Source organism: Elephas maximus, chromosome 10 (assembly GCF_024166365.1).
Source record: "Elephas maximus indicus isolate mEleMax1 chromosome 10, mEleMax1 primary haplotype, whole genome shotgun sequence".
NCBI classification, from domain to species: domain Eukaryota; kingdom Metazoa; phylum Chordata; class Mammalia; order Proboscidea; family Elephantidae; genus Elephas; species Elephas maximus.
The window spans coordinates 34,360,555-34,629,714 of record NC_064828.1 but is presented as its reverse complement, the minus strand read 5'-3'; the positions used below and the strand labels follow the sequence as shown (position 1 = coordinate 34,629,714).

Sequence of the window (269,160 nt, the reverse complement as noted above, 5' to 3'; positions counted from 1 at the left end):
GTGGGTAAGTGCAAACTCCAGTTTGGGGCAGAAAACCGAGGATAATCCTGTTCCCTGAGCCCTTTCTCTGTTAAGAAGTACTAAGGTTCAGCCACTCTCCCATTCTCAGCTCTGTAGAGACGACACATGATGCCTCTGGTTTTTCCCATATTGAGCTGCCCCAGGGCCTGACAGCTAAGCTGATAGTTTCCTTGTCGTCCCAAGGCTGGACCTGGTCCGAGCCTCCTCGCACACACAAACAATGGGTGCCTCCATCTTTGAACAGGGACTTACACAACTATCAGTGCCACCTAGCCTTGTAAAATATTTTTTGGCACCTTCCGTGTGCCTAGTCCTTACAGTATTCTTCGGAGGGACTCCCCGCTCTGATGCCTTTGGTCTGCACTCCTCCCCTAGGCCATGAGCACTGAAGATCACCCCAACTTCAGTGTGTCCTCACTTTGGGCTAAGCTGGGACAGCAGTATCACAAACTCCACCATCTGCAAATAACCAAGATGAGGCAATATGCCCTTTCCTTGAACCGCTCTTTCTTCCATCCATATTTCATACAGCCCCCCAGTAAGCAAAGCAGAGTACACCTAGTTGTTAGCTGCTGCTGAGTGGATTCCGACTCGTGGAAACCCCAAGTGTGCAGAGTAGAACTGCTCCATGGGTTCTCCGTCCCCCCCCCGCCAAGTTTTCTCTTTTTTTCTAAATTTTATTTGTTGTTGAGAATATACACAGCAAAACATACACCAACAGTTTCTGCATATACAATTTAGTGATGCTGGTCTTCAAGCTGTGTGACCATTCTCATCATCTTTATCTGAGTTGTTCCTCATTAACATGAAGTCTCTGCCCCCTAAGGTTCCTGTCTAATCTTTTGAGTTGGCTCCATATGGTTTTCAAGGCTGTGACCTTTTGGAAGCACATCACCAGACTTTCTGAGGTGCCTCTGGGTGGGTTTGAACCACTAAGCTTTTAGAGCTGCAGTCACTGGTTTCTTCCAGCTGGTTCAGTCTAACCTGACGTAAGAAACCCTAGAAATTTGGCAGGATCTTCAGGAATCCTGTTATGTGTTAGACACTGCGTTGGGGACTTTCCTTTATTGGCTGACGACTGTATAAACAGGAGCAGTTTGGGGTATAACATGTCAACCATGAACTGGGAAGTATCATAAGAGAAGCCATTACTGTAATAGGGAGCTTGGGTCCTTGAAGCAACACTGTTGCCCTTTGCTCTCATCCAGACCTCTAATGCCTTCCTGCCCACCTACATGTCCCATAGCCTTCCTCCTGTTCCTCTGTCTCTCTTAATGAATGTAGCCCATCATTTCTCCTTACTAATAAGCCCTAACTCCAACTTCCCAATCCAGCTCCCACATTTCCTTTTGGCCCATATATTTCTCTGGGGTTCTTCTGGATCCTTGCAGCCCCTATGTCGTAGGATCTGAGACCTGAAAAGGCTTGTCTTTACAGATCACTGGGTCCAGGCTCCTCCACAGATGAGGACAAAGGTCCAGAGATGGGAAGGGACTCCAGCAGGGCCAGAGAATTTGTGCAGCTCGAAATAAGGTTTAAATCCAGGCATCCTGACCACACCCCCTCCCCAAGCTAAGAAATAGGTCTCTACACAGATCTGCAATTTTTCAGGGCAAGGGATAACATCAGAAATGTTTCATTTTCTGCTAGTAGTTTCCATTCCCTACTCCCATCCAGGCTTGAGAAACAAAATGGACTGATAGGAGTTTGCTGTTATGTCCTCAGCCTTGGCAATTTTTTCATGATGTTGCTAAAGAAAAGAGCAGTGAAGTTGCTAAAAAAGACTGAATAATCCATCCACTGGCTAGCAAACCTGGGGAGGAACTAAAAGTTTTGCTATGTGAACCCCCAAAAACCACTCTTTTCATAAGGCCCTCCCAGAGCCCTGTGCACTGAGCCCCAAACCCACTGGTATCGTGTGCCACACTTTAGCTTCCTCATGTAACTGTTCCCCTTCTGGACACAAAAAGCCTTACTTTTGAAATAAAGTTGAAATGTGGAAAGAAAGTATATCATAAGATATTAAGAAGGATTCTTTGTTCTGCACTGATGGTGGCAAGAGACCTCAGGCGAGATTCCCACCTCCCCCAATTTCTTCATCTTATTTCTTAAAAGACCTACTACTCCCTGTTTTGCATAGGCCTCCAGCTAGGTAAAAGTTCGGTGGGAAGGAGATATGAAGGGGGAGTTGGGCAGTCCTGGTATAAGACACCCCAACAGAATCCCCACCACCATTCTGGGTAGTGGGAAAGGTATCAGGACCCAGCCCTTTGGTTCCCTGGCACCCAGCACCAGTTGCTGGTCCAGTTAAAGGTATCAGCATGGGTAAAAGACCCTGTTTCGCCTTGGATGGGGGCTCGTCTTCCTTAAAAGAACCATCTAAGTTACATACTGCTTCTTAAACACTAAAGGAAGAGCAAAGCCTTTTCATTATAACCAAGGGCCACCTTAAAGCAAATGACCAGAAATACGATGGAGAGGAAAAGTCAAGGACCTCTGTCCAATCCAGAATGGAGTGATGAGATATAGATTAGGTAATAAAGGGAGAAATCCTTGAAAAGATGAAGTTCAAAACTTAAGTTCTAACATAGTGTTGACTCCCACATCACCTGAATGATGAAGAGTCCAGTTACCCACAAAGTAATATGATAATGTTACTAATAGGGAAACCCTAGCCAGAGGATGGAGCCCTGGTGGTGCAGTCGTTAAGAGCTTGGCTGTAAATCATAAGGTTGGCAGTTTGACTCCACCAGCTGCTCCTTGGAAACCCTATGGGGGCAACTATGAGTTGGAATCAACTCGACAGCAACAGGTTTGGGGTTTTTTTAGCCAGAGAATAATCAGATGATTCCTCATTACATCATAATGGCCAAGTCGTGATGTCACTGCGGAGCACTCAATCTTCAGTATGTGTTGTTAAGTGAAGCCAGATATGCTGAAGGATAGAGTCACCATAAGGAGCAGACACTCAAGGAGAGGTAAGTGGGGGTGTCTTAGTTTCCTAGGGCTGCCATAACAAAATGCCACAAAGATGGCGGCTTTAAAGAACAAAAATTAATTTTCTCTCAGTTCTGGAGGCCAGAAGTCTAAATCAGGGTATTGACTGTGTTGATCCCCTCCAAGGGCTCTGGAAGAGAAACCATTTTGTGTGTTTCTTCTAGCTGCTAATGGCTGTCAACAATCTTTGGCATTCCTTTGGTGCTTTTACATGGTGTGTGTGACCCTATTTCTGTGTCTGCCCCCTTTATAAGACACCACACAGAAGGAATTACGATCAGGACCCAGGCTACTCCAATATGTCCTAACTGATATCTTCAAAGGAAGACCCTATTTCCTCAAAGTCACATTCACAGGCACAGGAGTTAGTACTTCAACATATCTTTTGGGGGGACACAACTCAGTCCATGACAGGAGGCTTCCCAGAGGTTCTCTTCATGACTTATTGTCTAGGGTCCCCTGTGGCCCTAGTGTCTTTCCAGACTTTTCCCAACTTAGTCGGGTAGTAGATTTGTCTGAAATCTTTCTTCCACAGACTCCTTCAATACAATTTTTGGTATCCCAGATCCTCAATACTTGCAGTTCTGATTGGTCACCCCTCCAGCTCCCTCCAGCTCTGGATTTTCTTAGAGACAGCACAAGACACTGAAGCAGGGTTCCCTAAAACAGGGCAGAAACTCACCATATCCATTTGGTGAGTTTCAGGTTACTGGGTACCTGAAGCATAGAACTTGTGGAACCTTTTTAAAGAAAAATAAGTACATAATTACAAATACAAAATCAAGCACAAAAGTGGATTTTTTCTTTTTTAGAATGAGAAAAGATAACACCAAATTATAATTTTTAAGAAGTTGACAATATCGCAATATCAAGAAAAATAACACATTTTTAAAATAACCTGCCTGGCAAAACCATAATACTTTTTTTTTTTTAACTGCATGCTTTTCAATAGGCTTTTCTCATGATGATAATATATAATGTTTTCTATAGAAAGTATAGGAAGGTAATTCAGTCTTTCCTCTTGCATGGCTGATCATTACTTTTTTTTTTTTTAATTGCTAAGTTAGAAAAATTTCACCTTCACATCTTGTTAGTGGTGAAGTTATATATTTTTAGAACTTTTGTCACATTTTGGAAAACCTCTGACAAGTTTCTTCCATATATGTGGTCATAGCATTTCAAATTTTCTTTGCAATGACTAATGTTATACAGGGACCCTAGTGGTGTAGTGGTTAACTGCTACAGCTGCTAACCAAAAAGATCAGCAGTTCAAATCCACCAAGCCACTCCTAGGAAACCCTATGGGGCAGTTCTACTCTGTCCTATAGGGTCACAATGAGTTGGAATTGACTCCACAGCAACAGGTTTTTTTTTTCTAATGTTATACAATAAAACCTGTGATAGCTGGAACCTGTGTAAGGTGGAAACCTGTCAGAGAAGGAAAACTCAAATATTTTCCACGAAATAGAGAGTAATAGAAAAATAGTAAGAATGCACTGTCAAAGGCAGAAAACTTGCAAGACCTGGAGATACAAAGCAGTCCTTCAGGTTCCGGCTCTCACAGGTTTCACTGTATGGTATTATACTCTTTGAATTGACGACATTAAGAGTATTCCTGGGAGCTATACCTACACAAAGACAATTTACTCACAGAAGTAATTGCAAACCACATAAATATACCTACTAAACCCAAACTAAATATATCCTCAATTCAAATTCCTTAGCCAATCCTAAAATGCCTGTGGCCCCTCTCCACTGCCACCTGACAAAAGAGGAAGTGTGATGGAAGGAAAGCCAGAAAGGAAAGAGACACCTATCTTAACCAATTGCAGCTAAAAAAAATTTTTTTTTCCAAATTTTACAAAAACCTATTACCATGTGAGCATATTGCTGGGTCCCCTCCAGTGCCTTGGAAAGAGGTCTGTGCAAGGGAGGGCCCTGAAACTCCAGCTTCTTAAGCTACAGGGAAATGTGCCTCTGGTCAGTCTTGCTAATATCTGAGCCAAGAAAGGGAGGTGAGTGGATAAATAATCAACTATATAATACCAAATAGCCACTTTTTCCTGACAGCAACTTTGAGGATATAACACATCCCCACTTTTCACTTCTCTGTTCAATTCTGACACCCTCCCCATGCAGCACTTCTTCCTCTGACCTTAAGCACCCTGAGTTAGGTCAGATCTCAAAAGTTAAAGCCCACAGACCTCCAGACTGCCAGGTGGGCCTAAGACCAGATGCCAGCAGCAAGTTTGGGATTCCACAAGACACCCGTAGTTCTATATGGAATGTAAGCATGCCCTTTGGGACATGGAAACTCTGTCTTGGGAACCCTCCCAGACTTTGCCCTTTGTAGGCTACAAATTCAGAGTTTTTCCACTACCATTTGAGGATGCCAGCTGCAAGCTTGGGGGTCTCACCCAGGCTCTCACTTCTAGTCTCCTGGCTACAAGTTCGGGGTTTTGCTACTATCCCTCCAGGACACCAGCCATAAGCTTAATTGTTCCCATAACCCTCCCCGCTTCACTTCTGACTTGCTGACCCCCACTACTCCCTTAGGTTTGATAATTCGCTGGAATGATTCACAGAACTCATGGAAACTGTTATGATTATAGCTTTATTATAGAAAAAATGGACACAAATGAAAAGACACAAAAGGCAAAGTCTAGGAGGGCTCCCAAAACAGAGCTTCCATGTCCCAAAGGGTGTGCTACAGTCCCCCATGCACTGATGTCTTTCACTAACCAGGAAGCCCATGGAACTTCCATGTCCATATTCTTTATTGGAGCCTCATTGTATACGCATTATTGATTGAATCATGACCCCTTCCCTGTCTGAGAGGTCACCTGCTACAAGGCCACCTGGTGGCCTTCGTGGCCTGGCCAGTCCCCCACTCATTTGCACAATAAACCAAAAACCAAACCCATTGCCATGGTGTCAGTTCTGACTCATAGACTGTCCCACAGGGTTTCCAAGGAGCGGCTGGTGGGTTTGAACTGCCGACCTTTAGGTTAGCTACCAAGCTTTTAAACACTGTGCCACCAAGGCCCCAGATAATAAAACTAAAAAACCCAAACCCATCAAGTGGATTCTGACTCATAGCAACCCTATAGAACAGAGTAGAACTGCCCCATAGGGTTTCCAGGGAGCAGCTGGTGGATTCAGACTGCGGATCTTTTGGTTACCAGCCGATCTCTTAACCACTATGCCACCAAAGCTCCCCAGATAATAAAGGCACCTCAGTTAGTCAGGAAACTCCAAGAGTTTAGCGATATCTCTCAAGAAACAAGGGCAAAGACCAAATTACTTTGAGTAAAGTTACACTCTTTACCCCACAGGGGGAGAGAGTTTTCACCAAAGATGGAGGATTAACATCTCTAATATTGAGGATAACAAGATGAGTCCCTATTCTTAGCACTACAGCAGTCCCTGGAAGAGCTGGGAGGGTAATTGTCTTGCTAATGATGGGACCTTCCCTTCTCTGATAATGTCAGCTTGGACCTCTTCCTCTTCTCTATTCTCCTACCCTAAATCACTCCATCTTCTAAAACTTCAGGGTGAAACACATGTAGAAGAGGGAGGCTTCAATTTGCACTCCAGAATTGGGGCAAGGGAGTTTGTTCTCCCTTCCTTGCATTCTCTCTACTAAATCTGTCTTCCATTCTGTTCCTGCCCCCACTCCTAACTCTCAGACAAAAAAGGGAGCTGAGTTATTCACCTTTCATAATTCCAAGCCCATAGTCAGTGATGCCCAGAGTGACTCACTTAACCCTCCAGGGTCAGGCGCTTCATTCCCACAGCCAGTTCCTGTCAGCTTTCCAGCCAAACAAGCATGACTTCTTCCCAGTCAATCCAGTTTTACTAATTGTTTGGATGAGAACAGAATGACCTCTCCACTGGAAACTGAGGGCTGCTGCTGCCTCAAATGTTTCATTTTTCCCTTCCTTCATTAAATAAAAACCATTGGAGGACTGTAATAGCCATGATTTAGAAGGTCTGTATACACCTGGCTCTTACCTTGAGGGATCAAAAGTTTCTAACCCTAAAGCTGAGTATACATGCTTCTGTTGTTTACCCCTAAGATGTTTTGCCAGATAATACTTGGAAGGACATCCAACTTGTATGTAAGACTGGATATTGTTATTAAGCGTAAGGAGGGAGAGGGAGAGGTGAGGCAAATACAAGGCCAGTAACAGAAAATAGGGTCAGCACTGAAAGAGAGACATGTTTATGATGTCAGGCAACCCTCAAAGAGCTCCAGCCTTAAAAGTGGACCAATGAAGAATGAGAAGTAGGAGTTACGTGGTTGTTTTTTTTCTTGGGTGGGGGTGGGGGTGGCTGGTGAGGCCTGCAGAATACAGCGTAAAGCGTGGAATTGTTTTCTAAACTATTGTAGCTACATAAGCTATTAAGTGACCTAAATAAGCAAGAAGAGACTATTTCAAAGACCAGCATAAGAACAGAGGCACATCGGAAATACATTGTTCCCAAATTTTAGTCAGAAGATAAACAATTCTAAATATACAAACTTTTGGTCCAGAACTTCCTAGCGTGTGGCATACTGCCTGGGGGAAAATCCATTTCGTTGTCAGCCCTTTCTTGACAATGAAAACCAAGGTCTCCAAATATGAGGCAGAGGTCCCGGTTTTTACAGAGGCAGGGAAGTGGGTCGGAGGGTCTGATAGGTCCCAACTGGTAACCCCTCAGGCACTTTGTCTCGGGGAACCTGTCTGGTACCAACTTGTCTGGGGGAAGCAGCAGGAGACACCGGGATCATAGGATCCTCAACTTTCTGAGCGGCGAAACATCAGATTCATCTCCAGAACAAGTTCCTTTTTGCTTTAGGTTGCTTTGCTGGAGCTGACTGCTGGTGACGACTGGGCCTCGGCTGGGGAAGTCACTGCACATACATAGGGCTAGGGACCAGACTATCAGCCCTGGAGTCTGCTCTGACTCAAGGCAACCCCATGTGTGTCAGAGAACTGTGCTCCTCAGGGTTTTCAAGAGCTTTTTATCAAGAAGTAGATTCCCAGGTCTTTATTCCCAGGCGACTCTGGGTAAATGTAAATCTTCGACCTTCCGGTTAGCTGCTCAGTGCGCTAACCGGTTGCACAACCCAGGGACTCTAGGGTTAGGGAATGGATGATAAAAGGGGCTTCCTAGAGTGCTTTTCTCAGGAGGAAACAGCCGGGGGTAGCTGTTGGCGACCTGGACACTTCGGCAAAGTGCTCGAGCCCCTCCCCAGGGAATTCCGGGAGGGACATTGGCCGGTGTACTTCCACGGTTCGGCACCGATAGGATGAGGGTGGCCCCGCGGGGCAGCTTCCCTGCCCACGTACCCAATAGCCCACGCCGCCGGTGGCTCACGGAGCCAATAGCTGACTTCAGTCAAGGCCCGTACAGCCAATAGCCGACCCAGTACGTTCCGCCGGTGACCGCCGGCCTGCGTCCACCAATCAGAACTCGGGCCACCCTGGCACCGCCCCTAGGCGCGCGCCCCACCCATCCGCCCCGCCTCCAACTCGCTCGAGCAGGGCTGGGCTAGACGGGCGCGCTCTCGGGGGCGGGGGGGGGTCAGTCCCGGTCCGGGCCCTCCGCACGGGTGGGCTCGGAGGAGGCCGCGCGGGGCAGCAACCTTACTCTCATTCCGGAGGCCCCCTGCCCCCTCTTCCCCTTTCCCCCCGGCCCATGGTGCGAGGCTGGGAGCCGCCGCCGGGGCCGGACTGCGGTGAGTGATCCCCAGCTCCTTCGACTTCCCCTCCCAGACCCTCTACGATCCCCGACCTCCGGAGCCCCATCCCCGCGCTGGAAGGAGGAGAATTCTAGGTTCGAAGCCGCCGGCGCTCCCTCCTTTCTCTTGTGGACTTTGCGGCTCCCTGTTGTATCTGGGGTAGGGTGAGTGGGTGTGTAAGGAGGGGGAGGCTGGGTTGGTACGCCCTTGAAGAGGGGAAGATTGAGATTCGCCTGCTCTTCGGGGCTCATCGCCCCAAGTGTAGCAACTTTTTGTTCTCTGACCCAGTTCAGAGCCTCCTAGACTGCTTGTGAAATGGAGGACAGGAGAAACGTTTCCTTCCCAGGCCTACCCCCCCCCCCATGGCTACTTCCTGGCGACCTCAACACACGTACCTGGCCTTCTGGGGAGCAGTGACCTTTGGGAATGAAGGGTTAACAAGAAACTGCCCCTTCTCACCCTAACCAGCCATACTCAGAAAACCAGCCAGGAAAGTGAGAACTCGAGTCCTCAGAGGTTCCTGGTGTTGCGTCCTCATCTGAGACTTCTAAACTGAAAGAAGACTCAAGATGAGACCTACTTGGTAATGTGGGCCCAAATCAGATCTTTTATCCTGTGAACCTACTTCTCGCCATACACTGGAAGCCCTTTTATGTTATATGATGAGGATTGGTAGATGGCAGTAATCAAAACAGAGTTGGGAATTTAAAAAAACGACGCCTATATATCTTAAACATAATTAAAAGTACATTCATTTCACCAATATTTTGGTATAGTGCCAAGATGGTTTCTTTGTGTAAGTCTAAGTCGGCTGATTGGTGTTCCCAGTTGTCTTTCTAGTATAAACTACAAGAGTGATTCTGAAACCCTGAGAACTTTTAAAATCTACCAATGCCAGGACCCCAGTCCAAACTAACACAAAAAGGGAAAACGGGGCCTGGCTTTTTTTTTTTTTCCTTCAGTTTCCCAGGTAATTCTAATTTGCAGTCTTACAGATGAAAGCCTCTATGTACTATACCCATAATATATCATCTGTGATTCCAGTTTTGGTTTTAAGATTCCCCCTTCCCAATCTTTTACAATTGTCTTGCTCACTCCCAATTCAACAATTATAAAAATGTATTCCCCGTTGTGTCATGTCTAAGTCAGCATTTGACTTAGTTTTCACAGGAACGGTTTTTAATGCAGTAATTTTTTTCACAGGTTTATGTGGTATTTAATTACATTATAGAAATACAGGAAAAGCTTCTGGCATAAGCAGGTGTGGAATCACAACTAGCCTAAGCACACAGGGCAGCTTGAGGAAGCAGGCTGAAGCAGATTTTGTTGCAGTATAGTCTACTAGCCTCTAGTATTCAGTGCACCATGGGTATCACTCATGTAATCCAGTGGGTCACCAGGCTTCTGACCCTGTTGAATACCCCTGCCTTCCACTCTCTCCAACTAATACCACTAATCCCTTCTAGGCTTATTCAAATTCTCGAGTCCTCCATCCACTTTTTCCATTCATTCACATCAACATGTTTGTTCATCTTTAAGTGATTACCATTATTGCCTTAAAATTGGAAGCCATAAAGCAGAGGTTTTTAACTTGGGCTCCTGGCAGACAATGACCAACCCCCTGAGATTATTTATAATGTATAAGTGTGAATGTTTATTGTGAAAGGGTAGTCATAACTTTCTAAGAGTCCATAACTTTTCTCTCTCAGAGGGATTCATGATCCAAAAGTTAAGAACCATATAAATTGAATACCACTAGTTCTTTCAGATACTTAAAACTGTATCACCCAAACACATTTCAGGCAGCATGTCAATTCTTCTGGAATAAATGTTTGGGGAGCTTAGAAGGATCATGTCTATTGCCCCACTTTGACCGTCTCCTACTTTAACCATAAGCCTAGGCTTGAGCCTAAAGTTCTAAAGTCCTTTTTTTCCTCAGACTGTGTGAAGAATGCCTAGACTGCAAGCTTAAGGTAGCCCCTTTTCTGCCATACACCCAGGGGTGTGGAAGGCCTGAGGGGAATTCCTTCTGGGTGTTATACTGATTCCATATTTCTTATTAGTGACTTTAAGTAATAGTAGAACATATTTGGCATAGTATCCTTTGTTAAAGATTATATCCTTATTAAGGATACAGATTTAGTAATTACTCAGAATGGACCGCCCCCCCGCCCCAATCACCTCTGCCCTAGAAGTCCTTCTTCAGCTTTGAGTCTTTTCTTTTTCTACCTAATCCAGAATGGAGGCATGAGAACATAAGACACTGTGGTATGTTCGTTGTGGTTTTGATTACTGTAGGGTACCTGCCCCACTTGTGACAGTTCTCATGAGCCACTCTGATTGTAGTTTCCTCCTATTTCAAAGCCAGATTCTTCTAGGGAGGTACCAGCTATATAGCTGCCCCTTGATTTAAGCCATCCTTCTGTTTCAGGAAATCTTCCACAACTTGTGCTTTCTGTAAGTGAAAACTGCGGCTGTATACCATACACTAAATATATTATTTGCATTACTGCATGCTACACTGAAATATCAAGCTGACGCCATGAGAATCTAAAGGGTATCAAATAAATAACATGAATGAAAGCAAAATGCCTCCTTGTAGGCTTGTAGCTGTGCCTGCCTTGTGTTCCTGTCTGGCAGTTTTCATCGTCACACTGGACAGCTTCATTCCTTACACTACCTTTCCTCATATCTAACGTGTTATTGTGTCCTTATGGAACAGTTTATATGAGGGTAAGTAGATGTCAAGTGTTGCAATTATGAAGTACTCTTCAGCCTGGATTTGGCGGTGGTCCTGCTGGGCCACAACTTCTTGATGATGGTGTAGCACCAGGCCATGCAAGTAATCCATCAGAGGCCACTCAGCTGGGCCAAGGATGAACCTGGGAGGAGAAAGGTGGAACTACCACATTGGTAATGCAGCTGGTAATCAAAAAGGATTTATCCCCACATTGTGGCATCAACTTTCCATAGCAGTGGTTTTCATACTTTTGTTACAGCTGCAAAATCCATTCTGAAATTGTATCCAAATCCCAAAGTACAGAAAATATAAAAATACAGATACCCTGGTTTCCTCCACTTCTAGTTAGAACTCTGCAAAAGCAGACTGAAAGCAGTAATTTTTAAGGACTCAGTTTTTGTCTACTTGTCTAGGAGGAGCATTTACCTTGTATCAAAATCACCCTATGAAGCTGAAGTAAGGATAAAAGCTGTTTACTGAGCGTTTACTTTGTTTCTAGGCATAATGTCAAGTGCATCTTTTCACTTAGTCACAACAAACTGGCAAGGTAGATACTGTGATTACCTCCTTTTTTCTGATAGGAAACTAAGGCTTAGAGAGATTAAACAACTTGCCCAGAATACAACAGCATTCTAGAAAGTGGCAGATCACTGTCTCTAAGCAGCTCCTTATGTCCTACCTACAGCAATTCGAATGCATCTAGCAGCACTTTGGAAGAAAGGCCTGGCAGTCTGCCTCCTTGAAGATTACAGCCAAGAAAACCCTATGGAGCAATTCTACTGTGTTAACACACGGGGTACCATGAGTCAGAATCAACTTGACAGCAATGAATTTGGTTTTTGTTTTTATGCATGGTGCCTGGCACATAGTAGTTACCTGGTAAAAATACCCAACAGTTTACGCACACTCATCAGTGCCCCACTTTTTACACACGAGAACAATGAGGCTCATATAAATTCAGTAACTTGCCCAAGATCATACACCTTGTAAGTGGCAGAGCTGGGATTCAAACTCACAGGTCTGCCTTACTCAGGAATTGATATTTCTACCCATTATGCCATGCTACTTCTGTTTACCCCCTTATGGTTCTCTTTATCGCTTTTAGCATCTGCATGACCTTCAGTCTGTTAGATTTGTTTGTTAAAAGGGAATGGTGACATACATTTTTAAATGTTTCTGAATTTTTCTAATCATCCTATAAAATTCTTGGTATTACACCGCCCTATCTCTTAACTTTCTGGGCTTGAGATTTTCTCAGTTCATCTTGTGCATTTTAATAGGGATCCTGTCTCATCCATAACATATCAGAAGCAATATTCATAAACATAGATGGGATTCCTCTAAGAGTAAAGGGTGACACATGTGCTAAAGGGTCTCTAATGCCCACACGGGAAGCTGAGTTAAAATTCTATCAACAGAATTATTTTGGGGAATGACTTAAGCAGGCATTTCAGGAATGAACCAGAGTCAGGGGCTATTCCTACAGTCCCCACACCTGGAGCCCTGGAGTAGTGGTGCTGGTGGGTGGCTTGCAGGAGCTGGCCACAATTTATAATAGGCCTGTCCACCTGGACTTGAGAAGAAAGCTGGACCGAAGAGATAAGAGCAGCAGGCCTTTGGCCCTATGTGGGGAAAAAAAAAAAAATGTGGAAGGGGCTGTTAAAGTCTGAGGGCGCTTTCTGGGTTCCCTAGAGAAAGGCTGAGTAGCCAGAAAAGACAAAGGCTGGGGGAGGGGATAACCTTTGTTTGGAGGCTGACTTGGGGGAGGAAACATTTCCCTCTCTATCCTCACGTGACCAAAACCCAGGGGGAGTGAGCCCTACTTATCCAGAGCTCTGACCTATCTTTCATCCAGAGAGATGGGTTTAGGGTTTAAAGGTACTATCATTCCCCTCCCCCAACGCTCCACCACCAGGTTAAAAAGAGAAAGAAAATGGGTCAGGGGGCTGGGCAGAGGAACTGCTTGGGTCAGAGGGTGAGAGTTGGGGGATAACCTCCAGAAGTGAGGTAGAATTGGAAAGTAAAGGCTATACTAAGGTGTTTTTCTTAATCTCTAGAGACATTTTTTTCTTTTTGTGGTGACACTAGTCCTATGAGTTGGGGTAACTTCTGTAGACTTGTTTCCTCATATGTAAAAAAAAAAGTGGGACTTATATCAGGCGCTGATAATTTCCTAAGGTTATGAAAATTAAATGAGAAACAGTTAAAGCACTTTAAAAGCAATACAACTTGGCGCAAATAGGAAGTTGATTGTTTTGGTATCCCCCAGTTTATACAGTAGAAATTGGACAGTGTTCCAAAGAGAAGCCCTGGTGACTGAGCTGTTTCTCTTCTTGTTACAGCTATCTCTGACGAGCACACATCAGAAAACACCATGCCTCCTAATAAAGAGGCCGGCAGTCTTAATAGCTCCCCAGCGGGCCTCATCTGTCTCCCTCCAATCTCTGAGGAGCTACAGCTTGTGTGGACCCAAGCAGCCCAGACCAGTGAGCTGGATGACAATGAACACTTGCTACAAACTTTCAGCTACTTTCCCTATCCCAGCCTAGCAGACATTGCCCTCCTTTGCCTACGTTATGGGCTACAGATGGAGAAAGTCAAGACTTGGTTCATGGCCCAGCGCCTCCGGTGTGGCATCAGCTGGTCATCTGAGGAAATAGAAGAGACTCGAGCCCGAGTAGTGTACCATCGGGACCAACTCCATTTCAAATCTCTTCTCTCCTTTACTCATCACGCAGGGCGGCCCCCGGAGGAGGTGCCTCCTTCTCTTGGTGAGCCCACCCAGATGAAAGGATTGAAGGTAGAGCCTGAGGAATCCTCTCAGATACCACCAATGCCACTGAGTCACCAGAAAGTAAAGGAGCCCTTGAGGGCACATGGCAGTGGGGCGTTCCCTCATCAATCAGATTTTTGGCAGGATCTTCAAAGTAGTAGCCTCTCTAAGGAGCAGGCAGGAAGGGGTCCTGACCAGTCACATGGCCTAGGCACTGCTTCCTGGAACCACTCCACAACTGCCCACCAGCCACGTGCTCGGGAGAAGCCCTCACCATTCTCATTACTTGCCAGTAGTTGTAAGAAGGAGTCAGCATCTAGTGTGACTCCTTCCTCTTCCTCTACCTCCTCTTTCCAGGTACTAGCTAATGGAGCTACTGCTGCTTCTAAACCCCTCCAGCCGCTGGGCTGTGTCCCACAGCCACTGTCACCCAATGAGCAGGCACTACCCCCACATCTGGAGCCAGCCTGGCCCCAAGGGCTACAGCATAACTCCGTACCAGGTAGGGTTGGCCCTATGGAGTACCTTTCTCCTGATATGCAACGCCACCAGCGAAAGACCAAGCGCAAAACCAAAGAGCAGCTGGCTATCCTCAAATCCTTTTTTTTACAGTGCCAATGGGCACGGCGTGAGGATTACCATAAATTAGAACAGATCACTGGTTTACCTCGGTCTGAGATTATTCAGTGGTTTGGTGACACACGCTATGCCTTGAAGCATGGGCAACTGAAGTGGTTTCGGGACAACGTAGTACCTGGTGCCCCTGGTTTCCAGGACCCAACAATTCCCACACCATTGCCATCAGCCCGCTCCTTGAATGAATGGTCTGAGACTCCACCTCTGCCCATCCCCCCACCTCCACCAGATATACAGCCCTTAGAGAGGTACTGGGCAGCCCACCAACAGCTACGGGAAAGTGATATCCTTCAACTGAGTCAGGCGTCAAGACTTAGCACCCAGCAGGTACTGGATTGGTTTGCCTCTCGATTACCTGAGCCAGCTGAGGTGGTAGTTTGTCTAGATGAAGAAGAGGAAGAGGAGGAAGAAGAACTGCCTGAAGACGATGGGGATGAAGAGGAAGAGGAGGAGGAGGAAGATGACAATGATGATGATGTGATCATACAGGACTGAGAAGGGGGTCTGGGGGGAGGGGAGTCTGTTACTAAAAGATGAACTAATTTAGTAACTGTTTAAACAAAGAACCCACATTTTTTTAATTACCTTGTGGCAAAGAACTGAGAAGCTTTGTGTTCTTGGTGGTGGGGGATGGGGATGTAGGAAGGCTGGAGCAGAGAGGATGACCACAGGGCACAAAGTGAGGTGGGGATTAGACGGGCGGAAATCCAGGTCTCTAACCTCAACAAAGAGTGCTGAGGACCTGGTTCAAACTATGGGCTGGGAAACAACTCTTGCTATCTTTGTATCTGCTGCTTTCTTCCCTTAGTTTACCACAGAGACCAGACCTTGGCCCTACATCTATAGGAGGACTGGAACGGAGGAGTAAAAAAATTGACGATTCCAGTGCATCCGCCAGTCCCACCATTGTCCGTGGAATATGAGGCTGCCGTGCACCATTCCTTTCTCTCTGAGCACAAGTCCACGGATAATGCAGCTAAGAATCTCAATATATCCCAGTCTCTTCACATATCTTTCTTCTTCCTCATAACAACCTGACTCTGTGTTTTACCTGTTTCATTACTGAGTCACACAGCTAGCACAATGTTTTCGTTTTGGATGCTGGGACCACTTTGCCTTGTACCTTTATATCTTTTTCCAAAATCCCCTCTCTGTTCACTGTTTGTCTCAGGGTGAATCTTCTCCACGGAGCTTGTGAAAAAGTTTAATAATTGGGTGGGGAATAATTTAGACTGGATATTTATTGGAGGTGGGAATTAGAGGAGATGTCCTTAAAAGAAGTAGAATTAGGTTAGAGAGGGATAGAGGCGAGGGGATGATTTCTACTGGTAAGAAGGACAGTGGAGGTAGGCTCCAGGTTTGGTTTTACAATCCTGATACTACTTCCTGCCCTGCTTGCCAGAGACTGGTTTTTCATCTTTTTGGTGTTGGCTCAATTTTGTCCAGAGAAAAGACTTTTCCCTCTTTTATAGTGTCTGTCTTGAGAACAGAGGGACCATCATCTTTAACTGAATTATTAATGTTTTAGAATGGTTTTCATCAGTTGGGGCCAGATGTAAAGCAAATATCAATGGATAATTAACCATCTAAAAAGAGTGGAAGCCCCAAATTGGTAGAATAATAATAATAAAAAGGCCAAAAATAAAACTTTCTTTCTCCTCCACTTTGCTACTTAATATGGTTTAGGGATTGAGGGACCCAAATCCATTAACATTCTGACTTTTTTTTCAAACAGTCATTTAACAAAGTCGACTGACGAATTAAAGGAGTATCTATCAAAGAGTACAAAGGACCTGGGCTTGTTGGCAACCTGAAATACTACATAGCTCAGACCCAAGCCCTTTACAGAGGAATTTCAAAATTGGGGTATTTAGGAGATTCACATCTGACTTGTGGAACTAGCTGAGTTAAGATTCAGTCTTCACTCTGGATGTACAGTTAAGTTAAATCTGAAAGCCTTCCCAGCTTAGCATATATATATATATATATATTTTTTTTTTCCTGTTTTGAAGGGGCAGGACATGTTGAGGTCCATCAAAATAACAAAAACAGTGTTTACAAAGCAGTAGGTCAGCATCTATCACCAGACATATAATTTCCCAGTCACCAGATGGTAATGATCAAAATTTCTGAGGCTTCATCAGTGACAAAGATACAACAGTCTTGGAGGTGACTCCACCTTGTACAAAAGAGAAAGTGTCTAGGAATGACATTAAAAATAATAAATTCAGAGTACCGGAAAGGGTAGTGGGATCCTACTTCAGCTGCTGGGTCATTCCCAAGACCTGCTAATGGCAGATGCCTGCTATCATGTTTTTCCACTATTTTTGCTTAAGGCCTGCCTGCCAGTGGCCCACCCATTTAATCCTTCATTTCTACCCCTTATTACTGAAAGTGAAATAAAGGTTTGACTTATCTCAATGGCAGTGCTTGCTCATTCCACCATTCTAGAGCTTGTAATAGCAATAGAACTGTAGTAACAATTTTATTATCCACATACTTTAGTAAGTTGTTATCATTTTGACAGAAAAGCAAATCAACATACAGGTAGTTCCCCGTTTCACAGTGAGGCTCTGTTCCGACAAGTAGTAAGTAGTAAGTCGGTTCTGGCATAAATGGAAATACTTTTTTTTTTCCTTTTAGTTTTCATTATTGCCTTTTATTATCAGTATCCTCTTAAATCTTTGAACATCTACAAGTAAACATCTGAGAATGATACCTCAGCAAATTATGTGCTGCAACCTATGTAGTACGTATTCCAATAAGATGTATAAAAAACAAAGATGGTCACAAGTGCCGTTCATTATAACTCAAACACGTCATAAGTCAGGGACTACCTGTATTTAATAATAACTAGATAAACAGGAAACAATAGGCAAATGGAAAAAGTACAAATTAGGACGAGGAACAGAGTCACTTGCTTGTTAATACTGGCAGTGGCAAAGTATATCCAAAGCTAAAAAATGAAACCCAGAAATGAAATATCATTGATGAGTATATTATCCCCTCCCCAAATGATGCTAAGAATTGTTTTTATAACCTTTGTTTCAAGTTGCTGGAAATGAACTATCTGTGTCTTGTGGGAGAAATACAAGCATCTTCCTGAAGCACTAGCCTTATACAAGGCCTGACCACTTCCCTGGGAGGGAATACAGGGTGTGTAAGGTAAAGATCAATTGGTACAGAGTGAATCCAGGAAACAAGGTAAGGGTACATTTTCCAAAGTCATCACCCCTAATGGGTTTTGGATGCCATGGTCCTTCAGCAGTATGTATAGATCAGACCTTGAAGATGGTCTGTCTGGAGGTGGTCCATGCTTCTCTCCCCACTGGCTAATCCCATCTGCCACTGTTGTTGGTAGACCATCTGCAGCAGAGGACAGGAAGGTAGATATGGGTGTTTATAACAAAAAGGGCAAGTAAGGTCCTCTGGAGCCATAGGACGAAGTTTACTGGGGCAATAAACTTCCCCATAGTTTTCTCCATTGCTTGATAACTTTTCCAAACTGAGAGTTGACGCATCTAGTCTGACGAAAGCTTTGTTGCTATGAAACTCTCTGGAACGTTTCAGTGGCTTAAAGCAGAATATTTCAAAATCAAACTATTTTGGAAAATTCAGAACATATGACTACCATACCAGAAATTAGTACTAGAGAGGTAAAATTCTTATACCTCTGGGGAGGTGGCACTTTCTCCAATAACTTTTTAAATAGTTTATTATGGAAATTATTAAAATAAAAAAGTAGTAGAGTATAATGAACTCCCATGTGCCCACCACCCAACTTCAACAAATAATAACTCATGGCCAGTCTTTAATTTCTACTCTCCCACTGCCCCCTCCACTGGATTATACTAAAGTAAAACCCAGACACCATTTAACTTCCCATCCATATACGTACATTTCATTATGAATCACCAAAAGATAAGGACTATTTTTAAAAACTTAACTACAATATCACACCTAAGAAGAGTGAATCCCTTAATATCAAACGTCCTGTCATTCAATTTTCCTCTCTCTCTCAAAGTCCCCCTCCCCCCCAGTTTATTTCAATCAGGATCCAGTTGGGGGCCTGTATTTGCAAATGGTTTAAACCCGATGGAACACAGTTCTACTCTGACATAAATGGAGTCTTCATGAGTCAGGGTTGACTCCATGGCAACTGGTTTATATGTCTCTTAAATTTTTTTAAATCTGTTTAATCCCTCCATTTGTGAGAATCTTAGGGAGGGATGTTATTGCCCCACTTTGTCTCCTAGAGCTCAGACCCTAATTTCTTGCTGACAAAAATAAAGCCTATTTGGAATATGACAGCAAAATATATACATACTTAGTATGAAGGAGCTGTCCCTGAGGTTACTAGGAGCTTGGAATGGAACCCAAACCCACCAAATCCACTGCCATAAAGTTGATTCCAACTCACAGCCACCCCATAGGGTTTCCAAAGCTGTAAATCTCTACAGAAGCACACTGCCACATATTTCTCCTGCAGAGCCACTGGTGGTTTCGAACTGCCGACCTTTCGATTAGCAGTTGAATGTTTTAACCACTGCGCCACCAGGGCTCCTTTTAGAATGGAAAAGGGACCTAAATATCCTCAAAGCCCAAGCTGCGAAAGTTAAAAGATGAGACTGGACTTTTTATTCAATAGAGCTCCTTACAGACCTCTCTTCTCGTTCCCATGCCCTCTTCCTCTTGTTGCATGGATCAGAATCACAGACCCATAAATTTACAAAATATCCTTGCTATCTCTGAAGAAGTAAAAGTGGTTTTTCCTAGTTCTAGCAGAATCTCCACCCAGAAGATACATTCCACTGAAAATGCTTTGTGGTGGAACTATTGGGAGTGTCAGTTGTTTCCACACACTTTTATTTCACCCTGCTGAAGACCTCTTAGTTTAAACACTCTTGCCACTATGTGATCTAATTTTTAAACCCCAAATCAGGAAGCTAATCTGACAGAAGGATAGAATCTTTGAAGTTGAGACCATTCTGGAAAATTGTGAACATATGGCTACTACATTTGAGACCCATGTCATTCTCCACTGGTTACATTTTACCAGCCTAACATGAGGCCAGAACAAGGCATTTTGTATGCAGGCCTAACTGTACATTTTTTATGCACAGACAAGTTAGACTGGTCAGGGCTTACCTACAGGAATGGTAGCTGGGAACCAGGAAGACCCTCTAGTGCGGTTCTGCTCTCCCTCTGACCTGAAGGATAGAATGGAATGGTGAAAGGTAATTTAACCTGGAGAGTTCCTCAGCAGTGTTACTTAGGGTCAGAGTAACTAGGTAGTTCTTAATTCGATGAATACCACTCAGAAGAGAAAAAGACTATGAGCTAAGCAATTTAAGAAGTGGGTTATAAAGTCCATTGTTTTCCTGTGAGGGCAGAGAGGTCTGAGATTTTGGTTTAACTATGAGTAGGAAGATGCAGAGACAATATAAAAACTTTGGTGAGATAGAGAGATGGACACCCCCTTATCAAGGGGACTGGTAGAAAAGGTACCTTAACTGAAAAACATGGGGAGAAAAAGGGATATTAGTTTTATAATTCTCATTCATAACTGAGCTCTAGCAATGTTCAACATAGGGATCGCAAAAAAAAAATTTTTTTTTAAGCCTAATCTTAGAGGCTAACTCAACTGGTGACAGGATAAGTGCTATTCAAGAAAAATCCAGAACCTCCACGGCCACTTCAAGGCTTATTGTTTGGCCAGTATGAAGGAAAAGGATGACTCTTGAATATTAAAGCACCAAACTGGAGACAGTGCTCTTTAGGACAAATCCCAATTCATTTTCACCTTGAAAATTTTGATCTTAGTACGTGTATAATGGTTGAAACTTCATTCCTTTGGGAATGCTATTTAACTTACCTGAATTGCTGGGGGTGAGGACTCTTGTGTGGTCTGAATCCCTATCATTTAGGGATGGTCTAAAAGGAAAAATCCCCTGTCCAGAGGAGGCAGATGAAGGTCTAAGAAGAGAAAATAAGAGCATCAGCAGAGAAAAGGAAAGATAAAAAGAAGTATTTAAGAGAAGGGCCTATTATATATACCAGAGAAGAAAAACATCCCCTGCTTTCAACTGAGAATAAAATCAAATAACTCAGGTGTAGATTAGACACAGTACTATTCAACCTTCTCTTCTGTTTAGGAGGCAGATTATAAACTTCAGTGGTAAAGGCCGATGGAGAAGTAACCCCAAGGTTGTCAGCAGATTGTCAGTGTGAACAGATCCCAAATGAAAGGAGGCAAAGCGTTAGCATTACTTACCTATAAGATAGGCTGTAAGTGGAAGCTGGTGAAGGGGTTTCTGCAAAGTATAAAAAAGCCTGTGAGATAACCCAGACTGGAACAATAGATTCAGATATACTGGGTAGTAAGGCAAAGGAACTGAAGTACAAGATTTTAGTGCCTGTGTTAGGCTTGGGGGCTAACAGCAAGTGAAAAAACTCAAGAATTACCTAGCAGTGTCTCATAAAGGTGCTTTCCTCTCCCTTTTATGAGCCTGTGGACCAGGATCTGTGACTGCCTTGACGTGCTACAATATATCTGTGCCTTGGTGTCCCCTCTGAGATGGAGACTATCAGGAAGAATGGCTAAATATAAAGGCTCACTAAATTGGTTAGGAGTGACATCAGCAAAAACACTGGCATAAGGACCTCTGAAAATTCTCTCCTGCATAAAAGCAATGAGAACACTGGCAAAAATTGTTAGACTAAACATTTTCCAGAACTCTGGAAATTAACTAAGGGCTTGTAGGATTCTAACCCAAACCAAACCAAACCTGTTGCTGTTGGGTCAATTCTGACTCATAGCAACCCTCTATAGGACAGAGGAGAACTGCCCTATAGGGTTTCCAAGGCTGTAATCTTTACTGAAAAACCCTGGTGGCATAGTGGTTAAGAGTTACGGCTGCTAACCAAAAGGTCGGCAGTTCAAATTCCTCAGGTGCTCCTTGGAAACCCTGTGGGGCAGTTCTACTCTGTCCTATAGGGTCGCTGTGAGTTGGAATCAATTTGACAGCAGTGGGGTTTTTTTTTGTTAATCTTTACGGAAGCGGACTAAGCCTTCAGTTAGCAGCCTAGCACTTACCACTGAATCACCAGGACTCCTTTGCAGGATGCTAAGGAATGTTTGTTTATTCAAGAAAGAATAGCTGAATGTCAGTAAGAACTGCAAGCTTTGTGGTCTTTTAACTTGTTCTGTTCTCATCTATTCTGCAATAGCCTTGAAAACCAACAGCCTGCAATCACAGAGAAAATCAACAGTCTGGCAGTCACCAAATGGGGCAGAACAGGGTTGGAGATCCTTCAAGGCCTCACTCCCAAAGAACTGTCATTATTTGATCAGTTTTGTGGTTACCTGGAAGACCTCACTTGCAAGGCTGTCTTTATTTGATCTGACTTGTTGTTCAGAGCTCACCAAATGCAAAAAGCCTTTTCCCCAGGGACGTTTGTTGAAAACTATCAGAGGCAATTGTTTAGGCTGCCAGAGAATGTGGATATCACTTGGGGGAAACACTGGCTAACCAAAAGCATAAAAGGAAAAACTGGGAAGGAGCTGCCCATAGCAGCTCTGAAAAGCTCTGACATCCTTGGGACTCTAGAAGGCCATGTGCATGCCCAGGGCTGTGCACATGCTCAGGAAAGCCCTGAGGATGCTCTAAGTGCTCACCATACACTGTCTTTCAGGCTCTGTACAAGCAGGAAGTGAAGGTTAAAGGTGGAGCTGTCAACTGCCTGGATGAGTACTGAGGGCACAACCCAAAAAACACAGAGTTCCTTGGCAAAGACTAAGAGACATATTGATTCTTAAGTGTTTAAAGAAATCTCTGTCTAACCATTAGGTAATCAATAAGCTAACTGAGTAGGGACTTCAGTGATCACACATGTCAAAGAATACGAAGTTCACAAAATTAGTTTAAAAACAAACAATAACAACAAAAACAAACCTAAGGAAGGGGTAGAATCTGATTTCTACAGTTGCCATATTATTTAAAATGTCCAATTTTCAACAAAAAAAAATTATGAGACATTAAAAAAAAAAAAGAAACTATGGCCTATACATAGGGATAAAAAAATCAATAGAAACTGTCCCTGAGGAAGTGCAGCATTGAATTTATTAGACAAAGACTTTAAGTTGGCTATTTTAAGTATGTTCACGTAACTAAAGGGAAACCACATATAAAGCAGTCAAAGTATGAGAATGGTGTCTCACCAAATAGAATATTAATAAAGAGAAGTATACAGAAAATAACCAAATAGAACTTTCAAAGTTGAAAAGTATAATAACAGAAATGAAAAATTCACTAGCGGACCTATCAGCAGATTTGAGCAGGCAGAAGAAAGAATCAGCAAACTTCAAAATAGGTCAGTTGAGATGATCCAGTCTGAGAAACAAAAAGGAAAAAATAATGAAAAAAAAAATGAACAGAGCATTGGAGACCTTGATGGGATACCAGCAAGCATACTAACATACACCAATGAGAGTTCTAGAAAAAAAGGAGAAAGGGGAAAAAAGAATACTTAAATAATGGCTGCAAACTTTCCAAATTGGATGAAAAACAATAATCTACACATAAAGAAAGTTCAACCAACTCTAAGTAGATAAACTAAGAGATAAACTAAGAGATAAACTAAGAGATCAACATTCAGACACATCATAATCAAACAGATGAAAGACAGAATCTTGAAAGCAGCAAAAGAGAAGCCACCCATCACATACAAAGGATCCTCAGTAACACTGATTTCTCAGCAGAAACCAAGGAGGCCAGAACACAGTAGATAACACAAAGTGCTGAAAGACTGTCAACCAAGAATTCTATACCCAGCAAAACTATCCTTCAAAATGGAGAAATCAAGGCGTTCCCAGATTAACAGAAACTGAGGGAATTTGTCACTAGCAAACATGCCCTCAAAGAAATACTAAGGAAGTCCTTCAAGCTTAAATGAAAGGACGCTAGAAAGTAACACAAATCTACAGAAAAAAAATGAAGAGCATCGGTAAAGGTAAGTAAACCAAAAACCCAAACCCACTGCTGTTGAGTTGATTCCGACTCATAGCAACCCTACAGGACAGAGTAGAACTGCTCCATAGGGTTTCCGAGGCTATGGAGACTGCCACATTTTTCTCCCATGGAGTGGCTGGTGGGTTCAAACCACCAACCTTTTGGTTAGCAACCTAGGGCTTAACCACTGTGCCACCAGAGCTCCTTATAAAGGTAACTACATAGATAAGTTTAAAGGACAGTATAAATATATTTTTTGTTTGTAACTTTTTTCTCCTATCTGATTTAAAAGACAACTGCATAAAGCAATCACTAAATCTGTGTTGACAGGCACACAATTTTAAAATATAATCTGTATGACAGTAACAGCACAAAGGAGGGGAGACAGAAAGGAAATATATAGTTTTTGCATGCTACTGAAATGAAATTAGTATTGATCTGAAATAGGTTGTTATAAAATTAAGATGTTAATTGTAATCCCCAGGAAACCACTAAGAAAATATCTAAAAATACAGTAAATGACAAGGGAACTAAAATGGTACATTAGAAAACATCTATTTAACACAAAAGAAGGCAATAATGGAGAAACCGAGCAACAAAAAGATCAAGGCACATAGAAAACAAATAAAATGGCAGAAGTCTTTGCTTTTCAGTAATAATATTAAATGTAAATGGACTAAACTCACCAAATAAAATCCAGAAAGAACAAAAAACATGATCCAATAAAAAGACTCACTTTAGATTCAAAGACAAATAGGCTAAAAGTGAATGCATGGAAAAAGATATTCCATGCAAACAGTAAACAAGAGAGCTGTGGTAGCTATTTAATATCATATGAAATAGACTTTAAGACAAAAATTGTTACCAGAGACAAAGAAGAACATTATCTAATGATCAAAGCATCAAGAAGATATAAACATATATGCACCTAACAACAAAGCCCCAAAATAACACGAAGCAAAAACTGACAAATATGAAGGGGAAAACAAACAATAAAACAATAATAATACGAGACTTTGATACCTCACTTTCAATAACAGGTAGAACAACGAGACAGAAGATCAGCAAATTTGAACAACATACACCAACTAGACCTAGCAGACACCTGTAGACTACGCTACCCAATAATAGAATGCACATTCTTCTGACATGCACATGAAACATTCTCTAGGATAGATCATGTTAGGCCATACATTTAAAAAGATTGAAATCTTAAAAAGTATGTTCTCCAGCCACAATGGAATGAAATTCGAAATCGGTAACAAGAAAATTTGGAAAACTTACATATATGCAGAAAGTATAAACAACACACTATAAACAGCTAATGGGTCAAAGAAGAAATCACAAGGGACATTAGAAAATACAGAGATGAATGAAGATAAGAACACAACATACCAAAACTTATGGGATATGGTAAAAATAGTGCTAAGATCGAAATTTATAGCTGTAAAATATACATTAAAAAAAAAGATAATCTTGAATCAATAACCTAATTTTCCACCTTGAGAAGCCAGAAAAAGAAGAGTAAACTAAACCCAAAAAAGGAGAAGGAAAGAAATGATACAGATTAGAGCACAAATAAATGGAACAGAAAATAAAATCATCCAAACCAAAAGTTGGTTCTTTGGAATAATCAAAAATCTTCAGCTAGACCTATCAAGAAATAAAGAGAGAAGACTCAAATTACTAAAATCAGGAATGAAAAAGGGGACATTACTACCAACCTTACAGAGATAAACTGTCTAGAACATCTACATTTTTCAAAAGGATGAATGTGGAGGAATTGGCAAGAGTCTATTTGGTGAATTTCAAAAATGGTAACTCAGGTCTCTTGATCTGGGAATTTCAAGTTTACTGCTTGTAAACAAAAAAAAAAGAGGGTAAATCTTTCTGATAAAGTATTCTCTAGGGACTGGCTAATGCCCTTGAACACGTAATAACAGCAATAGTTACAAGGAGAAAGAGACAAGAAATTAAATGGATCCATATTTCTTCATTGGAACACTTTTATGTTTAATACAAAATGAAGAAGCCAGACTATCCTTCAGGTTAACATAATGGGCATCTAGCTAAACTTCTTTTCAGACCCTAACTTCTACTGCCATCTTGTGGCAATGTTTAAAATCCAAGTCAATTATTTTACTCAAAATTTATGTTCCTCTCCAGACCAGAGGATTTCAATGACTTCCTAAGTGCTTACACTTTTATTTTCCCCTTATCAGTTTTGAGAACAGAAATACTATTATTTAAAAACATGTAATCCCCCATGTGTCTGTCAGTTTGTCGTTCTGTGGGGGCTTGCGTGTTGCTGTGATGCTGGAAGCTATGCCACCGGTATTCAGATAGCAGCAAGGTCACCCATGGAGGACAGGTTTCAGCTGAGCTTCCACACTAAGACAGACGAGGAAGAAGGACCCGGCAGTCTACTTCTGAAAAGCATTAGCCAGAAAACCTTATGAATAGCAGCGGAACATTGTCTGATATAGTGCTGGAAGATGAGACCCCCAGGTTGGAAGGCACTCAAAAGATGACTGGGGAACAGCTGCCTCCTCAAAGTAGAGTTGACCTTAATGATATGGATGGAGTAAAGCTTTCGGGACCTTCATTTGCGGATGTGGCACGACTCAAAATGAGAACAAACAGATGCAAACATCCTTTAATAATCACAACCTGGAATGTACGAAGTATGAATCTAGGAAAATTGGAAATTGTCAAAAATGAAATGGAACGCATAAACATTGATATACTAGGCATTAGTGAGCTGAAATGGACTGGTATTGGCCATTTTGAATCAGACAATCATATAATCTACTATGTTGGGAACGACAACTTGAAGAGGAATGGTGTTGCATTCATCGTCAAAAAGAACATTTCAAGATCTATCCTGAAGTACAACGCTGTCCGTAATAGGATAATATCTATACGCCTACAAGGAAGACCAGTTAATACAACTATTATTCAAATTTATGCACCAACCACTAGGGCCAAAGATGAAGAAATAGAAGATTTTTATCAGCTGCTGCAGTCTGAAATTGATTGAACATGCAATCAAGACGCATTGATAATTACTGGTGATTGGAATGTGAAAGCTGGAAACGAAGAAGGATCGGTAGTTGGAAAACATGGCCTTGGTGATAAAAACAATGGCGGAGAAGGAATGATAGAATTTTGCAAAACCAACGACTTCATTGTAAATACCTTCTTTCACCAACATAAACAGAGACTATACACATGGACCTCGCCAGATGGAATACACAGAAATCAAATTGACTACATCTGTGGACAGAGACAATGGAAAAGCTCAATATCATCAGTCAGAAAAAGGCCAGGGGCCGACTGTGGAACAGACCATCAATTGCTCATATGCAAGTTCAAGCTGAAACTGAAGAAAATCAGAGCAAGTCCACGAGAGCCAAAGTATGACCTTGAGTATATCTCACATGAATTTAGAGACCATCTGAAGAATAGATTTGACGCACTGAACACTAGTGACCGAAGACCAGGTGAGTTGTGGAATGACATCAAGGACATCTTCCACGAAGAAAGCAAGAGGTCACTGAAAAGACAGGAAAGAAAGAAAAGATCAAGATGGGTGTCAGACGAGACTCTGAAACTTGCTTTCAAACGTCGAGCAGCTAAAGCAAAAGGAAGAATTGATGAAGTAAAAGAACCGAACAGAAGATTTCAAAGGGTGGCTCAAGAAGACAAAGTAAAGTATTACAATGACATGTGCAAAGAGCTGGAGATGGAAAACCAAAAGGGAAGAACATGCTCGCATTTCTCAAGCTGAAAGAAGTGAAGAAAAAATTCAAGCCTCGAGTTGCAATAGTGAAGGATTCTATGGGGAAAATATTAAACGACACAGGAAACACCAAAAGAAGATGGAAGGAATACACGTAGTCATTATACCAAAAAGAATTAGTCGATGTTCAACCATTTCAAGAGGTGACAGATGATCAGGAACCGATGGTACTGAAGGAAGAAGTCCAAGGTGCTCTGAAGGCATTGGCAAAAAAACAAGGCTCCAGGAACTGATGAAATATCAATTGAGATGTTTCAACAAACAGATGCAGCGCTGGAGGTGCTCACTTGTCTATGCCAAGAAATATGGAAGACAGCTTCCTGACCAACTGCCTGGAAGAGATCCATATTTATGCCTATTCACAAGAAAAGTGATCCAACTAAATATGGAAATTATAGAATATCATTAATATCACATGCAAGCAAAATTTTGCTGAAGATCATTCAAAAACGGCTGCAGCAGTACATTGACAGGGAGCTGCCAGAAATTCAGCCCGGTTTCAGAAGAGGACGTGGAACCAGGGATATCATTGCTTGATGTCAGATGGATCCTAGCTGAAAGCAGAGAATACCAGAAGGATATTTACCTCTGTTTTATTGACTATGCAAAGGCATTTGACTGTGTGGATCATAGCAAATTATGGGTAACACTGCAAAGAATGGGAATTCCAGAACACTTAATTGTGGTCACGAGGAACCTTTACATAGATCAAGAGGCAGTTCTTCAGACAGAATAAGGGGATACTGATTGGTTTAAAGTCAGGAAAGGTGTGCGTCAGGGTTGTATTCTTTCACCGTACCTATTCAACCTGTATACTGAGCAAATAATCCAAGAAGCTGGACTATACGAAGAAGAACAGGGCATCAGGATTGGAGGAAGACTCATTAACAACCTGCATTATGCAGATGACACGACCCTGCTTGCTGAAAGTGAAGAGGACTTGAAGCATTTACTAATAAAGATCAAAGACCACAGCCTTCAGTATGGATTGCACCTCAACATAAAGAAAACAAAAATCCTTACAACTGGACCAATGAGCAACATCATGATAAACGGAGAAAAAATTGAAGTTGTCAAGGATTTCATTTCACTTGGATCCACAATCAACAGCCATGGAAGCAGCAGTCAAAAAATCAAAAGACGCATTGCACTGGGTAAATCTGCTGCGAAAGACCTCTTAAAAGTGTTGAAGAGCAAAGATGTCACCTTGAAGACCAAGGTGAGCCTGACCCAAGCCATGGTATTTTCAATCACATCATATGCATGTGAAAGCTGGACAATGAATAAGGAAGACCGAAGAAGAATTGACACCTTTGAATTGTGGTGTTGGTGAAGAATATTGAATATACCATGGACTGTCAAAAGAACGAACAAATCTGTCTTAGAAGAAGTACAACCAGAATGTGCCTTAGAGGCAAGGATGGCGAGACTGCGTCTTACATACTTTGGACATGTTGTCAGGGGGGATCAGTCCCTGGAGAAGGATATCATGCTTGGCAGAGTACAGGGTCAGTGGAAAAGAGGAAGACCCTCTACGAGATGGACTGACACTGTAGCTGCAACAATGAGCTCAAGCATAACGATGATTCTAAGGATGGTTCAGGACCGGGCAGTGTTTCATTCTATTGTGCATAGGGTCTCTAGGAGTCGGAAGCGACTCGACGGCACCTAACAAGAACAGAAACATGTAATATATGCCTGGATACCTGGTATCACTGACTAGAAAGAACAAAGTGAAACAGCATTATGTTATGCACAGAAAAACAGAAATGTGTTTAAAATTTGCTGGTATCTGTACAGACTATGTCGGTTTCTGACATGTTTTTTTTCTTCTCACCAATGTAAGAGTCTCTGGGAGTGCTCCTTCCCTGCAGGCATCTAACTCCCTGCTGGGCAGATAATAAACATCAGTTAATAAATATATCCCATTTCCCTGGCTTTCCATATGCCCTCCTATTTCTCTGTATCTGCACGTTTAAGCAAATATTGTTCTCTCAGGGTGGGCAAGTCAAAGAAGGACTCCCACTTTATTATTTGCAAAACAAACTCGATAAAACCAAAAACCAAAACCAAACCCACTGCCATCGAGTCGATTCTGACTCATAGCGGATGATGGACACCATTAATTCAGTCCTTGAACATTCCCACTGCTTTTACTCCTATACTTAGTCTCTGTGTCAGCTTCTAACATCATATCTCCATTGCTAAAAGAAAATAGGGTCCAAGCAATGGTATCAGATAACTTATGCCAAAACCAATTTACCTTTAAGATTCTTGACTTAAACCTTCACTTTCCTTCAGCATTAGAAACCTCAATCTGGAAATATAAGGTGAGTATTACTTACTTGTCCCAAGCTACCAAAGCCAGCCACTCTATAAGGGGTAGACTCCACTGAAGAGGACCGACTGTATAAGGAGAAAAACAAAAACAAACAAACAAACAAAAAACTGGTGTTAAACTTCTACAGAGACACAAAGTTTCCTCAGTACCAATCTCAGCCACATGTAGTCTGTGATGCCAGAAGCCATGCCACCGGTATTCCTTTCATTTACCAACTGTGCCAATGGTTTTAATGTTGCTGTGCAGGCTTAATACTCACCTGACCACTTGGCTACTATGCTGAGAACTGGGTCGTGGAGTAACTGAAAGAGAATAAATGGCAGAATGAAAAGTTGCCATCAATGGCACACCCTCCCTTGCCTGGCCAATCTGTTGGCCTGCCTTTGCAAGTAGCTATCTGGTTGTATGATGTTTTTGTATCACACATAAGATTAGGAAAATCACATTATGGTCTCTAAGAAGAAACAATCTTTCAAATGGGGAAAGGATATTATTCATCTCACACAGATATCTGGGCAAAAAAAAAGTTCCCTACCTGACTGTGATGGGGAGGTGATGCCCACTGGTCGAGGTGTGGTTGACCTGCAAGAAAAAAAAAAAAAAGGCAGTTCTTATCTTGCTAAGCAGAAGTTAATTGCCACCTCAGAGGATCAATCAGATCATTGTTTATAAAAATAAAAGTTCTTCTCTGAGCACAAAGTGCTTACTTTCAGATATTACAGGTGTTACCTCAAAAATATGGAAGCAAAGTTTCCTTATGAGACACCTGTACTCTTCCAACTGTTGGAGTGAAGCCTTCTACACTTCTCTACTGACCATATAGAAGTAGATCTGAAATACTCCTTTCTTCCCTCTCTTGGTGCCTTATCAATTACTTTCAACCTCACATAACTATCCATTTGTCCATCCATTCATAAACCCACCATTCCCTCACTCCCTCTATCCTCTTTATCAGTTATTTAGTGCCCACCGTGTTCTGGATCCTGACATTAGGAAGGTAAATAGAATAAGGTTCCTATCTTTGAGAGGCACAAGGCTATACTATGGAAGACCAAAAAAAAAAAAAATCAGTGTAATGTTTAAGGGCTATAATAGGTGTATCATGGGTAAAAAAGTATAAAAGAACACTACTGTAACTTTTGTGAGGGCAAGGGCCATGTCTCTCTTTATTCACCAATGCAGGGCTGATATTAAAAATATTTAACAACTGGTAGGGCACAGGCCCGCCACTTGTCTGTCGGTTCGTCATACTGTGGTGGTTTGTGTGTTGCTGTGATACTGAAAGCTGTCACTGGTATTTCAAATAAAAGCATGGTAGACAGGTTTCAGCAGAGCTTCTAGACTAAGACAGACTGGGAAGAAGGACCTGGTGATCTACTTTGAAAAAATTGGCCAGTGAAAACCTTAATGAATAGCAATGGAACATTGTCTGATATGCTGTCGGAAGATGAGCCCCTCAGGTTGGACAATACTCAAAATACTACTGGGGAAGAGCTGCCTTCTCAAAGTAGAGTTGAACTTAATGACATGGATGGAGTAATGCCTTCCAGACTTTCACTACCTGGTGTGCCATGACTCAAAAAGAAGAAACAGCTGCAAACATCCATTAATAATTGGCACATGGAAGGTACAAAGTACGAACTAAGGGAAATTCAAAGTAGTCAATAATGAAATGGAACGCTTGAAGACTGATATAAGTGAGCTGAAATGGACTGGTTTTGGCCATTGTGAATCAGACAATCATATGGTCTACTATGCTGGGAATGACAAATTGAAGAGAAACAGCATTGCATTCATTGTCAAAAAGAACTCTTCAAGATCTATCCTGAAATACAACATTGTCAGTAACAGGATAATATCCACACACCTACAAGAAAGACCAGTTAATATGACTATTATTCAAATTTATGCACCAACCACTAATGCCAAAGATGACGAAACTGAAGATTTTTTACCAACTTCTGCAGTCTAAAATTGATCAAACATGCAATCAAGATGTATTGATAATTACTGGTGGCTGGAATGCAAAAGTCTGAAACAAAGAAGAAGGAACAGAAGTTGGAAAATATGGCCTTGGTGGTGGAAATGACACGGGAAATAGCATGATAGAATTTTGCAAACCAATGACTTATTCGTTGGAAATACCTTTTTTCAACAACATAAATGGTGACTATACATGTGGACCTTACTGCATGGAATACACAGGAGTCAGATTGACTATATCTGTGGGAAGAGATGATGGAAAAGCTCAGTATCATCTGTCAGAACAAGGGCTGACTGTGGAACAGACCATCAATTGCTCATATGCAAGTACAAGCTGAAGCTGAAGAAAATTAGAAGAAGTCCACAAAAGCCAAAGTCAAACTGTGAGCATATCCCACCTGAATTTTGAGACCATCTTAAGAATAGATTTGATGCACTAAACACTACTGGCCAAAGATGTGTTGTGGTAGGACATCAAGGACATCATGCAAGAGGTCATTAAGAAGACAGGCAAGAAAGACCAAAACGGATGTCAGAAGACTCTGAAACTTGCTCTTGAACATACAGTAGCTAAAGCAAACAGAAGAAATGATGAAGTAAAAGAGCTGAACAAGAGATTTCAAAGGACGGCTCCAGAAAACAAAGTATTATAATGAAATGTGCAAACGCCTGGGGCTAGAAAACCAAAAGAGAAGGACAAGCTTGGTATTTCTCAAACAGAAAGAGCTGAAGAAAAAATTCAAGCCTCGAGCTGCAATACTGAAGGATTCTACAGGGAAAATATCAAATGACGCAGAAGGCATCAAAAGAAGATGGAAGAAATACACAGAATCACTATACCGAAAAGAACTGTTCGACATTCAGCCATTTCAGGAAGTAGCATATGATCAAGCATATGATATTGAAAGAAGTCGTCCAACCTGCACTGAAGGCATTGGTGAAAAACAAGGGCTCCAGGAATTGACCAAATACCAACCAAGATGTTTCAACAAACAGGCGCAGCACTGGAAGCACCCACTCGTCTATGCCAACAAGCTTGGAAGACAGCTACTTGATCAACTGACTGGAAGAGATCCATATACGTGCCTATTCCAAACAAAAGCAGAAATTATCGAACAATATCATTTATATCACAGGCAAGTAAAATTATGCTGAAAATAATTCAAAAGCAGTTGCAGCAGTACATTGACAGGGAATTGCCAGAAATTCAAGCCAGATTGAGAAGAGGATGTGGAACAAGGGGTATCATTCCTGATGTCAGATGGATCTTGGCTGAAAGCAGAGAATACCAGTAAGATGTTTACCTGTGTTTTATTGACTATACAAAGGCATTCGACTGTGTGGATCATAACAAATTATGGATAACATCGCAAAGAATGGGAATTTAACTGTGCTCACGAGGAACCTGTACATAGTCCAAGAGGCTGTCATTCAAACAGAACAAGAGATATTGCATCGTTTAAAATCGGAAAGGTGTGCATCAGGGTTGTATCCTTTCACTATACTTATTCAATCTGTATGCTGAGAAAATAATCCAAGAAGTTGGACTATATGAAGAAGAATGTGGCATCAGTATTGCAGGAAGACTTAACCTGTGATATACAGATGACACAACCCTGCTTGCTGAAAGTGAAGAGGACTTGAAGCCCTTACTGATGAAGATCAAAGACTACAGCCTTCTGTACGGATTACACCTTAATAGAAAGAAAATAAAAATCCTCCCAACTGGACAAATAAGCAAAGTCTTAATACATGGAGAAAAGACTGAAGTTGTCAAGGACTTCATTTTACTTGGATCCACAATTAGTGCCCATGGAAGCAGCAGTCAAGAGATCAAACAACACACTGCACTGGGCAAAATCTAACGCAAAAGACCACTTTAAAATGTTAAAAACCAAAGATGTCACCTGAGGACTAAGGTGCACCTGACCCAAGCCATGGTATTTTCAATCACCTCACTGCATGGGAAAGCTGGACAATGAATAAGAAAGATTGGAGAAGAACTGATGTATTTGAATTGCAGTGCTGGCGAAGAATACTGAATGTACCATGGACTGACAGAAGAACAAACAAATGTCTTGGAAAAGTACAGCTTGAACGCTCCTTGGAAGCAAGGATGGTGACACTTTGTCTCACATACTTTTGACATGTTATCAGGAGGGACCAGTCCCTGAGAAGGACATCATGCTTGGTAAAGTAGAGGATCAGGGAAAAAGAGGAAGACCCTCAACAAGACGGAGTGCCACAATGGCTGCAACAATCGACTCAAACACAGCAACAACTGTTAGGATGGGACAGAACCCAGCAGTGTTTCATTCTGTTGTACACAGAGTCACTATGAGTTGGAATGGATTCAATGGCACCTGGCAAAAACAACAACAGGGTACAGGCATCAATCAATTAGAAAGGACAGGCGATGTACACCCAGCACTTAATATGGAGACTGATAAACAGCAGGGACTTGATATTTATTGAATGCATGAGTGGAATACTTAAACCAAAACCAGCTGTTGCCAAGTTCATTGTGACTTGTAGTGACGCCATGTGTGCAAGGTAGAACTCCACAGGGTTTTCAAGACTGTGACCTTTTGGAAGCAGATGGCCAGGACTTTCTTCTAAGAAATTTCTGGGTGGGTCTGAACTGCCAATCTTTGATTAGTAGCTGAGCACTTAACCATCTGCGCCACCCAGGGACTCTCACAGAACATCTAACTCTGCCTAGTGAAGTCTTCACAGAGGGAATGACATGTGAGTTGAATTCTGAAGGATGAATAGGATTTCGTAAGGATGAACATTACAGTCAAGATTTCACTTCAGCAGTTTTTAGTGGCTAACTCTTTCTCAGCGAAATGACAGATAAATTCATCAGCCACTTTTCCCATCTCAGAGCCCACACAGGAGTTACAAGCAGCAGTCAAAAAAGAACAGAAATTTTGTTAGTATGGGACCCGATAAAACTGACCTGCTTCCTTGGTAACGACTTGGAGATTCCTGTAGGTGAGAGAATGGCAATGAAGGAAGCTGCGGATCAAGGGTCCTTATCACTGGATCTCAGTGCCTTACTTGGTAGATAATTGCAATGCTCCCTTGTTGTGGTTATTATGATTTCCAATTACAGAAAAAACAGCAGCAGTGTTTCCTCAGGAAATTATCAGCTGCGGGGGAATAAAATTTTACTTCCTCTTCATAAAAACTAACAGTGGGAATCCCTGTGGGCTGTCATATGTGGAGAAATATGGAGAGTCTCTGGTGAGAACTGAGGAGGATGGAAGAGGACAGGATTACAACATAGAATAGTTACAGGAATGGGACTAATAGGGAAATAATACAAATACACAAAACATTCTTAGGAAGACAGGAAATCCCTAGGAAAGAGAGAGTGAGGGAGAGGTAAGGTCCTGAGCTATTCTGCGGTTCTTGAAGAGAAATTTTAAATTGCAGCAGATGTCTCTAAGAGAGCTTCTCAACTGGTGTGCCGTGACTCACAATGTTCAAGAAAGGGTTACAAGTATGCTAAGGTATTGACCCTTTCGGCACTCCAAGGTCTTCTGTGACTTCTCCGTTTGCCACAGTGTGTTTGCTGTACAAACAGTATCAGTCTCTATATGTGCCACAATGTGAAAATGGTTGGGAAACGTTTAATACAATTAGTAGGGCACAGGCATCAACCAATTAGAAAGGACAGGTGATGTACATCTAGTTCTCCAGATAGGAAAAGTAGGAGAGAAAATAATAGTAAAGGAAAATCTATTTCATTCACCTTTAGGATGGCTAGAAACTTCTTCAGTTCTCTATTCTCCTTCCTTAAGACTGACAGTTCTCTAGGCAAAAGATGGAAACAATCAGCTCCAGGAGGTCAGTGGGATTAAAAAACTAATTTGTACCATTATCATCAACATTTAGTGATGCTTACTGAGAGATTTGTGCCCCTACACAAGGTTATTTCTACCAGAGATCTGGTGATTCAAGGATACAGTGGTAGGATTTTGATGGTGAAAACAATCAGGAAAACAAAATAAGCAGTCACATAGTATGATTTCAAGGGAGCTTGCATGGCATTCCACTTCCTCTCCACACATACCCCAGCCTGCCGATGCCTGAAAGTTTCCATCAAGGATTCCCATCTTTCAGCTTAAAACTTCCAAAATACCTCCTTTTTTAGAGCTACCATTTTAAATGTTATCTCTCATTTTTATAAGTGTGAATAAGCTCTATCTGATTTCTTTGAAGAAACAGTTTTGACAGGTGAAGTAGATAATGAAAGCTATAAAGTGAGGAGGGCCCCTGAGGGAAGAAAGTGAAAAATAACTGGAGGTTGAAGGGACCAAAAAGTCTTTTCCTGATTGTCCCAACACAAACACACATGAAGCCATTTTCATGAAATAAGGCTTATAGCTTCTCTGAAAGAAAAATGCTATCTGGGGATTTGTCACTTACTTGTCCTGGCTGGCCACTGTTTGCTGGGCCTCCTGTATGTCTGCTTCTAACTTTGAAACTCTATGCTTATAAAAGGCGATGAGGAGATCTGTTTGTTTCTTCTGGAAACGCCACACCTACTAGGGAAAAACAGGCCTTTGACGTACAACCACGTAACTTCTTTCCCCTCAGCTCTGGCAACAAAGGAAAATCCATTAATTCATACTTTACTGCCTCATTTTTTTCTAATTCAGGACTCCCCACAACTGGAGGGTTCAGCACTAGGGGAAACCGAGGCTGGTCATTTGCAAGACACTGGCTTTCTAATATGTTAATAAGAATTGTTCTGACACAAAATGGCCCTTTAAAAATATAATCTTTCATTCTGAGCCAGAAGAGTGAGACCCAAAAAAACTTGTCTTCATGCTCAGAACTAGTTCTGATCTAACTTGTCTACTATTAGTTTGGACTCAGCCACTGTATTTCTAGCTGTGACACAGCACATGTAACTAATTTCCTCAGAAAACTCACACCCAGAGTCACTTGTTTATGCTGCCACAGTAAAAGGTGAAGAGGCGCGGAAGGGGGTTACCTATTCCCGAGTTTTATTTCTGGATATGGACAAATAATTTTATCTTTTGCCTCATTTTACCATCTGATATAATGATGTGCCTGTCACACCACAACTGAAATGGTCAAAAGTTAATATTTAGAGAGTGTTTTAGCTTTGTCAGGCGCCGCTTTTGAGTACACAGCAGTATTTATGTCTCATTTGCTTCCTCCCTACTCAGACTATAAACTTTGCATCTAGGGTGCTTCCCTAGATCTTGGTACTCAGCTCATAAACTTTTTGTTTTCATCTAATTTTCAATTTGCTTCTGCCATCTTACCACAGAATTATACTTAAGAGTTTACACAGTTTCTAGCCTCTTTCCTTTATACTCAAAGCCAAACTAAACTAGTTTTACAAAGATAAGACTTTATCTTTTGTGAAACTGATTCCCTCATTTCACAGTATCTAAAGGGCTTATTATTTTTTAGCTATATCACAGGATAACCATATAGATGATGAAAAGAAATTTCTCTTCATAGAAGTACTCCAGCTAAAAGATGAGGAAGGAATGAGAGAATTAGAATATCACCATTTTGCAACTCCTAATGGATTAATAATAACGGATCTATGAAATTGTCTACCATCATACAAAATGAGAAACAGAAGACCATTACCTATTGACGAAACAAAACACTGATATAATCTTGCCACAACACCACAAATGATTCTGATGAAGCCTAAATCTACCTATTAAAGGAAATACAGAGGGCAGAGGAGCATATTAAATGACTTCAAGGGCATACAATGAACAAAATTGGCACTGAACAATTCTACAGGACAAAAGACCATTTCATTCAACAATAATAAAAATTAAAAAAAAAGAAATGAGAAAAATGTAGTTTAAAAGAGACTTAAGAGACATAACAACCAACTGAAATATATACTCCTTATTTGAATCCTAATTCAAATTAAAAAAAAAAACATGGGAAAATGTGAACACTGACTGATTGATAATACTTAGAAATTATTCTTATGTTAACATGCCATTGTAGTTATATTTAATAAAAGAGTCCCTACCTTTTAGACATACACACCAAAATGTTTATAGATCAAAATGATATATCTGGCATTGCCTTCAAAATAATCTGGGTGGAGTGGCAGGAGATACACATGAAGGAAAATTGGCCATGAATTGATAACTGTTCAAGCTGGGTGATGGATACAGGGAGAGTCATTATACTAGCCTCACTACTTTTAAATATTTGTTTGAAATTATGTATGACAAAAAGTTTTAAAAACTATTGGTCATTGATCTTTTTTTTCTTTGTTTTTGTTTTTGGAAAAGGGTAGGAAAAATTATCTTTTTATTCAACAACCCTTCACTGGAAACTTAATGCCAGGCACAAGAACTGAAAATGCTGAGATGAGTAGAATAGGTTCTTGCCCTCTAGTAGTACATAGTATAGTAAAAGATACAGACGTGAAACAATAAACAAGCACAACGTGATATGTACAACATAAAAAGTATGTACAAAGAATAGAAATGACAATTTAGCAACCCTATAGGACAGAGTATAACTGCCCCATACGGTTTCCAAGGACCGCCCGGTGGATGTGAACTGCCGACCTTTTTGTGGTTAGCAGCCAGCCGAGCTCTTAACCACTGTGCCACCAGGGCTCCAAAGATAATTACTAATTCAATCTTTGAAGGGTGGTAAATCAGGAATTCCAGGGAGTGAGATATGAAACTATACGGTATGTACAAGAACTGGCGACAACTACATCTACCTTACAGATGTAAAAAAAAAAAAAAAACCCAGTCGATTCCAACTCACAGTGACCCTACAGGGCAGAGTAGAGCTGCCCCATAGAGTTTCCAAGGAGCACCAGGTGAATCTGAACTGCTGACCTTTTGGTCAGCAGATGTAGCTCTTAACCACCACACCACCAGGTTTTCTACCTTACAGATTATATAATAAATAATCTCAATATACATTGGTATATGAGATGTGGAGTGAGAGTTGTAGCTGAGATTCGAGAGGTTATGAGGAACCATTCATTAAGGGAACTAGGTGTCATTCTGAGGAGTCTGGAACTTAGGTGATAGAAGGCCACCAAAGCGTTTTGATGAGGCAGTTATATACTCGGATTTTTAACTGAAATAGATTATTTTGGTGGATCAGGAAGAATAGATTTGAGCAAGAAAGAACCCTGAAAATGCTTCCTTATCAAAAGGAATTAAGAGTACTAAACCAGGCGCCACTGAGTCAATTCCAACCCATGGCAATCCCATGTGTGTACCAGAGTAGAACAGTGCTCCACAGGATTTTCAATGGGTGATTTTTGGGTTGTCTTTGCTATGTTAATGAGGCAGGGTTATCTTGAGTCGATCTCTTTTGAGATATAAAAGAGATTAAACAAGTGAGCAGAGGAGAGACGAGGGAAGGCACATGCCAAACCACATGGAGATTGCCCAGGAGCAGAAACTCACAATCCTGAGACAAGGACGTTCCTCCAGAGTCGACAGAAAAAGAGAAAGCCTTTTCCTAGAACCAGTGCTCTGAATTCAGACTTCTTGCCTCACGAACTGTGAGAAACTATATTTGTGTTTGGTAAAGTTCACCCACTTGCGGTATTTCTGTTATAGCAACTCTGGATAACTAAGACAGCAGCCAAGCATGTCAACCATTTTCACTATCCAGGGACTCCATCTAAAACCTCTTATGTCCAAAATGATTTTCCTCCCAAATAGTCTTCACAGACCTGATAAAGGGTACGATCATCCCACTCAGCATTTCAGGAAAAAAACCCAGGCACCCTGATTTCTCTTTTTCTCATCTTCCACATCAAAGTCAACAAGTTCTACCTGATCTCCCTTGAAAATATCTCTCAGATTTAACCGTCCTCCTCCATTTCAATTGCTACTAGTTTTGCCCAAGCAGTCTTCATAGCTTGCTTAGACTTCTGTTGTAGCCTCCTATTTGGTCCCTTTGCTTCTAGTTCTTAACCTCTGTATGGTCCATTCTCCACTCAGCAGCCAGGGTGCTCTGTCAAAACTGTTTATCAGATAATGTCGTTTCCTTGCTTAAAACTCTTCAATGCTTTTTCATTGCACTTAAAAGAAAATCCAAAATTTTTACCTTCCCTTTTAACCAGCCTTAATCGATTCATTCATTTAACAAATATTTCTAATGCACCTATTTTGTGCCAAGTACCTATTTAGGCATTGGACAACACAAAGATGATACCTGCCTCTGAAAAACTCACAGTTTAGTGAGAGAGACATATGAACAAATAAATTCAAATATAACATTTTTGCAGATATAAATATTTTTGCAGAGTTAAGAGTAAGGTGGGCTAAGTGTACAAAAGAGCACAAATCTGCCTACAGGAACCAAGGATGGCTTTACCAAAGAAGGAGCAATTACTGACATGTATTTGAAAGATGACTAGTTGTGGATAAGGGTGCAGTTTACGATCTAGGAATAGAAGAAAGTTAACAGATTCATATGGGGCTTTCCAATCCCCCAAAATACTTAGAAAAATCATCTAGAGGTGGGCAAAAGATTTAAAGTGAACAGTGTGATCACTATTGGCCACAGAGTGCAGCAGAAAAATACCCTTGTGAGGTCATTACAGAAATGAAGGATGGTTAAAACACAAATGGGCATTTAGAACAGCATTCCATTCTTTTATTTAACCACAATTTTTTGAGTGTCAACTACATATTAAAAACTACTGGAATAGCTGGGGATACAGCAATAAACAAAACTGACCAAATCTCTGCCTTCATGGTGCTTACATTCAAGTGTAGGATCCAGACAATAAACCAAGATGTAATATAACATTAGAGATAAGAGCAATGATGAAAAATACAGCAAAGTAAGCAGTAGAGTGTTGGGGCCATTATCTGAGATATGAGAATCAGGAAAGGTCTCAGGAAGGAAAATTTGAGCAGAAGCCTGAATGAAGCAATCTAGATATTACTTGGATCAATAACTCAACTTCGCAGATTAGGAAAACACATTTTTGACTTTGCTGACTTTACAAACTGCACCTTCACTAAAGTGATGATTAACTGACCCTTTCCATTTAGTTTATCTTGACTATTTGACCATGTGTAATTGGTCCCATGATTAGGCAGGTTAAGATTCAGACTACATATAATTTCTCTACTGATCATTAACTAACCCTAGGTTTAGTTATTAACCAAGGGTCTGCTCTCTTTCTCTTGTTCATGTGACCTTGTTTACACTTCTCCTTGAGTCTCAGCTGGATTTTATCTTTCCATAATGTTATATATGGTCTCTCAAACATGATTGCTCACCCACGCAGCTAAAAGCAGGATGCAGTCACAGCCTTAATTCCCCTTCCTCTGTTCCAAAGTTAGGATTGAGGAATAAGACACTGGACAAAAATTAAACCTACTATCTTCAACCAAAAAATGACTGAGGACCATCTTCAGTTTCAAGAAAGGAATACTCTGATGAGAATGAGAAATGAGAGTAAAGGAGAAGGGAACACTGATAAAATCTTAAGAAACATGCCAAGATAGGGATCCCATGAGACTATAAAATAATCTCAGTGGAGAACTAGACAGTGGAAGGGAAAAATCAAAGTTTTTACAACTTGGGAACTCTCTGAAAAGGCTGCCCTGCCTTCTCTCCACCTTTTACCTTCCTGTTATTCCTGACCAAGCCAAAGGTCGAGTCAATGGTATGCCAATAAATGATGCATCAGGAAAAAACAAATGTTTTTGAAAATTCAGGCAACCACCTATGAACACTAAATGAGGAATTAAATACATGTGCATTACTAAGAAAGGCAACTGAAAAATGAGAATGAGGACAAAGAAATCCCTTCATGAACTTGTCTATAAACAAAAGGTTGATAATTAAACTACCAAGTTCATTATTTTCAGGGTCAGGACTATAAATTCAAAGCAATTTTTAGAAGACACATCTAGCTGCACAGAAAGATGATAATCTCCCTAGAACCTCCATTATTCTTAAAAAAATCACTTAACAGAACTAAGGAGTACAAGGCAAAATGGCAGCCACATGGTAGTTTTATAGCCTATCATAGATCCTGGGTTAGTAAAAAGTTAACTGGTTGAGGTTTGTATCATCAGGGGAGAAAGCAAACAAAGTCGCCTATTTCTCTCCACTGTGTACAAATGCAATCTAAAGAGAACCTTTCATAAAGGAATAAGATGTGGTTAGAATTTGCCTAGAGAATCAGGCTTTTTTCACTTTTCTTTGTTATACCTGAGATATGTGACTAAAATACTGCAAAGCTGTCTCCACAGGGCTTTTGAAGAACATCTTCTCCTGAGGTTTTAGCTATGAAGAGAGTAAGAGAAACAATGAGCATATCCACTATACAAGGAAATAAAATACTAACAAATATGGTGCCTGGTATGAGTTTCACTGTGTGCTTAAGTAAGAGGGAGCTCTCCATTGCTCCAGGAGATGGAGACTACTTGCCCTAACTCTCCCTACCTCATGCTTCTGTAACGGTGCCCACAAATAATAATTCTATCTGTTGCTTGCCCCCTTTTCACAGTTACTACCTGTGAGTTTTGTTTCTTTCCTTTCTTATAAAAAAATCTCAGTGCTTACTTATTCATCATTTGTACTTTGAGTATACTTCTTACAGGCCGGGAATGGGCTGAGATGGTTTGTGACAGGGGGATAAAAACTTACATTATCAGAAAGAGCCAGATGCTTGCAAGCAGCTCCACAAACAGCACATTTTTCTGGGGGAAAAAGAGAGGGAAATGTTTGGTTCTCATGAGCATGAGGTCAGATTTTGCTAAAGTATACTGTAACAGTCAAGTAAGCCAGCAAGAGAAAGAGGAGAGAGCCCTTACTGAATTTAGGATATCACTGGATATAAAAGGACATCAACTTAAGCTCTGTTCTCTAAATCAATTATTTCCAAACTAGTATGTTGAAGGCAAATAAAGCTTTCATGTTCTACTTCTACTCATCTCTCCCTCTTTTTTTACATTCCCAATTTTCTTCTGTTGGTGAGGGACAATTCTAACCAACCCCCTCCCTCCCCCCACCCCTGCAGAGTACTGGAGTACATTTACAAGAGTACTGGGAAGAGTAAAAGAGTACTAATGATCTCAACTTTAAATTACTCTTTGCTATCTTATCTACCTGACAGCAGGTACACAATGGGTACTCAAACTTCCCAATTATTCCTATCTTGTCCCCACTTTGTTAATATTCCTAGATCTTGCTTTGAAGCTCTCCTACTTTCATTCTCCAATTAACCCAATTTGAAAGAAGTACCAATGAAAATTCTTAATCTCTTCTCATAATCTGAAATTTCAGTAGTAGTGCTGATTATTGCTTGAGATAAATGCCATGCCAGAAGAAAACATCACAGGACATGTGCTCCACGGGGACAAACCACTCCAAAGTGAGCTGCTGTTACCTTAGTAAATGCTTTTTTACATTAGCAGATAACTTAAGAGGATCATGAGATTCAGGTAGAGGAAAAAGCTTCCCCAGAGGCTACCTAACCTGATTATTCTTTCCTTGGGAACTAAAGGTTTTCCCAGTCAGTCCTCCACATTATTGCTAGAGTGAGCTATCAAGCACAAGTCATTTTTCTACTTAAGAAAACAAAATCCCAAAGCCCTCCATCACCTAAGGGACAAATGTTAGGTTTTTTAGCCTGGTATATACAGCCTTCCATCATCTCGCCACTTCCGGCCTCTCTAACCTCATCTCTCACCATTTCTTATATTACTCTTTATGTTTTACGAGTCCTGACTATGCATCCTCCTTGCACTATGGTTTCATGATGTGGTATGCCTTTATACATACTGTTCTCTTCAGCTAGAATGCTCTTCCCTGCCTTGGCCACTTGGCAAACTCTGGTTTACTCTCCAAAATCCTACTGAAGCAGCACCTCAAAGTCTTCCCTGATCAAAGCAACCTACCCTAAGTTCCTTTTTTAAGTTATTTCCTTGCCTTCTAAGTATTTTAGCATAAAAACAAACCCTGAAATACAAGTTCCATTTCTAAGATTTAATAGCTATGAGAACTTGGTCAAATTACGTATGTTTTCTGAACCAGCTTCCTCCTTTGTAAAATGGTTCCACTAAGAATTAATTCCTCGGGTTGTGGTGAGGATTACACAAAATTGGTACATGCGAAAATGCTTTCTAAACTGCAAAAGTATCATCATCATCATCATTTCTAATCAAACTGATTTCAGAGGCTAGACTACTTCCCATTAGAAATGGCTCTTGATATCAGCCAAACTTTCCCCTCATGCCTATTCATTATTCTTACTCTTTCTCTTTTCCCTGATCGGTCTGATCCCTTGTGGTTTTCCCTGTCACAGATTTCAAAATACTGATTAGTACCTTTTGGTACTCAAGTAATATTTATTCCATTTGCTAAATGATTCTTTATCAATGGAATCCTCCAATTTCCATAATCAACAGTTTCCTACATTATCCACAGTACTATCGATTGGCCTACGACATGATTTTTTTTTATCCTAAGTCATACAGAGAAATGGCAAATCATTATTTCTAGGTTAAAAATATTCTTGCCCAAATCTTGAAACAGTTAAGTTACTTACCCAGAGTCACACACTTTTTACAGAAAATATGGCCACAGCTGGTGACAAAGAAATGAGCTCCATCTTTTCGGAAACATTGGTTGCAGTGAAACCAATCCATTCTGGAACAGAGTAAGAATAACCTGGAGTATAACATAATTACAGCTGTTCCCAAATCTATGTAACAGTGTTTGCTTAGCTTCTGGTATCTTATTGGGATGTGGGCATATCCTTGTGGATATTTCAATTGGCTGTAAGGAAGTACACGTATCTCTGAAGTGAAAAAAGAAGGCTGAAGACTATGCTATATCTTTTTTTTTTCTTTAAATGCATGTTTGGAAAAGTAATTGGGGGACAGTGGTGATCCTTTTTGAGTGGTGGGATTATGGGAATTTGTGTGTGTTGCTTTACAGTTCTGTCTTCCAAGTTTTCTGTATTAATTCACGTACCAATTTGTAATGAGGAAAAAAATTTTTTAAATGAGCCATCCATTTCTTTCCTAATGGTTTCCTGTGATATGGTGATAATGCAGTGAAGAGAAGTGGTGGACCAGATAAAGTGTATCACATACTAGCCAGTTGGGACATATTTTATATAAGGGAAGCTACAAAGATGGTGAATGATAGTGGGGTCTCAGTTTGTTTATTTTCCCTTCTGCTCTGCAGAAACTCAGAATCATAGATCTGGAGGGACCTTAAAAATCATTTAATCTTTTGTCCAATTCCACAATTTTTCAAAAGATGTACCTGTTGCTCACTGAAATTAAATGACTTGTCCAGAGTTCACCTTTGGGTGGCGGCAGCTCTGGAATTAGAACTGAAGTCTGATTCTCATGTAAAATTCCTGCTGCCACACGAAGCAAGCCTTTGTGTTGGGCAATATCAATTTCATATAACTGCTAAACACAGAAGTAAGAAAATGTGGTTTCGTGAGATGTTTAAGCGAATAAAATGGCATATCAAAAATACAGAACTGAGCTGTAATTAGTTCATATGTTTAATGAATTTCTATGTCTAATGAATATGCTAATTAAGAACATCATATTCATTAATTTGATTTCCAACTCATGATAAAATTTACTGAATAAGCAGTTCAACATAAAAGCATTGCAGTCAGTGCCAGGGGATATCTATTTGTCACTCACGGTACACTAACTTCTACTAACTAGGAAGTGTTAAAGGAATTAGTGAAAGGCCCAACTATATATATATTATTTTTTATTTTTTTTTTTCTTACCAACTATATATGCCCTGGCTAGTTTAAGTGCAGCAAAAATTTTAATCAAATAGGCTGCCAGATGGACAATTTATACGATAGGCAGTTAACAGGGTTGGAGAGTAAGACGATTCCCTGAGGGCAAAACCCGACTGTTTTCAAGACGTGATGGGGAATCGGCAGAACCTCGAATATTCCAGAAGCTGTTTTTTTTTCTAGATCCCTTCCCTAACCCCTTCGCTGCTGGGATCCCATAGAACCTCGATCTCACCAAAATGCTTTACTTCTCACGAAGAGGTGGAAAAGGCGGGAAAATAAACAGGCCTGGCACTCACGCGAAGCAGAGACCGGGCGTAAACCACAGCAGCGTGTGAAGGACGTAAGTTGGGCCCGCGCGGCGTGCTGGGTGTGCGGGCGGAGCCCGCGGGGCGTGCTGGGTACTTGGGGCGTGGCCCACGCGGTGTGCGGGGTGTGTGGGCGGGGCCCGATGTTCTAGAGGCGTGGGAGCTGCTTAATGAAAACTAAACCCGTTGCCATGGAGTCGATTCCCACTCCTAGAGACTCTGTAGGACAGAGTAGAACTGTCCCGGCGGGTTTTCAAGCAGCAGCTGGTGGGTTTGAACTGCCAACCTTTTGGTTAGCAGTGGAGCCCTTAACCACTTGGCCACCAGAAAACTCACCTCATTAAAAATTTAGAGTGAACAAAGAATATAATCTAATCTCATCCGTGTCACTGTGGAAACAAAAAAGATTAAAATTAACTTAATATTTCAATAGACAATGAGGACACACTAGAAAAATGTGGCCAGTATTTTAAAATATACTAAAGAAATAAAATAATCCATGCTTTGAAAGAACAGCATAAATTAGGAAAGCTAAAAAAGTACATGGATAGACCACAACTGGATAGTAAATGAGAGCTAACAGATCTCTTAAGACAATTTGAAACTTTTTTTTTTCCGGAAATAAGAAATGAGAAGAAAGTACAAGGAAATAGAGGTTGGAAAGGAGAAAGGTTTTTAAAAAAATAGATACAAAGAAAAGGTTTCAAGAAAGAGATATAGAAAACAAGCAAAAATATTTTACATGTGTTTTTTAATATATATATGTATATTCATTCTCTCAAAAGAAAAAAGCCAAAGTAATGTATGAGAAAAAAATATTTGAAACAAACTTTTGAGAAACTTTTCCTGAAATTAAAAAAAAAGGACTTGGGTCTATACCCTGAAAGGGCATACCATGTGTACAAGAAAATTGACCCAGAACAGTCAAAACCAAGACATTTTCTCGTAAAACTACTGGACTTTAAAAATAAGGGAAAAACCTTGGCATGCATCCAGATAAAGACTACTAGTTCCTTATAGGAAAAGAAAATCATACTGGCATCAAATTTCTCCACAGCTAGAAACAATGAAATATCATTGTCAAGATTCTGAAGGACAGAAAACGGTGTCTGAGGATTTGATGTCTATTCATATGGTGTTCAGATGTGCAGGCCACTGACAAACAATCCTGAACGTGAACTTTTCCTGAGGAATCCACTAGAGTAGTGGTTCTCAAACTTTCTGGTCTCATACACCTCTATATTTTTAAAAAGTGTTAAAGTCTACCAAAGAGCTTTTGTTTGTGTGGGACTTACCTGGGTTTACTATATTAGCAATTACAACTGAGAAATTAAAAAAAATATTTTTTATTAATTCATTTGAAAACAACAATAATAAACCATTAAACACTAACATAAATAACCTATTTTTGTATTTTAAAAAAGCACAACTATATTTTCCAAAACAAAAACGATTTAGTGAGGAGAGTGACATTGTGTTACATTTTTGTAATCTTTTTACTATCTGGTTTAATAGAAAACAGGTGAATTCACATAGCCACTTATACATTCACTCTGTTGCAGCATGTTATTTTGATTGAAGTATACAAAGAAGATCTGAACTGTCAGAGATTGAATTGTGTCCCCCAAAAAGATATATGGAAGTCCTAACCCCTATACCTGTGAATGTGACCTTGTTTAGGGAAATAGGGTTTTTCTTTATAGATGTTTGGAATCAGTTAAATCAACAAAGTCATACCGGAGTATAGTAGGTCCTAATCCTAATCCCTTCTGAGTGGCATCTTGTAAAAGAGAAGGGCAAACATAGAGAGTCACACAGCTGAAAAGACAGCATGTAAGAATTCATCTATAAGCCAGGAAGGATCTTCCCCTAGAGCCAACAGAAGAAAGAGAGAAAGCATAGCTCTTCAACGGCCTAAATTCAGACTTCTAGCCTTGGAACTGTAAGAAAATAAATTTCTGTTCTTTAAAGGCATCCATTCTTTGGTATTTTGTTACGGCAGTCTTAGGAAATATATATATATATATATATATATATATATATATATATATATATATATATATATATATATATAGCTGGAAAAGGGAATAGTATTTTAATAGCTTCTTCCAAAAATTGTGAATATTCTTCTTTGATAAAAATAAGACAAAATTCAAGATGCAGAAGTTTTGTTAAAAGTAAGTCGTGACATGGAATCTGAAATCGTGTCAGTGAGCTTTTTACACTCTAATATATTAAAATCCATCCAACTGTTTTGCACTTTGAAAGGATCTTTTACCTACACATGATTTTGTGACATCATACATTTGGTCATTTGGAAAATATTGGTTCATTGAGTTACACACACTGACACATTTCATTATCCAATATCAAATATCAACTGTATGGTATAAAATTTCATTATACAATTTAAGACAAAACACTGCCTACCTCTTCAGAAAAGTCTTTGAGCATTGGGAAGCTGTTAAGCTCACAGTGACAGATACAAGTTTTCCAAAATACTGATTTTAATCTGAAAGTTTCGATTTTATCATTGGCAACAAACACTGTTACTTGTTTTCCTGGAAGCAACAAGTTCATTTTGTTTATTTTTGAGAAAATGTCTACCAAATATCCAAGTCTAAATAACCATAATTTGTACATCAGTTGTTCTTTCAAGTAAAAATGCTGTTCCATGAAAAAAATAACTAGTTCAGCTCATAACTCAAGCCATTGCATACATTTTTTTTTTCTCTCAATGTTCCTACTTAAACTATTCTGGGTCATAGAAAAAGAAGGCAATTTTCAAATATATGCTGGATTTCATTTGCTAAAATTTTGCTTATGATTTCTGCGTCTATGTTCATAAGACGAACTGATCTTTAGTTTTCTTGTAATGTTTTTTTCTGGTTTGTTGTCAGGGTAATGTTGGCATCCAAGAATCAGTTGGGAACTACTCTTTTTTCTTCAATTTTCAGAAGTGTTTGTAGAACTCACCAGAGAAGCCAACTGGCCTGAATTTTTTTTTTTTTTTTATGGGAAGCTTTTTAAGTACAAATTTAATTACTTTAATAGATATAGGATGTTCAGGTAACCTATCTCTTCTTGCCTGAGTTTAGGTAGTTTATGTCTTTAAAGGAATTTGTCCATATTCATCTAAGTTATCAAATTTATTGATGTAAATTGTTCCTAATATTTACTTATCATTTTTTAAAAATAAACTTTTTGGGGAAATAATTTAAATTTATAGAAAACTTGCAAAGGGAATACAAAGAGGCCCCGCACACCTCTCACCCAGTTTCCATTTTCCCTAATGTGATCATCTTACATTTCTATGGTTGTTGTTGTGTGCCATCGAATCAGTTCTGACTCTTGAGGAACTAAGATTGGTACATCACTATTAGCCAGACTCCAGACTTCCTTCAGATTCCACCTATTTTTCCATTAATGTCCTTTTTCTGTTTCAGAATCCAATTCAAGATACTGCATTGCGTTTGGGTGTCATGTCTTATTAGTGTCCTCTGGTCTCTGACAGGTGCCCTGGAGGTGCAGTGGTTAAGAGCTACGGTGAGCTACTGCTGCTAATCAGAAGCTCAGCAGTTTGAATCCACCAGCTGTTCCCTGGAAACCCTATGGGGCAGTTCTATTCTGTCCTGTAGGGTTGCTGTGATTGGGTTGGAATTGACTCGAGGCAACAGGTTTGGTTTGGTCTCTGACAGTGTCTCAATCTTTGTTTTTCATCACCTTGAAAAAAAAAAAGTTTTTTTTTGACAGTTTGGAGGAGTGCTGGTCAGGTATTTTATAGAATGTCACATTTGGCTGCCAACCAAAAGGCCAGCAGTTCAAAGTCTGCCAGCTGCTCCTTGGAAACCCTATGAGGCAGTTCTACTCTGTCCTTTAGGGTTGCTATGAGTTGCAATGGACTCAATGGCAATGGGTTTATTTTTTTGTTTTGTTTTGTTTTTTATCCCTTAATTTGAGCTTGTCTGATGCTTTGTCATGATTCAACTGAAGGTATAAGTTTTTGGAAAATATACCACAGGGTAAGTGTCCTTCATATGACATCATATCGGAGGTATATGAAATCCACATGACAAACTGGTGAAGTTAACCTTGATCACTTGGCTAGGTTAGTGTTTGCCAGGTTTCTCCACTGTGAAACTACAATTTTTACCCTTCTACATTCTTTGAGGAAACCCTGGTGACATAATGATTAAGAGCTATGGCTGCTAACCAACAGGTCAGCAGTTCGAATCCACCAGGTGTGCTTTGGAAACCCTAGGGGGCAGTTCTACTCTGTCTACAGGGTTGCTATGAGTGGCAATCGACTCGAAGGCAATGGGTTTGGTATATTCTTTGGAAGTGAGATTCTAAGTCCAGCCCATCTGCAAGGTGCTAGGGAGGGGGAGGATTAAACTCAACTTCCTACAAAGGGAAAATATCTACATGTATTATTTGAAATTCTTCTGTAAAAAGTTGTTTCTTCTCCACTATTTAATCATTTGTTCATTCATTTATATATATATCAGTATGGATGCATGTATATTTTATACTTTGGATTATAATCTAATAATAAGCTATTTATTTTCTTACTTAAATTGTTCCAATTTTGGCCAATGGGGAGCTCTTTTGGATTAACTATGTCCCTTTGAAATTTTAAGCACTTCCTTACAGTGACAGCTAATTTAATGTGTCAACTTGGTTAGGCTGTAATTCCAAGCTGTTTGGCCAAACACTAGCCTAGTTGCTGTCATGGAGTTGTTAAGTGTGATTTAATCAGTTGGCCTTGGGTAGGGCAGACTACCGTCTATAATGTAATGTAATGTGATGCTATGTAATGTAATCACTTTCTATAATGTAATCATTTTCCATAACACAATATAATACAATCACCTGCCGTGATGCAATACTCATTCAATCATTTGAGACTATGCAAGTGTAGGGTGGACCCTAAACCTAATCACTTCTGAGTTATAAAAAGACCAGAATAGACACAGAGACACACAACACAGAGGAAGACAGAGGACATGTAAGGATTGTCTAAAAGCAAAGGGATACCAGAAATCACTGGCAGACACCAGAAACTAGGAGAAGGAAGGAGTCAGTCAAGACCCTGATTTGAGCTTTAGCCTCCAGAACTGTGAGAAGATAAATTTCTGTTCTTTAAAGCTATCTACTTGTGGTATTTGTGTTACAGCAGCCCTAGGAAACTAAGGCACTTGCTTTCTGGTACTACAAGATGCGCCAGATGCGTCTTGTATTTTCCTTGCCCTGACTCTAAAATCAGACATTTCTCTAAGGAATCCTGGTTCTTTTTATTGGAAAATGGTATTTTAAGCCAAAATCTGGGCATTAGATATGCTCATTGCTACTGCGGTGTCATGTATGTGTATATACAAACTCATGTATTATGCATATCTATGATTATTTCTACATTACTTCATCCACGTATACACGTATTAAGCTAAACATGAGTTCATAGTGATGTCTCTGACTCTGAGTACCACAGGGTTCATTCAAGCCTTCCCTGTTTGCTTATATGTAACTTCTCTTTCTGACAGTGAGAAACCTGGCTCCCAACATCCACCATACGTTTACTTACTTGTTCAACCCTTTTATATGTGTAAAGCAGTTTCAGATCTGCTAATCCATACTCCCGTGAGAAACAAATTTACCAGCCAGAGCACAGTGTTTATTTATAGTATGTAGAGCTTCTTTTGACATTTGAAGAAATTTGACTATAGACTGGATACTAGTTGATAAATAAGGGATTATTGTTAATTTTGTTAGATGTGATAATGGCATTGTGGTTACGTAAGAAAATGTCCATATTTTTTAGAGATGTTTACAGAGATATGTAGGGATGAATTGGCATGATGCCTGGAATTTTCTTTAAAATATTTCAGCAAAGAAAATGAAAGAAATGGAGGGGGGAAAGGATAGAAAAAGCCATGTAGCAAAACCTTGATATTTGTAGAATCTGGGTGATGGATATATGAGAGTTCATTGTAATTTTTTTCTCTACTTCTGAGTATATTTGATATTCTTTGTTATATAAAATATTGGTTATTTTTAAATTAATTTTTTTTTTATAATAACTTTTATTAAGCTTCAAGTGAACGTTTACAAATCCAATCAGTCTGTCACATATAAGTTTACATACATCTCACTCCCTACTCCCACTTACTCTCCCCGTCTTGAGTCAGCCCTTTCAGTCTCTCCTTTCTTGACAATTTTGCCGGCTTCCCTCTCTCTCTATCCTCCCATCCCCCCTCCAGACAAGAGTTGCCAACACAATCTCAAGTGTACACCTGATATAATTAGCTCACTCTTCATCAGCGTCTCTCTCCCACCCGCTGACCAGTCCCTTTCATGTCTGATGAGTTGTCTTCAGGGATGGTTCCTGTCCTGTGTCAACAGAAGGTCTGGAGAGCATGACCGCCGGGATTCCTCCAGTCTCAGTCAGACCATTAAGTTTGGTCTTCTTATGAGAATTTGGGGTCTGCATCCCACTGCTCTCCTGCTCCCTCAGGGGTCCTCTGCTGAGCTCCCTGTCAGGGCAGTCATCGATTGTGGCCGGGCACCAACTAGTTCTTCTGGTCTCAGGATGATGTAGGTCTCTGGTTCATGTGGCCCTTTCTGTCTCTTGGGCTCTTAGTTGTCATGTGGGCTTGGTGTTCTTCATTTTCCTTTGCTCCAGGTGGGTTGAGACCAATTGCTGCATCTTAGATGGCTGCTTGTTAGCATTTAAGACCCCAGACGCCACATTTCAAAGTGGGATGCAGAATGATTTCATAATAGAATTATTTTGCCAATTGACTTAGAAGTCCCCGCAAACCATGTTCCCCAGACCCCCGCGCTTGCTCCGCTGAGCTTTGAAGCATTCATTTTATCCCGGAAACTTCTTTGCTTTTGGTCCAGTCCAATTGAGCTGACCTTCCATGTATTGAGTGTTGTCTTTCCCTTCACCTAAAGCAGTTCTTATCTACTGATTAATCAATAAAAAAACCCTCTCCCACCCTCCCTCCCTCCCCCCCTCGTAACCACAAAAGTATGTGTTCTTCTCAGGTTTACTATTTCTCAAGATCTTATAATAGTGGTCTTATACAGTATTTGTCCTTTTGCCTCTGACTCATTTCGCTCAGCATAATGCCTTCCAGGTTCCTCCATGTTATGAAATGTTTCAGAGATTCGTCACTGTTCTTTATCGATGCGTAGTATTCCATTGTGTGAATATACCACAATTTATTTACCCATTCATCCGTTGATGGACACCTTGGTTGCTTCCAACTTTTTGCTATTGTAAACAGAGCTGCAATAAACATGGGTGTGCATATATCTGTTTGTATGAAGGCTCTTGTATCTCTAGGGTATATTCCGAGGAGTGGGATTTCTGGGTTGTATGGTAGTTCTATTTCTAACTGTTTAAGATAACGCCAGATAGATTTCCAAAGTGGTTGTACCATTTTACATTCCCACCAGCAGTGTATGAGAGTTCCAATCTCTCCGCAGCCTCTCCAACATTTATTATTTTGTGTTTTTTGGATTAATGCCAGCCTTGCTGGTGTGAGATGGAATCTCATCGTAGTTTTAATTTGCATTTCTCTAATGGCTAATGATCGAGAGCATTTTCTCATGTATCTGTTGGCTGCCTGAATATCTTCTTTAGAGAAATGTGTGTTCATATCCTTTGCCCACTTCTTGATTGGGTTGTTTGTCTTTTTGTGGTTGAGTTTTGACAGAATCATGTAGATTTTAGAGATCAGGCGCTGGTCGGAGATGTCATAGCTGAAAATTCTTTCCCAATCTGTAGGTGGTCTTTTTACTCTTTTGGTGAAGTCTTTAGATGAGCATAGGTGTTTGATTTTTAGGAGCTCCCAGTTATCGGGTTTCTCTTCATCATTTTTGGTAATGTTTTGTATTCTGTTTATACCTTGTATTAGGGCTCCTAGGGTTGTCCCAATTTTTTCTTCCATGATCTTTATCGTTTTAGTCTTTATGTTTAGGTCTTTGATCCACTTGGAGTTAGTTTTAAATTAATTTTTGATAGGTGAATTATACAGTGAAAAATTAGTCGTCTTTCTTTCCATTTCCAGACACCAAGTTCTCATTCTCAAATTCCTTAAACGGTCTACTTTTTTACCTATCTTTCCACAGGTAATTTATATATTTGTAAATATATATATTGTGTGTACAGGTAGTCCCCGACTTACTATGGGGTTCCCTTCTGAGGACTTCATCATAAATTGATTCTGAAATAAGCCAGATACCTCATTTTTTTTTTTTTTTAGTTTTCATTATTATTGTGTTTAATTATCAGTGCCTTTACAAATCTGATCTTTATTTGTCTTTGGACATTAGAAACATTACATATAAACTTACAGATATATTTTAATACATACATACATTAAAAAAACACAAATCATAAAAATTTACTCCAACGATGAAAAAGAGTGGGATGGCACCGGCATTTTGTCAGTTGTAATAACTCCACTTGTCTACTCGAGTACGTAGGGATGAAATGGCATGATGCATGGAATTTTCTTTTAAAATACTTCAACAGGGGAGGCGGGGCCGAGATGGCGGACTAGGTTGACGCTACCTCGGATCCCTCTTGCAACAAAGACTCAGAAAAACAAGTGAATCGATCACATACATAACAATCTATGAACCCTGAACAACAAACACAGATTTAGAGACGGAAAACAAACAAATACGGGGAAGCAGCGATTGCTTTCGGAGCCTGGAGCCAGCGTCCCAGTCAGCGGATTTTCTGGAAAAACTAGTTTCCCAGTGATGGCTCGGAGACAGCAGTCCATATCAAACCGCATAAAGAAGCAGACCATGACAGCTTCTACAACCCCCCAAACAAAAGAATCAAAATCTTTCCCAAATGAAGATACAATTCTGGAATTATCAGATACAGAATATAAAAAACTAATTTACAGAATGCTTCAAGACATCAGAAACGAAATAAGGCAAACTGCAGAAAAAGCCAAGGAACACACTGATAAAACAGTAGAAGAACTCAAAAAGATTATTCAAGAACATAGTGGAAAAATTAATAAGTTGCAAGAATCCATAGAGAGACAGCATGTAGAAATCCAAAAGATTAACAATAAAATTACAGAATTAGACAACACAATAGGAAGTCAGAGGAGCAGACTCGAGCAATTAGAATGCAGACTGGGACATCTGGAGGACCAGGGAATTAACACCAACATAGCTGAAAAAAAATCAGATAAAAGAATTAAAAAAAAATGAAGAAACCCTAAGAATCATGTGGGACTCTATCAAGAAGGATAACTTGCGTGTGATTGGAGTCCCAGAACAGAGAGGGAGGACAGAAAACACAGAGAAAATAGCTGAAGATCTCCTGACAGAAAACTTCCCTGACATCATGAAAGACGAAAGGATATCTATCCAAGATGCTCATCGAACCCCATTTAAGATTGATCCAAAAAGAAAAACACCAAGACATATTATCATCAAACTCGCCAAAACCAAAGATAAAGAGAAAATTTTAAAAGCAGCCAGGGAGAAAAGAAAGGTTTCCTTCAAGGGAGAATCAATAAGTTCAGTCTACTCAGCAGAAACCATGCAGGCAAGAAGGGAATGGGACAACATATACAGAGCACTGAAGGAGAAAAACTGCCAGCCAAGGATCATATATCCAGCAAAACTCTCTCTGAAATATGAAGGTGAAATTAAGATATTTACAGATAAACAGAAGTTTAGAGAATTTGCAAAAACCAAACCAAAGCTACAAGAAATACTAAAGGATATTGTTTGGTCAGAAAACCAATAACATTAGACACCAGCACAACACAAGGTCACAAAACAGAACATCCTGATATCAACTCAAATAGGGAAATCACAGAAACAAATTAAGATTAATTAAAAAAAAAATGCTCATAACAGGGAGTCACTGAAGTCAATATGTAAAAGATCACAATAATCAAAAAGAGGGACTAAATACAGGAGGCATAGAACTGCCATATGGAGAGTGATACAAGGTGACATAGAACAATACAAGTTAGGTTTTTACTTAGAAAAATAGGGGTAAATAATAAGGTAACCACAAAGAGGTATAACAACTCCATAACTCAAGATAAAAGCCAAGAAAAACGTAACGACTCAACAAACATAAAGTCAAACACTACGAAAATGAGGATCTCACAATTTACTAAGAAAAACATCTCAGCACAAAAAAGTATGTGGAAAAATGAAATTGGCTACAACACACATAAAAAGGCATCAAAATGACAACACTAAACACTTATTTATCTATAATTACGCTGAATGTAAATAGACTAAATGCACCAATAAAGAGACGGAGAGTCACGGACTGGATAAAGAAACACGATCCGTCTATATGCTGCCTACAAGAGACACACCTTAGACTTAGAGACACAAACAAACTAAAACTCAAAGGATGGAAAAAATATATCAAGCAAACAATAAGCAAAAAAGAAGAGGAGTAGCAATATTAATTTCTGACAAAATAGACTTTAGACTTAAATCCACCACAAAGGATAAAGAAGGACACTACATAATGATAAAAGGGACAACTGATCAGGAAGACATAACCATATTAAATATTTATGCACCCAATGACAGGGCTGCAAGATACACAAATCAAATTTTAACAGAACTGAAAAGTGAGATAGACACCTCCACAATTATAGTAGGAGACTTCAACACACCACTTTCGGAGAAGGACAGGACATCCAGTAAGAAGCTCAATAGAGACACGGAAGACCTAATTACAACAATCAACCAACTTGACCTCATTGACTTATAGAACTCTCCACCCAACTGCTGCAAAGTACACTTTTTTTTCTAGCGCACATGGAACATTCTCTAGAATAGACCACATATTAGGTCATAAAACAAACCTTTGCAGAATCCAAAACATCGAAATATTACAAAGCATCTTCTCAGACCACAAGGCAATAAAACTAGAAATCAATAACAGAAAAACTAGGGAAAAGAAATCAAATACTTGGAAACTGAACAATACCCTCCTGAAAAAAGACTGGGTTATAGAAGACATCAAGGAGAGAATAAGGAAATTCATAGAATGCAACGAGAATGAAAATACTTCCTATCAAAACCTCTGGGACACAGCAAAAGCAGTGCTCAGAGGCCAATTTATATTGATAAATACACACATACAAAAAGAAGAAAGAGCCAAAATCAGAGAACTGTCCCGACAACTTGAACAAATAGAAAGTGAGCAACAAAAGAATCCATCAGGCACCAGAAGAAAACAAATAATAAAAATTAGAGCTGAACTAAATGAATTAGAGAACAGAAAAACAATTGAAAGAATTAAGATAAGCCAAAAGCTGGTTCTTTGAAAAAATTAACAAAATTGATAAACCATTGGCTAGACTGACTAAAGAAATACAGGAAAGGAAACAAATAACCCGAATAAGAAACGAGAAGGACCACATCACAACAGAACCAACTGAAATTAAAAGAATCATATCAGATTATTACGAAAAATTGTACTCCAACAAATTTGCAAAACTAGAAGAAATGGATGAATTCTTGGAAAAACACTACCTACCTAAACTAACACATTCAGAAGTAAAACAACTAAACAGACCCATAACAAAAAAAGAGATTGAAACAGTAATCAAAAAACTCCCAACAAAAAAAAGCCCTGGCCCGGACGGCTTTGCTGCAGAGTTCTACCAAACTTTCAGAGAAGAGTTAACACCACTACTACTAAAGGTATTTCAAAGCATAGAAAAAGACGGAATACTACCCAACTCATTCTATGAAGCCACCATCTCCCTGATACCAAAACCAGGTAAAGACATTACAAAAAAAGAAAATTACAGACCTATATCCCTCACGAACATAGATGCAAAAATCCTCAACAAAATTCTAGCCAATAGAATTCAACAACATATCAAAAAAATAATTCACCACGATCAAGTGGGATTTATTATGCAAGGCTGGTTTAATATCAGAAAAACCACTAATGTAATCCACCACATAAATAAAAGACAAAAACCACATGATCTTATCAATTGATGCAGAAAAGGCATTTGACAAAGTCCAACACCCATTTATGATAAAAACTCTCATCAAAATAGGAATTGAAGGAAAATTCCTCAACATAATAAAGGGCATCTATGCAACGCCAACAGCCAACATCAGTCTAAATGGAGAGAGCCTGAAAGCATTTCCCTTGAGAACGGGAACCAGACAAGGATGCCCTGATACCGCTCTCATTCAACACCGTGCTAGAAGTCCTAGCCAGGGCAATTAGGCTAGACAAAGAAATAAAAGCCATCCGGATTGGCAAGGAGGAAGTAAAATTATCTCTATTTGCAGATGACATGATCTTATACACAGAAAACCCTAAGCAATCCTCCAGAAAACTACTGAAACTAATAGAAGAGTTTGGCAGAGTCTCAGGTTATAAAATAAACATACAAAAATCACTTGGATTCCTCTACATTAACAAAAAGAACACCGAAGAGGAAATAACCAAATCAATACCATTCACAGTAGCCCCCAAGAAGATAAAATACTTAGGAATAAATCTTACCAAGGAGGTAAAAGACCTATACACAGAAAACTACAAAGCTCTACTACAAGAAATTCAAAAGGACTTACTTAAGTGGAAAAACATACCTTGCTCATGGATAGGAAGACTTAACATAGTAAAAATGTCTATTCTACCAAAAGCCATCTGTACATACAATGCACTTCCAATCCAAATTCCAATGTCATTTTTTAAGGTGATAGAGAAACAAATCACCAATTTCATATGGAAGGGAAAGAAGCCTCAGACAAGCAAAGCATTACTGAAAAAGAAGAAGAAAGTGGGAGGCCTCACTCTACCTGATTTCAGAAGCTATTGTACAGCCACAGTAGTCAAAACAGCCTGGTACTGGTACAACAACAGGCACATAGACCAATGGAACAGAATTGAGAACCCAGATATAAATCCATCCACATATGAGCAGCTGATATTTGACAAAGGCCCAGTGTCAGTTAATTGGGGAAAAGATAGTCTTTTTAACAAATGGTGCTGGCATAACTGGATATCCATTCGCAAAAAAAATGAAACAGGACCCATACCTCACACCATGCACAAAAACTAACTCCAAGTGGATCAAAGACCTAAACATAAAGACTAAAACGATAAAGATCATGGACGAAAAAATAGGGACAACCCTAGGAGCCCTAATACAAGGCATAAACAGAATACAAAACATTACTAAAAATGACGAAGAGAAATCCGATAACTGGGAGCTCCTAAAAATCAAACACCTATGCTCATCTAAAGACTTCACCAAAAGAGTAAAAAGACCACCTACAGACTGGGAAAGAATTTTCAGCTATGACATCTCCGACCAGCGCCTGATCTCTAAAATCTACATGATTCTGTCAAAACTCAACCACAAAAAGACGAACAACCCAATCAAGAAGTGGGCAAAGGATATGAACACACATTTCACTAAAGAAGATATTCAGGCAGCCAACAGATACATGAGAAAATGCTCTCAATCATTAGCCATTAGAGAAATGCAAAGTAAAACTACGATGAGATTCCATCTCACACCAACAAGGCTGGCATTAATCCAAAAAACACAAAATAATAAATGTTGGAGAGGCTGCGGAGAGATTGGAACTCTTATACACTGCTGGTGGGAATGTAAAATGGTACAACCACTTTGGAAATCTAACTGGTGTTATCTTAAACAGTTAGAAATAGAACTACCATACAACCCAGAAATCCCACTCCTCGGAATATACCCTAGAGAAACAAGAGCCTTCACACAAACAGATATATGCACACCCATGTTTATTGCAGCTCTGTTTACAATAGCAAAAAGCTGGAAGCTACCAAGGTGTCCATCAACGGATGAATGGGTAAATAAATTGTGGTATATTCACACAATGGAATACTACGCATCGATAAAGAACAGTGACGAATCTGTGAAACATTACATAACATGGAGGAACCTCGAAGGCATTATGCTGAGCGAAATTAGTCAGAGGCAAAAGGACAAATATTGTATAAGACCACTATTATAAGATCTTGAGAAATAGTAAAAACTGAGAAGAACACATACTTTTGTGGTTACGATGGGGGGGAGGGAGGGAGGGAGGGAGAGGGTTTTTTACTGATTAATCAGTAGATAAGAACTGCTTTGGGTGAAGGGAAAGACAACACTCAATACATGGAAGGTCAGCTCAATTGGACTGGACCAAAAGCAAAGAAGTTTCCGGGATAAAATGAACGCTTCAAAGGTCAGCGGAGCAGGGGCGGGGGTCTGGGGAACATGGTTTGAGGGGACTTCTAAGTCAAGTGGCAAAATAATTCTATTATGAAAACATTCTGCATCCCACTTTGAAATGTGGCATCTGGGGTCTTAAATGCTAATAAGCGGCCATCTAAGATGCATCAATTGGTCTCAACCCACCTGGAGCAAAGGAAAATGAAGAACACCAAGGTCACACGACGACTAAGAGCTCAAGAGACAGAAAGGGCCACATGAACCAGAGACCTACATTATCCTGAGAACAGAAGAACTAGTTGGTGCCCGGCCACAATCGATGACTGCTCTGACAGGGAGCACAATAGAGAACCCCTGAGGGAGCAGGAAATAAGTGGGATGCAGACCCCAAATTCTCAAAAAAGACCATACTTAATGGTCTGGATGTGACTAGAGGAATCCCTGCGGTCATGGTCCCAAAACCTTCTGTTGGCACAGGACGGGAACCATCCCCGAAGACAATTCATCAGACATGAAAGGGACTGGACAGTGGGTAGGAGAGAGATGCTGATGAAGAGTGAGCTAATAATATTAGGTGGACACTTGAGACTGTGTTGACATCTCCTGTCTGGAGGGGGGATGGGAGGATAGAGAGAGTTGGAGGCTGCCAAAGTTTTCACGAAAGGAGAGACTGGAAGGGCCGACTCATTAGGGGGAGAGTAAGTGGGAGTAAGGAGTAAGATGTATATTATCTTATATGTGACAGACTGACTTGATTTGTAAACGTTCACTTGAAGCTCAATAAAAGTTAATTAAAAAAAAAAATACTTCAACAAAGAAAATAAAATCATCTGGATTATCCCTGGGAATGGGGGTGGGATTTCTAGCCAGAAAATTAGTGAGACTTGTTTGTATGTTCCTTTTCTTTTTTTCTTCATACGTTTCGCCGTAACATCTTACTGCTTCTCAAATCTGCCTATCAACTTTAGCAAAGCGATCAGCATTTGGGTCTGTTTTTTTTTTTCAAACAACTGAAGCCCCTGATTTAGTTTAGAAAAAACTGCAGCTAATCCTTTCCTGTGAAATTTTTTGAAAACTTCTCTCCTTCCTTTTCCTCATTATTTCTCTTTCTTCTTCAGCATTTCTTTCCTCTTCTAAACCGATTAAGTCCTAATCTGTCAATTCCCCTTCTTCATGATCTATGAGCTGCTCCACATCACTGATATCAAGTTATAAATTCAAACTTTTAATTTTGTAATTTCAGGTCACCGAAAAATGTGCAAAATAGAACAAACCCTAACCAGATTCCACAAACGTTAATATTTTACCACACTTGCTTTGTTTTCTGTATTATTTTTTTCTGTACCATTTGAGAATAAGTTGCAGACATAATGCCTCATTACCCTTTAATACTTCAGTGTGTATTTCCTAAAAACAAGGACAGTCTTTTATATAAACACAGTACAATCATAAAAATCAAGAAATTAATGCTGATATAGTATTATCTGGAGCCCTGGTGGCACAGTGGTTAAGAGCTTGTCTGATAAACAAAATGTCGATGGTTTGAATCCACCAGCTGCTCCTTGGAAACCGTATGGGGCAGTTTTACTCTGTCCTATATAGGGTCACGATGAGTCAGTATCGACTTGACAGCAACAGGTTTTTTTATGGTATTATATAATCTACAAACTTCATTCAAATTTTGCCAATTGTCCTACAAAAGTCCTTTATAGAAAAAGAGAGAAAAAATGTTTTTCCTATCTAGGAGTACACATTGCATTTAGTTGTTCTTCTTTTTTTTTTTTTTTTTAATTTAAACACAAGTTTATAAATTAGAAAGTGAAAGCCAAGCATTCCTGATCTATTCCCTAAAGACAAACACAGTTGACAGTTTTTATATAAATCCTTCTCGAATTTCTTTCAGAGCATATACCAACATAAAACATACATGCACGATATACATACTTTAAACAAAAATGTGAGAATATTACAGGCAATATCTGCAATTTGTTTTAAGTTAATATTTCATTTTTATCTTTCTACGTCGTTTGTTTTAAAGGTTGCATGATGTGATTGAATTGTGTTGTAAATCCAAACCTCTATGCCTGTGGTTATAATCTCATCTGGGGAAAGAGCTAGACTTAAAAATGAACTGTGCAGAAGGGAAACAGTACTTAAAGATTTGGAAAATTCAGTTGTACGAGCTAAGGACACATGTCCCAGAATGTTCACCAAGGATGTGGCTACACAATCTTTTGTTAAACAGATTAAGCCTATGACTGATGGATTTAACCAACTACCAATGCAGAAAATCCATCAGCTTAGACTGAAGGGGACAGAAAAAGAACAAAAGAATGCTGTCTGCCTCTTGGAATTCCTACAGGCAGGAAACAGGCCAAAGGAGCTACATTTGTTGTCCTCCAAGAAAAGAAATACATCATCCCTGGAGCAGCTCAGAAATCATCAGAACTCTTGGAAGGAGCATGGGAAGCAGGGCCTTCTCGGTTTCAAAGGGTGGAGCCAGGGTCTCCTGGACATCAAAGGGTGGGGCCACGGACTCCTAGGATTCAAAGAGTTGAATCTTCACCAACTTGATTCTGGAGTGTGGGGCTGCCATTAAGCTGTGCCAGGTTCATGGGACCTCCACCCAAAGCAGAGGGGGCAGGCTGTCATGCCCAATGTGCAGAAGAATGGGGCCTCCTGGGGCCAAGGGGGTGGTGTGGTCACTCAGATGCACTAGGAGAATGGGGCCACCTAAAGCTGAGTGAGCAGAATTGCCATCCCAGTGGGCCTGGAAAGTGGAGCTGAAGCCCAGGGCTAAGGGACCTCCACCCAGAATCCGGAGGCATGGCCAACGCTCAGAGTCTGGAGGGCGGGGCCATTGTCCAGATGGTCTCAGAGAAGAGAGGATTTTTTTCATGTTGCGAGAGCTAATGTAATTTTTTTCTGCTAGGTTTTGGTCTTGCTTAGTGCCTGTTATCCCTTCTTTCTGTCCAATTTCTCCAAATTGTAATAGAAATGTCTACCTTGTCCTGTTCCACCATTGTACTTTGGAAACAGATAACTTGTATTCTAGATTTCACAGGTTCACAGATGAAGAGGAATTTTGCCTCAGCATAGAATATGCCTAAAGTCTCATCCATATTTGATTTAGATGGTTCAGAAGGTGAGATTTTGGACTTGGAGTTGATTTAAGACTTTTGGGATGATGTGATGGGATGAATGTGTTTCGCATGTGGCAAGGTCATGCATTTTGGGGGGCCAAAGGGTGGAATATTATGGATTGAGTTGTGTCCCCCAAAAATATGTGTTGTAAATCCTAACTGGCTCAGTGGTTAAGAGCTTGGCTGTTGACTAAAAAGTCAGCAGTTTAAATCCACCAGCTGGTCCTCGGAAATGCTGTGGGGCAGTTCTTTTCTGTCCTATATGGTCACTATGAGTCGGAATTGGCTTGATGGCAAAGTTTTTTTTTTTAATGTCTGTGGTTATAATCTCATTTGGGAATGAGTTGTCTTAATTAGGCTGGATTAGTATATATATATATATATATATATATATATATATATATATATATATATATATATATATACTGATGGCATTGGGTGGTGTGTTGAGTATAGGTATGTCTTGAGTCAATCTCTTTTGAGTTATAAAAGAGATTAAACAAATGAACAGAGCAGAGCTGGGTTAAGACAGATGCCAAGACACATGGAGATGTCCAAGGAACCAGGAAGCAAAAGCTGAAGAGACAAGGACCTTTCTCCAGAGCCAACAGGGAGAGAAAGCCTTCCCCTAGAGCTGGCACTCTGAATTCTAACTTCTAGCCTCCAAAACTGTGAGAGAAAAAAATTTTCTTCTATTTGTGAAAGCCATCCATTTGTGGTATTTCTGTTATAGCAGCACTAGATACCAAGCACAATGTCCTTCTCCAGGGACAGATCCTTCCTCTAGATTTATCCAACTCCATTTCTTCCTACTACTGCTGCCAGATCCAATGACAGTTATATTTAAAATTCCCCAACACTTGAAACACGGTTTAGTGACCATGGCATTCAAGCTCTTCATGATCTACCTATCTTTTTGCATTTCTCAATATTTGGTCAAACGCATCATGCACTTCAGTCACATTGAATTTAAATCTCACTCTCTCACCTATGTAGGAGGCCCTGTGTCATGTTAACTGTTAACTTGCTTGGCAGCTACGTGAAATGTTGGAGGTTTGGGTGTACCCAGAAGTACTCAGGAGAAAGGCCTGGTGATCTACTTCTGAAAAATCAGTCATTAAAAGCCCTATGAAGCACAGTTCTACTCTGACACACATGGGGTTACCATGAGTTGGAATCGATGGCAACTGGTTTTCTCACCTGTGTGCCTTTGTGCAAACTGTTTCCTTTGATTGGCATATTCACCTTATTAACTTCTATTTGTCCTTCTAGACTCAGCTCAGACATCACTTTCCCCCAGGTGCCTACTCTAACTTGCTCAACTGAGATCAGTGTCCTTCTCTTGCTTCCCATAGTACTCTTAGCTTAGCTCTATCACAGCTCTTGTCTCACCATATTATAATTGTTCACTTATCTCTTTCTAACCAGACTGAAACTGTGTCTTTTATCTGGGATTACCAGGACTACCCCAGTGTTTGATTTGTAGTCGGTGCTCAGTAAATATTTCATGAACGATGGAACAGGAAAAGAAATTATCAGGGAGACGCTTACCCTAATTCCAGATCCACTTTAGCAAACCCAAACAGGAAATACATCCCAAGGGAAGAAGAGGAATTTAGGGTAAAATGAAGAAGGTTGGTGATTGTAGAGTTGTTACTAGTAGATCCCATAAGAGAAGGATCCATCTGGCAACTAAATTACTCATTCAACAAATATTTTCTGAGCAAATGCCATATACCAAGCATTCTTCTAGCTACTGAAAATATAGCAAGGATAAAGACAAATTGCTGGCTTTTGTGGAGTTTACATTTTCCTGGGGCTCTAATGGGGCAATTTTACCTACACTCCCACTGCATCCAAGCCATAGAGCTAGAGGTGGGGAGGGAATAGAGATGTAAGAAATATCATCCAACCACTCAAAAAGCCTATGGTCTAATGGGAATTCAAATATATACATAATTATATATACTACAAAGCAGAATATGTGATTGTCATGGATTGAATTGTGTCCCCCATAAATGTGTGTCAACTTGGCTAGGCCGTGATTCCCACTATTGTGTAATTGTCCACCATTTTGTCATCTGATGTGATTTGCCTATGTGTTGTAAATCCTACTACCTCTATGATGTTAATGTGACAGGATTAGAGGCAGTTATGTTAGTGAAGCAAGACTCGATCTACAATAGGTTGTGTCTTAAGTCAATCCTTTTGAGATAGAGAGAAGCAAGCAGAGAGACGGGGGACCTCCTACTACCAAGAAAGCAGAGCTGGGAGCAGAGTGTGTCCTTTGGAACCAGGGTCCCTGCACTGAGAAGCTCCAAGACCAGGGGAAGATTGAAGACAAGGACCTTCCCCCAGAACCGAAGGAGAAAGAAAGCCTTCCCCTGGAGCTGGTGCCCTGAATTTGGACTCTGGCCTCCTAGACTGTGAGAGAATAAACTTTTGTTTAATAAAGCCATTCACTCGTGGTATTTCTGTTACAGCAGTACTAGATAACTAAGACAGTGATCATGTCAGAAATATTAATTCTCCCAGTCAACAAATATTATTGACCATGTTATTATGTATCAACTGTACATAGTAACAGATATGGCTCTTGCCCTCAAGGCCCTTCCAGTATGGCGAGAGAGACAGACATTAAAAAAGAAAAAAAACCTCACATATAAGTACACCGTTGCTAGGCCAAGTTAAGTATTATGAAGATACTAGGAACTATGAGAGCGTATCATCTGAGAAGACTTCCCTGAGGAAGTGGAGAATGCTATGGAAGCACAGAGAAAAGAGATTGAGTTCCTCTGGGGCAGGCTTCCTGGAGGAACAGGTATTTGAATGAGCTTTAAACAATGAATGTTTTCACCCTGCAGAGGTGGAGGGAATAGGCATTCCAGGCAAAGGAAAAAAACACCAGTAAAGTTAGAGAGATGAGAAAGTCTAAGATGGTCCAAAGTCCCTGGGTGACATAGTTTGTGCTCAGCTACTAACTGAAAGGTTGGTGGTTCAAATCCATGCAACAGCACCAAGGAAGACAGACCTGGTGATCCACTTCCATAAGGATTATAACCAAGAAAACCCTATGGAGCAGTTCTATTCTGTGTCACATGGAGTTGCCATCTGTTGTAATTGACTTGACAGCAGCGTGTTTAGTGTGACTGAAGGGAAGAGTGAGTGGGACATCAAGAGAGATGGTGAGGGGAAAAAAAAAGATCTTGTGGGGGGAAAAAGCTGAAGAGATATATTGAAGCCTTTTATACAAGAAAACAACTTTATTTTCTAAGATACTGAGTCCTCCAAGCAATAGGCAGATCCACTGAGTTGGAATCTCAGAGGGAAATTTGTGGGTAAAATGAAGATTGGCCATTGCATAATGTTGCCACCAGAGGGTACCATAGGAGAAGGGTCTATCTGAGAGATTATTGAGCACTTCTCCAGTGCCACATAGTGTATAATTTTTACAAGTTCCTCGAGTGACCGTGATGCTCATCTAGCCTTAGGGACTGCTGCTTTCTACAGTGGGGAACCATCAGAGACTTTGACCAGGATAAAAACATGATCAACTCCATGTTTTATAAAACATTAGTCTGGGGACTCAATGAAGGTTGGAAGGTCACAGACAGGGAAATTAGTTGTTAGAGTTTTGCAATGGGATAGGAGAGAGATGAATAGTTCTGGAACTGCACAGAAGATGACTATAAGACAATTTTCAGAGGTAAAATCAACAGGACTTGGTGACCAATTGGATATGGGGCTAGAAAGGGAGAGGGAAGAGAAAGAAAAGGTCTTAGACCTGAGTGATTGGGAGGATGATGCTATGGCCATTGCTGAAAATGGGGAATACATGAGGAAGAATAGCTTTGGCTGGGGAGCTGAAAGGAGATTAACTATGAACTTTGTCATGGATTGAATTGTGTCCCCAAAAAATATGTTTCAACTTGGTTAGGTCATGATTCCCAATATTGTATGATTGTCCTCTGTTTTGTGATTGATATAATTTTCCTATGCATTGTAAATCCTAATCTCTGTCTGTGGTTAATGAGGCAAGATTAGATTATGTTAAAAAGGATTAGGGTGGGATGTAACACCCTTGCTCAGGTCACACCCCTGATCCAATGTAAATGGAGTTTCCCTGGGGTATGGCTTGCACCAACTTAAAAGATAAATCTCAAGATAAAAGGAAAGGGAAACAAGCAGAGAGGAGAGGGGACCTTACACCACCACAAAGCAGCACTGGGAGCACAGTGCATCCTTTGGACCTAGGGTTCCTGGGAGGAGAAACTCCTAGTCCAGGGGAAGGTAGATGACAAGGACCTTCCTCCAGAGCCAACAGAGAAAGGAAGTCTTCTCCTGGAGCTGATGCCCTGAATTTGGACTTGTAGCCTACTAGACTGTGAGAGAATAAATTTCTCTTGGTTAAAGCCATCCACTTGTGCTATTTCTGTTATAGCAACACTAGATGATTGAGACAGAATCCAATGTCTGGTATGCCCAGCACTCTGAGCTGGGTTGTGTATCCTTCTCACTCTAAGTACCTTTTCAGGGTGATAAAATCAGTGGCCACTTGTATGCTATTAAATCTGAATTTTTAGTCCAAATCTTTCTTCTGGGTTTCTGATCTGTATATCTAAACTGTCTACGAATTGTCACCAGTTATACCCCATATTCATTCATTCAGCAATTTTTAATTGAGTGCCTACTTTGACTCAGGCACTGTACTGGTCTCTGAAGGCACTGGTGAGCAAAACAAGTTCTGTACTCATAGAGTTTGCAGCCTAGTTGGAGAGATAGACATTCATGATAAAATCACTCTAGTTAATACATACACTATGTAATAATTACAAGTGAGTGCTTTGAAGCCAAGAACATGACTTAGGGATGGGGTTGGGTGAGGCTTTACTGAGGAAGTGACGCCCAAGCTAGATCAGAAGGATGAATAGCAATAAATTAGGCTAAGAGGGAGGGGGTGTCTCTAGTCAGAGGAAGAACACACACCAAAACCCTTGGATACGTACATCAAAGGACCAGAACAGAGGTTGCTGTGGCTGTGGCTGTGGCAGCAGAAGGAGCTTGGAAGCCAGCCAGGGACTGGGCTGTGTATTTGAAATGATCATTCAGGCCTTAGAGTGAAGAATGAAAGGAGGAGGGCCAAAGAGGAAGCAGCAGAAAAAACAATGACAAAGAGTGAGTTTGTTACAAATAAGACAGTGGGAGAGTGGAGTGACTGGTGGTTACAGTCAAAAAGAAAATTTTCCGCACCTGGGAAGAGGCAGTTTTACATAGTGGTTGTTTTAAAAAAAAGAAAATTTTTTTTTTAGTTTTTTTTTGTCTTAGTCATCTAGTACAGCTATAACAGAAATACTACAAGTGGATGGCTTTAACAAAGATAAATTTATTTTCTCACATTCTAGGAGGTTTTAGGAGGTTAGAAGTCTGAATTCAGGGTGTCAGCTCCAGGGGAAGTCTTTTTCTCTCTGTTGGCTCTGAAAGAAGGTCGTTATCATCAATCTTCCCCAGTTAAGGAGCTTCTCAGTGCAGGGACCTCGTGTCCGAAGGACACGCTATACTCCTGGCTCTTGTTTCTTGGTTGTATGATGTCTCCTGTCTCTCTGCTCACTTCTCTCATTCATATATAAATAGAGATTGATTTAAGACATAATGTAATCTTGTAGATTGAGTCCTACCTCATTAACAAAACTGCCTCTAGTCCTGCTTCATTAACATCAGCGAGGTAGGATTTACAACACTTAGGAAAGTCACATCAGATGACAAAATGGTGGACAATCACATGATACTAAGAATCATGGCCTAACCAATTTGACACATTTTGGGGGGACACAATTCAATCCATAACATTCCACTCTTTGGCCCCCCAAAATTCTTGTCCTTGCCACATGTAAAACACATTCACCCTACTATATTATAGCAAAAGTCTTAAGTCAACTCCAAGTCCAAAGTCCAAAAATTCCTCTTTATCTGTGAAATCTAGAATGCATGTTATCTGCTTCCAAAGTACAATGGTGAAACAAGCACAAGCTAGACATTTCTATAACAAATGGAAGAAATTAGAGGGAAAGAAGGGATAACAGGCACCAGGCAAGTCAGCAGAACACATTACATTAGCCTTCAAGGCTTGAAAATAATCCTCTGTTCTCTGAAACCATTTACACAATATCCCTGCCCTCTAGACTCTGGGTATTGGCCTTACTTTCTAGATTCTGAGTGGAGGTCCCTTGGCCCTGGGGTTCAGTTCCACCTTCTGGTCCACTGGAACGGCAACTGTGGTTAAGGGTCTAGGGTCTGTTCTGGGGAGTAAATGCTAAGCCAGTTACTCAAGTCTGTAAGGAAGTTTTCAGAAGTCAGTGAAAAAAAAAAAAAAAAACATGAGTCAATTCTGACTCATAGTGACCTCACGTGTGTCAGAGTGGAACTGTACTCCATAAGGTTTTCAATGGCTGATTCTTTGGATGTAGACCACCAGGCCTTTCTTCCAAGGTGCCTCCAGGTGGACTCGAACCTCCAACTTTTTGGTTAGCATTAACCATTTGTGCCACCCAGAGAGTCCTCAGGAGTCAATAGATGACAGCAATGAGGAAGTGACTTAGTACAAAGTATTCACAGAAAAGCTGAGATGTGATAATGGGACAATTGTCCAGAAGTGACAAGGATGGAAAAGATTGCTGTTTCTTCCTTCTCCCATGGCACAGTGAAAAGAACAAATGGCGAAGAGTCAGTTAAGACTTAGAGTTAAATCATGGCTCTGCCATTGTGTGACTTTAGCAAGTCACTTAATCTTCCTGGATCTCAGTTTCCTTATTTTTTAAATAGGAATGATAATACCGACCTGAAAGGGTTGTTTGAAGGATAAAAAAAAAACAAACATCATTGCTGTCAATTCGTTTCCAACTCATAGTGACCCTATAGGACAGGGTAGAACTGCCCCATAGCGTTTCCAAAGAGTAGCTGGAGAATTTGAACTGCTGACCTTTTGGATAGCAGCTGAGCTCTTAACCACTGAGCCATCAGGACTCTGCTTGGGAGGTAAATAAGATTAAAATACATTAAGTGCCTTGCTCAGCACATGGAGGTTGTTCAATAAATGTTAGTCCCTTTCCACCCTCCAGTCCACATTAGAGCAGGGCAGGGAACAACCACTGCTGAAGAGCATTGTGAAGGCAGCTATGTTGTCAGGGAGAAAGTACAGGTTTCATTGCAGGTGTGGAGGTTCAGGAAGTGTTGGAAAAAGATAGTGAGTGAATGAGATTAGTGTATGAAGTAGAGGAAAATTCATATTGAATTAGATTACTGAACAGAAATGAGACTATAATGAAAGAAGAGAATTATTAAATGATTGAGTTGAAAACAGTGATGGTAAATGATAGGGCTAAAGGAGATTGTAAAGTTAGAGGTAGACAAGGGAAGTATGGTAAGGAAGGGCTTCAAGTAAAGCACTGATATGGTTAGGCTGCCAGTTGGTTCCTTTGATGCCTTGGATGGTTTATACTAAACCTTTCATGTTTCCTAATGTGATTAAACCAAAAAAAAACAAACCCATTGCAGCAAGTTGATTCTGACTCGTAGCAACCCTACAGGACAGAGTAAAAGAACCGCCCCATAGGGCTTCCAAGGAGTGGCTGGTGGATTAGAACTGCCGACCTTTTGGTTAGCAGTCATAGCTTGGCGAAGCTCTCAACCACTGAGCCACCAGGGGTCCATAATGTAATTAAGACATTAAATTTACCTTAAAATACTACTTTAGCTATGTCTCACAATTTTGATATGCAGTACGTTTGCTGTCAGTTAACTTCTAATTATTTGTAATTTCTTTTTAACCCAAGTTATTGAGTTCATTTTTTATTTCTAAAACCTTTTTTTCCTTTTTTGTAACTCTCCTTTTAATTGTTGACTTCTAATTCATCTGTGATATCAAGTCTTAGAAATTTTGAGAGTTTTCCATAAATATGTTGCCATATAGCTTTAAAATACACCTTTTTTTTTTTAATCATAACCACAACATCATTACATCACCAAAACACACACACACACACACACAAACAATAATCTGGAGTTTACATTCTAATAGGGGAGACAAAAAGAAACAAACAATGTTAGGTAATGATAATCCGGTTGCCATTGTGTCTATTCCAACAGAGTTGAACTGCCCCATACGGTTTCCAAGGAACAACTGGTAGATTCTAACTACCGACCTTTTTTGTTTAGCAGCCATAGCTCTTAACCACTGCACCACCAGGACTACTAGGTAATGATGGGTATTATTTAAAAAATGAGGCCCAGGTGACAGGATAGAGGTTGATTTTCAACTAGATAGTCAGAGAAGTCCTCTGTAAGTAGGCAACATTTGCTAAGGGATGTGAAAGACATAAGGGACTATTATGGATTGAATTGTGTCCCCACCCAAAATATGTGTTAAATTCCTGCCTCTCATACTTGTGGATGTAATCATGTTGGAAAGAGGATTTTTATTCTGTTATGTTGATGAGGTTAAACCCATGTAGGACATATTATAAACCTAATCACTTCTGAATTATAAAAAGGTCAGAATAGACACACACACACACAGGGGAAGACAGATGCCATGTGAGGATCATCAACAAGCCAAGAACCACTAAGGAGTCAAAGAACACCCAGGCCTACTGTCATGGATTGAATTGTGGCCCCCAAAAATATGTGTATCAATTTGATTAGGCCATGATTCCCAGTATTGTGTGGTTGTCCTCCATTTTATGATTGTAATTTTCCTATATGTTGCAAATCCTAATCTCTGCCTGTGGTTAATGAGGTAAAATTGGATTATGTTAAAGAGGATTAGGGTGGGATCATAACACCCTTATTAAGGTCACATCCCTGATGCAATGTACAAGGAGTTTCCCTGGAGTGTGGCCTGCACCACCTTTTATCTCACAAGAGATAAAAGGAAAGGGAAGTGAGCAGAGAGCTGGGGACTTCATACCACCAAGAAAGCAGAGCTGAGAGCAGAGCGCATCCTTTGGACCCGGGGTTCCTGTGAGAAGAAGCTCCTAGTCCAGGGGAAGATTGATGAGAAGGACCTTCCTCCAGAGCTGACAGAGAATGAAAGCCTTCCTCTGGATCTGACACCCTGAATTTGGACTTCTAGCCTACTAGACTGTGAGAAAATAAATTCCTCTTTGTTAAAGCCATCTACTTGTGGTATTTCTGTTATAGCAGCACTGGATAACTAACACAGAATTTGGTACCAGGAGAGTGGGGTGCTGCTCTAGCAGATGTCTAAAATGTGGAAACAGTTTTGAAACTGAATGGATAGGACTCAGAAAGAAATGAGGAGAGCTGTTACATTGGCGATGAAACAGATGGCAAGAAGCAGCAGCAGAGGACTGGCAGCATCAGAACCGGCAACAGCAGAAAACCAGCAGCAGCAGAGAACTGGAAGCAGCAGAGAACTGGCAGCAGCCAAACCAGGAGACCAGCGTGATACAATGGCAGACCCAAACCACGGAGTGAGAGAGCTGAGTGCTTAAGAACGGGAGGCTTCCTGGCAGGTTGGTGTGCCTCCAGGCACTTATTGGTGGGGCTAGGCTTGCCAAAGCGCAGAGCAAGATAGCTGTGTGCCTTGTGGTCAAAGTCTACTGGTAGAGTGAGGTATCTCCAGGGACTTTTCAGTAGAGCTACAGAGCTTTGGAACACTTATCCCAGCAGGGCAGGTACGGGCAGACGGAGAGGCCCAAGAGGTCCAGAGGCCAAGGAACCAGGAAGCAAAAGCTGAAGAAACAAGGAACACAGGAAGCCACGCTACCACTGTTCCAAAAGATATGGCCTCAACCTCTTGGGGCTTCAAAGGATGGAGCCATGGCCTCTGGTGTTTCTGGGGGTGGAGTTGCCACTCAGATGGGCTAGGAGAATGGTGCGCCTAAAGCTGAGGGAATGGAGTTGCCACTCCAATGGGCCTGGAAGGTGGAGCTGAAGCCCAGAGCAGAGGGGTCTTTGCTCAGAATCCAGAGCGTATGGCCAATACCTAGAGTCTAGAGGGAAGGCAATTGTATAAATGGTCTCAGAGAACAGAGGATTATTTTCAAGCCTTGAGAGCTAATGTAACGTGTTCTGCTGACTTGCTTGGTATCTGTTATGCCTTCATTCCCTGCAATTTCTTCCATTTGCAATGGAAATGTTTAGCTTGTGCCTGTTCTGGCATTGTACCTTTGGAAGCAAATAACTTGTATTCTAAATTTCACAGATGAGGAACAATTTTTTAATTTTGGACTTGGAGTTGATTTAAGACTTTTACTATGATATGATGGGGTGAATGTGTTTTGTATGTGGCAAGGACATGAATTTTGGGGAACCAAGGGGTGGAATGTCATGGATTGAATTGTGTCCCCAAAAATATGTGTATCAATTTGGTTAGACCATGATTGCCAGTATTGTGTGGTTGTCCTCCATTTTGTGATAGTAATTTTCCTATACTTTGTAAATCCTAATTTCTGTCTGTGGTTAATGAAGTAAGATTGGATTATGTTAAAGAGGATTAGGGTGGGATTGTAACACCCTTACTAAGGTCACATCCCTGATCCAACGTAAAGAGAGTTTCCCTGGGGTATGGCCTGCACCGCCTTTTATCTCTCAAGAGATTAAAGGAAAAGGAAGCAGGAGAGCGTGGGGAACTCATACCACCAAGAAAGCAGTGCTAGAAGTAGAACATGTCCCTTGAACCCAGGGTTCCTGCAAGAAGAAGCCCCTAGTCCAGGGGAAGATTGATAAGAAGGACCTTCCTCCAGAGCTGACAGAGAGAGAAAGCCTTCCCCTGGAGCTGATGCCCTGAATTTGGGCTTATAGCCTACTAGACTGTGAGAAAATAAATTCGTTTGTTAAAGCCATCTACTCGTGGTATTTCTGTTACAGCAGCACTAGATGACTAAGACCGACAGGAAAGGAATCAACATAGCTGAGACTCTGATTTGGATTTTAAGCCTCTAGAACTATGGGGAAAAAAATACATTTCTGTTCTTTAAAGCCACTCACTTGTGGTGTTTGTATTATAGCAGCATTAGGTAACTAAGACAAGGAGCAAAGCTTGCAACTATTTGGAGAAGGAGAGTGTTCCAGGCTGAAGCTCCAGCTAGTGCAAAGCCCTGAGTTAGAGCTTTGTGTTCAAGGAATAGAAAGGAGGGCTATGAATGAGGTTGGGAAGAACAAGTGAAAGAATGAGTAAAAGAACATGATTTTGGAGTGATTACCAGCATGACAAAGAAGAATTCAGATTTTTTTCTGATTAGGTGTGATGGGCAGCCACCAGATGGTTTTGAGCAGGTGAATGACATGTCCTGATTTATAAAGGATTATAAAGGATCGCTCTGGCTGCTGTGTTGAGTGCAGTCTGTAGGAGAACAAGTGTGGAAACAGAGAGACCAATTAGAAAGGTCTTGAAATAGTCTAGGTGAGAGTTGATAGTGGTAACGAATGAGGGTGGTAACAGTGGAGATGGTAAGAAATGATTAATTTCTAAATAAGATTTGAAGCTAGAGCCAAAAGGATTTGCTAGCAAACCAGATGTAGGGTATGTGAGAAAAAGGAAGTCAAGGTTGACTCCGAGATATCTGGCCTGACCAACGAGTACCGTTTACTGAAGCGGGTAATACTGGGAGAAGCACAGGTTTAGAGGTGGAAGCATACACTCGGTTTTGGACGTATTATGTTTAAGATGCTTATTAAACATCCAAGCAGTTGGATAACTGACTCTATAGTTTATGGAAGAGATGAGGGCTAAATCTGTAATTTAAGAAATACGAATGTATAAATGCTACTGAAAACCACAGGCCTGGGTAAGATTATCAGGCAGCAAGTGAAGAGAGAAGAGAAGAAAAGAGAAGAGGAGGGAAGGAGAGGGAAATGGAGGAGAGGGAAGGGGGAGACTGGGAAGGGATAGAAAATGAGGAAGGAAAAAGGAAGGGAAGGGAAGATATCACCTAAGTAGTGAGTGAAGATAGAGAAGAGGTCCAGAGGAGGAAAGGATCCAACCTAAGAGCACAAATGCAGGTGAGAAAGTGGAGAGAGGGGAGCAGAAAAGTTGGATGGTAGCTGAGAAGGAAGGAGTGAAGGGAATTTGTTTTTGTTTTTTTAATGGGAGCTATCACAGTGTGTGGTATGCTGATAGGAATAAGCCAGTAAAGAGTTAAAAACTGATCATGAAGTAGAAAGAAGGATAATTGCAGGAGCAAAGTCCCTGAGTAGGCGATAGGACGGAAGCTAGTGCCCAAGTGGGGGAGATACATAGGAGCACAGACAGTGCATCCATTTCAGCAGGGGGAGGGCAGAGCATGTGGGTAAACCCATTGCCGTGGTGTCGATTCTGACTCATAGCAACCCTATAAGACAGAGTAGAACTGCCCCATAGGGTTTTGGAAGAAGGCTGCCACATCTCTCTCCCGCATAGTGACTGGTGCTTTTTTTTTTTTTAATAATTTTTATTGTGCTTTAAGTGAAAGTTTACAAATCAAGTCAGTCTCTCACATATAAACTTACATACACCTTACTACATATTCCCATTTACTCTCTCCCTAATGAGTCAGCCTGCTCCCTCCTTCCAGTCTCTGCTTTCATGACCATTTTGCCAGTTTCTAACCCCCTCTACCCCCCCATCTCCCCTTTAGACAGGAGATGGCAACATAGTCTCAAGTGTCCACCTGATACAAGTAGCTCACTCCTCATCAGCATCTCTCTCCAACCCCTTGTCCAGTCCAATCCATGTCTGATGAGTTGAGTGACTGGTGCTTTTGAACAGCTGACCTTTCAGTTAGCAGCGAGTGCTTAACCATCAGGCCACCAGGGCTCCTTATGTAGGTTTAAAAAAAAAAAAAAAAACCCTTGCTGTCAGTCAATTTGACCCTGTAGGACAGAGTAGAACTGTCCCACAGAGTTTCCAAGGAGCACCTGGTAGATTTGAACTGCTGAATTTTTTGTTAGCAGACATAACTCTTAACCACTATGCTACCAGGGTTTCCTATGTAGGTAAAGCTACTGGTAAATCAACAGATTTAGTGGTTGGAGGATGTGGATGTTCTCCTCTGACTATTTCTATTTTCTCCATGAAACAACACGCAAGAAGTCAACTGGAAGTGAGGATTGGGGAGAGTGGTGTTGGAGGTTTAAAGAGAGAAGAAGGTAAGTAGAAGAGCAAATTGACTACAAGACTGTGGTAGGAGAGCTGGGCAGTGTTGAGGGACTGCTTGACATTAGTGTTCCTTATGAAATGATGCTCAGAGTCAAAACTTTGATTGTGTTTTTCTCCTCTTTCTACAATCCAGCCCCTCTCCAGGCACTGGAGGCTACATCTTACTGCGATTAGTTGACATAAATCAATCAGCCCATGAGTAATTATGGTATTTACTTATTAATCATTAAAGTACATCACCATTTATTAAGTCATTCATCCAATCATATTTATTGAGTTTAAGCACTGGGACTACAGCAGTGAACAAAACAGGTCTCTCCCCTTAGGGAACTTATCTTCCATATCATAAAAAACATGAGCCCTCATCTTGGGTAGACATAAACCCTCAGTGAAAACAAATTAAGGAGTGAAATTTTCCATAGTTAAGTACTCAGAACTAACCAAACCAAAACCCAAACCTGTTGCCGTCAAGTGGATTCCAACTCATAGGACCCTATAGAACAAAGTAGAACTGCCCCATAGAATTTTCAAGGCTGTAATCTTCACGAAAGCAGATTGCCATATCTTTCTCTCAGCAGAGCAGCTGGTGGGTTTGAACTGCCCACCTTTAGGTTAGCAGCCAAGCACTTTGCCACTGTACCACCAGTGGATTCCGACTCATAATGACACTATAGGACAGAGTAGAACTGCCCCATAGAGTCTCCAAGGAGCACCTGATGGATTCAAACTGCCAACCTTTTGGTTAGCAGCCAGAACACTTAACCACTATGCCATGAAGGTTTCCATAGGTTAACTAGAGTCCCCTAACTCCTTTGAAAAAATCTTAAGGCCCCAGGGTGGATTGGACCTAGCAGAGAAGTCAAGGGGGTGTGGCCTGCCTCAGGGAGTGCATCTTTATTCCTTTTGCACTAGTGCTGTGCTAAGGAGCCCTGGTGGTGCAATGGTTAGGCAGTAGGCAGCTAACTGAAACATTGGCAGTTTGAACCCACCAACTAGTGATCTACTCCCCTAGAGATTACAGCCTAGGAAACCCTAAGGGGCAGTTCTACTCTGTCATGTGAGTTGGAATTAAAAGCACCAAACAACAACAGTGCTGGGTTGGCTTCATGGGAACAGGCCAAGTGCAGCAGACAGAAGAGTAATATGCTGGAATTTTTGTCTCAAGTGTCAGAGTAAGGATTCATCATTATCTCCAGAAGAGCATGAATTAATTGACCATCATAACAAACTGGAACCTGCTTATAGTAGTTTCACCCAAATTCTCAGGAGTGCATAAATCCCAGAAAATACAACTTCCCTCGAACTTATGAATATGTCCAAAAGGCAAACAGCATACTAACTGATTGATTTGTCTTTTTTATTTCCTTCCTTTTCTTTCACTAATTTTCATCTGCTTTCAGTTTTTAAATGAAATAAAGGCTCCTAGAGCCAATGGCTTTGGAAGCTACTGCCTATTTGACCATAGGCGAGGGCCACTGGTAAGCTGGATTTAATCTAAATCAGATTTCCCTCTGGCTCCAGGAATGTAAGTATAAGAAGAATGGAGTGGGAGCGTGGACTGTGAGTTTCCTCCAGGCAGAGATTTGAGTCCTCTCTAAGTGACCTCAAACTGCACAGCTCTGTTCCAAAGAACAAAAATAAAGTGCTTGTCTATTGAACTCAGAAAAAAAATTAAGAATGGAGTGAATGAACTTTGTGCTCTATTCCTTTGTGTTCAGATGCTTCTTACCTGTTACCTTAGTCGTTTAGTGCTGCTATAACAGAAATATCGCAAGTAGATGGCTATAACAAAGAGAAATTTATTCTCTCACAGTTTAGGAGGCTGGAAGTCCAAATTCAGGATGCCAGCTCCAGGGGAGGTCTTTCTCTGTGGGCTCCGAGGTAAGGTGCTTGTCATTGATCATCCCCTGCTCTAGGAGCTTCTCAGTGCAGGGACCCCGGCTCCAAAGGACACGCGCTCCTGGCTCTACTGTCTTGGTCATAGGGTCCCCATGTCTCTCTGCTTGCTTCTCCTTTATATCTCAAAGGAGACTGATTTAAGAAACAACCTAATCTTGTAGATTGAGTCCTGCCTCACTAACATCATAGAGGTAGGATTTACAGCACATAGGAAAATCACGTCAGATGACAAAATGGTGGACAATCACACAATACTGGGAATCATGGTCTAGCCGAGTTGACAAATATTTTTTGGGGGACACAATTCAACCCATGACACCTGTTGTTTCAAAAATATTGGAACATGGTGGTATTTTTATTATTTAACTCATACAAGTAGCATGTGTCCATGCCATGTCCCTCTTTGTGCAGTAGGTGTCAGCCATACACAGCCTTTCTCTTCCCAAATCCGTATTTAGAAGAAACCAACCCTTTCACCCACCCGCTCCTAGGTTAAAGGAATCAATTTCTTCTATCTTAAGCATGCAAAACAACTGTAAATAGTCACCTAGGTATTGGAAACAGAGTTGTACTAAAGTACTATTCTACTTGGAAAATGGACAAACTGAAGACTGTGTGAAAGGGATAACACATGGTGGTGGTGGGAGACCCAGATTAAGTCACTGAACAGATATTAAATGCTGCCATCAAGATGGGTCTCTAAAAGTCACAGTTATATGCCAGTTCAAGAAGATGAGGCCATGTTCCTGATTAAAAGTCTTCTGTTTCCCCCAGGTGAAAGAAGCTGAAGCATTAACAAGTAGCTCTAAAAATGAAGCATCATTTTGCCTGGGAAAAGTGCCATTGATATCCCTCTTGGTAGTGAGTAGATTAAATGTATTGTCTTTGACCTAAGGTAAACACTTCTCTAAGCCTCAGCTTCCTAATTTTTAAAATGGGAAAAATAACTGCCTTGTGTACTCAAAGTTTTTTTTTATTGTAATTTAAATGAAGGTTTACAGAACAAACTAGCTTCTCATTTAACAGTCAGTACACGTATTGTTTTGTGACATTGGTTACCAACCCCACGACATGTCAGCACTCTTCCTTCTCGACCTTGGGTTCCCTATTACCAGCTTTTCTGTTCCCTCCTGTCTTCTAGCCCTTGGCCCTGGGTTGGTATGCTCCTTTAGTCTCATTTCCTTTTATGGGCCTGTCTAAACTTTGGTTGGAAACCCTGGTGGCATAGTGATTAACGTCACTATGTCAGCAGTTCAAATCCACCAGGTGCTCCTTGGAAACTGTATGGAGCAGTTCTACTTTGTTCTATAGGGTCGCTTTGAGTCGGAATTGACTTAACAACAACGGGTTTGGTTTTTTTTTTTTTAATCTTTGGCTGAAGAGTGAACCTAAGGAGTGACTTTATTACTGAGCTAAAAAGGATGTCTGGGGGCCATACTCTTAGGGCTTTTCCAGTCTCTGTCAGGCCAGTAAGTCTAGTTTTTCAAAGTTTTTAATGAGGAGGAAAAAAAGACATATTGTGCATAAAACAGTTTGTAGACTGTAAAGTACTATTTAAATGTAGAGAATGGATTAAAAATATAAATGCAAAGGTAGAGTTAAGAATAAAGAAGAATTCAGTGCTCAAATTTTAACAAACTTTCATTAATCATTTCTACAAATTTTTTTGCAGCACATTACACCAAGACCCTTCTTTCTCTCCTGTGTTCAATGCTAATCACATGGGATTTTGACACACCTAGAGTTTATTTTCAAAAAAAATCTCAACCTCAAGAAAGCCACAGAATATGAATACATGGTCCATTTGAAGGAGGAAAGATTACTTTCCTAGCTTTATATTGCACCATTAATAGTCATAAACTACTTGTAAATGCTAAGTGTTAAAATAATAGAAACATTAATCTTCAACAACCATTCCTTTCCAGTTTGGTACACTTTTACCATTGTGGAGCCCTGGTTGTGCAGTGATTGAGAACTTGGCTGCTAACCAAGATGTCGCCAGTTCAAGGATCCAGGAAACCTTATGAGGCAGTTGCTATGAGCCAGAATCAACTAGGTGGCAACGGGAGTACCATTGTATCCCAAGAATGTATTTGATCCTATAACTCCTCCTTAGCTTCTTAATTCATAAACTGAGATTGCTAAACTTACCATATCGTGATGGGTTTACACGGATTTTGGCAAGGGACCTTGACTTCATCATATTCACGTTTTATAGCCTGTATTAAATCTAAATCATTTAAATATGAAATACAAAACATTACTGAAAAAATGCACATTTGAAAAGCAGGAAGATTATTTGCCTTATACCTTGATGGTGAAATCTGAGCAGAAGTCTTCAAATTGGATTGTTTAAAAATGAATCCACCAAATTTTCCCTCAAAATCTTTTCATTTCCTATGACTCATCCTCTCCTGTAGAGTTTTGTGCTATATTCCCTGGCTGCCTTTCTTTTTGTTGAAAATCCTCTTTATACCACCCCACCCCCTGCTTCTTTTTTTTTTTTTTTGCTGAGGCTTTCAATTTGTTATATCTTGAACTGACAGAAGAAGGGGTGGGACTCCCAACCTTTGAAACCTCTAATACTTGCTGAGTGATCAAGAAGCAGAGTGAAATACTGACTAGACTTTACCCCATTTGGAAAAGTCTTGACTTCAATAGTTCAACCAGCCCCATTTTAAGAAATTAAGTTTCTTATTTTTCTTAAAATCCAAAATGTTTTGGAACATTTTCCAAAAGGCAAAGCCAAATTTCTATAGTTAGTGGTCAGCTTGAGAAACAGTATTTTTAGACCTACTTTAAAATCAAATCGCTTTGCATAATATATTTAATTGTTGTTGTTAGTTGCCATCAAGGGGATTCTAACTCATGGTGACGCCATGTGTGCAGAGTAGAACTACTCCATAGGGTTTTCAAGGCAGTAACCTTTCAGAAGCAGGCCTGTCTTCCAAGGCACCTCTCAATGGGTTGGAATCGCCAATCTTTCAGTTAACAGTCAAGCTCTTAACCATTTAAGCCACCTTTTTATATTAGATGTTTAGTCCTGTCTGTTATACTGCTTCATGCTGTAGTATCAAAGTACTTTACTACTATAGATAGACATCATTGCTCTCACTGTAAGGCAGCAGTTTCTGGATGAAATTCTTCAGGGAAGCCAAAGCACAATAGCAATGTGGTTGGTTGTTGTTGTGTGCTACCCATTGATTCCGACTCATAGCAACCCTGTATGGTAATGTTAGTCATTTCTGACACCAACAAGTCAATTCTTACACTAACTCGGCAAGCTGTTGATAATCCCTGCCCCCCCATCTGCTTTTTAAGTCATACTCATACTCCTGACTTAAAAAGCAGATGGGGATTATCAACATCTCACTAAATTGATTTAAGAATTGACCTGGTGACACGTTGGTGTCAGAAATGACTAACATTACCATACGGGGTTGCTGCAAGTTGGAATCAACTTGACGGTAATGCGTTTTATATTTTTGGCTTTTTAAGTAATTTATAGATGCAAAAATATATTAGGAATCGTGAAAGGCCCCCATCCAACCAGATTTTGTGTCATTCTTTCCCGAAACAGGGTGGGTAGGAGTCCTGTCTCAGCCACCTTTAAATAAGAGCTGTGAACAGTGAGACTATCTCCTCTTTCTGGTGATTTTGTTTCCTCTACAATCGTCATAGCTCAGAAGCACACTAAATGACCCTCTTTGCCATTATTATAACCAGTATTATTTCTATACCCCTCCCTCACAAGTGGATTCCCCTCCCCCATGTTCAGAAACTTGAAGCCTATAACCTTCTCTTCTGTAGCCTCAAATGACCCAGAGTTAAAAATTTTAAAATACATCAGCTAGTTTATTTCTGTTGGTGTTCACAGTGTCTGCACAACTGTTCCTTGTTTATATAGCTCACAAATGCTGTATGACCTGTCACGCTATACTAGTTAATGAACTCTCCCAGAACCGTTGACATGGAAGGATTTTACTTCCACTTCGTTTCAAGGAGACGGATGTAGAAAGAGAGCCGATTACAGAAAGAAAGAATTGAAAATCTTTTCTCAGAGATCCGTGGGGCCGTGTGGTAATATTTAAATTGAAGGGGAGGGAGGAGACAGGACTGAGGATGGAGAGGAACCGGGGCGGTGGGGGCGGAGTCTAGTTTAGCAAATAAAAGCCCTCGATCAAAGGGAGGCACTTTCGTGTGTGGAGGAGGCACTCTCCTGTAATCCAGAGAGAGATGGGGCAGCCTGTGCCCTAAGGACGGCGATCCGAAGAAGGAAAACAAGGACGAGAAGACGGGCGAGAAATAAAAGGACACCAGGAAAGAGCGGAAGGCAGAAAGGGAAGGGAAAAGAAACCCACATCAGGTGGAAACAAGATCTAGAACAAACCGGTCGGGTCCACAGTTTGATTTTCTGAGAGAGAAGAAAGTACCTGAGGATTGCCTTTTTTTTTTTTTCCCCCTTCAGCTAATAGAAAACTACTTTTATCCTCATTATAAAAGAAAAAGCTAAGGGGAGGTAAAGACAATCTCTGTCTTATTAGGAGGAGAGCTGAAGGGGAGTCAGGCTGCCTTCTCGATAGTCTGAAATAAGCCACTGCTGGGTACACAGAGCAGAACCATCCTGATTTCTGAAGATTTGCATCCCTTTCGGCAGAATTCCAGAGAGAGTAGCTGGTACAGTTCTATTTTTATATTTAAATATATACGTCTCTTATTTTCCTTTTTAATCACACTTTCCTTGTTTGTAAGCACCGGTGACAAGAAAGTGCCCATACAGAGTAGTATTTTCAATTTCCCTTTTTTTTTTTTTTAAATTTAAATCTGCTTGTATCTTCTTTAGAGGGTAGAAGTGGTCCTTATTGCAGAAAAGGGCATTTTAATTTGAAGGCTTCCTCTAAATATATTTACACTCACACACACGCACACACATGCTCTTTTAGAAAGATACCTTTTGGAGGTTGAAATCCTACTGAGAAAGATGGAAAAAGGAGCCAGGCAACGAAACAACACTGAAAAGAACCACCCAGGTGGGACTGACTCAGATGCCAGCTCCAAGACTGGTTCCGGAGGGGATGGAGTAGCCCTGAAGAAAGAGATCGGATTGGTCAGTGCTTGTGGTATCATTGTAGGTGAGTCCAATTCCTTTTCCCACTGACCATTCCTCCCCTTCTCTGGTGCTCCTCTTGGGGGAACCTTAACACCTCTAAAGCACTATTTTTGCTTCCTACCCATTTAGAAAAGGATTGTCAGTCACGTTTGCTCTAACCTACCTGCGCTGGTCAAGGTCGAGAGGCATAGGAGTGGGCAAGTGATATATGTTATATATCAATTCCTCCAAGCCAACCTGAACAGTTCTGTCCAGTGTTCATAGGATGGAGCTGATAGGGTTCACAAGTTTGGCTGATGGTCAGCCTTGCCTGGGAGCTTGTTAAAAAATAGGGCTCTGGGTTCCACATTTAGAGGCTCTGATTCAGCAGGCGTGAGATGGGGGTGGTGGACTGAAATTTTTCACAAGCTCTCCTGCAGCCATCTCCTCAGCAGCCTGTGGGCTGGTTTTTGAGACGTATTTAATAGATGTTTTGTTGTTTCATGTTATGTGAAACCATATTCCTAGAGGGTGTGTAATAATAAAAACAGCGACAACAGCAGTAATGATATTTTGCACTCCTATAGCTTTTTCCATCTTATACAGCACTTTAACCTTGTGAAGTAGATGTGACAGAGCTGTTTTTCTCATTTCATGTGTGAGGAAATCATGGAAGAACAGAGGAGACAGATTGTGCCTTTTTGTAGATGGATAGTTTATAGTCTCTCTGGTTGCCTGATAGAGTGAACCTGTCTCTTACTGCTCACAGAAACCCCGATGAGGTTCTCCAGAGGCACTGAGGGTAACTAGAAGGTGGAGTCAGAGGGGAACTAATAGGTAAAATGTGTGTTCTGACTGGGAGGTTCTGAAGCTGCAGCTCCTGAGTGTCCCTGAGACTGCCAGTACAGGCAGCCCTGAGCCCCCATACACTCTGCAGGACCTGTAAACCCATTGTCCTTGAGTCGATTCCGACTCATGGCAACCCCATGTGTTACAGAGTAGAACAGCTCCATAGAGTTTTCTTGGCTGTAATCTTTATGGAAGCAGTTCCCCAGGCCTTTCTTCCACAGAGCTGCTGGATGGGTTCAAGCTGCCAACCTTTAGGTGAGCAGCTGGTCGCAAAGCACTTGCACCACCCAGGCTCCTCTCTATAGGACAGAGGGGTTCCTAATACGGCCGCACCTCTAGACAGCACATCCTCCTCTTTCCAGAGAGGCCCTCGAGATGGGTAGTTGGTAGTAGCTCACTACAGCCCTCACTTCGGCAGAAGTGGCTAGCAGGGCAAGTTTTTTCTATATTGTGGTAGAGAGCTTTTTTTCCTTCTTCCCAGAGAAAGGGGCATGGGACTGTCAGGCTTGGATATGTTTCTGTGTTATCTCTCCAGAATTCCTATGTGAAGGCTGATTGTGTCCTGGTTCCCATGGGTCCATTTCTCTGGGTGACACCATGTTTCAGGCAGTAGCACAGAGACTATTGGGCACCAGTGCAATAGTGACACTGGAGAACACCCTTGAAATCAAATAAAACCAGTCAAGGTATTTAGATAATCCTCTTCACCTCTGCACCCAGACTAACAATGATCATGTTATCTCCACTCTGTTTTCAAGATGGAATCTCATTTTATCTAATTCTCTGGCTCTGGGAGGCTTTTTAGGCATCTACAGTTATAAAAAAGGTAATATTATTTAAAAAATTTAGAGTCATGGTCTGAATCTCTCATTACTTCCCTTGTTTTCCCATCTCCTTTATCACTTTTGCTCTAAAAAATGAGATCAGCAAAGTACTCAATATGTACAGCACATGCCAATTGGAAGTCTATAAATAACCCGGAAGCTGTTACCCCTTTCACCAGTTTGACTGATAGGATTAAATGTTTACCTCCCTTTGGGAAGGCTGTGATTCATACACAGATATACACGCCCACAGGCACACAAACACACTCAAACCTCCTTCCTCCTATCTCAGCCTTGCTCACCCATCCCAGCATATGTGCAGGTATTCAAGGTTAGAGGGCATTTTCCTATGTACTGAGGTTGTTTTTATCTCTTCCATTAACAATTTTCAAAGACTGTGAAGAAATGGGGGTGTTTGGTATGATAAATATGATTTCAGTTAGGTGAATGTTACTTCTGATTTGTCCGTGTCATGGACTGAATTATGTCCCCCCAAAATATGTGTCAACTTGGTTAGGCCATGGTTCCCAGTATTGTGTGGTTGTCCTCCATTTTGTGATTGATATAATTTTCCTATATGTTGTAAATCCCAATCTCTACCTGTGGTTAATGAGACAAGATTGGATTATGCTGAAAAGGATTGGGGAGGGATGTAACACCCTTACTCAGGTCACATCCCTGATCCAATGTAAAGGGAGTTTCCCTGGGGTGTGATCTGCACCGCCTTTTATCTTACAAGGGATAAAAGGAAAGGGAAGTGACCAGAGAGGGGGGACCTTATACCACCAAGAAAGCAGCACCAGGAGCAGAGTTCATTCTTTGGACCTGAGGTTCCTGCATGGAGAAGCTTCTAATCCAGCAGATTGATGACAAGGGCCTTCTTCCAGAGCTAACAGAGAGAGAAAGCCTTCCCCTGGAGCTGACACCCTGAATTCAGATTTCTAGCTTACTAGACTGTAAGAGAATAAATTTCTCTTTGTTAAAGCCATCTACTTGTGGTATTTCTGTTATAGCAGCACTAGATAACCAAGATAGACCATAACCTCATGATAGGCACTTCACTGTAAGAGTAGTCCTAAAACTCCCCATGGTGGCATTACACTAACAAGAATAACATCCCTGGTGTTCTATGGTGAAAAGAAATCCCAGAGATCCCAAATATGTGATTTCAGAGAAATCAGGATATTTTTCCTAACTGTGAGAATCCTTGTAGAGATGAGATACAATATTCTGCCTCCATTTAAGCTAGAGTGAAATACAAATTTTCTCCTCTAGGATAAGGGGGCAAAATCCTCTTTGCTTCCTCTCCTGTATGGCTGTTCAGTTGCAGATGTGCTCATCCTCCACTGCCTTGTCCTCTTGTAGAGAGGTTTTCAAGTGGATGATAGTGTTTCAAATTTTTTCAGGACCAAACACAAAAATATAAATGGCATTTTCTATGCAGAAGTAAATAATCTGGTATTCAGACCAGTCTGAAGAAGGAGGACAACGCTATGGAAGAAGAATTAAAAGACAAAAACAGAAAAGAAATTTCCTAAGTCAATCAGGTGATGAAGTACGGGAAAGTAGCATTTGACCCAAGTCTATCTATCTCATACTCAGTTGACTTAGACTTAAACTGTATGTTTCATAAAAGCTCACAAAATCTAAGATCTATTCATTCACAGTCATCATTGATTATCTAAAGTAGGAATAACAGAATGGCAGGTATTATGAGAATATAAAACTAACAGAGGACTCATGCCCTAGAGTTACTTATAGTATGTGGGGAGATGAGGTTCAGATACATTAAACAGAGAACACAGAAAATTAATGATGTGGTTTAGTTGTGTAAGAGCGGAAGGAGGACAACGTTAGGTAAAACGGTAGAAAGCACAAGGAAAGAGCGATTCTCATCAAGAACTAGATTGAGAATCATCTTGAAGGAGGTGGGGGGAAATGGAGTGGAGAAAATGACTCTGGGAGATTTTGAAGGTAAAAAGGTGATGACTAAACGACTATTTCCTCGAGCAAAAGCTGTGTCTTATATGTCTTTGAATCCTTAGTGTGTCTTGGAATGCCTAACATGGAACAATTACTCAAATGATTATTGAATTTAATTTACTTCTTGGAAAAAAGTGTGAAGACAGTAGTCTTAAGAAGCATTTATCTACAGGGCTGCTGGGAACTTGCCTTGAAAATCTTTAAACTAGGAATAAGTTCATCAACCTGGGCAATTAGGTCGGCCCATTTAAATTTTTTTTTTTAATAATTTTTATTGTGCTTTAAGTGAAAGTTTACAAATTAAGTCAGTCTCTCACACAAAAACGCATATACACCTTGCTGCACACTCCCAATTACTCTCCCCCAATGAGACCGCCCGCTCTCTCCCTCCACTCTCGCTTTTCGTGTCCGTTTCACCAGCTTCTAACCCCCTCCACCCTCTCATCTCCCCTCCAGGCAGGAGATGCCAACATAGTCTCAAGTGTCCACCTGATCCAAGAAGCTCACTCCTCACCAGCATCCCTCTCCAACCCATTGTCCAGCCCAATCCATGTCTGAAGAGTTGGCTTCGGGACTGGTTCCTCTCCTGGGCCAACAAAAGGTCTGGGGGCCATGACCACTGGGGTCCTTCCAGTCTCAGTCAGACCATTAAGTCTGGTCTTATGAGAATTTGGGGTCTGCGTCCCACTGCTCTCCTGCTCCCTCAGGGGTTCTGTGTTGTGTTCCCTGTCAGGGCAGTCATCGGTTGTAGCTGGGCACCATCTAGTTCTTCTGGTCTCAGGATGACGTAGTCCTGGTTCATGTGGCCCTTTCTGTCTCTTGGGCTCGTAATCATCTTGCGTCCTTGGTGTTCTTCATTCTCCTTTGATCCAGGTGGGTTGAGACCAACTGATGCATCTTAGATGGCTGCTTGCTAGCGTTTAAGACCCCAGACGCCACTCTTCAACGTGGGATGCAGAATGTTTTCATAATAGATTTTATTATGCCAGTTAACTTAGATGTCCCCTGAAACCATGGTCCCCAGACCCCTGCCCCTGCTACACTGGCCTTCGAGGCATTCAGTTTATTCAGGAAACTTCTTTGCTTTTGGTTTAGTCCAATTGTGCTGACCTCCCCTGTATTGTGTGCTGTCTTTCCCTTAGCCTAAAGTAGTTCTTATCTACTATCTAATTAGTGAATACCCCTCTCCTACCCTCCCTCCCTCCCCCCTCTCATCATCACAAAAGTATGTTTTCTTCTCAGTTTAAACTATTTCTCAAGTTCTTATAATAGTGGTCTTATATAATATTTGTCCTTTTGCAACTGACTAATTTCACTCAGCGTAATGCCTTCCAGGTTCCTCCATGTTATGAAATGTTTCACAGACTCCTCACTGTTCTTTATTGATGCATAGTATTCCACTGTGTGACTATACCATAATTTATCTATCCACTCATCCGTTGATGGGCACCCTGGTTGCTTCCAAGTTTTTGCTATTGTAAACAGTGCTGCAATAAACATGGGTGTGCATATATCTGTTCGTGTAAAGGCTCTTATTTCTCTAGGATGTATTCCAAGGAATGGGATTGCTGGATCATATGGTAGTTCTATTTCTAACCCATTTTAATTTTTAATATCACCCTTGCCCTAACCTAACCAGGCTATTGCTCTCCACATATTTGACTAAGGAAACTTGTTGCCAGCAAATGAACTTAGATTTCACCATGAATGTGGAGTCTCCCCAAAGTCTAAGGAGAGTGTCAAGGAACAACAAAATTCATTTATTCATGATACCAAACCTACTGTTACTAGCTATCATTATTAAGCACGTACTATATGGTTTTTTTTATATGGCAGGCGGAATCCCTGGGGGTACAAAAGGTTAACGTGTTCGTCTGCTAACCAAAAGGTTGGAGTTTACCCAGAAGTGCCTCAGAAGGAAGGCCTGGAAATCTACTTCTGAAAAGTCAGCCATTGAAAACCCTATGGAGCACAGTTCTACTCTGACACTCATAGGATCACCATAAGTGGAAATCAATGCAATTGCAGCTGCTGGTGGTGGTAGTACTGGTGGTGAATATGCCAGTCGAAACATCTATCTTATTTATTCCTCACAATAACCATATATGGTAGACACTTATTATCCTTCCTTCCAGATAAAGAAATAGAAGCTCCGAAGGATGAATAACTTGCCTAAAGTCAGATTGCTAGGAAGTATTGGAGCCAGGATTCAAACTCAGTTTGTATCAATGCTGAATCAAGCTCTCAAGGCTTATTCACTACTATTTCTATTTTTATGTCCTAAAAGCCCCCTCTTTTTCTTTAGAATGTAGGCAGCTATCCTTATTTGTTACTATAGATGAAGCAATTAGTGTTGTGTTCTCAGTGAAGAAGTGCCCTGGTATAAGGGAATGCTGAGCAGTCTCCTAGAGTAGAAGAAGGTAATGTTCCCCATGCAGTTGCAGGGAGACTTGTGGTGAGCCTGAGGCACATTGGCTTGGCTGTCACAGGATCTGGCCAGCTCAGGCCATGCTCCCACTTGCTGTTCTACTAGCTATCGTTATTAAATGCACACCTTTCCTTTATGGCCCATGTTCTCCCAGCCATGTTAGAGGCACCCACAGAGTTCCTGGCTATTTAGGTCACTTTATACCAGTTACACAGTTAACTACTGTGGGGTAAAGAATTTAACTTAACCCAAAGAATTTGATCTTTGTCTTTGGTTCCTGAGCGGTAACCTCTTCCCAGTGATTGAAGTGTCTTTGATGAGGCTTCCAGACCACAGCTGAGGGTTTATGCTAATGAGGTGTCTCCAGGACCCTCTGGGTGATATCAGCTGACCTGGGAGGAGGCATGATTCTATTAATCATGCCTACATAGTGAGGCCCCCACGTGTCTGTCAGTTTGTTGTACTGTGGGGGCTTGTGTGTTGCTGTGATGCTAGAAGCTATGCCACCGGTATTCAGATACCAGCAGGGTCACCCATGGAGGACAGGTTTCAGCTGAGCTTCCAGACTAAGACAGACTAGGAAGAAGGACCCGGCAGTCTACTTCTGAAAAGCATTAGCCAGTGAAAACCTTATGAATAGCAGTGGAACATTGTCTGATGTAGTGCTGGAAGATGAGCCCCCCAGGTTGGAAGGCACTCAAAAGATGACTGGGGAAGAGCTGCCTCCTCAAAGTAGAGTCGACCTTAATGACGTGGATGGAGTAAAGCTTTTGGAACCTTCATTTGCGGATGCGGCACAACTCAAAATGAGACGAAACAGCTTTAAACATCCATTAATAATCGGAACCTGGAATGTACGATGTATGAATCTAGGAAAATTGGAAATCATCAAAAATGAAATGGAATGCATAAACATCAATATCCTAGGCATTAGTGAGCTGAAATGGACTGGTATTGGCCATTTTGAATCGGACAATCATATAGTCCACTATGCTGGGAATGACAACTTGAAAAGGAATGGTGTTGCATTCATTGTCAAAAAGAAAGTTTCAAGATCTATCCTGAAGTACAACACTGTCAGTGATAGGATAATATCCATACGCCTACAAGGAAGACCAGTTAATATGACTATTATTCAAATTTACGCACCAACCACTAGGGCCAAAGACGAAGAAATAGAAGATTTTTATCAGCTGCTGCAGTCTGAAATTGATCGAACATGCAATCAAGATGCATTGATAATTACTGGTGATTGGAATGCAAAAGTTGGAAACAAAGAAGAAGGACCAGTAGTTGGAAGATATGGCCTTGGTGATAGAAACAATGCCGGAGATCGAATGATAGAATTTTGCAAGACCAACGACTTCTTCATTGCAAATACCTTCTTTCACCAACATAAACAGCGACTATACACATGGACCTCGCCAGATGGAACACACAGAAATCAAATTGACTACATCTGTGGAAAGAGATGATGGAAAAGCTCAATATCATCAGTCAGAACAAGGCCAGGGGCCGACTGTGGAACAGACCATCCATTGCTCATATGCAAGTTCAAGCTGAAACTGAAGAAAATCAGAGCAAGTCCACGAGCGCCAAAATATGACCTTGAGTTTATCCCACCTGAATTTAGAGGCCATCTGAAGAATAGATTTGACGCATTGAACACTAGTGACCGAAGACTGGACGAGTTGTGGAATGACATCAAGGACATCATCCATGAAGAAAACAAGAGGTCACTGAAAATGCAGGAAAGAAAGAAAAGACCAAGATGGATGTCAGAGGAGACTCTGAAACTTGCTCTTGAGCGTCAAGCAGCTAAAGCAAAAGGAAGAATTGATGAAGTGAAAGAACCGAACAGAAGATTTCAAAGGGCCTCTCGAGAAGACAAAGTAAAGTATTATAATGACATGTGCAAAGAGCTGGAGATGGAAAACCAAAAGGGAAGAACACGCTCGGTGTTTCTCAAGCTGAAAGAACCAAAGAAAAAATTCAAGCCTCGAATTGCAATAGTGAAGGATTCCATGGGGAAAATATTAAACGACACAGGAAGCATCAAAAGAAGATGGAAGGAATACACAGAGTCATTATACCAAAAAGAATTAGTCGATGTTCAACCATTTCAAGAGGTGGCATATGATCAGGAACCGGTGGTACTGAAGGAAGAAGTCCAAGCTGCTCTGAAGGCACTGGTGAAAAACAAGGCTCCAGGAACTGATGGAATATCAATTGAGATGTTTCAGCAAGCAGATGCAGCACTGGAGGTGCTCACTCGCCTATGCCAAGAAATATGCAAGACAGCTTCCTGGCCAACTGACTGGAAGAGATCCATATTTATGCCTATTCCCAAGAAAGGTGATCCAACCTAATGTGGAAATTATAGAACAACATCATTAATATCACATGCAAGCAAAATTTTGCTGAAGATCATTCAAAAACGGCTGCACCAGTATATCAACAGGGAAATGCCAGAAATTCAGGCTGGATTCAGAAGAGGACATGGAACCAGGGATATCATTGCTGTTGTCAGATGTATCCTGGCTGAAAGCAGAGAATACCAGAAGGATGTTTACCTCTGTTTTATTGACTATGCAAAGGCATTTGACTGTGTGGATCATAACAAACTATGGATAACACTGCGAAGAATGGGAATTCCAGAACACTTAATTGTGCTCATGAGGAACCTTTACATAGATCAAGAGGCAGTTGTTCGGACAGAACAAGGGGATACTGATTGGTTTAAAGTCAGGAACGGTGTGCGTCAGGGTTGTATTCTTTCACCATGCCTATTTAATCTGTATGCTGAACAAATAATACGAGAAGCTGGACTGTATGAAGAAGAACAGGTCATCAGGATTGCAGGAAGACTCATTAACAACCTGCGCTATGCAGATGACACAACCTGGCTTGCTGAAAGTGAGGAGGACTTGAAGCACTTACTAATGAAGATCAAAGATCACAGCCTTCAGTATGGATTACACCTTAACCTAAAGAAAACAAAAATCCTCACCACTGGACCAGTGAGCAACATCATGATAAATGGAGAAAAGATTGAAGTTGTCAAGGATTTCATTTCACTTGGATCCACAATCAACAGCCATGGAAGCAGCAGTCAAGAAATCAAAATACGCATTGCATTAGGTAAATCTGCTGCAAAGAACCTCTTCGAAGTGTTGCAGAGCAAAGATGTCACCCTGAAGACTAAGGTGCGCCTGACCCAAGCCATGGTATTTTCAATCACATCATATGCATGTGAAAGCTGGACAATGAATAAAGAAGACCAAAGAAGAATTGACGCCTTTGAATTGTGGTGTTGGTGAAGAATATTGAATATACCATGGACTGCCAAAAGAACGAACAAATCTGTTTTGGAAGAACTGCGGCCAGAATGCTCCTTAGAGTAAAGAATGGCGAGACTGCGTCTTACATACTTTGGACATGTTGTCAGGAGGGATCAGTCCCTGGAGAAGGACATCTTGCCTAGCAGAGTACAGGGTCAGCAGAAAAGAGGAAGACCCTCAATGAGGTAGATTGACACGGTGGCTGCAACAATGAGGTCAAACATAACAATGATTGTAAGGATGGCACAGGACTGGGCAGTGTTTTATTCTGTTGTGCATAGGGTCGCTATGAGTCGGAACCGACTCGACAGCACCTAACAACAACAACATAGCGAGGCCCTAATAAAGGCTCTGGACACAGAAGCTCCTTGGGCTTCCTGGTTGGTGAAAGATACAGATGCATGTGGGAGGGTAGTAGTAAGTCCCTTTTCCAGACATGGAAGCTCTATATTGGGAATCCTGCCAGACCTCACCCTACACATCTCTTCATTTGTATCCTTTTTGCTATAATAAAACTGTAATTGTAAAGATAGCACTTTTGTTGAGTTCTATGAATTATTTAGTGAATTATTGAACCTGAGGAAGTAGTGGGAGCCGGCAGTTCAGAAGTAGGGGACTCTGTGGGCCCCTGAGCTTATATGACTGATGTTCTGAGTGGGCAGAGGGTACCCCCAAATTTGTGGCCAGAAGGGCAGAAGTGAGGGTGCCTTGGGGGCTTCCAAGCTTGTAGCTGATGTTTGAAGTCTTGGGTAGACCTGGCAGTCTGAAGGACTGTACTCTTTAATTTGGTGACCCAGTTATCTTCCACTTTGAATTTTCTGTTGCTATCATGTGTTTTCATTAATGGAAGCATGCTTAATCATTGAGTATGTCTGAATTAAAAAAAAAAAAAAAATTCTTTTTTTTTTTTTAGTATGGATTTCTTTCCCCCTCCCACAAGCCTACCCTAAGTGTTTAGTGGTACATATGAAGCACCATTAATTATACCCAAGAGTCCCTACCAGGGTCTATTGGTACATATGTGTAACAAATAAATATTTTCAAAATTTCTATTTTTCTTACCAAAATTTCAGACACTTCATACAATACCCTGTAAAAACAGTAATTTGTGGTACACACCTGTTTCTCCAGTTTCAAACAGTCATAAAGGCCCCTGCCTTGTGGCAGCATGTGCTGTCACTGGTACAGCAGCTTCCTGATAAGCCCCAGAGGCTGAAAAAAAACTCATGGTCGCTATATGTACTGCTGGGCACGAAAGGATTAACCTGCAAGGTCTGATCTAACTCCGGGTGGTTAGGATCAGAGGAAGAAGTGCTGTGTGTGCAGGTAGTGTCAAAACAGAAGTGGAACAGAGGGGAACTGAATTAAATTGAATAAATTTGTAATGACTCAATTCCCCCCCACCCCACAAGTATATACCCAGAATCTAGGTCTAAAGACAAACAGGCATGCTGCAGACCCTAAAGAAAAATGTTCATAATTTGTCAGACCTTTTTGTTTGCAGCACAATGTGTGCTTCATGGGTGAACTTGGTATATTTGCTACAGGGCAATACTGGATGCAGGTCTAGCTACTAAACCACTGTCTCCCAACAAATCAGATTTTTAAAAAAATAGTACTTACTGAGCTCTTCCTAAATGCCAGTTCCTGTGCCGTAAGCTCTTTTTTTTTTTTTTTTGTCTGGAGATGATGTTTAATCAGTGTTAGGTGCTGTTATATAACTACTGCTGGTATTAGTAAACTAATCAGGACACAAATATATACCAAAGTGAGACAGCATGGTATAAAGAATGTGGGCTTTGGTAAATCAGTGTTTGAATCCTAACAATAATTTACAATCTATATATCCTTGGGTGAGTTACTTAATTTCTCTCACTCTCCATGTCCTGGGGTATAAATGGAAATATTTGCACTTTCAGGGTCAAATGAGATGGTGGATGAGAGAGACTCCAGCATAGTGCTTGCTGTAGAGATCCCACATTTAGGGTAGCCCTGGATTTAGCCCCACTTCCCCTCCTCCTCTCCTTCTGAGTGGTGGGTCTGAGGTTCCTAACATGGATCTGGCCAAAGAGCTGAGCAGAGGGGTAGGATTCTGACCCAAGGAACAAGACCATTGATGCTTTAAGGCTAAAAGGGTATCAGAGTTATACAGCCACAGTAGTCAAAACAGCCTGGTACTGGTACAACAACAGGCACATAGACCAATGGAACAGAATTGAGAACCCAGATATAAATCCATCCACATATGAGCAGCTGATATTTGACAAAGGCCCACTGTCAGTTAATTGGGGAAAAGATAGTCTTTTTAACAAATGGTGTTCGCATAACTGGAGATCCATTTGCAAAAAAAAGAAACAGGATCCATACCTCACACCATGCACAAAAACTCACTCCAAGTGGATCAAAGACCTAAACATAAAGACTAAAACGATAAAGATCATGGAAGAAAAAATTGGGACAACCCTAGGAGCCCTAATACAAGGCATAAACAGAATACAAAACATTACTAAAAATGACGAAGAGAAACCCGGTAACTGGGAGCTCCTAAAAATCAAACACCTGTGCTCATCTAAAGACTTCACCAAAAGAGTAAAAAGACCACCTACAGACTGGGAAAGAATTTTCAGCTATGACATCTCTGACCAGTGCCTGATCTCTAAAATCTACATGATTCTGTCAAAACTCAACCACAAAAAGACGAACAACCCAATCAAGAAGTGGGCAAAGGATATGAACACACACTTCACTAAAGAAGATATTCAGGCAGCTAACAGATACATGAGAAAATGCTCTCAATCATTAGCCATTAGAGAAATGCAAATTAAAACTACGATGAGATTCCATCTCACTCCAACAAGGCTGGCATTATTTCAAAAAACACAAAATAATAAATGTTGGAGAGGCTGCGGAGAGATTGGAACTCTTATACACTGCTGGTGGGAATGTAAAATGATACAACCACTTTGGAAATCTATCTGGCGTTATCTTAAAAAGTTAGAAATAGAACTACCATACAACCCAGAAATCCCACTCCTCGGAATATATCCTAGAGAAATAAGAGCCTTCACACAGATATATGCACACCCATGTTTATTGCAGCTCTGTTTACAATAGCAAAAAGCTGGAAGCAACCAAGGTGTCCATCAACGGATGAATGGTTAAATAAATTGTGGTATATTTACACAATGGAATACTACGCATCGATAAAGAACAGTGACGAATCTGTGAAACATTTCATAACATGGAGGAACCTGGAAGGCATTATGCTGAGCGAAATTAGTCAGAAGCAAAAGGACAAATATTGTATAAGACCACTATTATAAGATCTTGAGAAATAGTATAAACTGAGAAGAACACATACTTTTGTGGTTACGAGGCGGGGAGGAGGGGAGGGAGGGAGGGTGGGAGAGGGTTATTTACTGATTAGTTAGTAGATAAGAACTACTTTAGGTGAAGGGAAGGACAATACTCAATACATGGAAGGTCAGCTCAACTTGACTGGACCAAAAGCAAAGAAGTTTCCAGGATAAACTGAATGCTTCGAAGGTCAGCGGAGCAAGGGAGGGGGTTTGGGGACTATGGCTTAAGGGGACTTCTAAGTCAATTGGCAAAATAATACTACTATGAAAACATTCTGCATCCCACTTTGAAATGTGACGTCTGGGGTCTTAAATGCTAACAAGCGGCCATCTAAGATGCATCAATTTGTCTTAACCCACCTGGATCAAAGGAGAATGAAGAACACCAAGGTCACACGACAACTATGAGCCCAAGAGACAGAAAGGGCCACATGAACCAGAGACCTACATCATCCTGAGACCAGAAGAACTAGATGGTGCCCGGCAACAACCGATGACTGCCCTGACAGGGAGCACGACAGAGAACTCCTGAGGGAGCAGGAGATCAGTGGGATGCAGACCCCAAATTCTCATAAAAAGACCAGACTTAATGGTCTGACTGAGACTAGAGGAATCCTGGTGGTCATGGTCCCCAAACCTTCTGTTGGCCCAGGACTGGAACCATTCCCGAAGACAACTCATCAGACATGGAAGGGACTGGACAGTGGGTAGGAGAGAGGTGCTGATGAAGAGTGAGCTATTTGTATCAGGTGGACACTCAAGACTGTGTTGGCATCTCCTGTCTGGAGGGGGGATGGGAAGATAGAGAGAGTTGGAAGCTGGCAAAATTGTCACGAAAGGAGAGACTGGAAGGGCTGACTCATTAGGGGGAGAGCAAGTGGGAGTACAGAGTAAGATGTATATAAACTTATATGTGACAGTCTGACTTGATTTGTAAACGTTTACTTGAAGCTCGATAAAAGTTAAAAAAAAAAAAAAAAGGTATCAGAGGTATTAGTGAGTTTTATGGATCGAATGTTATCCCCCACAAAATATGTGTTGAAATACTGACCTATGGATATAATGTCATTTGGGAATAGAGGTTTTCTTTGTTGTGTTAATTAAGCTGTATCAGTATAGGGTATATCTTTTTTTAATTTATTTTTTGTTGTTGTTGAAAATGTGCTCAGCAGAACATGCACCAGTTCAACAATTTCTACATGTACAATTCAGTGACACTGATTATATTCTTCAAGTTGTGCCACCATCTCAAATTTGCAAATTGTTCCTTCCCCGTTAACATAAACTCACTGCCCCGTAAGTTTCCTATCTAATCTTTCAAGTTGCTGTTGTCAATTTGATCCCCTATAGATACTTCTTAAAAGAGTACAACACAGCCTGTGCTATAAGCTGTTTATATATATTGTCTTATTTGGTCCTGACAACAATCCTACGGAAGCAGGTATTATAATTATCTCTCATGTGAGATAATTGAGTCACAGAGCCATTAGGTAATTTGCCCAGGGTTCATGGCTAACAACTGAGATGATATGAGTTCACACTAAAGCCCTTGACCATTCCCCATCCACAGCTCTGTATCCATGGGTTTCACATCTACAGATTCAACCAATTGCAGATAGAAAATATTTGGGGGAAAAAATAAAGTTCCAAAGGGCAAAACTTGAATTTGCTCTGTGCCGAGCACTACGCTGAATGTGTGTAAATGAAGTGATGTGGAGGCATCCCCTGCTGTAGCCTCCCGCCATTTCACAGACCCTCAGCCTCTCTCCAGCAGAGGCAGTCGTTCAAACAGAAGGAAGGGATACTGCGTGGTTTCAAATCAGGAAAGATGTGTGTCGAGGCTGTATCCTTTCACCATACTTATTCATTCTGCATGCTGAACAAATAACAATAACAACAACAACAACAACAAGGGATGGCTGGCTAGCTCTGTAAAGCACTACAGCTTCAAGAACTTCAAGATGACAGGCAAATCCACATTGGCTGATGCCTAGGCCACGTCAGTGTTCCCAGGAGAGCTCAAGAAACTCAGAGAAGAGAAGGCTACCTTCCAGAGCAAATCTACAATTGTGATGAAAAAACTATTTATGTAACATTTATTAGGTATTAAATGTATTAGGTATTATAAGTAATCTAGAGATTTAAAGTATACGGGAGGATATGTATACGTTACATGCAAATACTATGCCATTTTACATACAGGACTTGAGCATCTGAGGGTTTTGGTATCTGTGTGGAGTCCTGGAGCCAAACCCCCAGGGGATACCAAGGGATGACTGTAATTGTTAACCATGAGAGGAGAGGGAGGAAGGCTGGTGTGTATTGTGTGGTGGAGGGGCAGCACATGGAGGAAGATAACACTGAGATTGGTGTCTGGAAAGGCCATGGATGTCTTGATACTGAAAAAGTTGGGGAAAACTTATTATTTTTTTTTTTTAGGATATCCATCAACAGAGAAGTGTGACTGTAAGCGCGTGTGTGTGTGTATGTGCGCACATGTGTTGTGTGCCGTAGAGTCAATTCTAACTCATAGCGACTGTATGACAGAGTAGAACTGCCCCGTAGGGTTTCCCAGGCTGTAATCTTTACAGGAGCAGATCACCAGGCCTTTTCTCCTGTGGAGCCGCTGGTGGGCTCAAACCACTGACCTTCTGTTTAGCAGATGAGCACTTAACCATTGTGCCACTAGGGTATAACTGTACTGAAATGGTATTGGGTGAATATAGGACACTCAGATCAAAACATTTTCAGGCCCATGTGGTCTACACCAATTTAGCGTCTCAACATGATGTATTAGCTTCTAATCCCCAAAATGTCTATATGACATTGACCAGAGGGGAGTGTGAAAATTGCTTCTTGAGTTTGTACTGCAACTTTTTTTAAAAACATGGAGAGATTACGATTTGGTTCGTTCAGGATGAAAATACATTTAAATAAAACCCTCAGTGTTCTCAAAGAAAACTCTGAAACGGAAGCCACCCATGAGGCTTGTCAAAACAAACATATCTTGGTGGGTAGAAAAAGGCTATACCCAACAGTGTAATAATAAGTAGCTATCATTTATTGAGCATTGACTATATACCAGATACTTAATACTTGATCAGTACTTGTTTTTAACATTCTCATATAATCCCATGAAATAAGTACCATTAAAGAAATGGAGGGTTCAGTGGGTAGGTAACTGGGCGATGACAGAATCAGGATTCCCACCCAGGTTATTGAACTCTGAAGCCACTGTGCTTAACCAAATGTTCCACAGCATGGAGTGTAGGATGGTTGGGGACCAGAGATCCCATTGATGCTTCATGCCTCCAGGAACCAGGGAGCTCAAGAAGCTGTTTGGTTGAGCCTGCTTCTGGCAGGCTATAGTATACACCCTCAAAGAGCAGAGTTAGAGTAGAATGAGTGACTAGCAGGAGACACTTAGGGCCAGGGGGAAGACAATAGATACCGAGAAGATAAAAAATTATGTCCAAGAGATAAAACCAAACAGCTCATTTTGGAAAACTAAAGCAACAAAACACCCTGCACCCAAATCGAATGACTATGTACAACTTCTCTGAATTTAATTGGCTTACTAAAGTGGGGTGGAGGTATGGGGCATACTGGTTGGGTTTCTCTAGTTACCAGGCTACCAAAGTTTTCCGCTGTTGCTCTGAGGGATGATCCCACAACACAGCTGCCTACAAAGAAATGTTTCAGGAATTTCTGTTGTTGTTTAGGGTAGGATTGGGGGTCTAGAAAAGCAGGCACCAGCAAATGATCCCGAGAGTATATTCTGAACTACAGAAAACTATAACTGTTCAGGAACCCTGGGAGTCCAAAAACTGTTAACTCCCTGCTGAGCATACACAGCAAGAAGGACCATGCCTTGTTCCCCTTCCAGAACATGCCCTCAGAGGAGGCTCCCTGAGTCCCTTCTCCCTGGAGATCTGAAATGGCAAACCGCAGGGCTGCTCCCTGGGATGGGGGTGGGGGCTGCTGGTCGGAGGATTCAAGATTGTTCCATGTTTTAACACTCAACAAACATGCATTGAGCACATTATATGCTAGTTTCTGGGCTGCGTACCCTCTGGTGAGTTTTATTTCCAAGAAGCAAAATAATTACTCAAGTCTATTTTAAGCTGTTTTATTTATAGAATGAGTGAAGATTGAGCTGAAAGGCTTTATCCACCACATCTCATCCCTTATTCTTTGTCACAGTCACAAAGCTTCCCATTGGCTTGCTCCCTGCTTTAGCAGTGACGTCATTCTGGGGGAGGGGGCTTCACAATATGGCCAAGGATGTTTCAGGCAACCTCACACACACTAAGCTGCACGTCGTGCAGGCAGATTATGCAGAGAAAAGTACCCTTGCTGCAGAATTATTAGTGTGTTCTTCTCATCTTTATATTTTTTTCAAAGATGCCCGTTTGTACATCTATAAAATGCATACATGCTTTAGCTGCTTTGTTAGAGCACAGTTCTGCGTAGTGTGTTGACTAAGCCAGGTGATATAGGCAGGTCAGGTTGCCTTAGGGATAAGGAGGCACTTGTTATGTTGGGCCTACTGCTGGAAGAGGAAAGCTTATAATGAATTTTTCTATGATCTTGCATCAGTGTGTTGTAGAAAGGGAGGAACCAGAAAACGATGGGCTTTGGGATAGATAGTCTTGGGTTTGCAAACTGTTCCCCTGTTTACAAGCTTCGTAACTTTGAACAAGTTACTTGTCTGTTCAAACCCATTGCCACTGAGTCGATTCTGACTCCTAGTGACCCTGTAGGACAGAACAGAACTGCCCCTTAGGATTTCCAAGGAGCAGTTGGTGGATTTGAACTGCCGACCTATTGATTAGCAGCCTGAGCTCTTAACCACTGTGCCCCCAGGGCTCCGACTAATCAGTTTACTTACCTGTAAAACAGAAGTTTCTTGTAGAGTATTAAAATCAGGCCCCTAGCCTGTGGTATGTGTTCAATGTGTATTCACACAATTCCTTGAGGACAGGGACTGAGTTTTACTCATTTGCACATTCCCACGTATTTATCCGTGCGTGGTTAAGTGCTTGGAAAGTATTTGTGGAGTAATAGCAGCCAGTCAAAATCAAAGCACTCAACTTCAAATCTGAAAGGGACTTCAGAGATTAACCAGATGGTGACATTGAGGTCTGAAGGTAGACCAAGGTTTCTCAGTTTAGGCACTATTAACTTTTTGAGCTAGATAATTCTTTGTTGTGGGGGGCTGTCCTGTTCATTGTAGGATGTTTAGCAGCATCCCTGGCCTCTACCCACTAGATGCTAGTAGCACCCTCTCCGAGTTATGACAACCAAAAATTATTCTAGACATTGCCATGTCCCCTGGGGGGCAAAAGTGTCCTCAGCTGAGAACCACTCAAGTAGACAAACCCTTTCACAGCTGATACCTGGTTCCCTGGCCAGGCAAGGAGGTGCTGGAGGCCAGATGTGAATCCTTAATGAGCATATTTGAGGGCCCAGCACTCTTAGCCCCTCAGGCCATGATGCCTGTCTTTCAGTAGCTGGTGGGTGTCACTTGGCTCCAACTATTTTGTTAAAAGTCCATGTATGAACAAGTGCTTTCCAATTACCTTCTAAAGCAAGCATGTACAGAGTGGGTGCTCAATAAATACTTTTAGAGATGCAATTATCTGCTGCCCGCCCACCTGTGGCATCTAAAAATTATACCTAGACAAACAGACAAGTGACTCAGAGAATGCTTCATGGTCCTGGCCTTACAGTGCTCTTTTAGAGCCAAGGCTCCCAAAGTGAGCCCATCGTATTCTTCGAGGACTGGGCTGTATCCCTGCTTCTACAGATCCTAGTGATGTCTTATGTTTGTTAGCAGTTTGTAGTTTATAAAGCGTCCCCAACTATATGTGATCTTCCTTGATCCCCACAACAACTCTGTGAGGTAGGTAGAGCAGGAACAATTTGCCCCACACTGTGGATGAAGGAAGTGACTGTTGTGGATTGAGTTGTGTCTCCCAAAAATGCATATGAACTTGGCTAGGCCTGATTCCCAGTATTGTGATTGTCTACCATTCCGTCATCTGATGTGATTTTCCTATGTGTTGTAAATCCTACCTCTATGATGTTAATGAGGCAGGGCTCAACCTATAAGATTAGGTTGTATCTTGAGTCAATCTCTTTTGAGATGTAAATGAGAGAAGTGAGCAGAGAGACAAGGGGACTTCCTACCACCGAGAAAGCAAAGTCAGGAGTGGAGCATGCCCTTTGGACCTGGAGTCCCTGCGCTGAGACACTCCTAGACCAGGGAAGATTGATGATGACAAGGACCTTCCCCCAGAGCTGACAGAGAAAGCCTTCCCCTGGAGCTGGCACCCTGAATTCAGACTTCTAGCCTCCTAAACTGTGAGAAAATAAATTTCTCTTTGTTAAAGCCATCCACTTGTGGTATTTCTGTTATAACAACACTAGATAACCAAGACAGTGACTCTCAGATTCAGGTAGCGTGGCTTGTGAGTGGCAAAGCAAGGACTCAATGGCTCCTCCTACTCTACATCTAGTGTCCTTTTCACTTTTTCCATAAGGAATCCAGAACAGCAAAGTCCTGCAGTACCTTCCACATCTCTGTTCTGCAGGAGATGGCCACGCCACAGGGTATGTGCCCGAGTCTTGACCTGCTCCCACTGCTAAGGCAGCTGTTTGTACAGCCCTGAGGGGAAAATGTGTACAGGGTAAGAGAATCAAAGCCCATGCCTCTGCTTCCATGTTGCTCCCACAGTCCTGAGAAGCCCTGAGATCTTCCCAGACACTTTAAGGAAGAAATACAAAAGTTCACTTCAGTTTTCTCTGGATATTATGGAAATGGCCGGAACCTCCAAGCACCAGGAGGAAGCTGTAACTAGATTTCAAAACTAGCATGAGTTGGTAAGGAACGCCAAAGCCTTTTGGCCCTGAGGGTCTGTTGGGTATTAGAAGTCTGTAATTTCATGTTCTAGAAAATTGTTTGATGGCTGCAACATTCTAGTGTGGACAGGCCTGGATGTGAGTAATGTCTTAATAGAACTCAAATGGGTATTGGCCTACAGGTGGGGAAGTTAGTGATTATTCATGGCAAACGCAGATTTTCTCAATTCTGGCAAGTTTTCTAGTGAAGACTTGCCCACTAATACAACTTGGCCCCTTTTTAATGGAGTGGCTTGCTTGGCTTTTCTTTAAGAGAACAAGCCAAGCTAGGCGTCATTGTCCAGGCATCCTAGAACCCATTTCTCACAAAGATCTATGTGATAAAATGATTACTCTATTAATTGGGGTGGGGAGGTGAGAACTAAAACCCTGACCTTGAGTACCTTGGTGATCCTGGATGGGTATGCAGCTCATTCTTAAATGGGTTTATAGACAATGACTCTAAGAGTAAAAAATTCCCACCATAATCAACTTTCATTCTAAATCTCATCAAGAAAGGTCCATAATCAAGGTAGCAAAGCCCTTTCCAGTTCTCTTTTTTTCAAAGCCACTCAGAACAGTCCCATATGAACAGTATCCAGGTTTAAAGCCCTGCAGTTAAAGTGTATATTGTGGGATTTCTAGAGGAGAGGCTGCATAAAATAGTGGAGTCCAAGGACTTGGCCTCTAGTCCAGGCCCTACTGCACACAGTGTGAGACTTTGATCAAGTTTCTTCACCTCTGCAAGCCTCAGTTTTTGTAAAGGTAAAATAAGAATGACTGTACTTCCCTCGGACAGCTAAGAAAGTTATTATGAGAATCGAGTAAGGTAATGTGAGAGTTTTGTATACCACTATTGAAGGTGGTATTGCAATAGAAGGAAGGGATCAGATCTGTGTTCCAACGTTTTAGTAAGTGTTGTCTGTGAACCATTCTCATTGCCTACAGAAGGGATCAGGTAAAACTGACTTCCGTGTATGTAGGAAGGGCTTTTATTTTCAGGGAAAGGCTTGAAGCTATGACAGAAGATTTAGGTTCTAATCCAGCTACTAGTAACTTACCCTGTGATGTAGGCAAATAACTATGTCTCTGGGTCTCAGTTTCTTCATCTGTAAAACAGAGATAATAATACCTCCCTCATTTCCAAATTTGGAAAATGAGAATAATGGTAGCCCTGCTTTCTTCCCCTGTAAACTGAGGATGATAATAATAGCCAGTCTACCTTCCTCAGTAGTGAAGTAAGTGGGTTGCTTTATTCATTCATCTACAATGCACACTTGACATACTTCACAGGGCTTGGAGTTTCCAAAGAAACAAGTATATGAAATTGCTCTGTGGAGATAAGTTCTGGATTGATGTCAGGCATCATTCACTTGATAAACATTTATGAAGTGCCCACATGGGAGCCCTGGTGGCGCAATGGTTAAGAGTTCGCCTGCTGATCTTACAAGTCGGCAGTTCAAATTCACCAGCTGTTCCTTGGAAACCCTATGGGGCAGTTCTACTCTGGCCTGTAGGATCACTATGAGTTGGAATCAACTTGACAGCTATGGGTTTTTTGTTTGTTTGTTTGTTTTTTGGCCTACTATGTGGCATTTCACAGGTGAGGAAAAGCAACACTGATACTGCTCTCAATGGAGCTTTCAGTCTAGTAGGGAAATAAATATCAATCAAATAACCACACTAAAGATTGTATGTAGTACATATTGCTTTTAAGAAAACTCTTCTTTATGCTCCCAAACATAGCTCTGCTGTGAGTGCTGTTACTTCCCTACAGACGTTCCACAGGTTTCTAAGATGCGGGAAATGTTATCTGCTTCTGGTTTTCTAGGTAGTGGCTTTCTAGAATCAGAAAGAGGCACTCTTCTCCTTCCTGTTCCTTAGCCCTCAGTTTTGGCTGGTATAGCTCCATTTTTATTTTTAGCTTTGTAATTTTAATTTGGTCAAGGTTAAGATGTTTTTGGAGGGAGAACTCAATTTTTATAAAATGAGGACTTTTGTCCCAATGCCAAGCTGCGGCAACCCTTGCAGTCACTTTGGTAGCTCCATGGAAGGTTATGTTATCCGAGAATGAGGGGATACAGGAATAGGAGTCGACCCCTCCACTAGTGTGGTACATCCCACATTCCCATGGCTTCCGCAACCCAGAAAGAGGGAGAGAGCACACACACTCTGGAAATGTCAGAGCTAAAGCAGGAGAAGAAAAGGGCTTACTGATCCCGATTACAGCATTTGTTTTTCAAGAGCCCTTAGTGGAACATTGACTTGCTTCATTCCTGAGAAGATCAGATCTTTTAAATAACATCCGCTCCCTTTCTTCTCCCTTGTAACAGCCATGCCTGGCTGTAGGAAATGCCTAGCTGTTCCTCCCTCCCTTCTCAGCACCTTAAAGACCAAAGTCAAACCTTGTTTTTTTCCCCTCCTGTATTGATTGTTTTTCCAATCCCTTGAGCTAGTTTTATAACCCTAGTACTATTGCTCTTCTTGGCTGCCTTTGAAATGCCCTGTAGATCACACTTTTGATAAATTTCTCCTGGGCGAGGAGTTTACTGTCATCTTTCAGCAATATTAGCAACCCCACTTGTCTCATTCTTTCACCATCCAGCACTTGGTGCCTTACAAGGAACAGCAGCAGTTTTTGCAGGTGAAGAGCTCCCTTGACAAGCTGTACATGTCCTGAGTCCTGGGTTACTACGATCAGGTCTTTTAGTATCCACAAACCCTACACTTCATGCAAAGCACATATGGAGGCTGGCTGACGAGAGAGGAGGACTGAAAGATGTCCCTGATTCTTATCATAAGAAAAAAAAAATTTTTTTTTTCTTATCATAGGACTTTAAAAAAACATTTAAGAAAAGGAAGAATCTTTAAGAGCTGATGGCACTCAGAATCTCTCTCTCTCTCTTTTTTTTTTTTTAATCTTCTCTTTGCCTGATATTGACATCACAAATTTGAAGAGGAGGGATTGTGTCTTGTTTTAGCTGGGTTTCTACAAGCAGCCCTGTTCTGTTGGGGTAAAGTGTTAGCACCAAGAAAAGGAAGGAAGGCGTATTTAGGACAGAAATGTGCTCCCTTTCCATCTGCATGTAGTTGGTGCTGTGGCCTCTGATTCTATATTCCAGTCTCATTAGTCGTTGTTTTTATGCCCTTCTAGACTCCTTCCTTCTCCCATTTCTCATCTCACACTACAATGTTTTTGTTTTAAAAGGGTGGCATATTCTGCATCCCAGAGGAATGGAAAGCTACTGCTTCTGGAATGAGAATAACCTCTTCTCTCCCCCTTTGACTGCAACACATGGGTGCATGGCCGAGGATTAAAAATTGAATTTTGGTTTAGAAATGAAAGTTTCAAGGCCGGATTGAAGTTGAGTTAGAGTTGTGATCCAAAAGTCAGTTTCCGAAAGCTGAGCATAGACTCCTATACTTTCTATCTCATTCAGCCTAGTACTGGTTCCAAATCACTGAAGAGAGATGGTGGCAATTTGAGATGTCCTCAGAACCTCATCAAATCCATCTGGCCTCATAATATTCCAGCTCTGCATCTCTACCTGGATCCATTTAGCCTCTGCTTCTTCCCTGAGGAGGATCCCTTAGGCATTTAGTGGTGTAGCTGGCAAGGGCACAAAGAGAGAGTTTTCAAAGCACCCATCCAGTAGACCCTGACCACTGCCTTTAATCATAAGAAGTAGATGAAGAAAAACTGGGGAAGAAGCATATCAAGAGCTGTCCCCACACTCATCCCCTGCCCAGCACATATCCCAAAAGCAAACCCTTCAGTACTTGCTGCTGGCTGAACCTCTCAGGAGAAAAGCAGCCCCCTGCTTATAGAAGCAGAAGTGGATTAGTGGGAAGAGCATTGGATTAAGCATCAGGAGACTCGGATTTTAGGTCCAATTTTACCCATCAGTAGCTGTGGAATTTGGAGAAAGCCACTTAACCCCTCTGGGCCTCAGTCTCTTGGTTTGTAAAATAAAGACGGAAATACCTGCCTTTCTTCCTCTTCCTGAATCCCATAGGTTGCTGTGAGGGTCACATGAAATAAAGGAAGGAATGACCTTTAGAATACAGTGCTGAGGCTTTGCACATATTGTACTCCTACAAACCATTTCCAGACTATTAGAAATGTCTTTATAGGGTCATTTCATGCTCCTCACTAAGGGTGGGGCTGTCGAGTCTGGGGTAGAGGCCAGCCTCCAGGGGTGCTGTTTAGCTTGTAAAAAAAAAAAATCCCCAGTCACATGTGCCCACATTCTGTCCAAAGGGTGTTGCCCTTTGGCTCATTTTTGAAGCCATCTGGACGGCAACTGGTCTCTGAGAACAACCTGCTTTGCCAACCTTGCTATTATATATATTTTTAGTCCATCTTGGACCCTTGGCATCTTCGGTGGACCACATGTAGCCCAGCCAAAAGGTCCTGAAATTCAGTACTTGCTCCACGACTTACTACTGTGTGGACTTGGGCAACTCACCTAATATGTCTGAGACTCAGTTTTTTCTTCTGTAAAATGGGAGACATGATACCTGACTCCACAGGGTGTCCCGAAGGTTAAATGAAACATGTGAAGTACCTGACCAATTTCCTGGCTAAATATATGCCAGTTCTCTTCTCCTCTTTACCCTACTTCTAGGGAGAATTATTTCTAGACACCCTGCCTAAAGATGGTTTATACATCCCAAAGGCATTTTAGAATCGGGTCAGAGATGAAACTACCCCTGCAAATGCCAGTCCCGCCAACTGTGCCTCCTTACCCTTGGTGCCTTGTGCAGGGAACATCATCGGCTCTGGAATCTTTGTCTCGCCAAAGGGCGTGCTGGAGAATGCTGGCTCTGTGGGCCTCGCGCTTATCATCTGGATCGTGACGGGTCTCATCACAGCTGTGGGAGCCCTGTGCTATGCCGAGCTTGGGGTCACCATCCCCAGATCTGGTGGTGACTACTCCTATGTCAAGGATATCTTCGGAGGACTGGCTGGGTAAGAAGCTCTGTGGGGGCCTGAGTGGGGAAAGAAGAAGGAGTGCACAGAAAGTGGTCAGATTGGAGGAAGTCAAGGCCAGGGATTTCCAACCACCAGTGTGACGAGCAGAAGTGGAGAACGGGATTTCTCTTTTGTCTCCATGTCATGGTGCTGGTGTAGCCTTGTGTCCCCTTGATGCTCCCAAGAGTGTAGAGGAACCAGGCTTGCAGTTTTAATCTCTATGTTGATTTTTCTGGGCAAATTCAACGAGTGAGGGCAAATAGAACCATATGACAATGCTGACCATAGACTCCCAAGGAAAGCAAGTCACAAATACAAAGCTGTTTTATCTTAACTAGTAAGACTGAACTGCCTGAGATACAGGGTACCCTCTTCTCTCATTATCAAGGGTAATGGTCCCCCTCTAGACCCAGGTCCTGATTTTGAGTTTCATCAACTTCTGCAGCCCTGCTGTGGAAGAGCTCAACCCTAACCAATGGGCAGAAAGGTATGGAGGCTGTTTCTCCTGTAAACCCCATCCTGTGTCTCCACTGGCAGTTAGTTAAGTAGCCACACCCTCAGCGTGTCCTGGCTGTCAAAATTCTGGAGTTGTAAAATTTCTCTTTCCATTCATTCCATTGGGTGCTGGGAGCCAGAGTGGGAGAGAAGAGATGATGAAAGGAGAGGGGAGAGAGAAGGAATGCCAGAACTTGTGTTAGTACTAGTTGAAACTTAGCTCTTTTTTTATTAAATCACTTTATTGTCATTTCAGAGGGCTAGGTGTCTCATCTGAGGGTGGCTGGGCTCCTCAGCATCCCTGAAAACACTCCCTCCCAAGGCTGCCCTTTGACTTGCCCAAGCTTTTCCCAGATGAGTTGGAATCCCTGCTATGCCTGTTGGCAAAGGGTGGGGAGGATCTCCATTGCTGTCCTGGGTCAAGTCCTGTCCTGTTCCTCCCTCAGGTTCCTGAGGCTGTGGATTGCTGTGCTGGTGATCTACCCCACCAACCAGGCTGTCATCTCCCTCACCTTCTCCAACTACGTGTTACAGCCACTCTTCCCCACCTGCATCCCCCCAGAGTATGGCCTTCGAATCCTGGCTGCCATCTGCTTATGTAAGTGTCACCTGGGCCTTGCCCTCAGGGCAGCCTTCCTGGTGGTTTGATGTCTGTGATTCCCTTTCCACTCCCTCTTTCTTTCCTTCCCTCCTTTTTTTTTTCCCCCTCTCTTTTTTTTTTCCTTCAACAGCTTACAAGTGTGGTTTGAATGAATGGATTCTGTATACAATTATCTGGTGCTTAAAAAAAGAAAAAATCTTAAGGAGCTGCTCAGAGGCACAGTAATTTTCACTGGCAGAGTTCTTTACACAACACAAAGTACTTTCACCTGTATTATCTGGTTTCAGCCTCATGACAAATCCATGAGGTAGGCTGGGCTGGTCTTATCATTTTTTCCAGCAGATAAGGAAGCAGAGAGTCAGGCAAGTGACTTACCCGGGGTTGCAGGCCCTCAGGAGAGCCCAGGTCTCCTGGTTCCTTCTCCTTTCATCTCACCACACGCCCTGGCTGCTTCTGGCCGCTCCTAGTAAGATTTTTCTGGCCTCATAACAGCAGATCCTTCTACCTCAACTGGCCAGCTCACACTTTTTAAACTCTTGGGAAGGAGAGTTTAAATGGTGTGAATCGGGGATACAAAGATGCGTTGCCTATGGCCTCTACCTTCAATGAGTTTGCTGTGTAAGTGGGGAGAAAAGCCAGATATACAGAGCCTATGGTTAGGATTGCAACTGCAGTAAAAATTCAGAGGGGAAAGGTCTTTATGATGTGGAATAAGGTAGAGAGGCTTTATAGAGAAGTTCTGCAAAACCGTGTTCCTAAGAAGTCTCAACCCTTAGTCTCTGATATCAGGGGTCTCAATGGATTGGGGGGTATTCACATCTTCCAATCAAAAAACTAATTTCTAAAGTAAATACTTGGATATGCTCCCCTTCTGGAGCTAGCTCAGTCCCCAGCTTCTAACACACATACACTTAGCTGAGGGCAGTGACCACCTGGCCATGCCTTTCCCAGGTTTTTTCCCAGGTTGGAAGATAGGAGAGGCCTGTGCCTGTCCCAGGCCCTCTGGCAGGAGGAGGGATCACCCACCCATCCTAGTAGCCTCCCACAGGGCAGGCAGCTGGGACCCAAGAGGTGGTCTTGGCAAGTGGGCCCTCTTTGGCCTTGGTGTTCAACCCAGGGGTAGAACCCCCATCAGCCAGGCCACCACGGGTACTGTGGGGTCAAGACACTTGTCTGGGGTATATTCCTTGTGCTTGGTCAGGCCTGCTTGCAGATCTGGAGGCCAAGAGATGTGGGCTCCAGGATGAGGCTGCCTGAGTCTGCATGTCGGCTCCACCATTTTCTAACTGGGGAGAGTGCTTGGCCATGTTGCCCAGCCCCACTGTCAGACAGGGGTGGTCATCCCGCCTGCCTTTGGATGAGATAACAAATGGGATCCCTCAGCACAGTGCTGGGTACCTAGTGCCCCAGTCATCAGTCACTGAGGGTGGGCTGGGGAGTCATCAAGCTGCTCGGGCTAGTTTGTCCTTGCTTGCTAGCTGGATCCAGAACTGGGCAGGGAGGGGAGTGAGGGGGGAGCGTGGGAATGCAGGAAGAGCTATGTTTCTGCCATCAGATAGGCTGGGGTGGGGGGAGGTGGGAAGAGGGACCACATGAGTGCTGGCCGCTGCGATTTTCAGCAACTCGTGCACACAGACACAGCTTCCTTTATCCTGCTGATGCTGCTAAAGTATCTCAGACGAGAAGCCACCCTTACCCTTTAACTAGAAAGACGGAGCCCTGAGGCTGTTCAGTCTGTCCCTCGGGAAGAGGAACGAAGGCAGCCCGACCCTTTCGCTTCCTTTGCATTCCCCAGGCCTACCAGGGGCAGGGTAGCCCTTGTGCAAAACCCCATTGCGGGGTAGTGTAGTTCCGTGGGCTCCCTCTCAGGCCAGAGGCTCCAACCCTCCCAGCAGACAAGAATCTCTCCTGACTGCAGCCCAGCTCCAGATAGACAGGTTGTACACCTCAGCCCACCACTGACCAGGACACTTGGGAGCAGCTGAACCGAGGAGAAATTTAGAAACTCTGACTCATGACAACAATGACAAGATCCTCTCTTTGCCCGATTTCTGCTGTGGTGTCAAAGGTTCAATAAAGCTTACCTGGCCTGTCCTCTGCAAGGAAATCTCCAGCTGGACAGTAGGCAATCTTAGGCAGAAACTTTCAGTCTCCTTGAGATGTGTGTTCAAGTACTGTTTCACCTTTACCAGCAAAGAAATCGTCTTAAGCCCTTTTCATTCCCAGGTTTCTTCCTCCTTATTTCTTTCAGGGGTAACAGAAGACAGCTACTGCCCTCACCTTCTGCCCTACCCCTTTCCTCCCAGATGTAAAAGTGAGTGGTGTGGAGCCCCACCTCCTCTCCCCAGACCCTCCCAGCTGCTTTGAATCTGTGCACAGAGATTCTATTTTCTGGTTTGTTGAATACCATTTGGGTTTTTTTGAGCCTACTTCTACAGGTCCCTCAAATCATCTCTTAAGGGATCTAGAAAAACAGGAACCAGGCTGTTCAGAAGGCTTGATGGATGCTGTCTTTCATTACATGCTGCTGGTATCTCTTATTCCAGCACCCCTCCCACCCACCCACATCCACCCCCACCACGTCTTCTTAGCAGGTGCCAGGAAAGCCAGCTGAGTAAAGTAGGTCCAGCCTTCTTTGGATGTACAGCCAGGATCTCTTTGAATGTTAAACTGGGAATAGTGAATCTAGCCCTTTTCTGGAGAGAAGCAGTGTAGAGACTTGGAAATGGTATGGAGGGATTGCATAGGAAGACGCATAGGATTTACAGAGGAAACTGCTTTCTGCCATCTCCTTTTGCAAAGCTGATGGCAGGGCTCCATCCACTCTGGAATTAGAGGTTTAGAGGAAAAGGCCGCTACTCTTTGGAGAGCTGACTCGTATAACGGAGAGTCAGGCTCCGGGAGCCAAGAACGGGGCACAGATCCCAGTGGGGAGAGACGTTATGGCAAAGCCTTCAGTTGGGGTTTGCTGTGGGGGGGAGGAGTTGAGGTCAAGTCTGGTTCCGTGGTGGGGCCGTTTTGGAAAGATCTGATGAGAAATGCTGGTGGGATGAGCCAGACGGTGGGGGCGGAGAGGCGGAAAAAATCTGCTGTAACCGGCTTGCCCGCACAGAGCCAGAAGTGGGGGGACAGGGGGAGGGGTAGGAGAGAGAAGGAACTGCAGCTTTGGATCTTGCTTATGCAACTGCAGCTGCACACTTTGACTTATTTTACTACTTAGGTCAAAGCTGATTATTCACTGCTGAGTCAGCAAAATATTCCTAGCCACCAAGCAGAAAAAAAAGAAAGTATTTTACATTTTAATTAAATGAGAAGCCTTTCTCCCTTCTCCTGAGCGAGCATATTAGCAGGAGGAGGGAATTAGGAAAGAGGGGACTGGGCAGTGATAGAACTTCATTTTGGTGTCTTATGTGGTTTGCTTGGGTGCTCTTTCTTTTTTCTTTTCTATCTTCCTTCCTTTTTTCTGAAAATTATTTTGCAAGAAGTAAATGACTGTAGTCTGTATATAAAAATTCAAGTGATATATAAAGACAGTTAACTGTGAAAGCCTCCCCTTATCCTGTATGTAGGGTCACTATGAGTTGGAACCAACTCAACGGCACCTAACAACAACAACTACGTCACCAACCATGATGTCTTTCTCCAGGGACTGGTCCCTCCTGATAACATGTCCAAAGTATGTGAGATGAAGTCTTGCCATCCTCGCTTCTAAGGAGCATTCTGTATGTACTTCTTCCAAAACAGATTTGTTCATTCTTCTGGCTGTCCATAGTATATTCAATATTCTTTGCCAACACCATAATCCAAAGGCGTCAATTCTCCTTCAGTATTCCATATTCCAGCTTTTGCATGCATATGAGGCAACTGAAAATATCATGGCTTGGGTCAGGCACACCTTACTCCTCAAAGTGACATCTTTGCTTTTCACGGTAATGCTGGATAGATATCTTTACAGTTCTAAATAAAGTGTAATTATCTATATACATATCTGGGTATGTAGCCATATATATTGATGGGTTATTTTCTGCAGCTTGGTCTTTTATCATCTAGCCACATATTTTGGCTATTACTAGAGGTTCTAGTTATACACAGAATAACTCAGGGTTTTCCTTTGGGATCGTTTGTCCTCTCTTCTCTGGGGAACTGAGCCACCTTTCATTCAGGCAGCTCCTGGCCTCCTTCATCTCTTTCCGGGCTGGGGTCGCATCCAGCATCTGGAGTAGAATTTATTTCCCATTCAAGTCTCCCTCCTCTCCCTTGAATGTCTTGCACTAAAGAAGCTCCTTCTCCCAACTTCTTTCTTGTCCTGAAAAAAAAATTTTTTTTTTTTTTAGGGCAATAAATACCCTGCATGTATTTCACAAGTAAAAAAGTGCTTTTCTCTTCTAATCTGTTAGATTCCCAGATTCCCAAAAGGCTGGTTTTCCAGGGTTTCAGATTTCTCCCTCTTCCTTGAGCTGTTTGGAGAGGAAAGGGATTTACTTTCTGTGTTACTTCTAACCCTAAATTATTCTGCAATTCCTCTGCAGAAAGCTTCTGGGTCCTTGATGCAGGATGCTCTGATAAATAAACTTATGTACGTTATTTTGAAAGTCTCTTGCAAATTAGTCCCATGACATCAGAGGATTCAATAATCTTTCCTAACATCTAAATCCCTCAATCTCAGTTCATTTTCCCTTGAGGCTCTGTATTCTTTAGCACCGTATTTATCCCTAAGCCTAAACCCATCGCATCAGATACCTGGGCAGTGCTGCCTTATTGCCCTTCCCTTTTCCCCAAAAAGCCCCTTGGGTATCTGATCAGCCTTGTGTATATGAATCCAAACAAATACATATTGACCTAGATTTAATTCCCATACCTTTAAGTCCCTTTTTTTCTCTGTGCATCTTCTAACTACCCAGCATTTAAAATATAAACATGTAGATAATCTCTTGATTTTTACTCAATGGTGAATGCAAATAAAATCTCATTTTTCATTTTTATGATATATTAAAACTAAAATTATTCTGTAAATAGATTTTCTAGGGAAAAAAAGAAACCGGAAATCCATCAGTTAATCACCATATGACCTCCTACACTGAGTGGAGATGAGGTGTTATTACAGAGAGTCTTGGAAGGCACAGGCAAGAGCTGGCGTCAAGAAAGAAGTGGCCTGTTGGAGAAAAGCAAGTACTTTTGTGTGGGTAAAGCCTAGGGAAGTGACAGGAAATGAGGCTGAACAAGTGAGCAAGAGCCGGATCTTGAAGGATTCCATATGTCATACAGAGAAAAACAGATTTTACCCAAGGAATGGGGAGCCACTGAAGGATTTTGAGCAGAGGAGTGAGATGATTAGGGTCATATCTGAGTAAAGAAAAGACCATAAAATTTGAAGCAGGGAGACCAGATAGTAGGCTAAGCACTTATCCAGGCTGGTAAGGATGGAGAAATGACAAAAACAAGAAACAAAGATTTAGGAGTAACATATTGGTCGACTGACTTTTTTTTTTCTTAAATTTTATTTATTTTGTTGTTGTTGGTAATATACTCGGCGAAAAATACTCCAGTTCAACAGTTTGTACATGTACAATTTAGTGATATTTCTTACATTCTTCGAGTTGTGCGGTCATTTTCACCCTCCTTTTCTGAGTTTTTCTTCCTCGATTAACATAAATTCACTGCTCCCTAAGGTTCCTGTCTAATCTTTTGAATTGCAGTTGTCAATTTGATCCCACATAGATAGTTCTTAAAACAGCGTAATGCTCAAGGCAGGCCTTTTTTACTAATTAAGCTAAACTAGTGTTCAGTTTCTAGGTGACTTCAGGGAATATTTTTGGTTTAAGGTTTAAAGATTATCTCAGGGCAGTAGTTTCAGGGGTTCATTCACCCTCCGTGGCTCCAGAAATTCTATAGTATGTGAGAACTTGAAATTCTATTCTGCATTTTCCCCTTTTTGGTCAGGATTCTTCTGTGGAATCTTTGATTAAAATATTCAGTAATGATAGTTGGGCACCATCCACTTCTGGTTTCACGGCAAAGGGAGCAGTTGTTCATGGAGGCAATTAGACACACATTCCGTATTCTTCTTCTCCTGACTCTCCTTCTTCCTCTGTTGCTCCAGGTGAGTAAACCAATTGTTGTGCCTTGGATGGCCACTCATTAGCTTTTAAGACCTCAGGCACTACACAATGAACTATCGATTGACTTTTAAGGGGGAGGAATTCTAGCTGTCTACAAATCAAAATTAAATGTGTTTTAATTTAACTGTGTCCAGTGTTTGCGATGAGTGGTTAGAATGTGTTTTCTCTATTTCTTCCTTCCACATTCTCCCACGGCTCTGAGGAGCAGTGAGTAGTCTCTGGTTAGAAGTATTCCTCAGGGTGGTTACTCTAGGATCCTGCTTGAAAGCCCCCTGTAGAGGAGTATAACTCAGAAAGAGATTGGGGCTCTGCCTTAGTTTCCTAGTGCTGCTATAACAAACAAACAAACAAAAAACCACAAGCGAGTGGCTTTAAAAAACAGAAATTTACTTTCTCATACGTCTAGAGACTAATAGTCCAAATCAGGTCTTGGCCATGTAGATCCCTTCTGTGGACCTCTCTCCTAGTTTCTGGTTTCTGCTCACAGTCCTTAGCATTCTTTTGCTTGTATACTCATCCTCACATGGCGTCTATCTTGTGTGTGTGTTTATGCTGTTCTTTTTTTAAAACATCACTCAGAAGTCATTAGGTTTAGGACCCACTCTACTCTGGTATGACCTTGGTAGCAAAACAAAACTCTTATTTCCAAATAGGGTCATATTTACAGGTATAGGAATTATGACTTCCACATTTCTTTTTAGGGAACACCATTCAGTCCCTAACAGACTCTTAGGAAGTATCATATAAATGAGAATGACAAAATTTTATTCATTCAACATTTATCAAGTACCCATGATGTGCGAGGTACTGTTCTTGGCACAGGGGATATAGCAGTGAAATCCAACCCCTTCCCAAAATGAAACAAAGTAAAACAAAAAAAAACTTGTTCTCATTTGAAGCAGCAGCAGGAGAAAATTAAGCCGTCTCTCTTAATAAGTACTTTTTGGCTCCACTTGTGTGTCCTCTAGAGGTACTGTGGAGAATACAAAATCATGCAGTCATTATCAAATATTTGCTTGTCTGCTCTGCTCCAAGCACTGTGCTAGGCATGGGAGTATTTAGTTCCTGAACTAAGCAACTCACAGTCCTATGGATGATTCCAAGTATACAGGGAATTTCAGTTCAAAGTGGTAAGTGCCACAGAATGACAGGGAGCTTGTAAAAGAAATGGAGTCAGGGGGCTGCAATTAAAGAAAGTTTTGGAGAAAGTGACATATATGTTGAGGCTGAAAGAACAGTTAGAGATAGCCAGGCAGTGTCCAGTTTGGAAAGGAGGGAGGAGTGGGATGAAATGGGGAAAACGTTCTAGGTCAGAACAATTAACATGTGTCATGGATTGAATCGTGCCCCCCAAAATTGTGTGTCAGCTTGGCTAGGCCATGATTCTCAATATTGTGTGGTTGTCCACCATTTTGTGATATGATGTGATTTTCCTATGTGTTATAAACCCTATCTCTACGATGTTAATGAAGCAGGATTAGAGGCAATTACGTTAATGAGGCAGGACTCAACCTGCAAGATTAGGTTGTATCTTGAGTTAATCTCTTTTGAGATATAAAAGACAGAATAAGCGGAGAAACAGGGGGACCTCCTACCATCAAGAAAGCAGAGCCGGGAGCAGTGTGCATCCTTTGGACCCCAGAGTCCCTGCACTGAGAAGCTCCTAGACCAGGGGAATGTTGATGACAAGGACCTTCCCCCAGAGCCGACAGAGAGAGAAAGCCTTCCCCTGGAGCTGGTGCCCTGAATTTGGACTTCTAGTGTACTAGACTGTGAGAGAATAAATTTCTCTTTGTTAAAGCCATCCACTTGTGGCATTTCTGTTATAGCAGCAGTAGATATCCAAAATAACATGTGCCAAGCTCTAGGGACAGCCCTTTGTGGGGGCAGGAGGGTTGCAGGTAGTTCAGAATAGCCACAGCATTGACTGGGAGGTAAGGGATGTAGAGAAAAACAGGGACTTGGTCATGAAGTATCTTATGGACCATGCTGGAGACCGAACTTTACCCAAAGAGCAATAGGAAGGCATTAAAGGGTTTCCAACAAGGGAGTGACATTATCATACTTGTATTTTAGAAGAATCATGTTGGCTGCAAGGGTGAAGGATGGATTTGGTGCGTTACAGAAATCCAGGGTAGAGGGTAGCGATGACAATCATGTGAACCAGGGATGGGGCAATGGAGGTAGAGATAAGAAGTATCAGGCATTTAGAAGGTAGAATTGGCAGGAAGGGTGAGGGAGTCAAGGATAACGTACAGGCTTCTTGTTAGGGATTCAGTTGAAATAAATCAAGGATGACACTGGATCATATTTTAATGTGTTCTTACTGGTGCAGTTCAGACTGGGTTGAGCTGGTCCGTCTATCTTTTCTATCCTTCTCTTTCACCCACCAATATTTAAGATCTGTTGTTGGGACTGGAGGAAGGCATCCCCTGTGTTTGGACTGCATGTCTATAATGGTAGAGTAAATGCCCATTCTTTGATGCCATTTTTTCCCCTCTGAGCCTCATAAGGTCTCTGGAGTATACCTTGTGGCTATAGCCCTGGAAATGAAAATATCTTTTTATCATCATTTATGTTTCTGTAACAGCATCTGAGTCCTGAACTCTGAAAAGAGCAATATTGGTACAGTACTTTGCAGATTATAAATCGTAGCAAGAAGTCACGTATATTACAGCAAATTCAGGAGTTTTATGGAGATGGTTGAAATGGCAAATGTTTTGTTGTATATATTTTACCAAAAAAAATTTTTTAAAGGACTTTTATGGAGGTCTTCTTCCCTAGAGATCCACTAATGTATATCCATTGGTCAAAACCTAGTCTGTTCTCAGACCAGATTATTCCCTCACTGGCTATCTAAGAAGTCAGGGTCTTCTTTTTAGTTTCTGTATAATTCCTGGTCCAGATCCCATTCTCTTTCTTGGCTTCCCACAGTGTTTCTTCTGGTTTCCAGCTTTTACTCAGACTGGACCGAACTAGGAAACCCTGGTGGTGTAGTGGTTAAGTGTTATGGCTGTTAACCAAAGGGTCAGCAGTTCGAATCTGCTGGGCACTCCTTGGAAACTCTATGGGGCAGTTCTACTCTGTCCTGTAGGGTCGCTATGAGTCTGAGTTGACTCGTCGGCACTGGGTTTGGTTTTGGTTTGGACTGAACTAGGTGCGGAGTTCTGCCATTCAAAGGGTGTGCCTACATATATATATAGCCCAAGCCCTGAAAATTGGGAATAAGAGGTCTTGTTTCTTGGAATTTGCCCACTCCAGGTTGGAAGAATAAAGATCGAGTTTCCCTGAAACAGAATTTTTGCTGGAGTCCAGCTTCCACCTTGGTTACTTTCTTTAACCAGCCTAGAAGCCTGAATTCTCCCCTGGCCTTTTGTTGCTGACTCTGAAAGACCACTTCGTCCTTTCCAGAGAACCTAGTACCTGTGGTTTATGAAATCGCCCATTAAGTGTGTCTGGTGAATTTTTAAGGGTTAATGTGGGTTATATCGCATACCCAAGAGCATCAATCAGAAGACTTATCACAGTGAGGTCTAGTGGTACTGGGGGTCTTGGGGGAAAGAAGGGAGGCCAAAACTTGTGTTGAGAGTTTAGCAAGTTTGAGCACTAGCTGCCCTCGGAATTGGGTTATAACTGAACCAATCTTGGGAATTTTATAGCCCACGTCCAGGTTTATAGACCTCCATGTGCGCTAACAGCCCACAAGCATCCCAGTCTGAGTTCCAACCAGGCCTCCTGGGACCCACACCCTCTTCTCCAACACTGAGTATGAGGGAGAATCTGGCTCCGCTCCTGAGCCCAGTGCAGCTCCAACACCCTCCTTGCTCTGTGTCTGGGTGGCACCAGCCCTGAGAATTGCGGAGTGAGATAACAGGAATTTTTCAGGCACAGGCTGGAAAAATAATGAGGAGGATTAAAATGGGGCTCTCCAAGGTACTTGTATGGCCTGACATGTTGCGTCTGTGTTTTCCAGGTATCCAGTTTTTCTCTTTTCCCCTCCTCAGCTCAGGAGCCATGTTAGCTAATGCCGAAAGAGAACTACTCAGCTCTTGGAAAATGCTGAACTGGGTGTTGGGGCTTCTTGGCTAGACTAAATGCTAGATGGTGATTCAGCAGAAACTCCAGGTCCAGCAACTGGCACAGAGGGGACAGGATAAAAAGGAAGGGGAAGAGAGAGAGCCAGGAAAGGTAGGGGGGAGGGTAATGTGGGCTGGAGCTTAGCTGAAAGTGTCCAGGAAAAGCTGTGTGATACAGGACCTCCAGCAGCGCCCAATAGCTTCTCTGCACCCTACCCCCTCTGCTTGTTTGTCCTTGGAGGGGAGGCGCCCTGCCGGAAGGCTGGGATCTTTAGAGAGGGATCTGAGATTTCGAAAACATTGTCAGTGTTTTGAGATAAAAAGGGCTTTAGAAGGGCGGATGTTACTGCAGTGTGGTAGGCAAGATTTATTTAAAAACCAAACTCCCTGTTGTGTACCCTATAGACACTGGGACCAAAGCTTAGTTTACGAGGAAGGGCTGCTTTGATATTTTTTGTTGTTGCAGTTTTGTTCTGATGCTTTTGTCTTTCACCAGTCAAGTTATTTACACATACAATAATACAAACCTGTTTTAGGTAGGCAGGGTGCCTGGAAACTCTATAACGTGGCTCCTCAGCCATATGAAAAATGTCCCAAGCCCAGGCCGGCAGGAATATGTGCCCAGGTTGAGGGTTGTAGGGGGCTGGCTCTGTGTCTCCCCGCTGCAGCCCCCTGCCCCAGGCTTCTCTGACTTCCGAGGAGGAGAGATGACTCAGCGTGGCCTGTGCCCACGGGCAGAACTAGAACCTTATCAGAGCCTCGGGTTGTGTGCCTTAGAACTCAGACAGGGCTTGGTGTTTTCTTTGCCTATCAGCACCTTTTGGCAGCCGGCTCTGGTTACCTCCGAGATCTGGAAACAGCTCAGGTTAGACAGGCCAAGCCTTAGCAGCTTTTCCACAACTGGAAACACGCGCCCAGTTCCCGCCCGGAGCCGCTGTCGGCCAAGGAGGCCGGCCAAGCCTGTCCCACAGCCGGTTGTTGCCACACCCCGTCCCCAGGCTGGGCGCGCCGCTGCTCCTGCGTGGACCTCCGCAGGACTGACTGATCAGAAGGGTATCTCCTCACCCGATTGCTCCGGCTCCATGAGGCAGGGAGTCAGGGGGAGCTGGCCTGAGCGTGACAGAAGGCAGAGAAGTACCCGTCCCAGCAAAAGGTGAGACAGAAACCAACCCTTCTGGCAGGCCCGTGACCCGGTGAAATTTACCGCTGTTTCAGAGGGCAGGGGTGCACCATTCCTGAAAGGTGCTTATTTTGAAGTCCTGGAGAGGAACAGGGTGTTCTAATTTCTACAAAATGTCGTCACTAGCTTCCCTTTTCAGCATCTGTCTGCTTACTACATGCCATCTTTCTTTTTTTTCTCCGCCCTGGCCACTCTCTAGCCTCCTTTTCTCAAGCCCTTTTTCTCTCTCACTCTTGTTTTGTATTGCTCCGCCCCATCCTTCCTCCGCGCAGTTGGTTCTTAAAGGGCACTCTTTCCCTGTCTTCTTCACCATCTGTCTTTATGGACTTTGGCAAGCCTACGCATCTTTTTTTTTTTCTGTCTACTGCCTGTTTTCACTTATCTGAAAAGATGAGGAGGGGAGGTCTTTTCCTAAAGGAAAACAAGTGTTTTCACCCGCCTGTAGCCCACTCCTAAGAAAGGTGCAAGCCAATGAGACCAAGAAATCCAAATGGAGTTCCCAGGGTTCAAAAGGGACATGGGATGATGACACTGACAAGGCGGCCAGTGGGAGGGGAGGTCAAGGCAGGGAAACCAGTATGCATGTGGAATTGTCTAAAGCCCTCGACTACTGAATGCAAAGGTGCTGGTTTGAACTCACCCAGTGGTGCCACTGAAGATAGGCCTGGCAATCTGCTTCCATAAAAATTACAGCCAAGAAAGCCCCACGGAGCAGTTCTCTGTAGCACATGGGTTCACCATGAGTTGAATTGACAGCAACAGATTTGATATCCTCATTTAGTGATTGATCCCTCCTGATGACATGTCCAAAACCAGCCAGTAGGACAGTGTTCTGTTGTGATCTGTAAGGTTTTCATTGGCTAATTTTCGGAAATAGATCTGCACGGCTTTCCACCTGTCTTAGTGTAGAAGCTCCGCTGAAACCTGTCCACCATGTATGACCACGCCGGTATTTGAAATACTGGTGGCTTAGTTTCCAGCATTATAGCAACACACAAGCCACCATAGGATGACAAACTGACAGACATATGGTGGATTTACTCCCTAAGGACAGTGCAAGAGCTCCTATGTACCCTCACTGATAATTTCTGCATAGATTTATCTATCTATCCATCCTCCATCCAGTAAGCATTAGCATCTACTGTGTGACAGACATGTTACAGGATCTCAATGCCACATTGGCCAACAGGGCATTGTTTATGATGGTGTATACCCTGCCCGCTGTGGGAAGGACAGGGAAGTTTCAGTCTCCACTAAGCAGCAGCAGTGTTCCCTGGCTGTCTGCAGAGCATTCTTTTCTAGCAACTGGGAGACACCTGATTCATAAGGGTTGGTGTAATTGCAACTTTGTAAAGGAAAAACCAAGGCATGGGGACTTGCTTGAGCAAGGACCCTGGGCTCCTGGTTCAGTGTCTTTGCCTTCTGTTTACTAGCCCTACAGCCCCCTACTCCATCCTTGTGCCGTGACCCCGTAAAAACTCCATCCTTGTGCCGTGACCCCGTACTACCAGATAAATTGAGTTGAAGGACACCAGAGCAGATGATTTGTGAAGGGACATCTTCCTGAGAAAAATGTGAAACCGATTAGAAATTGAGAAGAGTCACGGGTAGAAGAGAAAGCAACAAGGGAGAAACAACACAATGGTGTGTGATATGGCTTGATGTGTGATATGGCCTCTGCAAAGCCTTCCAAACCATCCCCCACCCCAGCCTCTCTGCTTTGCCTCCGATTGTCAGCATGATCCTGAGCAAATCATGTCCTCTTTTTAAGTTCTAGTTTCTCAGTCTATGAGTAATAAAAATAGCCACTTAACATTTTATACAGCAACACACAGGTTACAAAGGGATTTAAGTGGACCACAACTCCATTTTACAGATAGAGAAAGAGAGCCTCAGAGATGTTCACTGACTTGTTCAGATTCCTTGAGAGCAAGTGACTAAGCTGGAAAGGACATTAGGGCCACTGGGACCCCTTCAAGTTCTAAGCTTCCATGATTCTTGGAGTAAGAGCAGGCTGCCAAGTCCCTTGGAGGGAGCTTCCCTCCAAATCACTAGCCCCCCCACCACCACCATTCTTCCCACTTCACTCCTTCCACAAGCTACTCCAAACTCAGCTTCCTTGTTCTCCACTGGAGAAAGACACAAAAAACCTGCAAGACCCTTCACTCACCAGGTGTTAATAGGAAGAGCTGAAGATAAGGTCACAGTCCTAGCTCTGTAATGGTTGCAGGGACTGAAAACTATCCCCAGAGCCCCCTCCCTAGTCTAGCCTTAAAACTTTCTGAATAAACCTGTATTTGCTTGTTTATACTAATGATTCACTGATACTCTGTTTCAACAGGGTCCAAAATGATTAATTTTAAATTTCCTCTTTTAACTTATATTCTATCATTAAGGTAAAAGTTCCCAAAAAATCATGTTTCTATTCTTCCCTTCCAGAATTCACAATCCCTGAATCTCATGTGCCTCACCTGCTACTGAGTCACATTGGGCTGACTCAGCCTACAAAAACCACAGACCAGGCTCTGCCAAGGTGTTGTCCACTATGAGATACTGCATAGTGTAACTGTTTCTTTACTCTCCTTCTTGAAGGATGAACTCAGACTGAGGACTCTTGAGTTCCTCTCTTGGCTTTTCACCTTGACATCATTTGCACCCTTTGACTTTAGCCTTTTCATCAGTAAAATTAGGAGACCAACAAAATTATGTGACAAAGAACAAAGGAATCGTCTGTGAACCTCTTGGTTGTAACTCTTGAGCCTGTGTTTATATGTGCATGTGAGCCTGAAGTTGTATGGAATATGGAGGAAACTGGAGGAGAACCTAGGATTAGATGAAGGATAGGTATTGTATCTTTTGCCCTGAATTTCTCTAAAAGAAGTAGGAGAGAGGAAGAGCAGAGCTAGAGTTATTATAAGACAAGACTGTTAGCTATGGTATTGAATTCACCAAGGGAAGGAAGAGGAAGTGGTGACACTCTAGCTGTAGGATGCTGGGTGTGTCTAAGAGTCGGGATGCTGTCATGGGGTGCAGAAATTTGCCATAAAGGTCAGCACATTGGTGACCTCCACCTTCACTGCCCATTTCTAGAGAGCCCCACCACATCTTTAAGCTCTTCCTCCACCTGGTTTCCTACCAGGCCTGTGAACAAACACTCTTTCACAGTCCCTGGTGTGTGCAGCCTGGTTGCCCTTGAAAAGCTTTCCTCTTTAAGTGTGTGTGCCCTGCTTCCTGGGCTTTTCGTGTGGTGTTTGGCCCTGTGTTACTTTCCTCTGGCTGCCTTAACAAATGACCACAAATTTAGTGGTTTAAAACAACACAAATTTATTATCTTACAGCTCTGGAGGTGAGAAGTCCTAAAATCAAGGGGTCAGCAAATCTGCATTCCTTCTGGAGGCTCTAGGGGAGAATTTTCTTGCCTTTTTTTTTCTATCAGGGAGCCCTGGTGGTGCAAGCGGCTAAGCGTTTGGCCGCTAACTTAAAAATCTGCAGTTTAAATCCACCAGCCACTCCTTGGAAACCCTGTGGGGCAGTTATGCTCTGTCTATAGGGTTGCTTTGAGTTGGAATTGATTTGATGCCAACAAGCTTTTTTTTTTTTCCTGTTAGACAGCACCTGTATTCCTTGGTTTGTGACCCCTTCCTCCATCTTTAAAGCCAGCAACATAGCGTCTTCAAATCAGTCTCTCTTTCTCTCTCCCTCATATCTACTTCCATCATTCTCATCTCCTTTTCTAACTGACCTCTTAACTTCCCTCTTCCAAGGACCTTTATGATTCCATTGAGCCCACAAGAGTAATCCAAGATAATCTCCCTATTTTAAGAGTCTTAATTTAATCACATCTGCAAAATTCCTTTTGCCATGTGAAGTGAAGTAGAATGTTTACATTTTTGGAGGACCATTATTCTGCTTATCATAGGCCCCCTGAGATCTGATATCATTGTCAGGGGAGGAAGTGAAGGAGAGGTTTCTGTGACTCCCAGGGATCAAAGTCTGAGGGCTGGCCAGGACTGGGGAAGCCTTCTCTGCAGGGAGCAGGAGTTGGCCCACCTCCTCCACAGTGGGCAAGTTTCAGGTCCGTCCTGGTATAGATTCTGATCCTCTGCCTGTCCTACAGCTGTCCCACAGGCAGGAAACGTTGAGCCCACCTCTCTCATTTGGGAGGCCTTGGGCTCTGTCTGAGTAGGGACTTAAATTACCAAGTTCTGAGAGTGTCCTTCCTCCTGCCTACTTTGTCCTTTATATCTCCCGTTACCTTGACATTAAGTTTTTTCAGATTGAGAAGATTAAGTAACAAACCCCTGACTTCAGCGTCTTCTTGAAGTCTCATCTTCTTGGTAGGTAGCCTTCTCACTTTTTTTATCCAGGAAAGAGAAAGAGAAGGGAAAATGCCCAAGAAATGCAGATAAGCCTGGGATTCTGTGAGATCTAAAGAAGCAGCAACCACCTACCACAGCCAGGTTAAATGGACATGAACAAGAGTCTTATGCTTTTTTATTCCTTTTTGTCCAACTGGGCCAAAATTATTAAATTCTCCATGTCGTCAAGGTCACCTCCTCTTATAGGAAGCATTTCTGATTCCCCTGGGCTTGCTCACATGTATATCTGCCATTACCACATTGTTTAGGTGTCATCTCTTGGCTCACCCGTCTCCCCAGTTATGCTGGCAACTTCCTTAGGACTGAGACTTGTATCTTATTTACAACTCATGACCTACCAGAGTGCTGATGGGTGAATGGGTGGATGGGTGAGTAGATGGATGGATGAATGGGTCGATAAGTGGATGGGTGTGTGGATGGATGGGCAGTGGGTGGGTAAACTGTTGGTAGGAAAAAAACCCTCACATTGCAAGCTGCAGTGGCCACTACATCTCTGCAACTTCCTTGAGGTCACTGTATCTCAAGCATACAAAATTCACGGTCTAGCTGAGAAGGAAGAGGGGACATAGTTGTCAGCAACAGAAAAGGGTGCTGGGTAGCAGATGGGCAGAGGCAGGATCCTTCAGGAGGGCAGGGACTTGGCAAACTGGGCCACTGTTGCCCTCCCTTCCTGACCTTTCCTCTCTGGATGAGGCTCAGGTTCCAGCCTGCGGTGAGGGGAGCTGTCCTGTGGTACCAGGGGACTGGAAGTACCCTCCTTCCCCTAGTCACATGCTGTGATCGCCCAACTGCAGGGCAAGACCTGCAGGCATTGTTCCAAGGGGATTAGGTGTCACAATCAGTCTGCTTCCCCACCTCATTCTCAGAATTTCTCTTTTTATGTCTGAAAGATCCTTATAAAGGGGAAAGGTTAAATATTAGTCAACAGCTGTGTTCTTGTGAAGTTGTGGAGATAAGGTCAGGCAGGATAGAAGACATCCACTGCAAGTTATTTGTCCCTGTCCTTCAAACGTCTGTGATCACCCCCAGGAATACTGTGAAGCTCACAGTTTAAAGGATTTTTTTTGTCTACCTTGACAAGGCCTGTTTTCTAAAGGAGATGGTTTTCTGCTTTGGGGCCACGGAGAGGTGGCCATATTCCCTTGCCTGTATGGGAAAGGAGAGTCCCCCCGCCCCCCCCCCGCCCCCCAGTTTCCTACTGTGCCCTTATTTTCCTACAAGCACTTTCTTATCACCTCCCCTCCCCGCTTCCCCTCCTCTTGGTGGTGGATAATTTTCTGCTCTGAGACCAGGATCCAGTTCTTCATTCTGCAGTCCTTACCTACCTCCAAGCCACATGGCTTTTGTTTTCTAATCTCCCTGCCCTTCATAAATCAATCTCCTTTATCCTTTAGTCTTATTGCCTGTGTCTGTTTGAATTCCTGGGTATGAGGAGCCCATTCTTGAACCCAGCATGCCTCAGGGCCCTGAGGAGAAGCCGAGATCACAGACCCAGTTGTTTAGAGTGATTTTGGCTTGTCACCAGGCACATGATCCTGAAATCCTTAATGAATTGAGTAAAATAAACCAAATGCATATTTAACAGGATGTTTCGGTTCATCTGGAACATTCCAGCATTTACAAAATGATCTCCCTGTTCAGGCACTTAAATCTGTCCTCCGACAACATGTTTTGATTCTCCTTAGATGACACCATCTTGGGTAACAGCTCTTTCACGAGGAGTCAAGAGCTTCTGCCTTGAAGTCAAGCTTTACATTGCTCTCTTGGCTCTGTGAAGCCACCTGGGGGTTGGGGAGATTGGTGTGCATTGTGGAATGCGTAGACTGAGATGAAATTGGAGGCTTAATAAATTGTGACTTGTTCTTTACTGAAGTATTAAATATTTGTTGGGCACCTACTATACGCAGGCACCAATGACACTCCCTGAGATTACAAATGTGAGACAGACTTTGCCCTTCTAGTCTACCAGGGAGGGGTGTGGGAGGAGAGAAAGAAACATAATCATACAAAAAAGAAAAAAAATATCAAAACTAAATATAAACAAAGTGGTCTAGGAGTAGAGAGGAGGGAGACCCTTTGTTCCTTTTCTATGAAACAGGGCTGGTACCTCTTACCTTGCAGGCACATGGTCAGGAATAAATATAATGATAAAAACTCACAGAACAGATGACATTTGATTTGGATCTTGAAATCGAGAAGCAGTTTGCCAGGTGGAGATGGCATAGGGAGGAAGGTTACAGATGGATAATAATGTCAGGGCCTACCCTGCCAAAAACGTTCTCAGAATCAAGTAAGGTTGAAAAAGGTATTGATATAACTTTATCTGCCCTTCAAGCGAAGTGAGAGCCCAGGTTTGGCTTGAGGAGACAGAAATAATGTCATCTTTTACGTGTGTGACTTGTACCCTGTGAAGACTAGACGGCGTTCTGGTTACTGTTTCAGGAAAAGAGGAAGCAGGAGGATTTATATTTTTTCCCTTTATTCTCAAGTCCTTTATACCTTCAGGAAATTGAGAGCCCTGTTTCGGCAGCACAAGGCTCCCAGAGGCTGCTTAGGAAATGTGGCAGTAAAGCTGAGAGACCCCTCCTCCTAACAGTCAGCCTCTGACTCTTGTCCAGCCCCTTGAGGTTCCACTTTGTTGGGATCTCTGTGGGGATCCTCTGACTATTAGGTAAATGAATAATTTCTTTTATGTGGATCAGCACAAAGCTGGTTCCTATGAGGAGGTTAAAGATGTCCCAAGTGTCCAGTTTTTCCAAGCTGCTATACCCCTCTATCATCTCTAACATCAACTATTCAGTAGTCTCCCTCACATCTTTGGGTTCCATTAATTCGCTGCAGCGTCTCACAGAACTCATGAACCATTCTTACAGTTAAGTGGTTTATTAGGGAAGTAACAGGGCATAACTCGGAATCAGGAATGACCCAGAAGTAACAGGAACAACTCAGGATACAGTACTTTGATCAGGACAGCTTCTTCTCAGCCATGCCCACAGACAGGCCTCTCTCCGGCCCTTGGCCGTTTGGCCTTTCAGCCTCTTTGTCTTGCCTCTGCCCTGCTCAGGCAAGTGTTAAAAAGTTTTTTTTAGCTCTGCTAATAAGTGCCCAGAGGCATCCCACGCTACCAGTAAACCTCAGCCTGAAGGTGCTCAGCTCTCTTGTTCTGTGGGTCAGCACACCCGCTGTAACTGATTTGCTCAGTTGGCCAAGAAGCCCACTGCACTGTCTCCTGCCAGTCTCCTGGCTCTGGTGCTGCCATTTCTCTGCTACTGTCTCCAGTGTTACAGCTCTCTCTCTCTGTCTCCTGGGTGAAGGAGCTTCTCAGCACGGGGACCGTGGGTCCAAAGGACATCCTCTGCTCCCATATCTTTTTCTGGTGGTAGTCAGGTCCCCCTATCTGCCTGTGGAATGGCTTAAGCCTAGTGGGATAGCAAAACTGACCAATCCTCTTGTTAGGGTTCCATACATCTTATTTGCATGGTCCCACCCTGGAAAGGGAACAGTGCACCTTATTTGCATTATTAACAAGCTATCTAATCCCCTTGGTGGGCCACAAGCACCTCATTTGCATAGTCTCACCCAGTCATTTGGTAGGAGCTAGAAGACCACGGTGAGAAAGGCCATATAAAAGCAATCTATCACGCTATATAGGTAAAGAGGCAAAGTTAAAAGCTCCCCTGTACCATCAAAGAAGATGTATGGATAGATGGCAAATAAGCACATAAAAAGATGCTCAACATCATTAGTCATTCCCATTGCCATCAAGTCAATTCCTACTCATAGCAATCCTATAGGACAGAGTAGAACTGCCCCATAGGGTTTCCAAGGAGCAGCTGGTGAATTCGAATTGCCAATCTTTTGATTAGCAGCTGAGCTCTTAACTACTGTGCTCCCATTAGTCATTAGGGAAATGCAAATTAAAACCATTGTGAAATACCACTACATAGCTATTAGGATATCAAAAAATTTAAGAATTGACAATATCAAATGCTGGTAAAGAAGAAGGAGCAGCCATCATGCATCCCTGGTGGGAATGCAAAATGCTACAGCCACTTTGAAAAAGAGTCTGGCAGTTTCTTATAAAGTTAAACATATATATTATTATATGACCCAGAATCCCACTTCTAGTTATTTACTCAAGAGAAATGAAAACCCCATCCAAAGAGCCCTGTGATCCACTCAGAGATACCATGTGTTTATAGCAGTGTTGCTCATAATAGCCAAAAATTGGAAGCAAACCCAAATGTCCATCAACTGGTGAATGAAAAAACAAACTGATAGTTCATATAATAGAATACTAAAAAAAAAAATTCTAAAAAAAGGACCAAACTACTGACATATGCAACAACATGGGTGAATCTCAAAAGAATTGTTAAGTGAAAGAAGCCAGACACAAAAGGCACAAAGGAGTACAAAGCACAAAGGAACTTTTTGGAATGTTGGAAATGTTCTATATATTGAGTGTGGTAGTAATTAAAAGACTAAATACACTTGTCAAATCTCATCCAAGTGTGCAGTTAAAAAGGTGAATTTTTCGGTATGTAAATTATACCTTAGTAGATCTAACTTTAAAAAAAAAAAAAAAAAAGATTCACCCAGACTTCCATTGCCTCAAAATCAGGCTCAGGAAAGCGACATCCAGAATCCCACCAGCTTCTCAGGGCCTGTACATGTAATGGCTTGAAGACAAAGTCCACACTCCTGCCCTGATCAGACGCTGATTTTTTTCACCCAAAGCCAGTGCCCACACTCCCATGCCTACATCTGGCTTCCAGCCCTGGGCAGGCCAAGCTCTAATTTGGAGCATGTAATCCCCATTTGTAACCCATTAACCTAGCCAAAGTTTCTGGTCACTGGGGCTAAGCTTGTGGGATATTTGGCTCACCTGTTATAATCCCATCATCAGGAGCGAGGAGCATTTCTGCTTCTGTGCCGTGAGCGTCATGCAGCCTCATTATGACCCCTGAAGGGGATGTGTGGGGATCTGTCATTTCAGTGCTCCTCACATGGGTCAACTGTTCCAGTGTACGATGGGCCACCCGAGTTCAAGACATCTTCACCGCTGGGAAGCTCCTGGCCCTGGCCCTGATCATCATCATGGGGATGGTGCAGGTATGCAAAGGTGAGTGCCATCAGAATGACAGGGCCCCACCCCACTTTCCACACCTGGTGTGTACATACCTCCTCACATTGTCCCTGGATGTGTGCACACCCTGAGATGTCCTCTGACCTTGAATGACTTCTTTTCTTTGCCTGCTTGACAAAGGGGGAGAGAGAATTTTCCCCAGAGTGGTTAGGAATAGGGAATATCCCCCTAGTTTGCTGAGGTCAGCCCTCCCACACTCACCCCATGGCTCCAGAACAGCAAGGAATCCAGATTCCTACTGCCCTCTTTCCCCGAGCCCAGGAAGATCCCTGCATTTTATATTATATCTGGTCCCCATCTTGAAACGGGACAGAAGAGCAGATTTTTATACGCTGGAAAATTACTCAGTCTCTGCAAGACAGACCTTGACATTCCTGGGGCCCCTGCCAACATTCCCCACTGGATTTGGTCCTTTCCAAGCCTGAGTCTGTTTGGTTTCCATGGGAGCCATGGCACCACTAGGTTCTGCCCAGCGTCACTACCTCAAGGAGAAAGTCAGATGACAAACGGGGACACCTCCCACCCGCCCGCATACCCTGAAGGCCATGCAGGTGCTGGGCTTTTTACCCCAGGAAACCTCATTAAGTTTCTGCTGTATAAGGTACATGACTATTATAAGTCAGTTGGGTTAAATTCTTTATCAGGTTATATTGTTTTCAGGAATTTAGACTTAAGAAAATCACTGTACTGTCCTTTCAAAGACAGCAAGCCCCTCCTTATCTGGTCTCAAATCTTTCTCCTGACCAATCCTGTGCCATTATTTCCTTGTCCAAATGCTGGATTACAGACAAATAAATAAATAATTCATAGTCAGTCACACTGTGTCTCATTACAACCTCAACCAGCAACCTTTCTTGAGGGCCCACTATGTACCAGATACTATACTGAAGGGTAGGAGGGCAATAGAATTGACGACAATAACTTGAAAGATTAGATGGGAAATTCAGGCAGTGAGTTTATGTTAATGGGGGAGGAACAGCTCAGAAAAGGAGATAAGAAAGGTAGCACAGCTAGAAGAATGTAATCAGTGTCACTGAATCGTACATGTAGAAACTGTTGAATCGGTGTGTGTCTGCTGTAGATATTCTCGATAAAAACAACAAGCATAAAATAAATTCATAAAAAAAGAAAGAGTTCTTTGCCAAAGGTCCTGTATGCTCAGGGAATCTATACCCTGATAAGGGAAACAGAACACATACCTTAGATGGAAAGATACCATCAAAGAAATACAAGCTTTAACTAATACAGTATTATGGAGGCTTGTGTTTGAGTGTTTGCTGTTCTTGACACTTTCTTCATGAAAATGTGCAAACTTTGATATCAGGGACAGTGGTCAGGAGGCTGCCAGTGACTCCAGTCCTGCATCTCCAAAGCCAAGCAAATTCCCCTAGGCAGTCGGCCTCCCAATTTACCCTCACCTGCCTGGTGGCTTCCCTTGGCCTTTCCTTCCAAGTAAATTTGCCTTTTAAAAAAGGAACATTCATAAAGAAAATGTTCTACATTCTATTTTGGTGAGCAGCGTCTGGGGTCTTAAAAGCTTGTCAGTGGCCATCTAAGATACTCCACTGGTCTCACCCTGTCGGGAGTAAGGGAGAATGAAGAAAACCAAAGACACAAGGGAAGGATTAGTCCAAAGGACTAATGAACTACAACTACCGTAGCCACCACCAGACTGAGTCCAGCATCACTAGATGGTGCCCAGCTACCACCACCGACTGTGCAGACAGGGATGACACTAGAGGGTCCCAGACAGAGCTGGAGAAAAATGTAGAACAAAATTATAACTCAAAAAGAAAGACCAGACTTGCTGACCTGACAGAGACTGGAGAAACCCTGAGAGTATGGCCCTCGTACACACTTTCAGCTCAGTAATGAAGTCACTCCTGAGGTTCACTCTTCAGCCAAAGACTAGACAAGCCCATAAAACAAAATGAGACTAAAGGGGCACACCAGCCCAGGGGCAAGGACTAGAAGGCAGGAAGGGACAGGAAAGCTGGTAATAGTGAACCCAAGGTCGAGAAGGGAGAGTGTTGACATGTCGTGGAGTTGGTAACCAATGTCACAAAACAATATTTGTACTGTTTAACGAGAAGCTAGTTTATTCTGTAAACCTTCATATAAAGTACAATAAAAAACAGGAATACTCAGAATTGTGCTTTGACCCTAAATCCACATTTGGACTCATGGTTACCATGTTCTGGTAGGCTCTGGATCTGTATTTCCCTGATCTGTTTAACCCCACTTCTCCAATACACTGAGTTCACTGGAGAGAAGACAAAGAGCTGGTGTCATTGCTGCAGGAAGGGGCAAGAGATGCGACCAGGCAGACCAGGGGCTGCCAGGGCCTCTGACTTGTCTCTGAACAGCCCCCTGCCCTTTGTGTCCACAGGAGAATACTTCTGGCTGGAGCCAAAGAATGCGTTTGAGAATTTCCAAGAGCCTGACATTGGCCTCGTAGCACTGGCTTTTCTTCAGGGCTCCTTTGCCTATGGAGGCTGGAATTTTCTTAATTACGTGACTGAGGAACTTGTTGATCCCTACAAGTGAGTTGAAATAATAGCCCAGCTCTTCCCCTTTCCCTTGAAGGACACAGCAGCTCCTACTGGAAAGAGGGAGCCAGATAGATGCCCACTGCCCACTTTTCCCCCCAGCCCACTCCTTTGTTCTGACCATGGTCTGATCTGCTCTAAAGGAATAGCTCATTTCCAAGGAACTACCATTTGCCATCTACTCTGCCAGGAGAAAAATGATCTGCTAACTGTCCCAGAGCAGGTTAAATGCTGAAAACTGTACTGAGATAACTCCACTGCCTTAGGGAATAAAACATACCCCAAGAGGCTTCCAGGCATCTTGGTCACTTGTCTCCAGACAGGCAGATCTTTGTGCCTTGAGGCAGGGGGCAGGGGTAGATTGTGGAGATTCAGGTCAAAGAAGAGATCAGCAGGTGTGAGGCATATTTCCAGCCTAAATGGTTTCATTCCTTCAGATTATCCTGCCTGTTTTGAGACAAAATACACTTCACAGGGAGAGGGAGTACCACCAAAGCCTCAGGAAAGGCAGGAGGCACTCCCAAGACCCCCACAGTGAGGCAGGTGGTCTCTGGGTGCCAAGCCTTCCCCCCCTCATCTCCTCTTCCTCTACAGGAACCTTCCCAGAGCCATCTACATCTCCATCCCACTGGTCACATTTGTGTATGTCTTTGCCAATATTGCTTATGTTACTGCAATGTCACCCCAGGAGCTGCTGGCATCAAATGCAGTCGCCGTGGTAAGAAATCAAAATCCCAGTCTCTCAGACCATGAATGTTGATCCAGACTTGCTTGCTCACTCACTCTTCCTTGCTACATGGCCTTGTGACATTGGAAGTCATTCTAATTTCCAGGGTAGAAACCACATACTGTTCTCACTGGGGCATCTTTAAGTGCCCAAGAGCAATGTGACAGCTAGGTTGTACCTAGAACATCTACAACAGCAGAACTGAGTAGTTGGGACAGAAACTGTATGGCCCACGAAGCCGAAAATGTTTACTATTGGACCCTTTACAGAAAAAGTTTAAACCAGTTGCCATCAAGTTGATTCTGACTCATGGCAACCCCATGTATGTCAGAGTAGGATCACGCTCCATAGGGTTTTCAATGGCTGGTTTTTCAGAAGTAGATCACTAGGTCTTTCTTCTGGGGAACCTCTGGGGGAACTCAAACCTCTGACCTTTTGGTTAGTATTCATGTGTGTTAACCTTTACACCACCCAGGGCCTCCAGAAAAAGTTTGCCAGTCCCTTAAAATCTAATGATGGTATAAAGGAGACAGGCTCCTCCTCAAAAACTATCTTTCAGAAGACATGCCTTTCCTCTTTGCCTTTGTTTCCTCCTCCAGGAAGTGTGCAGTTTGACTCCTTCCCTCATCATGGGAAAGTAGGTGAAGGGAAAAATTTTAAATTATGTTCATTGTGCATTTGGGGGAAAAAGATCATGCAAGTCCAAGGGGTTGAGATCCTTAATATCTGGGAAAGACTGGGAACCATGTTGTAACCTCACCTGGCTTTAGGCTGGGCTTGACCCCATCCTGCCAAACTGTGTTGTCATTGGTCTTGTTTCTGAAAACTCTAGAGCAAGAGGTTCTCCAGTTTCCCATGCAGCCTGTTCCCATGACCAGCAGCCTACCCCAGCAGGACAGTTCTTGTAAACAACCCCTTCCCCCATCCACATTACTGTTTCCTTTCCCCATAATGTGCTATATATAAACCAAGTGTATACCTGGCTCTGAATAGATAAAAAAGGCTAGTCACCCTACATTTTATATTCCTTCAATATGAGAACACTAGTCTATAACTTTACAACCTTTTCTTTCTCAGCCTAAATAGTGGCTTGTTCTTATACCTTTCCCCCAAAATCATCTCTTAGAACCCTCACAACCACCCTATGAATTAGAATTCACCCCTATTTTACAAATGGGAAAATTGAGACTCAAAAAGCATGACCCTTGCTCAAGGTCTCACACTCGTAAATGGAGGGCTAGGAATTGAACCCAGATCTGCCTGCCTCACAACAAGCCTGTGCCCTCACTGTGCTGGAGGAATCGTATGACGTACATGAGGCCTGGACTCACATCACCTGGGTTCCAGTCCTGGCCCCTCCACTTGCCGGATGTGTGATTTTACCCATGCCACTTAATCACTTAGTGCCTCAGTTTCCTCATCCACAGACAGGTAATAAGTGTTTATCATTACCGCCATAAACTGTCTCTTGCAATTAATTCTCCCAAAACTTTATTGAACCCCCACAGTGTAGTTATCACAGTTGAAAGCAGTGGTACCCAAGGGAGCAAGGTACGGTAGATGTCCCTCTTCTTGAGGAACTTAGCCAGAGAGAATCAGCAAGGGTGGAGATGGGAGAGAAGTATTCCCAGCAGTGAAGTCCATGCTGAGGGGTGAGGGGAGAACAGCTGGTATGCCAGTCATTGTTTCTGGGGTGTGCACCCTGCCTGAGTTGTAACCTCTCCTCTCCCTTTCTCCCCTTGCTTTCTATCCCAGACTTTTGGAGAGAAGCTCCTGGGTGTCATGGCCTGGATCATGCCCATTTCTGTTGCCCTGTCCACATTTGGAGGCGTCAATGGGTCTCTCTTCACCTCCTCCCGGTGAGTCCTGCCTGGGCCCCTCCCCAACCAGGGGGCCACTCTGCTGTGCACTTTGCTCTGTCTATATGTGGGGGGGCTGTCTCTGTCAGCAGGGGTCTGTGCAGGCACTTGGATGGTGACCTTGCAGAGGGGTGTGTGCTCACGCAGGGGTGTGCAACGTCAGTGTGGATGCAGAGGGCTGTGTGCTGCTCGTGTGGTTACTTAGGATGTGCGTGATATGCAGGCCCTCAGCGCCTCACATTGCAAACAGAGCAGAGGACTCGAAAGCCCCAGCCTAGTGCAGTCCTGGGTCAGGGGGCTGTGGCTGGGGGCAGGACAGCGCCTTGGCTGCAGTCCTAGAGACCCCTTTTCCACTCTGCTGGAAGCAGGCTGCTGCTGGCTAGAAAGGAACCCCATTCTGAGAGGGACCAGGAGGGAGATCTGTGCCTGGGGCCTCTGGGTCTGGTCTCCCAGGGTTGGGAAAGTTATGGAACTGGACTGAAAGTGGATTGGATCATCTCTGTGTGCCCTGGAGGATGCAGGGCTCCTCCCTGCTCACCAGACAGGTGGCTATGGGCAGCCTTTGCATGGCCTATATGAGACTCAGGTAGAGCACATGAAGCAAGGGACATGGGGAAGAGCAAAAAGAGAGCATTTGTCCAAAGAAAGAACCCACCTTTCAGCTACAGCTACCCCCCAAAACACTGTGGGAAGCCAGAAGCACAGGTGGGCCCAGAAGTCCCCAGTTCCTGCCTCCACTCATCCAGGAATCTGGCCCCTTCTTGGTGTCCCCTCTTGCTGTCTCTTGTATCTTGAGCTGAATAAATGTGAGACAAGGCCAGAATGAGCTATTAAGGCCAGCAGGTGCCAGATGATTTCCACTGTGTAGTCCCAAAGGGTCTTCCCAAGGCTCTGGGAGATTCCCCTGTCCCCAGAGGACAGTCCCACCCAAAAGAGATGGGGAAAGCAGTGAGTCCCCAAGCTCAGCTGCTTCCAGAGGCACCTGTCACATCAGGGAAGAGTCCCAGTGAAGTGACAGGGGAGTGCCATATTTTTAGGGCCCAGGACAGGAAAGAGGTAGTGCAGGTGTCACCTGCACCCCAGGACCCTACGATGCTCACCCACAGCAACCTCGTGTGCATGTTACACAGGAGCAGTGGCCGCCTGGAGGCCCCAGCCGTGGGCGAACGGTGGAAGACAGTGACCCAGGAGGTTCTCTGGGATCTGTTGGAGGAGAGTGACTGGCTGCAGTCACTCTAGAGTGGGGTTTGTCCCTCAGGCAGACCGAGCAGCGGTCTTTGTGCATGATGTGTATAGTCGTGTGTGCATGCAGGAGGCGGCGGCGCATGGTGTGCCCTGCCTCTGCTTCAGAGGCACGACCTCACCCACCCAGGCCCCCTCTGATCATTTTTCCAGTTTCTTCCTCCCTCCTTCTCTCTTTCTCATTCTCACTCTTTTGTGTTTTGGGGTATGGGGAGGATGATCCTTCCTGAGAAGCAGGAGTGTGTGTGGGTGTGTGTTATGCTTAATGTCCTTGTCTCCTCTGTTGTCTGCTAGCTGGGCAAAGACTCTCTTGTGAACTTGACACTTGGACCAAACAGTTACGCTTGGTCCAGGCTGCACGTGGGGAGGAATAGGAATGTGGACCGTGGCTATGTGCATGAGACTGGTCCTCAGTCTGGCACATGAGGCTGCACTGTAGAGGGCCAGTAGCATGGGGCAGGGCCGGGGATGCTGCATGCCTGCAGGAGGCTAGTGGCACTGGCCAAGGGTAGTTGATGGCAAATGCATGTGGGTGCTTGGGGCTAGTCAGCTTCTACACTTCTGACGAGCTGCAGCTGCTAGCTCTGCTCTCCCACATACACAGATTACAAAGTAAGTGATGATTGTCTTCAGAACCCCAGCGTGCTGATTCTGTGTCTTTCGGCCCCATCACATCAACCCCTGCCTCTCGCTCCTTAGGTGCTTCTTCCCCCACAAAATCCTAGGAAAAAAAGTGGTCTAATTTGTAACTAATATGTAAATGACCGTCACAGCTTATAGTATCCTCTTTTCTCTTGGGAGAGGCAAGGGGAAGAAGGGCTGCTTTTTATGTCAGAATTTCGCTTTTGAGAAGTCACTTTTAGACAGCAGTATCTTGGTGTTGTGATCTTGTATTATAGTTTTACAAGATGATACCATTGGGGGAAACCTATAAAGGGGAGACAGAATCTCTCCGTATTATTTCTTACAACTGCATATCAATCTACAATGAACTCAAAATAAAAAAAATTAATTTTAAAAAAGGTTTGGAAAACCATTTTTATTTTGATTATAAATTTCCTGTGTATTTTAGCATTTTGAAGTTTTACTATAAAGTATCCCATTGCGGTAGAGTCAATTCTGACTCATAGCGACCCTGTAGGACAGAGTAGAACTGCCCCGTAGAGTTTCCAAGGAGCGCCTGGTGGATTCAAACTGCCAGCCTTTTGGTAGCAGCCATAGCTCTTAACCACTGTGCCACCAGGGTTTCCCTATAAAGTATAAGGAAGAAAATTGAGATTATTCCTAATCCCACCACCCAGAGATAATCGGTTGGTAGGTTACTGTATTTTTCTACATGCCCACAAATAATTTAAAAACTAATTGGATCATATTGTATGGAATCATTACTGTTTTCTATCCTGCTCTTCTCATCTGATGCTATATTGTGGGCATGTTTTCAGGTAATCACATGTTTTTCAAAAACATTATTATGGCTATAAAATACAGATCTACCCTAATTTATTTAATGAAGCCCCTACTTTTAGGCATTTAGGTTGTTTACAATTTTTCTTTTTTATTATTATCGTCAGAGTATCTTTGTATGCACATCTTTGACCAGCTCTATTCATTTCTTGAGGATGGCTTCTTGGGGGTAGAATAAGTAGCTCAAAGGATATCAATTCTTAGGTATAATTTACAAACAATAAAATACACAAATCTTAAGTGTTTAGTTTGATGAGTTTTGATACTTGTGGACAGCCACGTAACCATAATCCAAAACAAGACACAGAAATTCCCTCATATCCCCTAAGTCCCCTCAAGTCCCTCTCTATTCAACTCCACATCCCCATAGAGGTAACCACTTCTGGTTAGGATGTGAGTGTTTTTAAGGCTTTCAATATATGGTACACACAATCCCGGTGTATCAGAGAACCTGTCTCCCTTGAGGGGTGAGGAAGGCACATTTTTAAAGGGATTAAGGCCTTAGGCAAAGGAGGAAAGCTGCCCCAGCAGCACCTTCTAGGCCTCCTGAGCCACCTACGGAGCAACAGTAGAATCCTCAGCAAGCAAGACCCGATGAGACCATGCTCAGGGTCTCCACACACCTGGGATCCCTCCACCAGTCCACTGGCTGCCTTGGGTTTGCCTGCACCTGCATTTGTGAACGTGGGCCCTGTGACTAGTGGGCTGGGAGGTGTGCATGCCAAGAGGGGTACCTGGTTGGGGCTGGATATAGCTCCTATTTGGGGCAGAAGGTGGGCATGAATGAGGGAGCCCAGGCTCAGGAGGGAGTCCCTGTGTGTGGTCCGTGGGCTCTCCCAGGCTGACCTGCCTTTCTCTCTGCCAGGCTGTTCTTTGCTGGAGCCAGGGAGGGCCACCTGCCCATCGTGCTGGCCATGATCCACGTGAAGCGCTGCACCCCAATCCCAGCCCTGCTCTTCACAGTAAGGGCCCCTCCTGCTGCCAGCCCTACCTACACTCTCCCTCCCTCCCTCTCTTTGTACCTGCTCTGAGCTGAGAGCTCACACTTTCCAGACATGCCCATCACTCTCCTCATCTGCCACTAGATTTCACTGGGTCTTAAATAATCCAGCAAATGATGTACGTGGGCTTCACTAATGTCAGGAATCCCTGGGTGCTGCAAATGGTTAACATGCTTGGCAGCTAACCAAAAGGTTGGAGATTCGAGTCTACCCAGAGGCACCTCAGAAGAAAGGCCTGCTGATCTACTTCTGAAAATTTGCCCATTGAAACGCCTGTGGTGCATATTTCTACTCTGACACACATGGGGCTGCCATGAGTCAGAATTGACAACTGGTTTTTTATCAAGAAAAGACTCTGAGTCCTGAAAACACGGCTCTCAGGCCAGCTCATTTCCATTCCTCCTGTCCTGCTGGGTCAGACTGAAATGACTGCCTCAAGTCTCTGCAAACGCACAAAGAAACTTCTCTTCCCCTTGCTCTCCTCCACACCTAGCTGGTCTCTGAGCACCCCCCACCCTTCGCCCTCAGTCTTCTTGCCCCAGGAGGCCCTGCCAGCTTCTCAGACAACATCCTGGAAACAAATTCAGAGTATTAAGTGTCCACCAAATAGAAAAAATTGTTTAAAAAAGGAAGACTGGTAAAGTGAGAATGGAAAAAAGGAAACATGGGATGGGGGAAAAATGGAATTGAAATGAGCCCAGGGTAGAATCACTCAGAGAGAGCTAAAAAAAAAAAAAAAAGGAAGGAGTAAAGACACGTTCCCGTTGGGGCTTTTGGAGTTTGTTTCTGGATCCTGACTAAAACATTGAAAATTACTTTGGAGCACTGGAGAAGCAGTTAGAAACCAAAATACTGAAGCTCTCGGGAGTCAAAGGCACTGTACAACATTGGGGGGAATTTCAGAATGTTTGAATATGGGATGGGATGAAGGTCATCTTGACTGGTTAGCTGTGAAAGGTGACTGGGGAAGGCCAGTGGGCCATAAAGGGAGTTTGAGCGATAGGTGCAATACCAGGACTCAAGGCTGGTACAGCAAGAATTATTAAAATCTTCTTGATTATTCATCAAATCTCACAGGAGAACTGAACCTTTTATTGGCCTCACAAATTAGCAGAGGGAAAGAACATGGCTGCAAGAAAGCCATCGAGATGATTTTGAAGTTGGAACATGGATTCTATGAAGAAGACCACAGAGAGAACTTAGGGTTAAATAGAACCGGGTGCATATTAAGTGCTATATAACTGTTAAATTTAAAAAGGAAAATAAATTAGATGACTCAGCCAGAAAAAAGGATGAGGGCAAGATTAAAGCCTTAATCTGCAGTTAACAACCTTCCCTAAGGGATTAAAAAAAAAAAAAAAAAAAAAACTTGAGCCACAAGGAAGAAACATAAAAGAAACCAGGGCTAACACATGGCGCTGTGATCAATCCAATTGTTTAAGGCCAGCACCCATTCTGATTGATTAGTGCCTGTGTCATACCAGTGGTTAAAAATTTTATCACCCCTGCAATAATAAAGAACTTTCTGGCAATGAAGGTGTTAGTGATGCCTGGATTGGATTACTAGAGGAGGTGGTAAAGTCTCCATTTTGAGACATCCATCATAAAATGGACTCATCTAGCTGGAGGCAGGAGAATGGCCACCTGACGTGTAAACACCTCCTCCAGTCTCTGAATACCTTTCTGATCACTGACAAGCTTCTTCCATTCCCCCAGTGCATATCCACCTTGCTGATGCTGGTCACCAGCGACATGTACACACTCATCAACTACGTGGGCTTCATCAACTACCTCTTCTATGGAGTCACAATTGCTGGACAGATAGTCCTTCGCTGGAAGAAGCCTGACATCCCCCGTCCCATCAAGGTGAGAACCTCCCTTTGGGGTCCCCTCCTCCTCCTCTCCTGGCTCAGATTTTAAGTCACCTCTGTTCTTGGCTGCTGACCTCAGATCATCACCTCTCTGATGATAACAGACCCTTTGGGAAGCAAGGGACCTGTGTAACTGAGGACAGGATTAGAGAATCCTGCAGCTGAGAGAATAAAAAAAAAAAAAAATTTTTTTTTTTTAAGTTATATTAATTTTTATCATGTCATTCTTTTGTTTCCTGCCACTCTAAGCCTTAAACTCTAGCTGATTTTTCAAGGCTCTCTTATCTCTCCAACATTTTTCCTGGACCCCCTAGTCTGGTCAGTCTCCTCCCTGCCCCTCTGGATAGCTGGGTTCACTTGTGCTATGTCTCTATCTCAGAATGAGTTTCATCCTCCCATCTGCCTATCCAAATTCTAGCCATTTTCCAAACGGGCCTCAAGTATCTCCTCTTGCTTGATGCTTCCAGTACAGTTCAGCCCGGCATGATCTCCCTTTATAAATGACTGTGGCTCTACATGGGAACCCTGGTGGCATAGTGGTTAAGAGCTACGGTTGCTAACCAAAAGGTTGGCAGTTTGAATCCACCAGGCACTCCCTGGAAACTCTAGGGGGCAATTCTACTCTGTCCTGTAGGGTTGCTATGAGTTGGAATCAACTGGATGGGTTTGGTTTGGTTTTTTTGGTGGCCCTACACAGAGCAGAGTGCTCAATGAATCTATTGGTTGCTAAAAGGAGTAACTTTGGGATAGGAATAAATGGGGAAGTTTAAAACAAAACATGCATGCTACAGTGCTGTGGGTTCTCCTGTAGGTTAAAAGAGTAGAGAGTAACCCTGAGCCAATTCGAACAATGCTATTCTGGAAACAGAGGGAGACTAGATGCTTCTAGAAGGTTCTTCCACCTGGGGACTCAAGGGCTCCCCAGATCTCTCAATCCCCCACTGGCATTTCCACTACCACTTTTCCACCACACTGAGAAAACTTGCTAGAAGGGAAGAGGAGGTCAAATAACTCCCCTCCCCACCACACACATACAAGGAGGAGAAAGAGGAATCTTGGGAATTCTCCACGTGTTTGACAAAAAGGAGTGAATTCCTTGATGCTTCTTTTTGAAGTAAAGTCAAGGCCCTAGGCTGCTTTATACTATGTTGGGTTTCCTGATTTCTTGAGTCTTGGCAGGTTTGTCTTTTTAAAATCCTTGAGAGAAACATACTGGGGCTGATCCTGGGAAGGGGCATGGACATTCAGCACACTGTGCCTAGAAGTGGAAGAGAAGCAGGGAGTCTGACTGACCCAGGTCATTTCCTTCCTGCCCTTCATGCTCTTCTCCACCCAAGGACCTCAGCAAGTATACACCCAAGTTTCCTAGTCCCCATGGGCTCCCCTGGCTGCCACGAGCCTTTGACATGGATAATGAAGCCTTGTCTATTCCATCCAGGAGGGAGGAAATGGACAATGAGGATCATTCCCTCCCTAGCTCCCCTGTCCTCTTCCTGTCCCACTGCCCAAGTTCACCAACATTTATTGACATGGTACCTGCCATATCAGAGTTTGGAGTGTGGGAGCCATAGAACTGAGTGAAGCCTGGCTTCTGTCCCCAAAGAAGCTTCACTGTGGGTGAAGAGGCGGGAAGATGCCCTGATCCTTAGCTGCAGCTCCAACCAGCTAACAGTGCCTCTGCTCCAACTACAGATCAGCCTGCTCTTCCCCATCATCTACTTGCTGTTCTGGGCCTTCCTGCTGGTCTTCAGCCTGTGGTCAGAGCCTGTGGTGTGTGGCATCGGCTTGGCCATCATGCTGACAGGCGTACCCGTCTATTTCCTGGGTGTTTACTGGCAACACAAGCCCAAGTGTTTCAATGACTTCATTGGTGAGTTGTTGAAGGTTCTGGATGGCTAAAGGGGCTCCTGGTCTAGAATAGAGTGATCAGTGGTCTGCAGGGCAGGCCTACCAGGATTAGAAGGTCTAGGTTCATCTTAACCTGGGTCCAAAGAGCTCTGGAGAAGAAGCCAGTAGCAGGAAAACCCAGATGTCTTCCCAGAGATCTCTGAGAAGAGTTGACGTTTCTACACAAGCCTTAGACCTGCAAGAATATGCAACCAATTAGCCATCCTGCAGGAGCTTCCCTGGGCTGGGTGGAGGCCAGCGTAGACCCTGGAACCGGTGGTTAATGTAAGGAAGGAGGAAGACTGGGGCCTTGATGAACAAGAGGCAGCTGGCAGAAACAGGCTACCCAGAAGACACAGGAGGCAGGTGAGGTGGCCATCCCCTGGAAAGGGAGTCTCCTAAAGACACTGGCTGTGTGCTGAGGCAGAACCTGAGGCAAGAGAGATGAGAAAGGCCATGGCCTGGTTGGTGGGGTTAGAGGGACACTCAGCACTGACTTGGTTCTTGTCTGTTCTCCTGCAGAGTTGCTAACCCTGGTGAGCCAAAAGATGTGTATGGTCGTGTACCCCAAGACAGAGGTGAGCTCAAGAGCAGAGGAGATGACTGAGGAGATGGAAGAGCAGCATCAGCCCATGTACTCTCCCACTCCCTCCAAGGAGAAGGAATCCGAGGACCAGCCCTAAGCCTGAGGACTGCCACACCCCTCTCAGCTGGCTCCTCCCTCCTTCAGCCCCCTTTCTGCCCTACTTCCCTGTCTGCGGTCCCCCCAACACACACACACATACCCTTCTGTCAGACAGGGGCAGGACCTGGAAATGGGTGGTAAGAAGTTGTAAACAAAGATACTAATATTTGGACCCAAAGAATGAGCCTCTAACCCCCAGGTCCCACACAAGGGCTGTCCATGCTCTGAGCTGCTCAGAGCCCTCCCTCCCAGCACACTCCCTCAGTTGCCTTCTCAGGAACCTGAGTTCAGTACTGCTTTCCCTCCCTGTTCCTGAGCCCACGGGAAGGCTTCAGCTCAGAGAGGAGGGACAGACTCAAGCAAATATGTCAGCATTGAAGGTCAGCTAGAGAGACCTGGGACCCAAGAAATCAGAGGGGATGCTTCCCTCCACCCTCTTCCCCACCCACTCCCTACTGTTCCTCCACCCACCCACCCCAGCCTGGGCTCCCTGTCCAGAGTGAGGCTTCCTTCAGGATACCACCTCCCCACTGAGCTAAGGACCAAGGAGAAGGAGAACTGCCCCCTCCCCCTGACTCCCGGCAGGCCTGTGGAAGATATCAAGAAAGGCTCAGCTTACAAAAGCCCAGCTCTGCCCCTGCATCCTGCCTCCAACTTGGTGTCAAAGCTTCCTGAACCCAGAAAGCATTTTATTTTCCATGTAGCGACAGAGCTTCTCCCCTAATGACAAAACAGCCCAGCTCCTCCTCCTGCCCCGTGCATGGAAAGGAGCAGTTACCCTATTTTCCCAGCAGCTACTCCCCCCAGCACACCCACAGAGCCAGTGCCACCAGCCACCTGTGGTCATGCCCTTTTCCTCCTCTCTGGACCTTGGCTCTGGGAAGGATCCCCAAGCCCTTCAGGCCAGACTTTGGAGCCAAATCAGCCTTAAGTCACCTCGCATCCAAAAACTGGGCTTAAAAATACTCCCTTACTTCTAACCCTCAGGACAGACCTGGTATTAAATGCTTCCCTAGAAGAGGGGAGAGGGCACTTTCCCATCTCCCCAGAGGAGCCCATTCCATAACCTCAGAGACTGTTTGGGGAGAGTGTTTTCTGAAAGCTGGTTCAGATAACCCCTTCCTCCTTTCTGGTCTTACCTTCCTGTCTTTGGACAGCATCTAGGGCAAGATGATAGGGCAGTGGCAAAATGGCACCCACTTTAGAGACCCTGAGAAGGTCCCTCCTTAGACAGCCCCCCCTCACTGTCCTGAGGTAGCTGTGGTACGTGGGCTTCTGACCGTCCTGCAGGCAGACACTGCATTTCCCTGTGCTTCTGGCCTGGTACCCTGCCCAGTCACTCCTGTTATGCTAAGGACATAGGATTTCCACTGACTTCCCATTCCATCTGCTTAAACTAGAATACCCAGCAAGCCCCTCCTGCCTGGGTTGGATCTCCCAGCTTCCCTTCCGACTTGCCTGACCCATTGTCAGTGAGGTGCTTGGTTTGGTCTGAGTTATGACCCCTTCCGAGTAGACACTAGGTGGCCTGGGGTTGGTCCTGGAGGGTCAGGGTACCATTCTCTTTTCCCCTGTCTTATTCTTCCAGCCTCCTCCCCTCCTTCAGTTATTGTTTTTTGTAAAGTGGATGCCTTACTTTTTGGATAAATATTTTTGAAGCTGGTATTTCTATTTCTTTTGGATTTTTTTTTTTTTTTTTTTAATGTAAGCTTGTTTTGGAGAGGTGGGTTAGTTAGAACCTGGATACCCGGATAATGATCTTCTGTCTTTGAGTTGGTTTGAGTTTTAGAGTTCTGTTTGTTTTATGGAGGGTTTTTTTTTTTTTTTCTTTCGATATAATAAAATTTTAAATGGAAATAAAGTATTTGGTGGTGCTGACAATTAAATGCCTTTCTGAGCCACAGACGCTAGACATTTCCTGCCTTAGTTAGGAGGTCTTTGGTTGCCAAGTTCTTTCTAGGATGGCATTCCTAAAGCCTCTCACTCTCCATAACTTTGAGCTGTCCCAGGAACTTGCACCAGGGCGTTCAAACAGCTACCTCACGTTTTTCAATCAAAAACACTCTGTTTTATATTTCGGCGAGTGACAAAGCATTACGTTCCTGCTCTGTGCACTGTACTGAGAGCCTGCAAACTAGCTAGCTGGGAAGAAGAAATTCATTGCTACTCAAGGTTGGAATGTGAACAAAGTAGAGACAGTGCCAAGCTGAGCCGGGGGAGGCCAAGTCAGGGGTGGTCACCCAGAGGCTTGGTCAGCCTGAGCTGAGTGGTAAAGGAAGTGATGGGCTGACACTGTGGAGAGGGGAAATTAGAAGAGCATCCAGCTGGGTTCAAGGGCCTTGATGGAAGGAACTGAGGGGTAAGGTTGAGGAGCACCGACAGGGCTGGCCCGTAAAGTGTTACAGGTGTGAGGCTTGGTTCACGCAGCTGTACAGAGCCATGTGAGATGAATATTTCTAAGTGGAAGATTAGGAAGACTGTTGGATGAGGACAAGGAAAAAGGAGGGAAGTAGTTAAGGTGGGGGTAAGGATGACATACCTCCTCGTGTTTTGAGGTAATTTTTAGAGGAAGTTGATGAGATTAGAACCAGTCTTGGCTTCTGTGTTCCTCCCCTTGTGGGCAGTTCTCCCAGTGACCTGTCCTGGAATGGCATCATTCTAGAGCCAACACTGCTGACAGACTAGGCAGGAGTTGGGGGGGGAGGTGTTAAGACATCACCCTTCACCATCTGGGACAATGTGAGGACAGAGGCAGGCAAGATGCCTCCACTCCCAGGCTTGGCCTGACCCCAACACTCCTGCTTTGTGGCTGCCATTCTTCCAGACTGAAGCTGGAGGCCCTCCGAATAGCTGGGAGTCCAGATACTTGGCACCTAGTTCAGCTCAGTCACTAAACAGTTGTGTGTCCTTGGACAAGTCCCTTCCCCTTTGTAGCAATTTTGAAGAAAAAGAAAGTTGAACATTATTTCAAAGAGCTGCTCAATCTCCAAACGTTCGGAAGTCCTAGGATCCCTTCAGGTTATCAGCCCCTCCTGAAAGTGCAAGAGTAAGACTGGGCAGAGGTTAGCTTTGTGCAAGCGTCTGTTTTCCAAGCCTCATATCCTCATATCCTCTCCCCCATACATTTTCCTTTCCCTGTGCCAACAGAGGTCCTTCCCATGTTGCCCCATTCTGGCAAGTCCAAAAACCCAGTTGCCATGGAGTCAGTTTTGACTCATGGCGACCCCATGTGTTGCAGAGTAGAACTGCACTCTGCAGTATTCCTACCTGCAACCTTTCAGAAGCAGATTGCCAGGCCTTTCAGTTAGTAGTTGAGAGCTTAACCATTTTCACCACCCAGGCACTCCCTGGCAAGTCCAGCCCTCCCCAAGCCCCTCTCACTCCATGGAAACAATTGTCCTTGAGGAGAAGGGAGGCCTTTCTCTATTTAAGGGGATACCTGCTAATCTTTTCAACCTGGTCAAATGGGCAAATGTGGATCTCTTACTAGGTAAACTTTTTTTTTTTTTTAACCTGGGCCAGCTTTTTATTCTATCTTAACCCTACCTGTGCCTTTAATGCTAGGAATTTCAGATACCCAACTTTAGGGAATTTGGGAGCCTTTTAGAGGTCACTGAACTCATAGCAAGGAGCTCTGGTGGCACAGTGGTTAAAGCACTCAGCTGCTAACTGAAGGGTCAGTGGTAAATCTTTACTTCTGTAAAGATTTACAGCTTGGAAGCCCTATGGGGCAGTTCTACTCTGTTCTGTAGGGTCGCTATGAGTTGGAATCGACTTGACAGCAGTGGGTTTGGTTTTGGTTTTAAAATCATAGCTGTTTATGCATTCATTTCTTAATACAGTCAAGACAACAAATCTTTTTGTGACCATGGTATCCAAGGAATTTGCTATAGGCTGTGGGAATAGCAAACCTATTCTTGAAATTTTCAAGTCAGCACAGTCTTCAAACATTGTGTTGTATTGTCCCCATGTTGTTGTTGTGTCATCAAGTCAATTCTGACTCATGTGGTTGTTGTTAAGTGCCTTGTGAGTTGGTTCTGACTCCTAGTGACCCTATGTACAATAGAAAGAAACACTGCCAGGTCTTAATCTTTCCTCACAATCTTTACTATGTTTGAGCCCATTGCTGCAGCCACTGTGTCAATTCATCTCGTTGAGGGTCTTCCTCTTTTTCACTGACTCTCTACTTTACCAAGCATAGTGTCCTTCTCCAGGGACCAGTTCCTCCTGATAACATGTCCAAAGTAGGTAAGACGAAGTCTCGCCATCTTCGCTTCTAAGGTACATTCTGGCTATACTTTTTCCAAGACAGATTTGCTCATTCTTCTGGAGGTTCATGGTATATTCATTATTCTTTGCCAACACCTTAATTCAAAGGCATCAATTCTTCTTCGGTCTTCCTTACTCATTGTCCAGCTTTTGCATGCATATAAGGCAAAAACACTATGGCTGAAGAAAATGGGAGGCCTCACACTACCTGATTTTAGAACCTACTATACCACCATGGTAGTCAAAACAGCCTGGTACTGGTACAGTAACAGACACATAGACCAATGGAACAGAACTGAGAACCCAGATGTAAACCCATCTACCTACGAGCAGCTGATATTTGACAAAGGACCAAAATCCATTAAATGGGGGAAAGATAATCTCTTTAACAAATGGTGCTGGTACAACTGGATATCCATCTGTAAAAAACGAATGAAACAGGACCCATACCTCACACCATACACAAAAATTAACTCAAAATGGATCAAAGACCTAAATATAAAATCTAATACAATAAAGATCATGGAAGAAAAAATAGGTACAATGCTAGGGGCCCTAATACAATGCACAAATAGTATATGAGACCTAACTAACAATGCACAAATAGCAGAAAAGAAACTAGATAACTGGGAGTTCCTAAATATCAAACATTTATGTTCATCTAAAGACTTCACCAAAGAGTAAAAAGAGAATCTACAGACTTGGAAAAAAAAATTTGGCTATGACATATCCAATAAGGGTCTAATATCTAAAATCTACAAGATACTGCAACACCTCCACAACAAAAAGACAAATAAACCAATTAAAAAATGGACAAAGAAGAACATGGTGCCGTAGACAGAAGCACCACGTCATCCCTCCACAGCGAAGACCCAAAAAACTAAGTAAAACAGAGACAAATGTCAATCCTAGAACCCTAAGTGTCAAATGAAGGAATAAAGGACTCAACCAAGCACCAAATGGAATAAGAAACTGAGAGGACAGACAGCAAGGAGAGATATGGAGTGGAGGTCCTCTATCAGTTAACATGGCATGGATTTGCCATCTTGGACTCAGCCACCGAGATCAGCAGACAGTAGAACGGAAGGCAGCTTCACAGAGCTCCCAGCAAGAGACAGAGCACCCGATAACTAGTGATACATAGTTTCTCACTCCCCACTCTTCTTCCCCCTGCCAAGGTTCCTTGGCCAGGGATACACTGGTTCCATGCCCCTTGGATTCACCCCACCCACACAGTTGCTGTTGCTTTTTTCTACTTCTTTTGGTTTCTTCTCTCTCTCACACATTTGTCCTTTCCTTTCTCTTGAACACCTGGCTCCATGTGCCATCTCTGCTCCTTCCTGATAGGCTGTGAAGTACCGCTTGGCTGGGGAACCACTCCCTGGTCCACGTTGCCATGCCGGTGGGCTCCCTGGGGGCATTTTTTTCTTTTTTCCTTTTTGTTTTTCTTCGTTTCTCACCTCTAATCTTCCTTCTTTTCCTGTCTCCTGAATACCTAGCACTGTGTGCCATCTCTGCTCCTTCTAGAAAGTCTGTGCAGTACTGCTCAACTTGGGAGCCACTTCCCTGGTCCACACTGCCAAGCCGTTGGCTCCCATGGGGATTTTTTTTCCCTTTCTTTTCTCAACCATCCTTCCTTTCTTTTCTCCTGAACACCTGGTGCCATGTACCATCTCTGCTCCTTCTAGATAGGCTGTGCAGTGCCACTCAGCTAGGGAACCACTTCCCTGGTCTGCACCACCACACCAGTGGGCTTCCTCAGGGCATTTTTTTTTTTTCTTTTTCTCTTCTTTTCTTGGTTTCTTGTCTCTCTCTACCATCCTTCCTTACCCTTCTGAACACCTGGCACCATGTGCCATCTCTGCTTCTTGACAGGTCGTGTAGGGCCGCTCAGCTGGGGACCTGCTTCTGGTGGGCTCCCTGGGCGGATTTTTTTTTTCTTTCTTTCATTTTTTTCCTCAGTCTTGTGTCTCTCTACCTTCCTTCCTTACCCTTCCTCCTGAACACCTGGCACCATGTGCCATCTCCACTCATTCTTGATCGGCTGTGTAGCACCACTCAGCTAGGGACCCACTTCTGGTGGGTTCCCCTGGAGCATTGTTTTCTTTACTTTTTCTTCTTTTTTTCCTCGGTTTCTTGTCTCTGTGTTCCTTTGTTTCCTTCCTCCCAACCACCTGGCATCCTTCTTTCTTTTCTGTTTCTCGTCTCTCTCTACTTTCCTTCCATTCCTTTCTCATGACCACCTGGCTGCGTGTGCCTTTCTCTCTCTCTTTTTTGTTTTTAATCTAGTTTCTTATCTCTCTCTCCCTTCTTTCCTTTCCTTTCTCCCACCTACCTAGCTGCATGTGCTGTATCTGCCCCTTCTTGACAGGCTGTGCCTCACCATCCAGCTAGAAAACCACCAACACATGGCTTCCCCTGGTTTTCACTACTCCAATGGTAGGCTCCCTCATCACTATTTTTTTTTTTTTTTTGGCTCCTCTTTCTCTTCTTTCCCACACCCACTTAGCTCCAGATGTCACAACCTTACCCCTCCTTCCTGCCTATCTGCACCATGCACTGAGCATCATACCCCTGAGCAGCACAAGCACGGTCTACCAGAACCTGCCCTGCACTGATCCCTGGCCTTGCCCTGTCGGCTGCAGTACACACCACAAATGACCCATCCCAGCCCCTCCCCCTCTGTTGGACCTGCCCCACTGCACCATAGCTGAGCAACTGGCCTTGCCCATTGGACAAGGTGGTGAGAAGTATCATGCCCACAGACAAGCAAACAACAAAGAATGCCCAGCCAGCCTGCTCAGACATAAGCAAATAAAACAAAAAAGCAGGATGAAACAATCAATAAATGAAGAAAATAGTTACTTAATGTCCTGAAGACAGCAGACAATAATATCAAAACATACTAAAAAAAAAGACTGGATGGTTCCAGTAAGTATCCAAAATGAAACACCAGATGATACCTTCCAGCAGAAGAAAAAGTGCTGGAATTACCTGATAGGGAATTCAAATCTCTAATATTCAAGGCTATCGAAGAGTTGAAGGAAAAAGAAGACAAAAATGAGGAGAAAATAGACAAGATCATGGAAAAGACAGACAAAACCATGGAAGAATTCAGGAAAATAATACAGGAACAAAATGCCACAGTAAATTCACAACTAGAAATCATACAAAAATAGCAATTAGAAATCCAAAAGATAAACAACAAGATTTCAGAAATGGACAGTGTCATAGAAGGTTTGAGGAGCAAGTCTGAAACAATGGGAGGCAGGATCAGCAAAATTGAAAACAAATCCTTGGATACCACTTTGAGGAAAAATCAGAGAAAAGAATGAAGAAACAATGTGGGATACAATCAAAATGAAAAATTTGCTAGTGATCAGAGTTTGAGAACAGGGGGAGAAAATGGAAAACACAGAGAGGATCATTAAAGAATTGCTGACAGAAAACTTCCCTAATATCATGAAAGATGAAAACCTGACCATCCAAGAAGCTCAACAAACCCCAGACAGGATAGACCCAAAAGAAAATCATATCATAATCACACTTTCTAAAACCAAAGACAAAGAAAGAATCCTGAGAGCATTTCAAGAAAAATGAAAAATCATATACAGATGGGAACAATAAGACTAAGCTCTGATTACTAGGCAGAAAACATGCAGGCAAGAAGGCAACAGTATGACATACATAAAATCTTGAAAGAAAAAAATTGCCAACAAAGAGTAATATATCCTGCAAAACCCTCAATCAAATATGATGGTGAAATTAGAACATTTCCAGGTAAACAGAAATTAGGGGAATATGTAAAACCCAAACCAAACTTACAAGAATTATTACAAGGAGTCCTTCGGTTAGAGAACCAATAGCATCAGACGACAGCCTGAATCTAGGATGCAAGACCACATTAGGTACCAACCTAGGTAATAAACTCTCAAGGATAAATCAAAACTAAAATATTTACAACAGGGAACCAGAGAGGTTAATCTGTAAATTACAACAATGTCAAGACAATAAAAGAGGGAATAAACAGTGTACGTATAGAATTTTCAAATGGAGAGCCAGTCAAGGCGATACCAAGTAATAAAAGACCAGTTCAAACTTAGGAAGATAAGGGTAATTTCAAGGTAACCACAAAGAAAGTTAACAAATCTACTCATCAAAATAAAGAAGAAAAACATAAAGTCTCAGTAAACACAAAATCTAGAAAAATGAAAGAGACAGGCAATCACAAAAGGACAAATATTGTACGAAACCACTACCATAAAAACTCATGAAAAGATTTACACAAAAGAAAAAAATCTTTGATGGTTACGAAGGAGGGGGAGGGTTGGGGAGGAAAAAACACTAAGTGGACAATAGATAAGTGGTAACTTTGGTGAAGGGTAAGACAGTACACAATACTGGGGAAGTCAGCACAACTTGACAAAGGCAAGGTCATGGAAGCTCCATAGATACATCCAAACTCCCTGAGGGACCAAATTACTGGTCTGAGGGCTGTGGGGACCATGGTCTCTAGGAACATCTAGCTCAACTGGCATAAAAGACCAGACTTACCGTTCTGACAGAGATTGGAGAAACCCCAAGAGTATGGCGCAACACCCTGTTAGCTCAGTAATGAAGTCACTCCTGAGGTTCACCCTTCAGCTGAAGATTAGACAGGCCCATAAAACAAAATGAGACTAAATGGGCACACCAAACCAGGGGCAAGGGCAAGAAGCCAAGAGGGGACAGAGGAGCCTAAGTTCGAGAAGAGGAGAGCGTTGACATGTTGTGGGTTTGGCAACCAATGTCACAAAACAATATGTGTATTAACTGTTAGTGAAAAGCTAGTTTCCTCTGTAAACCTTCATTTAAAGTATAATAAAAAAAAAAAGTAAAAAAATGGGCAAAGGATGTGAACAGACACTTCCCCAAAGAAGACATTCAGGCAGCTAACAGACACATGAGGGAATGCTCAGGACCATTAGCCGTTAAAGAAATGCAAATTAAAACTACAAGGCTGGCACTAATCCAAAAAACATGAAATAACAAATGTTGGCAAGGTTATGGAGAAATTGGAACTTTTATGCACAGCTGGTAGGAATGTAAAATGGTACAACCACTTTGGAAAATGATATGGCGCTTCTTAAAAAGCTAGAAATAGACATACCATGTGATCCAGCAATTCTACTCCTAGGACTATACCCAAGAGAAATAAGAGCCATCACATGAATAGACATATGCACACCCATGTTCGTTGCAGCACTATTCACAACAGCAAAAAGACAGAAACAACCTAAATACCCACCAACAGACAAATGAATAAACAAATTATGGTACATACAGACAATGGAATACTATGCAACGATAAAGAACGATGATGAATCCTTGAAAGAGCTTACAACATGGATGAATCTGGACGGCATTATGCTGAGTAAAATAAGTCGGTCACAAAAGGACAAATATGGTATGAGACCACTATTATGAGAACTCAAGAAAAGGTTATGAGGGTGGGGAGGGACAAGGAGGGGAAATCACTAACTAGATAAGTAAACAAGGATCAACTTTGGTGATGGGAAGGACAATACACGATACAGGGGAAGTCAGCACAACTGGACCAAAGCAAAAGCCAAGAAGTTTCCTGGACACATCCAAACACTCTGAGGGACAGAGTAGCTGGGGCTGGGGCCTGGGAACCATAGTTTTGGGCACATCTAGGTCAATTGGCATAACATAGTTTATAAAGAAAATGTTCTACATCCCATTTTGGTAAGTAGCCTCTGGGGTCTTAAAAGCGTGCAAGCAGCCATCTAAGATACATCAATTTGTCCCATCCCACTTGGAACAAAGGAGAATGAAGAAAACCAAAGACATAAAGAAAATACTAGCTCAAAGGACTAAAGGACCAAATGAACCAGAGGCTCCACCAGCCTGAGACCAGAAGAACTAGATAGTGCCCAGCTACCAACACGAACCTCCTGACAGGGAACACAACAGAAAGTCCCAGAAAAAGGGGGAGAAAAACAAAGAACAGAACTCAAATTTACATAAAAAGACCAGACTTAATGGTCTGACAGAGACTGGAGGAACCCCAGAAACTATGGGCCCTGGACGCACTGTTAACCCAGAACAGAAACCATTCCTGAAGCCTACTCTTTAGGCAAAGATTTAGACAGGGCTATTTTTTATAAAACAAAAAATAACACACCTGAGGAATGTGCTTCTTAGTTCAATCATATATACAAGACCAAACGGGCAGCTCCTGTCCAAAGGCAGGATGAGAAGGCAGAAAGAGACAACCCACCACTGCCGTCGAGTCGATTCTGCTATGAGTCGGAGAACTGGTCAAATGGACACAGGGAACCCGGAGTGGAAAGGGGGAGTGTCATGGATTGAAATGTGTCCCCCCAAAATATGTGTCAACGTGGTTAAGCCATGACTCCCAGTATTGTGTCGTTGTCCTCCATTTTGTGATTGATATAATTTTCCTGTTGTTGTTAGGTGCCATCGAGTTGGTTCCGACTCATAGCGACCCCACGCACAACAGAATGAAACACTGCCAGGTCCTGCACCATCCTTACAATCCCTGCTATGCTTGAGCTCACTGCCGCAGCCACCATGTCAATCCACCTCACTGAGGGTCTTCCTCTTTTCCGCTGACCCTGTACTCTGCCAAGCATGATGTCCTTCTTCAGAGACTGATCCCTCCTGACAATATGTCCAAAGTATGTAAGACACAGTTTCGCCATCCTTGCCTCTAAGGAGCATTCTGGCTGTACTTCTTCCAAGACAGATTTGTTCGTTCTTTTGGCAGTCCGTGGTATATTCAATATTCTTCACCAACACCACAATTCAAAGGCGTCAATTCTTCTTCGGTCTTCCTTATTCATTGTCCAGCTTTCACATGCATATGATGTGATTGACCCATAGCTTGGGTCAGGCGCACCTTAGTTTTCAAGGTGACATCTTTACTCTTCAACACTTTGAAGAGGTTCTTTGCAGCAGATTTACCCAGTGCAATGCGTCTTTTGATTTCTTGACTGCTGCTTCCACGGCTGTTGATTGTGAATTCAAGTAAAATGAAATCCTTGACAACTTCAATCTTTTCTCCGTTTACCATGATGTTGCTCATTGGTCCAGTTGTGAGGATGTTTGTTTTCTTTATGTTGAGGTGCAATCCGTACTGAAGGCTGTGGTCTTTGATCTTCATTAGTAAGTGCTTTAAGTCTTCAATTTCAGCAAGCAAGGTTGTGTCATCCGCGTAACGCAGGTTGTTAATGAGTCTTCCTCCAATCCTGATGCCCCATTCTTCTTCATATAGTCCAGCTTCTCGGATTATTTGCTCAGCATACAGGTTGAATAGGTATGGCAAAAGGATACAACCTTGACGTACACCTTTCCTGACTTTAAACCAATCAGTATCCCCTTGCTCTGTCCGAACAACTGCCTCTTGACCTATGTAAAGCTTCCTCATGAGCACAATTAAGTGTTCTGAAATTTATGTTAACCATAGTTTGTTATGATCCACACAGTCAAATGCCTTTGCATAGTCATAAAACAGAGGCAAACATCCTTCTGGTATTCTCTGCTTTCAGCCAGGATCCATCTGACATCACCAATGATATTCCCAGTTCCACGTCCTCTTCTGAAACCGGCCTGAATTTCTGGCAGTTCTCTGTCAATATACTGCTGCAGCCGTTTTTGAATGATTTTCAGCAAAATCTTGCTTGCATGTGATATTAATGATATTGTTCTATAATTTCCACATTAGGTTGGATCACCTTTCTTGGGAATAGGCATAAATATGGATCTCTTCCAGTCAGTTGGCCAGGAAGCTGTCTTCCATATTTCTTGGCATAGGCAAGTGAGCACCTCCAGTGCTGCATCTGCTTGCTGAAACATCTCAACTGATATTCCATCAATTCCTGGAGCCTTGTTTTCGCCAGTGCCTTCAGAGCAGCTTGGACTTCTTCCTTCAGTACCATCGGTTCCTGATCATATGCCACCTCTTGAAATGGTTGAATATCGACTAATTCTTTTTGGTATAATGACTCTGTGTATTCCTTCCATCTTCTTTTGATGCTTCCTGCGCCATTTAATATTTTCCCCATAGAATCCTTCACTATTGCAACTCGAGGCTTGAATTTTTTCTTCAGTTCTTTCAGCTTGAGAAACACCGAGCGTGTTCTTCCCTTTTGGTTTTCCATCTCCAGCTCTTTGCACGTGTCATTATAATACTTTACTTTGTCTTCTCGAGAGGCCCTTTGAAATCTTCTGTTCGGTTCTTTTACTTCATCAGTTCTTCCTTTTGCTTTAGCTGCTTGACGTTCGACAGCCAGTTTCAGAGTCTCCTCTGACATCCGTCTTGGTCTTGTCTTTCTTTCCTGCCTTTTCAATGACCTCTTGGTTTCTTTATGTATGATGTCCTTGATGTCATTCCACAACTCGTCCGGTCTTTGGTCACTAGTGTTCAATGCGTCAAATCTATTCTTCAGATGGTCTCTAAATTCAAGTGGGATATACTCAAGGTCATATTTTGCCTCTCATAGACTTGCTCTGGTTTTCTTCAGTTTCAGCTTGAACTTGCATATGAGCAATGGATGGTCCGTTCCACAGTCGGCCCCTGACGATATTGTCCTGACTGATGATATTGAGCTTTTCCATCATCTCTTTCCATAGATGTAGTCAATTTGATTTCTGTGTATTCCATCTGGCAAGGTCCATGTGTATAGTCGCCGTTTATATTGATGAAAGAAGGTATTTGCAATGAAGTCGTTGGTCTTGCAAAATTCTATCATTCGATCTCCGGCATTGTTTCTATCACCAAGGCCCTATTTTCCGACTACTGATCCTTCTTCTTTGTTTCCAACTTTTGCATTCCAATCACCAGTAATTATCAATGCATCTTGATTATATGTTTGATCAATTTCAGACTGCAGCAGCTGATAAAAATTTTCTATTTCTTCATCTTTGGCCCTAGTGGTTGGTGCGTAAATTTGAATAATAGTCGTATTAACTGGTCTTCCTTGTAGGCGTATGGATATTATCCTATCACTGACAGCGTTGTACTTCAGGATACATTCTGAAGCGTTCTTTTTGACGATGAATGCAACACCATTCCTCTTCAAGTTGTCATTCCCAGCACAGGAGACTATATGATTGTCCGATTCAAAATGGCCAATACCAGTCCTTTTCAGCTTACTAATGCCTAGGATATTGATGTTTATGTGTTCCATTTCATTTTTGACGATTTCCAATTTTCCTAGATTCATACTTCGTACATTCCGGGTTCCGATTATTAATGGATGTTTAAAGCTGTTTTGTCTCATTTTGAGTTGTGCCACATCAGCAAATGAAGGTCCCAAAAGCTTTACTCCATCCACGTCATTAAGGTCGACTCTACTTTGAGGAGGCAGCTCTTCCCCAGTCATCTTTTGAATGCCTTCCAACCTGGGGGGCTCATCTTCCAGCACTACATCAGACAACGTTCCACTGCTATTCATAAGGTTTTCACTGGTTAATGCTTTCCAGAAGTAGACTGCCGGGTCCTTCTTCCTAGTCTGTCTTAGTCTGGAAGCTCAGCTGAAACCTGTCCTCCATGGGTGACCCTGCTGGTATCTGAATACCGGTGGCATAGCTTCTAGCATCACAGCAACACATAAGCTTGCATGTTGCATGTTGCTGTTGATAATTTTCCTATATGTTGTAAATTCTAATCTCTGCCTATGGTTAATGAGGTAAGATTGGATTATGTTGAAGAGGATTAGGGTGGGATGTAACACCCTTGCTCAAGTCACATCCCTGATTCAATGTAAACTGAGTTTTCCTAGGGTGTGGCCTGCACCACCTTTTATCTTACAAGAGATAATAGGAAAGGGAAGTGAGCAGAGAGTGGGGAGACCTCATACCACCAAGAAAGGTGCACCAGGAGCAGAGCCAGTACTTTGCACCTGGGGTTCCTGCATAGAGAAGCTCCTAGTCCAGGAGAAGATTGATGACAAGGACCTTCCTCTAGAGCCAACAGAGAGAGAAAGCCTTCCCCTGGAGATGACACCCTAAATTTAGACTTCTAGCCTACTAGACTGTGGAAGAATAAACTTCTGTTTGTTAAAGCCATCCACTTGTGGTATTTCTATTACAGCAGCATTAGACGACTCAGACAGGGAGTGTGCTGTCACATTGTGGAGATTGCAACTGTCACAAAAACAATATGTGCATAAATTTTTGAATGAGAAATTAACCTGAGCAGTAAACTTCCACCTAAAGCACAATAAAAAGAAAACACCATGGCCTGGGTCAGGTTCACTTTAGTCATTAAACTGACGTCTTTGCTTTTTAACCCTTTAAACAGGTCTTTTACAATAGATTTGCCCAATGCAAAGCGTTGTTTGATTTCTTGATTGCTGCTTCTATGGGTGTTGATTATGGATCCAAGTAAAATGAAATCTTTGATAATTTCAATCTTTTTTCCATTTATTATGATGTTGGTTATTGGTCCAGTTGTGGACCAATTTTTGTTTTCTTTTTATGTTGAGGTGTAATCCATACTGAAGGATATGGTCTTGATCGTCATCAGTAAGTGCTTCAAGTCCTCTTCCCTTTCAGCAAGTAAGACTGTGTCATCTGCATATCACAGGTTGTTAGTGAGTCTTCCTCCAATCCTGATGCCACATTCTTCTTCATATAGTCCAGCTTCTCAGATTATTTGCTCAGCATACAGATTAAATAAGCGTGGTAAAAGGATACAACTCCGATGCACACGTATCCTGATTTTAAACCATGCAGTATCTCCTTGTCCTATTTGAATAACTGCTTCTTGGCCTATGTACAGGTTCCTAATGAGCACAGTTAAGTGTTCTAGAATTCCCATTCTCCACAATATTACCCATAATTTTTTATGATCTGCACAGTTGAACACCTTTGCACAGTCAATAAAACACAGGTAAACATCTTTCTGGTATTCTCTGCTTTCAATCAAGATCCATCTGACATCAGTAATGAATGATATACCTCGTTCCACATCCTCTTCTGAATCTGGCTTGAATTTCTGGCAGTTTCTTGTCAATGTACTGCTACAACAATTTTTGGTTTGTCTTCAGCAAAATTTTACTTTTGCGTGATATTAATGATATTGTTCAATAATTTCTACATTCTGTTGGATCACCTTTCTTTGGAATGGGCACAAATATGAATCTCTTTCAGTCCTTTGGCCAGGTAGCTGTCTTCCAAGTTTCTTGGCATAGACAAGTGAGTGCCTCCAGCGTTGCATCTATTTGTTGAAACATCTCAATTGGTATTCCATCAATTCCTGGAGACTGATTTTTCACCAATGCCTTCAGTGCAGCTTGGACTTCTTCCTTCAATACCATCAGTTCTTGATCATGTTCTGACTCACAGTAACCCTATATGACAGAGCAGAACTGCCCAATAGGGTTTCCTAGGCTGCACTCTTTATCGGAGCAGATTGCCAGTTCTTTTCTCTGACATAGGCAAAGCCTCTGGGTGGGTTCAAACTGCAGACCTGACCTTTCGGTTAGCAGCCGAATGCTTAACCACTGCACCACCAGGTCTCCTTCCATTGTCTCCATAAGTATATTCATATTTGTTCATCTACCTGTCCTTAATTTTAATTCAGGAAATATGGTCACCACAGCTGAAATGGTCCAGAAGATGTATCCAACCCTCTCCCCACAGTGCAAATAGTCTACCAGGGGAAAGAAGGCAAGAATACACATAAGCACACATGTGTGCACTTTATGGCTTCGCTGATGCCCTTTCTGCATTGGAGCCACCTGATTGTAGGCTCCCCCAGATGAGCTGTGAGCTTCCTGCAGGCAGGATTGAGCCTATAAGATCCTCAGAGCCTGTGCAGGGGATACGTGCTCAAAAATGCTTGCCGCATCGAGGCATTATGCTGAATGAAATTAGTCAGTTGCAAAAGGATGAATGTTGTATAAGACCACTATGATAAGAACTCGAGAAATAGTTTAAACAGAGAAGAAAATATTTTTTGATGGTTACGAGAGGGGGGAGGGAGGGAAAGAGGGAGGGAGACAGAGATTCACTAATTAGATAATAGATAAGAACTACTTTAGGTGAAGGAAAGACAACACACAATACAGGAGAGGCCAGCACAACTGGACTAAACCAAAAGCAAAGAAGTTTCCTGAATAAACTGAATGCTTAGAAGCCCAGCATAGCAGGGGCGGGTGTTTGGGGACAATGGTTTCAGGTGACACACTAAGTCAATTGGCATAAGAAAATCTATTAAGAAAACATCCTGCATCCCACTTTGGAGAGCGGCATCTGGGGTCTTAAATGCTAGCAAGCAGCCATCTAAGATCCATCAATTGGTCTCAACCCACCTGGAGCAAAGGAGAATGAAGAACACCAAGGACACAAGGTAATTACAAGCCTAAGAGACAGAAAAGGCCACAAAAACCAGAGACTACATCAGCCTGAGACCAGAAGAACTAGATGGTGCCTGGCTACAACCGTTGACTGCCCTGACAGGGAACACAGCAGAGAAGCCCTGAGGGAGCAGGAGAGCAATGGGATGCAGACAACAAATTCTCGTAAAAACACCAGACTTAATGGTCTGACTAAGACTGGAAGGACCCCAGTGGTCAGGGCCTCCAGGCCTTCTGTTAGCCTAGGACAGGAACCATTACCAAAGCCAACTCTTCAGACATGGATTAGACTGGACAATGGGATAGAAAAAGATGCTGGGAAGAATGAGCTTCTTGGATCAAGAAGACACTTGAGACTATGTAGGCATCTTCTATCTCGAGGGGAGATGAGAGGGCGGGGGGGGCGGTCAGAGGCTGGCAGAATGGACATGAAAAAGAGAGTGGAGGGAAGGAGCGGGCTGTCTCATTAGGGGGAGAGCAACTAGGAGTATATAGCAAGGTGTGTATAAATTTTTGTATGAGAGACTGACTTGATTTGCAAACTTTCACTTAAAGCACAATTAAAAAAAAAAAAAAATGCTTGCCGCATTGAGACAAAATACAAGGCAGCTGGTAGTGTACCTGCTTAGGGGACACAGAGAAACCCCAGTGGAGGTCAGAGGAAGGTACCAGTTGTTTTACGTACATTACCTTATTCAAAGTAAAATTAAACAACTCTCTGAAGTAGGAGGAAACCCTGGTGGCATAGTGGTTAAGAGCTACGGCTGTTAACCAAAAGGTTGGCAGTTCGAATCCGCCAGGTGCTTCTTGGAAACTCTGTGGAGCAGTTCTACTTCGTCCTATAGGGTCACTATGAGTCAGAATTGACTCGACTGATACGGGTTTGGTTTTGGTTTTTTTATGAAGTAGGCATTACTTGCCCAAGGTCGCTGAGCTGGTAAGTGACAGAGGCTGGATTTGAGCTCAGTTCTCCCTGACACTTCACTGCCACGTTCTGCTTCCTCCTTGTTGGAAAAGATTTGGTGGAGGGGGTGTATGAGTGGGGCTGGTTACAAAGTCACTAAGATAATACATATGCATTCTTTTATCTAATTGTTGATCTGAACAGGTTGCTATTGTTGTCACATGCCCTGAAGTCAATTTTGACCTGTGGCAACCCTGTGTGACAGAGCAGAATTGCCCCATAGGGTTTTGGAGGCTGTAATCTTTATGGGAGCAGGTTGCCAGGTGTTTTTCCCAAGGACCCACTGGGTGGGTTTGAATAGACAACCTTTCAGCCTTAACCAAGTGCTTAACCTTTGCACCACCAGGGCTCCTTTAGCAAATGATCCTGCTGAAGAGGGAGGGCTCCTTTCCCCTTCTGCGCAACTCCACAGAACCCAAGAATCCCCCAGCCCTTGACTGGCACGTCCCTCCACCACCCCTTCCTCTCCAGCACTCCCCTGCCTTGCCCTGAGGTCCAGAGTCCTGCCTGCCCCCACCAAATCCCTGGGTTACTGGGAAATACTGATGTCAGTGCACTGACAACATCAGCCACCAGCCTGGAAAGCAAGGGGCTGAGACCACTTATCTCACCATGACAGTATCTATCCCCTTTCTCATTTCCTGCCAGCTCTATTTGCACATCTCCCTGCTCTCTTCACCGCCTAGTTCACTCACTATTGACGCAGACTTCCCCCTCCCTCACAGGGGCCCACGAAGGGCCAAGGAGGCTCTCTCTGAGTCACACACTCCCCCTCTGACTACCCCTTCAGCCATAGGCCCACTGCCCTTTCCCCCAAGATCAGTGAGGCATCCCTATATGACCTCTCAGCCTTGTTTTCCTCATTTACACGGTAGGAATAAAAACACTGTCTGCCTTGCCTACCTTTCTACTTAACTCACAGGGAAAATGGTCAGCATGCAAAAGTGTACATTTCAATGATCAAAAAAGCATTAACTTACCAGAAAATGCAAGGCCTAACCATTATCACTGGAGCCCTCGTGGCACAGTGGTTAAGAGCTCAGCCGCTAAGCAAAAGGTCAGCAGTTCGAATCCACCAGGAGCTCCTTGGAAATCCTATGGGGCAGTTCTACTCTGCCTATAGGGTTGTACAGTCAGAATCAACTCCATGACAATGGGTTTTTGGTGCCATTACCACTACTTCAAAGTGAGGGGCAGGGGACAGACCCTTTCCTCATTTAGACAAGACCTTGGCTCCCGTCCTCCCAGCCTGCCCACTTCCCCAGCAACTGCTCTGCAAGCCCCCACCCTGACCATATTTCCTCTTCCTCCTTCCTGATGCCCAGCAGGTCGGCCGTATGCCAGGGCTATGGGAGGCTGCCCTCTGCCGACCACGTGATTCCCCAGCACAGCATCCACTGGAAGTCCAGAATTTTGGACCAATGTTGCCGCCCAGTGGTCAACGGAAGCACTGCTGGGAAACGAATGTAGCTCAGCTTAGGTCTGTGTTTGGCACGTGATCTTGTGAAAAGGGGAAAGAGCAGAAATCTCCTCACGTGATTCCCGGGTTCTGTGTCCGGAGGCAGGCACATCTACCAATGCCAGGTCAAGGCTTTTGGAGAAAACGTATCTGGCCATTTCTCAAGCCATGCAAAAAAGCTGCTGGGGTAGGTGTGAGGAGTCGGGAGGAAGGAAGAGGGGATGCTAACTAGGGGGTAGCTTGTCTGATTGGTAGACAGCCCTGTCTATATTTGTATATTTTATTTCAGTGTTCAAAGCCATACGTCCACTCAGCGTTTGCCCCACTGTGGCCCATTCACTGTGACCTTGCCCTTGGTGTGCTTTTGAATACCCCCGGCCCACCCACAGGGCACCCACAGCATTTTCTGGTGGCAAAAGAGGCAGCGGCGATTTCTATTTGTCTTTTTCTTTTCACTGGATCCAAAGCGCCATTTGGAGATGAAGTTCAACAGATGAAAGCAGGGCTTCTGAGAGGAAGGAGTTGGGAGTTTCAGAGAAAAAAGAAAAGGGAAAGGAAGGGAGGCCCATCATAAGACCAAGAAGTACAGAGAACTGAGCCAGGGCCTTCTCCTGGAGACTCTGAGACAGAGCCCCAGGAAGAGGTGATGACAAAAGAGAAGGCTTCTCAAGCTTCATAAGAGGAAGTGGGCCCAAGAGAGACACATGGGAGGTCAGACAACGGCCAGGCAGAAGGAAAGACAGCAAACTGAGCTGCTGGGAGCTCCTCAGCCTTGCAGCCCTGGAGCCCTGCAGCCCTGGGCACAGGAAATGGGAGGCAGAGCCTCAGGCCCAAATGCAGGCCCGAGCCTCTGGCAGCACATGGGAGCTGGAAGAGAGAGGTGCTGGAGCCGCCAGAGGAGTTCGGCTGTCAGTTCCAGGCAACAGCCTACCTGGGCCTGGGGTGCAGGGCCCAAGTCCTGAGCAGACACCTCAGCCAAGCGCAGGCAGTAGGGCACTATGCCAGGCTAAGAACATGTTGGTGTTTGGGCTATTGCGCAGACCCTGTGCAAATACGTAGCAAATAAGCATGCCCTAGGCCACAGCACAGGCCCCTGGGTAAGGCTTGTTCCTCGAACCTATCCCTACTTCCGGAGCCCCTCAAACAACACCCCATGGCCTTCACCCAGGAAGATGCCCTGGGAGGTGGGGCTACAAAAGGAACTGACTGCCCTGGGGGGTAGGTGGAGCCCAGCACTGAGGGGGCCAGAGGGAGGCGTTTCAAGGGAGGAGCTCAGGCCAGGCTGGGGGTCGGGACTGGAAGAGGGTTTTCTTGGTTCACTCTGACTTGGTACCTCATTCTGCACAGAACTTTTTGGATGTCAGAGGGACGAGAACACTCAGAGCGAGGTGTCGCCCTCCGTGAGGACCCCGGAATCCCCTGGGCTCAGGAGGGAGAGAAGGAGACATCTCCTGGGCATCTCCAGAACCCTGGCTTGGACTCTGACCAAAGAGTGCCCACCAGCTGCTCAATAGGCCAGGCACCCCATTTCTCTGAGGCCTGCATCCCTCCCTCTGGGGTACGCCCTGCCCCTCCCCGAGTCACCCCAGGGAGAGAGGGAAAAAAAGGAAGAGAGGAGCGGCATTGACCACAGAGGAAGGAAAAGGAAGCAGAGCAGAGGAGGGAGAGGAGAAGCCACGCAGGAGTGGGTGACAGAGGAGAGCGGAGAGGCAGATCTAGGGCAGATCTGGGGCAGGGAGAGTTCGAGAAAGGGCAGGCCAAGCATCTCAAGGAGTGCCCCAAGTGCCGGGCGGCAGGGGCGGGGAGCCAAGGGGGCGGGCCGGCCATGTCCCACGGGTCCTACTATGAGTGTGCGCCCCGGGGCGGCCAGCAGCCACTCGAGTTTTCAGGGGCCCGAGGAGGGCCCGGGGACCTGGGGGACATGTGTGAGCATGAGGCCTCCATTGACCTCTCTGCCTACATTGAGTCGGGGGAGGAGCAGCTCCTCTCTGACCTCTTTGCTGTGAAGCCAGCACCTGAGGCCCGAGGCCTTAAGGGCCCCGGAACGCCTGCCTTCCCCCACTACCTGCCTCCTGACCCTCGGTCCTTTGCCTACCCCCCACACACCTTCAGCCAAGACAGGAAGGCATTGGGGCCTGGGATCTACAGCAGCCCAGGGAGCTACGACCCCAGGGCTGTGGCTGTGAAAGAGGAGCCCCGGGGACCAGAGGGCAGCCGAGGTGCCAGCCGCAGCAGCTACAATCCCCTGCAGTACCAAGTGGCACACTGTGGGCAGACGGCCATGCACCTGCCCCCGGCCCTGGCTGCACCCAGCCAGCCCCTGCGCGTCCTCAAGGTAAGAGTGGGCTAATTCTTCTCCCTGTCACCCAGGGGCTGGAGAGAGGCTGGTGTGGATGGAGGAACTTTGAGTTCGCACTAATGAGTCTGTGTTTGGTGTTTCTCTGTGAAATTGACCCACCCCAAAGCCCTCTGTTCTCACTATCCGACTGTGACCTCCCACTTTGCTTCTCTGTAAATTCACTCCCACCCTGAACCCCACCATGTGGCTGGAACCCAGTGTGTCCTGCAGCCCCGGTGGCGAGCTGCCCTGCCCTAATCCCAACCCCCATCCCAGCTTCCCTGCTTCCCACCAGGCCTCCTTCTCTTGTTTCTCTGCAGCTTGCAGAAATGCCTGCTGGTTGTAGATCAGGAGGCTCAAGAGAGAGTGAGGGAAAGTGTCCTCAGTGAGTGAGTGTGTGAAAGAGAGTTTTGGTCTCAAGCAAAAGACCCTGTGCATCTGTCTGGGCTACCATATTCCCCAGAGGCAGGACAATGACTGTTGTAACCTGGGAGAAGGCAGCTGGCTCTGAATTCTATATTCTCCTGACACCACAGCTGCACTCTGGCTGCTGGGATTCCTACCGTGCCTCCACTCTCCTTCCCCCCAGACTTCATCTCTCTGTCCTTCTTTGCCTTCCCCTTTAGGCTCCCCTGGCTGCTGGCGCACAGCCCTGCAGCCCCCTCCTCAAAGCGCCCTCTCCAGCTGGCCCCTCACACAAGGGCAAGAAGGCAGTGAACAAAGACAGCCTGGAGTACCGGCTGCGGCGCGAGCGCAACAACATCGCCGTGCGCAAGAGCCGGGACAAGGCCAAGAGGCGCATCCTGGAGACGCAACAGAAGGTGCTGGAGTACATGGCAGAGAACGAGAGCCTCCGCAGCCGCGTGGAGCAGCTCACCCAGGAGCTGGACACCCTTCGCAACCTCTTCCGCCAGATCCCTGAGGCTGCCAACCTCATCAAAGGTGTGGGGGGCTGCAGCTAAGCCCAGCTGGCTGGACTGTGGACACCAGCTCTCCTGGCCCAGCCTGATCCTGGGGACTCCCTCCCTCCTGGGGCCTTAGAGCCCCTCACAGACCAAGCAAGAGACATTGACCCTGGACAAATGGCAGTGCGGCGACAAGGAAGGGTGGGTCCCAGCATAATGATTCTGTGATAGAATAAAATTGTACTGTGACTCTGTGCTGGGGCTGTACCCTGGACCTGTGTGTGTGTGTGCGTGTGTGTGTTTGAGTGTGTGGTATGGGGGACACGGAGGGCCAGAAATGTATGTGGCTGGGTCTGCATACCTCTTGTTTACATGCCCAAATGAATGTGCTGTAATACAGACACACTGCCTACAGCTCGCCCTCACGGCTGTCACTCTACTCTTCTCATTTCCTGGTCCACTTCTGTCCTTCTGGAAGCTGAAGGCAGCCCCTCCACCCTCAGGCCCTGGCACAGCCTCTGGATACTCTTCTAAGAGAGACAAGTGAGAGCATCTCAAAAGCCTACAGGGAGATCCCAGCATGGCACCTTACAGTCCCTTATGCCTAGGCCTGCTGACTCAGGCCCTGGTCTCTCTCACCTTGAAGTATATAGGTCTTGGCGCTCCTGCTCCAGGTGACCAAAGGAAAATTCCAGATGGCTGTGATAGTTATGGTCCTCATGCTCCAGCACTAGGACTTTTCTCTCCAGTTCCACACCCTCTGTTTCCACCAGACCAACCTCATCTGGCTCCCACCTACCCACACCCATCTTTGTCCTTCATCCCCTGGGGTTCTGGTCCTTCTAAGGCTTGAGAATCTGAGTGCCTGGGAGAGAAATCAGTAGAGAATGTCCTTGATATCTGATCTGTGTGTGAGAAAATCAATAATGAGGAGGACGATAGCAATCTGCCTGTGCCAGGAAAACTCCAAATTCAGAGCATTTTCTTTTTTGCAGAACTACAGCTTAGGAGGCAGAACAGTATAGTCATTCAGGACCTCGGTTTGAATCTCCCTCTGCTACTCAAAAGCTGTGTGACCTCGAGCCAATCACTTCTGCTCTCTGTGCCTCAGTTTCCCCATCTGCAACGTAGAAATAATAATCGTGCCTACCTCACAGTGTTGTTCTGAGATGAGCTTGTAGATAAACAGAGTCCACACATAGTACGTATTACATGAAAATTGGTTACTGTTCCATTTTGCTAGAGCTGAAAGGACCTCAGAGATCACATCTAAACGTCTCATTTACAAGTGAGGAAACAGAGGCTTAGAGAGGGGAAGGGACTTACCCAGAGTTACACAGCTGGCTAGAGGCAGAAACAAAAGTAGCTCCATAAAATCACAGATCTCATGAGGTGCTGGAGGAGACCTCAAGAGATCAGCTGGTGGGCTTTGCCCTCCGACCAGCAAGATAGTGCGAGCCACATTTCATAGATAAAGCAGTCCAGAGGGGATAAGAGCGTCTCTGTAGGCTCAGTCCCTTAGCTGCCTCAACACAGAGTACCTACCCCTCTACTCTGCTCCTACCCTCAAGGATATATAGCCCAGGGTGGGGCACATGAATCACATTCAGTAAGTAAGCATGAATTCATTGCCTGACAATGTCAGAGACCCCAGGGTAGAGCTAAAGTCTTTCCTAGGCCACCAATGACTTCTAGGCCACTGCTGGGAAAGCCTGAGTTACACACCAAGGAATAATTTTCTGCATCTCCCAATTCTCTTTCTCTGATCTCCACCCTCTCCCAATCCCCCAAATGTAAGAGCCTTCCCACACTTGGCATTCTGTATAGTACGCCTGCCTCACCCAGGACCCAGTCCCTTTCTGCCTCTGCCTCTCAGGCACCATCTCTCCTATGTCTGTGTCCTGGGCCCTGTTCCTCAGGTCTGGTTTCGGAGGACAGATCCGAACCTTGAGAGATCGTGTATTCCCTCACCTGCTTAAGGCATGCTGAGGGACTGATGGGAGTGACCTGAGTTTGGAAGGGGGTGGGGACATCTCTGTGGATTCCTGGGAGAATCCTCACACCCTCCTGTCAGCCCAGGGGGCTGGGTTGTGTAAGGGGGGTTAGTACAGAACATGGTAACCAGTGACTCAACCTCCGGATTTCTTCCTCTCAGCTCAAGACCACTGCCCCTGACTCATTTCCAAGGTTCTGGGTGGTGGGTCCTGGGTTACTTCAGCATCAGCCCCAAGCTTCTTTCCCACAGCTCTGAATTGTGTCTGTCCCCAGTACCCCCTCTCCTGTCAGCTCCTCCAGGTGGCAGCCTGGCAGAGGCTTTCTGACTAGCACTGAGTCTGGGGGTGAAGAACCATACCCCCACCTACCTCTGCATAGCCCCACTGTTAGGGACAAGCCACCCGATCCCAGAATAAGGCAGAGTAGCTGAACACACCCCAATCCTTACGTCAGATCATCTCACAGGGAGACGATGGGGAGGGCTTTTAACCTGATCTGAATTGATTTTGGCCAAAGTAATTGATTCAAGTATTTGTTGACCGTTTTTTATGTGCCAGTTCCCTACTAGGTGCTGAGAATACTGTAGTGAACAAAACAAACCCAGATCTTAGCTGAAGGAATGGAAAAAAAAGTCAATAAACAAATATGCTGGATGTCTTCCTTTGCCCCTCCAGTTCCCCCCTCTACCCTTTACCACCCTACCCTGTCACCCTACCCTAAACTTCCAACAGGGTGAGGGGAGACCAGCAGGAGACTGGAGGGCAGGAGGGGAGTGAAGTTAGTGTTTATCCCCTGGCTCCCTCCCTGACACGGCTCCTCCACACAATTCCCTCTCACAGGAGTCCCCTGCCCTTAAGGCCTGCAGGGTAAGGACTCGCCTGCTGACTGGAGCCCAGGGTACTTCAACCCTTGTTGCTTTCCCTTAGCCCAGTGCACACCTTTATGGAGTACCTTCATTATAAGTTCTTCATTATCTGTTACCCCCATTTGAATATGCCCATTGGGAAAACAAACAGAGAAGAAGGCTATTTTAGTTGAGATGGTCAAGGACTCTCTGAGGAGGTGACATTTAAGTTGAAGCCTAAAAAGTGAGGAGGAGGATGCACCAAATCAGAGGGAAGGGTAAACAGCAGGGAGAACAACTGCAAAGTCCCTGAGGTGTCTGGGTGATCAAGAAAGAGAAAGGAAGGTGAGCATGCCTGGCTGAGTGGAAAGGAGGTAGGGGATAAATAAGAAAAATGCCCTCCTTGACTCTAGAATGGAGTTGCAGATGATTCTCTTTTCATTCCCTCTGCGGAGAAGGACAGTCCTTACTAAGCTGGAGTAGGACAGAGAACAAGTTTCCCTGCTCTTGGGGTCTGCTTTTCCCCACCCCAAGTCCCTCCTCTCACCTTTACCACAGTAGAGGTGCTGAGGGAAAGGAGAAGGCAGAGAGAGGGAACCCAGGCAAGAGCTCAACCCTGCCTGGGGAAGGAGCAAGGACCTGGAAGGCGGTTACTCTTAAATACCAGCAAATCAAGGTCCGAACAACACACACGTGCATTCCTATTGCTTTAGAATCCACAGCTCAGGTCCCAGCAGAACTGGGGCCCAGGACCAGAGTCCTGGGCTGAGAGACAAGTTCTCCAGGCCACAGGGAAGCTGCAGAGAAGAAGGAAGGCTGTGGGGAGATTCCGTGTAGAGGGAGGAAGCTGCCCAAGGTGAGCCTGCCAAGGTCAGTCAGCGGTGGCGGTAGCTTGTGAAAGCTGCTCCCCCTGCTCAGTGCACACCTCCCCCCCCCCCCACGGATTGCCACATGCCTGGCCCCCAAGGGCCCCCATTCCAGTGTTGCAAGATCCCGGTTGGGGTTATGGGGGTGGAAAGGGGCCTCTTTACCTCTACCCCCTACCCTTCCCCGAGCCAGCAAGGGGGCTACGGGATGGAGGGGGCCATCTAGGAGATGCTGAGGCAACAGTAGGCAGAGCAGCTGAGGTCCTGTGCACCTCTGTTTCCACAGGCTAGCCACTTCCCATCACCAGCCCTCAGAGACAGATCTCTCCTCCCAGAACTCAGCATGTACTGCTCAAAAGTGGGAGCAGTCCAACCTGGACCAACTCTTGGCTGGCCTCTGTCAGTTGCTCCTAAGAGCAGGCCTGGTCTGTTCTCAGAAAAGCCTCAAAAGCACATGAGAAATACCCTGAGGCTACTCCCATCGAAAGAGGGTGGGCATTTTCAGAAGAAAATTGCTGTACACACACAAAAAAAATCAGTTGCCATTGCATCGATTCCGACTCACGGCAACCCCATGGGTTATAAAATAGAGCTGCTCCATAGGGTCTTCTTGGCTGTAATCTTACCAAAGCAGATCACCAGGCCTTTCTTCCGTGGTGCTGGGTGGGTTCAAATCGCCAGCTTTTAGATTAGTAGACATGAGCACTGTTTGCACCACCAAAGGTCTTAAAAGGGCTGTAACTGACCATCAATTCCAACTTTGTGGAGCAGCAGAATGGTCCTAGGAGCTGGGAAAGGGAAGGATTCCTAATAAGCAGAAATCCACCTGCAGGCCTCTTGCCTCTACTCTTCTGCACAGAAATGGGACTCAGGTAGGCAGAGGCAAGCTGCACACTGAATGAACCCATTCCCCTCACCCTGCAAGCTAAACTTCACTCCAAAGCTCCAAACTGTCCAAACCCCTGTTGCCCCCCACACCTAGGGTTGTCGCCTCTGGCCAGGCCATCCAACCCTGCTGCAATCGGGACGGTTTGCAAAACGCCTGCTAGCTCCCGCCTTGTCACCATCTGAGGTTAGGACTGTGCTCGGGAGATAAGCCCAGGCCCCACCCGCCTGTCCCAGAGTGAGACTGCTGGCCTGCTGCAATCAGGACGGTTTGCAAAACCCCTGCTGGCTCCAGCTCTGTCACCATCTGAGGTTAGGGCTGTGCCCTGGAGATAAAGTCTAGCCCCGCCTACCAGCCCTGCCTTCAAACCTCACAGGCAGCATGGCCTCAAAAAACAAAGCTCCTGGGGAGCCTACTCAGGGTCTGGAAGCCTTGCTCAGGCCCAGAGCCAAGACTCCTTTACCCTGGTCCTCTCCTCACCTCTTCTCCTTTCCATGTCTAACCTCACCTTTGCACACTGCCCTCATTACCATCCTCTTCCCTCCCTCTCCTCACCTTCCATCTTCTAGCCTCACCCTTCCTCTTTCCTCACCTCCCTCCTACCTTCTCCCCCCATTCATTCGTTCATTTGCTCAAACAAACAACAACCCAAACCAGTTGCCATCCAGTTGATTCCAGCTCACGGTGACCAAACCCAAAACCAAACCCACTGCCATCGAGTTGATTCCAATTCATAACAACCCCATACGGTTTCCAAGGCTGTCAATGTCTATGGAAGGAAACTGCCACATCTTTCTCCCTCAGAGCCACGGTTGGTTTTGAACCACCGACCTATTGGTTAGCAGCTGAGTGCTTTAACCATTGTGCCACCAGGGCTCCTTCATGGTGACCAAGTACTTATTAAACACCTACTCTGGGCCAGGTGCTTTGCTTGTTTTAGGGGCTACCGGATAAACGAGGAAGACACTCCCTGCCCTGGTGGGGCTTGTGGAATAGTGAAGGGGGCAAACATAATACCACAAATAAACATATAATTCTAAATCGTGAGCAGGGCTATGTGGTAAAAGTAAAGGGATGACTAATGACAGGTATTAACAAGGGCACCTGATTTCAATATGGAGGTCAGGAAAGGCTAATTTGCAGAAGTAACATAAAAGCAGATATCTAAAAGGTGAGAAGGAATTTGACAAAAAGTGGGGTTCCCATCAAAGAGTAAACCAAAAAAAAAAAAACCAAACGCTTTGCCTTCGAATGGATTCCTAGCGACCCTATGGGACAGAGTAGAACTGCCCCACAGGGTTTCCAAGGAGCAGCTGGTGGATTCAAGCTGCTGAGCTTCTGGTTAGCAGCTGAGCTCTTAACCACTGTGCCACCAGGGCTCCCATCAGAGAATAGCGTATGTAAAAGCTCCAAAGCAGGTCCTTTCGTTCACTGACAGAAGGTGCAGGTGGCCAGGCCAGTGACTGACAGAGAGAAGGAAGAATGAGCTCAGAGAGGAGGACGAGGGCAGGTCTCTCTCGGACGGGATTCAGAGTATCAGAGGGAGGACCAGGCTTCCAAAGGAAGAGGACATGTTCTCTCTTTAAGTGAGAAATAGAAGAGATGGCAGCACATAGGTTTGTAGCAGACTGAAGATGATCCTTTCTAATGGTTTCTATTTGCACTGTGAAAGAAGAGGCAACTACAAAGGGACTGAGCAAAGGGGAGGCTTGAAGGTGTACAAGCCTAGTTGCTGAGAGTGGAAAAGGAGCTAATTGTTGAGATTCCTGTCTTGGGAGGGCTCAATTGAAGTTGATGATGATCGTTGTAGAGCACCAATAGTCTGTCCTTTGGGATGATTTCCTTCAGGGGACCTTAGCTGCTTGGGGACCGTTGTAGAGAAGATAAATGTTGGTTTCATCTAGAGTTGGGGTTTAACCAGAAGGTGAGATGGAAAGGATAGACAAGTAAGGGCATCGAAGGCATTTACATAAGAGGGATTGTAGTGGTGAACCTGGAACCCAAGGTGCATGCGGAGAGATGTAAAGACAGGAACGGGCTGATGGAAAAAAGTAGAAGGGCCAGTGCATCCTCAGTGAGTGAAAAGAACAGCTGCACTGAGCCAACTTGAGCAAACAAAACTTAAAGAAAGGAGATCTTATCCACGGGCAGGTGTTTGATTCAGTTATTTCATAGGTGCTGCAGTTCCAGGTGATGATAAGGCTCAGACACGGACCAAAAACCCAAAAACCAAACCAAGTGCTGTCGAGTCGATTCCGACTCATAGCGACCCTACAGGACAGAGTAGAACTGCCCAGTGGTTTCCAAGGAGCGCCTGGTGGATTCGAACTGCCGACCCTTTGGTTAGCAGCCATAGCACTTAACCACTACGCTACCAGGGTTTCCCAGCCAGGGACAGATTACCCATAAGCAAGGTATGCACAGGCTTACTTGTGCTTACTTATAATCTGTAGCGCAAAATTTCACCTGTTTTTCACCATGTCACAGGTGTGGTGAAACCCATGTGAAATTGTTCACTACAGATTAGCAGGTAAACACAATTAAGCCCATGGGTACCTTGTTTACCGGTTAATCCGCCCCTGGGCTCCGGGTGTGACTCTGAGAGTGGTTTGCTAAGGTGGCATGAAGAAGAAGATTGTGAGAAATGAGAGGGTGAAGAAGCTGAGAGTTCAGCACACTGGATGGAGCACCCACGTGGATGATGACCACACCTAGGATGACTGCTCTCCTCACTCCATTCTCATTCCTACATCCTCTCTTTCACCTCCACTTCATCATCGCCATCCTCTCTCCTTATCTCTAATTTCCTTACCTCTACACCTTCTTCATCACCTCCATCCTTGTGTCCCCCAAAAGATATGCTGAAGTGCTAAGCCTGGTACCTGTGAAAGTGACCTTGTTTGGAAACAGGATCTTTGAAGATGTTATCGGTTAAATTGACAAGAGGTCATAATGGAGTAGGGTGGCCTTAATCCAATCTGAGTGGTGTCTTTATAGAAGAGGAAAAGAGACACAGACAGAGGAAGGACAGTCCCGTGAAGATGCCTCTACAAGCCAAAGAACACCTAGGGGCTACCAGAAGCTGCAAGAAACAAGAAGGGGCCTTCCCCTAGAGACTTCAGAGGGCGCGTGGCCAGCCCACACATTGATTTGGACTTCTAGCCTCCAGAACCATGAGCCAATAAATTTCTGTTCTTATAAACCCTTCAGTTTGTGCTATTTTGTTATGATTGTATTAGATTGAAAGTAATACAATCTCCATCCTCTCTAACGCCACCCTCTCTTATCACCTCATCCTCTCTCCTTATCCCCACTGTCTCTCCTCGTCCAGCTTGTCTCCTAACCCTCATCTTTTCAGCCTGTTCCTTTCATCGCAATTTTATTTCCTCTCCACGCTGTGCACTTGAGAAGCAAAGCCTGTGCTCAGAAGCCTGACTTTTTATTGTTGTTAGCTGCCATTGTGTCAGCCCCCAACATACAGTGAACGCAGGCACAGCGGAACAAAACGCTGCCCAGTTCTACGCCACTTGAGTTCAAATCCCACAGCGCCACTTGCCAAAAGTTGCCTCCTTTTGCAGTGTCTCAGTTGTAAAAACTCATAAGGTTGCTGGAAGGATTACATGAATATCAAGTGCTTGGAACAAAGGACTCGCTCAGTAAAATAATTATTCTTCTCATCCTCTCTCCTCACTTCCTTGCTCTTTTCCTCACTTTCATCTTCTCATTTCCATTATCGCTCTGCAGAGAGGCAGAGATGAATAAGATTCAGTCCATGTTCAAAGTCTAGCTGGGGAAACAAACACAAAAATAAATGTCCGGATAATATAGTAAGTGCTACTTCAAAGATGTGAAAGAAATGCTAAAGAAAAACTAAGTCTGCCTAAGGGGGTAAAGAAAACACTCAACACGCAGATTACCTTCAGCTGGTCCTTTAAAGAGAAGGAAGAATTTGGCAGGCAAAGGCAGGAAGGAGGTACTCCAGCAGAAGCAGCACAAGGTGTTTATACATACTCATGTGTGAAATTAGCCGTAGATCAACTCCTACCCAGGCAGGGGCGCACCTACTTCAGTATGGCCACAAGGGAGCAGCAAAACCTTAGGAGTGGCTGCAGGCCAGAAAACCTGAGGAGAGTCAAACAGATCATGAAGTCATCGCAAGAATCCTAAGAGGAGATTCTTCCCAGATTGAGCTGACTGAATCATTCAGAAAAAAAAAAAGGCTCGGGTACTTGGAGAAAAAGCCCAGGTTTGTCTTAGATAAAAAACAAGAGTTCCCTAAATATGGGTGCACATGTAATAAAAGACAGTTCTCTGAGTGAAAAGCGTATGTTTCATATGTACTCTTCACTCGACTTAGTATTTACCATGAACCAGACACTGTTCTCAGCGCTTTACAAATATTCACTTACTCCTCGTAACAACCCTATCTAAAACCCATTGCCAGCAAGTCGATTCCCACTCATAATGACCCTATAGGACAGAGTAGAACTACCCCATAGAGATTCCAAGGAGTGCCTGGTGGATTTGAACTGCCAACCTTTTCGTTAGCAGCTGTAGCTCTTAACTGCTATGCCACCAGTGTTTCCATAACCCTATCAGGTAAGTACAATTATCATCCCCATTTTGCAGATTGGGAAAATGAGGCACTTGGCCAAAGTTACATGAATAGAAAAGTGGTAGTTGGTTTCGTTCCAGAATTTGGGCACCCCTCTTTTAATCAGTAGTTCCAGCAGAGCTCCGGTACTTAGGGAGTATAAGATGCAGTCTTCCTAGGAAGTCAGCAGCCCTTCTCTAAATACTAGTCCTTGTTCAGTCACTAATTAGCCATGTTGCCTTAAGACATATCACTTCACCTCTTGTTTTTATTCAAAAGTTAAATAATGGGGTTAGGTTCAGTTCCTTCATCCCAAAACTGTAGACTAGGCCCTGTGGGCTGTGCGGAGTGCTGTGGATACAAAGACGGACAGGAAGCAGGCCCACCTTCAAGGAGTTCAGGATGTGGAGGGAGGGCCACTAAGCCAACAATTATAACAGACGATGACAAGTGTTCTCTGAGGAGCTGGGAGACGGAGCCTGTCCTGTGAAGTAGACCCCCTCCCCCTCTAGCAGGTGTGGAATTTGGGCAGGAGGTGTTAAGAAAGGCTTCCCACAGTAATTACAGGAAAGGTAGGCATTAGCCAGAGAGCTGGGGAGGAGGGGTATCCAGGCAAGGGAAACAGGATGTGAAAACATAGCGTGAGCAAAGAGAACAAAGAGAGCTCCAAGAGTCCTGTAAGAACATCTTCGAACATCTTCTATTGATCTCCATTTTTGGGCCTATAAGCCCCGTACACCTAATCCAACAGCCTCTCGTAGGGGTATCAATCAATGAACGTGTATTTGTTGACACCTACTAAGCACATTACACAGACACAGATGCTTCAAAGTCTTGCAGCTTATTTAGAGTCACCCAGATGTCATATTGGGGCTTGTGAAACGCTGAAGCCTGGTTTATCTATCTCGGAGGAGGTAGGCAAGCATCTATGAAGCAAAGAATTCCTTCCACATATGCATTATATTGACACTAATTTTTTAGTTCCAGGAAACTTCCAAAGTTTCCCACTTAGGAAAGCAGAGCAATTGGGATGAGGGATGGAAGATTAGGAGAACATTCATCATGGATGAGGCAGGTCACTGGAGACCTCAGGAATAACATCTCCCCCCCACCAGCGCTCCACCTCTGGCACCCTGGGAAGAGGGCAACTTTGGCCCTCGAGTTCACATCCGATCTCCTGGCAGGGAACCGTAGACTTAGTCAACAAGGCTCAAATCTTGAAAAAATGCGCAAGAGTGGTGGAGGGGATATTGAGAGAGATAGTAGAGTAGAAATCCAGAAACAAGTGAGCCAGGGAAGAAGGGAGCAGAAAACAGGGTCCAGGGCAGGCTGTGCAGAGATTCTGAAGGAAGATGTTACTGCTGCTGCTATTCCTGAGGGCTGCCACAAGCAGATGTCTACATGATGAAACGCAGAAGTCTGTGAGCCTTCTCAGATCTCCTTTCTCTCAACTTCTCCCAAATGTCCGCTCTTCCTTCCTCACCCACCCTGGCTCCCGTGATCCTCAACCCCTCCGAATCCAAACCTGTTATATTGGAGGTCCTGTATCAGATGGAGCCTTGGGTCCTGAGGGAGATGGGATGAAAGAGGATTCTCGAGCTATGGCCGCAGTGAGTGAGGCTGCTCAGAGAATCCAGAGTGTCCTAGCGGGTAAGTGAGGGAACAGAGAGGGTCAGGGAAGGCTGAGGAGCACAGAGGTCTAAGGGAGGGAGACCAACACAGAAAAGGAACTCTAAGATGTTGAGGTGAAGCTGGCCGCTTGTCCCATTAAGTCCCTCCAGTGCAAGGACCTCTGCTTCTGAATCGAGACCCTGCCCAGTACTGCCATGCTGTCTGGGGAGACCCAGATACCCCAAACTACCACAGGTAAGTTGATGTCATTTAGGGGTATACCTTTCCAGTGATACCCCTAAAATCTCCAGCTCACCTACAGATTTCCATTCTTGATAGGTGCAGCCTTTTGAATTCAGGGTACAAAGGAGAGAGTTGCCTAGGGGCAAAGGTGAGAGCAACTTCTCAGATGGGGATCAGAAGTTCTTCAGCCTGCCTAGACTTCTCTAAGACCAATGTCATCAGAATTACTTACTGTGCTTTTTACCAATACAGACTCCTCCCACGACTTATTAAATCAGAGACTGGGGCAGGGGCAGGGGAGTTAGATTCAAGACACTGTATTCTAACTAGCTGCCTAATGACACTAAGAAAAAGGATAGACTCATTGCCCCTATTCCTAGTACCCATATTCCTACTGTACTATTTCCCAGCCCATCTGCTAAGCTAGATGCTACATTTCACTCCCTACCAGATTCCTGACGCCCATCTCCGTGGTTATGCCTTGTGGCCAGAACAGGGTCCCCCACAACTGGTCCAGCCAGATGGACCTGGGGTCCACAACACTGATTTTCTTCTGTATGTGCGGGTTGCCCATACTTCCAAGTGCCATCGAGAGGTGAGGTTCAAATCAAATCATTTTTCCATACTCTGCCTCTCTTAACCCTAAATCTCATGGTGAAGGGTAGAGAGTACAGAAAGCACCGTTTTTATTAAATTGTACTCATTTGGGGTAACTTGGAGCATGCTGATAAAGGCTGGGTGGGAACAAAGAAAAAAAAAAGACCCAAGCCATTCCTTTGTGCCACTCCTGAAGCCCCCTGGTTCTCCATTTTCAGTGAGATTTCTTCTGTTACCCCACTTCCCTCCTTTCCACCCCTATCTTGTCCTGGCCTGTCCACAGCCCTCTGTAATAGCCTATGCTGCCTGCTGCCAGCTGGACTCAGAAGACAGGCCCCTTGCTGGTACCATTGTCTACTGTGCCCAACATCTCACCAGCCCGAGCCTCAGCCATAGTGACATTGTCTTGGTGACTACTGCATAATGAGTAACATTATGTATTACACACAAACAGGTTTGGGGTGGCGGGTGGAGGACAAGTCACTTAGCTTCCTATGAAGTGGAAGAACCCATTGAGGATGGAAGAGAAGGTGTCTCAAGCTCTAAGAACTGACTGGGCAGAGGTTGGTCAATCTGCTGCCCATCCAGTTCCCTCAATCTACATTGTTTGGCCTTAGGCCACACTACATGAACTGCTCCATGCCCTGGGTTTCTCTGGACAGCTCTTCAAGAAGTGGAAGGAGTGCCCCTCAGGACTCAGTGGTGAGAGGAGTGAGGATCTTTCCACATCAACCAGAGGGAATAACTATCTCATGACCTCCTTCCCTCCAATTCTACTTCACCCTTCCAAAGTTTCCCTCTTCTCATATCACCTTCTCCCATTTCTGTACTCAGTGAGAGAGAACTGTTCCACAAGGCAACAAGTGACAAGGCAAGATGAGTGGGGACAGCTGTTTCTGACCACCCCAACTGTTAGCCACAGCCTGGCCAAACACTTGGGAGTGCTAGGAGTTTCACTGGGTGTTCCCTTGGAAGAAGAGGTGAGAAAAATTGGGGTGTTGGAAGAAAGGAGTAGCCAGGTAGCAATTGGCTATCTACCAATTCCTCCAGTAGGGTCCTTTCTCTTCACACTGGGAGGCCCGACTACTCCAGGGGTCCATAATGACTGCTACCTTTGATGGTGCCCAGCGCTCTCGACTTGACCCAATCACTCTTGCTGCTTTCGAAGACTCAGGCTGGTACCAAGTCAACCACAGTGCTGCACAGCAGCTGTTGTGGGGCCAGGGTGAGAAATAAGGGAAGAGAATTGCAGAGGGGCACTCATGACCCAAGTCAGATCAGGGGAAAGTAGGGGAGGTTGGAGGAATTATCCGCTATGGACTGCTAAGGTGCAATTGAAGCTCTAAGTATAGCTGGTGCTGAGTGATGTTTGGAACTTGATTTGCCTCTCTTCCTATCTCTCAAGCAGGATCTGGCCTGGAATTTGGCCTGTTGACTACATGTGAAACTGACTCTTCAGGCTTCTTCTGTACTGGCAGGTGTGTGTGTTGAACGGTTGGGGGGCTGTCCAGCTGTCAGTGATACTAGTGTCACTCTATCATCCCTTCCACACAGTGGGCTGGGCTGCCACTACCTGCACCTGGACAAGGGACGCTGCTCCTCAGATCCCATGCTGGGAGACTGTCGCATGTACAAGCCCTTGGTCAATGGGGTGAGTAGATTAGAGAGTGGAGAATGAAACTGAGTTGCCTGCAGAGAACTCTATCTACACAAACACTATCCTCCAACTTTCTGCCCTGCCCTTCAGAGTGAATGCTGGAAGAAGGAGAACGGATTCCCACCTGGGGCAGAGAATCCCCACGGGGAGATCTACCATTCCCAGAGTCGTTGCTTCCTTGCCAACCTCACTTCACAACTGCTCCCTGAGGACAAGACCAGGCATCCCTCTCAGATCCCACACCTCAAGGAAGGAGAGCTCACAGGCCGTTGCTACTTACATCAGTGCACGGAGAGGGGAGAATACAAGGTGCAGGTGGAGGGATCACCCTGGGTCCCATGCCTTCCAGGAAAGGCTATACAGGTGGGTACCATAAGTGGGATAGCTGTGGCACATAGGCAGAAAGAATTTTGAAACACTTATACAGTAATATATTCAAGCTATGTTGATGTTCATTCATTTTTTTACTGTCAACTGAGTCCATGACTCTGACCTATATCGTACCTTTTCCTTGGGACAGCTTGAACAAGTAATTGAGGGAGGCTATGAATCAGAATCGACTGGACAGCAACAGGTTTTTTTTTTTTTTTTTTTCAGTTTTGTAACTATACCATGCTACATACTTCTTTGCAGATACCTGGGTACCACGGTCTTCTCTTCTGTCCCCGGGGTCGGTTGTGTCAGACTAATGAAGGTGCCAGTGCGGTTACTTCCCTGCCCATGAGTGTTTCAACACAAGGCTTGCTATTGCAGCTATCTTTAGGATTAGCTGAGCCCCCAGGCCACTCCTTGGGGAAGGAACAGCGAGAAGAGCTGACAGAAGAAGTACTGCAGGCTCTGCTGAGCAGAGGAGGGACTGGCAGGTAAAGGGATGGTTCAGGCTGAGTATATAATGAACCAGCGCCAATGCTTTAAGTCCTTACTTCATAACCCTCCTCTGAAGTCTCTCTGTTCATCCCCCTTCTAAACCTGTACCTGTTTCATGAGACACTCTTCCAGGGACCATACCTTCATTAAGAAATCCCAATGTCCATTTAGGTGCTATTTCCACAGCCCATCAATTACTGCTAGTCTGGTGTTCACTGTGCATATGTGGCAGTCCCCTGGCTGCCAAGGGCCTTCAGTTGGTATGCTGCACAGGACCTTGACCCTGACTCTCCAGGAGAAGCCCCTAGAAGTATATTATGGAGGAGCTGTCTTTACCACAGAATACAAGTAAGTTAATAGTTTTCTTTCAAAACTCAATAGAGTTTGGGTATTTGGTATGGCATTCATTAAGCACTATTGTGTGTACATTGTCCTAGAGATGACAGATTATGTATTTCAAAGAACTGTTAGCAGATCCCTAACATGATCACCTCAGAGCATCACTGTGCCCCACCCCCACTGCCAATTCTAGTTTCCCCATCTCTAGATGTAGGGAAGCTACAGTGCTTTTCCTTTGTTAACCAATACCCAAGCATCTTGTCTAGCTACCTAGGCACCATAGTCTGACTCCTCCCTTAAGCTACCTCCTTCACTGCCCAGTTGTCTCTTCCTCGAAATTTAAGTTGCTGAAAGACTTGAATTTTGGTCATATTCCTACTTTCAGGTTTTCTATCCCCCCTCATTGATTTCCTGTTTTAACACTTGTATAAAGCAGGGTTTCATGAATTCTGTATAATATAGAGCCCTTCACTTCCTAAACCTAGGTACTATTTCAGGCCAATTACTTTCTATGCTCCTAGGTTGCTGGCTACCTCGAACCCTAATGGCTCCATGACCCATGTAGGTCTGTCTATGGGCCTTTGCCTAATGCTGCTAATCCTAATGGGTACGCTGGGAACCATGGCCTATCAGAAACGAGCTACCCTTCTGGTGGGACCATCTCCCCCTTATCATTCATCAGAGCTCCAAGGCACAAGGGGCCTAGCTGGAGGAGTAAGGGAGGTGTAATGACACTCAGAATATGACAGGAGTCGGGCAGAGGATTATTTCTCGGGAGAAATCTGGGTGAAAAGTCTATCTAGCATCTAGACTTAAGTTTTACTTTCTCAGAATGCCTCTTTCCCCAGCTATCAACTTTGTACTAGTCTTGCAAGGAAAAAAGAGACTTATGGTTCTGAAAATCTGTTCTTTATTTTGGTATAAAAAATAAACTCTTCAACCTGTAAAGAGTGTCACCTGTTTTCATAGTGAGCAAAGTTACAGAATAGAAACACCTGCTACTGTCTCTAAAGATACCACATATACTTTGGAAAGAAAGTCACTGCTATTTGGATTCAATGGAGGAGGGACTATCTCCCTCTTCTGATTTTCCATTATTTCACTAAATCATCACTGGGAAAACTAGTGGTTGGGATGTCACATGGTTATACCAGGAGGGCTCTACTTTATACTTATGAGCCAGCAGTAGGTCAAACTTGAGTTACAATGCTTTGGTTCCTTTTGGTTATAGCTGCAAAAGAAGCCATCAAATTCTTGGGAGCTTGATGTCTCTTGGAAAGAAGCAAGCTAGGAGGCAAACTGATGATCTGGATTTGCTTAGATGGAAAATATTTACGCTAAGAGTCCATTGATATGCTACTGTTAAAATGGCCATGCCTGTGCTGTCAGCGAGTTCAGTCAGCTCATCAGGTTACCATCTCCAGACCTCTGAGTGGCACATCCAAAATCAAGTCTCTCTGTAAACCTGTGGCCTCAACTCCAGCTGTAGTTGTCTTCTTTGATTTTAATGCCTATCAGTCCTTACCAGCTGTAGCGGCCACAGCTTGGTAAAACTTTGCCACAAAGTCTGGCTCAGTGACCTCCAGCTGCCTGACAAATTCATTGCGCTCCTGCTCGGCCCAACCTCGAAACCACTGATCCCAAAGACGGAGCTGGCACTCAAAGATACAAGGCGGTCGATTTGCCCCTGACAGATTAAGCTGCTCCAGACCATCCAGCAGTGGCTGTAATTTTCCTGGCACTGCCTTAGCTACCAGGTCCTGTAGGAAACGTTCACGCTGGGGACCTGACCAACTTGCAAACCAGTGCAGAACGCACTTCATCTCCCGGGATGTGATGTAAGACATGGAAGGAAGGGAGGAGTTAATAATATCGTCTGGCACTGAGGGTAAAGGAGAAGAGAAGGATAGTGGTATCGAAGGTGATGATTCCAGTGGCATCCTGAAACATAAAACACTGTTATATACTCTCTGGATAGCACAACAAAAACACAACTTTCTAGGAACAGGAGCTAAATCTAGCTCTCATCACACACAATCAGCGTCTACAGAGGAGATTACTTTTTATCAATTCAACTTACAGGAAAACAAGTTCTTTTTTTAGATTATTATCCAACTGCCTTAGAGAAGGCACCCAAGAATAACATTTTATGGAAATATTTGCCAACCTTCTCTCTTTCTCAAACCCATTACCCTCCTCAACCACTGCCTCCCTCCATTTTTCTTACAAAGAATTTAAAAATAATTATTTCTTATTCCTTTCCCTCCTACTTCTATGCTCCAGGTTGGGTAAAGGAAAAAAAAAAGATTGATGTTGGTCCATCACATCTTTCCTAAAATAAAGGTACACATTTTCTTAATCTAGTTTATGCAGCTGGTCCAGGCCTGTATTAGTCACTGTGGAGCTATCAATGGTGAAAAAAGAGAAAGAAAAAAAAAATCACATAGGATGAAAGAAGCTTCTTTGCTATGTGCGTTGTTGTTATTAGCTGCCATCAAGTCAGCCCCTGGCTCATGGCGAACCCATGCACATGGGGGTCAGACTTGCGATCCAAAACGTTTTCACTGGCAGATTTTTTTGGAAGTAGATTGCCAGGCCTTTCTTCTTAGTCTGGAAGGTCTGCTGAAACCTGTTTAGCATCACAGTAACACACAACCCTCCATTGTCAAATGGGTGGTGGCCTGTGCTTTAAGTGGTCTGGCCTATAATCAAATCTGGGTCTCTAGCACGGAAGAATTCTTCCATTGAACCACCACTGCCTTCTACTATATGCGCGTAACATAAAAACAAAACAAAAAAACCCAAACCCACTGCCTTCGAGGGCTATGTGCATTAAAAAAAAAAAAATTTTAGTGCCTCTAAAATAGCCCAAGAAATTCATAACATTCATTACCTCCTTATGTTTCCTGTAAAAGCACAAGGGAAAATTAAACAGCAGAATGAGGGCCTCATCCAAAATAAACACAGTAAGAAAACCACGAAAAAAACGCCAGGTGTTTATTCAGGACTCTGAAAGTCTGGTTGGTTTGATAGCTTAGGGATCTAACTAAGTGTTATACCCTTGCATATGTATAACAATGTCCTTGAAGCATTTTCCCTAATGTTTTTTTTTTAAATATAATACCTACTGAAGGCCTGTGATTGATTTTGCATCACTAATGCAACTGGAAGGTCAGCCAACACGAAGTGTTCCGGTCCCAGAGTTTGAATCTCTAACAACGAAAACCTGAAACTACTTGTCTATGACCCATTTTACTGTTTCTTCTGTTGCAAACTGAATGATTTGTAGCGTAAAATAAAGAAAACCCTAAACAATTAACACCAGTACTAAACCAGGGTGCGTGGCGGCGGCGGAGGGAGTGTGTTTTTCACAGTGCCTCTACAAGCAGCACTTCCTCCTAAAGGAACTTTATTCTCTTATTTGAAGAAAGGGAGAACTTTTCCAGAATCTTGCCCCACGGCTTCCACGGCAAAATTCAAGTTCGGTGATCATTTCCTTCCTAGTCTGAATCCCCAAAGTAGTTACCTCATCTCTTCTGCTACAGCCCACCTGCAGACTTCTGTACAACCCCGTTTAGTTTGCTCTGGTGCAAAACTATTTAGCCCGTAAAGGAGGACGTGGACAATGACGCTTATACTCTTCTTCGGTTAGCTTACAGAGGGAAGAAAAACCTCAACTTTGGCTTACAATCAAACACATGGGTCTAGAGACACGGTGCTACCACCTGCCCTCTTGAGAGGAAACGGGACTCAACATTCTCAGGCCCCAGAAACAACAACGTATCCTTAGATGGGAGTGGCGGAGGCTCAGATGATGAAGCGGGTGGGGGTGGCGGCGGCGGCGGGAAACTTGCCCTACTGAGGGTAATTTGAAAACTCCGAGTCAGACCCGGCCCAGGGAGGGGCTTCTACCCAGCTTACCTCCCCTCTCCTTTCAAAGGGCACCCGGAGACGGTCACAAGAGTCCTTGGACTCCAACTATCGCCGCCGCTTCCATATTTCCTGAAAACCCTAAGCACGGCCAGCCGAACAGCCCACGCACTTCCGGTCCCAGACCAGCCCCAGACACCCAAGCGCCTCAGCGCCTCAGCCCTAGGACCGGAGATAGCCGAATAACTCCGACTCTGGTTATGCCAGAGTCGAGGGCTTCCGAATAGAGTCGGTTCAAAGCCTCCGTAAGACGAAGTTAACCGAACTCTGAAAGCAGGGTCAGGGAGGGGAAGCTGCTGTGAAGATACGAAGAACTGATTGGTGCCGATGTGGAGACGGAAATACCCGAGCAGTTCCGGAGGAACCCGGGGAGTTCTGAGTGGTAATCGAGGGGTTGACTATGGTAGTGGGCGGGGTCAGCTGGGTACGTTCGAAGGGCGTTGGCGGAAATTACCGAAGATGCCCGAAGCCGTCGGGACGGGACCCGAGTACCTCACGCAAGATGGCGGAGCTGGAGGAGGTGACTCTGGACGGGAAGCCTCTTCAGGCGCTGCGGGTGACCGACCTGAAGGCCGCACTAGAGCAGCGAGGCCTAGCCAAGAGCGGGCAAAAGAGTGCCCTGGTCAAGCGGCTCAAAGGGGTGAGAAGACGGCGTTGCCGGGGTGTCGGAGGGGAGCGGACCCGGTAGAGACGAGTCTCTGCCGCGGCGCAGGCGCAGTGTCCGGGCTCGGCGCGAGCTCGCTCAGGCCGCCAGCGCGAGCCTAGAGATCCGCGCGCACGGTGGTTGGTGAGGTTCGCGCTGGAATAGAAATCGCGCCGGTTCCCGCCTTAACGGCAGCAGCGCGAGCCCAAAATGGGAGGGTGCGCGCTGCTCTCCTGGAGTGTCTATAAGCTCCTTCCCCCACCCCCTCCTTGTTTGTGTCTGTCGTTTCGGCGCATGCGCTGCAGAAGGAGTTAAATCCCACTACAACCACCGGCGTTGTTGGCCTGAAGGGGGGCGAGTTGGGCTGGGTTGGAGTTAGGGGTAGAATTGGGCGGAGGGTTGATAGGGTTGGTATCGGTATCGCAAAAATAGGATTAGGGTAGTGTAAAAAGTCTGCTTGATTAGATTAGGAGGTGAGATGAAGCGAAATCTTCGTTTGAAGGGACTTTTTAAAGAGTGGTGTATGATTTATAGGGTATCCAGAAGCAATTTGAGTGGATAAGAGTTTGATGAGTATTGGTGAGAGAGGTGAGGCAGTTTGATATATGTTGGGGGTTTTGAATCGGCTCTAGTAGATGAGGGTGATGGTGTCATAAGGTAGATGGATTGGTATATATAGGTTTGGTGTAAACTGAGGGGAGATGAGAATATCTTAGTTTTGATTAGGATTAAATAGGATACGTGGCAGGTAGTACAGATTAGGGCTAGGTTGGCTCAAGAATTGAGCTGACCAACCGTTGCTTATACAGAGGCTGGCGGGTTTTGTTTGTTTTTCCTTTTTGGGGGGGTGAATTGAGTCAGACCACAGTTTACAAGGTCTGTGGCTAGTTGGTCTGCAGCCTTCTCTGGAATTTTTATAAATTTGATAAATATAGGTGTCACTCAGCTGGAAACTACAAGTTCACTGAAGTAGATCTAGATAGAGGTTACTGTTTGACCAAGTAATTCAGTCAGACCAAAGCTAGCATCTCCATGATGATTACGTGTGTTTTAAGCTGGCTTAAGTATTTGAAGTGGTTTTAACCACCAGGACAGATTTAGAAGGGGCCTAGTCAAAAGTGCAGAGGATATAGAGATTCTAGTACTGGTCCTGTCACTGTCACTGATTTTATGGCATAACCAGATTATTGAGTCCCTGTGTGCCTGCATTTTACATCTGTATGTTTTTTTTATGTTGGGGAGCAGTAACCATGGCTACCTTTAAGGGTCTTCTGAAGATCAATGAGAACCATGTTAATAAAGGGCTTTGAGGTCCCTGGAAAAGGAGTACGGTTTAAGTGTATATGGTTAGTCATTGCATTCAATGAAAAGGTTGGGGGAGAAGCGCTTTTGTTTTTTTGTTTTTGTTTTTTTCCTTTATCCCTAGTTTCTGACATTTGCCCTTTTCTATACCAGGCTCTAATGCTAGAAAATTTACAGAAACACTCGACACCCCATGCTGCATTCCAGCCAAATTCCCAGGTAAGAAAGAACATTTGTGAGATGGAGCAGGCTGTTTGGATGTACAGACACTAGAAAGACATGGTGTTCTCTAGTTGATGCTTAATTCCTTAAAATATTTTCCTTAGTTCCCTTGATCTGAAATGTTTCTCCTACCAGAACAGTTGAATTTCAGTCAGGCTCACTTGTACGCAAGGAAATGAAGAATGGAATCGGAGGAGCTATTAGTCAAATTCTGAGACTTGAAATAGTGTGTGTAGAAAGATGTGTCTCCAATTGATGACGTACAGTACAGGATCTGAAGTCATTTATTTGCCATTGATTTGGGAAAAGTAGTTTATGTCTTTGAATGTAGGTACAAAGTAGACAATCAGTAGGGCAGTGTGGGAAAATATTTGCTGACCAAGAAGAAATTTTTTGTTGACATAGGTTTTTTAAGAATTCAACCTTTTCTATATCACCTACCTTAATTAGTGTTAACTGCTAACTATGCATTTACTCCTACAGGGTCACTATGAGTCGGAATCGACTCGATGGCACTGGGTTTGGTTTTTGTTTTTTTTTATGCAGTTATTCTTAAATGTCACTGGTAGCTCCGTTACTTAGGACAAGAAACTTAATCTTTGGAGGCCTTGGTTTCCTCAGTTTCCTTCTCTGTAATATGAGAAAGAGTTGGATCCATAATTTTATAACAGCTCTGCTGGGGTTTTATGGGGGCTTCCTAAGGAATATACCTTTTTCCCAAGTAAACAGAGTTCATACTCTCCTCTCAAACTAGATTAGATCTACTTTTATCTGCTTTATAAGTTGGGTCTCTGAATAAGATTTCTTTTGAAGAAATCATTAGTTTTAAAAAAACAAGAAAGCCTGGATGACCTCTTGAGATTTCTTTCAGCTTTTAAAATCCCCTCATTCATAGCGTGTCACACACTTAAAGGAAAAATCTAGGTCATTGTTAGTGCAATGGTGTACAGCTCCAATACTAGATGAAGTCCTAGGATACTGTGGAAAAACAAGAGAGGCCTTCCTATTTCCTCAATAGAGCCTTATTAAACTGTAAGTATTATAATCTATTTAGTTAACAGAGGTTTAGCTAATAAGCATAAGATACTGCATTAGTTATTTGGTTTGCTATTATATTTTTTTTTGCCTGTTATAATTTAGATTTTGAATTTTCCTTTTATTGGTGGCACAGTGATTAAGAGCTTGGCTGCTAACCAAAAGGTTGGCAGTTCGAATCTACCAGCTGCTCATTGGAAACCTATGGGGCAGTTTTGTTCTGTCTTATAGGGTTGCCGGAAACCCTGGTGGCATAGTGGTTAAGAGCTACGTCTACTAACCAAAAGGTCGGTGGTTCATCACCAGGTGCTCCTTGGAAACTCTATGGGGCAGTTCTACTCTGTCCTGTAGGGTCACTATGAGTCGGAATTGACTCGACAGCAACACGTTTGGTTTATAGGGTTGCTGTGAGTCGGGATCCACTGGACAGCAACGGGTTTATTAACATAGGATCTTTGAAATAAGCGCATAGATTCACTGACACCCATAGTTATGAATGTGCACTGAGTACCAGATACTCATGTCAATGAGAAAATGAACATTTACTGTGTTTAGAAAAGATGGCCAATAACATAGAAAGTATTTAATCAGATTTTTTCTTTTCTATGGAGTTCTAATAGGAGTTACTAAGCAAGAAAGTTCTCATTAGAAAGAAGGTGAAGAGAAAGCTAAGAGCAGAAGAGTGGTGTGGGTGTCTGTGTTGCAGAAAAGTGAGAGAAGGGATAAGCCCCTGGATTTTAAATACTCTTACCTAGAATTTCTTCTCATCCAAAGAAAATAAAATTATGAATCTTACTAAATGCTGAATGGATTTCCTTTTCTTAGTCTCTTGATTTCATACTTTTAAATTCTGTATTTGAATTTTAGAAATGTTAACTCTGCCCATTATTGACAAAATATCCCCTGGATAGAAGATTGACCTTTTGGGAGAATACTGTTGTTTTTCCCCCTTTCAGTTTTGATACTATGAAAAGAAAAATTTAGATTATCTTTTTAGTAAAAGGAATTGCAGGAAATTTTATTTCTTTGGAAGATTTTTATGTACCAACTTCACTCCTTGGTTGAAAGCCGAATATTTAAAATAAAAAATTAGGTGCAGTTACTGTTTTTGCCATCTTTTGTGAATCATAGGACTGTTTATTTTGGTACCTGTAGAGGAGTAGCTTGGAAAAGGGCTTTCTAACATTTTAGTCACCTTTCTTGAGTCCAAATATAAGGGTTAGATCTTTATTCGATGGAATTTTCTCTTCTGCATTTTCCTGGTTTGCTTTCTTAGACTTTGTTTTTCTATTTCCTCCACATAGATTGGTGAGGAAATGAGCCAGAACAGTTTCATAAAGCAGTATCTGGAAAAGCAGCAGGAGTTGCTTAGGCAGCGTCTGGAACGTGAAGCTCGAGAAGCTGCAGAACTTGAAGGTAAGCTCGGACTGTCAGTTCTTTCAAGGAGTTCTTCATTCTTACCTTGTCTCCAGGTAGACGGGCTTATCTAACTAGGTAGTCTCAGTTATAAGTTAGGCTGAGACTGCTACTTCCTTGCTTTAGTAGTTTATGGACCCAATTGAGTTACTGTTTACCTTTTGTCAGGAAAGAAGACATTTAATTTAACTATCTTGCTAGAAGAGGATTCTTGCCAGCAGGAAGAGTTATAAGTAAATTAAGCTACTGTCTAGATGAGATAGAGCTTAATCTTAGGGATTTTTTTCCTGTGTGTATAGTCCTCTTTTTGGTATATATCTCTCTATCCATGACTTTGCCTGACTTCCTTCACTCCCCTACGTAGCCCCACATGCTGAGCCCTTCGCTCCCTCCCTGCCCCGACCCAATCTGTACTTTGCAGAAGCCTCAGCTGAGTCGGAGGACGAGATGATCCATCCTGAGGGAGTGGCTTCCCTGCTGCCTCCTGACTTTCAGAGCAGCCTGGAGAGACCAGAGCTGGAGCTCAGCAGACATTCGCCCCGTACGTATCTCTCTCCCCACTGCGCTTTTTGTCAAAATCTGCGTAGTTGGTGGGGGGAGGTAGTTATGCCTCCTTTCATGCTAAGCTTCCATGAAAGTCACAGGGAAGTTCTTTGATATTGATGCTTGACATCGGTTTTTGTCATGGAATTTATGTCCTTTTTGAAGTCTGCCTTCAACTGTGTGTTGTGTAACTTCTCAGTGTGTTTTATGAGGCAGTGTGATTTTTTTTTTCTTCTCATCTGTACCTCTTTAGGTTTCTCTGACTCTGAATTTGGAGATGGTTACAACAACTTTTTTTCATCTCTTCACCTTTTGTATGATGTGTTGCACATCCAGTCAACCCTCCCCACCCATGGGCACTGCCTCATTTTATTAGTTCATTCAACAAATTTTATTTAGTACCTGTTGTATACCAGACACGTGCAAGGCACCAGGAATACAGTAGGGAAAGATGAACAAGTTCTTCTCTAATAAAGCTTAGTCTAGTGAGGAGATGAACATTAAACAAACAGTTGGATAATTAATTATAGTTGTGCTGAGTGCTGTGAGAAACAGTTCTGAGTATTATGAGAGCGTATTACAGGAAGCTGTAATCTGGTGTGTGGTTGGTTCAGGCAAGATTAATTTTTCCAAATATAAATCTTCATTAACACCTAATTTTGTGTAGTAACTCAAGCAAAGGTCTGAAAGTACAGCCTTTGACTTCTAGGAACTCCCTGTCTAAGACAGTGTACTTTGAGGAGAACATGTACCTAAGACATGTGGATGGTAAACAGATATTTTAAACCAGTGTGTGAATTGGTAAGCACAGCGAAACCTGTGAGAGCCGAACTCAATGGGACTGCCGTGTTTTTCCGGGTCTTGCAGGTTTTCCACTTTGACAGGGTGCAGTCTTCGCCACTTTTCTAGCGCGCGTTTTAGTGGCAAATGCGTTTTCCTTCTCTGACAGGTTTCTTCCTTACACAGGTTCTGGCTATCACAGGTTTTACTGTATTTTGAATCATCATATGTATTAGTGGTGGTGAAGAGGACATTCTACACTTAACACTTTTATGTATGAAAGTTGCTAGCTGTCCTGATTAGTATAGAATTCTTTCACGGAAATAGATTTTTAGGAGATATTTGATAATGGGAGAGAAATCTCATGAAAAGCTAGGGGAAAATGGAGGATTTTTGAAGCTAATTTTAAGATCCTAGGTTCTTCACTGCTTATTTTTCTTGATCCTAGTCTTAGAGCCAGAGGAAAATTTTTAGAAGCCTTTTAACAAATTAATACCGGCAAATACTTTGAAATTATTAAATTCTTTTAGACACTTCTTTTCTCCTCAAGCACTTTATGCCTGACTACTGAATGGAAATTTTCCAATTCAGACCCACCGCTGGTGCAGTGTAAAAAAGACCTGACGATCTGCGTCTGTAAAGATTACAGCCAAGAAAACCATAGGGAACTCAGTTCTACTCTGTAACACATGGGGTCAGCATGTGTTTGAATTGACTTGACAACAAAGGGATTGGTTTTTAGTTTCTCCCCAGGTAGAAGAGTAGTAGACTCTCAATTGATCGACTTTACTGGCAGCACTCTCTTTTCCCTGTTTGTAAAGCCAAGGGGAAGAGAAATGCTCTTCTGTAAATTGTTGGTTTATTTCTTTTTAAAGAAATAAAAGTCAGTTGAAAATATTTATTGAATTCTTGCTGTGTATGTATCTCTCTGGAGCCCTGGTGGTGCAGTGGTTAAGAGCTTGGCCGCTAACCAAAAGGTTGGCAGTTTGAATCCATCAGCCACTCTTTGGAAACCCTCCTCTCTCCTATAGGGGCTATGAGTCAGATTGAGTGAAGGGCAATGGGTTAATCACATACTGCATTCTATCGTTAGTTTTATGAGCAAGCGTCTTCTCTCCCCCTAACAGCCCTTACAAGGTTACAGTGCTAACTTCCCAAATACTGTAGCACAGAGATACATTAAAAAAAAAAAAACCTGTTTCCATCCAGTCAATTCTGACTTGTAGCAACCCTATAGGACAGAGTAGAACTGCCTCACAGGGTTTCTGAGGCTGTAATCGTTAACCGAAGCAGGCTGTCACATCTTTCTCCTGTGGAGTAACTGGTGGGTTCGAGCCACTAACCTGAACACTTAATTACTGCACCACCAGGGCTCTTTTTACTATGCAATTACATGACATAAGTGGTACAGACATATGTACCATAGTAATTCGAAAGAGTGGAAGATCCCTGAGGACCAGTAGAGAGAGCCTCATGAAAGATTTGACTGAGCCTTAGAAATAGAAGATTTTTTTTTAAGGAAGGAACAAAGGAATAGATAAAGGAGTGAATGCGATATTTTAGAGGTATAGACTAATTTAGCCAGAGTAAAATATTCTTGCATAGGGCTTTGAATCCCAAGCCTATTAGCGTGAGTTTTTTTTATTCTATAGGTAACGGGAACAATTGAAAATCTTATTTTTTTACAAATCAAGTCAGTCTCTCGTACAAAATTTGTATACACCTTGCTTTGTATTCCTTGTTGCTCTCCCCTTAATAAGACAGCACACTCCTTCTCTCCAACCTTTATTCCGCGTGTCCATTCAGCCAGCTTCTATTCCACTCTGCTTTCTCATCTCCCTTCCAGACAGGAGCTGTGCACATAGTCTCATGTGTCCTCTTGGCCCAAGAAGCTCACCCCTCACCAGTATCATCATCCCATAGTCCAGTCCGATGCCTGTCTGAAGAGTTGGCTTTGGGAATGGTTCCAGTCTTGGGCCAACAGAAGGTCTGGGGACCATAACCTCTGGAGTCCTTCTAGTCTCAGTCAGACCATTAAGTCTGGTCTTTTTATGAGAATTTGAGGCCTGCATCCCACTGCTCTCCTGCTCCCTCAAGGCTTCTCTGTTGTGTTCCCCATCAGGGCAGTTATCAGCTGTAGCCTGGCACCATCTCATTCTTTTGGCCTCAGGCTGATGTAGTCTCTGATGTATGTGGCCCTTTCTCTTGGGCTCGTAATTACCTGGTGTCTTTGGTGTTCTTCATGCTCCTTTGCTCCAGGTGGGTTGAGACTAATTGATGCATCTTAGATGGCAGCTTGCTGGTGTTTAAGACCCCAGATGCCACTCTCCAAAGTGGGATGCAGAATGTTTTCTTAATAGATTTTATTATGCCAACAATTGAAAATTCTTGTTAAGGACTTCTCTTTAAAAACCATGAGACTCTCAGTTCTAAATGTAATTTGAAATGAAAATGAGGAATGGATCCCGAAATAGAAATAAGGTTTCAGAACCTAATAAGGATTTACAGTGAGGGAAGATGATCTCTTCAGTGCTTTGTTTTTGCTGAGACTCTCTGCCCATGGCTGTAATTGACAGGAAAAAAAAAAGTGAAAAATATATTAGAAGAATTGAATGTAGTAAATTGTACAGTACATCTAACAGTTGCCTAAAGTGCTTTTCAGTGTACTCTATACCATAAACTTCTCTACCTCTGATCTTGCCTGGAATATCAGTCTCAGTATAGATCACGTACATTTGGTCCAGGTCATAAATGGAGCAGTAATTTGGAGTTCTGGCAGAGCTCATTTGGGTCAGTGTTAATGCCTGGTGTCCAACCGGAAATTAGATTTGCTCAGGTATAGAATGTCTTTCTGCCGTAGGCAAGTAAGCTATTACATACCTGTTGCCATCCAGTCAATTCCAACTCATAGCGACCCTATAAGAATAGAACAGCCCCATAGGGTTTCCAAGGAACAGCTGATAGATTTTGAACTGCTGACCTTTTTGATTAGCAGCTGAGCTCTTAACCACTGCACCACCATGGCTCCAAGCTATTAATAGAAAACCCATTGCCTTTGTGTTAATTCCTACTCATAGTGACCCTATAAGACAGAGTAGAACTGCCCCATAGGGTTTCCGAGGAGCACTTGATGGATTGAAACTGCCAACCTTCTAATTAGCAGCCAAATGCTTAACCACTGCACTACTGGCAACCCAAACTTTTTTTTTTTTTAAGTGTTATAATTTTTATTGTGCTTTAAGTGAAAGTTTACAAATCAAGTCAGTCTTTCACATGAAAACTTACATACATCTTCCTACATACTCCCAATTACGCTCCCCCAGTGAGACAGCCCGCTCTCTCCCTCCGCTCTCTCTTTTCGTGTCCATTTCGCCAGCTTCTAACCCCCTCTACCCTCCAGGCAGGAGATGCCAGCATAGTCTCAAGCGTCCACCTGATCCAAGAAGCTCACTCCTCACCAGCATCCCTCTCCAACCCATTGTCCAGTCCAATCCATGTCTGAAGAGTTGGCTTCGGGAATGGTTCCTGCCCTGGGCCAACAAAAGGTCTGGGGGCCATGACCACTGGGGTCCTTCCAGTCTCAGTCAGACCATTAAGTCTGGTCTTTTTATGAGAATTTGGGGTCTGCATCCCACTATTCTCCTGCTCTCTCAGGGATTCTCTGTTGTGTTCCCTCAGGGCAGTCATCTGTTGTAGCCAGGCACCATCTAGTTCTTCCTGTCTCAGGATGATGAAGTCTCTGGTTCATGTGGCCCTTTCTGTCTCTTGGGCTCATAATTACCTTGTGTCCTTGGTGTTCTTCATTCTCCTTTGATCCAGGTGGGTTGAGACCAATTGATGCATCTTAAATGGCTGCTTGCTAGCATTTAAAACCCCAGACGCCACTCTTCAAAGCGGGGTGCAGAATGTTTTCTTAAGAGATTTTATTATGCCAGTTGACTTAGATGTCCCCTGAAATCATGGTCCCCAAACCCGTGCCCCTGCTACACTGGCCTTCGAAGCATTCTTTATTCAGGAAACTTCTTTGAACCCAGACTATTTTAATGGGAGTTTATTTGTTGGCTTTGGAGGTCCGTGATGACTCCTTATGAGTTCTTCATTTAATAACAAGATTTAAATTAAAGGTAAGGTTCCTAGTAACATTTTTCGCTGATTATCAGTGGCAACTGAGTTTTTTTGTTGTTGTTAGTAGTAGTATTTTTAACAATGTGGATTTCTGGCCCCTACTCAAAAAATCTCTGGGAATGTAGGTCCTGGAACTCTGCATTTTTTTAAAGTTCCCTAGTGGTTCTGTTGCTGAACTCAATTTTTGAATGACTCACTGAAAGAATAGTTTCAGGACCATGTTTAATCAGGATCTTTTGCCTCTTTTCCAGTAGCCTCCTGTTAGGTGCTTTTGGCAAAACTCTAGCTAAGAAGGAAGAATTGGTTTATATAATTCTCCCTGATTCTTCCTCTTGACTTCTTGTCTCCACCACCTTTTTCAGTTTTTTCTGAAGTGTTTGGAGCCAGTGTCCACCCCCATAGTTCAAAGCTGTCTGGATTCTCTTTTGTCATGACTGGCTGTACAAAAACTTTTACTACCTTTTAGTTACTTTTTCCAAAAGAGCTCAATTTAGGAAAATTAGGGGGAAATGCAAAAACATTAAAAAGGGTTAAATATTCAGAATACAGGTTACTTAACATAGGTATAGCCACAGGTGATTTTAGCCGTCCCTTGACTTAGAGTGTCCCTTGACTTACAGAGCCTGTAGCCCTCGTTCCTTTTTTTTTTTTTTTTAATCAAACCTGGATGCTGAGATTCTAGAACAATGCTAGTTAAATTAAGTGTACAGTTAACTGTAGAAACTAGATTTAGGCTTGACATCATTGCCAGGTCTCAGTTCTCTTTAATTCCTGCTGCTTCTTCTTACCTAAGGATACCCTCTGGCCATGGGCTTTACCGTGATCTCTGTTGTTGTGTCCCCTTGAGTTGATTCTGACTCATAGTGACCCTGTTATCTCTAGCTACCCCTCCCTTAAAACCAAAACCCAAACCCACTGCTGTCGACTCGATTCCAACTCATAGCAACCCTGTAGGACAGAGTAGAACTGTCCCATACGGCTTCCAGGGAGCGCCTGGTGGATTTGAACTGCCCGCCTTTTGGTTAGCAGCTGTAGCTCTTAACCGCTACATCACCAGGGTTTCCACCCCTTCCTTGAGTCCTGCAAATCCTGCCCAGGCTCCTGTTTTTTAGGATGAAGAAACTACTTTCCTACATGGCCCTTAAACATTCCTCACTTTTTTGCATTCTGTGCTGTCTAGCAGGTACCTGGAAGACTTCTGGCTCTGGAACGTTGGAAATCTTACATTCACCCTGACTGGTTTTTCAACTCCGGAAATGCATTTATTAACCCATTGTCAGTATTGGTTCCACCCTTTGCTGAAGCTCAGTTTCTTCACATATTATTAACATCTGGCTAAAGGCACTCCTGTGGCCACGTGTTCGTGACAGATGTCCCAGGAGCCTGTTTGCATCGCATCACCTACTTCCAGGGAGCTAGAAAGAGATTCATCATCTGTTCCTTTTATTTTGTATTACATACTAAGTTCTTGTTGCATGTCTGAAGGTCCCCCTGCCAGCTCTCACCTTTTTTTGCAAAACAGTGATGACCAAAGCTTTCTGAACAGCCCTGCCCATTTTCCCAGATCTCTTTGATCTGTACTCATGTGCTTCTAAGGGAGTAATCATCTAGGATCCTATCTACTCAGTTTTAGAGTATGGAAATAACTTTATAATCCAGTAAAATGGCGCACAGTTTGTAATAAGTAGAGAAAGGCACTGTTTGCCTGTAGGTACCTGATTTTAAAATTGCAGCTCTAAAGCTCTCACTTGCCCTTATTTGTCCTGGCCAAGCTTGTAATACCTTTTTTATTTCTTTTTTTCTTTTTAAATAAGATAAATCAGCTTCTTTCCCTTCTGTTTGCAAAGGAGCTGTAACTGAAATTCATGGAAAATGTCTTTGCTTTCAGTTTGACTAATTTTATAATTTAACCTGTTCTGGGTTATTATTGATTATTGTAGCCACCACACCATGGGTCTCTCATAGATTATTTTTCAAATGTTTGTTGAAGCATCTGGCCTGTCACCATACTTCCTAACCAAAGCTCCTGTACACAAACACCCATAATGAGGTTGTCTTTATTCACTTACTCATGTGTAGAAATGGTATGTATTCAGAGATCTTATTAATCAAGTGATCATGGAGCAAGGTTTTACAAAATATGTGTATCTTCTAGTTCGTTTTATTATTATAGGAAGGGAGAAGATCTTGGGTTAGTTCACCATCTGCTTTATTTGAACAGTTTAAATACTATTACTGTAGAACATGGTTTTGTAGATCATTTAAACCTTTTGTCCTGAATTAAAATTTGACCCAATCTAACAGAGTATCTAGAATACGATTAGGCTGTTTTCTAAACTTGTTCTCATCAGTATTTGTGTTGTTAGTCTAAGTAATATATTAATACTGGCAGGAAATTTAGAACATCTTCTAATCTAAACCTCTCTTTTTCTGTTAGAACATTGAGATCCAAATTAGTTAAGTGATTTACTCACAGTCATCTTCCTTCATGGAATGTGAATGAAAACTTTTTTCCAGTTTTACACACGTTTGTTAATCAGGATGACCTAGATTGGTTGTTTTCAAGCTTTCTTTTAATAGTAGAACTCTTTTTTTCCCCCCCCTTTAAAAAAAAAAATCTCACCTTAAACTTCAATATATAAAATAAAATTGAGAGGCCCAGCTCTGGAATCTTATTTCACTGGCTTGATGTAATTTCTAGGAACTTTAGGACCCCACCGTTGACCTAAGTATTTATTTCACAAATTGCCATTTTACTAATTGATATTATTAATCATAATATTTTGGTCAAAACTACCAAGTCATAGCAATAAGCAGTAAAAAAAAAAAAAGTCAGAAGTTAGTGAAGCCTTGAGATTTGATTCAGAGTAACAAAACACTTTATAGAAATAAGTGCACTTTTTACATCTTTGCTAAATAATTTGAAACCCCTGGTAGGTATCTTCCATTTATTTGACGTATTTTTTATACATACGTTTATAATATGTGAGTTGGCTTTAAGGTATTGAAACATTCCAGATGCACACAGTAGGAATCAGTCGTAAGACTCTAACCTTAGGGCTTTATATAGTCCTTTTTTCAGCATGGGAGTCAAAGAAGTTGACATAAGTATTTATTGACTAGCTCATATGCTGTGATTGGTTGATCTTTAGAAAGCAGCCATGAATGAGAGTTCGTGTCATTACTCTGACCTGAGTTTTCTTTCGTTTAATAGGAAAGAGCTCCTCTATGTCTGAAGAGAAAGGTGAATCTGATGATGAGAGACCAAGGAAAGGAGAAAGACGATCACCTAGAGTCAGACAGGTAACTCGATACCTATTAAAGCATCCACCATTCTTTAGGTGATGTTTTGGTTGTTTCTTTTTCTCAAACAGAGTTGGTATCTGCCCAGATTTCTCTGTTTTCTCTCTCCTCTTTGTATTTTTCCCTTCTTTTTACAAACTTACATCTGCTCTAGCCTTCAGATTTCCAAGTGGCTATACAAAGAAAATTATGAAAGCTAGCTGGATGGTCTGTATTTCTAAAGCACATTGGAAAAGATACGACATAATGAATTATTCCATCAAATCCTTAACATCATGTGGTATGTTAAGTAAGCAGAACTCAATAGTATATGTGTAGCGTAATTATGACTCTGCAAAAGAAGTGATAGGAAAAAGAATGAAAAGAAATATATCAAAATGTTGATGGTAGGTCAGTTTTCTGCTTCTACTTTTTAGATGTTCTGTTCATTTTAGAAGCTTGAAACTAAAAAAAAATGAACTAGTAGCAACTTTATTATTATATTCCTTTTGGTCATTCTCTCTATTTTGATTCCCCTAAGGGTCCATATTAATCATGATTACCTGTTTCTGTGTTGCTTAGAGTATGTATCGTCGAGTTTCTCCTTCCTAGTTGTGTCTTGTGAGATTTTTTCCTCTTGATTGTGAGCAAATATGTTTAGAGCCATTGTGTATTTTTTATTTCAGGCAAGAGCAGCTAAACTCTCTGAGTGCAGCCAGGTTGCTGAGGAGGAAGAGGACCAAGAAGCACCTTCCAGAAATCTGAGGGTCAGAGCAGATCAAAATTTGCGAACAGAGGAGGAAGAAGAGGAGGAGGAGGAGGAAGAAGAAGAGGAGGAGGAGGAAGAGGAAAATGAGGGACAAAAGTCTAGAGAGGCACCACTCCTGAAACAGTTTGAGGAGGAAGAAGAGGAGGAGGAAATGTCCAGAGCAAAACCAGAGGGCGTGATGGATGAGAGACCCAAAACCATAAGATCCCAGGAGCAGGAAGGGTTCGAGAAAGGAGGGAGAGTGACAAGATCCCAGGAAGAAACTAGAAGAAGTCATCTGGCCAGGCATCAGCAAGAGAAGGGGATGAAAACACCTTCTCCCCTTGAAGAGGAAGAAGGAGAAACAAGATCTTTTAAAGGCTTGGAGGGAAAATCAAAGTCCCCTTCCCCTCCTCAGTTGACTGAAGATCTGGAGAAGGTCCCTCTTGCGCTACAACCAGAGCAAACTGCCAGTGAGGAGGAGACTCTCCCACCTTTACTTACCAAGGAAGCCTCTTCACCATCACCTAATGCCCAGCTCCGGAGTGAAGAAGAAGTAGAGCCCATGGAAGGCCCGGCCCCCCCTGTTCTCGTTCAGCTAGCTCCTCCTAATACAGATGCTGAGGCCAGGGAGCTATTAATAGCTCAGCACCCTGTCCAGTTGGTGGGAGGCCTGTCTCCTTTGTCAAGTCCTACAGACACCAAAGTAGAATCACCTGCAGAGAAAGTGCCAGAGGAGAGTGTCCTGCCTCTAGTTCAGAAAAGCACACTGGCTGAATCCTCAATACAGAAGTGTCTTGAAACTGAACCAGAAAAATCTGCTGAGCCAGTCCCTCTAAAAATTGAAGAATTAGCACCAGCCAAAGGGATCATTGAGGAATCTCTGAAACAGCCATCTTTGGAACAAAAGGAAGGTAAAAGGGCTTCTCATACTCTTCTCCCAAGCCACAGTTCTAAACGGTCAGCTGACTCCTCATCCTCTAGCCGATCTTCCTCATCTTCATCCTCCAGTTCTAGATCAAGATCTCGTTCTCCTGACAGCTCAGGCTCTCGATCTCATTCACCTCCAAGATCCAAGCAGAGAGATGGATCCCAGGCACGTTCTTACCCCAACCCTCGTAGTAGACCCAAGATGGACTCCAGATCAACTTCAGAGTCCAGGTCACGTTCTCGTTCCCGTTCCCGTTCCCGTTCAGCGTCAAGCAACAGCAGAAAAGTGAGTGTGGGTGACTCTTGGGTGCATTGATACTCTGTCTTAACCCCAGGAGAACCCATTACAATTTCTGACAGGAATAGGAAAAGCCTCCTTTAGTTCCTAGATCTATGATTATTTTCCCCATATTTCAGAGTCTTAATTTTTAATTCACTGACTTCTAAATGGAGTCCTTTTTCATCCTGAGTCTCTTTGATTCCCAAGAAAGAACCCATCTACCTATATCCACTAGACTGTAAAATTCTTGAGGGCATGGACATAGCTTTTTACAGTGCTGGGCACACCTAGTTGGAACTTAACTAAATACTTATTGGATATTCTAGGAAGCCAGGGAGATCACTGACTCAAACAGGCATAAACACGGATGAAAGACCCAAAGTATTAAATTGGGTCAGTGAAAATTGGAGAATTCCATGATCTACTGAATCTGTACCACGTAAAATAATTTATCTGATCATAATGTATGATTTCATTTCTTCAGTCTCTGAGCCCTGGAATCTCCAGGGACAGCAGCACCAGCTACACTGAAACCAAAGACCCCTCTTCTGGTCAGGAGGTTGCAACTCCTCCAGTACTGAAAAAGCAGGTCCTTGAGCCAAAGGAGAGGACTACCACCTCCTCGTCCTCTATCCGAGTGAGGCGTATGAGCCAGCCTGAGCCATCCGAAAAGCGTATGACCCAGAGGTTACAACCTGAGCAGGTAAGCTGTTATTCCTATACTCCACCCCACCCCAACCCCCCCAACCATCTCTCTGCTCCTGCCATGGACATGGAGGATTAGGCATGATTTTCCCTTTTGTCTTAGCTACAAAACTGAAAAGTTGGTCTGGACAAGGTTCAGTAGAAATGTAGAAGGTTGGAGATACATGTTAGATTTCACTTAACTGATTTCCAACTCTCTGGTTTATGAAAGCTATACATGACGCTGAGCAGCAGGGTTCTCATCTCCAGGGCTCTCTGGGTCAGTTCTTCCTCAGAGCTCCTTTTTTCTGCTTAAGGAAGCCTTTTCTCAGTTTTCTCAAAAAGAATTGAGTTCTAATAAAATGATCGCTGGTGTAGAAATTCTTGAAGAACCTATCTTTAAACCATATTTCTTGCATTTCACTTTCTAAAATGGAATATGTAGAGCTATGTGTAGAGGTGGTATTCTGTATGTGTGTCGTACCCTGCCTTTTTTCCAGCTCCAGGGTAAAGAAAAGGAACCGATCAGATTTAAGTACTTGCTGTGTTTGTTTTTGCTGTCTCCTGACAGGGGAGCCCAAAGAAGTGTGAAGCTGAAGAGGCAGAGCCACCAGCTGCCACACAGCCCCAAACCTCAGAGACTCAGACCTCTCAGCAACCAGAATCAGAAAGGATTCAGCACACTGTGTGAGTGATATATCTTACTGGGGTATAACAAGGAGCTAAGAGTATGGGATAGTTCTTTGCTACCTAGGATTCCTTGACTAAGCAGTCCTAATTTCCTTTTAAAACACAAAGACAGAGCTTTATCTGAACAAAAGCTAAGTTTACTGTGTTGGGAGCAGCCGCCAGAAACTCCTAAGGTAGTCTGAAAAGTGGCGGCGAGGGCATAAGGAAACCCACATCTGGGATCATCGGACCAAAACAGTCAACTCCTTTAAGGCACAGCCTTCTGCTTTTGAGACTCTGACAGTGTAAGGAAATTGACTTAGAGCATCATAGCTTAATCTTTCAGTCACATTTACCAGCTATATCTGAGCCTGGGAAAAGCAGTTTAACAAAGGATATTGACAAGTTTGTAAGGAAATGCACAGCAATATGCTTTTTCCCCGCATTATTATCTAGATTTTATTAAGCACAGTGTAGCCTCATTAGCTTGTACAGCATGTAGTGCAGCAAAGTACAAGGTCCATATTAAGTCAGAAGCTTATCCCTGGGCTCCTAAGATCCTTTGATTGATCTTACCATCTTTGTCATTAATGTGCGTTTTTAATCTTTATGTTCAGTCCTAAAGAAATACTTCTATATCAGGTTAAATTTATAATCAAACAGGTATGTCATTCCTTATTCCGAGCTAGGTAATATAAACTAAGACGCCACTGAGCCAAGATTCCTGGCTTCAGAGTCTCCTAATGAGGCTTCCCATGGGAAATGAGAAAGCGAAGCATTGTGGTAATGAGATTGCTTAGCTTTTAGGCATTAGGAATCCTGAACTGTTTTGGAGAATATCCTGTGTAGACAGTTCACCTAAAGTTGTTCCTTACTTGCTTTCGTGTCATTTTAACACTAATACTACCAGTATAATTATTCTGTGTATGTAATAGTCTAATATTTACACTCTTCTGGCACTTTATAGACTGTCTTGACCCTGATTTTTAGAGGGCGGTGGGCAGGTGGCGTGATTCATTATCTCATTTCTCTGTGTTTTTAATGATAGTTTTACACTCTTATAGATTTTGCCCTGGGCTATACTCTCGCTACTGTCCATTCTAATATTCCTGCCTCTGCTGCTATCTTGTGGCCACTGCACATCCTTTGAAAAGTTTTTGTTTTTCCCATTGGGGATGGGTCCATTATTCTTTGGAGAGGGGTTTTTCTTCTAGGAGCATAAAGTGAAAACTCAGCGGATTCTGGAAGGTGTTCAGGATTCCCCAGCTACACCATCGATGAGGAAATGGGGTGACATCTTCCCTTCCATATGCATCAACCAGAAATAATACCTGCCCTCCCTGCCCCATCCCACCCCATCCCGTGGGAATACAGCATGCCCTTTGTATAATTGCAGTTTTGAAGTGGGTGATGACAACCTGCTACTAATTGGGCCCGAGGAACTGCCTCCTATGCACCTTGAGAAGCAAGTAATTTTCTGAAAAGCTCTTTTCTAGCCCTAAAATTCCATGGGTCTGTGAGATCCTATCAGCAGAAAGGCTCTTAATGCTGTTTTGAAGCACCATTATTTCTAGACTTACTCATACAAGTCCAAAGCAAAGGAAGCTTGGAATCACGTACAGAGTTTTTTTCCCCAGGTAAAGGTGGTTTTGATCATCGTATGACTGAGGTAATCTAGTTACATTGATTCTCACAAAGTGATAGGCAGGTGGCACCTTGGGCAAATACTAAAACTGTCCCTTGTTATTAGGCAAGCTTCAGTGAAGCAGCGGAAAGACTGGAAATGCAATCTGAGCTCAGAAGTAGCTCACACGTATCCCTCTTACCCTGCTTTCCTTCTGTCTGCCTGCCAGATGGTCTCTTCGGCAGCCTAACCAAAAGACACACCCAGAGGCCTAACCCTATAAACTATTCTGGCATTGGATTTGGTAAATGAATATTTGACAAGTTTGCCTGTATTTCTGTTAAGAGTGGGATCAACAGTACTAAATGAAAAAGACCATTTGTGGTTTTCCTGTCTTATCTCAACGAGAAGTCACACGACTTTAAAAACCAGCTGGGGCCTATTGATTTAGTAAAATATTAGGGAAAAAAAATTAGGCTTTACTACAAGGACCTCTCACCACTTGGAAGAGATTGCCTAACTTGGTTAAATCCATTCTGATTGTGCCTGAGGAATGCTAGGTTTACGAGGTAAGGGTGTCTTTTTGATTGTTTAGAACAGGAGTTTGTGAGCTTTCAGTCCTATTTCAGTTGAGTCCTGTTCCGAAATCCAGTCTTCTGCCTGCCATAGGTATAACAAAAATGTTGCCATACAGCAGAAAATAATGGTACTCTTTTTGCATTTTAAAAAATAGGGGAAAAAGGAAGGCGGGGAGAGTTTCATGTGGGGCAACTGTATTATCACTCAGCAGTAGTTGACTCAAACTGGAATTTTTCTAGATAAAACCTTGCTAGCAGGCAATAACAGCGTTAGGCTCTTGGCACTATGTGTATTTGTCCTTTTGCCTGTGTGCCTGTGTAGGAGGAAGGAAATGGTTCTATAAGCCAACACAACAATATAATTGCTATTCCTCGGGGGACCTACAATGTCAGTATCCCAAATGATACATACTGAAAAAGTAGAGTTTCTTGTCATCAGTAGGATTTGCTCACTGAGAAAGAGGTCCTAAGGACATACCCCCAAAGCATACTCTCCTTGGTTGTCTTGGAAGTGGCATGCCCCTAAGGGTATTCTATTTTTAAATCTCACTGCCTGAGGGTAGTCAAATCCCACTATTTTTTAATTAAATTTTTACATCAGTTCCTTAGCTCTTCATGAATTTTTAGAATAACTAAAGTTCAAAGATATGCCTTCAGAAATTTTGTTTTTCCATTAGCTCTTCTGAATCTCATTCATACTCAGATATGAACTGTAATGTGATACTATTAACCTCCAAGTAGTTCTGTATTTTTGGGCTTCAAATGCTTTGTGTGCAGTTTAATTTTGGTCAGAAGTCTTTCCCATGGTGTACTTTCACACATTTTTCAAATGTATTAGGAACATTTGTGCAAAAACTTAAATAAGAGGAACCCAAAACCCAAACCCACTGTTGTCGAGTTAATTTCCGACTCATAGTAACCCTGTATGACAGAGTAGAACTGCCCCATAGTTTCCAAGGCTGTAATCTTTATAGAAGCAGACTGCCACGTCTTTCTCCCACAGAGCAGCTGGTGTGTTAGAACTGTAGACCTTTTTGTTTGCATCTGAGCACTTTAACTACTGTGCCACCAGAGCTCTTAAACAAGGGGAAGGGAGATGCCTTTTATCTGAAAAAGGACTACAAAGAAAAGCTGTAGAGGACTCTGATACCTATTTCACAAGACTTTGGAACTGACCCTGCGAATAGTTGAAGTCTCCCCTTTTGAGGTGATTTCAAGGATTCCTCCTTAACTTCTGCAAATAAACTCTTGGAAGTTCTTGGATCTCACAAAATTAATTGTGAGGAAATAGAAGGCACAAACCTGCTGTCTTATGAAGGCCAGGGAGAACATGGGAAAACTTTATTCTTGAAGAATTTCTAGTAACAAAATTCTCCCTCCAAGGAACCTACTTCCAGGGAGCTGGAAGTATTTCAGGACTTTAAGGCAGGGGACATTCATTGGAGGATGTTCAAGGGTAACATTCTCTGTGGGGAGTCTGTCAGATTTTTTTAAGAAGAAAACTTTTAGCTTAGCAAGTATTTAGTAAGTGTCTACTTTGAACCCGTAATGATACCCTACTTCAGAAATATTTATTGAGCATTTCTTATGTCAGGCCCTGGGCTAGGAGCCAGGGGAGGCAATCCCTGCCTTTGAGGAGCTCTGCAGGATAGAGGGTGGGGAGCAAGTAAACCAGAGGTTATTATACAGGGTGATAGAGGCACTGCGGGAAAATTGGCTCACCGGTCACTGAATGCCTTTGCATTAGAGAAGGAGCAGTCTTCTCTGAGGAAACTCAAAAACCCCAAAGGTAGCATCAAATGAGATAGTAGCTTATTAAGTATGCACGCATTTATGTGTAGCCTTATGTTGACTTTGGGTGTTGTCCAAGCCAGAGCGTAAGAGGTAACACTAAAGCATACTATGTGCCAGGCACTGTTCCATGAGATAGGTGTTGTTATTATCCTCGCTTTACAGATTAAGAAACAAATAAACAGAGAGGATCAGGAACTTGCCCAGTATTAAACAACTTGTAATGGGGTAGGGCTAGGGCTGGAACCTAGCCAGTCTGACTGGAGAGACTTCACTTTTTTTTGTGGTAAAATATGCATAACATAAAATTTACGGTTTTAACCATTTCCAAAGCCCTCACTCTTGACTGCTACATTACTTCAGAGGAGACAGGAACCACTATGTGAAAAGGAACTTTTAAAATATAAACATGACCGCTTTAGCATGCAGATGGCGATGGCATGTAGGTTTAAATTTTTAAGCAGCAGAGAGGAAATTTTATTTCTGGCTGAAAGCTCTGATATTACAAATGAGATACTGAACTTTTTGTTAAATTCTCAGAAGCTTGTCTTAGTGTTAAACCTCAATTGCCACTAGGATGCAAAAGGAGCGACTTTACCGTCAACAAATAAGCATTTTGAGCATCTACTGTGTTTCAGAGTGGTTTCTTGAATGGATAGAGTCTGCTTCCCACTTCACATTTGGTCTCGTGACAGTGCCTTAGTTCCCAGTCACTTTCTGCCCAGCAGATGCTTCCCCCACTTCCCATAATACAGCCCTCTCCCTTCAGTGACTTCTTGAGTCCTCTGCCTTATCTACTTCAGAGCCCTCACCTTGGAGCCCTTGCTCCAAAAGCGGCCTTCATGCTTCAACTACCCAAGGTCCCCATGCCCTGTTTATCCTTTTCCTTTCTGATTCCAGTGGACCCTGGGGCAGGGTGACCTTATTAAAGACTGTATGAAACAAAGTTGTCTGTCATCTCTTCAGAGATTCCCCCCCCACCCACCCTTTTCCTGGTACTTCGAAAAGGAATTTCCCTTGCTTATACACTTCCCTCCACCTTCCCTGGAGAGAGGACAGGTTGGAGTTGTAACATGTGGTCATTGACGGGTGAGCAGCCAGTGACTGTAGCGATTGATAGTGCCAGTTCCCATCCCACCCCCACCTTGAGCATCTGACTGGCTGATCTGGTTTCACTGTTCCATGCCTGGCTTCCTGGGTAGAGGGTGGTGGGCCATAAAAATTGCTCATGCCACTCCCATCTGTGTCTCTTTCAACTTTGGCTTCGTTATTTTCTTTTAAAGCGCTTTTCAGTCCTAGCTCCGCTGCGTCTCATCCTCTTATTCTCTGGAATCTTCCAGGCAAGTAGTTGTAACTTTGTATGTCCTCTCCACCCAGCCCCTTCCCCACCCCTGGGAAGACAAGTAGGGAGCACTCTCTCCCTGTGGAGTTAGGCCTTGGTAGCAGTCGTAACCTGAGAAAAGAAGGAAAAAGGCCAGGCCTATTGAGCCAGCAGTCAGCGCCCCGTGGCCTGCCAGAGGATAGGAGCCTTGCTCGCTCAGCTCCCTCCCTCTTTTCTTTCCCCTCCCCTGCTGCAGCAGGGCCCTCCCCCATCCGCACACACGGGCTGCTGGGTAAGTGGCAAGATGGCTCCCCTGCATGTCTCCGGCTGATCGCTGCCGCTCCGCCAATACAATAGAGCCAGCCACTACCAGCAGCCTGGCCCTCTTCCTCCTTCTCCAGAGAGACCAGTCCAGCCGAACTCGGGGTTTGCCGTGAGGACTTAACGCTTATCTCTTAAAAGCCAGATCTATTTTAGCCTCCCCTCACCACCACCACCTCCCCTTCCATTTACCATTTTTTGGATCCCCAGTTGCTGCATCTTGATTTTCTCTCTCTGGATCGGGTGGCTGGGGAGGAGGTGGTGGGATCTTGGAACAAGGAAGGTGTTTTTTGTTTTTTTGTTTTTGTTTTTAGGATTTTTTTGTTTGGTTTTTGTTATCTCTTCCATTCCAGAAAGGGATAAACAGCACTTCCAGGGGGAGAAAAAAAAATCATGTTATCAGAAAGCAAAGAAGGGTGAGAGCTTCACATTTCCACGTATCCCTTTTCCCCATCGCTCTAGCCCACCTCATCTTCCTTCTCTTCCCCATGACTTCCATTCCGCATTTCGTTTTGGTTTGTTTTCAGTCATTCTGCTTCCCCCCTTTGTCCTTCCTGCCCGATTTCTAATTGGCCCCACTTGCCCTCTCTGTGTGGGAAATAGGTACTTTGTGGATAAGCCATTTCTGTAGATTTAGGCAGTTGAGTCGCGTGTTTCTGTGGGGGCCTGTTAGCTGGGGGCACAGTTCCGATTTTCCCCTCCCCCCTTCTCGTGCATCTCTCTCTGACTGCTCCAGGGAGGCTGTTCTGACCTCTTGAGTGTCAGCCTGTCGGGAATGTTGGATTTTCTGGTGGTTTTTAACTGCCTGGGGAGGCTTGGTTTCCCTCTCCTGAGTCTTAGGCCCCTGGTCATCTTGATTTAATTTTTTTCCCAGTATTTGGATGGGGGTGGGGGTGAGAGAGATGGAAGTTAAGGATGAAGACAAAAAGAAGATGGGAAGATAGTTTATTTGAAGTGGATCTCTGGGACTCTACCTGAAACGGAAGCTAACTCGTGTGATTAAAAGTGGGGAGTGGGTGGGTTTTGTGTTTGTGGGGGGAAGATGTGTGGTGTGGGGGAGGGTGTGTTGTGCCTGGGAGGCCCGCTCTCTTTATTTCTTGGAAGTTGGAATGAGGGAGTCGGAGAAACTGGGTGAAAGCGAAATATAAGAACAATCCTGAAACCTTTGAGCGGGTAAAAGTAGCCTGATTAGTCTCTGAGCTTTCAACTCTTTTCAGCAGTTTTAGTTTTTCCTTTTACATGAGAGAGGGTCGTTGTTGAAATGTGAATCTTCACCAGCCTTACTTTTCTCCCTGCCACCCCCACCGATTTCTCCATTCCTCGTATGTCCAGATCCTACAAGTTAGCAGGCCTTTACTTGTTAAGCAGTTGATTAAGTACAAGGTCAGGATCATTTGCCACAGCCTTGACCACACTTTCTCATCTTTTTTAGGGAATCAGTCCTCCCTTAGTTTCTAATGCAGTTTTGCTAGATAAAGTTACCTGTAGCCAGGGGATAGATTGTGGTCAAATCAGAGTCACTTTTGTGGGACTGTTTTGAGAGTGGGATGTTTCTCTTCATATAGGAGTACTCTGGTGAGTTGCCTCAGAATAGTTGGAGCCCCGTCCCAACACATAACAGCTTTATCCCATCTGGGCAGTGGGTGGATGTGGTTTCTGTGATCCGTGCTTTTTCCCCAAGTGAGATGGTTTCCCACTTTCCCGTGGGGGGTTAGATTTTTTAGTCTGATCTGAAAAGCAGCCCCCTATTCCACCTAAGTGATGAGGCATGTGGGTTTCCTGACACAAAAGCTAATGTCTTGCTCTCTCTTCCCCTTGGTTCTTTCTTGCCCTTCCCTCTCAACCTCTTCTCATACTGTCAGTGAGGAGAAGGAGGAAGTGAACATGGACACAACTGAAAACAGACCTGAAAATGAGATTCCAGAGCCCCCCATGCCTATTGCAGACCAAGTCAGCAATGATGACCGCCCTGAGGGCAGTGCCGAAGATGAGGAGAAGAAAGAGGTAAATATCCAAGCCACCTGTTAGGGTGGGTGGGCGGGGTGGACCTAGAGGAGAGAGTAGACCACTCTTACACAGTGGGATAAGTTAAAGAAGGGAGTAGGCAGGGACCTGGATCAGGATTAGGCCAAGGGAGAATTCGCTGGTTTAGCAAGGGAGACCCCCTTGTGATGGGGACAGGGCTTATTCATTCTCCTTTCTTTTGGGGGGAGCGTAGTGCAGTCCAGACTTGTGGAATTTCGTAACTAATTGGGAAGTCAGTTAATGGCCCTTTATCTAAAACCCAGGCTCAGCTTTTCCTGTTAACCTCAAGCTTCTCAGGGTGGTAACTCTAGCTTTCCCTCCTTTTTAAAAGCCTGCTGGAGCTCAGCGCCATCTAGTGGGTTTTGGTGGTTCTCACCAGATTAGCCGTGTTGAGGAATTTTTGTTCCTCATTTGCCCCCTAGTGGACTCTTTGCAGAGATGTATCTACTTAGAAGCCAGGATCTGGGGTAATCCGAAGACCCCTTCTCCATATCTGTGATTCCTCTACCTCCTTTTTTGGTGTATATATATTATATTGTGTCCTGCACCCAATTCAGGGGGTTCCGCCCATCAGAGCCAGCGAAGTCTTTTTGGCTCTTAGAGTAAGAGAGAAAATTAGTTGGGCTTGGGAGTGGGGTGATGGGTGGGAGGGACTGTTGTGTGTGTAGCCTTTCTCTGGTGTGTGTTGCGGGGGCGGGGGCCGGGGAAAGTGATTTGATGTGCAGAATATTATTTATTACAAGGTCCTTCTTCCCCGTAAAACTTTGTCCAAGTACCTCATGTACGGTAATCCGCCCGTAAAATATAACCCTGCCCAACTGGCCAATCGCTGATGCCGCCTCTTCCTCTGGACCCACCCGCTGCTACTGAGCTGCCCAATCAGAGCCGAGTCTGCTATCCAGGTGTCTTGGCCAGAGGGGGGCATGTATGTGGGCTCCTGTGATGGGCCCCCATTTGCCTCCCTGTCTTGCTTACATCAGGGGGCCAAGAAGAGCACTGTTCGGAGAGACTTGTATTGAGAAAGCAAAAAGCATTTGGAATGGGGTGGACTTGCATCATCTCCCTTCTTGGGACACCCCAAGAAGAGCTTATATCAGTGCTGGGGCGCCTGCCCACATGCCCTTAGCCTTTTGAAGACTGTGGGTCACGTTGTTTGCTACAGACTGTTGGGATCCGTATCTAGGGCACCAAGACGTCCTAAAGAGTCAATGTTCGTGATCACAGTGCCGTGCTGTAAAATACCGAGTGGGGCCCTTGACTTAAGCCGTGATGACTAGAAACCCTGCAGAAGAGTCTAGGGTCTGAGCCTCAGGGATTTAATGCTGATGACAGCCCAGCCTGTGTATCACCACTTGCTCATCCGATGGACTTATCCTTTGGTCCCTCTTGTCCATGGTGAAGGGCCGCATGTTGGTTGCTTCAGCTTCTCCTCCATCTCTGGAGGCAGGGGCTCATCCTTCCACCTGACTGGAACCACTGTCTCAGCTGGAGTCCCTGAGGAGATGCGACATACAACTTTCAGAAGAAAAGTATCCTGACTTTGCTGCTGATCACGTGCCAGACCCTGGGGATACCCACCTACTACCCCCAGGCTGCCTTCATCAGAGGCTCCATGATCCCACTCGGTGAGAGGACCCCCTCCCCAATTACAGGCAGAGGAAAAAGGGACTCTGGAGTCATCATCTGGATTCCAAGTATTGGGTGGTGGTATCGCTGCAGTTTGCCACTGGTGGACATATGGTCCTGCCTGCCTCTCACGATAAAAGGCAAGGATCATTCCTGCTACTCACAGGCCATCTCATCAGGGACAACAAGATGAAGCCCCTCCAGGGCTGGGACTGATGTCTTTCCCCCTTCCCCCCTCTACCCCTGGCTGAGCCTGGCCACCACCAGTGAACTCTCTTGACATCATGGAAACTGGGCAGCGTCCTCCCACACGTTTCCCTCCCGCCCCCCCTGCGCCCCTGGGAGGACTCTGGCGATGCCGTGCTGACCACCACGCCGTGCGCCCACCTTTTTTGCCAACCCAACCCCCCACCAATTGCACAGCGCCTAGCAGGGAGGGCTCATTCTGATTGGACCGTCGGTTGACTAGATACAGTACACAGTGAGGTGCGATTGGCTGAACTGAAGATCCCAGGTGTGAGATGGTACCTGGAACATTTGTCATATTCCTAGTTTATTTTCTTCTTTATTCTTCTTCTTCTTCTTTTTCTTTTGTATCTTTTAATTTTTTTTCCTTATCTTTATTTTCCTGATTTCTTTCTTGGATTTATTTATTTATTTTGGTTCGTGTTTTTCCTGTTTTAATTAAGACCTTTTATCTCTCACTAACTTACCCATCGAGAGCGGCCCGGCTAGGGTCAGGCTGGCCCTTAACGGAGACCAAGGAGACTTGGTTAGACGACACAAACGGGGCTGGGGGTGGATGGGAAAAAATGGATTTCATCAAGAGGATCCTACCCTAGCCTTTAGAAGGGTAGTAGGGTGGTCTTAGTTTTTCCAGAAATAAGCACTTAAATCTAAAAGTTTTCTGTCCCCCTTTTCTCTCTCCCACTTTTTGCTCTGTCCATAGTCTTTCTCCCCCTGAATGTTTGGAGCAGGAAATTGCCCCAGAACTGCCTTCTGGTCCCTGGCAGAGACCCTAAGGCATGACCCCTGATGGGAGAGGAAACAGGCTCTGCTGGAGCCCTGTAATCTCCCTGGGAACAACAGTGTGCCCTTAATAAAAATCTCCCTTTATTAAAGACACTTTGAAATCCTTTCTGCTGGCATCTGGTTCATGAGCCTCATCTCCAGTGAATCTGGTGCTGCTCTGTTCCACAGTGGCGGGCATCTGGGCAGTCTTGATATGATAGTCAGCTGTCTGAGTGACTCAGTGCCATGTCAGTGAAAGTCAGGCTGGCCATAGAGAAAGGAGGAGGGTTGCCTCATTGAAGCTGCCATCCCAAAAGCTGGTCTTCCTTGTTTCCTCGTGTTTTCCTCGAGTTAGCAAGGAAGGACCCAGGAGGACTAGATTACCCAACTCTGGGCACAGTTGATTGGACTTGGTGTCCTCCCGACCCGTAGAGACAGTGGAGGAGGGCATGAACATCTTTGAAGGGCTGGGAGGCTGCCTAATTCCTATGCCAGCTTATTTCTGGTTAAGCTAATACACAAGTGTGGTATGGACTAGAAGACTTTTCCCTGCTGTGATGTTTAGTTTTGTTTTTTTCTCTAACTTGCATTGATTCTGCTTCGTTTTTGCCGTTTGCCGCTTCTGTTTTGGTCTCTGTCTGTCTTTGTGTCTCTCTCTCTGTGTCTTTGGAGTCTATGCTGTGACTGCCCCATCTAACCTCCTCCCCCCTCTCTGTGGGGTGTGTCTCTTTCTCTTTTTTCCCCTTTTTTTCTTCATACAGAGCTCGCTGCCCAAATCATTCAAGAGGAAGATCTCCGTTGTCTGTAAGTCTACCCCAAATCCCTGATGAAGGTCAGGGAATAGCATTAAAATCAGAATTCATAAGGAAATAGATTCCCGTTTTCTTTTGATGTCTTCCTGGAGTAGACCTCTCCCATCCTGCCCCTCCCCCAGCAAATCTGCATGTTCTGGGTATATGCAGGATTCCACTTTGAAATTCAAAAGTTTAGACAATCCTTGTCCTATATCCTTAGTCATGTACCTTTCTTATCACTAATGAGATGCATGGTGAATTGTTTCACACAATTCCCTATCCATCGTAGATACATTTATCCTTTTAAGATATCCGAAGGCTCCGAACCAGTGGGTTTGAGGGACTCCTTTATAACGGTGAGGATGCTTACCAGTTTAGACTCTCTTCTGAAAGAGCATCCGAGGAAAGAAGAGTGCCCCACACCTTAAACAGTAACATTTTTTGAACATTTTCCCAAATGGGGAGCTGATTTTAGATTGACAAGAGTGTAATAGAACAATATAACTTAAATATGAAGTGAGTGAAAATTAACCTAAAGGATGACTAGATCACAATCATCTTCAGTTAATTTTAATGAGATTTTCGTAATCCCGTAGTCGTCTTGTTTATTGATTCCCATGTCCTTCTCAGACTTTCTTTCCCACTGCTTTACATATGTCTGGCTACCACTAAAAGTTTAAACTGCTTACCACACTAGTCACCCCTCCCTTGTCTTCAGAGATGAGTAGTTTCCATCTGTCACGAAGTGCTTCCAGTCCTTTCATTAGTCACTCTGAAGCCGTGGTTTCCCCAGTCCCCAAAAATAATTTCCTTGAGTTAACCTTTTACTGACTTCATCTGAAGGCTGCCTGGTGGGTGTTGTGGTGTGAACCAGCAGAGGGCCTGAGGCCATCTAACTGTTGGGTCCTATTTCTTGGGGACAGCAGCCACCAAGGGGGTGCCAGCTGGAAACAGTGACACAGAGGGGGGCCAGCCTGGTCGGAAACGACGATGGGGAGCCAGCACGGCCACCACACAGAAGAAACCCTCCATCAGTATCACCACTGAATCACTCAAGGTGAGGTGGGAGGAGCCGGGGAAGGGAGGATGAGACACATTGAGGTGGGAGTAGACATGGGCCCAGTGTAACGGGGTGGGGGGGTATCTGTGTCCCAGAGCCTCATCCCCGACATCAAACCCCTGGCGGGGCAGGAGGCTGTTGTGGATCTTCATGCTGATGACTCCCGCATCTCTGAGGATGAAACCGAGCGTAATGGTGACGATGGGACCCATGACAAGGGGCTGAAGATATGCAGAACAGTCACTCAGGTAAGGCTTCTGTACCCTATATGAGTGGGAGGGATCAGTGGACACGGATCAGGCAATTGAGGAGCTCAGATGAGTCATATAAGGGACATCTAGTATCTACAGAGGGTTTGGTTAATTGCCACTTTGACTCTGAAGCCTCTCATGCCTTAGTTTAGGAATCAGCAAACCACCAAATCTGGCCTGCAGTCTGTTGTTCTAAATAAAATTTTTTTGGAACACAGCCACATCTGTTTATTTACCCTTATCTGTGGCTGCTTTTACACTACTATAACATCAGAGTTGAGTAGTTGCGGCAGAGATTGCATGGCTCGTAAAGCCTAAAATATTTACTATTTTGCTCTTTACAGAAAAAGTTTTTTGACTCTTGTCTTAGTTTTCTTCATGGCAAAGTTGGAGCACCTGCAATCCCAGTGTCTGGTGGAGGTGAACTTAATAAATCTCTCCCCAGTGGAAAGAACATGCTGGATTGATTCTTTGCCCTCTCTTACCAGGGATCCGAAGCTGAGAAGAATATGCCAATTTGGTGTTTAATAGACCCCCTCTATTGCACTGGGTTGGGTAGTTACTGTCTGATGCCTTTATAGGTAGTACCTGCAGAAGGCCAGGAGAATGGGCAGAGAGAAGAAGAGGAAGAAGAGAAGGAGCCTGAAGCAGAACCCCCTGTGGCTCCCCAGGTTTCAGTAGAGGTGGCCTTGCCCCCACCTGTGGAGCATGAAGTGAAAAAAGGTGGGTGGCACATTATGAGTGTGACATAATGCAGCGCCCTGAATTTCCAGAGCACTTTATTTGGGATTTCTTTAAGTTACTTTTAAGATTTTCTGCTGTATTATAGTACTTTATGTATCTGTTTTATCTCCCCCTCCTATTAAGCTACTTGGGGGCTAGGTTTGAATCTGTTTAATCTTCGAATCTCCACAGCGAGATTAGCTTAGCACAGTACCTTGCACATGATAGAGGCTCAGCACATTTAGATGGAAGAATGACTAGTAGGGAGTAAAAGAAAGGTAGCAGTAAGAATCGTATTGGAGGTGAGGTAAAAGCCAGCATTGCTCCCTACTAAAAGCCATTTGTGTTTTATTTTGATAGTGACTTTAGGAGATACCTTAACTCGACGTTCCATTAGCCAGCAGAAGTCTGGAGTTTCCATTACAATTGATGATCCTGTCAGAACTGCTCAGGTGCCCTCCCCACCTCGGGGCAAGATCAGTAATATAGTCCACATCTCCAATCTGGTAAGCCATGGTTTCCCACATTCTGGCCTTGTTTAGTGGTTACCAGTTTGAGCTTTGAACTCCTGCTTCCTAGGTTCAACTCCTAGACCTGCCAGTTACTCACCCAGTTTCCTCTCAACCTGTTTCCTCATGTGAAAAATGGGAATAAAAAGTATCACGGTGCAGGGTTGTTTCGAGGACTTAATATGATGAGATATGGGAAGCGTTTAGCAGAGAGTCTAGCGCACAGTGTCACAGTAAATGTTACTCCTCGTGTTTCTGCAAGAGGGTTCCTAACCTCTGTTCTCACCATATCCCATAACCCCTTGAAGCTATACTGCTGTGATAACAGCTTGGGAAATTTCAAGACTAGTTACAGGAGGACTGTTCTTGCCTTCTTCAAGTCCCTGAAACTCCACTTTCATCGGTAGGTTCGTCCCTTCACATTAGGCCAACTGAAGGAATTGTTGGGACGTACAGGAACCCTGGTGGAAGAAGCCTTCTGGATTGACAAGATTAAATCTCATTGCTTTGTAACGGTGAGGAGAAGATTCTATAGGTTGTGGCTTACATTTACTTTTGTAGCCAACATTTTGGCAGTCAGGAGGGGTTGGAGCCGTGTTGTGACCCTCTGCTGTCTCCCTTCCTCCACCAGTACTCAACAGTAGAGGAAGCTGTTGCCACCCGCACAGCTCTGCATGGGGTCAAATGGCCCCAGTCCAATCCCAAATTCCTTTGTGCTGACTATGCTGAGCAAGATGAGGTAAGAAACCTAGGGAAAGGAAAGAAGAGGGGCAGGGAGGCCATTATCTGCTAGATTCCCGCTGAGATCCTGGTCAACCCTGCAATCACTGAAAAAGATTCTGTTCTTCCCTCTTTCCCTCCACTTTGGTTCCTTTAGTTGATCCATGGGGCTTCAAAAGTCTCTGTACCCCTGCTGCTTGGGCTTCTTCAGTGGGAGTGGTGTAATCTCCATCCTGACTGTCCTTGTCCCTCCCTTGTCCACAGCTGGACTATCACCGGGGCCTCTTGGTGGACCGTCCCTCTGAAACTAAGGCAGAGGAGCAGGGAGTCCCACGGCCCTTGCACCCTCCACCCCCACCCCCAGCCCAGCCACCACAGCACCCACGGGCAGAGCAGCGGGAACAGGAGCGTGCGGTGCGGGAACAGTGGGCAGAACGGGAACGGGAGATGGAGCGGCGGGAGCGAACTCGATCGGAGCGAGAATGGGATCGGGACAAAGTTCGAGAAGGGCCCCGTTCTCGATCACGGTCCCGTGACCGCCGCCGCAAGGAACGTGCGAAGTCTAAAGAAAAGAAGAGTGAAAAGAAAGGTACTTAGCTGGGGGGCCACACAGACTGCACTGGGAAAGGGACTCAAATGGGATGGGACATGGAGCCGTATGCTTCGAATCTGATTCAGTTTCTTCTACCCTAGAGAAGGCCCAGGAGGAACCACCGGCCAAGCTGCTGGATGACCTTTTCCGCAAGACCAAGGCAGCCCCCTGCATCTACTGGCTCCCACTGACTGACAGCCAGGTTAGTACTGCTCTTCCTGACCTGCTCCAGGTCGCATGGAGGCCTCGGGTCAGTTAAAGGGGGTGAAACTGAACATAACAGAAAGAGGCAGTTTGAAGAACCAGTTGAATGGTGTGCCATAGCGGAACAAAATGCAGGAAGAGCACACAAAGACAGGAACTGAGGTTTGCACCAGCCAAGCTACTTGGAGCTTAATTTCAGTTAACTGAGTAATCTGTGTTTTATAAACTCATCCATTTTTCTGCTTTTTTGTTATGAGGGTTTTTACTTTTCATTTAGTTTCTTAGTGATGGGCCTTTTGGGAATTTTTAGGCTTATGTACTGAACTAAAGAGGAGAGATTTGTTCACATCTAGGGTTGAAGGTAGCTAAGGAGATACCAGGAGCCAGCCCTTGTGTGAGTGTAAGAGTTGAAAACTTGGAGGGAGAAGGATGCTCCAAGATGGCAACAGACGCGACTGTTGGAAATTCCCCCTTCCCCTGTTCTTGCATAAGTTGTTTTCACGTGGAGACAACAGCAAAGCTGATGGTGACCCAGAGCTAGGAGTGCAGAGATCCAGACCACAAATGGACAAGGCGGAACTGGTGAGGGTGGGACTAAGATGCCTGTTCTCTGCCTCTCCTGCTGGCTTACAGATAATTCAGAAGGAGGCGGAGCGGGCTGAACGGGCCAAGGAGCGGGAGAAGCGGCGAAAGGAGCAAGAAGAGGAAGAGCAAAAGGAACGGGAAAAGGAAGCTGAGAGGGAACGGAACCGACAGCTGGAGCGAGAGAAACGGCGAGAGCACAGCCGCGAGAGGGACAGGGAAAGAGACAGGGAAAGGGAACGAGACCGGGGGGATCGAGATCGAGATAGGGAGAGGGACAGGGAACGAGGCAGGGAGAGAGATCGCAGAGACACCAAGCGCCACAGCAGGAGCCGGAGTCGGAGCACACCTGTGCGGGACCGGGGTGGGCGCCGCTAGCCAGGAAAAGACTAGACAGAGCTGCAGGCATCAGCCACCCTGCCCCGGGGGGTGAAAGTCACAGAGGGATAGGTACAGTCTCCACCACCCTGGAACCAAGGGTCTTTAACACCGTTTCACACCCAGTGCTGAAGTACAGCTGCCACCTGTCCCCACATACCAAATGGAGCAGCAGCCACCCGTCCCCTCCTCCCCATAACCTGTCTTGGGACATAGCCCTCTCCTCTCTCTCATTTCCCATTGTTAAGTCTTTGAGAGGGAAGAGCTAGGCTAGGGAGGGAGGTGATTGGCCCAGAGGTGTGGAATAGCTGGGTGCCCCAAGCCTCTTGCAGTTTTCCTCCATCTTGCTCACCACTGCCCTCCAGTACTCAATAGCCTCCTCTTGGGAACAGCCGGGGCCAGGACTGGGTCACCTATGAGCTGAATCAGCATCTCCTCCTGAGTCCCCGGGCCCCTGCAGTTCCCAGTCTCTTCTGTCCTGCAGCTCCTGCCTTTTACCCACCAAGCCCACCGGTTCCACTTTATATCCACCTTTTCCTTTTGTTCAATTTTTATTTTTATTTTTTTTTATTATTAAATGATGTGGTCTATGGAAAATAATAAAAAAAAAATCTGACTTAGTTTTAACTAGTGTGTGAGTGGGTTTTGTTGGGCAGGACCTGGGTGAGAGCCACATCGGAGAATGGCCTTCTTCGCATTGCTTGCATTCCATACACCCTACTGCTTCCTGGAGCAGAGACTTGCCGCCATCCTCCATTCCTGCCTTGGCTCTTACCAGGCCAAAGCTGTGAGTCTTGCTCACTGGAGGATGGAGAGGAAGACCCCCAGAGAAGTGGAGCGCCTTGGCTTTTCGTGGCTGTACCCAGCAGTGCTAGAAAGGCGAAACTCCGTTTCCGGGTTCCGGGTCCTATGCGCGATTAGCTGTTTAGTCACCTGCTCATATCCGAGGTGCTTCCCATACGTGCCACCAGGGGGCGGCAGCCCCCCGCTCAGTAGGCGGTTGTAAGAGCTTCCCCAAAACGCTCCAGTCCCCACCTCTGTCCCCTTCCGCTGATGTCGCGCCTCCGTTCCTGGGAAGACCCCAGCCCGCAGATTCCCTGGACCCTTCTGCACACCGTCCTTAAGCGCACCCAGCAGACCCGCTACTGTGCCCTCCACGGACTCCCAAAATGCGGCTGCCGCCTTGTGGTTGTGACCCACACCAGCCCCAGACGCCGGTCCGGGAGCGGGGCGCCGGGCTTCTCCGCAGTGGGCTGCTCATTCCCCCACTCGCGGCGCTGTCGCCCTTTGCCCCGCAATGGGGGCGTGCACCCTCCCCGCCAGTTCTTCAGAAATGGCCTGGCGCTGTGTCCAGGGCTTCCTCCCGCCCGGGTGCCCTGCCGGGCGCTGCGGGTCCAGCCCGGGAGGGGCGCCGCATCTGTATGCGCCCGGCAGCCCCGGAGAGCCGAGGGGCGGGCGCAAGGCACCGCCCCCGCCCCCGCCGCGCCGGCCGGGCTGGCCGGGGAGGGTCGGAGGCTGGGCTCTCCTCTCCCGCGCGGCGCGGAGCCGCCTCGCTCCTCCGCAGGCGGAGCCTCCTTTCCCCGCCCCCTCCGTCTCTCTCTCTTGTTCTCGGCGGGGCCGCTCAGACCTGCAGCGGAGCCGCGGCGGCCGCTCCGATCGCCTCGAGGCTGCGCCCCCGGGACCCGGCGGCGGGCACGGGCGGGGGCGCGCCCCGCTAGGCTGGGACCTCGGCACTGCCAGGTAAGGGCGCCCTCCCGGGAGCTCGGGGTCGGGAACCCGCAGAGGGGCAGCAGGGGGCCGGCAGCCTGCGGGTGTCTTTAGAGCGCTGCGCTCCGTGGCGGGGAGCCCACTGCCGGCTCCCTTCTCCCGCGCTCTCGCTTTTCCTTCTTCCTTCGCACCTCTCTCCCTTTTTCCCCCATTTTCTTCTCCCTCGATTTCTCTTTACCCTTCCTTCTCTCTCCGTTTGCCTTCACTGCCCCTTCCCTCTGTCTCCAGATCCCTTCTCTCCCTCTTGCCCTGTCTTTTTCCATCTTCTCTTCCTCTTTGCTTTTTTCTTTCTCTTCCTTTTTCTCCTCTCCTTTCTTTCTCCTTTCCCTCTCCCGCTCTCTTTTCCTTCCCCCCCCCCGTTCCCTCCCTCTCCTCTCCTTTTCCCGCTATCCTGTTTCCCACTCCTCTGCCCCCCTTCCTTCTCTCCCCCTCGTCATGCCTCCCTCTCTGGCCCGGCTTCCCTCTTCCCCCGAGAGAGAACGGACTGTCAGGTGTGTGTCTGCCCCGGGGGAGGAGGAGGGGCGGCAGCGGTGGCTACCTGAAGGGGGGAGAGAGCAGTGGGAAGGGTCCTCTCTCACTGCCTTCCCGCAGCCTCCCCCTACTTCCACCCCTCCTGACTGCTCCCTCTCCCAGAATGAAGTTCCTGGAGGCCTGGTCTGACCCCCGCAGCTGAGGACTACCCCTGCCTGCTCATCACGCACACGCTGAAAGCCCCTCTGCCCCCGGTGGATCTGTTCCCAAGCCTGGTACCTATGATTCCTTTCTGCCTTTCAGGTGCCCAGGCTGCCTCCTTTGATCTCTTTCCTTCTGTCTCCTTGCCCTCTGTCTCTCTCATCTAGTTTTCTCTGTCTCTGCCGGACAGTCCCTGAGTCTTGGTCTCACCCTCAATCTTGCTGTTTCTCTGGCTTCTGGGTTTCCCTTCACTGCCCTCAGTCTCCTCACTCCGCCCCCGAGCCTGCCCCCTCCTCTCCCAGCTTTGGCACTCATTCTGCCTCATGAGCCCAGGCCCCCTTCAAGGACTGCAGGGCTATGTGGGCTGGAGAAAGGTCGGGAGAAGTGGGCTTCTACCCAGGGAGGAAGGTTCTTTCACAGGTTTGCAACCCCGTCTTGGGCTGCACCCCTTGACATCTCTCATCCTTACCCTAGACTCCTTAAGACCACACCTCCATTAATCCCAACCTCTCCAACTCCCTGGCTGCATGCCCAACCTGGGAGGGCAGGGACCAGATTTGGGCCTCCAAGCCATCCCAGCATCCCCTCTCCTGTTTTCTTCCCCAGCTTCCCTGCTCAGAGTTGACTGACTGGAGATTTATCAGCTTGGAAGGCTGGAGGTGAATACAGGCATAGCTTGGCTGGAGGAAAGGATTGGACTGTCCTGTTTTAGTCTGGGTTCTGGGCAGTGCAGTGTCAGGTTCCTTCGAGGTCTGATCTTTCAGATCTAAATTTGGCGGTGGTGGTGGTGGTGGTGGTAAGGGTTTCCTTGACCCTGAGCAGCTACTTGTTCTGCAGGTGTGGATCCATGGGGTAGCCCCAACACATCTGCCCCTGTGCCCCAGCCAGCTCATGGGCCATCCAGCCTGGCCCAGCCTCAGCACCTGGGGCTAGTGAACAGAGCCCTGGCTGGAGCCCAAACATGTGGGGCCTGGTGAGGCTCCTGCTGGCCTGGCTGGGTGGCTGGGGCTGCATGGGGCGCCTGGCAGCTCCAGCCCGGGCCTGGGCAGGGTCCCGGGGGGGACCGAGGCCTGGACTACTGAGGACCCGAAGGAGCTGGGTGTGGAACCAGTTCTTTGTCATTGAGGAATATGCCGGTCCAGAGCCCGTCCTCATTGGCAAGGTAAGAATCATCCCCTCCCGTGTCTACTCTGACTCTTGAGGCCCTTAGGCCCAGTCCTACAACTTCATCACTTTTGCAGTGACCTTGGTCCCCCAGGACTCCCAATGCTTCATCCAAACCTAGACTTTTTCACCTGTTTCTGCCCTTGGAGCTCTCTACCATTTTTTTCTGACCCCCTACAGCTTCACTCAGATGTGGACAGGGGTGAGGGTCGCACCAAGTACCTGCTGACCGGGGAGGGGGCAGGTACTGTCTTCGTGATTGATGAGGCCACAGGAAACATCCATGTCACCAAGAGTCTGGACCGGGAGGAGAAGGCACAGTATGTGCTACTGGCCCAGGCTGTGGACCGAGCCTCCAACCGACCCCTGGAGCCCCCATCAGAGTTCATCATCAAGGTGCAAGACATCAACGACAATCCACCCATCTTTCCCCTTGGGCCCTACCATGCCACTGTGCCCGAGATGTCCAATGTTGGTGAGTACCCCAGTTCCTCACTTGCCTTCCCCCACAGCCATCTGCCCCAGAACCCACCTCCTTTAATTCAGCCTCCCTCATAGGTGGGCACCCAGCATCTGCTATTCTTCCCCACCTGGGCCTGCCCCTCTGAGTGGGTGCCGGCCTCCCCCACAGGGACATCGGTGATCCAGGTGACTGCTCATGATGCCGATGACCCCAGCTATGGGAACAGCGCCAAGCTGGTGTACACTGTGCTGGATGGACTCCCCTTCTTCTCTGTGGACCCCCAGACTGGTGAGGGTGGAGCTGGGGAGGCTGGTGGGATGGCCATGGAGACAGACCCCCCTGACCCAGTGTCTCTCCCCAGGAGTGGTGCGCACTGCCATCCCTAACATGGACCGGGAGACACAAGAGGAGTTTTTAGTGGTGATCCAGGCCAAGGACATGGGCGGCCACATGGGGGGGCTGTCGGGCAGCACTACAGTGACGGTCACCCTCAGCGATGTCAACGACAACCCCCCCAAGTTCCCTCAGAGTAAGAGGCCAGTGCTGCCGCCTGAGCTATCCTTTGACCACCCCACCATTACAGCCTCTGGAGAAGCCTCCCTTATCCACCCTACCCGGGCCAGGCCTAGGGAGAAGCAAATGCTGGGAGTAGGGAGGAGGGCTGGGAACCCCTCTAAGAATTTATCTGCCCTCCACCTACCCTCAAGGCCTGTACCAGTTCTCTGTGGTGGAGACAGCCGGGCCGGGCACCCTGGTGGGCCGGCTGCGGGCCCAGGACCCAGACCTGGGAGACAACGCCCTCATGGCATACACCATCCTGGACGGGGAGGGTTCCGAGGCTTTCAGCATCAGCACAGACTCCCAGGGTCGAGATGGGCTCCTCACTGTCCGCAAGGTTAGCCTCCTGTCCTCAAACACTTGTGCCTGTCTCCTGCTCCACTCACTGGGCACCTTAATAACTGGTCTAGAACAAACTCAGAAGTCCCCTAGGCTGGAGCTTAGAGATCAGGGTCATCTCATCTTTCAGATGAGCACCTGAGGTCCACAAAGGGGAAATGACTGGCTCAAGGTCATACAGCAAATCTAGGGTGGAGCTGGGGCAGACTTAGAGTTGTCCACTAAGTAATCTGCCCCCTGGGTGACCACCAAGGCCACTGCCCCTCTGGTGCCTGCCTCTCTTCACCTTGCATGATCCTGGTCCTGCCTGGTTTCCGCGTGCTCTCTTCCACTGCCCATCCCCTCTCGCCATAGGCCCTAGACTTTGAGACCCGTCGCTCCTACTCCTTCCGTGTGGAGGCCACCAACACACTCATCGACCCAGCCTACCTGCGGCGAGGGCCCTTCAAGGATGTGGCGTCAGTGCGAGTGGCTGTGGAGGATGCCCCAGAGCCACCTGCCTTCACCCAGGCTGCCTACCACCTGGCAGTGCCCGAGAACAAGGCTCCTGGGACCCTGGTGGGCCAGGTCTCTGCCTCGGATCTGGACTCCCCGGCGAGTCCAATCAGGTAAGCTGGGTTGTGGGCTGGGGAAGGATGGGGCCTCGGGCAAGAGTTCAGCCTCAAGCTTATTCCCACAGGGAATCACACTCACCTTCCAGCAGAGGTCTTCCTCCCTTTGGCCAGGTGGACGGGAGTTTGGTCCACAGGCCTGGTGCGAGGGGAGGGTGGGAAGACCTGGCTAACCACTCCCTTTGACTCTCCACCCATCCCTCTGGATGGATAGCAGTGGCACCTCCCAGTGGTAGTGCAATTAGATGTAATCTCATTTGATAAGTGTGATAGCTACCATTATTGATCACTCTCTAAGTGCTACACAACTTACCCACCTGATAACATTCAGTTCTCATGCCAGCCCTATGAAAACCCACTGCCGTTGAGTCGATTCCGACTCATAGTGACCCTATAGGACAGAGTAGAACTGCCCCATAGAGTTTCCAAGGAGCGCCTTGTGGATTTGGACTAAAGCCCTATGAAGTAGGTGTTATTATCACCAGTTGTTTCAAAGATGACGCTGTGAGAGGGTAAGTAACCTGCCCAAAGTCACACAGGAAGTGGCAGAACCGGGATTCAAACCCCAACTTGTCTGTTTCGAGCAGCCACTCTTTCCACCTCACAGTCAGCATCCCTATCACTGCTCTGTGAGGAAGGCGCTGTGTCTTTCCCGTTTTGCAGTTGAGTAAACAGAGAATAATTTGCCAAGGTCACAGCTGGTCAGAGTCGCAGCAGGGGCTAGAACACAGGTACCTGGGGCCCCAGAACGGTGCCCAGAAGTCTAAAAGACAGGCAGTGTTTATCTCCTTCCACCTCTCTTTTCTGCATTCTGTCTCCCTTCACTCCCATGGAAACCCAGACCCCCTGAGTCTTGGGACAGGTGTTTAATGCTGGTGACCTCCCAAGGATATTTGCCTTTTAAGGGGACTACAGCCCAAAGCATGGCCCTGGATGCATGGGCCAGCTTCTGCTTGGCCCTCTGCCCACATGAGCCGTGAGACCACAGGGAGGAGGGAAGGGTAGCAGCAAACTCCAACCCTGCCCCCAGATCAGCCCCCAGCATGGCTCCATCTTCCTCAGATACTCCATCCTCCCTCACTCGGATCTAGAACGCTGCTTCTCCATTGAGCCTGAAGACGGCACCATCCGCACGGCAGTGCCCCTGGACCGTGAGGCTCGTGCCTGGCACAACCTCACTGTGCTGGCCACAGAGCTTGGTGAGGAGTCCTGGGCCCTCCAGGAGGCCCTCCTGGGAGAAGGGCAGTCCCTGGGTGTTGGGTTGGGGGCTCTTGGGTCCCAAGCCTGGATCATCACCACCAGGCAGACCTCCTGGTCGGCTGGGCTAGGCTGGGCTGGACTGAGCACAATGGCTCTGCCTGAGCATTCCTCTGACCCCAAATTCACCCCTTACCTGACTTGCCCCAGCAGGAAAATAAACCCAACCTCAAATACCATTCAACCCCTAAAAAATCCCAACTTGTACCCTGGCAGACCCTGCCCTGCCCACTGGGCAGCTTCAGGCTGGGAGTTGGGAGCTGAGGAAGGGCTGAACACCTTCTCCAGAGGCTGAGTAGGAGGGCACCCCTCAGCTGTTAGAGGGCAACAACAGCACCCCCTGAGAAGCCCTGTTGGAAGCCCTGGTGGGGAGCCCCGTGGTAGGAGGGAGGGGTCGGCTGCATGGGCTGGCTCCTCTTTTGCTCTGTCAGTCACCAGCTTCCGCAGCCTTTGGGTGGGAAGGGGAGGGGGCTAAATGGCTCCCTTGTCTGCTCAGCAGGGAGACCTCCCTCCCCTCTATGAACAGCCCCTCCTCATCCCGGCTCACGTCCCCTGGGGAAGCCCCAGGGTCTCCCTCACCCTGCTGTCTGCATACTGTATATGGTCATTGCCCTGTGTGTATCTGTGTGTGCAGATGTTTGTATGTGTGGATGAAGAGCTATGTGTACCTGAGTATGTATGTAATTCCATATGCATGAAAATAGACACACACCCATGTACATTTGTGAGTGTATGTCTATAACTAGATATATATGTGTATATACGCATGAGTGCTTATGTAGAGGAATATTATTTGCCCATATGTGCAACTGGATGTCCACAATAGTATGTATAAAGAGCCGTTTGTATATATTTTGTGTATGTGGTGTTGTAGACAGGTAACAATTTATTGATTACTTATTGTGTATCAGGCACTATTCTAAGCACCAAATATGGATTAATTCATTTAATTATCACCACAACTTTATGAGGTAAAAAAAAGAAAAAAAAATTTTTTTTTTTTTTTTATGAGGTAGGTACTATTATTTTCCCATTTTAAAATGCAGAAACTCAGGCAAAGAGAAGCTAAGTAACTTTCCAAGGTCACACAGAGATTAAGTGGTGGAGCCCTCAAACCCAGTCAGGCTGCAGTCTGAGCTGTTGTCGCCTATATCATACCTCCTCTCGTGTATGTTTTATTGTAGATGTATAGGTCTCTGTGCATATGCAAGTGGGTGTTACGTGGCAGTGCCCGTGTATGTGTAGTTGTATATGTCCATGTGCATGACCCTCTGTGTATGTGTACAGACATATACACACACCCACTCCTCACTTATCGACGTGGTTCGGTTCCAAAGACCAAGTTGTTATGTGAAAATTGGTGTTATGCAAAAATGGAGAATAACCACATCAGATCACAAAAATGGAGGATGACTACATCATTACATAACTGCAAATTACATCATTGCATAACTTCCAAACCACTGAGAATCATGGCCCAGCCAAGTGGACTCGCAGTCTTAACCATCACAGCCAGCCTTTACTCTTGCCTCGCATCATCCGCGTTCACTACTGTCAGATGTATGTCACTGATGTGCAAAATAGTCAGATAGTAGGTTCTTTACTATTGTCCTAAATGCAAAATGTCAGATAATGAGATAGACAATAAATGAGAAGTAATTACAAATGTCCAACTCACGGGCAACTCATACTTGCCCTTTAATGACATGTACATTTGCCCTCACTTTGAAACGATTGAACCAACCCCTACTCGCAACAAATATTTCATCACAATCACCTTCACTTGCTGCACATGCAGCTTTTAAATCATTGCAAAGGCTTCAAGCCTTTTCTTGCACTAAAGAAAAACTAAATAACTGTATGCACGTGTTCTGACTTACCTACAGATTTGACTTAAAGACTTGAAGACACAGTTAGGAACAGATCTCGTTCGTAACCCGGGGACTTCCTGTGTGTGTGTGTGTGTGTGTGTGTGTGTGTGTCTGCTTATGTATACATAGCTCTGTATGTGAGCGTGTGTGTATGTGTGTGTTTCCCTCACTGTCTTCTCACCCTTCTCACTCTCCTGCCGTGTCCTGCCCCTGTCCCCACCCTCACCCTGATATCAGCTAGAAGGTCCTGGGCCCTTACTGCAGGGAAGGAGTGGACTCTATCATCATCCTGTCTCTGGTGCATCCTAAAGCCCTTGAGCCAGGCTGTTCACTCAGCCTCCCCTGCCCAGACTGGGACCTCAGCCCCTTTCTCCAGAGCCAGCTAGCTGGCCTCCTGCCTTGGGGGAAGACTAAAGGAATTGACAGACTTGGGAGAGGTGGGCACTGGGGTGGGCAGGAATATACACTTTTCCATTCTGGCTTGGACAGCATGGACAAGGAGGAGCAGGGCAGGGTGATGGTGGAGGGCCACCTAAGGAAGGGATGTGTGAAGAGGGGCCTGCATGTCTGGCTGTGGGGCCCAGGTTGGCCTGGGCCCTGCACCCTGTAGATCATGCAGCTTCTCCCCCCACCAAGACCAACTTCAAGAGATCTCATTGCTGCATCACAGCCTCACAGACCTCTGATTGTGTGTGTGTGTGTGTGTGTATCCATCCCACTGGTGCTGTGCATGGCCTTTGTGCATGAAAATATATTCTCTGGGCCCTGGGTGTGACACTGTATCCATTGTGTATTTTGAATACTCACTTCATGTATGTTGTATTTGCTGAGTGTACACTGGATATGTGGTATGAATGTGTTTGTATATTTCATGGTTATTGTCTATGTGCAACTTGTATGCACCTTCTGCATGCTTTCATTTATGCTGCACGCACCCTGCATGTGGGTTATTGTATACGTGTGTCATGGGTGCTGCATTCCTGGGTTGTATATTATGTATTGCCCCTGTCTTGGGTAATACATGAATGTTATATGCACTGGGTATTGTTCATTCATTTCACATTGTTTGCTACTTGTATATTTCATGCCTACTTCATGTGTTGCACACATATGCTACATGTGTTATCCATGTGCATGCACTATATATGTTATGTGTGTGTGCGCATGTGTGGGGTATATGTGTCTGTGTTCCGTCTTCAGATAGCTCCGCACAGGCCTCCCGGGTTCAAGTAGCTGTCCAGACCCTGGATGAGAATGACAATGCCCCCCAGCTGGCTGAGCCCTATGACACCTTTGTGTGTGACTCTGCAGCCCCTGGCCAGGTGAGCAGCTGAGACAGAGGGGTTGGGGCCTCCAGGTCTTCAGCTGCCCACTCCATACAAGGCCTGTCTTCTTACTTGCAGCTGATTCAGGTCATTCGGGCTCTGGACAGAGATGAAGTCGGCAATAGCAGCCGTGTCTCCCTTCAAGGCCCCCTGGGCCCTGATGCCAACTTCACTGTCCGGGACAACCAAGGTGGGTGATCTTGGTACAACCACTACCCTGTGCCTGCCTCCGTTCTCCCCTCCTACACCACCTCCCGGCCCCAGCTGCCCAACCCCTGCCCTGCCTGTCTGTACCCTCCACTCAACTTGTTTACTGCTGGCCTTCCTACGGGCAGCTGGCTCCATGGGCGACTGACCCTACCAGGAAGATGTTCCAAAAGGTCACTCAACACCTTCTCTGTCTTATAGATGGCTCTGCCAGCCTGCTGCTGCCCTCCCGCCCTGCTCCACCCCGCCAGGCCCCGTACCTGGTTCCCATAGAACTGTGGGACTGGGGGCAGCCGGCACTGAGCAGCACGGCCACGGTGACGGTCAGCGTGTGCCGCTGTCGGCCGGATGGCTCTGTGGCATCCTGCTGGCCCGAGGCGCAGCTCTCACCCACTGGGCTCAGCACTGGGGCCCTGCTTGCCATCGTCACCTGTGTGGGCACCCTGCTAGGTGAGTCAGGCCATGGTGGGACATAGATGTGGGGTCCAGAGCCACAGGAAGTATGGAGAGGAACCGGATCCCTGGGGCTTGAGGGAGCCCACATGCCTGGATTTCCCCACTGCCTGGCATGTCAAAGAGAAAGGTTCTGGCCTCCTATGCCTGACCTGCCAACCTGTAGTGACAGCAACAAGCCATAAAAATGGTTTATTTGACCTCTTGGTGGCATAGTGGTTAAGAGCTTGGCTGCCAACCAAAATATCAGCAGTTCGGTTCCATCAGCCACTCCTTGGAAACCCTATGGGGCAGGTCTACTCTGTCCTATAGAATCGTTATGTGTCGAAATTGACTTCATGCAACAGGTACTCTGTGCCAAGTACTGTACTGGGCACATCACTGTAGTATTTCATTTCATCCTTTCAACAACCCTAAGAAGGTAAATATGTTTTCCACACAAGTACACTGAGAGTCAAAGAGGGTCAGAGAAGTTAAGCAACTTCCCATGGTCACACAACTAGTAAGGGGGAAAGTCAGGATTCAAACCTAGGTTTGCCAGATATCAAACTTGGGGCTTGTAACCACTTGAAAACACTGCCTTCTCTATGGTGTAAACCATCTGCCCTTCATAATGGAAAGGGCTGCCCTGTTTCCGGGCACCTGTGGGCTCAGAGGCCTGTGTGCGTCTCTCACCCCAGCCCTGGTGGTGCTCTTCGTGGCTCTGCGGCGGCAGAAGCAGGAGGCACTGATGGTGCTGGAGGAGGAGGACGTCCGTGAGAACATCATCACCTACGACGATGAGGGCGGCGGCGAAGAGGACACCGAGGCCTTCGACATCACGGCCCTGCAAAACCCCAACGGGGCAGCCCCACCGGCCGCCGGCCCGCCCGTGCGCCTCGATGTGCTGCCCCGGAGCCGAGCGCTGCGCCAGCCCAGGCCCCCGGGACCCGCCGACGTGGCGCAGCTGCTGGCGCTGCGGCTCCGTGAGGCGGACGAGGACCCCAGCGTGCCCCCGTATGACTCGGTGCAGGTGTACGGCTACGAGGGCCGCGGCTCTTCCTGCGGCTCCCTCAGCTCCCTGGGCTCTGGCAGCGAGGCGGGCGGCGCCCCCGGCCCTGCCGAGCCGCTGGACGACTGGGGGCCGCTCTTCCGCACCCTGGCGGAGCTGTATGGGGCCAAGGAGCCCCCGGCCCCCTGAGAGCCGGCCCTGGCCCTGCCCGCTGTGGCGGGCCAGCCGGCACAGGCCCTCTGAGTGAGCCCCACGGGGTCCAGGCAGGCGGCAGCAGCCAGGGGTCCTGATACCTCCCCGATTCCCGTGCCCCTCCGCCCTCCTCCTCAGAGCACCCTGCCTCTTACCTTCCTCCTCGAGTCGCTCTGTGTGTCTCTCTCCAGGAATCTCTCTGTCTCTGCGTGTGTCTCTGCCTCTCTGGCCCTGTCTGTGACACACTCCCTCTGATGGCCCCTCTGTCTGGGTCTTGGTTTTGTGGCCCTGACTCCAAACCTCCGTTCTCACTGTGATTTCCCTCCGTGACACTCTGTTTTTGTCGTTCTGATTCTGAATCTCTCACACTTTCTCTCTGACTCCCTTGCCCACACAAATGCTCTGTGTCTGTCTCCTGCCCACATCCCCCCTCGTTCTTCTGGGTCCCTGTGACTGACTTTTGGGTTTTTTTTCATTTGTCCATCCTGAAAACAAGAGTAACTTCCAGCCACTGCTGCCCACCCTCCTGCAGGGGATACTCAGCCCCAGGTCAGTGCCCCTAGGCTGTGTGGGACACGGGGTGGGCTGGAGCCCCTCCCCCACTGCAGGTCCCTAACCCTGTCCTGTCCTTACAGACCTGCCCGCATGGTTCCATCCATCACTCATGGCCTCATCCTGGCTCCACTGGCCTCCAGCAGCGAGAAGGAGCCAACTGCCTCCTTGGGCGAGAGCTCCAGCCCCCGTGTGGCCGCCTCCCTGGAGCTCTGCCCAGCTGTCAGCCTGCCCTGGGCATCCCAGCTCTGGGCATTGTGTTGTGTGCTTCCCAGGCCCCAGAGGAAGGGAGGGGAGGGAAGGAAAAGGGGAGGCAGCTGGGGAAGGGGAAAAAGGGAGGAAGGGGAGGGGCCTCCATCTCTAATTTCATAATAAACACTTTATTTTGTAAAGCTGGAGTCCTGCTTCTGTTTCTACCCTCACATTTCTGTACAGAGCTCCGTCGTGCTGATGAATGGGAAGAGACACCTAAGCCTCCTGGTTCATTATCCTTTCTCCTTGAGGTTGGGGTGGAGGATCCACTTAACATCCCCCTAGATAGAGGAGGGTTTTAGTTCATTCCACAGGGGGAGTAAGGAGAAAATGGCTCTGCCTCCCCCACCAAGACCAATTCCCAGGGTCCCTGTTGGTCTCAAACTCCTGGGAAATTAAGATGTAGGAATTGGCCAAAAGGGGCAGGTGAGAAGGAGAAACAGGTAAGAGCTACTGAAAACACAGGAGGAAAACATAAAAGATTACAAGGGGTCCACACTAGAGAGAAATTTAGGGTGGTGGCAAAGAGAAGGGGCCCAGCCAGCCTCTCCGGGTGAGTCATGTTGAATCTGGGTCCCTGCCCCCACCTTTAATTCTTCCCCAGTCCATGGTCTTACTCTTTGCAGGGCACAAAGGCAGACAGAGAGGAGCCAGGGGGGCAGGCTGTCCAGGGGCAGGGTCAGTTGGGGTGGGGGCTGAGAGGGAACTGCCAGGTCCTCCCAATACCCACTACCTGAGCAGAGTAGGGATCCCCCCAGAAGCCAGAATAAGAACTAGGCCTCTCAACTCTGGCAGGGGTTCCGGAAATAAGAAGAGGTGAGTCAGGCCTAAGCATAGGGTGCTGGGAAGGGGGGAAAACTACTACAATTGGGTGTGCCTTTTCTCACACCTTTGGCACCTGCTTGGTTAGTGTCACCAGGTGGTGGGAGAACAGGACCTTTGACTCAGTGCTGGAAATGACATTTTACTTTGCCGGAGGCTGGACCCCTGGGCCTACGACAGCCCAAGAGCAGACTGTCTCTCCCCTGCAGGTATGGGGATGGTGTTAGGTGGCACCCCGAGCAGGGCATCAGAGGAGGCAAAATCACTCGGTTCAGGGTAGGAAGGGCAAAGATCTCTGCCCCTTTGAACTAACCCTGATATCCACATCAGACCTTCAGGAATAACTGAAGAAAAGGAAGAACTGACCCAATGGGCCAGGAACACCTCATAGGTGGTGTGGGGTGGATGGGAGGGGGACGTGAGCCTGTGTCTGCTTTCCCAGCCCTCCCTGACATCTCCCTGAGGTCTTCTCCCAACTCACTAAAAACTGAGGGGGCGTGGAATAGGACATAGGGAAACAGGCCTGTCAGCAAGGCCCTTGGGTTTATCTCTAGCCTCAAATACCTCATCAATGTGTCAAAGGGAATGAAAAGGGGCAGGGAAGTGAAAGGGCCTCAGACTAGGCTTTGGAGATGGGGGAGTGGTGAACTGGTGTGGGGACCCCTGACCCTATCTTCTCTTCACGCTGGAGCGTTTTCTCGGAAGAATTGGCACACACGGCCTGGCATTCTCCCAGGTGGGATAAAGGGCCACCCTCCTCATTCAGGTGTTGCTGTCTCTCTTCCAGTCTGTTTCCAGTGCCGGTCTCTGCACAAGGAACCACACGTCCATCACCTGTGCACTCACAGGCATGCGGCAGCCATCTTGCACACACGCCTGTATCACTCACTCACACCTGGACGCAGGACCCACACACTTCTGTGGATGTGAATATGCACCCTCATATGCCTGAGTCAATCCAAGGCTTAAACTCTGTGGGAAGGCTGCCCTCCCTCATTGCCTCTCTAGGACTAGGCTGTCACAGGGGTCCCTGACCTCAGTAATTATCCCCCGAGTCCCACACCCCATCTCCTGACGCTGGGGAGTGGGCAAGGAGGCCACAGGTCAGATTCCTGGGCCCTGGCTTGAAAGCTAGTCCTCCAGTGTACCAGGCATCTTCCTCAGGCCCCCTTTTCCACCGCAATTTCCTCCCTGCTTTGCTCTCCCTGTTTTCCTTCCTGGGGCTCCCTGACCTTTCCTCCCTCCTCCCCTTAGGGCCAGAAGTGGGATGTCTCCTCCATCCTTCTGGCCAGCTCCTGCCTAGAGGAATTCTCAGCCTGAGGTGTGGGGTTAGGGCTCTGGCTGGAGGCTGGGAAGGGGCATCCAGGAGGGAGGAAATGGCACTGGTATTCTTGGGATTGAAGTTTAAGTGGCGGAATGAGGGGAAAGAAGGTTAAGGAAACTGCTGGGAGTCCTGGTCAGGCCCACTCTTAGGTCCAACCATGCTTTCGCTCCCGCTTGGGCCAGGAGGGGGGCTGTCCCTCCTGAAGCTGTCAGCTTGGATCTCCAAGTCAGGGTTTACAGGGAGAGGAGTGGGGCCAGGAGAGGATGTACTTATCCCACAGTTCCCCGCTGGCACGGCCACCTCCCTCTCTCCTTCATTCCCCAGAGGGAGCTGCAGGAAGGAAAGCCCAGAAGGAGGCAAAGGGAAGGAGGGTGGAGAAAGGAGGGGAAATCAGGCAGCAGCAGTGGGCAATGATAGGCCTCAAAGGCTACAAAGCAAGGGTGAGGCTGCAGGGACCAGAGCAGGCTAGTGGGAGCAGCTTTCCTGAACTCACCCCTTCAGGCCCTCGGGCCGCTCTGGGCTCCTCTACCCCTGGCCACCATGGGGCAGGGGCCTGGTAGCAGCTACCCTCTCCCTCCACATCCCCAGAGGCCTGCAGGGCTGGGAGGAAGAGCTGTGCAGAAAGAGCACAGGCTCTGGAGTGGAAGGCCTGGATTCAAGCCTCATGTCTGCCACCTACTGTGTGATCCTGGACAAGTCTCATAATCCTGTGAACCTGTTTCCTCATCTGTAAAGTGAGGATAATCATTTTACCTCAGAGGGTTATCAGGAGAACTGAAGTCAGCAAAGGAGTAATCACTATATAGTCATGATGGGGAAGGGGGACATGCAGGTGAGCAGACGTGAGGAGAAGCCCACTCCCACCCAAGGGGTCTCCATTCCTGAACCGCCCCCTGCCCTTCCCAGCCTAGGTCTCACGCTCATCTGGAGCACCATCCCTACCTGACTCTGAGAGGGTCACACATAGATCCAGCCTCCAGTGGTGGAACATCAAGGCTGACAAGAGTTTGGCAGCACTGGCCACACTGGGAAGCCTGGGCAGTTGACCCTCCCTCCCCACCCCCACATCTGCCACCCACCTCATCAAGGACAAAGACTCAAGTGGAAGGAAAGAAGAGAGCCTGGGGATGGGATGGAGAAAAGCAGAAGAAAGAATGGCAAGAAAAGAGGGTCTAGCACCTAGCACAGTGTTTAGCGTGAAGTAGGCGCGAAGTGTTTACCGAAAAAAGGACTTGATGCTGGGAAGAAGGCTGGACCAATCTATTGGGCATCCATAGAAAGGTGTTGGACAAAGTCATCAATAGCTCTGGGAAGCAGAAAGGGATGTATATTTGGAACAAATGAAGCCAACCACCTGCAAGGGCCTGAGCCAGATGCTGTGATGCTGTGCCTAGGGGGCTCTCCCTCTGCAGAGCCATCCTCCCACCCACTCCCTGGGCCTAGGTGGCCCTCCCCCAAGTCCTGCCACTTCTCACAGCCTCTCCGTCTCTGCCGGCATCCTGGAGTCTGGTGCTGCCTCCCGTGGCCCACGCAGAGAGTTCTCCACCTGGCCCAGCTCTGTGGAGAGTGGCAGGCTCAGGATGGCGCCTTACCGGCCTCCTCTCCCTCCTTCGGGGGCTCTTGCAGCTCCGTGTACAGCACACAGGCATCCTCACGAGACACGTACTCCCATCCACTCTCCCGCACGTGGAAAAGGTCCACAGAACCCCCAGAATAGGCATCACGGCGGGTGGCATGGGCCACTGCACGGCGAGCCAGAGTGTAGGCTTCCTGGGTGGTCATGTCATAGCGGTAGCCTCGGTCTAGCACACCATAGGCATATGGAGATCCAGAGCCCACCGAGAAGATGTCCCCCTGCAGGCGAGTGCCGTCGCTGTAGACGTAGAAGAGGGCAGGGCCTGAGCGGTCCCAACCACACAGGGCAGTGGCCACACATAGATCCAGCCCACGGTAGCGGGACATCATGGCTGACAAGAGTTTGGCAGCGCTAGCCACACTGGGCAGTTGACCCTCCCTCAGTGCCCGCAGCCGCAGCTCCCGCTGTAGCACCCGGTACCAAGTGACGCAGTCGGCAGAGGTGCCAGAGGTGGTGCCCAGGAGGTGCTGGTGCACAGGAATGACTTTGCGTGAGGCTGGACAAGCCATGTAGTTGTTACAGGAAGAGCGCGTGTCAGCTGCAGCAATGACTCCATGACAGAAACGGAAGGCCAGGGTGGTGGTGCCATGGGCCAGCTTGGGGCCATGGATCTGCAGGAAGGTTTGAGGATCGCAGCCCAGTGGCATGGCCCAGCCACCAGCCTGAGGCAGGTGAGGTGATAGTCCTTGGGTATCAAGGGCCTGCCAGTTGCACACATCCTGCAGAGCCATCCTTGGGGCAGAATGAACGTTGGAAGCAGCAGAACAGGGATTGCAGGCCAGGGTCAGGAGGGGGAAGAGGGACGCTAGGGAGAAGCTGAACTGCAGCCAGAACCAGTGAGGAAGGCATGTGATCTGACGCTTCACTTCCTTCTAGCCCCACGTCAGGCTTTGGGACTGGCTGATGGAGCATCCCCTCCTCTTCAGAGGGCTGCTGAGGGGATGGCAGGATGAGGCCAGTAGAGTCTCCAACACTGGGAAGATGCTGCCCCATCAATCAAACCTTCACCTTCTGCTGCCCATGACATATCTGAGAGTCACCCTGGGAGTCACCTGCCTGTCATCCTCCAACTACCTGAAGTAGGGTGGGGACACAAATGGAAGGAGGAGAGCTGGGTTCCTTTTGATTTTCCTGTGCAGGGCATTGGACATACATATAAGACCCTGCCCCTGCCCTGAGAGAACTCTAAGCCAAGGAAGAGGTAAAGGCCACTCAGTGCTCAGATGTCATCAGAACAGAGTGCTGTGGACCTATGAAAGCAAAAGACCTTGATGTTGTGTACCGTCTTCAGAGGTGTGGGACCAGGGATCTCTGAGGCTCAGCTCACACTTTCAACTCAAGATCAAGATGGGGAAAGAGAAATGGACAGAGACAAGGACAAAAGAGAAAAGAGCAAGAGAGCTTTGGATGGGGGGACAGGGGAAAAAGAGACCCAAACATCTTCCAGAAAGGCAGGTTACTGAGGGGTGAGGGTGAAGGGAAACGAGAACCTGGAACTTTCCTTCTTTTCTGCTTTGGGGATGAATCTGTCCTTCCATCTGCATACAAAGATGGCATTCTTGACAGTTCTTTGGTGAGATAGCTTCTCTGACTTGTGTTCAAGGCCTGGAGGATCCAACGGCCCTTTTTCTCCTGGTTCTCCTTCTGCCCAGTAGTTCACCATTACAAGAGAGCTGGTTTGTAGTCCCAGGGCAAAAGACTAACCAGGACACTTGAGATGCCAGGGTTGAGGTTGGTGGATCCTGACAGGTGGCCCTTTGGAAAATTGAGGTAGACTAGGGCAGAGTGACAGACTGTAACTACTTTTAACACATATGGAGTATGCTTTAGTAAAAATTTCAGCTCAAGGGGATGTTGTCAGAATGGGTTTATTCAAAGAACCAGACCCACATACAAAGGAAAAAGCCTGGGCCCTCCAGACATCATGATGGTGGGGCTATGGCATCACAGTTTCCTGCAGACTCAGTACTAAGGACATGTCATAGGAAGACTCAGGGAAACCAGGAGAGCATGCTAAGATCCCACAAGTCCTTTTCCCTTCTTTTGGGTAGGACCACATGTGAAACTCACTGAAGAGATAAGAATATCTTCTCTTTTTAAAGACCCTTCTGAAGACTAAATCTTAGACTCTTCATATAAGGATGAATTGCTGCTGCCCTCCTCATGTCAGGCCACTGTCAAGTCAGATCTGGACAGTGAAATGGCCTCCTAATTGACCACTCTCCAGCCTCTCTACCTCTAACCTCTGTTCCACACTGGCATATTTTCCTAAGGTACCACTTGAATCCTGTTTTTCCTCTGCTAAGAAACCTTCTAATAAACCCGGGTGGCATAACGGATAAGTGCTGCGGCTGCTAACCAAAGGGTCGGCAGTTCAAATCTGCCAGGAGCTCCTTGGAAACTCTATGGGGCAGTTCTACTCTGTCCTACAGGGTCGCTACGAGTCAGAATCAATTCAATGGCACTGGATTTGGTTTTTGTTTTTGTTTTTTTGGTAAGACACCTTCAAAGCATTGCAAGATCAAATCCAAACCAACGACTCCACCCCAGCCTGGCGTTTAAGGCTCACTATTGCCCTGGCAGGCAAATCTGCTGTAAAAGACCTCTTTAAAGTGTTAAAAAGCAAAGATGTCACCTTGAAGACTAAGGTGCTCCTGATCTAAACCATGGTGTTTTCAACCGCCTCATATGCATGCAAAAGTTGGAGAATGAATAAGGAAGACCGAAAAAGAATTGATGCCTTTGAATTATGTTGGAGAAGAATATTGAATATACCATGGACTGCCAAAAGAAAGAACAAATCTGTCTTGGAAGAAGTACAACTAGAATGCTCCTTAGAAGAAAGGATGGCGAGACTCTGTCTCACATACTTTGGACATGTTATCAGGAGGGACCAGTCCCTGGAGAAAGACATCATGCTTGGTAAAGTAGAGGGTCAGGGTAAGAGAGGAAGACCTTCAACAAGATGGACTGACATAGTGGCTACAGCAATGGGTTCAAGCATAACGACGATTGTGAAGACAGTGTAGGGCTGGGCAGTGTTCTATTGTATATACGGTCGCTATGAGTCAGAACCAACTTGACAGCACCTCACAACAACACAGCATAGTCCTGGTAGAAGCCCTGGTGGCATAGTGGTTAAGAGCTCGGCTACTAACCAATAGGTCAGCAGTTCAAATCCACCAGCCATTCCTTGGAAACCCTATGGGGCAGTAGCACTCTGTCCTATAGGGTCGCTATGAGTCAGAATCAACTTGATGGCACCTAACAACAACATAGTCCTGGTGGTGCAGTGGTTAAGAGCTTGGCTGTTAACCAAAAAGTTGGCAGTTCAAACCCACCAGCTGCTCCTTGGGAACCCAACAGGGCAGTTCTACTCTCTCCAATAGGGTTACTCTGAGTTGCAATCGACTGGACCACAATGGGTTTGGTGTTTTTGTTTTTTTTTTCTCATAGTCCTGGTAAGGAGCCCTGGTGGTGCAGCAGTTAAAGCAATCAACTGCAAACTGAAATGTTGGCAGTTTGAAACCACCAGTGGCTCTGAGGGAGAAAGTTATGGCAGTTTGCTTCTGTAGAGATTTACAGCCTCGGAAACCCTATGGGGTCACTCTGAGTCAGAATCAACTTGACGGCAGTGGGTTTTTTTGTTTTTGTTTTGTTTTGTTATAGTCCTAGTGGACCAGTGGTTAAGAGTTTGGCTGCTAACCAAAAGGTCGGCATCCTCTCCTTGGAAACTCTGTGAGGCATTTCTACTCTGTCCTATAAGGTCACTGTGAGTTGGAATCAACTCAATGGCAATGGGTTTGGTTTGTTATAGTCCCACAGGAGGAACCCTGGTGGTGCAGTGGTTAAAGCGCTTGGCTGTTAACCAAACGTTGGCGGTTCAAACTCCCCAGCCACTCCAGGGGAGAAAGCTGTGACAGTCTGCTTGTGTAAAGATTTACAACCTTGGAAACCCTATACGGCAATTCTACTCTGTCCTATACAATTGTTATGAGTCAGAATTGACTCCATAGCAGTGGGTTTGGTTGATCTGGATAATCCCACAGCAACTGAAAATGGTCCAATCCAAATCCACCCACCATGACCTCTTTTCACTCTATTCCTAACACATCTCCCACCTCCCCTTCACCTACTTGAATCCTAGCTTTCAAAGTCTGGATTAAGTCATATCTATTCTGAAAAGCCTTCCCAGATATGGGCTGAAACAGAAGAGACTACGGGTTTGAGGAGTGTGAGACCCAAGTGGTATTTAGGGAAGTGAATCCAGAATTCCTTGGCAAAGCCTTCCTGAACCACCCCCTCACCTCAATTTATATTAACCTCCTCTCCTACCTCTGAACTCCAACACTTATTATTTTTCATCTCTCATTTGTGAGTAGGGACCTTGGATCAGAGAACTAATATAAGGCAAGTTGGTGGCCCAGAAAACTGGTTAGAAGAACATTTCTGTAATTCAGGAGTGATGGTGGTGTTAGCTGCAGTGAAAAGGAATGTGAGAAATGCTACAGAGGAAGAATTAGCAGGACTTGGCAACTTACTGGATGTGGGCAAAAGGAAAGGAAGTTGTCAATGATGGCCAAGGCTTCAAGCCTCAATGGAGGGGAACATTGTTATCATTCTTTCATTTATTCATTGGTAAACATGTAATAAGCAAATAATGGGGTACAGAAACCGTAATAGTGAAATACCTGTCTTTAAAAGCTTATAATCCAGTTGTTGTTGTTGTGTGCCCTCAAGTCAATTCCGACTCATAGCCACCCTAAAGTACAGAGTAGAGCTGCTCCACAGGGTTTCCTAGGCTGTAGTCTTTACAGCAGCAGATCACCAGGACTTTTCTCCCACTAAGGGGAGAGTAAGTTTGAACTGCTGACCTTTTGGTTATTATCCACACTTCTAATCAAGTAAAATGTGAAAAGTGCCTTGAGAGGTACAAATACTATTGATGGCAGAGTGAAAGAACCGGTGAGAGAAGTCAGAAGACAGAGTGGTTGGATTGCAGGGGAGATTGCAGAATCATGACCACACGTTGGTTGGGTTTGTTTTTTTTTTCTTTTTTTTTGGCCATTGAGTCAGTTCTGACTCATGGTGATCCTGTGTGTGTCAGAATAGAACTCTGCCCTATAGGGTTTTCAATGGCCGATTTTTTTCAGATGTAGATCACCAGGCCTTCCTTCCAAGGCACCTCTGAATGGACTTGAAAAATCAACCTTTTTATTAGCAGCCAAGCATGTTAACTGTTTGCACCACCCAGGGAATCCTGCAGAATAATACCAAAAACCCACTGCCGTCGAGTCGATTCTGACTCAGAGCGACCCTATAGGACAGAGTGGAGCTGCCCCATAGAGTTTCCAAGGAGCACCTGGCAGATTCAAACTGTGGACCTTTTGATTAGCAGCTGTAGCACTTACCCACTACACCACCAGGGTTTCCCTTGCAGAATAATAAGCCCTCAATAAACAGAAGCCCTCTGCATTTCCCACATCAGCCAAGTGTGAGACACAGATGAAGATCTTCTGTTTCATTACATTCTGATGGTTGGGTTTGGAAAGGGTCGCCAAATTTCAATATTAAAATACAGCACACGCAGGCAGAGTCGCAGAGTCGCTGGAGAAAGGGAGGGAGGCGGGATGGGCATCGGAGGAAAGTGGAACTTTAGATTTGATGGATGTTGTCACTGTAATCCAACAAGAAAGGCCAAACACTGACTTCATAGAACCAGTAAGACAGGAGGCAACATTTCATACATATGCCCACTTCCTTGCTCCATTATGATTCCCAAATGTTGAAAAATGAAGATGGGTAGAAGGAAGGAGAGGCAATGAAATACCGCACATTCCTGCATAAAGAACTTGTCTTAGCAAGCTAGAGAGCCTCTTGGTACATGTTATGGAGTCTCAGAATTCTCCTCCAGGCTCTATGATGGTAGATTACTATTGACTCAATTACTCAGTTGCTGAATTGGGAATCTAGTTTGTGGATTAACTGGATCCTTTGGTTTTCCTTCTTCAGTCTTCTGTCGGTCTTTTGGGCAATTTATTGCTTATCAGAATTCCCCCCAGAGGGTGGGAGTAAAGAGAATATCGAATCTTAAAAATCAGTTACTGTTAAAAACGTGGGGGTTGTGGGGTGGCGACTAATGCTATCAAGCAAAACGTATTAGCACTTACCGAAGGTTTTATTTTATTGTGCGTTTACCACAAATTACTGTGGTTTAACTAATTTCATAAGAAAATGACTTCAGAGAAAAACCCTTATTTTAACCAGCATTAGAAAAAAAAAAAAAATTAGAGCTGCCCTTAAAATAGCAACCTCAGTCGCGTTAATAGAGTGTTGAAGCAGCCGAGACGTGAAGTGTTTGCTTGGACATGGGAGGGGTGGTGGCGCGATTTGAAGCTAAAACTTCTGAACCGATTTTAACCAGTCACGCCCTTCTCAAAAATGGCCGGCCTCACCTTCCTCGTTCAACAAGTACGTTTCCAATCACCTCCTGTGAATTTGGGGTTAATCTGATCCAGTACTACTTCTACAACCAAAGTCAAGACGGCGGCCACATCCTTTTAGAATTTAAGGGTAGTGAAAGCCTTTCCCCCCACCACCCACCCAGTTAAATTTGTCCCGTGCGTCCGGCACTTGTGTTTGGAGGCGTGGCTGCCAGGAGTCAAAATGGCTCCGCAACGAAATAAATACAATAGGACGTGAAGCTGCAACGACGAGGCGTTGCCCCGCCGCTCTTTCCTAGGCGTCAGTTCCTTTTGCCATCACTAGACATGGCGTTGGCCAGCGTGTTGCAGAGCCCGCTATCGGTGAACCAGCAGGGGTTTTTCGGACTCGGGGGTCGCGCGGATCTGCTGGACCTGGGTCCAGGGAGTTCCAGTGATGGACTGAGTCTGGCCGCGCCCAAATGGGGTGTCCCCGAGGAGCCAGGAATTGAAATGCTTCATGGAACCACCACACTGGCCTTCAAGGTGGGGATCCAGCCGCCTCGCTGAAGTAAATCCCGAGCGCCCGCCCCCCTCCCGGCTTCCTAGCTGGACTGGAACCCGCGGGGCCCGGTCACGAAATCCCGGGAGGGGTTCGGTCCTCTCGTCCCGAACTCGGCTCCGGTCCTCTCGTCCCGAACCCGGCTCCGGCCATTCGTTTGTCTCATTGCGCCGTGAGGCCTCTGTCCCCGCTCCGGCCGGGGAGGGGTTGGTGGGATTGGGGGTAAGTGAAGGAGGGAGTCGGAGGCTGCTGGATCTGTTTCCTAGACGACCCCAGGTTTCTCCTGTCTAGAAGCTCTTAGCCTAGAAAGGAGAGGCTGCAGCAGCAAAAGAATATTGGAAGAGGGAAGACTGTTTTGACTATTCACTAGAGGCGTTGGTACCTGGGCGGTCCCTCTGGACTATGCTGCGTCTTAAGCGGGAAGTTTGGTGAAGCCAGGGGAGCCATGGAATAGGAGCCAGACAGTGGGGGTTCCTGGCCCAGCTCTGCAAAACTAGATCTAGGAACTTGGGCAAGTCATTCGACCTCATTGAATCCGTTTTCTCATCTATAAAACGAAGACAATACTGGTTATGCCCAATCGGGATTGATGAGACGCTCAAAGTAACGTTAATATTTGGAAAAGTATGTTGTGAAGTATGGAACCCTAGTGGTGAAGTGATCAAGAGCTCAGGTTGCTAACCAAAAGATCGGCAGTTCGAATCCACCAGCCACTTCTTGGAAACCCCGTGGGGCAGTTCTACTCTGTCCTATAGGGTCGCTATGAGTTGGAATCGATTAGATGGCACACGACAACATTGTGAAGTATAAAATATCTGATAAAGAGATGTGCTGGGTTTGCATTGATGCAAAAAGGAGTGTCAGAGAGATGTTATTGTGGTCTGATGTGGCCTGCTTTGTGTTTTCCTCTGATCCTAACAGTTTCGCCATGGAGTCATCGTTGCAGTGGACTCCCGGGCCACAGCGGGTGCCTACATTGCCTCCCAGACTGTGAAGAAGGTGATCGAGATCAACCCCTACCTGCTGGGCACCATGGCTGGAGGTGCAGCAGATTGTAGTTTCTGGGAGAGGCTGTTGGCTCGGCAGTGTCGAATCTATGAACTTCGAAACAAGGAGCGCATCTCGGTAGCGGCTGCCTCCAAGCTGCTTGCCAACATGGTGTATCAGTATAAAGGCATGGGCCTGTCCATGGGCACCATGATCTGTGGCTGGGATAAGAGAGGCCCTGGTGAGTTAAACTGCAGTCACATGATCCTTTGGCTGCCACTACAGAGAAAGAGCCGTTGAATGAAAGGGCTTTGTGCCAGTGTTTGAGAATCCGTTGTTCAGGGAAGACACAGTAGTGTAGGAAACAGCATGAAGTTAGACCAGGTGTGTCACTGACTATCTCTGTGACCTTAGGCAGGTTGCTTATTTATTCAGCCTCTGTTTCTTCATCTGTTATCTTGGTTAAGTGAGGTAATAAATGTAAAGGATCTAGCTCATAATGTTTCCCTCTATCATCTCCCATAAAATGATAAGAGCTATTAAAAAATCCAAACCCATTGCCATGGAGTCGATTCCGACTCATAGCGAACCTATAGGACAGAGAAGAACTGCCCTATAGGATTTTCAAGGAGCGCCTGGTGGATTCGAACTGCCAGGCATTTAGTTAGCACTTACACCTCTTAACCACTATGCCACTAGAGTTTCCAATAAAAAGTTGTATTTGAGAATTGGATGGTAGGTGTAAACTCTAGCCAGTGCTGTCCAGTAGGAGTATGTAATTTAAATTTTTCTAATGGATACATTAAAATGTGAAAAGGAACAAGCAAAATTAATTTCAATAACTTACTTAATCCAAAATATTACCGTTTCAACATGTGGCACTAGCCTCATTTCAAATGCTCAATACGTGTGGCTAGTGGCTACTTTATTGGATGGTGAAGCTCTAGTATATAATAGCCGCTCAAAAGTTAGTCATTCCTCTCCCTTTTTTCTTCAGTCTTTGGCCTAAAAGGAGCCTTTGGGGCTCACCTCTCTCTGTCCTTACCTGATATAATCACCCTAGGACCTGTTCTGTCATCTCTGAAAAGAAATTCCTTAGCCTAGTTTCCTTTCCAGTATTTAAAAAGCTTGTCAGGAGGTTTCACCTTGTATCCAGTGTTGGTTCCTCATCAGCCAATTTTGAAAGTCCCTTTAGGCAAAGTGGAGTGTAGCTAGTCACTTTTTATGTAATTTCCCCTCCTATATACTTGAAAATAGTTATTCTTTCCTTTTCTTGTTTTTGTCTCATTTATTTACCTGCGTACTGAATGCCCAGTTATCCTGTAGAATGCCTATAGGACACCTACCACTTTTTCACATGCTTTGGAGTAGGACAGGGAGAGATGTAGAAAGGGTCAGTTCATTACTCAATAGAGGATGAATGAAGGATTAAAAAGTGGATGTGAGAGAGAAGCTTGTTGTTACTTTGGGAAATGGACACACTTTTCTCTTTGAAAGGTGTGAAAGAACAGTTCTGTACGTCTTACCTGGTCCAGGGAAGCATTTTGGAAATGTCACTTTGAAAAATGCAAACCAATATGGCCTTAGCTGTTGGGTTTGTTCCAGGTGACAGAAGCAATGTAAGAGAGCATGGAGAAGCCAGAGCATAACCTAATTTGTGCCTTCTTCAAGAAGCCTTCCTGACAACGCCATCCCATTCAGTATGAGTCAGCCCCCTGCCTCAGGAAGCTGACTGAGAGAGGATCACAGATACATAGACTACTTAATTCAAGGCCGAATTAGATAAATACCATTTTAAGAAGAACCAATAAAATGCTGAAGGAATCTTGAGGAGGGACTACGTCTGACTGGAGGAATTGAGAAGATTTCATGAATAGTTGGTAGTTATCCTTGGAAGGAACCCCGGGTGGTGTGGTGGTTAAGTGCTACAGCTGCTAACCAAAAAGCCCAAAAGGTCGGCAGTTCAAATCTGCCAGGTGCTCCTTGGAAACTTTGTGGGGCAGTTCTACTCTGTCCTATAGGGTTGCTATGAGTTGGAATCAGTTCCATGGCAGTGGGTTTGGGTTTTTTTGGATCCTGGGAAAAATAGAAGGAAACAATGAGCACGGGGAGGGAAGGACGAAGTATCAGGGCTTGAGGGGAGTAACTGGAAGTGCAGTTTAATTGGAACTAAGGGTGTATAAAGGGGAGTAGGGAGCCATAAAGCCAGAAAGGTAAATTGGAACCAGACGGTGAGCTGTCTAGGCAAGGTGGTGGCAGTGGGATTGAGAAGGGGATAGAGAAAGAATTGGGGTAGACTTGAGAATCATCCAAACCTGAAAACATAAGGGCAGTGCTTCTCAACCTGGCTTGCATTAGAATCACCTGAAAACCTTAAAAAAACACTTCTATGCTTGTTCCTCACCCCAAACGAATTGAAGCACCACCTGGGTTAAGGCCGAGGCAAGCTTCCTCAGGTGATTCTGATGCACAATGAGGATTGAGAGCCACTGAAATAGGAAAAAGATCGGTGATGCCCTTGGCAGAATTCGAGAATATGGAAGGAAGTGCGGGTTGGTGGGGCACTAGAAAGTTGAAAGGTAACTGAGAACCAGTAAAGTGTTTGAAGACAGGATTCAGATTTGGGAATTTTGGACCCGAACTTGGTGACAAGAGCATCCAGTTGGAGGGGCTCAGCAGGAAGTTGGAACCGATAAAAAATTTATTAACTCCTTTTTCTGAATTAGTCTACACAAGAGGTTGGTAGACTTTTTCACAGAGAGACAAACAGTAAATATTTTAGGTTTGCAGGCCATATGGCCTTTGTCAAACTACTTAATTCTGCATAAAAGCAGCCATAAGTAATATGTAAATGAATGGGTGTGGCTGTGATCCGATAAAACTTTATTTACAAAATCAGGCAGTTGGCCTGGGCTAATCCCTGGTTTGTATACCAGTGCTGTCAGATAGAAATATAAACTTGTTGCTGTCAAGTCAATTCTAACTCATAGCAAGCCGGTAGGACAGGATAGAACTGCCCCATAGGTTTCCAAGGCTGTAATCGTTATGGAAGCTGACCGCCACATCTTCCTCTCGAGTTCGAACTGCCAGTCTTTTGGTTAGCAGCCACGTGCTTAACCGTTGCGCCACCAAGGCTCCTTCAGTAGAAACATAATGGGAACCATACAAGTAATTTTAAATTTTATAGTAGCCACGTTTTAAAAAGTAAAAAAAGGAGAAAGTTCATTTTTGTGTTGACATTTTTATTATTTATTTATTGTTTATTTCTTTATTGTACTTTAAGTGAAAGTTTACAGTTCGAGTAAGTTTCTCATACAAAGACTTATGCACACGTGGTTATATGACCCTAGTTGCCCTCCCTATAATGTGAGAGCAAGCACACTCAGGAGGAAGTTAATTTTGATAATTAACCCAGTGTGTCCAAAATATTGTCATTTCACCAGTAGTACTAGCTTCATTTCAAATGCTTCGTAGCCCCATGTGGCTGGTGGCTACCGTATTAGACAATGCAGGTCTTTGCAATATGATTCAGAACTCTAGGCTTTGTTGTTACACCGTCTGATGGATGTCTTGTCCCAGATCATCTAAACTCTTTGAGGGCTAGGATTATGTTTTAAAAATTTTCCCACAGTGCTTGAAACCTAAGTTGTTCAGATTATCCTTGGTTTTTGGTCTGCAGAGAAGACAGGCAAGGCAGTTACTTTAAGGTGAGATGGGGTGGTTTGTTGTAGAATCCTGGAATCTTAATATTCAATTTGATTCCTCCAGCTTTTTTTTAAATAATTTTATGATAGTTCTTTGTTCCGGTATTTCTGTTGGTGTCCCCTGAGTTATAAGAGGGTTGGAGAACTGCTACTACCTGGGAGAAGAGAGTGGTCATTTTACCCTGCTAACTTTCTTTTACTTTCCAGGCCTCTACTATGTGGACAGTGAAGGGAACCGGATCTCAGGGGCCACCTTCTCTGTAGGTTCGGGCTCTGTGTATGCCTATGGGGTCATGGATAGGGGCTACTCCTATGACCTGGAAGTGGAACAAGCCTATGATCTCGCCCGCCGAGCCATCTACCAAGCCACCTACAGAGATGCCTACTCAGGAGGTGTGGTCAACCTCTACCATGTCCGGGAGGATGGCTGGATCCGAGTCTCCAGTGACAATGTAGCAGATCTACATGACAAGTATAGTAGCCCTGTCCACTGAGGGAGAGTGGATGTGGCCTCTTGCATTTCTTTGGGTGACTGTCATTGGTAATAGGAGCACAGCACCCCATTCTATAATGGAGGGGTCCCTAATTGTATTGATCCTTTTTTTTTAGCTCATGTACATTGACCTCTGTGTGTTACCAGTTGTTAATGAGCTGCTGCAGAGGAAACTATTTGTTTTACTTTCTTCACTGTTAATATTACACTACTCAACCTCAGCTTGGGTTGTGTCTTTTGTCCACATTGTCCCTCCTCCAAACACTTTACAGTCAAATAAGCCAGGACAGTGGGAGGGAAGTGACTGTAATTACAGGAAACAGTGGTGTGAAGACATTGTCTAGTGAATACATTAACATTCCCACTCATGAAGCTAATAACAAAAGAAAAGGAGAGAGGGTGGGGGGAGGGAGCGACTTCCCAACTCCGTTTGCAAAGAGATGAAAAGTTGATGAGGTGGAAAGACTCTCGCAGAGCCTTACCAGGCAGGGCTGAGAAGGAAAAAGCTCCCACCCTATGGTGGGGGAGGGGAGACTTCCTACATGCAGAGCAAAAGGTAAAGAGGGTAAAGCTGAAATCTTAAACCAGTTGAGAAGGGAAGGCTTGGGCCCTGGAAAAAGAGGACAAAGGGGTGAATGTGAAAGAAATAGTAACCCCAAGCTTAGTGACCCTAGTCCTTTTGGTCCTGTAGTGTGTGTGTGTATATGTGTGGGTTGGCTGGGGTGGTGGTGGGCACTTAGCCTCATGGGCAGGAAGCAGCACAGAGTTGTCACTGGAATGTGGGTGGGAAGGAGGCCCTGCTGAGAGCAGAGATGGCTGATTTATTACACCCAGCACTGAGGGGGTTCCCAAGCTATGGTGGCAGCAGATGGCAAGGCCTTCTGTTAAAGAGAATACATAGGGTAGACGGAGGAGGTTGATGGAGAAACCTTTTAAAATGGGAGAGGAGGGCATAAACAGTATAGCCCTGTGTTTAGGTAGAAAGAAGGAAGAAAGTGGTAGGTGAGGGTGCCCACCCGCTGTCATGTTTTGAGACTGAAGGGTGGGGAGGGGACATTCATAGAACTAGAGGGGCTAAGGCCTCACCTTCCCTGGACTTCGGGTACCTTCTTGCACCTTCCCCTCCCCCTCAGCCTTGTGCAGTCTCTATGATTGATGAGGGCTGTCGGCCAGAAACTGATCGAGGCTTGTTAATTGCATTTGTCAAATGCAGGGAAATTGAGAATTAGTGAGATCGGAGAAGAGAGTTTGGAAAACAAATGACTCTGGAGCCTCAGGAGATTCATTTTGCTGTAAAGTGCCTCAGGAGCCTGGAGTCGGAGCTGCTAGCAGGGACCCCAAAGTATCTGCAGTTAAACCAGGCAGGAGCCATGGTACATCTTCCTTCTGCTGCGTAAACCCTCAGCAAATGGTTAGCTGCGTGAGAGGCACAGGAATAGTCAGTCATCTTTGTCTCACACAGGACATTGCTTTGCAGATCTTTCTAAGAATTGGAAAACTTAGAAATCCCAACACCTGAGTGAAATCACATCAGAGGTTGAAGCAGAGTTGGCGGGGGCCGGGGGGGAGGTCCAGAGCTTTAACCATTGAGTGCCCCTCTGAAGTCACTCCCTACAGCATCCCCCGCCACACACATATACATTCTCCCTGGTACTTCCTTAGAACCCCAAGGAACACAATTTGAAAACCACTACCCTGGTAAATCCTTGAGGGAAGAAAAAGAGCTAAAGATTGGAATTCCTTTCTTTACATGAGTCCAGAGAGAAGACCCCCAGTCTCTTAGCCCAGGAAGGAAAAAGAAAGAATTTGCGACTCTTTGCCCTGTTTCTGTCTCACAACCTTGCTTTGACAGTGGTCCAAATGTTTAACATAAGCACCTATTCCACCCTGGCTGGGTGCTTATCTTCTGTTATGGCATATCCCTGTTCTTCTGCCTTCCTAAATCTTGTGTAAAAGAAAGACAACTCGTTTAATGGAAAAGAACAATTTGTGGCAGGTTTTCTGGAAATAAAATCGAGCAGAGGTAGGGGAAAAGTGCAAGTCTTTAGGCCCAGTGGTACCCACCCTGTGCATTTGTGATTTCCAGCTGCTAGGAACTGGTGGGGAGCTGGCTTTGCAGTGATGTGTGTCTGGTTGTGTGGGGATGATGGATGCTGCATAGCATTGGAGAGACACTGTCGAGTGGCATGTACCAGTTCCGGGACTCCCATCAGATTCATTTCCCAGTGCAGTCCTCTTGACAAAAGATGACGGAAAAGAAATTGCCTTAAATAGCTAGAAGATTAATTTCTCTCAGCAGTTCCCAGGCGTCCAAGAGACAGGGCTCTTTAAGTGATGTTTGACAATTTCTCCTCCCTCCGCACATACCTCAGTAACACCAAAATCTGGCTCCTCAGGGTAGGTGATGGGACTAATCTCATTAAGTAGGAAGCAAATACTCCTAGAGGCCCTGTGCTTTCCCTTGCTATGGGGCTGAAGGCAGATTTGCCTTAAAGCATCTCCACAGCAGGCGAGGGGAGGCAGAGGGGAGTAGCATTGCACTATGGGGTGAGTAGAATGTTCCTGAAGGAAGGTGAAAAGGCAGGTGAGGACATGGGGGAGAAGGGAGGAAAAGCACAGATAAAGCAAGTGGGACCGAAGCATGGTAGTTACTGAGTGTTCCCTCTTTAGGCAAAACCAGAAGGTCAGTGTCTCCTGATATCTGCCTCAGCTAGCAAATGAGAAAACTGTCAAAGCTATTTGGGGAGTAGAAGGTCACATCTTTTGAGGGGAAGTAAAACAACGGATTTATTCTGGTCCATAGGCTCTATGTAGTCTGCCAGGGGAGAGAAGCAAGAGGTAGGGTGAAAAGGGAGTAAGGTGAAAAAGGTGGAGGGAAGTTCTGAGGGCACTATTTCCCTTGTGCCAGGAGAAGGAGGTTCTGGGTCAATGGAGGAGCTACATAACCGTATCTAATTCTGGGTGAGGACGTGTGGATTTTTTATTTTCTGTTATTTTTGCTTTGTTAGAAGCCATGTCTCTCCTGCGAAAGCTATAGCAAAAGATAGGTGCCTGCAACTGCTCAGCAGTGGTAACCTCAAGACATGATTAAGTGCATCACGATTTAAAGAACACATACAGTACATTGAAGCATCTCTGCTGTTTTTGTTTGTTAGCTTGTTTTCTTAAATTCTAGCTTCCCTTCAGGAAGCCGGAATCACTGGGAAAGCCTTAATTATTGTGGGCCAGAGGAGAGCACAGCAACCAGAACTGCCCTGATCAGCAGCTACTGCCACCTCCTGCCTGACCCAAGCCACTCCTGCTGCTCCTCCCGGTTAGCCGACTGGCCACATCCCTGCAGTGCTCACCATGCCTGGCCTCAGAGCCAAGTTCTTCCTTCCAGGGACTATGTCCCACTGAAGCGTTTCAGTAAAAACCATTTCTAAAATGTCCCGTTTGCAGTTGTTAGTGGGTCAGGCAGAAGAAATTCTACGCACATCAGCTTGTTGGTTTTATTTAACCCAACTCATATCTCCCTGAAGCTTTTGCCTCCAAGTTGAGTTAGGTACTAAGCCTAACTTGGTCCTTAGCCCTTTCTATTCCAGATTAAGCTGTTACCAGCCATAAATGTCTGAGCTGGTTTATTTAGAAGGAAATAAGATGCCATGGGTTCAACTCCTTCTGATGCCCCCCCAACTTGCCCCATCTTCTCATGCTGCCCCTCTTTTCTATTCTCCCTTTGCCTGATTTCACATTTTCTCTCTTTTTGCTCACTTCATAAAAACCCTCTTCTTTTCTCTGCAGAACTTAAATAAAAACCAATCAATCAATAAACCAAGTGCTCCTTATGGACTTTAATGTGACAAGAAAAGGTTATTGCTAGCTGCAGGGTACCCAGAAAGCTGACATTACAGAGGGAAACACGGAGCGGGAGAAAGTGAGCTAGAGAGAACAGGAGACAAACGAGAGACAGGAAGGAAGACAAACAGAAAACCGACTTCCAGACAGCAAGAGTAAGATTGAGCGTGTAGCAGGGGCAGGGGGTCTGGGGACCATGGTTTCAGGGGACATCTAAGTCAACTGGCATAATAAAATCTATTAAGAAAACATTCTGCATCCCACTTCGAAGAGTGGCATCTGGGGTCTTAAACGCTAGCAAGCAGCCATCTAAGATGCATCAGTTGGTCTTAACCCACCTGGATCAAAGAAGAATGAAGAACACCAAGGACACAAGGCGATTATAAGCCCAAGAGACAGAAAGGGCCACAGGAACCAGAGACTACATCATCCTGAGACCAGAGGAACTAGATGGTGCCTGGCTACAACCGATGACTGCCCTGACAGGGAACACAACAGAGAACCCCTGAGGGAGCAGGAGAGCAGTGGGATGCAAACCCCAAATTCTCATAAGACCAGACTTAACGATCTGACTGAGACTAGGAGGACCCCGGTGGTCATGGCCCCCAGACCTTCTGTTGGCCTAGGACAGGAACCATTCCCGAAACCAACTCTTTGGACATGGATTGGACTGGACAATGGGTTGGAGAGGGATGCTGGTGAGGAGTGAGCTTCTTGGATCAGGTGGACACTTGAGACTATGTTGGCATCTCCTGCCTGGAGGGGAGATGAGAGGGTGGAGGGGGTTAGAAGTTGGTGAAATGGACAAAAAAAGTGGAGGGAGAGAGCAGGCTATCTCATTAGGGGGAGAGTAATTGGGACTGTGTAAAAAAAAAAAAAAAAAAAAAAACGGCTTTTTGTGTAAGGGACTGACTTGATTTGTAAGCTTTCACTTAAAGCACAATAAAAATTATATGAAAAAAAAGTAAGATTGAGCAAAGTGGACAGGAAGACGTGGATGCGGCCAAGAAAGATGGATGGAGACGTTGATGGGCAGAGTTGGACTGAGTGAGGGGGAGGTGAGTGGGAAAGGATACTGAGGACAATGATAGAGCAGACAGAGAAATATGGAGGAAGGAAGCAGCTAGAAGCTAATGCACAATGAAACATGTCCCCCTGGAGACAAATAATTTCTCCAGCCATACATAATGAACACGTGCCTCTGTGTGTGTTGGCCCTGTACTGTCACAGTCAGTTACATCCGGCAAGTGGCTCTCCATGTCTGCACCACTTGTGCAAGATCAGAAAGATTTGAGCTATCTCATAACCACCTTCTCAGCCCAGCCAGGTCCAAGACAGAAAAGTAGAAGCCTCTCTCATAAGAGTAACAGAAAAACCAACCAAACCAAACCCATTGCAGTCAAGTTGATTCCAACTCATAGCAACCCTGAAGAACAGAGTAGAACTGCCCCATAGGGTTTCCAAGGAGCACCTAGTGGATTCAAACTGCCAGCCTTTTGGTTAGCAGCCACCGTAGCTCTTAACGACTACACCACCAGGGTTTCCAAAGAGTAACGGTAATTTGCAAATGAGACGGGATCATGGATTCTGTACTTTTTTTTCACTTTTATTTTTAGGTTCATTCAGAGGTCCCCTCTCCCCTCACCTCCATACCCCCGGCCACAAACATCTCACATACATACATCATTTGCCCACTTGTTTTGATTTTTTCTGTACATGCACAGAGGCCAGGGCTGAGGCTCTTAAAGGGGGCGTGGAGAGAGCCCAGGCAGTCCCAGGAAGACAAAGCAGGTGCTTCAGGCAAGAAGGTATAGGTCCAAGTAGCAATGTGTGCAGACCAGAAGGGGTCAAGGTCAAGGGGATATTTTTATAACTACCCTAGCCTCAATACCGTCACTATCCCACAGACATCCATGTGTTCTAAGCTGCTCCATGTATACAGAGTTTCACACAATGCATACACCCTTTTCTCATGGCAGCTTCCCTCTGGATTGGTGGTGTGCAGTGTTGTCTGATTAGAGGGAATCCTCTGAGCACTGCTGTTATGTGGGAGGGCTCATAATCACCATCTCCCTTGAGCCTTGAGGCTGCATGCATAGTTTATTTTTCAGAAAAGGAAAGCAGTGGAGCATTTTAAACCAGCACAATGGATTAAGCATAGTCATACATTCCAAGTACCTCCCAAAGAAAAAAAATACCCATAAAGGGAGGTCTTGTTAAGTCAGCAGAGCCGAAGTGTGGTCCTCAGGGGTTGGCAATGTGCTACATCTCATTTACAAAAAGCTTTTGGCACACACCACGTCAGAGAGTGTCTGTTTAGTGGTTTCTGGTTGTTTCATGCTATGTCTGCCTTCCTTTTTAGTGAGACACTTAGTATACTTTTGGTTCCCCACAGTATCTAGCAGGGTGCTGGCTACTCAATAAAGATAGATAATAAATGTATTTTTAATGCATGAATGAATGATTTCACTATGGTACAATTATGCCAGTGATACCTACTTACCCTTCTCAGCATTGTTACCCCCTATTACTGTCCCTGAGGAGCCGTGGTGGTGCTGTGGCTAAACACTTGACTGCTAACTGAAAGATCAGCAGTTCAAATCCACTAGCTGCTCTGCGAGAGAAAGATATGACAGTAAGCTTCCATAAAGATTACAGCCTTGGAAACCCGATGGGGCAGTTCTACTCTGTCCTATAGGGTCGCCATGAGTCGTAATCAACAGCAACAGGTTTTTGTTTTATTATTGTCCCTGGTGCCAGAGTTAATGCACTTCATGGCTAACTGAAAGGTTGGCAGTTTGATCTAGCCAGAGTTGCCTCAGAAGAAAGACCTGGCAATCTACTTCCAAGATATCGGCCACTGAAAAGCCTGTGGCGCACGGTTCTACTCTGATACACATAGGGTGACCGTGAGTTGGAATCAACTCAAAGGCCAACAAAAACATCATTCTTTATTTTCAAGATGCTGTTTTCTGCTCTTAAACTGACTATAAATATATATTAATTTATTTTATTGTGGTAAAATATGCATAACATAAAGTTACCATTTTAACCATTTTTAAGTGTACAATTCAGTGGCATTAAGTACATTCACTATGTTATGTAACCACAACTACTTTCTATTTCCAGAATTTTTTCATCATCCTAAACTGAAACTCTGTTCCCACTAAAAACTTCCCATTCCCCCCTCCCTCCAACCCCTGGGAACCACTATTCTACTTTCTGTCTCTGTTGTTGTTAGGTGCCATCGAGTCAGTTCCAACTCATAGTGACCCTGTGTACAACAGAACGAAACACTGCTGTGTGCTTGAGCCCATTGTTGCAGCCACTGTTGTCAATCCATCTCATCAAGGGTCTTCCTCTTTTTCGCTGACCCTCTGCTTTACCAAGCATGAGGTCCTTCTCCAGGAACTGATCCCTCCTGATAACATGTCCAAAGTGCGTGAGATGAAGTCTCGTCATCCTCATTTCTAAGGGGCATTCTGGCCATACTTGTTCCAAAACAGGTTTGTTCATTCTTCTGGAAGTCCATGTTATATTCAATATTCTTTGCCAACACTGTAATTCAAAGGCGTCAATTCTTCTTCGGTCTTCCTTATTCACTGTCCAGCTTTTGCATGCATGTGAGGCGATTAAAAATATCATGTCTTGGGTCAAGTGCACCTTAGTCCTCAAAGTGACATTTTTGCTTTTTAACATTTGAAAGAGGCCTTGTGCAGCAGATTTGCCCAATGCAATATGTCATTTGGTTTCCTGGCTGCTACTTCCATGGGCATTGATTGTGGATCCAAGTACAATGAAATACTTGACAACTTCAGTCTTTTCGCTATTTATCATGATGTCTCTATTATTTGACTCTTCTAGATACCTCATATAAGTGGAGTCCTACAATATTTGTCCTTTTGTGTCTGTCTTATTTCACTTAATGTTTTCGAGGTTCATCCATGTTGTAACATGTATCAGAATTTTATTCCATTTTATGGGTGAATGATAATTTTTTAAATTAAGGCAAATCAAAACTACTTGTTTTAAGAATTAAAAAAAAAAAAAGTCATGCCATTCCCTAGTAATAAATGAAGACAGTTAGGTCATAAAACCCAGTTTGGGGAAGCAAACTTGCTCATTCCCATCTTGCCCAAATTTTGCATGTTTGCTATATCTTTCTATTCAAATGGCAGCATTAGTCTTACACAAAATATGGCCAGCCCCTAAAGAACTGAGCTCCAGGTGTAGCTCTGTAGGTTATCTCCCTTTGTATATTTTACATTGTTTTGTTTTCTCTCAGATCCAGGGACAGAGGCTTAGCCAGCACAAGCCTGATCCTGGACGTCTGGCTGCTAGAGTGCATTGCTCTTCATGAGAGAAGGATTATAATCCCTGACGGTGAAAGAGAAGTGTGTAGGGTTACAAACACAGAAAAGGCATTTTTTAAAATGTGTTTTAGTTTCCTTCACAATCTAGAATTATCATCAATTGTTTTTCTCTCACCTGTTTAAAAACATGTTTTGAAATCCTAAGTGGTGCACTTTGGAATTTTCTGAAGCATTAAAATGGAGTCCTAAAATAAATCTAGAATCCTAGAGTACATGAGACTGTTTCCTTGCCTCTAGTTTTTTTTTTTTTTAATCTTCAAAACTTCAGAAAAGTTGAAAGAGTAGTATTACAAATACCCATATACTCTTCATATAGATTCACTAATTGTTATTATGGCACATTTGCTTTATTTATGTATATATCCATTTATTTATTAATATTTATTTGTTTAGCCAAACCATTTGAAAGTAAGTTGCAAATATCATGATACTTTACCCCTAAATGTTTCCTAAGAATTATGATATTTTCTTACAAAACCACAATACCATTATCACATCAAGACATTTAGCACTGAAGAAAACCAAAGACACAAGTGGAAAATTAGTCCAAAGGACTAATGGACCACAACTACCACAGCCTCCAGCAGACTGAGTCTAGTACAACCAGTTGGTGCCTGGCTACCACCACCGACTGCTCTGACAGGGATCATAACAGAGGGTCCTGGACAGAGCTGGAGAAAAATGTAGAACAAAATTCAAACTCACAAAAAAAGACCAGACTTACTAGTCTGACAGAGGCTGAAGAGACCCTGGAAGTATGGCCCCCAGACACTCTTTTTTTTTTTTTAATAATTTTTTATTGTGCTTTAAGTGAAAGTTTACAAATCAAGTCAGTCTCTCACACAAAAACCCACATACACCTTGCTACACACTCCCAATTACTCTCCCCCTAATGATCCAGCCCGCTCTCTCCCTCCACTCTCTATTTTTGTGTCCATTTTTCCAGCTTCTAACCCCTTCCACCCCCTCATCTACCCTCCAGGCAGGAGATGCCAACATAGTCTCAAGTGTCCACCTGATCCAAGAAGCTCACTCTTCACCAGCATCCCTCTCCAACCCATTGTCCAGTCCAATCCATCCCAGACACGTTTTTAACTGAGTACTGAAGTCACTCCTGAGGTTCACCCTTAAGCCAAACATTAGACAGGCTTATAAAAGAAATAATAATATATGTGGTTCAACTATGCATATGAGGCTAAATGGGCACAGCAGCCCAGGGGCAAGGATGAGAAGGCAGGAGAGGATAGGAAAGTTGGACAAATGGAAATGGGGAACCCAAGGTCAAGAAGGGGAGAGAGTATTGACACTTCTTGGGGTTGGCAGCCAATGTCACAAAACAGTATGTGTATTAATTATTTAATGAGAAACTAATTTGCTCTGTAAACCTTCACCTAAAGCACACACACAAAAAAATTAGCATTGATATAAGCATATTTAATATCAAGTCCATATTGAAATTTCTTCAAATGTTCTAGTAATGTCTACTACAGTTTTTTTTTTTTTTCCTGATCCAGGATTCAGTGAAAGTTCACACATCGTATTTAGTTGTCATGTTTTTTTTAGCCTTCTTTAACTTAGAACAGACCCCAGACCCCATATTTGTGTGTATCTATCTTTTATGACATTTACACTTTGAAGGGTCCAGGCCATTATTTGTCTTGTGCCGTGTCCCATAATCTGGATTTGTCTATTTCCTCATGATTAGGCAATCAGGTAAAACATATTTAGCAAGAATATTAACTAGATATTGTATACTTCCCAGTGTGTTACATAATGTCAGTTTGTTCCATTACTGAGGATGCTTTGTTCATTGTCTGCTAGATTTCTCCATTGTAAAGGTATGTTTGCCCTTTGTAATTAAAAAGTAATCTAGTAAGTAGGTTGATTCTCTGAGACTATGTGAATATCCTGGTCTCCCACAAGCTGGCACCCAATCATCTTAGCATCTGTTTGTGATCCTTCCTGAATCAATTTTTGTATTGGTGGTTGCCACCTCCTGGCTTTTCTAGCCATGGTTCTTTCATACTCGGAGGATAACTTTCCCCTCCCAGTCATTTTACCAGTCCTAAACAGTCATTACCAATTAGTCCTGCAGCAGGGCAAAGAGTCCTAAGTGTGAGGTTACTCAGGTAGCAGCCATTCAGGTCTGCTGTAGGAGTTTATCTGATCTGGTCAGGCTCTCCAAAAGTCATCTCGGCTTCACCCTTTCTGGTGTTGGATAAATTGAACTTTAAAGATATCCCCCTGTTCTGAGTCTCATGAGGTGTCAGCATAGCCAAACCTTTAAGGGACTCCAGGTTTGGCCACTGTACTCCAGCCCAGCAGTGCCTCCCTCTTAGTCCACTCTGACACAGCTTCTACAATTACAGTTTTTACAATCACAATTAACCCTGTTAACAGTCAACACTCACAACTGAATCATATAATCCTATCAGCATTTTCCCCCACCCTCTCTTCCCCAGACCCATCGGGATAAGAGGAGTCTATTCAGTGGGGATCCTCCCTTGTCCCCCTCACTTAATGTAAGCACACCCATGAAAGTGTGTAAGCCAGCCACGTCATGCCTTTATCTCCCCCCATTTTAGATAGCCAATTTCTAAATTGCCTGTCCCTATCAAATCTATCCCCCAAGTGTCTGCCAGTTTGTCATACTGTGGGGGCTTGTGTGTTGCTGTGATGCTAGAAGCAATGCCACCAGTATCCAGATACCAGCAGGGTCACCCATGGAGGACAGGTTTCAGCTGAGCTTCCAGACTAAGACAGACTAGGAAGGACCTGGCAGTCTACTTCTGAAAAGCATTAGCCAGTGAAAACCTTATGAATAGCGGTGGAACATTGTCTGATATAGTGCTGGAAGATGAGCACCCCAGGTTGGAAGGCACTCAAAAGATGACTGGGGAAGAGCTGCCTCCTCAAAGTAGAGTCAACCTTAATGATGTGGATGGAGTAAAGCTTTCGGGGCCTTCATTTGCTGATGTGGCATGACTCAAAATGAGAAGAAACAGCTGCAAACATCCATTAATAATCGGAACCTGGAATGTACGAAGTATGAATCTGGGAAAATTGGAAATTGTCAAAAATGAAATGGAACACATACAAACATCGATATCCTAGGCATTACTGAGCTGAAATGGACTGGTACTGGCCATTCTAAATCAGACAATCATATAGTCTACTATGCTGGGAATGACAACTCAAAGAGGAATGGTGTTGCATGCATTATCAAAAAGAACGTTTCAAGATCTATCCTGAAGTACAACGCTGTCAGTGATAGAATAATATCCATACGCCTACAAGGCAGACCAGTGAATACGACTATTATTCAAATTTACGCACCAACCACTAGGGCCAAAGATGAAGAAATAGAAGATTTTTATCAGCTGCTGCAGTCTGAAATTGATCAAACATGCAATCAAGACGCATTGATAATTACTGGTGATTGGAATGCAAAAGTTGGAAACAAAGAAGAAGGATCGTAGTTGGAAGATATGGCCTTGGTGATAGAAACAATGCCGGAGATCGAATGATAGAATTTTGCAAGACCAACAAATTCTTCATTGCACATACCTTCTTTCACCAACATAAATGGTGACTATACACATGGATCTCAACAGATGGAACACACAGAAATCAAATTGACTACATCTGTGGAAAGAGACGATGGAAAAGCTCAATATCATCAGTCAGAACAAGGCCAGGGGCCGACTGTGGAACAGACCATCAATTACTCATATGCAAGTCAAGCTGAAACTGAAGAAAATCAGAGCAAGCCCACGAGTGCCAAAATATGACCTTGAGTATATCCCACCTGAATTTAGAGACCACCTGAAGAATAGAATTGACACATTGAACACTAGTGACCGAAGACCAGACGAGTTGTGAAATAACATCAAGGACATCATACAGGAAGAAAGCAAGAGGTCATTGAAAAGACAGGAATGAAAAGATAGGAAAGAAAAGTCCAAGATGGATGTCAGAGGAGACTCTGAAACTTGCACTTGAGAGTCAAGCAGCTAAAGCAAAAGGAAGAATTGATGAAGTAAAAGAACTGAACAGAAGATTTCAAAGGGCCTCTCGAGAAGACAAAGTAAAGTATTATAATGACATGTGCAAAGAGCTGGAAATGGAAAACCAAAAGGAAAGAACATGCTCAGTGTTTCTCAAGCTGAAAGAACTGAAGAAAAAATTCAAGCCTCCAGTTGCAATAGTCAAGGATTCCATGGCGAAAATATTAAACGACACAGGAAGCATCAAAAGAAGATGGAAGAAATACATAGAGTCATTATAAAAAAAAGAATTAGTCAATATTCAACCATATCAAGAGATGGCATATGATCAGGAACCAATGGTACTGAAGGAAGAAGTCCAAGCTGCTCTGAAGGCATTGGCGAAAAACAAGGCTCCGGTAATTGATGGAACATCAGTCGAGATGTTTCAACAAACAGATGCAGCACTGGAGGTGCTCACTCGCCTATGCCAAGAAATATGGAAGACAGCTTCCTGGCCAACTGACTGGAAGAGATCCATATTTATGCCTATTCCCAAGAAAGGTGATCCAACCGAATGTGGAAATTATAGAACAATATCATTAATGTCACACACAAGCAAAATTTTGCTGAAGATCATTCAAAAACGACTGCAGCAGTATATCGACAGGGAACTGCCAGAAATTCAGGCTGGTTTCAGAAGAGGATATCATTGGTGATGTCAGATGGATCCTGGTAAAAAGCAGAGAATACCAGAACGATGTTTACCTGTGTTTTATTGATTCTGCAAAGGCATTTGACTGTGTGGATCGTAACAAACTATGGATAACACTGCGGAGAATGGGAATTCCAGAACACTTAATTGTGCTCATGAGGAACCTTTGCATAGATCAAGAGGCAGTTGTTCAGACAGAACAAGGGGATACTGATTGGTTTAAAGTCAGGAAATGTGTGCGTCAGGGTTGTATTCTTTCACCATACCTATTTAATCTGTATGCTGAACAAATAATCCGAGAAGCTGGACTATATGAAGAAGAACGGGGCATCAGGATTGGAGGAAGACTCATTAACAACCTGTGTTATGCAGATAACACAACCTTGCTTGCTGAAAGTGAAGAGGACTTGAAGCACTTACTAAGGAAGATCAAAGACCACAGCCTTCAGTATGGATTGCACCTCAACATGAAGAAAACAAAAATCCTCACAACTGGACCAATGAGCAACATCATGATAAACAGAGAAAAGATTGAAGTTGTCAAGGATTTCATTTTACTTGGATCCACAATCAACAGCCATGGAAGCAGCAGTCAAGAAATCAAAAGATGCATTGCGGAGAGGCGGGGCCAAGATGGCGGACTAGGTAGACGCTACCTCGGATCCCTCTTGCAACAAAGACTTGGAAAAACAAGTGAATCGATCACATACATAACAATCTATGAACCCTGAACAGCAAACACAGATTTAGAGACAGAAAACGAACAAATACGGGGAAGCAGCGATTGCTTTCGGAGCCTGGAGCCAGCGTCCCAGTCAGCGGATTTTCTGGAAAAACTAGTTTCCCAGTGATGGCTTGGAAACAGCAGTCCATATCAAACCACATAAAGAAGCAGACCATGACAGCTTCTACAACCCCCAAAACAAAAGAATCAAAATCTTTCCCAAATGAAGATACAATTCTGGAATTATCAGATACAGAATATAAAAAACTAATTTACAGAATGCTTCAAGACATCAGAAATGAAATAAGGCAAACTGCAGAAAAAGCCAAGGAACACACTGATAAAACAGTAGAAGAACTCAAAAAGATTATTCAAGAACATAGTGGAAAAATTAACAAGTTGCAAGAATCCATAGAGAGACAGCATGTAGAAATCCAAAAGATTAACAATAAAATTACACAATTAGACAATGCAATAGGAAGTCAGAGGAGCAGACTCGAGCAATTAGAATGCAGACTGGGACATCTGGAGGACCAGGGAATTAACACCAACATAGCTGAAAAAAAATCAGATAAAAGAATTTAAAAAAATGAAGAAACCCTAAGAATCATGTGGGACTCTATCAAGAAGGATAACTTGCATGTGATTGGAGTCCCAGAACAGGGAGGGAGGACAGAAAACACAGAGAAAATAGTTGAAGAACTCCTGACAGAAAACTTCCCTGACATCATGAAAGACAAAAGGATATCTATCCAAGATGCTCATCGAACCCCATTTAAGATTGATCCAAAAAGAAAAACGCCAAGACATATTATCATCAAACTCGCCAAAACCAAAGACAAAAAGAAAATTTTAAAAGCAGCCAGGGAGAAAAGAAAGGTTTCCTTCAAGGGAGAATCAATAAGAATAAGTTAGTCTACTCAGCAGAAACCATGCAGGCAAGAAGGGAATGGGACGACATATACAGAGCACTGAAGGAGAAAAACTGCCAGCCAAGGATCATATATCCAGCAAAACTCTCTCTGAAATATGAAGGAAAAATTAAGATATTTACAGATAAACACAAGTTTAGAGAATTTGCAAAAACCAAACCAAAGCTACAAGAAATATTAAAGGATATTGTTTGGTCAGAAAACCAGTAACATCAGACACCAGCACAACACAAGGTCACAAAACAGAACATCCTGATATCAACTTAAATAGGGAAATCACAAAAACAAATTAAGATTAATTAAAAAAAAAATGCTCATAACAGGGAATCACTGAAGTCAATAGGTAAAAGATCACAATAATCAAAAAGAGGGACTAAATACAGGAGGCATAGAACTGCCATATGGAGAGTGATACAAGGCGACATAGAACAATACAAGTTAGGTTTTTACTTAGAAAAACAGGGGTAAATAATAAGGTAACCACAAAGAGGTATAACAACTCCATAACTCAAGATAAAAGCCAAGAAAAACGTAATGACTCAACAAACATAAAGTCAAACACTACGAAAATGAGGATCTCACAATTTACAAAGAAAAACGTCTCAGCACAAAAAAGTATGTGTAAAAATGAAATTGTCAACAACACACATAAAAAGGCATCAAAATGACAACACTAAACACTTATTTATCTATAATTACGCTGAATGTAAATGGACTAAATGCACTAATAAAGAGACAGAGAGTCACGGACTGGATAAAGAAACATGATCTGTCTATATGCTGCCTACAAGAGACACACCTTAGACTTAGAGACACAAACAAACTAAAACTCAAAGGATGGAAAAAAAATATCAAGCAAACAATAAGGAAAAAAGAAGAGTAGCAATATTAATTTCTGACAAAATAGACTTCAGACTTAAATCCACCACAAAGGATAAAGAAGGACACTACATAATGATAAAAGGGACAACTGATCAGGAAGACATAACCATATTAAATATTTATGCACCCAATGACAGGGCTGCAAGATACATAAATCAAATTTTAACAGAACTGAAGAGTGAGATAGACACCTCCACAATTATAGTAGGAGACTTCAACACACCATTGTCAGAGAAGGACAGGACATCCAGTAAGAAGCTCAATAGAGACACGGAAGACCTAATTACAACAATCAACCAAATTGACCTCATTGACTTATACAGAACCCTGCACCCCACTGCTGCAAAGTATACTTTTTTTTCTAGCGCACATGGAACATTCTCTAAAATAGACCACATATTAGGTCATAAAACAAACCTTTGCAGAATCCAAAACATCAAAATATTACAAAGCATCTTCTCAGACCACAAGGCAATAAAAGTAGAAATCAATAACAGAAAAACTAGGGAAAAGAAATCAAATACTTGGAAACTGAACAATACCCTCCTGAAAAAAGACTGGGTTATAGAAGACATCAAGGAGGGAATAAGGAAATTCACAGAATGCAGCGAGAATGAAAATACTTCCTATCAAAACCTCTGGGACACAGCAAAAGCAGTGCTCAGAGGCCAATTTATATTGATAAATGCACACATACAAAAAGAAGAAAGAGCCAAAATCAGAGAACTGTCCCTACAACTTGAACAAATAGAAAGTGAGCAACAAAAGAATCCATCAGGCACCAGAAGAAAACAAATAATAAAAATTAGAGCTGAACTAAATGAATTAGAGAACAGAAAAACAATTCAAAGAATTAACAAAGCCAAAAGCTGGTTCTTTGAAAAAATTAACAAAATTGATAAACCATTGGCTAGACTGACTAAAGAAATACAGGAAAGGAAACAAATAACCCAAATAAGAAACGAGAAGGACCACATCACAACAGAACCAACTGAAATTAAAAGAATCATATCAGACTATTACGAAAAATTGTACTCTAACAAATTTACAAACCTAAAAGAAATGGATGAATTCCTGGAAAAACACTACCTACCTAAACTAACACATTCAGAAGTAGAACAACTAAATAGACCCATAACAAAAAAAGAGATTGAAACGGTAATCAAAAAACTCCCAACAAAAAACAGCCCTGGCCTGGACCGCTTCACTGCAGAGTTCTACCAAACATTCAGAGAAGAGTTAACACCACTACTACTAAAGGTATTTGAAAGCATAGAAAAAGACGGAATACTACCCAACTCATTCTGTGAAGCCACCATCTCCCTGATACTAAAACCAGGTAAAGACGTTACAAAAAAAGAAAATTACAGACCTATATCCCTCATGAACATAGATGCAAAAATCCTCAACAAAATTCGAGCCAACAGAATTCAACAACATACCAAAAAAATAATTCACCACGATCAAGTGGGATTTATACCAGGTATGCAAGGCTGGTTTAATATCAGAAAAACCACTAATGTAATCCACCACATAAATAAAACAAAAGACAAAAACCACATGATCTTATCAATTGATGCAGAAAAGGCATTTGACAAAGTCCAACACCCATTTATGATAAAAACTCTCACCAAAATAGGAATTGAAGGAAAATTCCTCAACATAATAAAGGGCATCGCCAACAGCCAACATCACTCTAAATGGAGAGAACCTGAAAGCATTTTCCTTGAGAACGGGAACCAGACAAGGATGCCCTTTATCACCGCTCTTATTCAACATCGTGCTAGAAGTCCTAGCCAGGGCAATGAGGCTAGACAAAGAAATAAAAGGCATCCGGATTGGCAAGGAGGAAGTAAAACTATCTCTATTTGCAGATGACATGATCTTATACACAGAAAACCCTAAGGAATCCTCCAGAAAACTACGGAAACTAATAGAAGAGTTTGGCAGAGTCTCAGGTTATAAGATAAACATACAAAAATCACTTGGATTCCTCCACATCAACAAAAAGAACATCGAAGAGGAAATAACCAAATCAATACCATTCACAGTAGCCCCCAAGAAGATAAAATACTTAGGAATAAATCTTACCAAGGAGGTAAAAGACCTATACAAAGAAAACTACAAAGCTCTACTACAAGAAATTCAAAAGGACTTACTTAAGTGGAAAAACATACCTTGCTCATGGATAGGAAGACTTAACACAGTAAAAATGTCTATTCTACCAAAAGCCATCTGTACATACAATGCACTTCCGATCCAGATTCCAATGTCATTTTTTAAGGTGATAGAGAAACAAATCACCAATTTCATATGGAAGGGAAAGAAGCCTCGGACAAGCAAAGCATTACTGAAAAAGAGGAAGAAAGTGGGAGGCCTCACTCTACCTGATTTCAGAAGCTATTTTACAGCCACAGTAGTCAAAACAGCCTGGTACTGGTACAACAACAGGCACATAGACCAATGGAACAGAATTGAGAACCCAGATATAAATCCATCCACATATGAGCAGCTGATATTTGACAAAGGACCAGTGTCAGTTAATTGGGGAAAAGATAGTCTTTTTAACAAATGGTGCTGGCATAACTGGATATCCATTTGCAAAAAAAATGAAACAGGACCCATACCTCACACCATGCACAAAAACTAACTCCAAGTGGATCAAAGACCTAAACATAAAGACTAAAACGATAAAGATCATGGACGAAAAAATAGGGACAACCCTAGGAGCCCTAATACAAGGCATAAACAGAATACAAAACATTACTAAAAATGACGAAGAGAAATCCGATAACTGGGAGCTCCTAAAAATCAAACACCTATGCTCATCTAAAGACTTCACCAAAAGAGTAAAAAGACCACCTACAGACTGGGAAAGAATTTTCAGCTATGACATCTCCGACCAGCGCCTGATCTCTAAAATCTACATGATTCTGTCAAAACTCAACCACAAAAAGACAAACAACCCAATCAAGAAGTGGGCAAAGGATATGAACACACACTTCACTAAAGAAGATATTCAGGCAGCTAACAGATACATGAGAAAATGCTCTCAATCATTAGCCATTAGAGAAATGCAGATTAAAACTACGATGAGATTCCATCTCACTCCAACAAGACTGGCATTAATCCAAAAAACACAAAATAATAAATGTTGGAGAGGCTGCGGAGAGATTGGAACTCTTATACACTGCTGGTGGGAATGTAAAATGGTACAACCACTTTGGAAATCTATCTGGCGTTTTCTTAAACAGTTAGAAATAGAACTACCATACAACCCAGAAATCCCACTCCTCGGAATATACCCTAGAGAAACAAGAGCCTTCACACAAACAGATACATGCACACCCATGTTCATTGCAGCTCTGTTTACAATAGCAAAAAGCTGGAAGCAACCAAGGTGTCCATCTACGGATGAATGGGTAAATAAATTGTGGTATATTCACACAATGGAATACTACGCATCGATAAAGAACAGTGACGAATCTGTCAAACATTTCATAACATGGAGGAACCTGGAAGGCATTATGCTGAGCGAAATCAGTCAGAGGCAAAAGGACAAATATTGTATAAGACCACTACTATAAGATCTTGAGAAATTGTATAAACTGAGAAGAACACATACTTTTGGGTTACGAGGCGGGGAGGGAGGGAGGGGGGGAGAGGGTTTTTTTACTGATTAATTAGCTGAAAAGAACTGCTTTAGGTGAAGGGAAGGACAACACTCAATACATGGAAGGTCAGCTCAACTGCACTGCACTGGACCAAAAGTAAAGAAGCTTCTGGGATAAACTGAATACTTTAAAGGTCAGCGGAGCAAGGGCGGGGGTTTGGGAACCATGGTTTGCGGGGACTTCTAAGTCAATTGGCAAAATAATTCTATTATGAAAACATTCTGCATCCCACTTTGAAATGTGGCATCTGGGGTCTTAAGAGCTAACAAGCGGCCATCTAAGATGCATCAACTGGTCTCAACCCACCTGGAGCAAAGGAGAATGAAGAACACCAAGGTCACACGACAACTAAGAGCCCAAAAGACAGAGAGCGCCACATGAACCAGAGACCTACATTATCCTGAGAACAGAAGAACTAGTTGGTGCCTGGCCACAATCGATGACTGCCCTGACAGGGAGCACAATAGAGAACCCCTGAGGGAGCAGGAGATCAGTGGGATGCAGACCCCAAATTCTCAGAAAAAGACCATACTTAATGGTCTGGATGTGACTAGAGGAATCCCGGTGGTCACGGTCCCCAAACCTTCTGTTGGCACAGGACGGGAACCATCCCCGAAGACAATTCATCAGACATGAAAGGGGAAGGACAGTGGATGGGAGAGAGATGCTGATGAAGAGTGAGCTAAGAATATTAGGTGGACACTTGAGACTGTGTTGGCATCTCCTGTCTGGAGGGGGGATGGGAGGATAGAGAGAGTTGGAGGCTGCGAAAGTTTTCACGAAAGGAGAGACTGGAAGGGCCGACTCATTAGGGGGAGAGCAAGTGGGAGTAAGGAGTAAGATGTATATTAACTTATATGTGGCAGACTGACTTGATTTGTAAATGTTCACTTGAAGCTCAATAAAAGTTAATAAAAAAAAAAAAAAGATGCATTGCATTGGGTAAATCTGCTGCAAAGGACCTCTTCAAAGTGTTGCAGAGCAAAGATGTCACCCTGAAGACTAAGGTGCGCCTGACCCAAGCCATGGTATTTTCAATCACATCATATGCATGTGAAAGCTGGACAATGAATAAGGAAGACCGAAGAAGAGTTGACACCTTTGAATTGTGGTGTTGGCGAAGAATATTGAATATACTATGGACTGCCAAAAGAATGAACAAATCTGTCTTGGAAGGAGTGCGGCCAGAATGCTCCTTAGAGTCAAGGATGGTGAGACTGCGTCTTACATACTTTGGACAGGTCGTCAGGAAAGATCAGTCTCTGGAGAAGGACATCATGCTTGGCAGAGTCCAGGGTCAGCGGAAAAGAGGAAGACCCTCAACGAGGCGGATTGACACAGTGGCTGCAACAATGAGCTCAAGCATAACAACGATTGTAAGGATGGCGCAGGACCGGGCACTGTTTTGTTGTGTTGTGCATAGGGTCGCTATGAGTCAGAACCCACTTGACAGAACCTATCAACAACAACAACAATCAAATCAGTGGAGCTTTGGTGGCGGAGTGGTTAAGAGCTCGACTGTTCAAATCCACCAGCTACTCCTTGGAAACCCTATGGGGCAGTTCTACTCTGTCCTGTAGGGTTGCTATGACTCAGAATCAACTGGAAGGCAACAGGTTTGGTTTCTTGGTATCAAAGCAGTACTCTGAGACAAGCATGTTCCTTGGTTTTGAAAAATCTTTTGCTCCAGTTGGAACTTTGAGCATCTGCATCCATAAGCAGAGTCCGATCCAGTGCAAGCCATCAGATTGCAACACTCTACGCCAGCTCATGGCGTCAAATACCTTTTTCTTCATTCCATAGGGTTCTGGTCAGCTCATCCCCAGCCATCCAAACTAGGTCACAATGCTTGCCAGCCTTGGGAATTCACAAACACCTCCCACACTTCAGACTAGCCAGCCCCCTGTCTCTCATTCCTAGCCCCATTTGGAGACCAGAACTTAAGTCTGCAGCCATTGCAAAGAATCCTGCTTCTGAAGCAAACTGTAAAAATGATACCCCAGCGACATCTCCTCTAACTTCACAAGGGGGAAAGTAAATCAAGATCCACAGCCCAAGGCTGATTCCTACGAGGTTGGGGGTCATTCATGCCTCCTCTCTCTGCCATCTTTACCAATTCCGACACCAACCATCCCTTCCAGGGCATTCTCTACTTCTCTGCTGGGTTCAGTAATTCACTGGAATGGCCACACAGAACTCACAGAAAATACTCATGATTATGGGGTTCATTAGGGAAGTAACAAGTTACAGTTGAGGTTCATGAACACTCAGGATACAGTTCTTCCTTTAGGACAGCCTCCTCTCAGCAGTGCCCACAGGCATACCTCTCTCTGGCCCTTGGCCTCTGCCCAGCTGCGGCAAGTGTTACAAAGCTCTTTAAACTTTTAGCTCTGCTGATAAGTGCCCAGAGACACCTCACTGGCCAGAAAGCCTCAGCCCAAAAGCTCCATGTGTGGGCAAACTTAGCTCCACCACCTGCCCAGAGGCACCCTATTCCACCGGCACTCCTGCCTAAAGGCATGCAGCTTTCCAGCTCCGTGGGCTGGGAAACCTGCCGTGCCATGTCTCCTGCCAGTCTCCTGTGCCACCATTTCTCTACCACTGCTTCTCTCTGTCTTCAGTGTTACAGCCTTCTCTCTCTCTCTCTTTTTTTCCCTCTCTCCCCTATGGTTCCAGGAGCTTACAGGAACATCTCAACTCAGGGGTTCCAGGTCTAAAGGTGAGATCTTCCCTTTGCTCTGGAATTGTCTCTTTTTTAAGCCTAGCCAGATGGCAAAATTGACCAAGCCCCTTGGTGAGCACAATTTCCTTATTTGCAGAGTCCTCCCCAGTCACTTGGGTAGGAGTTACCAGACGACGGCGAGAAAGGCCACACAAAAGCAATCCATTGCACTGCACAAACTGGTAGTTTTTCAAATTCTGTCATTTCTTCTATGTGTACTAGTTGGCACCTACTTCCTCCTCCTCTTTCTCTTTCTTTTATATTTTTATCTCTAATATTTTTATTTTGTTACATTTTAAGTTGTCTTATTCTTTTGCACTTATTATTTTTCCCTGGTCTTTAGGAAAGATTTCCCAGCTGTTTGTACAATTTCTTTTATATTTCATGATTGGTCAAGTTCAGAATTTTTTTCCTTTAAAATCTCATCTGCTGTCACTCCTGTACAACATCCGCCCCTTTCTTCACTCTTCTTTGAGTACTTTTCTCCGCTGCCTGCCTGTCTTCTTTTTTCTGGCTTTCCTTGGCATTATCTTCTGACTTTCTGTAACTTCTTCCATTTCTTGGGGTCTCAGTTCTCTCAGAAACTTCCCTCTCCTGTGTCTCTGAGGACATATTCTCAGCTGGCGCTGGGGTTTCCTTCCACTCCTGCTCTAAAAGGCTCTAAAAAAAAAAAAAAAAGGCTCTGAAGGAGTGTTAATGAACGGCTGTCAGAAACAGCTTCCCAGCCTCCTCACACCAGGAGGCCCCTTTGGGATCTCACTGAACAGCAACGCCTTAAAATAGAGAGATCTGCTTTATTAAAAGCTAAATAAGCAGCCTTTCCTCAATCGACAAGTCATCTGTGAAGTCTAACATTTAAAATCTCAAATGTTTTAGAGTTGATGATTGTGTTTTTTTTTTTTTTTTTAGGTGAAAAAGGTGCATTTTCTCCCTATTCTCGTTACCTAATAGCAGGAAAGTGCTTTACTCTAACTTTCCACCAAAGCTTCCCCTGTGACCATAGGTGGTAAAAAAAAAAAAAAAAAGAAACTTAAAGAAGAAATGGCTTTTCCAACTTTACTCTGATCTTTATAGAAATGGAAACATAATAAAAAACACACCCAGAAGACTTGGTATGGGCTTTATGAACATTCTATTAATCATCAGAGTGAAGACAGAGCTTGTCTTTCATGGACTAAGAGCAAGCAAGCAAAAGAAGGTAAGATAACAAGGTAGAGTGGGTTTCAATTTAGGCAGAGACTAATGAATGGTCAGGAGCTCTAGTAGTTCAACATTAAGCTCTTGGCTGTTAACTGAAAGGTTGGGGTTTGAACCCACTCAGCCTCTCTGAAGGAGAAAGACCTCAAGATCTGCTTCTGAATAGATTAAACCTGTTGTCATCAAGTCCATTCTGACTGACTCATCACGACCCTGTAGGACAGAGTAGAATTGCCCCATAGGGTTTCCAAGGCTGTAATCTTTATGGAAGCTGACTGCCACATCTTTCTCCCTTGGAGCAGCTGGTGGCTTCAATAAAGATTACAGCCTAGGAAACCCTATGAGACAT

At 44.3% G+C, this 269,160-nt stretch overlaps 10 protein-coding genes and 1 long non-coding RNA gene across 14 annotated transcripts; 7 read left to right on the top strand and 4 right to left on the bottom strand.

Moving 5' to 3' along the window:
• The first annotated feature begins 8,531 nt into the window (after positions 1-8,531).
• HOMEZ (homeobox and leucine zipper encoding) lies at positions 8,532-17,311 on the top strand. Of its 2 annotated transcripts, none has more exons than XM_049898708.1 (2): positions 8,532-8,743; positions 13,829-17,311. In XM_049898708.1, the coding sequence occupies exons 1-2, from the start codon at positions 8,704-8,706 to the stop codon at positions 15,388-15,390; spliced, it is 1,602 nt and encodes a 533-aa protein (XP_049754665.1). In that variant the 5' UTR covers positions 8,532-8,703; the 3' UTR covers positions 15,391-17,311. The 2 variants fall into 2 exon arrangements, with proteins under 2 accessions (XP_049754665.1, XP_049754666.1); XM_049898709.1 differs by having other exon boundaries at positions 8,532-8,841.
• A 453-nt stretch (positions 17,312-17,764) lies between these two features.
• RNF212B (ring finger protein 212B) lies at positions 17,765-46,131 on the bottom strand. Its single transcript, XM_049897965.1, has 15 exons — positions 46,075-46,131; positions 44,610-44,710; positions 42,707-42,759; positions 42,269-42,343; positions 36,470-36,585; positions 35,793-35,853; positions 34,995-35,023; positions 30,585-30,631; positions 30,309-30,351; positions 30,054-30,114; positions 29,546-29,594; positions 21,170-21,209; positions 20,771-20,871; positions 20,044-20,105; positions 17,765-18,261 (listed from the first exon to the last, which is right to left on the bottom strand). Exons 2-14 carry the CDS (start codon positions 44,707-44,709, stop codon positions 20,044-20,046), a joined length of 837 nt encoding a protein of 278 aa, XP_049753922.1. The 5' UTR covers position 44,710; positions 46,075-46,131; the 3' UTR covers positions 17,765-18,261.
• A 36,659-nt stretch (positions 46,132-82,790) lies between these two features.
• SLC7A8 (solute carrier family 7 member 8) lies at positions 82,791-145,482 on the top strand. 2 transcript variants are annotated; one of them, XM_049897963.1, is made up of 12 exons: positions 82,791-83,268; positions 83,535-83,723; positions 108,135-108,339; positions 109,284-109,435; positions 130,189-130,314; positions 132,728-132,881; positions 133,482-133,605; positions 135,370-135,473; positions 139,045-139,141; positions 140,897-141,046; positions 142,744-142,921; positions 143,461-145,482. In XM_049897963.1, the coding sequence occupies exons 2-12, from the start codon at positions 83,573-83,575 to the stop codon at positions 143,619-143,621; spliced, it is 1,602 nt and encodes a 533-aa protein (XP_049753920.1). In that variant the 5' UTR covers positions 82,791-83,268; positions 83,535-83,572; the 3' UTR covers positions 143,622-145,482. The 2 variants fall into 2 exon arrangements, with proteins under 2 accessions (XP_049753920.1, XP_049753919.1); XM_049897962.1 differs by having other exon boundaries at positions 82,791-83,723.
• On the bottom strand, positions 130,190-170,488 carry LOC126083886 (uncharacterized). Its single transcript, XR_007518888.1, has 3 exons — positions 170,279-170,488; positions 130,374-130,445; positions 130,190-130,277 (listed from the first exon to the last, which is right to left on the bottom strand). It is a non-coding gene; the product is annotated as an uncharacterized LOC126083886 (long non-coding RNA).
• CEBPE (CCAAT enhancer binding protein epsilon) lies at positions 162,795-166,284 on the top strand. The gene is made up of 3 exons (XM_049897964.1): positions 162,795-162,891; positions 164,052-165,039; positions 165,669-166,284. The coding sequence occupies exons 2-3, from the start codon at positions 164,530-164,532 to the stop codon at positions 166,002-166,004; spliced, it is 846 nt and encodes a 281-aa protein (XP_049753921.1). The 5' UTR covers positions 162,795-162,891; positions 164,052-164,529; the 3' UTR covers positions 166,005-166,284.
• Positions 170,489-176,484: 5,996 nt separating the features above from the next.
• Positions 176,485-181,175, top strand: CIROP (ciliated left-right organizer metallopeptidase). The gene is given in 14 exon segments (XM_049897514.1): positions 176,485-176,782; positions 176,905-176,998; positions 177,083-177,134; positions 177,438-177,581; positions 177,867-177,992; positions 178,201-178,285; positions 178,418-178,563; positions 178,634-178,808; positions 178,992-179,061; positions 179,138-179,234; positions 179,331-179,603; positions 179,874-180,103; positions 180,279-180,455; positions 180,968-181,175. Coding segments are annotated over 14 exon segments (2,175 nt in total).
• Positions 181,176-181,339: 164 nt separating this feature from the next.
• On the bottom strand, positions 181,340-184,621 carry C10H14orf119 (chromosome 10 C14orf119 homolog). The gene is made up of 2 exons (XM_049898827.1): positions 184,368-184,621; positions 181,340-182,387 (listed from the first exon to the last, which is right to left on the bottom strand). Exon 2 carries the CDS (start codon positions 182,384-182,386, stop codon positions 181,961-181,963), a length of 426 nt encoding a protein of 141 aa, XP_049754784.1. The 5' UTR covers position 182,387; positions 184,368-184,621; the 3' UTR covers positions 181,340-181,960.
• An 82-nt stretch (positions 184,622-184,703) lies between these two features.
• Positions 184,704-217,758, top strand: ACIN1 (apoptotic chromatin condensation inducer 1). The gene is given in 20 exon segments (XM_049898043.1): positions 184,704-184,856; positions 184,858-185,016; positions 186,475-186,540; positions 188,883-188,994; positions 189,416-189,535; positions 197,657-197,745; positions 198,411-199,688; positions 200,167-200,385; positions 200,938-201,053; positions 208,533-208,674; positions 212,094-212,136; positions 213,050-213,183; positions 213,282-213,434; positions 214,019-214,160; positions 214,521-214,666; positions 215,077-215,184; positions 215,301-215,408; positions 215,654-215,978; positions 216,083-216,183; positions 216,819-217,758. Coding segments are annotated over 20 exon segments (4,041 nt in total). The 3' UTR covers positions 217,146-217,758.
• Positions 217,759-218,783: 1,025 nt separating this feature from the next.
• On the top strand, positions 218,784-229,900 carry CDH24 (cadherin 24). Of its 2 annotated transcripts, XM_049898840.1 has the most exons (15): positions 218,784-218,885; positions 219,546-219,658; positions 220,191-220,243; positions 220,422-220,746; positions 220,929-221,223; positions 221,380-221,499; positions 221,573-221,740; positions 221,919-222,106; positions 222,463-222,716; positions 223,782-223,918; positions 227,048-227,169; positions 227,251-227,362; positions 227,581-227,829; positions 228,513-229,564; positions 229,651-229,900. In XM_049898840.1, exons 4-14 carry the CDS (start codon positions 220,546-220,548, stop codon positions 229,010-229,012), a joined length of 2,346 nt encoding a protein of 781 aa, XP_049754797.1. In that variant the 5' UTR covers positions 218,784-218,885; positions 219,546-219,658; positions 220,191-220,243; positions 220,422-220,545; the 3' UTR covers positions 229,013-229,564; positions 229,651-229,900. The 2 variants fall into 2 exon arrangements, with proteins under 2 accessions (XP_049754797.1, XP_049754798.1); XM_049898841.1 differs by lacking the exon at positions 219,546-219,658.
• A 3,640-nt stretch (positions 229,901-233,540) lies between these two features.
• Positions 233,541-234,332, bottom strand: PSMB11 (proteasome subunit beta 11). Its single transcript, XM_049899485.1, has one exon. It carries the CDS (start codon positions 234,330-234,332, stop codon positions 233,541-233,543), a length of 792 nt encoding a protein of 263 aa, XP_049755442.1.
• A 5,992-nt stretch (positions 234,333-240,324) lies between these two features.
• PSMB5 (proteasome 20S subunit beta 5) lies at positions 240,325-245,990 on the top strand. Its single transcript, XM_049898739.1, has 3 exons — positions 240,325-240,569; positions 241,507-241,813; positions 245,484-245,990. Exons 1-3 carry the CDS (start codon positions 240,372-240,374, stop codon positions 245,768-245,770), a joined length of 792 nt encoding a protein of 263 aa, XP_049754696.1. The 5' UTR covers positions 240,325-240,371; the 3' UTR covers positions 245,771-245,990.
• Positions 245,991-269,160: the final 23,170 nt, after the last annotated feature.

Bases quoted from the DNA above. Each gene is read 5' to 3' on its own strand.
- CDH24 (XM_049898841.1), top strand. From the start codon at position 220,546: ATGTGGGGCCTGGTGAGGCTCCTGCTGGCCTGGCTGGGTGGCTGGGGC. The intron at 221,741-221,918 runs GTAAGAGGCCAG...CCTACCCTCAAG, and splicing joins CCCCCCCAAGTTCCCTCAGA to GCCTGTACCAGTTCTCTGTG. The intron at 222,107-222,462 runs GTTAGCCTCCTG...CTCTCGCCATAG, and splicing joins GGCTCCTCACTGTCCGCAAG to GCCCTAGACTTTGAGACCCG.
- SLC7A8 (XM_049897963.1), top strand. From the start codon at position 83,573: ATGGAAAAAGGAGCCAGGCAACGAAACAACACTGAAAAGAACCACCCA. The intron at 83,724-108,134 runs GTGAGTCCAATT...TGCCTTGTGCAG, and splicing joins TGCTTGTGGTATCATTGTAG to GGAACATCATCGGCTCTGGA. The intron at 132,882-133,481 runs GTGAGTTGAAAT...CTTCCTCTACAG, and splicing joins GAACTTGTTGATCCCTACAA to GAACCTTCCCAGAGCCATCT.
- PSMB5 (XM_049898739.1), top strand. From the start codon at position 240,372: ATGGCGTTGGCCAGCGTGTTGCAGAGCCCGCTATCGGTGAACCAGCAG. The intron at 240,570-241,506 runs GTGGGGATCCAG...TGATCCTAACAG, and splicing joins CCACCACACTGGCCTTCAAG to TTTCGCCATGGAGTCATCGT. The intron at 241,814-245,483 runs GTGAGTTAAACT...TTTACTTTCCAG, and splicing joins CTGGGATAAGAGAGGCCCTG to GCCTCTACTATGTGGACAGT.
- PSMB11 (XM_049899485.1), bottom strand. From the start codon at position 234,332: ATGGCTCTGCAGGATGTGTGCAACTGGCAGGCCCTTGATACCCAAGGA.
- RNF212B (XM_049897965.1), bottom strand. From the start codon at position 44,709: ATGGATTGGTTTCACTGCAACCAATGTTTCCGAAAAGATGGAGCTCAT. The intron at 30,352-30,584 runs GTAGGGAACTTT...ATTCTCTTTCAG, and splicing joins CACCTCCCCATCACAGTCAG to TTACTCCACGACCCAGTTCT. The intron at 20,106-20,770 runs GTAAGTTAAATA...TCTATCCTTCAG, and splicing joins CCTCACCCCCAGCAATTCAG to GTCAGAGGGAGAGCAGAACC.
- HOMEZ (XM_049898708.1), top strand. From the start codon at position 8,704: ATGGTGCGAGGCTGGGAGCCGCCGCCGGGGCCGGACTGCG. The intron at 8,744-13,828 runs GTGAGTGATCCC...TTCTTGTTACAG, and splicing joins GCCGCCGGGGCCGGACTGCG to CTATCTCTGACGAGCACACA.
- C10H14orf119 (XM_049898827.1), bottom strand. From the start codon at position 182,386: ATGCCACTGGAATCATCACCTTCGATACCACTATCCTTCTCTTCTCCT.
- CEBPE (XM_049897964.1), top strand. From the start codon at position 164,530: ATGTCCCACGGGTCCTACTATGAGTGTGCGCCCCGGGGCGGCCAGCAG. The intron at 165,040-165,668 runs GTAAGAGTGGGC...CTTCCCCTTTAG, and splicing joins AGCCCCTGCGCGTCCTCAAG to GCTCCCCTGGCTGCTGGCGC.